The sequence below is a fragment of the Heptranchias perlo genome, chromosome 13 (genome assembly GCF_035084215.1).
Source record: "Heptranchias perlo isolate sHepPer1 chromosome 13, sHepPer1.hap1, whole genome shotgun sequence".
In the NCBI taxonomy this organism is placed as follows: domain Eukaryota; kingdom Metazoa; phylum Chordata; class Chondrichthyes; order Hexanchiformes; family Hexanchidae; genus Heptranchias; species Heptranchias perlo.
The window spans coordinates 60,056,879-60,345,236 of NC_090337.1; the positions used below are offsets into that span (position 1 = coordinate 60,056,879).

Below are 288,358 nucleotides of genomic sequence, written 5' to 3' on the forward strand. Positions count from 1 at the left end.
CACGTTTGATTCACTGTATCTTTGAACTTTCAGTTCATAAAAATCATTGTAAACAATTTTACAACACCAAGTTATAGTCCAACGATTTTATTTTTAATCCCACAAGCTTTCGGGGGCTTTCCCCTTCCTCAGGCGGGGTTCCACACCGCCTGAGGAAGGGGAAAGCCCCCGAAAGCTTGTGGGATTAAAAATAAAATCGTTGGACTATAACTTGGTGTTGTAAAATTGTTTACAATTGTTAACCCCAGTCCATCACCGGCATCTCCACATCATAAAAATCATATCACAGTTCACTGGTGCATCCCATTCCGTTACAGCATGCATTTCACACATATAATGCACAGTTGATCATTTCCTAGGAAAATATTTTGCAACGATTCCTGCTGACAAGTCTCTGAAGGGGGTGTCTGAATCGGACTTCATCTTGGGTATCCGGCAGAGAGCACGAAGGCTGGGGGAACGTAGCAGCAAATTCTGTCCAAGACCCACACAGCTGGAGGTCAGCCAATAGAGAGCCATAGACTGTAATAGAAAACAAAAAGGTGACGTACGCACACACGCACCCATGCACAAATTTCATGGGAACAGTATGATTCCATTAAACACGAGAGGGGAGGGGCACACGTTAGGTCTGAGCATTTAAATGCTGCATTTCCACATCCAGACCCAAGATGGCACAAAGATGGAAGCTCTCAACAGATCAGTCTCGATAACAAAAAAATGTACTTTTGGGGCTCCACCAGTTTGTCCAGTTGGTGATTTGAGGCTAGAGGATTTCGGGTTCGATTCCGGGCTGGTTGAATTGGCTGATGTCAATTGAGGGGTAGTGGTGGGAACACAATAATCAGACTCTTGGGTCAGGGAGGATAAAGTCAGCTGGGTTTCCCAGCAATCGCTGACCAGTGACTCCTGCTGAGAAGTGTTCGGATGAGACGTTAAACTGAGGCCACGTCTGCCCTCACAGGTGGACGTAAAAGATCCCACGGCACCATTTCGAAGAAAATCACAGGAGTCCTGGCTAATATTTATCACTCAACCAACATCGCTAAAACAGATTAGCTGGTCATTATCAAATTGCTGTTTGTGGGAACTTGCTGTGCGCGTAAATTGGCTGCCACGTTTCCTACATTACAACAGTGAGTACACTTCAAAGGTACTTCATTGGCGATAAAGTGCTTTGGGACATCCTGAGGTCATGACAAGTGCCACATAAATGCAAGTCTTTTTGTATGTCGGATAAGAGTGGGATGATCTCCATGGTCAAATAATCTGCCAATAATCATTGTCCAGAGTCATGCATGAAGATTGGATACTTGGTGAGGTAAGGACAGCTAGTATCCATAAAGCTATAACCCAGCAGGGAATTGATGCTTTTGGAAGGGAAGTGCAGAACATTGGCAAGAAAAAGAAAGTTTAATATCTTAGAGGTGGGGAGTTCTTTCCCACAAATATTCCAGGATACAATTTGTAGGGTCTTGTCCTCAAATATCCTTTTCCCATAGTAAAGATTACAGCTGTTTTTTTCTATAATTCATAAATAGAAAACGTCTCAGGTCAGAGGTCCTGAATCTGCAGAATTCTCAGTGGTTAAGGTAGCAGACTCATGAGGAATTCTGAAATGCTGCAATACCCATGGCATGTCACTAGTGGGTTGGGGGTGGGGGGTTACGGTAATGGAGAGTTGGGGCTTTTCAGTAGAGCTGTAAAGGTTGAGAGGTGATCTAACAGAGGTCTCCGGGATCATGAAGGGTTGTGACAATGTAAGCAGCAATAGATTGTTTTCATGATCAACGAGATAGTAATGAGAGGGCACAAACTTCAAGATAATCACAAAAACTAAAAGAAGAGGATAGAAAAAAAATCTCTTTGCACAGAGAGCATTTAGAATGTAGAATTCACTGCCAAAAAACATTGTTAAAGGAGAGTCAATAAATTCTTCTAAAAAGGTATTAGTAGCTTCAAATCGAGGAATATTATTAGGTAAAGGGAAGCAAGTGGGAAGGGGATTAGACTTAGATGGTTCACGTGGAGAAAAACAGTGGTGCAACTTGATGGGCTGAATAGTCTGCCTCTGTTATAACATTCTTTGATTCTACTAGGCATCCGACTTCCTTGGTTTGCTGATGGCCTTTACTGTCAGGGCCCAAGTACTGCAGCACTGTAATGCAAGAAGCAGCCTTGCAAAATGGCAGTGCTTCTGCAGGAATCAGCAGAAGATAATAGCACGACAGAACAGAGAGTTCAAATAAGAGGTGATGTCTGATCTCCACTGTCATGCGAATAGCAGGGCAGCAAGTACTTACTGAGGGCACCGTTGCAGCAATCGGAACCATGAGCACTGAAATTCCTCGGATCATGTAAGTGACGTATTTCTGAAATTTTGACAATTCGATTCTCCGGAGGGCAAAAATCTGTATTTGAATAGGGGAACAAAAATAGCATTACAGATTTTGGAGCAGAGGAGCCAGGTGTGGTGATCAGACGCTATGATTATTGTAATGAGATTTTATTTCTCTACTGAGCCACTTAGACAAACATTCCGACTTTGCAACCATTTCGGATTATAGTAAAATATCAGCAGCATGGACTTGTTCAGCGAGGCCTAGCTAGCGGAACTATTTACTGAAGACTATTTAATGGCTTCCAATAACAAAAAAAAAATTGAAAATGCAACTGCTTTAACACATTATCTTCACAAGCTCCAGACTAAGAGGATCAATGCCATACACTACCTAAAGGGGACTACCTTTTATACTTTGCAATAGACTTAAAAGTACAGAAGCTAAATGGAGCTCTGCATATCTCATAGCACTTTAATAGAACTGAATTCTGCTAATGAAGTTTGTTACTTAAATGGTTCAGTCACACATTAAAAAAAACAAAATTAAATTCCTGGATATTGGTCAAACCTTCACCCAAGCTTTTAACACCAAACAGTTCACATATCTGGGTTGGAGGTACAAGGCAGCAGCTCATGCTCCTAGAGTGAACACATTGTCAGCAATGCCTCACAAGTTCAATAAGTAGTTTCCTTCTCCATCACTGCAGTGCAAAGTGACAAATGCCCTTGGATCTCAAGCTCAAGACTAAGGACAAAGATTCCCATCTAGTACCTGGTGGTGCAATGGCAGGAATTTGAGAGCAGCACATTCTCTCTCAGTGGTTCAGCAACTGTTCTTGTAAGTGGACCTTGTCCCAAAGATCCAGACGTTGTACCTTTTTAATAATAAGCCTTTGCAGAGTTGTCATTACTCAAACCTTGGCTCAGTAGTAGCACTCTTGCCTCAGTCAGTGGGTTGTGGGTTCAAGTAACACTCTAGATTTGAGCACAAAACCTAGCCTGACACTCCAGTGCAATACTGAGGGAGTACTGCACTGTCGGAAGTGCCTTCTTTCAGATGAGATGCCAAACAGAGGCCCTGTCTGCCCTCTCAGGTGGATGTAAAAGATCCCATAGCACTATTCGAAGGGCAAGAGAGTTTTTCCCGGTGCCCTGGCCAATATTTATCTCTCAACCAACATCACTAAAGCAGATTATCTGGTCATTGCTGTTTGTGGGACCTGGCTGTGTGCAAATTGGCTGCCGTGTTTCCTACATTACAACAGTGACTACACTTCAAAAGTAGTTCATTAGCTGTAAAGTGCTTTAGGATGGCCTAATGTTGTAAAAGGAGCTATATAAATCCAACTGCTTTTTTCCCCCACTTGCAGTAATTGGTACACCGATTTAAACAGTCACATTTACCACATCCACTTCATAACAGCAGATATTAAACTCAAACATATAATATGCAAGACAGGGTCTATTTACAGCCATTAAATGGAAATATGAAGCACAAAAGATCAGAATATTCAATATACAAGCACACAAACATTAATAAGAGCCTCTAACAAGTGTTGTATCCTTTGTAACAACATATAAGTCTAAGTTCTGAAAGACAAAGTCCTGGCTACTGAGCAAGGTAAATTCAATAGGTTTCATTTTGTATCATTAGTAGCATGCCATTCATCATTGAAGGTTCTAGAACTAAATTTGAATGACTGATAGATTTCCATGGATGTCTTCAACTGTGTTAAAGAGCTCAAAACCAATAAATGTGGAAGAGGCAGATCCTGCCTGACCAACCTCTTCCATTTTTGAAGTGACATCACAAGTAGATATTGGAAAGGCCCAGGATATACATCTAGACTTTGAGAAAGCCTTCCATAAGTTCCACATGAAAGATGGCTAAACAAGCTTAAGGCAGTGAATGTTGTAGATAAAATTTGGAGCAATTCAAGGTAGATAAATCTCCGGGACCTGATGAAATGTATCCCAGGACGTTATGGGAGGTTAGGGAGGATATTGCGGGTCCCCTAGCAGAGATATTTGAATCATCGACAGCTACAGGTGAGGTGCCTGAAGATTGGAGGGTAGCAAATGTTGTGCCTTTGTTTAAGAAGGGCGGCAGGGAAAAGCCTGAGAACTACAGACCGGTGAGCCTGACATCTGTAGTGGGTAAGTTGTTAGAGGGTATTCTGAGAGACAGGATCTACGGGCATTTGGAGAGGCAGGGACTAATTAGGAACAGTCAGCATGGTTTTGTGAGAGGAAAATCATGTCTCACAAATTTGATTGAGTTACAGGTGGATAGGGTGGTGAAGAAGGCATTCAGCATGCTTGGTTTCATTGGTCAGAACATTGAATACAGGAGTTGGGATGTCTTGTTGAAGTTGTACAAGACATTAGTTAGGCCACACTTGGAATACTGTGTACAGTTCTGGTCACCCTATTATAGAAAGGATATTATTAAACTAGAAAGAGTGCAGAAAAGATTTACTAGGATGCTACCGGGACTTGAGGGGTAACCAAGAAGATAGATGAGGGCTGTGCAGTAGACGTGGTCTACATGGACTTTAGCAAAGCCTTTGACAAGGTACCGCATGGTAGGTTGTTACATAAGGTTAGATCTCACGGGATCCAAGGTGAGGTAGCCAATTGGATACAAAATTGGATTGACGACAGAAGACAGAGGGTGGTTGCAGAGGGTTGTTTTTCAAATTGGAGGCCTGTGACCAGCGGTGTACCTCAGGGATCGGTGCTGGGTCCGCTGTTATTTGTTATTTATATTAATGATTTGGATGAGAATTTAGGAGGCATGGTTAGTAAGTTTGCAGATGACACCAAGATTGGTGGCATTGTGGACAGTGAAGAAGGTTATCTAGGATTGCAACGGGATCTTGATAAATTGGGCCAGTGGGCCGATGAATGGCAGATGGAGTTTAATTTAGATAAATGTGAGGTGATGCATTTTGGTAGATCGAATCGGGCCAGGACCTACTCCGTTAATGGTAGGGCGTTGGGGAGAGTTATAGAACAAAGAGATCTAGGAGTACAGGTTCATAGCTCTTTGAAAGTGGAGTTACAGGTGGATAGGGTGGTGAAGAAGGCATTCAGCATGCTTGGTTTCATTGGTCAGAACATTGAATACAGGAGTTGGGATGTCTTGTTGAAGTTGTACAAGACATTAGTAAGGCCACACTTGGAATACTGTGTACAGTTCTGATCACCCTATTATAGAAAGGATATTATTAAACTAGAAAGAGTGCAGAAAAGATTTACTAGGATGCTACCGGGACTTGATGGTTTGACTTATAGGGAGAGGTTGGATAGACTGAGACTTTTTTCCCTGGAGAGTAGGAGGTTAAGGGGTGATCTTATAGAAGTCTATAAAATAATGAGGGGCATAGATAAGGTAGATAGTCAAAATCTTTTCCCAAAGGTAGGGGAGTCTATAACGAGGGGGCATAGATTTAAGGTGAGAGGGGAGAGATACAAAAGGGTCCAGAGGGGCAATTTTTTCCACTCAAAGGGTGGTGAGTGTCTGGAACGAGCTGCCAGAGACGGTAGTAGAGGCGGGTATAATTTTGTCTTTTAAAAAGCATTTGGACAGTTACATGGTTAAGATAGGTATAGAGGGATATGGGCCAAGTGCAGGCAACTGGGACTAGCTTAGTGGTATAAACTGGGCGACATGGACATGTTGGGTCGAAGGGCCTGTTGTAAACTTCTATGATTCTAGCAGATATTAAACTCAAACATATAATCTGCAAGACTTGGGTGAAAGAGAGCTATCAGTTAGGGGAATGATACTGGGTTGTGGAGATGTACTGGGTGAAGTACACCAGGGATAGGTGCTGAGGCCTACATAGTTTATCATCTACACAAGTGACCTTGATTCAGAATTACAATGTAAATTAGTTAAATGTGCTGATGATACCAAACCCGGAGAGGTGGCACAGTAGAGTCTGATGATGTAGCCAAGGAATTACAGAAAGACCTAGGTAATATTTCTAAGTGGGCAGAATTATGGCAAATGAAATTCAATGCACAAGGAAGTGTTTTACACACTGGGGAAACAATTCTATACATATATTTACTTAACGAATGGTGAACTAGCTAGGAGAGAAGCTGAAAGAAATCTGCGAGTGTTAGTAGACTCCAGCCATTAATTAGTCCATCCAACAATTAACAAAACAAGCAGAATGTCAAGCTGTATTGCCAAACAAATAGAATGCAAATCTGAGCCAGTAATGCCACTATCTTGAAGAACCATTCAATTTGCAAGTTTGCAGACAAAAGGGTCTGTAACCAGACATCCATAATTTTCTCAAATTATAGGAAACCTCTGCTATTTACACTGGTGTGGCCATTAGCAATTTAAATCAGCAAGCCAATCTGATCCAGGATCAAAGATTCCCCTCTGTGCATTCAGATAAAGGACATGAGCTCAAAGATCACACAGCACAGAAGGAGGCCATTCAGCCCGTCATGTCTATGCCGGCTCTTTAAAAGAGGTATCCAATTAGTCCCACTCCTCTGCTTTTTCTTCGTAGTCCTGCAAATTTTTCCTTTTCAAGCCTATATCCAATTCCCTTTTGAAAGTTAGTATTGAATTTGCTTCCACCACCCTCAGGCAGTGCAATCCAAATCGTAACAACTCGCTGAGTAAAAAAAATTCTTCTCATCTCCCCTCTGGTTCTTTTGTCAATTATCTTAAATCTATCTCATCTGGTTACCGACTCTCCTGCCAGGGGAAACAGTTTCTCCTTATGTACTCTTATAAAAACCCTTCATAATTATGATCTTTTTGATCTCTTGATCAGAAGACACGGTCTGAGCTCTAATCAAAATTAATAAACCCGCATGTGTGACAAGCATGTGGAAGGACACACTACACCACAGCTCACTGTATAGAGACTGCACTTTTTAAAACAAAAATTAAAGCATGACTCGCTTCCCCTACTGTTCTCTACATGACTTGCTCATAAGTCTTACAGTTTGCAGACAGCTACACTTAAGCACAAACGTTTAAAAACTCTGGTAAATTGCAATATGTGCTCCTCTGCCAAGTGAGTGACTAGCTCAGTCAGCTCCCAAACAACCGCACTGTCCGAAATCTCCCTATAGCAATAGCCGAACAAGTAACAGATCACGTAAAGCAGTGTTGCTCATAATATGGCCTGCAGGTCATTTGCAGTTTACCTGCAACCCTCAGAAGACTATTTGTTCCTGCACATCTGTAACTTCATTCGTAGCTGGTTTGGCTGTGGGATGTTGACAGATGAGATTGCGTGATGTTCCATCTCTTTTTTTTCTTGCTCCCCAGCAAAAATGTTACTACTAGGAAGCCTTACTAAAAAAGAACCATTATCCCAGTTCCTTTTCCTCTGAGGAAGTGCCTGACATCCACTTGGCAACTGTCAAGTGTCATGATCAATATTAGGAGATCACCACATGGGGAATTATAGGAATTATATGACCCATCGCTCCATGATGCAGTATTCCAGAGTGTAGCACTTCAGCAACACACTGGTTGGAAGAGTTACACCAATGTGGAGTGTTACAGGTAATGAGCCACAATATACTGTTCTGTAGCACATAACATTTCAGCACCAACCCACTGCTCCAATGTACATTGTACAGAAAAAAACTCTCTATTTCAGTGGGCAGCCAAGTAAATGAAAATACCCTCTTTCATAGTGAGCACGAGTCTTCAAAATAATCTCCTTACCTCAACAATTAAAAGGTTAATGAGTCCTAATGAGATGGGCAATATCCAGGTGGAATCGGGCAAAGTCAGGTCAGGAAACCAAAGTACTCCTCCCACTGCTAGGTCCTGAACAGCAGGTTCTAAAGCAAGAAATGGAAAAATATTAGCTATTTCACCGCCCCCATGTCCCATCACCAAGAACCCTCTAACCATCAACTTACCATCACCCACTGCAACAAGTCCTCTAACCATCACCCACCTCCACAAACCTGTAATTCATCAGCCCATCATCCACTAGCACAACTCTCTCACCCATCAACCTTCCTTTACCTACTCCCATGATAGTTCCTCCAAACAACCCAGTTAACCCACCCAGTCACAATTTGCCACCTGCGTGCTCATCCATCTCTCCATCAGCCATCTCATTTCCTAGAGGTTCAGGGAAGCAAGGATAAGTATAATGAGGTGTGGGAATTAGAGGGATAAATGCACTGAGGAACCTAATCTATAGGCAAACTGTGGGGGTACAAAAACACTGCACAACTAGGGGTTATATTTAAGGAAAAAACAATATTAACAAAGTGCTGAAATACAAAGAAGATCTATCAGCGTCTGAAAAGACAAGAGACAGATTAATGTTTTTGTTGCGCATCCTGTGCTTTCAGGTGGAATACATGGTCTGAAAGCATATTCTGACCTCCTATTTGCCGCTTGAACTCTCCCTCCCATTTTTATTCCAAGCTTTTAACCTTTGTCCTCCCACACTACGCTAGCTAGGTTCAATAAAAATTTCCAGAATATTATCTCGATTTTCTCCTGGGTATTTTGCAGTCTAATAGTATTTTGGGTTTCACTGGCTGAACAGATTTTTTGTCAATTTATATCTTTTATATTTTAAATGTAGCATTTTGTTGACAACAAAACCAGCCGACATAAAATCTAGATTATTGCCACAGCAATAATGGGAAATCCAGCACATTCCATAGCAGTTTTCACCCTGCTGATATAATGGTTCCCAGCTCGGATACCACACAGGCCAGCCATCAGACTGTTTACTTTTGCACATTATGGTAGGTTTGAGATAAGGATCGTTAAGTTTGATTCTTAACTTTTTTCGCCATCATGCTAGAATGATTTTCATTCAATGTGCCTGGCAAGGGGCTGGGCTGAACAAAACATATTAGGTGCCATGAGCTCTCACGTGAAGAACGGCACTTCATTCAAAGGGATAACTGATTGGCAGAGTGGTGGGCCAATCCTTGGCACAGGGTTGAGACAGGCGTCAGAGGACTGTCTTTGTTTTCTCTCTCTGACAGTCAGAGACACAAAAAGATTCCTGGCTGGCGTACAAACAAGTAGAATCTGTAACAGAGGAATACATGGCCAGTTAGCTTGAAAATGAGCATCCACCTAGAACAGAGGCAACGTTGTGTTTTATTTATTTTTATGCCATGAGCAGCAGTAGGAAATAGATGAATCTTGTTGGAATACTATATTCTATTTATTCACGCATTTCAGATAAAATAAGCCAGTTTGTTGGTTTACAATGGTGCCTCACCTTGCTAATGTACTTTTCAGTTCACCTTCCCTAAAGACAGAAGAACACACGTGATGGCACATGCAAGATTGCAGTAGACAATATAGGCAACCAGGGTTCTGTTATGGGCCCCAGGTCACACTATAGTTTAACTAAACATTGGGCAGTACAGGTACACTCCTGATTGGAGGGGACGCAAGGTCTATTTATGGAAATGACTGGTGCTGCTGAAGCCAAGAAAACACCTAATGCAAAACCCGTGAATCTTCTAACAGGGCTCAACCCTTATTCAGCAATTTTAGACTTTAGCTGTCTGCCATCTTCCTGCAGGTTTCTCCCAGTTTTTATTTTCACCAGTAATTTCACGATTTTTTCATCTTAATTTAAAGAGGGTTTAAGTATCCATCATGCCATGACATTTTAACCACACTTTTTCAGAGGCATTTGGACATCAGAGTGGAACTCCTTCAAACAGAGATTAAACAAGTATTGTAGACCTAGGTACGCCTGAGTAACGCTGAGTACCTGCTGCAGTTTCAGACGCTGCTAGGCTCAGGTTCCGCAAGGCAATAGAGATGAAAATCCACAGTGGCAGCTGGACCCAGATGAGCAGGCTGGTTTTGAAAGGATGACAGTTGTCACGCACATACAGCTCAGAGATGATCCGTCGCAGATTCTTCCTGAAGTGAAAGCTGACTTCCAAGAGGCAAAATAATCGATTAGAACTTCACGAGTAAATAAAGAGGGTTACATGTCTGCTAAAACACACAGGTTTATCTCCCAAGTGTGATACAGGAGATCATACATTATTTGCAGTTTATTTTATATGCTCAAGACGATGCTCATTAGATCAAAGGTAATATAATTGGTCATGACTCGCTCCAACATTTTTTTAAAATTATGAAAAGGGTCACGATTTACAAGTGTACATCACAATCACGTGATGCACAGAATTACTGACTCGGGCACTGGGTATGGGGAAATTAATTAAACTCATAACAACATAAACAGGTAAACTATTGTTCTTTCAGGACATGGGCGAGATCATTTAATCAGTGAATTTCTCTGCCCCTCATTATTAATTTCACAGGGTCTTTCATTCAAATCCCTCCTGTCTGGTTTCCACACCTCTGAGTACCAAAACAGCCTTACTCAATTACAAAGGACATCCACTGTGACTGTGGCCACGGTGCATTATCATTCCTTCACTTCTCCAAGACATTCAATATAGTTGACCACACCATCCTCTTCCAATGCCTCTCCTCGGTTGTGCAACTCCATGAGACTATCCTTGCATGGCTCCATTCCTACCCAAGTACAAGTAGAGCATCTGCAGCAATGGCTTCTCATCCTACTCCCACACCATCACCTCAAGAATCGATCGTTGATCTCTTACTCTTCCTCATTTACATGATGCTCATTGGCAACATCACCCAAAGACACATGGTCAGCTTCCACATGTATACTGCCAACATCTAGCTCTGTGTCACCTCTCTCAACCTTCCACTGTCTTTATATTGTCGGACAAGCCGACATCCAGTCCTGGACGAGTCTTCACTTCCTCCAGTTCCACATCAGAAAGACCAATCATTTTCAGCCCCTCACCAAAAACTTCACTCCCTTGCCTCCGATTCTATCTGGCCCCCTGAATGGAACTCAGATTGAACCAGTCTGTTCACAACCCCATCACAAAGACTGCTTACTTCCACAACATAGCAAGCCTCCATCCCAACCCAGCCCCTCCATCCAAGACCCTAATACATGTCATACTCACTATTGTTTTTATTCATTCATGGGATGTGGGTGTCACTGGCAAGGTGAGCATTTATTGTCCATCCCTAATTGCCCCTGAGAAGGTGGTGGTGAGCCACCTTCTTGAACTGCTGCAGTCCGTGTGGTGAAGGTTCTCCCACAGTGCTGTTAGGAAGGGAGTTCTAGGATTTTGACCCAGCGACGATGAAGCAACGGCGATATATTTTCCAGTCAGGAAGGTGTGTGACTTAGAGGGGAACGTGCAAGTGGTGGTGTTCCTATGTGCCTGCTGCCTTGTCCTTCTAGGTGGTAGAGGTCGCAGGTTTGGGAGGTGCGGTCGAAGAAGCCTTGGCGCGTTGCTGCAGTGCATCCTGCGGATGGTACACACTGCAGCCACGGTACCCCGGTGGTGAAGGGAGTGAATGTTTAGGGTGGTGGATGGAGTGCCAATCAAGCGGGCTGCTTTGTCCTGGATGATGTCGAGCTTCTTGAGTGTTGTTGGAGCTGCGCTCATTCAGGCAAGTGGAGAGTATTCCATTACATTCCTGACTTGTGCCTCGTAGATGGTGGAAAGGCTTTGGGGAGTCAGGAGGTGAGTCACTTGCCGCAGAATACCCAGCCTCTGACCTGCTCTTGTAGCCACAGTATTTATATGGCTGGTCCAGTTACATTTCTGGACACTTCCACACTCAACTGCTCAACATACTTCTTGCTGTCTTCTCTTTATCCACCCTCCATAAACTGCAACTTCTCTCATTACTCTTGTCCTCGCAGTCCAATGCTGGCTCCCAATCCAATGCCGGCTCCCAATCCAATGCCTCACATTTTAAATCCTTGTCTTTAAAATCTTTCCATGTCCTTGCTTCACATTCTCCTCCACCCTTACACTCCCCACCTCCAGTACTCTGTTCCTCTGACACTGGCCTCCTCTGCATCCTCCCTCTCACGCCCACCATTGAAAGTACAGTCTTCAACCTTCTGGGTCCTACTCTCTGGAATTCCCTCCCTAAACCTCTTCTCCTTTAAAAACCCATCTCTTCAGCTAAGCTTTTGATCACCTGTTAACTTCTCTTTTTCTGGGTCGGTGCCCATTTTCTATATGCTGCGATGTGATGTGCCTTAGAATGTTCTTTACATTAAAGAAGCCAAATAAATGCAAGTTGAAGTGTTGAATCAGAATTTCAGATTAGCTGTAGCCTTGTTATTAAGGCTGCAAGCCTTAGAAGTCACTATTTACATTACAGAATTTATAACCGTTCCAGATAACGTCTCAGCATCTGCACAAGACATTTCCCCCTCAAACAAGTCTAACCTAGGTTCCACCTCATACGAGCTCACTACATCATGGCACAACCAGCATAACAGGCTATTCTGCACCCCACTCGGTCAGTGCAGCCCAGATTCTCTGCCTCTGCGCAAGCCCACTTCAATGCATTCATTATTCTTCTGAACGTTCTTCTGCTCTTCCTACGCAGCAAACATGCCATCTTATGCATGCTCTTATTATGTTGCGTCCCTATTATGTTGAAATTAATACATCAGTTTCCTACCCATCATTTCACACGACTTCAGTGGAACTCCTTACCTTATCCAGGCCGTCCCCTCTGCTACAATGCACAAACTTTTAAACCCATGCTTGGCATGACCTGTGCACTGCTTCTTGATTTATCCCATCTTCCGTCCTACACTTTTCAACCTCAGTGGTGTCCTGTATTATCAGCCTTCTCCCTTCACTTTGGTTTGACAATAACAAAAAATATCAGACTAGTCTCACTCTCACTGACCAACCAGAGTTTGTTCCGAGACGATAAACGCAATCCGCATCAGCAACATCACTTGTCATGCTTTTACAAGGAAAGAGAGATTCATACCGAGCCACCTTTTCAGACCACCCAACTTGCTTTGCATACACGGATACTTCATAACGCAGTCGCTTGGCTAGTTCTGCAATCTCCGGCTGTAAATTTTCAACCTAGCAAATGAGAATAAGACCCTGATTAGAAAACACATGGTAAGAATAAGTTCACTTCCAGTTAATAGCTTAATCCATTCCACTTTACATCTTCAACAAATACAAACACGTTCTTTCCCATTGGAAGGATACTGCACAGGAAGGACCCTGGCACGTGCGGAGATATCACATCTCACCAGGATCGCAGTAGGGGGTCTGGCAATTGGCTTTCATGTACCCAGGCTTTGGGGAGCTTGGGCATAGATTCCTGCTTTTAATCACTATCAAGTGATCCCTACTGGAAAGTGTTCCAAGGACAGGGTCAGGATTAACTGTCACACCTCCAGGGACTCAAGTAACCTGCAGAAACTTACTGAAGAATTAATAAAAGGCAAATGATATTAATCCGATCAAAGCCAGAGCATCTCCAGCAATGTTTTTTCTTCCAACCTCTGCAATGTTACCTCTGGAGTCCCCCAACGATCTATCCTTGATATCCCTCCCCCCACCCCACCTCCTCATCCACATGCTGCCCCTTAGCAACATCACCCAGAGACACGGGGTCAGCTTCCACATGTATGCTGACAACACCCAGCTCTACCTCTCCACCACCACTCCAGACCCATCCACTGCCTCTGTGTTGTCAGACTGCTTGTCTGACATCCAGTGTTTGATGAATCACAATTTCCTCCAGTTAAACATTAGGAAGACTGAAGCCATCGTCTTCAGGCCCTGCCATGAATTCCATACCCTCGCCACTGATTCCATCCCTCTCCACAGCCACTGTCTCAGACTGAACCAGACTGTTTGAAACTTCAGTGTCCTGTTCGACCCCGAGCTCGGCGTCAGACCCCATAGCCTCTCCATCACAAAGACTATCTACTTCCACCTTAGCGACATCTCTCATCTCTGCCCCTGCTTCAGCCCAGCTGCTGCTGAAACTCTTATCCAGGCCTTGGTCACCTCCAGACTCAACTATTCCAAAGCTCTCCTGGCCAGCCTCCCATCCTCCACCTTCCATAAGCTTCAGCTCATCCAAAACTCTGCTGTGCATAACCTATCCTACACCAAGGCCTGCTCACCTATCCCCCATCCTCATTGACTTATATTGGCTCTCAGTCCTCCAACACGTCCAATTTAAATTTCTCATTCCCATGTTTAAATCCTTTTATGGCCTCACACCTCCCTGTCAAAGGGGGCAGTTGTAGGTCTGTAGACGTAACCTTCTACAGACCAACAACTGCCCACTCCCTGAACTCTGTTTCTTTGACTCTGGCCTCCAATGCATCCTCCCTTCACCCCACAGTTGACAGCCGTGCCTTCAGCTGTCCAGGCCCCATACTCTGGAACTTCCTCCCTGCCCTCTTTACAACCCACATCTTTGGGAAAGCTTTTGCTCACCCCTCATAATCTCTCCTTCTTTGACTCAGCGTTTCATTTTCCTTACACCTCAGAAGTGCCTTGACATTTTTCTAAATTAAAGATGCTCTATAAATGCAAATTGTTTAGCATAATCACAGGTTCTAGAAGTGGGCATAGCCTCAAACTTAGAAGACGACAAAAAGATAATTTAATTTTAATTGTTTTATATAGAGGGTGGTGAATGTATGAAATGGACTGCCAAAGAAGGCAATAGGGATTGGTTCTTGAAAGTTAGATAAAGAAGTATGAGAATTATACATAGAATCTACAGCATAGAAACAGGCCTTTCGGCCCAACTGGTCTATGCCGGTGTTTATGCTCCACATGAAATTCCTCCTACCCCTCTCATCTAACCAACCAGCATATGCTTCTTTTCCTTTCTTCCTCGTGTACTTATCTAACTTCCCTTTAAATGCACCTATGCTACTGGCCTCAACTACTCCTTGTGGTAGCACGTTCCACATTCTTATATATGATATGGAAATTTCTTTGACTCTGGGACCAGCCAATTGGACCCCAAGATCCTTTCTGGTCACGTGCATTCATTCCTAAGCAAGGTTTTCAAAGAATTCTGATTCACATCTTTTTATTTTGTTCTATATTTAAAGAATGTTTTGTTTTACAGCACGAGCACTGATGACATCATCTGGAGACCTAGCCTAAAGGAGTTACTCATCCACACAGTGTGAGGGAGTTCAATGAATATCAGTGGAGATACAGTCAGTTAACACAGGGTGCTGGCTAGTAGGGGTTACTAAAGAGTTAACATGAGGAGAGATATAGTTGGCAATATGTAATGCTAGAATGGTAGGACTCCTACAGTTGGCCTCAGTACCTCTGGGCTAGGGAAAAGAAATCGGCCAGGGAGTCCCTATTGATAGTTGCTGTCAACCTTCCCCTGCTGGAAAGTGCACATGTGGACCTCAGAAGAGTAGAGGATCCGGCAACCCACGGTTCAATAGCCTGCTGACACTTGCGGTCTAGATTTACACATTGGGAGTAGTTTTCCGACTCCATACTGCAGGTGCCGAGCCTCGTGTGCCAGTGGCGCACGTCAAAAATTCAGACCTGCACTGCACACGATTTTTCGATCATTACTTAAATGGTCAGAAAATCGTGCGCAGCATGAACCTGAATGTTCGACAATCACCCAGCAGCAGGATGTTGGAATATTACCTGTGTGAAGAATGGCTACTTTGGTGAGGTACTGAAAAGTGGCAGCCAGCAGCCATTGAACTGTATCCCAACAAGAGTTAGTCCCTTTGGAAGATGGTATATAAGGAAAGAAGGCTAGGAAAAAAATGTTTTTTTTTGAATGGATGCATGAGGATAAAGTCTTCACTAATCTGCTCAACAGCTTTGGTCAGTATTTGAAATCATTAAATCTAATAACATGCATTTACTGGCCCACTGGGTCTGTGTCAGTGACCCACTACCAAGTGTAATGACTACAGGCCAAGTGTGACCAGTACTTCTTTCAAAATATTGAGAAGTGAAGTTACCAATGATGACTGACTGAGACAGTGTGAAGCTCCTCACTCACCTTGGCAATGATGTACATCTGGTAAACAGCTAGTGGGAGTGTCACAGATGCTCGTAACGCCACAGTCGTGCAAATTATGCTTGCCCACCACGGCAGTCCCGTGACCTGCTGCACGTTCGTCAAAAGATCCTGCGTCAGGTGAACAGGCACCGAGTCCGCAAAACTCTCGTACCAGCCAGGGTGAGGAGCTGAAATTGCTGCAGCAAAGGAGCACGAGGCCAATGACAGCGTCCTTCTGTGACAAACTGAGGGGCTTCTAAACACTCCATTACCCTCAGTCACAGCCAACAATGAGAGCGAGTGTCTGTTACAGTCTGTCCACCTGCCTTTTCCAATAACTCCATGAGCAGCTGAACAGTATAATCCTTGGGTTCTCCCCGATGGGCATCGCTTCAACACGCATGATCCACCGTGTGACAAAACCAACCTTTGCGCCAGTTTAAATGCACGACAGTACAGCATTTTGAGAAATCTGCAAAGACCAAACCAGAAAAGAGTGAATTACAAATTTTTTATATATAAAAAAAAGTGAATAAATATTTGAAGTGGAGGAAGAAGGACTATGGGGACAGAAACAAGTTTTGAATTGCTCAAGCAAGGAGCTGGCACAAGCAAGTTGGGTCGAATGACTTTTAAGGTCTATGTGTCATTAAAAGCTAGCTTACAGGTACAAAAAGCGATCAAATAGACTAATGGGACGACGGGCTTCATATCAAGAGGCTTAGAATAGAACAGCAGGGAAGTATTATTGAAATTATACACCACACTGGTCAGACCTGATTTGGAATATTAGAGTGGAATATCACTCAGAGTGCAGTAGTGGCTGACCCAAGAGTGTGCAAGTGCATATTGCAGCAAATGTGCCATGGCGTAGACATTGCAGTTTTGCCCGGTCTGCTTATTTATATTTTTTTTAATCATTCTCAGAATGTGGGTGTCGCAGACAAGGCCAGCATTACATTGCCGATCCCTAATTGCCCCGAGAAGGTAGTGGTGGGCCTTCATCGCTGCGAGCGACAATTGGTTTCACATGCTAGGAGCATAAAGATCTCACGGACGGGGCTTAAAAGAGCTGCTTGTTAAAGCAGGAGTGACAGTTCCAGCACTGCTTGGTAACAAGAGCCAAAATTGAATCTCATTGTCTTGAGTGGGTGCTGCCAGAGCCCAAGGAGGAGGGAAAACAGCCTTCTGCACCTAGGGCAGCGTGGAGGTGATGCTGAGGGAGGTGCAGCAAGGGAGGGTTGTCATCTTGGGTTGCAGGGCCATCCACCTCCGAGGTCTGTTGTCTACGCTGATTGGGAAGAACAAGTGACTGGGGCACAGTACAGATGTGAAAAAAGTTTATCATGTTCAACAAGTAAGTTTATCTAGAATGCAGCTGCCCAGGTATAATGCTACAGCATGACTACAGCACACACTGACCTGAAATGGCTGCATTGCAACTTTGGACAGATAATAGTCATTTAGGAACTCCTTTAACTTTTGTCACATAATCACAAAGCGCATGACATAGCCAGCAGGTCACTGGTCAGATTGCATCAAGAGTACTGTGCCCAGTTTTGGTCCCCCCACCTGGTGGGTGATATAGTGACCTGGGAAAAGGTCCAGGGGAGACCTACAAGAATGATTCCTAGCTGAAAGAACGAAGCTCCTCAGATGGGCTATTTACTTTACAGCAGCATAGACTTAGAGAAGTGACCTGATAGAGGTGCATAAAATAAATGAAGGGCTAGATAGCATCCCTATTGATAGATTATTCACATCTAACAGATTGGGGAGGACTAGGGGACACGAGTGTAAACCATAGAAGAGTAGGAATAGACTGGATGTTGGGCGGTTCCTCTTTTCCCAGAGAATTGTGAGCCTCTGGAATGCCTTGCTGGCTGGTGTGGTGGGTACTGACTCTCTGCCTTCAAGAGGGAGCTGGTCTGGTTCTTCACTGAGGCAGAGATCATACAGAAGGTAAGTGTCTTTATAGATAACACTTGGCCCACGTGATCTCCTGGTCTGGTTTCAATCGTCTGAGGGGGTCGGAGAAAAATTTTAGAGTATTTTTTCCCCTTATTGGCCCTAGAATTCTTCTGTTTTTTTGCCTGTCCCAGAAGATTAAATGGCTGCAGAGGTGGGTGTGAGGGGGGGGGGGGGGGGGGGGGGAGGTGGGCAGGTCGGGGGAGGGAAGAAGCTGTTTATCCAGGATGGTCGGCCATCATGGTCTGGGGCAGGCTTGAAGGACCAGCTGGTCTTTTCCTACCAATCAATTTTGAATGTTCGTATGTATCTAGAGATATGGAGAAAAGGCAGGTGAATGTACAGATCAGCCGTTACTGAATGGCAGAACAGGCTCAATGTGCAGAATGGACGACTCCTGTGCCTATGTTCATAAACTCATTACACTGCTCTTCACAAAAAAAGTCCACAACAGAAGGGAGAGGCAAGGAAACAGCGAGGGTCCCCCAATTGGAAGCCCTTAACCCACGTAGAGGAAGTAACCCTTCAAATTGTTGACCTGGAATTCACAGAGCCTATTGAAGAGGTTAATACAGAGTTGGCATCCAGCTAGAACATTGCTCACCACACCCCCACAGCTGGTATCAGAAACTGAGCACGTGGGGGTCCTGGGATCAGACTATTACCCCCACCGCATGCACAGACCACTATCCCTGGGTATACCCCCACCCCCTGCACAGACCACTATCCCCGGGTATACTCCCACCCCCTGCACAGACCACTGTCCCCGGGTATACCCCCACCCCCTGCACAGACCCCCACCCCTGCACAGACCACTATCCCCGGGTATACCCCCACCCCCTGCACAGACCACTGTCCCCGGGTATACCCCCACCCCCTGCACAGACCACTGTCCCCGGGTATACCCCCACCCCCTGCACAGACCACTGTCCCCAGGTATACCCCCACCCCCTGCACAGACCACTGTCCCCGGGTATACCCCCACCCCCTGCACAGACCACTGTCCCCGGGTATACCCCCACCCCCTGCACAGACCACTGTCCCCGGGTATACCCCCACCCCCTGCACAGACCACTGTCCCCAGGTATACCCCCACCCCCTGCACAGACCACTATCCCCGGGTATACCCCCACCCCCTGCACAGACCCCCACCCCCTGCACAGACCACTGTCCCCGGGTATACCCCCACCCCCTGCACAGACCACTGTCCCCGGGTATACCCCCACCCCCTGCACAGACCACTGTCCCCGGGTATACCCCCACCCCCTGCACAGACCACTGTCCCCAGGTATACCCCCACCCCCTGCACAGACCACTGTCCCCGGGTATACCCCCACCCCCTGCACAGACCACTATCCCCGGGTATACCCCCACCCCCTGCACAGACCCCCACCCCCTGCACAGACCACTGTCCCCGGGTATACCCCCACCCCCTGCACAGACCCCCACCCCTGCACAGACCACTATCCCCGGGTATACCCCCACCCCCTGCACAGACCCCCACCCCTGCACAGACCACTATCCCCGGGTATACCCCCACCCCCTGCACAGACCCCCACCCCTGCACAGACCACTATCCCCGGGTATACCCCCACCCCTGCACAGACCACTATCCCCGGGTATACCCCCACCCCCTGCACAGACCACTATCCCCGGGTATACCCCCACCCCCTGCACAGACCCCCACCCCCTGCACAGACCACTGTCCCTGGGTATACCCCCACCCCCTGCACAGACCCCCACCCCTGCACAGACCACTATCCCCGGGTATACCCCCACCCCTGCACAGACCACTATCCCCGGGTATACCCCCACCCCCTGCACAGACCACTGTCCCCGGGTATACCCCCACCCCCTGCACAGACCTCCACCCCTGCACAGACCACTATCCCCGGGTATACCCCCACCCCTGCACAGACCACTATCCCCGGGTATACCCCCACCCCCTGCACAGACCACTATCCCCGGGTATACCCCACCCCTGCACAGACCACTATCCCCGGGTATACCCTCACCCCCTGCACAGACCACTGTCCCCGGGTATACCCTCACCCCCTGCACAGACCCCCACCCCTGCACAGACCACTATCCCCGGGTATACCCCCACCCCTGCACAGACCCCCACCCCTGCACAGACCACTATCCCCGGGTATACCCCCACCCCCTGCACAGACCACTATCCCCGGGTATACCCCCACCCCCTGCACAGACCCCCACCCCTGCACAGACCACTATCCCCGGGTATACCCTCACCCCCTGCACAGACCCCCACCCCTGCACAGACCACTATCCCCGGGTATACCCCCACCCCTGCACAGACCCCCACCCCTGCACAGACCACTATCCCCGGGTATACCCCCACCCCCTGCACAGACCACTGTCCCCGGGTATACCCCCACCCCCTGCACAGACCACTATCCCCGGGTATACCCCCACCCCCTGCACAGACCACTATCCCCGGGTATACCCCCACCCCCTGCACAGACCACTATCCCCGGGTATACCCCCACCCCCTGCACAGACCACTATCCCCGGGTATACCCCCACCCCCTGCACAGACCACTATCCCCGGGTATACCCCCACCCCCTGCACAGACCACTGTCCCCGGGTATACCCCCACCCCCTGCACAGACCACTATCCCCGGGTATACCCCCACCCCCTGCACAGACCACTATCCCCGGGTATACCCCCTGCACAGACCACTATCCCCGGGTATACCCCACCCCCTGCACAGACCACTGTCCCCGGGTATACCCCCTGCACAGACCACTATCCCCGGGTATACCCCACCCCCTGCACAGACCACTATCCCCGGGTATACCCCCTGCACAGACCACTATCCCCGGGTATACCCCACCCCCTGCACAGACCACTGTCCCCGGGTATACCCCCACCCCCTGCACAGACCACTATCCCCGGGTATACCCCCTGCACAGACCACTGTCCCCGGGTATACCCCCACCCCCTGCACAGACCACTATCCCCGGGTATACCCCCTGCACAGACCACTGTCCCCGGGTATACCCCCACCCCCTGCACAGACCACTATCCCCGGGTATACCCCCACCCCCTGCACAGACCACTGTCCCCGGGTACAGCTCAATCCCTACAACACACACCCCCTGGTGAGGCGCCAGCCCGTCACCGACCCCACCCGGTTGGGGTAGCCGAAGCTTTTTCACCCTCGGGGTGAACGGACGCGGAACTCCGCCCTGTGCCCGGAGACCGGCCGCACCCGCAGGCTCACCGACTGACCCGGGCCCCAATTATCCGGATACCCGCCGGCACCGGGGCCTCACTGACGGCCCGCCTTCATTCCTCGCGCCCTGACGTACAGAGACGTGCTTACATCATCGGAGCGTAAAACGTCATCGTGCCACGTCCTTTCAGACTTTCCTGACTGGAGAGGGTGGGGTTACAGTGTGACCCCAACCTGGGGGGGGTGGGGTTACTGTCTGACCCCATCCCGGGGGGTGGGGCTATTGTCTGACCCCACCCCAGGGGGTGAGGCTACTGTCTGACCCCATCCTGGGGGGGGTTGATTGGTGGATGGGGGAAGAAGGTGAGGGTATGATGAAGGCTCTCGGGGGGGGGGGGGGGGGCTCTCGAGGGGGGGGGGGGGGTTGATGAAGGCTCGGGTGGGGTGAAGGCTCTCGAGGGGGGGGGGGGGGGGGTTGATGAAGGCTCGGGTGGGGTGAAGGCTCTCGAGGGGGGGGGGGGGTTGATGAAGGCTCGGGTGGGGTGAAGGCTCTCGAGGGGGGGGGGGGGGTTGATGAAGGCTCGGGTGGGGTGAAGGCTCTCGAGGGGGGGGGGGGGGGGGGTTGATGAAGGCTCGGGTGGGGTGAAGGCTTTCGTTGGGGGGGGGCGGTGATGAAGGCTCTGGGTGGAAGATGATGAAGGCTCTGGTGGGTTTCCAGCTCCTGATGAAAATTAACTGAAAATGTTATTAATTAATTGATATCTCCATTAGAAAAAAAATATTTTTTCTGTCAAGACCCGACTTTCTGGTGTCTGGTCAGAAATTCACATCATCCCACCTATCGTGGACTATCTACTGATAACCTCTTATTAGGATAGAAACCGCTGTTGGCCATATTAATGAACTGATGCTTAGCGTGTAACTATTCCTCCCTTTGACGTCCACAGAATCCATTTAAATAAATAGGTTATCACCTCCTGTAGAACAGAACTTCCATCATTGGAAAGATGGCACCCGCAACAGTGCAGCAATCCGTGGAATGAAATGACAGCCTAGTTTATGTGCTATCGCCCAGGAGTAGGACTTGAACCTACAACCTTCTGACTCAGAAACGAGTGATACCATCTGAGCCATGCTGACACTCACAGTAATATCATACAAATGCATTAAGCATTTGTTTGCTAATGTCACCAACGGTAATTTCTAACATAAAAATGTAATGTTAAAAAAAGCTTTACACACTGACAGAACATTCACCATAGCAGGAAGCAGCCCAACCAACATATTAATTTGGGAGCATGCTTTGTCCAGCAGTTCCAGGGACTGAGCTCTCACAAAAGCAACCCAATCTAACAATCCACTTAAAGATGAAACATGTTACTGTAATCAGAAATGTATTTGAGTTTCAAAACACGCTGTCGGGCAGGAAGAGACCAGCTGGTCCATCCAGCCTGTCCCATACAGTCTAATGTGTCATGATTAGACATTCCCTACCCACCAGGAGCCATGTCATCTCCTGGGGGAAGTGGAAAACCAAATAAAAACCCAGGGCCAATTAGGGAAATCAAAATCTAGAATATTCCTTTCCGACCCCCCTAGGCGATCAAAGCTGGTCCAGGAGATCACATTTCCGTGACTTATATTGGCACTTACCTCTTGTATCACGTGATCTCTGCTCCAGCCAGGAACTGGTCCAGCTCTCTTTTGAAGGTGTGGAGCAAATCAGCACTCACTGCACTAACCGGCAACTTGTTCCAAACGTTTACGATTCTCTGGATAAAGAACCGTCTAACATCTATCCTAGTTCTACCCTTGTGTAACTTATAAGCATGACCCCCAGTCCTTCACGACAACTAATTGAAATAATTTGTTAGCGTGCGGACAATCCAGTCTTATCATTATTTCATAGACCTCAATTAAGTTGTCTTGAACCTACGCAGCTCTATAGTAATTAGATCTAGTTTTTAAGCTTATCCGGGTAGCTGAGGTATTTTAAATTAGGCATCAATTTTGTGGCTCTCCTCTGAATTTTTTCCAAAGTTTCAATATCACCCACCATGTGAGGAGACCAAAGCTGGACACGGTATTCTAAATGAAGCCTAGCAAAGGTCTTGTACACAGATAAAATTGTATGTTTTGTTTTATATTAAATAGCCTTGTGCATGCTGTCCAGTACTCTATTTGCTTTAGATATATCTTCTCAGCATTTAGAGAGTTATGAACTATGGCACTGTGAACTAAGATCTTTTTCTTTTTCGACAGACTTTAGTTCTTTTCCCTGTAGGTTGTAAGTATACTTAGCATTGGTCCTGCCCACTTGCAAAACACTGCCAGTCATGGATGCATTCCCCCAACACATCGAGATCTGCTTGTCGCGGTATACTCTCTTTCACAGGCCTAACGCACAAATCTTTGTATCAATCCCCAAACTCTGATACAAAGGGGAACAGTTTCAGTTTTCATGGGAGAGGACTGAGCTGTGCACCTGAACCATTGAGCTATTAATGCATCCCTTGCACCTCTAGCCGCTAGGCACTGTGGTGGCCCTCCTTTCTCTGCTTCTTGCCTTTGCCCATCTGTTCCTCATCAGAAGAACATGATATAAAATCATGAGGGTCAATGAGGGTAGCGCGTTTGATGTAGTCTACATGGATTTTAGCAAGGCTTTTGACAAGGTCCCACTTGGCAGACTGGTAAGAAAAGTAAGAGTCCATTGGATTCAAGGGAAAGTGGCAAGTTTTCTTTGGAGCAGAGGAGGCTGAGGGGAGATTTAATTGAGGTGTATAAAATTATGAGGGGCCTAGATAGAGTGTATAGGAAGGACCTATTTCCCTTAGCAGAGAAGTCAATAACCAGGGGGCATAGATTTAAGTAATTGATAGGAGAATTAGAGGGGAGTTGAGGAGAATTTTTTTCACCCAGAGGGTGGTGGGGATTTGGAACTCACTGCCTGAAAGGGTGGTAGAGGCAGAAACTCTCATCACATTTAAAAAGTACTTGGATATGCACTTGAAGTGCCGTAACCTACAAGGTTACGGACCAAGAGTTGGAAAGTGGGAATAGGTTGGATTGCTCTTTTTCGGCCGGCACAGACACAATGGGCCGAATAGCCTCCTTCTGTGCCGTAAATTTCTATGATTCTATGAGATGAAGACTCTTCTTGCCCATCTGCCTCCTACCTCTGCAATCCTCTCCGGATAGCGATATTATGCAGGACACAGCAGGCCACTATTATACAGGAGACTTTCTCCATAGCAGAGAGCCCCCACACCTATCAAGGCACCTGAACTGTTGCTTTAGGAGCCCATTAGTGAGCTTGATGATCCTCCTTGTGGTTACATGGCTCTCGTTACACCTGATCTGCTCAGGTGTGGTGAGGTTGTGAAGGGGTGTCATGAGGTATGGTCGAAGGGCGTAGCCCTTGTCCCCAAGCAGCCATCCTCGAATATTCCTGGCAGGTTGGAAAGGTGGGAAGATATTTGACTGTTGTGAGATGAACGCAACATGGTAGCTGCCTGGGAACCAGGCAAAGACTCGCAGAATCCCGTTTGTAGTGATCGCATACAAGCTGCCCGTTGATTAAGTGAAACCCCTTGTGGTTGATGAAGCCTCCTGGCTGCTCCTAAGGTGCCCTGATGGCAACATGTGTGCAGTGAATAGCGGCCTGCACTCGAGGAAAGTCAGCCATTACTGCGGACCCCAAGGCTCTTTCCTCTTGACTGTTGTCATCAATGGAAAACGATATGTATGGGTTCGCGCTGGCAAATAAAACATTGGCCAGCCCCTGGATGTACTTAAGGACTGCCGACTGCTAGGTGCGAGAGCTGTCCACAGTAGCACCGTAGAACAATCCTGAGGCAAAACAGTTCAGGGCGGTTGTCACCTTTACAGCTACTGGCATGACATGGCCCCCTGGCACGGTATGCAGGAGGTTGCAAAGGTCAGAAACACCCTGCCTTGTGAAGCGCAGCCTCCTCAGGCACTGCTCCTCAGACTTTTCCAGAGACCCCTGTTGGGTGGGTAAGGCCTTGGACGTGCAGAAGGAGCTTTTTTGTTTCTTTATTCGTTCATGGGATGTGGGCGTCGCTGGCGAGGCCAGCATTTATTGCCCAGCCCTAATTGCCCTTGAGAAGGTGGTGGTGAGCCGCCTTCTTGAACCGCTGCAGTCCGTGTGGTAGGTTGGACCTGTGAGAAGGCAGCAGGTGAGGAGTCCAACTGCAGCTCCTCCTGCGTGTTCAAGGTTCTGCCGCTGCTCTTATTGCTGCTGCTCTTTCTCCTCCTCCTCTCGGAGCAGGGCAGCAAGAGGTTTGCCACTTATTGAGGACAACTGACCAAAAGGAAGTATCACAAATAAGCAATTTCCAAAGCCACCACTCAATCTGACTCCAGCAAGCTCAGTAGGGCACAAATGCCACTGACCTGAGTGCCTGCAGTCCCTGTCCTCTTTATATCTCGCAGGCTGCTGACTCTGAACCATTCCCATTTGGTTTCACCGTAGCCGGACCCTCGGCCGCCTGGAAAGTCCACAGTTAAAATGGCACTGAGCAGAAACGGCATTGAGACGGTAAGTACATTCGCCTGATTTTAACCCCCCACATACCCTGTTCCCACCTGGTGGGCTAGGTTAAAATTCCCCCCAAGATTTTTAATATAGATATTTTTGAAGTATGTACACAAATAAATGACCCAACATATTTAGACATTTCACTCAATATTTCAGTACAAAAAGCAATATCTGAGATCCCAGTTACTCATCTCATGAACTCTTATCTTCCTTATTTACACAGATAACACTTGCAGTGCATAAACTAAATAGCTGATAAACAGCCCTCAATGTAATATGAGCAACAATTAGGATTTGAAAATGAATTAAAGGCATGAAATAAAGGAGTTAGTGTATTATCATTATTGAATGGGTATTTAAATATTTAACTGAAATTGCGGGCGGGGTTAGGGATTGACAGGCTATGCCTGCAACCTGATGACACCCACCCCAGCCAAGGCCCCAGTCCAGCGCTGGTTTATTTATTGCTGAATGCGATCGTATGAGAACTGGAACTTTGAATCGCAGCTGAGCGAGCAATTGTGTAACATCCTTAGCATCTGGAGTAGGACGATTCTCTCTACACAGTGCGAGTGCTTCAGCCACTTCATGGAGAATGGAAAAATCGTGAATGCTGGGAGACTAACAAGAAATGCCGGAAATGCAGAGCACCTGGAAAGAGAAAAGACATGTTGGATCTTCATCAGAACCTCGTGTGGGCTCGGCCCCCCCAAGAGCTTCTGCCAGTACCATACTGGCATACAACAGTCACACTTGTACACTGCAGCTGAATTCACTGACTAATGCAGCGCCTGTTTGCTGCTGCAAAGGGGCTGTAAGAGAACAAAAGGTCAGCGTTCGCCAGCTTACCCGGAGCAGAGTAGTCTTTATCCTGTGAGTCCCCACAGGACACACAAGAGGAATTGGCCATTGGCAGATTAAGGGTTAATTCAACGTGCCGCACCCCTTAATATTCCAAAGATATTCCTTACAACAATTTTTAACATTTACATTCTATCTAAGCCTTGTAGGGTGGGGGTCGAATGTGTGTAGGTAATAAGGCATCAATGATGGGTTGTTTTGAGAGTATGTGGAAACTGCCTTACAGATTAGATATCAAATATCTACTGCAGCTACCTCATGTGTTGTTGCAATCCTGTCCCTAACCTTGAGCAAAAGTGTGTTTACCGGTGCAGTGTGTGATTAGAGAGTGCAGTTTTTTTCATCAATAAAATTATTTCTTTTCTGCTTTCTAACTATCTGACAGAAGTCTTTCTCAGACACGAACATGGACCATTGAAGTGCCCGGGAAACTTTTACAAAGACAAGAATTTATAATCACATTGTACGGACTGAACAGTGTGTCACAAAGTGGAACTGTATAGATGGAATGACACAGGGAACCTGTATGGATTCTGCAGTTCATTGCACAGGGGGCTGTGATGCCGTAATCATCACCCTACTCAAAAAGCCCACTCTTGACCCCTCCACCCTCTCCCAACTGCTGGCCCATCTCTAACCTCTCTCAGGCTCTTCAATGTGTTGTTGCCAGCCAGCTCTGCAATTACCTCTCCCATCATTCTGTGCTGGAATCCCTTCAATCTAATTTCACCACGTGCACAGCACTGAGTCCGGTCACAGCTCTGGCTGTACTCACCAACAACATCCCTTATGGTTGCGACTGTGGTGTATCGTTCCTCCTTTGACCTCTCTGCTGTGGTCTCTTCCACGATCTCTCCTCTATGGACCACCTCCATGGCACTGTCTTCATTTGGTTCCTTTCCTACCTGCCCCAACACCTCCTACAATGACTTTGTGTTATTTAGTTTGCTATTGTTTTTTTTAATTCTGTGACAATACATGAGGGGTTAAAAGAAAGCTTAATTCACAGAAGAATGTCCCAGTTTATTTGGTTGCAATTCTCTGCTGATCTGCTGTAAAAATATCTGAGGGAGGGGCCAAGTCACTGATTTCAAATACAAACATTCCGTGTGATTTGTCCAAAGATGTGTTTGATCGACAGCTCCTTTTGAATTTAACGGGCAATTATTTAAACTCACAAAACCCTGGTCATCATTTCAGCCTGCCTTTTTTCAAATTAGTGAATCAGTGGGCCTTCGAGGAATGTCTTTGAAACCATCAAATATAGTTTGCTAAGCCAGATAACTTCCATAGCTAGTGAGCAAAAGAAAGGAAAAGGACAAGAACTAGTACTTGCAGTATAATTCAGCATAAGAGTTCCAATCTATTTATTATTTTCTACTGCAAGAGGAGCTAGCTAAATTTAGTAACTGCTGTAAAATATTTGTAATGTTATTGCTTCAATCCACTTGTTCTATTCCTGTGTAATAAATTTGTCTGGCAATTAAAGCCCAAATCATGTCCAAAGCTGTGTTACCCAGCCACCTTTCAAAGACAAGAAGGATCATGTGGGGGCTACAGCTGTAGCTGAGATAATCCAAAAAAGGGTTTCCCATTTGTTATCCTGAGCATGCGATGATATTTTAGCTAAATGTCAAGGCAAGTGAAAACACTCTTGAGGATGTAGTAAGCTAGGATTCATCCACAGGAATAGTCTGAAACAAAGAAGCCAAAAATATTGATAGTAAAAAGGATAAAAGAATCCAACTTGTAACAGATCTCCCTCCTGTCCCCCCCCCCCTCCCCAACAATTATCTCAGGAGTGCCCTAAGATTTCATCCTTGACCCCTTCCTATTTCTTGTCTACATATTACCTCCACAATGTTATCTGTAAATATGGGGTCAGCTTCCCAATGATAGTACCTCACTCTGCGTCTCCTCCACCACCGTCAACTCCACCAAATTGCTTCTCTGATCTCAGGTCATGGATGGGCCAAAACTTTCTTCAACATAACGTCAGCAAGACTAAACCCATCTGTTTGGCTGCACTGAAAACTCTGCACACTAGCCCCTGACCCCATCCCTCCCTGGCTGCTTATTCAAGCTTAACCTGATATTACACACTTCAGCATCAGTTCGACTTAATCTATGCTTCAAACCCTACATCCTATTCAAAATCAAAACTGTTTACTCTCGCATCCACAATATCGCCCACCTCAGCCCTCACTTCGCCTCTATGGCTTGACTTTGCCAATACCCCTGTTGTCAACCTCCTAAGCTCCACCCTTTATATAAACTCAAATTGATCCTAGCCTTTTCCTGACCCCATCCTGTCCCATTCACCCATCACCCCTATCTTTGCCAACCTTCATTGGTTTTCTTTCCCCAAAACACATTTAGTTGAAACCCTCATCATTCGGAAGATAGGAGGAGGAGTAGGACATTCAAACCCTCGAGCCTGTTCCACCATTCAATTAGATCATGGCTGACATGTATCTTAATTCCATTTACTCGCCTTGGTTCCATAACCCTTAATACCCCTGCCTAACAAAAATCTATCCATCAAAAATCTTAGTTTTGAAATTTTCAATTGACCCCCAGCCTCAACAGCTTTTTTGGGAGTTCCAGATTTCCACTACCCTTTGTGTGAAGAAGTGCTTTCTGACATCACCCTTGAATGGCCTAGTTCTAATTTTAAGGTTATGCCCCCTTGTCTGGACTTCCCCACCAGAGGAAATAGTTTCTCTCTATCTACCCTATCAAATCCATTAATCATCTTAAACACCTAAATTAGATCACCCCTTAATCTTCTATATTCAAGGGAATATAAGCCTAGTCTATGCAAATTGTTTACAAATCCCTCACCCTCAGCTCAGTCTACCTCTGCAGCGACTTCTAGTCCAGCTTTTTTTTAATCATGGACTGGTTAGATACATACCATGGAGCTTTGGACAGCCACATATAAAGTTTAATTCCATGTTCCCATTAATTTGCACATATTTCAGGTTGCTGACACTAGTATATCTTGGTGTTCTGATTTAGGATTTATCCACCAATGAAGCAATGATGTTAAACACAGCACTTTCCAAATCTCAAGGTCCACAAAATATCAAACAGAGTAAACCAGCAAGTAAGAAATAGAAGCACAAATAGCACTTGGCTGCCTGGGCCTGATTGCCAGGGCTCAGGCATACAAGTTGCCCACAGGCAGTGGTTTGGACAGCCCAGTCTGGGTTTTCCAATTAACTGTAAAGTTACCTGAAAGTCGGGCTGTGCAGGAAGAGCTCCTGCCTGACATTTAGTGCTAGACTTGTAATTGTGGGTTCAGCCTCATTATTATAATGCTAGCTTGCTTTCAGCATGGAAACCACCTGTGATTGGGAACTCGCCCATTACAGGGCAGGCAATTGGGTGCTGGTGCATAATTTAAAGGCTGCAACAGCTGAAAGGACAGCCCTCAAGTTTGGTGACTTTTTAAGGTGATGAGCTTCTTTGCTCGTTCTCAATGTCTGGAAGAAGTGCAGCGAACACTTCATTTTTCTTGTGAGGATGTGTTTAAATACAACTCTAATGTTTAAATCCCATATTGTTGTTTGTGTTTAAATCCCACTCTGCTGGTTATGTTTAAATCCCACTCTGTGAAAGAGAACTTGATTAGAAGGGAGCTGGACTTCTCTGCTCATGGTGCAGATAATAATATGTATAATATATTCACTTCTATAAGGACTTTCTACAGCACACTTTAAAGCTCACAAGGAAAGGTAAACAGACAGTTCAGAGTTAATTACTTTATGCAGAGAGTGATGAATGTATGGAATGGACTTTCCATGATGACAGTGGAGATGAATTGTGTCCATAAATTCAAGAAGGGGCTGGTGAGATATTTGTCAAGGGAAGTGGTGAAAGTCTGTGAGAAATCATGTGGGCTATGATATTTACTGGACTTATCAGCTTGGTGGACTGTAATACGTGGGAATTTTCTAAGGGCTTTTCCTGCTCCACTGCCATAACTTTGCGGAAATCCCTTATATACATGAAAACAGGGTTTCCGCTGAACTAGCACCAAAGTTACGATGGCGGAACGGGAGGAGCCCAGAGGAAATTCTCGGCAATGGTCTTTTCCAGTCATATACATTTCTATGTTCCTGACTTGAGACCAACTGGCATGTGTAGTAAATGCTAAGGTGACATTGATGCCCTGGTATCCGTCATTCGGGAGAGGTTTCAAGTATTTCCATTTTGAGCCAGTGAAAACAGATGGCTTGGTAGTGGCAGGCATATTAGCTACTGAGAGATTCGAGAGGGACATATCGCTAAACTTTGGAGCAAATTTAGGCAGAGGAGTGGGTTCTGATCTGTAATGAGTGAGAGGGGAAATATACAGATCCTTGAGGTTTTGTTTAAGTCCAGCAAAACTGATGTCAGGAAGCATAATGTATTTAGTATTCTGTATTATTACGCAAAGGCAAGTTGTGCTGATTGAATTGAGTCCAATCATAACTATTGCTTTGTATATTGACCTGCCATCTGAGAATTAAAACCGGTGAATGGTTTGATCTGGCCACGTCTCACTAAAGTATAAACAATTCTACCTACTGGAAGATTAGAGAAGCACACCTGAGGGCATGTGGGAAAGATACAATAACTAATTCATATGCAAGGGGACACACTGTTACATCCCTTGGGTTATGCTATTGTATAGAAAACATAGAAACATAGAAAATAGGAGCAAGAGTAGGCCATTCGGCCCTTCGGGCCTGTTACGCCATTCATAATGATCATGGTTGATCGTCTAACTCAGTACCCTGTTCCCGCTTTTTCCCCATATCCCTTGATCCCTTTAGCATTAAGAAATATATCTATCTCCTTCTTGAATACAATGACTTGGCCTCCACTGTCTTCTGTGGTGAAGAATTCCACAGGTTCACCACCCTCTGAGTGAAGAAATTTCTCCTCATCTCGGTTCTAAATGGCATACCCCATATCCTGAGACTGTGACCCCTGGTTCTGGACTCCCCAGCCATCGGGAACATCCTCCCTGCATCTAGTCTGTCTAGTCCTGTTAGAATTTTATATGTTACGATGAGATCACCTCTCATTCTTCTAAACTCTTGTGAATATAGGCCTAGTCGACCCAATCTCTCCTCATATGTCAGTCCTGCCATCCCAGGAATCAGTCTGGTAAATCTTTGTTGCACTCCCTCCATGGCAAGGACATCCTTCCTCAGATAAGGAGACCAAAACTGCACTCAATACTCCAGATGTGGTCTCACCAAGGCCCTGTATAATTGCAGTAAGACATCCCTGCTCCTGTACTCAAATCCTCTTGCAATGAAGGCCAACATACCATTCGCCTTCCTAACTGCTTGCTGCACCTGAATGTTCGCTTTCAGCGACTGGTGTACAAGGACACCCAGGTCTTGTTGCACCTACCCTTTTCCCAATCTATCACCATTCAGATAATAATCTGCCTTTCTATTTTTACAATCAAAGTGGATAACCTCACATTTATCCACGTTATATTGCATCTGCCATGTTCTTGCCCACTCACCCAACTTGTCTAAATCACATTGGAGCCTCTTTGCATCCTCCTCACAGCTCACATTCCACCCCAGCTTTGTGTCATCTGCAAACTTGGAAATGTTACATTTAGTTCCCTCATCCAAATCATTGATATATATTGTGACTAGCTGGGGCCCAAGCACTGATCCCTATGGTATCCCACTAGTCACTGCCTGCCACCTGGAAAAAGACCCGTTTATTCCTACTCTCTGTTTCCTGTCTGTCAACCAATTCTCAATCCACGCCAGTATAATCCCCCCAATCCCATGTGCTTTAATTTTGCACACTAACCTCTTGTGTGGGACCTTATCAAAAGCCTTCTGAAAATCCAAGTACACCACATCCACTGGTTTTCCCCTATCTATTCTACCAATTACATCCTCAAAAAACTCCAGTAGATTTGTTAAGCATGATTTCCCTTTCATAAACACATGCTGACTTTGTCCAATCCTGTTAATGCCTTCAAAGTGTTCTGTTATTAATTCTTTTATAATAGACTCTAGCATTTTCCCCACTACTGATGTTAGGCTAACTGGTCTGTAATTCCCTGTTTTTTTCTCTCCCTCCTTTTTTAAATAGTGGGGTTACATTTGCCACCCTCCAATCTGTAGGAACTGTTCCAGAGTCTATAGAATTTTGGAAGATGATCACCAATGCATCCATTATTTCCAGGGCCACTTCCTTTAATACTCTGGGATGTAGATTATCAGCCCCTGGGGATTTGTCAGCCTTTAGCCCCATTAATTTCCCTTGCACTATTTTTTTACCAATACTGGTTTCCTTCAGTTCCTCCATCTCACTAGATCCTCGGTTCCCTAACATTTCCGGGAGGTTATTTGTGTCCTCCTTTGTGAAGACAGAACCAAAGTATGTGTTTAATTGTTCTGCCACTTCTTTGTTCCCCATTATAATTTCCCCCATTTCTGACTGTAAGGGACCTACATTTGTCTTCACTAATCTTTTTCTTGTGACATATTTATAGAAGCTTTAACAGTCAGTTTTTATGTTCCCTGCTAGTTTATTCTCATACTCTATTTTTCCCCTCTTAATCAATCTCTTTTTCCTCCTTTGCTGAATTCTAAACTGCTCCCAATCCTCAGGCTTGTCGCTTTTTCTGGCAATTTTATATATCTCCTCTTTGGATCTAATACTATCCCTAATTTCTTTTGTAAGCCACGGTTGAGCCACCTTTCCTGTTTTATTTTTGTGCCAGACAGGAATGAATAATTGTTGTAATTCCTGCACATGTTCTTTAAATATTAGCCATTGCCTATCCACCGTCATCCCTTTTAGTAAAGTTCCCCAATCTATCATAGCCAACTCACACCTCATGCTTTCGTAATTTCCTTTATTTAGATTCAGGACCCTAGTTTCGGATTCAACTACTTCACTCTCCATCTTAATGAGGAATTCTATCATGTTATGGTCGCTCTTCCCTAAGGGACCCCGCACAACAAGATTGTTAATTAATCCTTTCTCATTGCACAATACCCAGTCTAGGATCGCCTGTTCTCTAGTTGGTTCCTCAACGTATTGGTCTAGAAAACCATCACATACAAACTCCAGGAATTCCTCCCCCACAGTATTATTGCTAATTTGGTTTGACCAATCTATATGCAGATTAAAGTCACCCATGATTATAGTTGTACCCTTCTTGCATGGGTCTCTAATTTCCTGTTTAATGCCCTCCCCTACATCTCCACTACTGTTTGGGGGCCTATAGACAACCCCCACCAACGGTTTCTGCCCCTTGGTGTTTCTTAGCTCCACCCAAACAGATTCCACATCGTGATTTTCCGAGCCAATATCCTTCCTCACTATTGCATTGTTTTACTTATTTACTAACAACGCTACCCCACTCCTTTCCCTTTTTGCCTGTCCTTCCTAAATATTGAATACCCCTGGATGTTCAGTTCGCATCCTTGGTCACCTGCAGCCATGTCTCCGTTATCGTAACTATATCATAACCATTAATATCTATCTGTGCTGTTAATTCTTCTAACTTATTGCGAATGCTCCGCTCATTAAGACACAATGCCTTTAGACTTGCCTTTTTAAGATTGCTAGTCATCTTAGTTTTATTTTGCACTATGGCCCTATTTGTTTTTTGCCCTTATTTTCTCTGCCTTCCACTATTGCTTCTTCCCTTTCTGTCTTTTGTTTCTATCCTTGTTTCCCCCTCCTCTGTTTCCCTGCTCAGGTTCCCATCTCCCAACCATTCTAGTTTAAACCTTCGCCAACAGCACTAGCAAACACCCCCACGAGGACATTGGTCCTGGTCCTGCTCGCGTGTAGCCCCACTGTCCCACCTTCCCCAGAACCGGTCCCAATATCCCAGGAATCTAAATCGCTAACTCCTACATCATCCCTGCAGCCACGCATTCATCTGGTTTATTCTCCTGTTCCTATACTCACTAGCATGTGGCACTAGTGCTAGTGAGTATAGGTAGATATTAGGCAATCTGAACATAAGAACATAAGAAATAGGAGCAGGAGTGGGCCATCTGGCGCCTTGAGCCTGCTCTGCCATTCAATAAGATCATGGCTGATCTTCGACCTCAACTCCATTTTCCCACCTGATCCTCATATCCCTCGATTCCCTTAGAGTCCAAAAATCTATTGATCTCAGCCTTGAATATATTCAACGACTGAGCATCCACTGGGGTAGAGAATTCCAAATATTCACAACCCTCTGAGTGAAGAAATTCCTCCTCATCTCAGTTCTAAATGTCGGACCCCTTATCCTGAGACTATGTTCCCTAGGTCTAGACTCTCCAGCCTGGGGAAACATCCTCTCAGCATCTACCCTGTCAAGCCCTCTTAGAATCTTATATGATATATGAGTCAACTCCAGAATGTAAAGGACATAAGATCTGCTTATGGGAGTTGCTGAACTGGGGAAGGAATCTACGACAAAGCAGAACTTGTGACACCCACTTTAAATTTTTGGATGTAAGTGTATGCCCACTTTATGGCTACTATGAATGCCGCATAGAATGTCTCAATCACTTACTTGGCAGGGGCAGGCAACATTTCCTGTCAGAATTGAGATTGGGTGTGGCAGCAGTGCTGCTATAGTTGGCTTTTAACAGTAGGTTTGTGAATTAGTATGGAAGTCTCGTGGGAACTGGAGACACAAGATAAACATCGTATTAACTAGGAAAACTACTGTAAAAACTGACTGCACCAGTACTGCTGGGTTTTCTGCCCCCCTCCCCATCCCCTCAACCCCTACCAGTTCTTGGCAGCTATCAGCCTTCTCCACTCCTAATTCCAGTTGCTGTCTTTCCCTCTTGCCCCCAATTCTGACCCTACTGCTCTTGTAACCTAGGTCACCTGAACCCCCTTCCTCCTACATCCACCTATTCAATTTCGTTAGTTGTAAGCTGTGAGCTGGCTATTGGCGGCTGGCTGCAAATTGTCTGTTGGTTATGGATTGGATGGCTACTGGTTATTGTTTACTGGTTGGCTTCTGGCAGCTGGTTTCTGGTGGCTGGCTGCTGGTGGTTGCTGGCTAGCTGTAGTCTGGCGGGCTGACATTGGGCTGGTGAGTTGGCTGGCCTTCCTGGTCATTTGGCTTAGCTACTCACTAGATAAGATTATTGAGTCATCAGGAAAACATGCTTAGTGTGTTTAACTGTATAGTGTGTTTTTACACATCTTGAAGTAGTATACACATCATAAAGTCTTTGGATCTAAAACTCTTTGGGGATTCACCTGGGCAACTGCCATAACTTCCGATGGGAGACGGGCGGAATCCCCCAAAAGACAGCAGAGATCCGGTAACTATGACTGGAGACTGGGATAACTCCCGTGGAATTTCAGGGCCTTTACGGATAAATCCAAAACATTGGCGAATACACATCAAATAAACTGTCAAAAATCAGCATTTTCTGGTTGGGCGCCCCGGGTAAAGTAATCTCATGCCTGATGTACAGTGTACCCAGTTCTAAAATTGTCACTACATCACCGATTTGTGGTAAAGCAGTCCATGTTCTAATAACCTAACGTGTGAAGAAGACTTCCCCCTTTCGTTCTCCTAGTGATAATCCACAGTCTATTCTGCTTCGTTAATAATTTGACAATCAGCAGAAATAATATTTCACCACTTACCCTCTCAAAGCTTTAATAAATTTGAAAATCTCTAGATCCTGCCTTAACCTTCTCTGTTTTAGTGAAAAAATGCCTTTTTTTTTAGTCTTCCATTATGATTATAATCTCCCGTTCCTAGTCTCATTCTAGTCATTCCTTGTTGCACCCTTTCCATGGCTTTAAAATCCTTCCTATAATGTGTTGCCCAAAACCATGCACAATACTCCAACTTTGGCTTCGTCAATGATTTGTCCAAATACAAGACATTGATTATATTCAATATTCTTTTATACTAGTGCCCCTATGTATAAAACCCAGAATCCCATTTGCCCTTTATACAGCCTTTTATACCTGACTGACTTGATTTGGTTCAATGAGTGATGATCACACAGGCAAATGACGCAGTGACACAGTGACACAAATTACATCCACATATCATGTATTTAAATGGCATGAGGGGAAACTTTGTCCCCTTTGTTTCAAAGTGATGAGGTGCCTTCAGCAGGGATGGGTGCGTATATAAACCCCCAGTCAGGCCTCCGAAGTGAAGCTTCAGCAATAAAGTGGAGAAACCCAGGAAAGACCCAACTCATTTTTCTGGATTCAGCTTTAACTTGCTGTGGCACTGTGGAGCTGACGATCTTCCCACTGAACCTGGCTCAGGTCCATTGAACCTTCTCCCCTCCTGTGCTCGGTAGCCAGTCAGCTGCAGTCTCCAGCTCACCGCCCCCTTCTGCCAGTTGATGACCGACATGACAAGCAAACACCCAACCACTTGACTCGCAGAAAAACATGCACATTATCTTTGAACGTATTCTGTAAAAATACCAATAGTTTTTGACAAATTAACCGATTCCTGACTTTTCAACAATAATCTTCAGCGTGGGACCACAGATAATGTCTCTCTATGAAGTCTGACTAATTTACTGGTTAACAATGTCTAACTGGATTTGTTTGAATAATTAACTATCAATAAGAATGTTTTTTTCAATTCCAGTTATTTATTGACAAGGGCTCCAGCTGATTCTTTTTCTTGGAGATCTGACCAGCTCCATTTCCTCTTTAGATTTCTCTTCAACTGAACAGAACTTGTGGGACCCGGGGGACAGTGAAGATTTGAAAGTTTTCAAAACTTAGAATTGGAAGGGTCAAGGTGGGCTGGTCAGTACTCGGGGGGTCGTAGACCTTTTTTTCCCTTTGCAAACAAAAAAAAAAGCCTCCAGAAAATAACCAACGGCCCGATTGTATGAGTGATTGCTGAGTGTGCTGCTGTGGAAAGTTTTAAACAATGCCAGGGGCTGTGCTTCAAAGTGCTCTCCTGGCCCGGCTGACCAGCTGTGGTCTCCTGGCGCAGGTTGAACGAGGTGCTGCTCCTCTGGCGCAGTTGGGCTCCCGGTGCAGGTCCTTTAGCCGCAGCATGTCAGCTCTCGCTGAACTCACAGTGCCTCCACCCCACACCCTCATGCAGCCCCTCATTGTTCCCAAAAAACTGCTGCTGGGACCGGGCCCCTCTAATATCTCCTCCCGGGTCCAGGAGGCTGGGGGCAAGCAGGTGATTGGACACATGCACACCGAGATGTTTCAGGTAAGCCTCTTCATTTCTATTTTTTCTGTATTTCTTCACTTTTCTTTCCAAGGGGTATTTTGCCCATCAAAGCAATCCACAGTTTCGGACGTTTCTGGGAATGTGAAAAAATGCTATAGAAATGTAAATCTTTTTTTATTTAGTAGCTTTGCACAGTAAATGGGCAGTTACTTGTGGGAAACTGCAATGGTCCAACTGGTTGGGTCTTCGCCATTCAAAAAATATATATATAAGTACACTAAAAGAGCAGAAGTTTGTGTTGCCACTGATCAGGGTGGTAGAAATTTTCCCCGGTGATGGAGAGAGTGACCCATTTGAAAGATGTTGAAGCTGTCTATCAGCTCCTCGAAGAGGTAATGGGGTGAAATCCATCTTGGTCAGTATGACATCGGCCGCCTGTTACACGCCTGGCCACATATTCAGCTCCATTGCGGTCAATGGAATTGGATATCAGGCAGGGTGTATAACAGGCAGCCCATCCCATACCGCCCCTTGCTTTGCACTTCCGCCCAAGAATTTCTACACCGATAACTCTGTTTTAATCCTCGTCCACTCATTTCTCCATCACCATCTTCTCACTGCAATTATGCATTTGTTTCCCGCTTCTTAACACCCTGGGGCAATTTTAACCTAACCCACCCATCAGGAAATTTACGGGATCGGGTGCAATGCCGTTTTACACCCCACCTGATTTTACTCTCCACTGAAGTCAATGCAGAGTAATATTGGGCGGGGTGTGAAACTGGCATTGCACCCGATCCATGGGTTTCCTGTCAACTGTTTCAGTTGAAGGGAGAAATCTCTGCTGCAGGAGTACTGATGGAAGGTCCCACCCAAAACGATAGCCTGCCTTCTCACTTTCAGATACTAGCTGACTCTCTGGGGGTGATTTTAAACCCCAAGAACGGGTGGGTTGGGGACGGGTGGGAGTTGAAAATAGTTGTTTTTTGGATCGCGACCGCAACCCGGCTTTATTTCCAGGTTTAATGTCGGTGTGTAAAAGTACAGGCTTCCCACTGGGAATGCAAAGTCTGAAAATTTTGCGGTTGCGACCCAAAAAAAACAACTATTTTGAACTCCCACCCACTGCCAACCCACCCGTTCTTATGGTTTAAAATCACCCCCTCTGTGTATTTCTATTGTTTTCTGTTTTGTTTTCAGATTTCCAGCGAGCACAACCTTTCTTGTTTTTTTAACCTTTATGATCTGTCACTGTGATGCCCACAGTGTTTTCAAGTCTAAATCCTAAATTCATAAGATGACATGATAGGTTTAAATAAAGAAGGTCCTTCATGCCCTTTTGAACTGATCCTTCCACAATACCCACCATACACTCTGTCTCCCTGTTACAGTCTATGGCTGTTTCTTAAATGACTCCTGTATCCTGGCCACAACCAGCTGCCTAGTAAACCACCCCAGCTGTTGATCACTCTCTGTGTAAAACTTCCCCTTCACAACTCTGAATAAGCTTTGACTTTGCACACTGCAGTTTTGTCCAGGTTGGAAATGCTCTTTTGTTGCAAACCCCATCCTTTATTAACCGACCGACAGACACACACTGGAATAACCCACTTTTTAGTAGCAGGTTAAATGGTTGTTTTTATCTAGTGAAGTGAGGACTGTTTGAAAACGTAAGGGTAAATTTTCCAATTGCGTGCTCCTGGCATGGAGCTTTGCCCGCCATATTGGAAAATTGCACGCCCATAGCCATGATTTTCCTTTCAAAGGCTCACATGGGAAGAAGCTCATCCTCGCCCAGTACACTGCTCTGTATGCCTTTTGACTAGATTCAAATTAGGAGCAACAGGCGCTCTTACCCTGCAGTCTGGCAAAAAAGAATTCTAACCTTGACTGGGTAGAGGCAGGCTTCGTTGAACACAAAGATTGCCAAACAAAGCTGAGGTTTCTTTAGGGTTCCCGCTCTTCCATTAGCTTTTCCAGTCACCTTTGTCACCCATTTGCCCCATTATAGCTTGATTTGATAGACAAGCCATGAATGTGATTACCCAGTTTGAGATTAAGCCCCATGTAGATTCAAAGTTACAACAAGATTGACACAGTAGTGCGTCATTGAGATGGCACGGGGCCTGTAGGTTGATGCAGTAGTGTGTCACTGAGATGGCACGGGGCCTGTCGGTTGATGCAGTTATGTGTCACTGAGATGTCATGGGGCCTGTAGGTTGATGCAGTAGTGTGTCACTGAGATGGCACGGGGCCTGTAGGTTGATGCAGTAGTGTGTCACTGAGATGGCACGGGGCCTGTAGGTTGATGCAGTAGTGTGTCACTGAGATGTCACGGGGCCTGTAGGTTGATGCAGTAGTGTGTCACTGAGATGGCACGGGGCCTGTAGGTTGATGCAGTAGTGTGTCACTGAGATGGCACGGGGCCTGTAGGTTGATGCAGTAGTGTGTCACTGAGATGGCACGGGGCCTGTAGGTTGATGCAGTAGTGTGTCACTGAGATGGCACGGGGCCTGTAGGTTGATGCAGTAGTGTGTCACTGAGGTGGCACGGGGCCTGTAGGTTGATGCAGTAGTGTGTCACTGAGATGGCACGGGGCCTGTAGGTTGATGCAGTAGTATGTCACTGAGATGTCATGGGGCCTGTAGGTTGATGCAGTAGTGTGTCACTGAGATGTCATGGGGCCTGTAGGTTGATGCAGTAGTGTGTCACTGAGGTGGCACAGGGCCTGTAGGTTGATGCAGTAGTGTGTCACTGAGATGTCATGGGGCCTGTAGGTTGATGCAGTAGTATGTCACTGAGATGTCATGGGGCCTGTAGGTTGATGCAGTAGTGTGTCACTGAGGTGGCACAGGGCCTGTAGGTTGATGCAGTAGTGTGTCACTGAGGTGGCACAGGGCCTGTAGGTTGATGCAGTAGTGTGTCACTGAGGTGGCACGGGGCCTGTAGGTTGATGCAGTAGTGTGTCACTGAGATGGCACGGGGCCTGTAGGTTGATGCAGTAGTGTGTCACTGAGGTGGCACGGGGCCTGTAGGTTGATGCAGTAGTGTGTCACTGAGATGGAACGGGGCCTGTCGGTTGACGCAGTAGTGTGTCACTGAGATGGAACGGGGCCTGTAGGTTGACGCAGTAGTGTGTCACTGAGATGGCACGGGGCCTGTAGGTTGACGCAGTAGTGTGTCACTGAGATGGCACGGGGCCTGTAGGTTGATGCAGTAGTGTGTCACTGAGATGGAACGGGGCTTGTAGGTTGACGCAGTACTGTGTCACTGAGATGGCACGGGGCCTGTAGATTCCTTGCTGCTTTGTACAACCTGATAACACAGTAGTTTAACCTGCCTTGTTATCAGAACTTGTGTTCAGTGAATCAAACAATGAAATAGGCAGGACTATCCCATTGATAAGAATCCTTTGAAGTTGGAATGTCTTTGTGGGTGTTTGTTGCCTTAACCCTTCTGCTATTGCTACATCTGCTAGAAAATTCATAGACTGCAGAGTAACAATTTAAGTAGTTTTCCTTGACTGCAGAAACAGATCTAATTTGACAGGTTATTTATTTTCTTGAATGGCTCTCTAGTGTCTGCCTGGTGGCTAGTGTAAAGTGCACTAAATTTTGGTTCCTACCCAACTTCACAGGGCTCAATTTACAGGTGTGTGCTCTTGGCAGGAGTCTCACTCACCGAGGGAGCGCACTGAAAAACCACAGGCACACGCCTCACGATTTTTGATGGACGGAAAATCGTGGGGCGCACAGCATGTGATTTCTTCATGCGCACTGCTGGCAGGCGAAGGTCCATTCTGGGAGTGTGGTCTCATACAATTGCCACTTACTCCTGCTGCACGCTATCTTTTATATTGTGCTTGTGATCTTCAGAGAGCGACGTCTACACACTGATTCACTTCTAAAAATGGCTCCCTCTTCCCAGCAGCAGAAGCATAGACCCACCAAACAAAGAAAGGCACTTTAAGGAACAGACACCACCAGGCACCTCAGAAAGATCTTACAGCAACTCAACAGGCTCTGATTTAACTCTTTGTCCTGCCCAGTAGCACGGAGCAGGGGTTGGGGAAAAATTGTGTTGCAATCCAACCGGGATATAGGATAATTCACAGAAATGTATAAATATGTAACGATGAAATCAGATGAGGTGCAAGAAAAATGGAAAAATGTTGGAGGCACACATGCAGGTCGATCAGCATCTGTGCAGAGAAAGAAAGCAGGTTAACATTCCGACAAAGGAGGGGGCATTTTCTGATATGGGTACAGTCTCCACCCAAATGGTTAGAAAAGGCTTTCCTGCTGACGTGAATGGAACTGTGCTGTTTGTACCCAGTTTTCAAAGGTCAGTTCATTAATATAATTATGTATTTTTAGCTGCAGATTTAGATAGGTGACAGAACCACACTAGTACTACAGCAGAAAATTGCATATGAGTGAAATATAAAGGGATAGGGATAGAAATGCGGAGACGTTACAACACGGACACAGGCCATTCGGCCCATCCGGTCTGTGTTGGCGTTTACCTTCCATTTGAGCAAATAGTCCTAACCCAGCCCATTCCCGTATCCCTTTATCCCCCTTTCCTACATCCACCTATACAATCTAATCTTGGATGTTGACATAGTTTCTGCCTCAACCACTAACCCTTGAAGTGAATTCCACAGCTTCACAACTCTATGTGCAAAGAAGTTTCTCTTGTTCTAAATCTCTTACATTTAATCTTATATCCATGGCCCCTCATTCTCGGATACAGTCTGTTTCAATCTTTGCCTGAAATGTCAGAACTTCTATTTTCTCTTTCAGAGAGTATTTGTCAGAATTTTCTATTTTTTTTTGGATTTTCAACATTTCCAGTTTTTTTTTTAACCTTAAGTGCATTTCTTTTTAAAATTCAGCCACAAATAGCTCAGAACAACTTCCGAAGCTCTAGTGCTCCTATTGAGTGTGTCACCATTTCCTTCTCTTGGTTCAGATTATGGACGACGTAAAGGCTGGGATACAGTATGCCTTTCAAACCACAAACAACTTGACTCTGGCAATCAGTGGCTCTGGTCATGCAGCTATGGAAGCAGCCTTAGTTAATGTGGTGGAGCCAGGAGATGTGGTGCTAATTGGAATTCACGGCGTGTGGGGTGAAAGGGCAGCGGACATCGCTGAGAGAATTGGTACGAGTTCTACATCTTCCTTCTGTGATAACTCTGTATATTGTGTGCATCAGACTTCAATTTTTTCCCATTTTATTTCATTAAAAAGAACACAGGGGTAATTTGAATCTAACCTGGCTGTTGGGAAACTGGCCGGATTGGGTGTAATGCTGGTTTTATTCCCCACCCAATTTTACTCTCCACTGAAGTCAATGGATTGTAATGTAGGGCAGGGTATAAAACCGGCATTCCATCCGATCCCGTGGGTTTCCTGACGGGCAGATTAGATTAAAATCGTCCCGATACTTTCATCAGTGCAACTGGACTTTTTCTTAACAGTCTATTGACAGGGGATGGATTTGATGTATCGAGAATATTAGTACAATTATAAATTTATTCTTTCCTCCTTTCTGGAGCCTCCTGTGCCAAGCACCATCCCGGGACGTAAGGGTCTAATGTCAGGTCTCCACCAGTGTCTGAAACCAGCCACAAGGAGGAGCAGAAAGGATGTCCCCATGGAAGGCGACCAGTTAAACTCAAAGCTGTGGTGATTCAGAGTAAAACTAGGGAATGGGTAAGAAATTGGCTGAAGGGTACTGGTTAGAGGAGTCATGTCAAAGTGAGGTGGAAGTACTGAGCTCAGTGTCGGGACCACTACTGTTTCTAATTTACACCAATGACTTGCACTCAGTAACTCAATGCAAATAGGTCAAATTTACGATTGGTACTAAACTGGGAGGGGCAGCGGAATCAGAGAAGGCAGCTCAGGAATTATAGAATGAGTTGGACAAAATATGTAAGCAGGCAGATGAAATCTAATGCAGACAAGTGTAAAGTATTGCATGTAAGAAGGAAAAATGGTCAACATTTGTATTCGATGAATAATGCTGAAATAACCAAGGATGAAGTTGAAACAGATCTAGAAACCTTAGTAGACTTTTAATGCTCAACATGTCCAACTAATGCAAAGCATCAATCAACAAAGCCAACGTTAAACTCTAAAGCCAAAACAGTGTATTACAAATCAGAGGAAGTTGTGATAGAGCTGTACAGTACTCTGGGCAGACTGCACCTTGAGAACTGTGTCCAGTTCTGGTTGATAAAAAACAAGGAAGACATTTAAGCACCAGAGGCAGTGCAGAGAAGAGCTATGAAGCTGACCTGGGGGGGGGGTAGTTTTAACCCCCAAGAATGGGTGAGTTGGGGGCGGGTGGGAGGTTAAAAATAGTTGTTTTTTGGGTCGTGACTGCAAAATTTTCTGATTTTGCATTCCCAGTGGGAAGCCTGTACTTCTACGCAACCACATTAAACCTGGAAGTGGAGCCCAGTTGCGGTCGCGACCCAAAAAACAACTATTTTCAACTCCCACCCGACTCCAACCCACCCGTTCTTGGGGCTTAAAATTCCTCCCCACGTGTCAGAGGTTTGAATTTTAAGGAAAGGCTGGACAGACCTGGGATTTTCAGCATGGAGAAGAGGCATCTAAGAGGTAATCTTCTAGAGGTAAATGGTATGGAAAAGGTTAATGTACTTTAAATTAAATTGTGGGGTGGAACAAGGGGACACAGGCCCAAACTAGTAAATGGTCATTTTGGGACTAATCTCAGGAGGTTCTTTTTCTCACAGAGAATGATCAGCACTTGGAGTGGACTTCCAGATGGAGCGGAGGAGGCGAAAACCCTGGAATCATTTAAGAAATAATTAAATGCAGAAATTAGGGGAGTGTGGGGTCCTTCCACATGGATAAATAAGACGGGCTGAATGGCCTTCCTTATCTGAGAATATATTGTGACCGACCCCCACCGCTCTGATATTGTGACCGACCCCCACCGCTCTGATATTGTGACTGACCCCCACCGCTCTGATTCCTCCACTTTATTGTGCTTGACCTCTCCCTGTAATGGTAAATCTGAGATCGGGTTCTTGTCAGGTAATGAATAGTTGACATGACCTAACCTGCTCACTCTTCTCACATTTCACCCAATGGTCTAGTCAAGTGCTCCCAGATAAATGCAACACAATCAGATGAGGAGTAGTCGCATTCCTGAAGGCTTCATTCACAGGACAAAAGTCTCTTATTCTGTAACTGATTCTCTGCTTATCTCCCATGCTAATTCTTTCTGTCTCCATCACTTTATCTTTGTCTTCCACTCATTCTGTATCCCACTTTCCCTCTTTCAGTATGGCTCTCACACACTTTTGTTGTCTCTGTATCTCTCCATTTGTTTCCAACTCTTTCTCTCTCCCTCTTTCTGCAAGCCTGTCTTTCCTTCTGTGTGCTCTCTGCCCTCTGTCTCCCACTCTGTCCGTTTGTCTCACCCACTTGCAGTTTCTCCCTTTCTGTACATCTCACACTCTTACAGCGAGGAACTGGATCTCCACATTTGCTGGTCTTCATGTCGTTGTCAGACTAGATATGGTGCCCTAGCCTGACTGGCACATTTGGGAGCCACTGCAACATCTGCAGGTGAGAAAGAAACTGAGGCCAAGGGTGGAAGGGATCGTCGACTTTGGGTCAAGACAATATCTGGGACCAGCAGGTGAGCTGGAAGGGAGCAGAAGGTTGGACTTGTCCTAGGAGGAACTAGGAGCCAGTGCTGGGTTGAGCAATAGTGAGAGTCCAAGAACTGGCCTGGGAGGTAGCAGACACAGGTGGCTTGGAATCAGAAGACTAGGGCCTGGGGATGGGAGGGGGATGAGGGGGTTGGAATTGGGGCATGGGCTGTGGAAGAGAGAGACTGCAGCCTGGGGCTGCTGCTGGAGCTGGTAAAGAGCGAAGGAAGCAAGGGAGAGGAGTGGCTGCAGCTTCTGGCTTGGGGTTATTGGGAGGAAGACTTGCTCGAGGTTTGGAATTATTAATGTTACAGTTACTGAAATGGAAAAGATGTAAAGATGACAGCAAAAGCATTTAAATACTCACTCACTTTTCCTCCTGCTTTTTTTCTTGGGTGAGTATACCTAGAAGTAAGCTGACTTGGCTCAGGAGTTTCCTCTCCCTGATCAGCAATCATTGCTATTCCCTCTTAGGCTCCTCTACCATCCCTCAAAGGTACATTACTGCTCCCACTCACGGCTTGGTGAGTTCTTCAGCACCACAATGGAGTACGTCCATGGGCGGCTGGACGATGGTCTGAATTTTGCTGATGTCCTGCTCGCATTTGGTTTTCAAGCCCTTTGGTGACTTGGATGTGTCTGGGTGCTTAGTGCTGGTTCTGGTTTCTGATGCTGGATACCAACCCTCTTTCTGGGCATTGTTGAGAGGGAAAGGGGTTGGGGAGTGGCAGAGATCACACAGTGATACTAAGAAGGTTGGACAGGGAGACATCAGTGGTGGCTAAGGAATCAAGGCAAGCCGCTGGCGGCTCACACTCACTACGGGAACTCACACGGAGGAAAAAAGGCTGTTTGACTGGGCCAGGCAGTGCTCTCAATTTTCCATTTCCCTCCTTTCTTTTCTGTTTTTCCTTCTTCTCTTCTCCCCCTCTTAGACTGTTAATGCCAACTGGGAGTTGTGTGTCGGGCCCTGCATGGGGGAAGGGGTGGGGGGCTAAGATAAAGTTAAGTTAAAGTAAGTGGAGCAATTGAAAGGTGGGGTGAATAATTTTTTGAGTAAGTTTGTGATTTGTTTTTGGCGAATTCTTGAAACTGGGATTTCTAGCTAGGTTGGTTGGAACCGTCATGTGGGCTGATTTTTTTTTTGTGTGTTTGATTGGTTGTTTTTTGTGAAATGTCTGTGCCTGACTGTTTCTTGTTGAATTTTTTGTGTAAAATACGATTGGAACTGGCAATTTTTGATACCAATAAGAAACAATAGAAGCATTGAACCAATTAGAATGTTTCAACAGGGCCTACACTAAACCAATCAGAAACCGCGCACGTACGACTTCAAACAGAAGCAGGACAGACACAATAATGTGATCATACAAACAAGGATACATTTTGTAACTGGGAGCACAGATTGGAGAAATTAATGACCGCAAAACTGAGAGCACTGCAAATAAGATGGGCTGACCTCCATTCCAATCTGTACTCCAACTGAGCAAGACTCTACCCCTGCTCCAAGTCTTGCTCACATAATTTACCCTAAACACTAATCTCATGACTTAGTTTACATAGGGTTGCCAACTCTGGTTGGACGTATTCCTGGAGGTTTCATCACATGACCTCCTGCCTCCAAACACCTTTTTTCCCCATCTCCAATATTTTTATAACTAATAAACAAAAGTGTTTAAAGAAAATGAAAAAAAAAACACTTTATTTTTAATGCCACTTCGATTTTTCTCCTGGTTTGCTCATAGCACTGTCCAGGAGATTGATCTTTAATTCCTGGAGGGCTGGCAACCCTAAGTTTACTGCTGTATTTTGTACCAAACAGAATAGACGAAGATTTTGTGAAAACGCACCAACCTAAAGCAGCCCCTGAATCCTCAGCTATCTCATGTCTTCAGCACTTGCCTGAGACTTCACCCTGATAAAATGTTCCTCAGGTTGGAAGGTCCTTCACGGTGAAGGTGACCATATCTGCCACAGATGTCTCTATTAGAGCCCTGGGCCAATGCCAATCGGCTGAACAAACCTGCAGTCTGGTGCTAGACTGTGTCCAAAGAGGACACCTGCAGTCAGGGCATAATTGAAATCAGACAGCAATTAAGTAAGACTTTCGGGCCTTAAAAATCCTGAGGTTTCTGTTAACTTGACAGCAGCCAGTTGTAACGTACAGCTCTAGAAGAAGGCTCGACACTATAGTGAAGCTGTCCGTTCTCTTTGTATTTAAGGCGGAGATGTCAGGAAATTTGTAAAACCTCCAGGGGAAGATTTCACCTTGCAAGAAATCGAGCAGGTTTGTGACTGCGCATCTGCCTGCATGTGCATGTGTGCGCAAATGTATTTGTGTGTCTGTGTCCACATGTGTCTGTTTGTGTATCCGCCTCTTCTCCCTCCTATGAAAGTATAAGGGTGAATTTGGTGACAGTTACCTGGATACAATGGTTCAGACGGACTGTTTAGTTCCAGTCCCCTAAATCACAGAGACTGCTGTTTGTAAGATTTATAACCTCGTTTGGAATAAACTGAAATCTCGATCAGTTTACTGATTGACTGAAAAGTCAGTGCGGTGGGGTTGGATAGACATGCTACAGCGCCACCTGCTGACCAATCAGTGTGTTTGTGCATCCAGACCAAAGGAGGCTCTTCACCATACATCACGGCCTTAAGTTAGAATCTCTCGCTCATCAAAGCACTTGTATTCTGGTGCTGTTAGCCAGCAAGCAGCCCCCTCTCCAAGGATTAAATAATGGCGGGCATATGTGAGGGGTTGTAACTGAGGACTGGCAGCTCAGATGAAAGACAAGCACAGTGGTTGAGTTTACGTGAACTGACCTGTATGAAGGTGAGCCCATCACCGCTCAGTTCAAACACAAAGGAAAGGAAACTTGGGTGATCCTGCACACTCATCCACAGCAGGGCTGAGGTAACCCATCCCCAAACACTGATCCACGAGTAGAGAAGTGTTATCTCCCAGCGCGTGTGGGCTAGTGCAAAGCTTAGAAGCACGGAGACAGCCAGAGTCCTCATGGAACTATTATTAGATTTTCTCCTTCGAGGACGTCCTGCAGTATAGTAACAAGATTTGTGGCTCAGAGTTCAGCCCTGCTATTAGGGGGAGACACTGAGTACTCTCCCCACCCCAGGCTCCACTAATCATATTGTAAGCCTGGTTTGTCACCTACCCACTCGGTAAGGGAGTGATACGAGGCCAATTGATGGGGGAAGTGATTATTATAAATTCTCACAGCAGAGTGAGAAAAAGCTTCGTGACGTGAGCGAGATCGGCAATCAATGAGTAGATGTGAGGCTGAGAAGGAGCCTATTTGCTCACGTAGAAAAAATTTTGTTCCTGATTCAAGGCGGCCAGTGCTATATATGGATGCATGAAGCATGTTAAACAGCACTAGGTAGAAAGGGGGCACAGTCAATAGCAGTGGGGATGAATGGTTCTGAATGTTGGCTTGTTGGTTGTTGTATTGGTTGACGTTGCTTTCGGCCTCTGTAGATGTCATGTAAAAGATTTGCTTTGTTTCTCAGGCTCTGATACGGCACAAGCCCATTCTGTTTTTCATCACACACGGGGAATCCTCCTCGGGCGTGGTTCAGGAGATGGAAGGGATGGGAACTCTCTGCCACAAGTAAGTATACACCAATCACTCAGCACAGGCTCAACAATGCCATGGGAGATCTTTAATCTTCAAATTTTGTTCTTCCTCGTTTTCCTGTTCTTTATTCAATAATCTGCAAACCTGCTGGTATTTACTGAAAAGAAACCCCAACTGCTGTCTTCCTGTCCCTGCAGTAGCTGCTCCTTTTGCCCCGCTTTCCAAAGCTTTCTCCCAACGTCTGTGTGACTCCTCATCTCCAACCCTCTTCTACCCTGATGCTCCTAAAGCTTTTGGCTCAACTTTCTCTTCTTCTCTAACTCTAATCTCGGTGACCTTGATAAAGACCATCCCTCCATTGCTCCATTCTTTTCCACCATTACGACAGAGCAGTTTTTGTCCCTATTATATCCGTTCAATCCTTCACTGTCTGGGTTCCAATAAGACCTCTGGTCCTATTGTCCACAATATGTTTGCCTCCACATTTAACCCTGTCCCATGCCATCTCTTCAGATTCTTCTATTCCCATTCCAACATCCATTCTCATTGGAAATTTGCTCCTGTTCATCCGAGACCACCCCTCTCCTGTTACCCATCGTTACTTTCTAAAGTTATCGAAGCTGCTGTAAACTCTCCACCTTGAAAGTTCTGGCCTAACCTATACTTGCCTTTCAACAGGCCTGTGACATACATACCTCTACAGCAATCTTGTCACTGCTTTGGGATTTGTTGCCATTATATTGTTCAAGGCTATCTAATTTATCCTCAAATTGCTCAATCTGTGCTTTAGCTGATGGCTCATCATCTGACTTGTTTTCATCAATTCAGGGGTTCCAAAGGGTTATCTGTTTTTTCTTCTACTCCATTTCTTCTGTTGATCAAGGGTCTGCTCTACTCATCATCCAACATCAGAGACACATTTGATAATGATCCTTCTGTATCCTTATCAATCTATATGATCTTCACTCCTCTTGCAGTTTAGTGGCTACATTTCAAGGCTTTGATCTCCACAGTCTTCAATGTGGAAATGAAAATCTTGTTTATTTCAGTTTTTCACAGACACAGATTCCATCCTTTGTCCATCTATTGGCATTTTTCATCTCACTATCTCCTCTGATCTAAAATTGAATTACCACAACTTCTCCATTGCAAAAGCTGCCATTGAGAAACTCGCTTTGAGTTTGAGTAGTTTCAATTGGATTGCAAAGGATGGAGTTCCACACCAAGAGTGTGAATTTGTAAAATCTACACTCTAGTTCCTGGGCCCACAGTGCAAAAGATGCCAGTAGTTCATCACAGATTGACAATGAATTGGCAATCTCACCTTAGAGAAACCACAGGAGGTGTTGGAAGTGGAACTGTCACATTGGTGCAGGTGGGGTTAAGGCTTATAGTTGAAGCAGTGTAGAGGGAGCTTTACGCTCTACTTAGCCTGTGCTGTGCCTGACCTGGGAGTGTTTAATGGGACATTGTAGAGGGAGCTTTACTCTGTATCTAACTCCTGCTGTACCTGACCTGGGAGTGCTTGTTAGCAAAGCGAGGAGCTTTTCCTTTATCAGAAGCAAAACGCTGTGGATGCTGGAAATCTGAAATAAAAACAGAAAATGCTGAAAATACTCAGCAAGTCAGGCAGCAACTGTGGAGAAAGAAACAGAGTTAACGTTTCAGGTCGAAGACCTCTACATTGGGGAGAGCAAATGCAGACTGGGTGATCGTTTTGCTGAACACCTCCGCTCAGTCTGCAAGTGTGACCCTGACCTGCCGGTCGCTTGCCATTTTAATTCCCTGTCCCACTCCCACTCTGATCTTTGTGTCCTCGGCCTCTTACACTGTTCCAATGAAGCTCAACGGAAGCTCGAGGAGCAGCACCTCATCTTTCGTTTAGGCACTTTACAACCTACTGGACTCAACATTGATTTCAATAATGTCAGCCTATAACCACTGCTCCCATTTTTTTTGTGGGACTGCAGGTGCTGGTGGTGGTTCTGCTGTTGCCATTTACAGCTCCTCCAGACCCATCTTTTGTTTCTTTACCTGTCCCATTACCACCCTCCTTGCCTTGCACCACCCTTTTGTCATTTAATCACTCTTTTCCTCTACCCTATCACCGACCTTCCCTTTTGTTCTTTCCTCCCCACCCTCCCCCCCCCCCCTTCCCTGGTTCTGTACTTGATTAAAAACTGTTAACTCTTTAACATCTTCCAGTTCTGATGAAAAGTCTTCAACCGGAAATGTTAACTCTGTTTCTTTCCCTAAAGTTGCTGCCTGACTTGCTGAGTATTTCCAGCATTTTCAGATTTTCCTTTATATTGATCTTACTGATAAAGGAGGCAGACCGAACTAAAATGGAAAATTGACTATTGAAATATCGGGTAGATTTTCCAAGTGTTTGATCATTGAAATGGTTGACATTTTCCAATATTCACTTGTGGTGGATGAGGAATATCACAGTGACTCAAAAAATCTACCCTATAGTGGAAACTCTAGTTTCCTAATTATGACGATTAAGTGTTATCACCAGTTCATTGTTCATGTAGAGCCCTTGCCAATTTCATATCCATCTTGGAGGTTAGATGCCCAACACATTTACCATGAACCCTGATCTGAGACCCATATCCTAGTTGCCCTGTGGGCATTAAGAGACAACCACATAGTGTGGGACTGGAGTTACATATAGATCAGACAGGGTAGGGATCATAGTGAACCAGTTGGGATTTGACAACAATCCAATAGCTCCCATGTCCAGTAGCTTTCATGATCATTCTTTCTGGTACCTGCCCACAAATCTTCTGGTGGTCAGTGGTCAGGGACAGGAGGATGTGTCTGCGAGTCAGGCAGGTATGGGGACCCAGGATGTAGTGATGGAGGAGCCTCAGCCCTTTACCTTGTCCAACAGATACAAAGTACTTGCTGCCTGTATGGATGAGAGCAAGGACTGTAGGGAGGATGGGAAACTGATCACAGCACCGTGGTACAGGAGGCCATTCAAGTGCGGGAGAGTAAAAAGGAATGTGTTAGTGGTAGGGGATAGTATAGTCAGGGGGATAAACAATGTTCTCTGCAGCTACGACCGGGAGTCCCGAAGGCTGTGTTGCCTGCCCGGTGCCAGGGTTAAGGATATCGCCTCATGGCTGGAAAAGAACTTGGAGCATGAGGGGGAGGATCCAGTTGTCGTGGTTCACATAGGAATCAACGACACAGGTAGAAATAGGAATGAGGTTCTGCTGAGGGAGTTAGGGTGAGCTAGAGTCCAAATTAATAAGCAGAACCTCAAAGGTAATAATCTCTGGATTACTACCTAATTCACGCGCAAATTGGCATAGGGTCAAACAGATTAGAGAAATAAATGCATGGCTCAAAGAGTGGTGTGGGAGACAGGGGTTTTGATTTGTGGGGCACTGGCACCAGTACTGGGAAAAGAGGGAGCTGTTCCGTTGGGACGGACCCCACTTAAACCGGGCTGGGACCAGTGTCCTGGCAAATCGAATAACCAGGGCTGTAGATAGGGCTTTAAACTAAAAGCAGGGTGGGGGTCAGGTGAGAGGAAATTAAGAGATCGAAAGAGAAAAGTCAAGGCAATAGAGCAGTGTAGTGATTTGGGTAAAGATAAGCAGAGGGTGACAGGAAGGGACAGAGAGTTTAATGGCAATAGAGCATCAGCGAATAAGGTCAAAGCATAATATCATGTTGACTCTGCCTAATCACGATATGATTTTCTCAGTGCCCTATTCCACTTCCTTAATAACGGATTCCAGCATTTTTCCCAAGACTGATGTCAGGCTAACTGGCCTGTAGTTCCCTGTTTTCTTTCTCCCTCCTTTCTTGAATAGTGGTGTTACATTTATTACCTTCCAATCCATTGGGACCGTTCTAGAATCTAGGGAATTTTGGAAGATCACAACCAATGCATCCACTATCTCTGCAGCCACCTCTTTTAGAACCCTAGAATGTAGGCCATCAGGTCCAGGGGATTTGTCGGCTTTTAATCCTATTAATTTCTCCAGTACTTTTTCTTTACTAATATTAATTACTTTAAGTTCCTCACTCTCATTAGACCCTTGGTTCCCCATTATTTCTGGTATGTTTTTTGTGTCTTCTACTGTGAAGACGGATACAAAATACTTGTTTAACGTCTCTGCCATTTCCTTATTTCCCATTATAATTTCTCCTGTCACAGTCTCTAAGGGACCCACGTTTACTTTTGCTGCTCTCTTCCTTTTTACATACTTGTAGAAGCCATTACAATCTGTTTTTAGATTTTTTGCTAGTTTACTCTCGTATTCTATTTTCTCCCTTTTTATCAATTTTTTGGTCATTATTTGCTGGTTTCAAAAACTCTCCAATCCTCAGGCTTACTACTCTTCTTCGCAACATTATAAGCCTCTTCTTTTAATCTAATACTATCCTTAACTTCTTTAGTTAGCCACAGATTCTAAGAGGGCTTGACAGGGTAGACGCTGAGAGAATGTTTCCCCTGGCTGGAGAGTCCAGAACTAGGGGACCTAATCTCAGGATAAGGGGTCAGACATTTAGGACTGAGATGAGGAGGAATTTCTTCACGCAGAGGGCCGTGAATATTTGGAATTCTCTACCCAAGAGGGCTGTTAATGCTCAGTCATTGAGGATATTCAAGACTGAGATCGATAGATTTTTTTGGGGCACTAAGGGAATCAAGGGATATGGGGATCAGGTGGGAAAATGGAGTTGAGGTCGAAGATCAGCCCTGATCTTATTGAATGGTGGAGCAGGCTTGAGGGGTCGTATGGCCTACTCCTGCTCCTATTTCTTATGATCTTTTATCACTGGAATTATTGAATTCAATTTTAATTCATTTCAATTGAAATTGCCATGCTGGGATTTGAACTCAGAACCTCTGGGTTGCTAGTACCTTGACCACTAGGTTACCATACCTAATTTGTATGAGAATTAACACAGTTGATACTACAGTGAATAATTCACCATGCTCAATGTTGGAATCAGTGATGGAGAACAGAAGAATAGCACAAAAAGAAAATACCAATCAGCCCATTCTGCCATTTTGAGGTATTTTCAGGAGTTCCACCTCTTCACTAATGCCCCCTCCCCTCCATTTTCCCCGCTGAAGCAGGAATCTGTGCCTTTTTGAATGTTACAAATGACTAACATTCACTGATCTACTGAATGTTGGAAAAGGTCCATTAATGTATCAATGAACTGATCCTGTAGTGCTTAAACACCTCCTTCTACCCATCTTTAATGCTGTTCTACTTCTTTCTAGGCATAATTGTTTGCTGCTGGTTGACTCTGTTGCCTCTCTGGGAGGGGTCCCTCTCTACATGGATAACCAGGGTATGTATTCTTAACAAGAGTAGGCCATCCAATCCATCTGCCTCCCTTTATCATTTAATTCCTGTTTTGAGACCCAGGGATAGAAATTGGACCTCGTTGCACATAATTGATTCTAGAGAGGATTGATTACCTTTCTAAAAATGAAAAAATTCCTCCCTTAGGAGCATTTTAAAATTTTTACACCCTTTTCTCTTTGGCCTTTCTGGGCCTCGTCATCGGAGTGGTATGCTGCCACTCTGATTTTCCTGTTGGGATGGGTACCTCTGCTGCCTCCATCATGTGGGCACCTCCATTATTTAAATGACCCTGTCCCCCCGATTTGTAACAGGGTCTATGACGACGGCCGCAGGCAGATGGGAGTCCTGCTCCACCGCACTTTTGCTAGTGGAACAGGATTGCTAGAATTTCGGGCCTTTAACCATTTTCATGCTGTTTTAACCTGGGTCTCACGCCTTTCTCGTTCTCTGAATTCTTTCCACTGCCTGACACTTTTCTTAAGCTTGATGACCACAAGTGCTTTGTAAAAACTATCAATATTGAAGCCCATGGAATAATCGATACAAAATTGACTAAGTGACAGGAAACAGAGAGTAGTGGTGAACGGATGTTTTTCGGATTGGAGGAAGGTATACAGTGGTGTTCCCAGGGGTCGGTACTAGGACCACTGCTTTCTTTGATATATATTAATGACTTGGACTTGGGTGTACAGGACACAGTTTCCAATTTTGCAGATGGCACAATACTTGGAAGTGTAGTAAACAGTGAGAAGGATAGTAATAGACTTCAAGATTAATAAGGAGGGAGAAATTAGAGTACGTGAGAAAGCTAGCTAGAAATATAAAAATGGAAAGTAAGAGTTTCTACAGGTATTTAAAAAGGAAAAGAGTAAGTAAAGTGAGCATTGGCCCTCCAGAGAGTGAGTCTGGGGAATTAATAATGGAGAATAAGGAAATGACGGATGAATTGAACAGATATTTCATGTACGTCTTCACTGTAGAGGATAAAAATAACATGCTAGAAATAATTGTGAATCAAGAGGTGAAAGGGAGGGAGGAATTTAAAACATTTACAATCACCAGGGAAAGGGTTCTGAAAAAAAGTATTAGAACTAAAAGCTGACAAGTCCCCAGGTCCTGAAGAACTTCATCCTAGGGTCTTAAAAGAAGCGGCTGCAGAGATAGTAGATGCATTGGTATTAATTTCCAAAATTCCCTAGATTCTAGAAGGGTCCCATCAGATTGGAAAATAGCGAATGTAGCTCCTCTATTTAAGAAAGGAGGGAGACAGAAAGCAGGAAACTCCAGGCCAGTTAACTTAACATCTGACATAGGGAAAATGCTAGAATCTATTATTAAGGAGGTTATAGCAGGGCACTTAGAAAATCTCAATGCAATCAGGCAGAGTCAACACGGTTTTGTGAAAGGGAAATGGTGTTTGACTAATTTACTAGAGTTCTTTGCAAAAGTAACAAGCAATGTGGATAAAGGGGATCCTGTGGATGTGGTGTACTTGGAATTCCAGAAGGCTTTTGACAAGGTGCCACATCAAAGGCTACTACACAAAATAAGAGCTCATGGTTTAGAGGGTAACATATTAGCATGGATAAAGGATTGGTTGCTAACAAGAAACAGAGAGTAGACATAAATGTGTCATTTTCAGATTGGGAAGATGTAACGAGTGGAGTGTCACAGGGATCAGTGCTTGGGCCTCAACTATTTACAGTCTATATCAATGACTTGGATGAAGGGACTGAATGAATGGTTGCTAAATTTACAAAGGTAGGTAGGAAAGTAAGTTGTGAAGAGGACATAAGGGGCATCATTTTAGCACCCGCTATCGGGTGCGTTCCTGGCGGGGGGCTCTGAAAATCAGAGAATCCCGGAGCAGGCCCGGAGCCCGGCTCCAACCCGCCCACTTCCGGGTTCCCCACTGACGCGCCGGCGTGCGTGCGCGGCCCCCGCTGGTGGGAATCCCGCAGGCAATTAAAGCCAGCGGGATGCCACTTGAACGTATTTATTTTGCTTGTTCAGGTCATTAACTGACCTGATTAAGGGATTATGTGAGGAGGGGTGGGATTTTATAGAAAACTGGGACTGTTTCCCATACTGGGGGAAACACTCCCAGTTCAAATGGACCTGTTGCAGCTGTCAGCATGTGGCAGCTGCAAAGGTCCATTTGACAGGTAGTGGGGGGAGACCCTCACTCATTGCAGGAGGCCACTCTGTCACTTTGGACAAAGTTTGGCCTCCACCACACTCCTCCTGACAAGAAAATTCACCAACTTGCACACTTACCCCGGTGTCCAGACACATGTACCTACCTTGCGGACCCCCTCAGATGTAGATCTTCCGGATGGGGGCCGCCGTAGCTGCAGTCATGACCTCCTCGGAGGGCGAACAGCCTCACCAGCCTCGCCATCCACGCCGTCCACCTCTGACACGTGGAGCTCCACAACACAGTGCTGTGACACATCCACCTGCACAGCAGGAGGGAGGGCTCCCGCAGAGAGAGATGCGTCGCAGAGGGCACTACCCTCGCCACAGGGTCCACAGACCGAGGCTCAGCTTCCTGGACCTCTCTGAGCAGCAGTGCACACGGAGGCTCAGAGTCACTCGACATGTAGTCGTGGACATCTGCAGCCTCCTTCATGCCAAGCTGCTCCCGGCTGGCCCGAGCACCATCTTCTTACCTGTCGTTGTCAAAGTCACCACTGCCCTCAACAACTTCTCCTCCGCATCCTTCCAGGGTGCCACCGGGGACATCGCCGACGTCTCTCAGTTATCTGCACAAAAGAGCCCTGCAAATACACCTACACCCACACTGCAGTGACACAATGGGTGGCATCAGTTGTGGGTCTTCATAGTGATCCTCAGGAAAGGGCATTATTGCACAAACCAGACAAGATTCGCAAAGACGTGGCAGTAGTGGTGCCAATATAATATGTAATGTGAGTTGGTCAGAAATTCAATATAAGTAACAACCATGACAAACCCTCAAACACCCTTGTGCATCCCCTTCATGCTCACGACACGTTTGCCTTATGCTGCCTACTGCACATATGTGATGCATGACCTGTGACTGCAGCACAGGTAGTGGCAGGTTGAGTGAGGCTGACCGTGAAAGAGATGCACGAGAGGGTGAGTATCAGATAGAGCCATGAGATTGTATGAGGATTGGGTTGAGTGGTAGTGGCGGGATGAGTACTGGCGAGGTGAGTCAGTGCAGGTAAGATGAGGATGAGGTTTGAGTGGGTGTGAGGGGTGATGTGACAGAGTAGTGTTGGCAGTGCAGAAGGAGGCAGGCCGCTTCCTCCCTCCCGCCGGGGGAAAGATCTCTGTCCTCCCCCTCCTCCTCACCCCATCTATTGATACCTGGAGTGAGGCATCATTAAACTGGGAGCAGCCTTCCCCCTGGGCTGCTCCATGCTTTAATTTTTTCTATTTGTTGCAGCATCTGTCAGTGGAGGACTGCCCCTTTAAATAGAGCTCCTCCAGCTGACAGATCTTACTGCGCATGCACAGCCCGCCCGACGCGCAGATCATAGAATCATAGAATCATAGAAGTTACAACATGGAAACAGGCCCTTCGGCCCAACATGTTCATGTCACCCAGTTTATACCACTAAGCTAGTCCCAATTGCCTGCACTTGGCCCATATCCCTCTATACCCATCTATACCCATGTAACTGTCCAAATGCTTTTTAAAAGACAAAATTGTACCCGCCTCTACTACTGCCTCTGGCAGCTCGTTCCAGACACTCACCACCCTTTGAGTGAAAAAATTGCCCCTCTGGACCCTTTTGTATCTCTCCCCTCTCACCTTAAATCTATGCCCCCTCGTTATAGACTCCCCTACCTTTGGGAAAAGATTTTGACTATCGACCTTATCTATGCCCCTCATTATTTTATAGACTTCTATAAGATCACCCCTTAACCTCCTACTCTCCAGGGAAAAAAGTCCCAGTCTGTCTAACCTCTCCCTATAAGTCAAACCATCAAGTCCCGGTAGCATCCTAGTAAATCTTTTCTGCACTCTTTCTAGTTTAATAATATCCTTTCTATAATAGGGTGATCAGAACTGTACACAGTACTCCAAGTGTGGCCTCACCAATGCCCTGTACAACTTCAACAAGACATCCCAACTCCTGCATTCAATGTTCTGACCAATGAAACCAAGCATGCCGAATGCCTTCTTCACCACCCTATCCACCTGTGACTCCACTTTCAAGGAGCTATGAAGCTGTACTCCTAGATCTCTTTGTTCTATAACTCTCCCCAACGCCCTACCATTAACGGAGTAGGTCCTGGCCCGATTCAATCTACCAAAATGCATCACCTCACATTTATCTAAATTAAACTCCATCTGCCATTCATCGGCCCACTGACCCAATTTATCAAGATCCCGTTGCAATCCTAGATAACCTTCTTCACTGTCCACAATGCCACCAATCTTGGTGTCATCTGCAAACTTACTAACCATGCCTCCTAAATTCTCATCCAAATCATTAATATAAATAACAAATAACAGCGGACCCAGCACCGATCCCTGAGGCACACCGCTGGACACAAGCATCCAGTTTGAAAAACAACCCTCTACAACCACCCTCTGTCTTCTGTCGTCAAGCCAATTTTGTATCCAATTGGCTACCTCACCTTGGATCCCATGAGATTTAACCTTATGCAACAACCTACCATGCGGTACCTTGTCAAAGGCTTTGCTGAAGTCCATGTAGACCACGTCCACTGCACAGCCCTCATCTATCTTCTTGGTTACCCCTTCAAAAAACTCAATCAAATTCGTGAGACATGATTTTCCTCTCACAAAACCATGCTGACTGTTCCTAATTAGTCCCTGCCTCTCCAAATGCCTGTAGATCCTGTCCCTCAGAATACCCTCTAACAACTTACCCACTACAGATGTCAGGCTCACCGGTCTGTAGTTCCCAGGCTTTTCCCTGCCGCCCTTCTTAAACAAAGGCACAACATTTGCTACCCTCACCTGTAGCGGTGGATGATTCAAATATCTCTGCTAGGGGACCCGCAATTTCCTCCCTAACCTCCCATAACGTCCTGGGATACATTTCATCAGGTCCCGGAGATTTATCTACCTTGATGCGCGTTAAGACTTCCAGCACCTCCCTCTCTGTAATATGCACACTCCTCAAGACATCACTATTTATTTCCCCAAGTTCCCTAACATCCATGCCTTTCTCAACCGTAAATACCGATGTGAAATATTCATTCAGGATCTCACCCATCTCTTGTGGTTCCGCACATAGATGACCTTGTTGATCCTTAAGAGGCCCTACTCTCTCCCTAGTTACTCTTTTGCCCTTTATGTATTTGTAGAAGCTCTTTGGATTCTCCTTTGCCTTATCTGCCAAAGCAATCTCATGTCCCCTTTTTGCCCTCCTGATTTCTCTCTTAACTCTGCTCTGGCAATCTCTATACTCTTCAAGGGATCCACTTGATCCCAGCTGCCTATGCCTCCTTCTTCTTTTTGACAAGGGCCACAATCTCCCGAGTCATCCAAGGTTCCCGACTTCTACCAGCCTTGCCCTTCACTTTATAAGGAATGTGCTTACCCTGAACCCTGGTTAACACACTTTTGAAAGCCTCCCACTTACCAGACGTCCGTTTGCCTGCCAACAGACTCTCCCAATCAACTTCTGAAAGTTCCAGTCTAATACCATCAAAATTGGCCTTTTCCCAATTTAGAATTTTAACTTTTGGGCCAGACCTATCCTTCTCCATAGCTATCTTAAAACTAATGGAATTATGATCACTGGTCCCAAAGTGATCCCTCACTAACACTTCTGTCACCTGCCCTTCCTTATTTCCCAAGAGGAGGTCAAGTTTTGCCCCCTCTCTAGTCGGGCCATCCACATACTGATTGAGAAATTCCTCCTGAATACACTCAACAAATTTCTCTCCATCCAAGCCCCTAATGCTATGGCTGTCCCAGTCAATATTGGGAAAGTTAAAGTCCCCTACTATTACCACCCTATTTTTCTTGCAGCTGTCTGTAATCTCCTTACATATTTGCTCCTCAATTTCCCGTTGACTATTTGGGGGTCTGTAGTACAATCCTATCAAAGTGATCTCTCCCGTCTTATTTTTCAGTTCTATCCATATAGACTCAGTGGGCGAACCCTCGGATATATCCCCTCTCACTACTGCCGTGATGTTCTCCCTAATCAAGAACGCAACTCCCCCTCCTCTCTTACCTCCTGCTCTATCTTTCCTGTAGCATCTGTACCCTGGAACATTGAGCTGCCAGTCCTGCCCCTCCCTTAGCCATGTTTCAGTAATAGCTATAACATCCCAGTCCCATGTACCCATCCATGCCCTGAGTTCATCTGCCTTGCCCATCAGACTTCTTGCATTGAAATAAATGCAGTTTAATCTAGACTTCCCTTGGTCTTTGCCCTGCTTTCTCAGACCATCTGTCCGGTCATGTTCTGTACACTCTCCCTTACTGCCTTTTGTTTCTGTCACCACTTTATTTCCCACTGACTTCCTGCATCGATTCCCATCCCCCTGCCATATTAGTTTAAACCCTCCCCAACAGCACTAGCAAACACTCCCCCTAGGACATTGGTTCCAGTCCCGCCCAGATGCAGACCGTCCAATTTGTACTGGTCCCACCTCCCCCAGAACCGGTTCCAATGTCCCAGGAATTTGAATCCCTCCCTCTTGCACCATCTCTCAAGCCACGTATTCATCCTAGCTATCCTGTCATTCCTACTCTGACTAGCCCGTGGCACTGGTAGCAATCCTGAGATTACTACCCTTGAGGTCCTACTCTTTAGTTTAACTCCTAACTCCCTAAATTCAGCTTGTAGGACCTCATCCTGTTTTTTACCTATATCGTTGGTGCCTATATGCACCACGACAACTGGCTGTTCACCCTCCCCCTCCAGAATGTCCTCCAGCCGCTCCGAGACATCCTTGACCCTTGCACCAGGGAGGCAACATACCATCCTGGAGTCTCGGTTGCGTCCGCAGAAACGCCTGTCTATTCCCCTTACAATCGAGTCCCCTATCACTATAGCTCTGCCACTCTTTTTCCTGCCCTCCTGTGCAGCAGAGTCAGCCACGGTGCCATGAACCTGGCCACTGCCACCTTCCCCTGGTGAGCCATCTCCCCCAACAGTATCCAAAACGGTATACCTGTTTTGGAGGGAGATGACCGCAGGGGACCCCTGCACTGCCTTCCTACTCTTCCTCTGTCTGTTGGTCACCCATTCACTATCTCCCTCAGTAATTTTTATCTGCGGTGTGACCAACTCACTGAACGTGCTATCCACGACTTTCTCAGCATCGCGGATGCTCCAAAGTGAGTCCATCCGCAGCTCCAGAGCCGTCAAGCGGTCAAACAATAGCTGCAGCTGGACACACTTCCCGCAGGTGAAGGAATCAGGGATACAGGAAGGATCCCTGAATTCCCACATCCCACAAGAGGAACATGACACGGCTCTGGGATCTCCTGCCATGACTTAACCCTTAAGTTAGCTTAACAACAACTACAATGTCAAGAGAAAAAAAAAGGAAAGAAAAACTGCTTACCACTCCCTTTAAGGAGTTTACTCCTTTAAATTGTTCTTAATTTAGAGAATGTTAACTGCACTAGGGACCTTGATTCACTAAAAAATAAATGCTACTTCCTATAAGACCTGCAGACCTTCCCTTTCTTTTTATTTTAGTTACTGTAGATAAATAGAAATACTCACCTGAACCTACTCACCAATCAGGTGCCTCCCCTGTGTCGCGTCTCTATCTGATTCCTGACGTCACTTCGAACTCGGTCGCAGCTCCCTCTGAAATCCCGCCTTTTATCGGACGCTCCCTCCGCTCGGCTCGGCTCCTCTCAGCTGTTCTCAGCGCTCTGAAATCCCGCCTTTTATCGGACGCTCCCTCCGCTCGGCTCGGCAGTGGGGAACCCGGAAGACCAGATCAGTGGATCCAATTGGGCAACGATCGCGCGGGGGGCTGACTAATTTCACCGAGCGCGTTACCCACGTGCCCAATAGCCCCCCCGCCGCGAACCCGCAGCCCTGGTAACATCGAGCCCAAGGAGTCTGGCAAAGGGATATAGATAGGTTAAGTGAGTGGGCAAAATTTGGCAGATGGAGTATAATGTGGGAAAATGTGAACTTGTCCACTTTGGCAGGAGGAATAGAAAAGCAGTACATTATTTAAATGGAGAGAGATTGCAGAACTCTGAGGTACAGAGGGATCTGGGTGTCCTGGTACATGAATCACAAAAAGTTAGTATGCAGGTACAGCAAGTGATTAGGAAGGCAAATGGAATGTTGTTATTTAGTGCAAGGGGAATGGAATATAAAAGTAGAAATGTTTTGCTACAGTTGTGCAGGGCATTGGTGAGACCACATCTAGAATACTGTGTGCAGTTTTGGTCTCCTTATTTAAGAAAGGACATAATTGCTTTGGAGGCGGTTCAGAGAAAGTTCACTCGACTGATTCCTGGGATGAGGGGGTTATCTTATGAGGAAAGGTTGGACAAGTTGGGCCTGTATACAATGGAGTTTAGAAGAATGAGCGATGATCTTATTGAAACATATAAGATCCTGAGGGGACTAGAAGGGGTAGATGCAGGCCTTGTGGGAGAGACTAGAACTAGGGGACACAGTTTAAAAATAAGGGGTCTCCTATTTAAGACGGAGATGAGGAGAAATTTTTTCTCTGAGAGGGTCATGAGTCTGTGGAACTCCCTTCCCCAGAGAGCGGTGGAGGCAGGTTCATTGAATATTTTTAAGGCTGAGTTAGATAGATTCCTGATTAACAAGGGAGCCAAAGGTTATAGTAGGTAGATGGGAAAGTAGGGTTGAGGTCGTAATCAGATCAGCCATGATCTTATCAAATGGCAGAGCAGGCTCGAGGGGCCAAATGGCCTACTCCTGCTCTTAATTCGTATGTGCATATGTTCGTATGTAAGAGGACATAGACAGGCTGGTGGAATGGGCGGACACATGGCAGATGAAATTTAATGTAGAGAAGTGCGAAGTGATACATTTTGACAGGAAGAAAGAGGTGAGGCAATATAAACTAAATGATACAGTTCTAAAGGGGGTGCAGGAACAGAGAGACCTGGGGTATATGTGCACAAATCTTTGACAGTGGCAGGGCACGTTGAGAAAGCAGTTAAAAAAGCATACGGGATCCTGGGCTTTGTAAATTGAGGCATAGGGTATAAAAGCAAGGAAGTTATGTTGAGCCTTTATAAAATACTGGTTCGGCCACAACTGGAGTTTTGTGTTCAATTCTAGGCACCGCACTTTAGGAAGTATGTGAAGGCCTTAGGGTGCAGAAAAGATTTACTAGAATGGTTCCAGGGATAAGGGACTTCAGTTACATGGATAGACTGGAGACGCTGGGGCTGTTCTCCTTAGAGCAGAGAAGCTGAGAGGAGTTTTGATAGAAGTGTTCAAAATCATGAAGGGTTTAGATAAAGTAAATAAAGAGAAACTGTTCCCATTGGCGGAAGGGTCAAGAACCAGAGGACACAGATTTAAGGTAATTGACAAAAGAACCAAAGGTGACATGAGGAAAAACTGTTTTATGCGGTGAGTAGTTATGATTTGGAATGCGCTGCCTGAAAGGATGGTGGAAGCAGATTCAATCGTGGCTTTCAAAAAGGAATTGGATAAATACTTGAAAGGAAAAAATTTGCAAGGCTACGGGGAAAGAACGGGGGAATGGGACTAACTGGTTTGCTCTTTCAAAGAACTGACACAGACTCGATGGGCTGAATGGCCACTTTCTGTGCTGTAACCATTCTATGATTCTAATAACTCCAGTAGCTGGAACAATCTAGAATGGTGCTCCACTGTTTAAGCAAAATCAGCTCAGTAGCCCATAGGGGGAATTCAACAATCTCGCACTCCCAGTGAGGAGCTGCATTCAAAAGGAGCATCAGCTGAAGACACAGCTACAAAATTGTAGACTTGATTCCCCAGCTTGCAATGACCAATTATGTAACTGCTTTTTGCTGAAGAACTATTAGGCCATTCCACAGTGTCCCATTTTAATCACAGAATAATCTTTTCCTTAGATATACGGTCCATGGATCCACTTGTACACCCAACATTTTATTTGCGTTTGCAACTACCAGTCCACTGCATGATACGGTCAATGGCTGGGTCAACAAACTGGCTGAAATTTACTCAAGTTTATGAAGTCCTAATGTTGACATTCCCCATCATCTCCCCACCCCCTAGCCCCAATAAATTACTTGTGACAGCCAAGGTCAATCCCAAGGACAACAATGTTTTGTTGGTATTGCACGTAGTGTTGAGTGCCTAGCTGGCTGTGCCAGACTGACGTGACCATCTTTCTCCATTCAGGTATTGACATCCTTTACTCAGGATCCCAGAAAGTTCTCAACTGCCCTCCTGGAACGGCACCAATCTCCTTCAGTGACAAAGCCTGGTATGTAACTGTTTTTTCTTTTTCTCGCCTACTCTGCTACTTTAGTGGTCCTAAGGACATTCAAGAAGCTGTGTCCTGCCACCCACCAGTTACCCTGGATTACCATGGAACATACACGTGCACACACAACTACAGACGGTTTACAGATTGTCAACCCTCCCTGACTCTTGCTAGACTGTCAGCCGCCACCAAGAAATAATTCTTGCTGAGGGTGCTCCAACATTTAATGTTCTTCTCTCCTTCCTTGATTTTTCCCTCCAATTTTCTTCCTTTCTCTCCTGAAAGCGAGCATTCATCCCGGGTGCAGTTCCACAGGTGCTCACTTCCCTCCTCAACCTCTTCATGTGTGAACCTACAACAGTGCCATTTATAAAACACCTTTCACTTAATCAAATGTCCGATGACACTTCATAGAGGAGGAACCAACACCGAGCATTAAAAGAGGAGTCAGGAGAGACAAAAGCATAGTCGAAAAGATATATTTTGAAGAGGCTTTTAAAGGCAGGGAGTAAAGCAGCCGGATGGAGTGGTTTAGGGAGGAAGTTCCAGAAAGAAGGGTCAAGGCTGCTGAAGGCTGATCATGGAGCAGAGGGAGGGGGAAAAGAAAACTAAAGTCAGAGGACCAGAAGGTGCAAACTGGAATGTAGGGCTGGAGGAAGCTATAGAGAATTGGTGGGGTGAGGTCTTGAATTGATTTACATATGAGGATCCAGATTTTGAATTTGGGAGTAGGGAGCCAGAGAAGTCCAGCAAAGAAATAGGTGATGGATGAGCAGCACTTAGTGTGTGGGTGGCAAAGTTTTGGATTGAGTGGAGTTTTTGTAAGTCAGAGATGAGGAGGGCATTGGGGGAATGGAGCCTGTAGGTAACAAAAGTGTGGATTTCGGTTTCAGTGGTGGAGGAGGAGGTAAGGGTGGAGGCGGATGAAATTGTGGAGGTAGTGGTGAGTGGTTTTGATGATGGACAGGATGAGGGGGGCTTAAAGCTCAGCTTGGGATTGAATCGGACACAAAGGTTCCAAACTGTCTGATTCAGCCTGAGCAAGGGAGATGGAATCAGGTGCAAGGGCACGGAGTTTTTGGCGGAAGCCAAATAGGATGGCTTTGGTCTTCCTCGTGTTCAACTGAAGGAAGTTCTGGCTCATCCATTATATGATATCAGATAAGCAGTACAGAAGTTGTGGAGTTGAGCATGGTGGAAGAGAACAGAGCTGGGTGTCGTCAACATGCTGTTTGAAACTGACCCTGTGCATACAGAAAATGTCACCAAGGGCAACCTATAAATGAGGATGAGGAGGAGGCCAAGCATGAAGCCTCTTGGTGCTCTGGAGATGACTGTGCGGGGACAGGAGGAGAAACCATTGCTGGAGATGTGCTGGCTACTTTGCGGTAGGTAGGAATGGAACCAAGCAATGACAGTAGTGTTGAGGAGAACCACAGAAGAGAGGCAGTGGAGGAGGATGGAGTAGTCAACAGTGTTGAATACCATGTAGAGGTGAAGGGTAATATGGAGAGTTAACTGAGTCACAGAGGATGTTGCTGGTGAGTTTGACCAGGCCGGTCTCAATATTGTGGGCAGGACAGAGACTAGGCTGGAAGAATACAGCCAAGAAATTGTAGGAGAGGTGAGCATTGAGTTGGGTGGCAAAATCGCACTGAAGTCCTCAAAGAAGAAAGGAAGGGTACAAATGGGACAGTAATGAGTGCTGGCATGCTATTCAATCATGGAGGACATCACAGGCAAACCCAATCTTGTCCTTGCTCTATAAATCCAATCCGGCCAATTACCGCCCCATCAGCCTACTCTCAATCATCAGCAAAGTGATGGAAGGTGTCGTCGACAGTGCTATCAAGCGGCACTTACTCACCAATAACCTGCTCACCGATGCTCAGTTTGGGTTCCGTCAGGACCACTCGGCTCCAGACCTCATTACAGCCTTGGTCCAAACATGGACAAAAGAGCTGAATTCCAGAGGTGAGGTGAGAGTGACTGCCCTTGACATCAAGGCAGCATTTGACCGAGTGTGGCACCAAGGAGCCCTGGTAAAATTGAAGTCAATGGGAATCAGGGGGAAAACTCTCCAGTGGCTGGAGTCATACCTAGCGCAAAGGAAGATGGTAGTGGTTGTTGGAGGCCAATCATCTCAGCCCCAGGACATTGCTGCAGGAGTTCCTCAGGGCAGTGTCCTAGGCCCAACCATCTTCAGCTACTTCATCAATGACCTTCCCTCCATCATAAGGTCAGAAATGGGGATGTTCGCTGATGATTGCACAGTGTTCAGTTCCATTCGCAACCCCTCAAATAATGAAGCAGTCCTAGCCCGCATGCAGCAAGACCTGGATAACATCCAGGCTTGGGCTCATAAGTGGCAAATAACATTCACGCCAGACAAGTGCCAGGCAATGACCATCTCCAACAAGAGAGAGTCTAACCACCTCCCCTTGACATTCAACGGCATTACCATCGCCGAATCCCCCACCATCAACATCCTGGGGGTCACCATTGACCAGAAACTGAACTGGACCAGCCATATAAATACTGTGGCTACAACAGCAGGTCAGAGGCTGGGTATTCTGTGGCGAGTGACTCACCTCCTGACTCCCCAAAGCCTTTCCACCATCTACAAGGCACAAGTCAGGAGTGTGATGGAATACTCTCCACTTGCTTGGATGAGTGCAGCTCCAACAACACTCAAGAAGCTCGACACCATTCAGGACAAAGCAGCCCGCTTGATTGGCACCCCATCTACCACCCTAAACATTCAATCCCTTCACCACCGGCGCACTGTGGCTGCAGTGTGTACCATCCACAGGATGCACTGCAGCAACTCGCCAAGGCTTCTTCGACAGCACCTCCCAAACCCGCGACCTCTTCCATCTAGAAGGACAAGAGCAGCAGGCACATGGGAACAACACCATCTGCACGTTCCCCTCCAAGTCACACACCATCCCGACTTGGAAATATATCGCCGTTCCTTCATCGTCGCTGGGTCAAAATCCTGGAACTCCCTTCCTAACAGCACTGTGGGAGAACCGTCACCACACGGACTGCAGCGGTTCAAGAAAGCGGCTCACCACCACCTTCTCAAGGGCAATTAGGGATGGGCAATAAATGCCGGCCTCACCAGCGACGCCCACATCCCATGAACGAATAAAAAAAAATCCAACATACACAGATATATAGTCATACATATACAGACTTACACACACACACACACAGACAAATACACATACAAACATATAGTCGTAAATTCACACTTTCCAGGAAGGATCACTGGATTGTGCGATCAGGAATGGATACCCCGGCTGATTTTTTTCCCCATTCCTTAGTCCAGGAGTTGATGCCAGTCGTAAAGAACAGCAAACTTAGCACATACCAGGAATAGAACCCAGGACATTCCTGGTCTGTCAATATCAGTAACACACTGGCCCAAGGGACGAGCTATGGTAAAGGCTCATTTGAAATGATCTACTTAGTAACAGGTTCATGCAGGAGAAGACTTTCCAGTTGGGCCATCTAGCCCACCTATCCACAGTATTCCTTTGGTGCATTTCCAATAACCCTCGATCCCATATGTTGACAAATACCTGTCTAGTTCTTTCTTGAAACACGTTACGATTTCTTGTTCCAAAGTCCTTGCCGGTAATCTGTTCCACATACTTAAACATAGAAACATAGAAAATAGGAGCAAGAGTAGGCCATTCGGCCCTTCGGGCCTGCTACGCCATTCAAAATGATCGTGGCTTATCGTCTAATTCAGTACCCTATTCCCGCTTTTTCCCCTTATCCCTTGATCCGTTTAGCATTAAGAAATATATCTATCTCCTTCTTGAATACATCTAATGACTTGGCCTCCACAGCCTTCTATAGTAAAGAATTTCACAGGTTCATCTGAGTGAAGAAATTTCTCCTCATCTCGGTTCTAAATGGCATACCCCGTATCCTGAGACTGTGACCCCTGGTTCTGGACTCCCCAGCCATCGGGAACATCCTCCCTGCATCTAGTCTGTCTAGTCCTGTTAGAATTTTATATGTTTCGATGAGATCACCTCTCATTCTTCTAAACTCTTGTGAATATAGGCCTAGCCGACCCAATCTCTCCTTATACGTAAGTCCTGCCATCCCAGGAATCAGTCTGGTAAACCTTCGTTGTACTCCCTCCATGGCAAGGACATCCTTCCTCAGATAAGGAGACCAAAACTACACACAATACTCCAGATGTGGTCTGACCAAGGCCCTGTATAACTGCAGTAAGACATCCCTGCTCCTGTACTCGAATCCTCTTGCAATGGAGGCCAACATACCATTCACCTTCCTAACTGCTTGCTGCACCTGAATGTTCACTTTCAGCGACTGGTGTACAAGGACACCCAGGTCTTGTTGCACCTCCCCTTTTCCCAATCTATCACCATTCAGATAATAATCTGCCTTTCTATTTTTACAATCAAAGTGGATAATCTCACATTTATCCATGTTATACTGCATCGGCCATGTTCTTGCCCACTCACCCAACTTGTCTAAATCACATTGGAGCCTCTTTGCATCCTCCTCACAGCTCACATTCCACCCCAGCTTTGTGTCGTCTGCAAACTTAGAAATGTTACATTTAGTTCCCTCATCCAAATCATTGATATATATTGTGAATAGCTGGGGCCCAAGCACTGATCCCTGCGGTGCCCCACTAGTCACTGCCTGCCACCCGGAAAAAGACCCGTTTATTCCTACTCTCTGTTTCCTGTCTGTCAATCAATTCTCAATCCATGCCAGTATATTCCCCCGAATCCCATGTGCTTTAATTTTGCACACTAACCTCTTGTGTGGGATCGTATCAAAAGCCATCTGAAAATCCAAGTACACCACATCTACTGGTTCTTCCCTATCTATTCTACCAATTACATCCTCAAGAAACTCCAGTAGATTTGTTAAGCATGATTTCCCTTTCATAAACCCATGCTGACTTTGTCCAATCCCATTAATGCCCTCCAAGTGTTCTGTTATCACATCTACTGCTCTTTTAGTAACAAAGTCCCTCCTGCATTTCCTATTTTCTTCTGTTGTCCTTAATTTGTAAATATTACCCCTTGTGCTTAAACTCTGTAATGTGTCAGCTGTGGTTCATTGTGTAGCACTCTCGCCTCTGAGTCAGACGGTTGTGGGTTGAAGTCCCACTCCAGAGACTTGAGTACATACTTCAGGCTGACACTTCTGTGCAGTACTTAGGGAGTGCTGCACTGTTGGAGGTGCCGTCTTTTGGATGAAACGTTAAACCGAGGCCCCAGCTGCCCTTTCAGGTGGACATAAAAGATCCCATTCCACTATTTCGAAGACGAGCAGGGGAGTTCTCCCCGGTGTCCTGGCCAATATTTATCCCTCAACCAATATCATTGGAACAGATTATCTAGTCTCTATTCTAATGGCAGAAAAGCTTACTTGGATCCTATTTGTCCAAACAAATCTAAATTTAATTAGAATGAAGTCCAGAAATGGATACATAAACCAGAAATGATCCAATTCCCATCACTTTGGGTTTGCGTTTCATTCCTCCTACTTAATTCTGTATTTTTTAAACTCCGATTGCCTTCACTTCTTAAAGGTTGAGCAGAAACATAGAAAATAGGAGCAGGAGTCGGCCATTTGCCCCTTCCAGCCTGCTCCGTCATTCAATATGATCATGGCTGATCCTCTATCTCAATACCATATTCCCGCTCTCTCCCCTTACCCCTTGATGCCTTTTGTGTCTAGAAATCTATCTATCTCCTTAAATATATTTAGTGACTTGGCCTCCACAGCCTTCTGTGGTAGCGAATTCCACAGGTTCACCACCCTCTGAGAGAAGAAAGTTCTCCTCATCTCAGTCCTAAATGTCCTACCTCATATCCTGATACTGTGACCCCTCGTTCTGGACCCCCCAGCCAGGGGAAACATCCTCCCTACATCCAGTCTGTCTAGCCCTGTCAGAATTTTATATGTTTCAATGAGATCCCCTCTCATTCTTCTAAACCCGAGTGAATACAGGCCGAGCTGACCCAATCTCTCCTCATACAACAGTCCTGCCATCCCAGGGATCAGTCTGGTGAACCTTCGCTGCACTCCCTCTATGGCAAGTATATCCTTTCTTAGATAAGGAGACCAAAACTGCGGGTGTGGTCTCACCAAGGCCCTGTATAACTGCAGTAAGACATCCTTGCTCCTGTACTCAAATCCTCTTGCAATGAAGGCCAACATACCATTTGCCTTCCTAGCTGTTTGCTGCACCTGCATGTTTGCTTTCAGTGACTGGTGTACAAGGACACCCAGGTCCCTTTGTACATCAACATTTCCCAATCTATCACCATTTAAATAATACTCTGCCTTTCTGTTTTTCCCTCCGAAGTGGATAACTTCACATTTATCCACATTATACTGCATCTGCCATGTATTTGCCCACTCACTCAACTTGTCTAAATCGCCTTGAAGCCTCTTTGCAACCTCCTCACAACTCACGATCCCACCTAGTTTTGTGTCATCAGCAAACTTGGAAATATTACATTTAGTTCCCTCATCCAAATCATTGATATATATTGTGAATAGCTGGGGCCCAAGCACTGATCCCTGCGGTACCCCACTAGTCACTGCCTGCCACCCCAAAAAAGACCCATTTATTCCTACTCTCTGTTTCCTGTCTGTTAACCAATTTTCAATCCATGCCAGTATATTACCCCAATCCCATGTGCTTTAATTTTGCACACTAACCTCTTAAGTGGAACTTTATCAAAGGCCTTCTGAAAATCTAAATAAACCACATCCACTGTGGTTCAGCAGACAGCTTAAAGCAGTCGGAATCTGAGGGAACTGTGACAACCCATAGTTATCCTTGACCATCGCTGTGTGCAAACTCTTCCGGGTGTTTGAGTCCCTGTTTGACTAAGTTTCAATAATACGATTGGGTTTACATCATCATTTAATAATCTCCCACAGCAATTCAGTGTTCCCAATAAATAACCTGATTCCCACAGTTTACTGAAATTCCAGTCAGAGATTGAGGAAGACGGCCAGGGACTGAGTGGGAGCATTCCGGAATTGTTTCCACACAGCATTCATGTTTTTTCCTTTTTATTTGATCAGTCAGCCCTCCACTCCAAAGGCCCCCCCCCGCTGCCACCCTGCACCACCCTATCTGTGTGAGACACACCTCAAGGGCTCGGCACCTCTGGATGTGTGAGATTTTCCAGGAGGCTCCAGTTGATTCCAATCACCAGGATGTCCCATCAAATTCACTGAACGTTACATTAAAAAAAATCTACAGCTCTACATGAATATTTCACATCAGTTTCTAAAAGTCCATTTTCAAATGTGAGACTTGTGCTTTTTTTTACAGCCAGAAGATATTTAATCGGAAGAAGAAACCGACTTCGCTGTACCTCGACATGAACTGTCTCTCAAACTTCTGGGGCTGTGATGGCAACCCAAGAAAGTAGGATAGAGTTCTGTTCCTTCATTGTAGGAAATATTCAAGAGAGTTAGGGAGATGGATTGAGAAACTGGGAGGGAGTGGGGTGGAGTGCCTGAGTGTCACTCACTCTGGAGTCTCACTGACAGACTGGGAGTAATTTTAAGCCCTAAGAACAGGTGGGTTGGGAGCAATAAAAATAGTGGATTTTTGGAGCTGGACTGCATCTTGGCTCCAACGTGCCCACTTCCGGGTTTGACCCAGGTGCGTTAGGATGCGTGTGCAACAGACACTTGGATGTCTCACCCCCACTTAAAGCCTGCGGGCCAATACATAAAGGGGCAATGTACCTCATTGCGATAGTTGAGGTACTTAATATTTTGTGTATTGCAAAAGTAAAACAATTTTAACTTTACCTGTTTGGGTTTCCCATCGCTCCTGATTCAAGTCAGGTGGAAAGGGCTGGATCCATGAGGTGAGTGCCTTCATTGCACTGCTTGTGGGCCCGGAGGAGCAGCAGTGCTTCATCCAGGCCCAACAAGCTCACCTCGCATGATCGAACCCCTGCGATCAGCTGATTTCCCCCCCCCCCACCGATGCTGGACTCCCCCCCCCACCCCGATCTCCAAGGCCCACCCGATGTTGTCCATGTCCCCCCCACCCCTCCTATTTCTTTCCCCGATCTCACCCTTCTTTCCCCATCTCCGATTCGCGGCTCCTTTCCTCCCAACAAGCATCCAGCCTGTCAATCTGGCTGCCTGGTACGTGGGAAACCCAGAAGCACAAATACTTACCTGCAATTCGGTTGTGATCACAGGTTGCGATGCACTCATTTGACTTCCGGGTTCCCCACATGAATATCTAATGATGGGGTGGACTCCTGGCTCCCAGCTAAAATCATGCCCTCAGTGTCACTCACTCAGGAGTCTCACTCACAGACTGTCACTCAGGAACCTCACTGACAGACTGTGTCACTCACTCAGGAGTCTCACTCACAGACTGTCACTCAGGAACCTCAGTAATGCACTGGTCTGTGCGTCTTGAACAAGTTCAGTCATATTTGAGTAAGATCCAGGGAAATATTATTTGTGATCCCATCAACCAATCCTAACTTAGTAAATATTTGCATCATTTAGTTTCAAATTAATTTGAAAAAAGACCTTTAAGTGGCAATGGCTCACAGTGGCCCCTTAAAGGGGCATGTCCAATCTGAACATCTCCTCCGTCCCGGAGAGCATGAGCCTGAGACAGTCCAGTCGTATTTACTTCTCTAGCACTTCCTGCACTACAATTGTTCTGATCTATTCATCTCTCTTCAGGCGGTTGTATATCAGATTGACAAAAATTGGCCACAAAAAAAATGGGGGAAATATTTCAATGAACCTTGCTGAAAAAGAAATGTAAACAATTTTACAACACCAAGTTATAGTCCAGCAATTTTATTTTAAATTCACAAGCTTTCGGAGATTTTCTCCTTCCTCAGGCAAATGGAGAGGAAGGAGAAAATCTCCGAAAGCTTGTGAATTTAAAATAAAATTGCTGGACTATAACTTGGTGTTGTAAAATTGTTTACAATTGTCAACCCCAGTCCATCACCGGCATCTCCACATCATGAAAAAGAAATGATGAGAGCAGATTTCTTGGGCCCAAATGGGCAGTGCATTTCATGTGCCCCTGAACCCCCTCGAACTGAAAATTTAACACTGTTGCTGTTTTTACAGATATCATCACACAAGCCCCATCACCTGCCTTTTTGCATTGAGAGAGGCACTTGCAATTCTTGCAGAAGAAGTGAGTATTGTTTAGTTTATCAATGTTGTTTTAGTGGAATGGATTGTTTGACCATATTTTTCACCCAGTGTAAGCAAGAAGCAGTCTCAAGTCAGCATGGGTTAGACTCCGAGTATGCTGACCTTTCAAGCAATCAGTAGATAACTGACTGCACCCTTCCCACTAGGACAGTATGTAACTTACTGCATCCCTAGCCTACCCATAAGCAATATTGTTGTACTCTCCTATTTTCTCCGCCCTTCTCTTGAAGGCATTGACCTTCTGGGATAGATGGGCACCAGGCACCTTCTGTATCACCCAGCTGGTCATTCTTCAAAAAATATCTTGTTGAAGTTGTACAAGACATTAGTAAGGCCACACTTGGAATACTGTGTACAGTTCTGATCACCCTATTATAGAAAGGATATTATTAAACTAGAAAGAGTGCAGAAAAGATTTACTAGGATGCTACCGGGACTTGATGGTTTGACTTATAGGGAGAGGTTGGATAGACTGAGACTTTTTTCCCTGGAGAGTAGGAGGTTTAGGGGTGATCTTATAGAAGTCTATAAAATAATGAGGGGCATAGATAAGGTAGATAGTCAAAATCTTTTCCCAAAGGTAGGGAAGTGTATAATGAGGGGACATAGATTTAAGGTGAGAGGGGAGAGATACAAAAGGGTCCAGAGGGGCAATTTTTTCACTCAAAGGGTGGTGAGTGCCTGGAACGAGCTGCCAGAGGCAGTAGTAGAGGAGGGTACAATTTTGTCTTTTAAAAAGCATTTGGACAGTTACATGGGTAAGATGGGTATAGAGGGATATGGGCCAAGTGCAGGCAATTGGGACTAGCTTAGTGGTATAAACTGGGCGACATGGACATGTTGGGCTGAAGGGCCTGTTTCCATGTTGTAAACTTCTATGATTCTATGATTCTAACCTCACACTGTCGAACTCCGGGGCGCCCCATTCGAGACTGATACTGTTCTCATTTAACATTCATGCCTGAAGACTTGCCGTAGGATTCATTGGAGCAACAAGAGGAGGAACCCTGGCTCACTTCCCCCTACCAAATCTGAAGGCACTGAGGATAATTGTAGTGAGCCCCTACTGTCAATTTGGCTGAGATCAGGACAGGCCTGGCATCAAACTGGGGAGCTTGCTGGACTGTTCGGCTCAGTTGCTCCCTGCCCCAGCCAGTCATGCCCATCAAGGAGCCACAGCTGACTATTATAACATATCAGAGACGCAGTGTAGTGGGGGTCAGCCTCAGTTGTCAAGACATTGGGGAGAATTTTAACTCGCCCCGCCCGGTGGCAACATAACGGGGGGGGGGGGGGGCCTTTAAAATGGAGCTTTACATCTTACCGCTCCGTTCCCGCTGGCCACCATTTTAATGGTGGTAGCCTCCTAAATTTATGCAAATAGCGGTCCCATTATGCCAAAGGGTCCCCGATAGAATTTTAACTCGAGCCTCAGAGAGGAAGTTGCCACGGCTTTCCCACCAGGTCAGAAACTCTCGGCGGGATGAAGAAAGGAAATTGGAAATATTTCCTTTTTGGGGCCCAGGATGAGCAAGAGTCCCACAAAGAAAGTCCCGGAGCCCCTCCCTTCCCTCCTGCGATAACCACCCAAAACCCCCTCCTAGCGATTAGTTTCTCGCCGGTGAGTTTTTGTTTTGGCTGCTTAAACCTCCACTCCCGTCCGCTGGTCAGGTGCTGCTTTCCGCCCCTTTCAAGTGGACAGCTGACCTGTGGCACGCAGATAAGGCCTAGAAGCTAAAACACCCGGGCCTGAAATCTGGGCCTGCAAGTGCATTTTGCACTCATCCCATCCATGCCCGTCCGAAAATAACTGGGAGTTAAAACCGACCCCATAGTGTCTACATAAACTGTAAAATTGCTAAAAGACCGTCAGATCAGTGATTGAGTTTCGTGAGAAATAGAGCAGACAAAAAGAATCAATGGCCATGATTTTAGATTTCTTTAATAACAGGACAGTCACACCTGCTGCCCGTTACCCTGCATCCTGCGTCCTGCCCGGTACCCTGCGTCTTCCCTGTACACGGTTGTGTGTTTCAAAAAGGGATAGGAAATTATTCTTGTTTTTACAGCTTGACATTTTGTAAAATGTTGGTGCCATCTCTATGCAGGGCCTTGAGAAGAACTGGAAGCTTCACCAGGAGAATGCCGAGTACTTACACAAAGGGCTGCAGGACCTGGGTTTAAAACTCTTTGTAAAGGACAAGGTAAGGAATAGCACTGCAGTGTGAAAGCAGCTGGGCTGGTGTCAGGCCACAATAAGGCCTTATGCATTATTCATTGTTGGAGTTGACGGGCTGAGTGTTCAAGCACGAGTGCCTTGACTAGTATAAGGTAGGGTCTCACACTAGAGTAAGTATACGTGGTAACATTCCTAGGATGGTTCAGTGTGAGTATGCTGTGAGTTGAGGGAGATGATCAGGGAGCAAATGGTTTCAAGAGATAATGCAGTTGTCCTTGTGCTGGACAAGCAGCATTCTTCAAAATATTTAAACTCTGGTAAGACCTTTACATTGGGAGCTGCTGGATGGAATCAACATTAATAATCAAAATCTACCCTCATGCCAGTTGTACTTCACATGGGGGTGGACCAAGCCTAGTCACAGTGGCCAAGTCACCTGCTCATTATCCAAGTGGCTTGTTTACTTCAAGCTTACCTATCATAGCATTATTTTGAAGGCCTATATCATGTCTCCCCTCAGTCCTCTTCTGTCTAGTGAAAATAAGTACAGTTCCTTGAGCCTTCATTCATGACTTAGTCTCACCCAACATTGCCAGAACACCCACAGCAGTGTCTGAGCCAGTGATGCTGATACTGCTTATGCACTCCCTATTAACATTATGCCTCACTGTTAATTGTGGGACTAGAGAACAAGGTGCTTATTTGTACACACAAAAGCCAGATTGCAGCACGAAGACAAGAAAGTTATGTATCTTGCGGGATTGATGATTTACTAAGCTTCCCTGTCTGTCTGTTCTTGGCCTTGAGGCACGAGACTGATGGTCACTTGAAGGATCCAACTTCTTTGGTTTTGGAAAGGACTCAGGCTGCCAATTCCTTTATAGTTTGCCGACCAGTGGGCAATCTGGTTTTAGGAGTGGCTGCTTGGTATTGGCCATTGTCACTGCTGAGTTTAAAAATACCACCGTACACAAGTGGACTAGTTTTAGGCATTCACCAGCAGACTTGTTGCACACGTACAAAAAGCATTTTTTAAATGCTCTGCCACCATCTGGTTTTGGACTGGGAAAAAGATGGTCAGCATACCTCCAGTAACATCCTTATACCCACAAATTTTCAAACTGCAGTCTGCAGGAACATTGGATTTTTGCATTTGCCCACTTTCTAGCATGGTATTACTGTTGCTGTTTGCTAATAAAGATGTCATCCTTTGGGTAAATGACACTGTCTTTCAGAAGTTTGGAAAGAGAGTTAGAGTGTGGGGGGTTGTTCCCCAGAACAGTGATATTTTCAGGGTGACCGCGGGAGTGTGTCGATATTTGCAGTGGGTGCCCAGAAGCATGTCAGTATTTGTATGGCGTCTCTTGAGTGTGTTGATCTTGCTGCACCCCAGCATCCTGTGTCAACTGTATCCCATGGAACCGGGGTTGGCGGAGCATGCAGTACGCTGTACAAAACTTTTGCTGTTGATATACAGGGAAATCTCAGCATGTGCTCCCAGCAATCAGCATATTCAATTTTAAGAAGCTGTCTTCATTCCATTAAATCTTATGGTCAGTTATATATCAAAAATAGCTGCATTATAAAAATGAGACGTAATTAGAATTACTGTCTAGGTCCAAGGTACTAATCCTTGCCCCCGATTTAAGCTATTACCTTATTACTTGAACCTATGTTATAAATAGGGTGGTCATGATGTGGAGATGCCGGTGATGGACTGGGGTTGACAATTGTAAACAATTTTACAACACCAAGTTATAGTCCAGCAATTTTATTTTAAATTCACAAGCTTTCGGAGATTTTCTCCTTCCTCAGGTAAATGTTTCAAGATCTCCTTGAAGCCTACGCATTTATACATATTGAATAATACATGGTGTTTACAGACTGCCCCTGCAACTGCCCGTTGCCAAGGCAATCACCGTGTTCAGACAGAGAGGTGTCATCTGCAGAACCCCCGAATACACATTCAACAAAAAAACAAACAGGGAAAAAAAACAGAGAAAAAAAACACAGAGAGAGGCAGAAACATCCGGAAGGCAGAGAGAGCCAGCAAATGACCCATTATATTAAAAACAGATAACATTTGTTCGCTGGTGGGGTAACGTGTAGCGTGACATGAACCCAAGATCCCGGTTGAGGCCGTCCTCATGGGTGCGGAACTTGGCTATCAATTTCTGCTCGACGATTTTGCGTTGTCGTGTGTCTCGAAGGCCGCCTTGGAGTACGCTTACCCGAAGGTCGGTGGATGAATGTCCATGACTGCTGAAGTGTTCCCCGACTGGGAGGGAACCCTCCTGTTTGGCGATTGTTGCGCGGTGTCCGTTCATCCGTTGTCGCAGCGTCTGCATGGTCTCGCCAATGTACCATGCTCTGGGGCATCCTTTCCTGCAACGTATGAGGTAGACGTTGTGACTCGGCCAACGTTGTCTACCTCATACGTTGCAGGAAAGGATGCCCCAGAGCATGGTACATTGGCGAGACCATGCAGACGCTGCGACAACGGATGAACGGACACCGCGCAACAATCGCCAAACAGGAGGGTTCCCTCCCAGTCGGGGAACACTTCAGCAGTCATGGACATTCATCCACCGACCTTCGGGTAAGCGTGCTCCAAGGCGGCCTTCGAGACACACGACAACGCAAAATCGTCGAGCAGAAATTGATAGCCAAGTTCCGCACCCATGAGGACGGCCTCAACCGGGATCTTGGGTTCATGTCACGCTACACGTTACCCCACCAGCGAACAAATGTTATCTGTTTTTAATATAATGGGTCATTTGCTGGCTCTCTCTGCCTTCCGGATGTTTCTGCCTCTCTCTGTGTTTTTTTTCTCTGTTTTTTTTCCCTGTTTGTTTTTTTGTTGAATGTGTATTCGGGGGTTCTGCAGATGACACCTCTCTGTCTGAACACGGTGATTGCCTTGGCAACGGGCAGTTGCAGGGGCAGTCTGTAAACACCATGTATTATTCAATATGTATAAATGCGTAGGCTTCAAGGAGATCTTGAAACATTTACCTGAGGAAGGAGAAAATCTCCGAAAGCTTGTGAATTTAAAATAAAATTGCTGGACTATAACTTGGTGTTGTAAAATTGTTTACAATAAATAGGGTGGAGATTACTTACGATTTTGTTATTGTACAAATGTTTAACACTCTCATGTGAACTTTCTCTCTCCATTTTATTTTAAAGCATTTAACATCTCTAGTAAAATAGCATGGGAACATAGCAGCAGGAGTAGGCCATTCAGCCCCTCAAGCTTGTTCCACCATTTAGTTAAATCATGGCTGACCTGTACCTCATCTCCATTTGCCTGCCATTGAGCTATATCCCTTAATATCCTTACCTAATAAAAATCTGTCGATCGCAGTCTTGAAAGCTCCAATTGGCCCAGCATCTACAGCCTTTTGGGGGAGAGAATTCCAGATTTGCCCTCTGTATGAAAAAGTGCTTCCTGATTTCACTCCTTAATGGCTTGGCTCTAATTTTAAGATTGTGCCCCCTTGTTCTGGAATCTCCAATCAGAGGAAATAGCTTCTCTGTATCTACCCTACGAATACTTCTATCATTTTAAACACCTCAATTAGATCACCCCTCAATCTTTTATACTCAAGGGAGTACAAGCCAGGTTTATGTGACCTACCCTCATAATTTAACTCTTTGAGCCCTGGTATCATGCGCTGTACCCCTCCAATCCTACCTAAGGTGCAATGCCCAAAACTGAACACAGTACTTCAGATGGGGTCTGACAAAGGCTCTGTATAACTGAAACATAACTTCCACCCTTTTGTATTCCAATCCCCTTGAGATAAAGGCCACCATTACATAGAATTTTACAGCACAGAAATAGGCCATTCGGTCCAACAGGTCTCTGCAGGTATTTATGCTCCACATGAGCCTCCTCCAACCTTACTTCATTTCACCCTAGCAGTGTATCCTTCTATTCATTTCTCCCTCATATACTTAACTAGCTTCTGCTTAAATGCATCCATGTTATTCGCCTCAACCACTCCCATGTGATTGCGATTTAACCTTTTTGATTACTTTTTGTACCTGTGCATTAACTTTTAATGATTTGTGTACCTGGACACCCAAATCTCTTTGCTCCTCCATAGTTCCCAGTCTCTCACCATAAAGAAAATATTCTGATTCGTCTTTCTTGGGTCCAAAGTAGATGACCTCACACTTTCCCACATTGAACTCCATCTGCCACAGTTATGCCCACTCACTTTGTCCCTTCGTAACTTCCTTGCTCCCATCTACCACAACTTACTGTGCCTCCGAACTTCATGTCATTTGTAAACTTGAATATACAACACTATTTCTTCATCGAAGTCATTGATATATACGGCGAAGAGCTTAGAGCATTATAAAACCATTTATGGGCATGGGGGTGGAAATCAAAACTGATGAACTACATCTCATCTTGTGCAATGCAGCATAGATGAGTTCACAGCATTGAGTGTCCAGTCCTGAAGGAAGACATTGCATTGAAGTAAATGGGGAGTGACAACCAAGGAGGAAAAACATTAAAATATTTTGTCTTTCACTCTTCAGGCCATGAGACTTCCCACAGTTACAACAGTTGCGGTGCCTGAAGGCTATGAGTGGAAAGACATCACTGACTTCATCATGAAGAACTATCAGATCGAGATCACTGGGGGACTGGGGCCTACTATTGGCATGGTACGTGAAGGCAGCTGGGGTTGGGGGAGGGTGGGAACTTGCAGGGAAGGTCACCTGTTGTATTGAGTAAGGGCGTTTACCAATGTTAGTGTCACTACTTTACCTGTTCATCTTGCAGGAACAATTTCACCGCAAAAGGGAATCAGTTGTCTACACATGCAGCTGAATTTATCTGTTGTAAATTCTGTGTTAACATACCTGGAAGGCATTGAGAGAGTAGTCAAATCTTCATTAGCTGGAGGCATGGGGCACAGTCGAGGTTCTGGTAAAAGGGCGAAGGGGAGGGAGACAGGACGTAATGTTTGGTCTTGAAGGGATACAGTCCTGATGAAAAATTGCTTGGTGAACTTTTTGCATTTGTTTACATTCACCTGCAATACTTACATTCAATGAAAGGGCCCCATGCATCTCCTTCCTGCCGAAACAGAAAAAGAATTGCCAAATGCCAGCATGCTCTTCGCGTGGGATTCCCCACGATAAATTCCTAATCTTGGCTGGGTAGCCATGGGGAAATGACTGTGTATTCCTCACAAGGAGGGAGCGGCAGTTTGAGGACAAATAAATCTGGGTCACTTCAGCAGTCCCGCAGGCGGTCAGTTAAAAGCAACATTAGCAGATGACTGGCAGAAGCTCCCTGCAGGAGCACCAACAGAGAAAAATGCTTCAAAAATATTAAGCTTGCACAGAAAGTGCTGATGTGGCTTTGTTTTTTAGGTCAGGTGGTTGTAGGAATGAATAGTAGACTTAGCCCTCGTGAGGCCTGTGCGTGACTAACTATAGGACAAAATCCTTGCTCCTGTGCTTCTGGTAGGGAATCACAATGAAAGGTGATGCAGGTTGGAGATAGGGCTACAATGCTCTTTCAGAAAGACTGTGCTCCCTCCAAGTCCAACCCCCTCCCCGCTGAGAACGCGGGATCGATGAATTCACTCAAATGTTTCTAAGCTATCCACGGCTAAACAGATCTATTTCCTGGCCTCTAGGTTTTGCGGATTGGATTAATGGGAATCAACTGTACAAAAGCCAATGCGGATCTTGTGCTCCGAGCTCTGAAGGATGCCCTTGGGCAGTGCAAGAGAAGCAAGCACTGAGCGAAGGTGGAGGCACTGAACGGCTCCGGGACAACCAGAGGACTGAACAGAGAACTAATCCCTGAAGAACAAGCATTGCATTATTTTAGTCTTTACTATGATAAAACAGAACCTGCTTCCAATTGTACCAAACCCTAACAATCAGAACCCAAAGGGCTAACCATTCAGTTTATACAAAACTCCTCAGTATCTATCACCATATAGAGTCCCAGAGGGTTCTGTCAGGTATTGGCAAAGAGAACCATTAAATCTGATCTTTTTTTCTGAAATTGGGACATAATTTTTGGGGACGGAAGGAATTGGAGGGCTGGTATGTTCCTTGAATACTGTACTGAGATACGCCATTAATCTTGATCCTTTTTTTGGTCTAGGAAACTTAAACATAGTAAAAGGACTTAATCACTTTTTTCATTACCTCAGTTTCATTGGGGTTGCCTTCAGCACAGTCCCCTGATGGATTTGGGTGTCAGAGGAAGTGAGAATGGATCTGGGATGTGAGCCATGGATTATTACCACTATTACACAATGACGTAAATTAAGGAAGGGAACTGTCACCAAAGCCCCACCCCTCCAGACAGGCCAGTGAAGTTACTGTGGTTATGTGACTGAAACAGGAGGGGAACCTGATGGTAGCAGGAGTAGGCCATACCGCCCCTCGAGCCTGCTCCGCCATTCAATCAGATCATGGCTGATCTTCAACCTCAACTCCACTTTCCCCCCGTAGGAATTCAGCTTTTTGGAAACTCTGATACATCGAGGTATTGTGAAGGTGGCAGCCCTCAATATATTAAATACAACTGTTATGCGTTATATCAGTCTAATATATTCAGTTACAAGAACAGGGTGAATTTGAACAGACCATAGTTAGCTATTTACTGAATAAACACTAAGTTCAGTGCTATTCTTTCTTTCTTGAATTCAATTTTTAAATTGGTATTTAAAAACTCACAAACACTCCACTATTGATATGACATCAATTACACATTCAAATATATTGTACAATTAGAACCATAAACTGCCCCCTTAGAGAAAAGGGCAAAGATAGAACAGGAATTAAAGTTCTCAACTGGGGAAAGGCCAATTTTACTAAGCTGAGAATTGATTTAGTAATAATGGACTGGAAACAGCTACTTAAAGGTAAATCAATGTCAGAGTCGTGGGTGGCATTCAAGGGGGAGATTCAAGGGGTTCAGAGTAAACACTTTCCCACAAAGAAAAAGGGTGGGACTGCCAAATCTAGAGCCCCCTGGATGTCAGAGAGCAAACAGGGTAAGATCAGGCAAAAAAGGAAAGCTTATGTCAGACACCAAGAACTCAATACTACAGAAAACCCAGAGGAGTATAAAAAGTATGGGGGTGAAATTAAAAAGGAAATTAGGAAAGCAAACAGAGGACATGAAAAAATATTGGCAAGTAACATCAAGGAAAACCCAAAGATGTTTTATAAATACATTAAGAGCAAGAGGATAACTAAGGAAAGAGTAGGACCTATTAGAGTCCAAAAAGGTAACCTATGTGTGGAGGCGAAAGATGTGGGTATGGTTCTTAATGAATACCTTGCGTCTGTGTTCGCAAAAGAGAGGGAAGATGCAGAGATTAAGGAGGAGGAGTGTGAAATATTGGATGGGATAAACATAGTGAGAGGGGAAGTATTAAGGGGTTTAACATCTTTGAAAGTAGATAAATCACCAGGCCTGGATGAAATGTATCCCAGGCTGTTAAAAGAAGCAAAGGAAGAAATAGCGGAGGCTCTGACCATCATTTTCCAATCTTCCCTGGATGTAGGCGTGGTGCCGGAGGATTGGAGGATTGCTATCGTTGTACCGTTGTTTAAAAAGGGAGGGATAGACTGAGTAATTACAGGCCAGTCAGTCTAACCTCAGTGGTGGGCAAATTATTGGAATCAATTCTGGGGGACAGGATAAACCGTCACTTAGAAAAACACGGAGTAATCAAGGACAGTCAGCATGGATTTGTTAAGGGAAGGTTGTGTCTGGCTAACTTGATTGAATTTTTTGAGGAGGTAACAGGGAGGGTCGATGAGGGTAGTGCGTTTGATGTAGTGTATGTGGATTTTAGCAAAGCTTTTGACAAGGTCCCACATGGCAGACTGGTCAAAAAAGTACAAGCCCATGGGATCCAAGGGAAAGTGGCAAGTTGGATCCAAAATTGGCTTAGTAGCAGGAAACGAAGGGCAATAGTCGATGGGTGTTTTTGTGACTGGAAGGCTGTTTCCAGAGGGGTTCCGCAGGGCTCAGTTAGAGGACCCTTGCTTTTTGTAGTATAGATTAATGATTTGGACTTAAATGTATGGGGCACGATTAAAAAGTTTGCAGATGATACAAAAATTGGCCGTGTAGTTGATAGTGAGGAGGAAAGCTGTAGACTGCAGGACAATATTAATAGACTGGTCAGGTGGGCAGAAAAGTGCTAAATGGAATTCAAATCAGAGAAGTGTGAGGTAATGCATTTGGGGAGGGCAAACAAGGCAAGGGAGTACACAATAAATGGGAGGATATTGAGAGGCATAGAGGAAGTGAAGGACCTTGGAGTGCATGTCCACAGATCCCTAAAGGTAACAGGACAGGTAGATAAGGTGGTTAAGGCAGCATACGGGATACTTTCCTTTATTAGTCAAGGCGTAGAATATAACAGCAGGGAGGTTATGCTAGAACTGTATAAGACACTAGTTAGGCCACAGCTTGAGTATTGCATACAGTTCTGGTCACCACTTTATAGGAAGGATGTAACTGCATCAGAGAGGGTACAGAGGAAACTTACAAGGATGTTGCCAGGACTGGAGAATTTTAGCTATGAGGAAAGATTGGATAGGCTGGAGTTGTTTTCTTTGGAACAGAGGAGGCTGAGGGGTGATTTAATTGAGTTGTACAAAATTATGAAGAGCCTAGATAGAGTGGATAGGAAGGACCTATTTCTCTTAGCAGAGAGGTCAATAACAGGGGGCATAGATTTAAAGTATTTGGTAGAAGGATTAGAGAGGAGCTGAGGAAAAATGTTTTCACGCAGAGGGTGGTGGGGGTCTGGAATTCACTGCCTGAAAGGGTGGTAGAGGCAGAAACCCTCATCACATTTAAAAAGTACCCGGATATGCATCTGAAGGGCCATAACCTACAAGGCTACGGACCAAGTGCTGGAAAGTGGGAATAGGCTGGGTGGCTCATTTTCAGCTGGCACGGACACAATGGGTCGAATGGCCTCCTTCTGTGCTGTAAATTTTCTATTATTCTATATCCCCCATCCATTTTACCACTATTTGAGGTTCCTAAGCTAGGCTGATACTCTGGGGCTGCAGTGTCAAAGGTCATGTCCTTCTGATGAGATATTAACCTCTGTTGAGGTGGATGTGAACGGTCCCATGACACAATTTGTATAGGAGTAGGGAGTTCTCCCAGTGTCCTGGCCAACATTCCTCTCTCAACTAACATCATCATTCATCTCACTGAAGCATTGCTGTGCACAAAATGCCACATTTGTCAATATAACGGTGACTGCACTTTGGGATGTTTCTGAGACACATGTTAAGGTGTCATACAAGTTGGTCCTTTCTCTAATATATAAATTTTGTGATTGGGTAACTCATATTGTCACTGAATGTACTGAACCTCATTTTCTCAAAAAATTTCAATCAAACATTAAATGTAAATGCGGTTTGATACCCAAGGCTGGAGTCACCATGGTTGTTAACTGCCCACCTTTTGCAAGGACAATTAGGTTTTCTGGCTCCTGTTCGTGCAATGGCCTGGCAAACAGCTGATTGCAGATGTCATCCCATAATCCACTGGGCCTGGTGGATTATAGGATGACTTCAGCAATCAGCTGTTCTTCAGCCCTCTGTGTGAAGGGGACCCAGAAAGAGTCGGCACCCACTGCCTGGATGCTGTTGGCTGCAGGACGTATCCACAAAATAAAGCCTCCAAACTCACAAAGCCACCCGTTAAATAATCGTACTGATTTTGGGCATAAGATTTTGGGTCAATCTTCTAATCTCGTACTTCAGAAGTCATCTTTCTGATAATGACATACAGGTCTCGACTTCTGGCGGCCTACGATACCCTGAATGTGAGTACGAATTGGACAGAGGGTTGACGATCTTTGATGCCACGAGCGCCAAGCCAATAATTCGGTCAAGAAAGCTCGACTGTGATGTTGGTCATCCATTTAGGCTATAAGTCAAGAATTCAGTTGCTTGGCTAGGTGACATCTAATCTACGCTGGAAAAGATAAGTGGGAAAGCTAGCTGATAATTCTCAACAAAAACTCAGCAATCTTCTGCCAAGAGACAAGTGTAGTAATCACCATCAACTGTACATCTTAACAGCAACATACCAAACTAATCCATACTTAGAAATAGATCTATGCTCTTCCCCCAATAAACAAAATGAAACAACATCATGTCCTGTCTCTCCTAAAGAAAATAACTGAATCGTGTTCCAGTAATGAAGAAAAATCACATTAGCAGTCCGTTCAACATCCCCTGAAGTTTCAGCTGATCTTTTTGATGTTCTTGCATTTAAAGAAAACAAGGAATCTTTGCAGTGTTACATCAAGTTGAAAGGTACTTCCCGGCCTAAAAATCAACAAATGACAGTAATGAGTGATTTGAGAAGGGAGGTAGTTACAGTGCTGCAGAATGTACGTTTACTTCAAACACAGACACAGGGGCTGGTTACCAACCTCCAAGTGCGGTCAACAATTTGAAAAGAAAAACTTGCATTTATATTGTGCCTTTCATGACCTCAGGATGCCCCAAAGTGCTTTACAGCCAATGAAGTACCTTTGAAGTGTAGTCACTGTTCTTATGTTGTAAGGACATAAGAAATAGGAGCAGGAGTAGGCCATCTGGCCCCTCGAGCCTGCTCCGTCATTCAACAAGATCATGGCTGATCTTCTACCTCAACGCCATTTTCCTGCACCATCCCCATATCTCTTGATACCTTTAATATCTAGAAAACTATCGATCTCTGTTTGGAATGTACTCAATGACTGAGCCTCCACAGGTCTCTGGGGTAGAGAATTCTAAAGGTTCACCGCCCTCTGAGTGAAGAAATTTCTTGACATCTCAGTCCTAAATGACCTACCCTTTATTCTGAGACCATGTCCTCTGGTTCTAGATTCCCCAGCCAGGGGAAACATCTTCCTTGCATCTACCCTGTCAAGCCCTGGAAGAATTTTGTATGTTTCAATGAGATCACCTCTCATTCTTCTAAACTCTAGAGAATTCAGGCCTTGTTTACTCAATAGAAAACATGGCAGCCAGTTTGTGGACAGCAATGTGATAATGACCAGATATTGTTTTAGTAATGTGCTTGAGGGATAAATGTTGGCAGGAACACTGGGGAGAACTCCCCTGTTCTTCTTCAAATGGTGCCGTGGGATCTTTTAAGTCCACCTGAGGGGGCAGACGGGGCCTCGGTTTAACGTCACGTCTGAAAGATGACTCCTCCGACAGTGCAGCACTCCCTCAGTACTGCACTGGAGTGTCAGCCTAAATTTTATGCTCAAGTCTCTGGAGTGGAACTTGAACCCACAACCTTTTGACTCAGTCAAGAGTGCTACCAATGGAGCCATGGCTGACACCTTGCATTGATAATAGTGCCTTAATGTAGAAACGTCCCACGGAGCTTCGCAGAGGCGTGAGCAGAAAAAAAATGGATGCTGAGCCAAAGAAGGAGATATTAGGAGAGAGTGACCAAAAGCTTGGTCAAATATGTGGGTTTTAATGAGAGGCAGAAGGGTTAGGGAGTGCATTCTAGAGCATAGGGCCTAGATAATTGAAGGCAGGGCTGCCAATGGTGGGTTGAAGGGTGGGATGGATGTGCAAAAGGCCAGAGCCAAAGAAATGGAGAGATCAGGACTGGGGGTAGCAGGGGGGTTGGAAAGGTTGCAGGGCTGGAGAAGGTTACAAAGATGGGGACAAGTGAAGCCATGATGTATAAAACAAGGGTAAAACTTTTAAATTGAAGGTGAGCAGGGTTTGGTGCAAGGTATTTATGGACAGCAGAGTTTTGGATGAGCTGACATTTACAGAAACTGGAAGATGGGAGGCCGGCTGGAAGAGCTTTGGAATAGTTGAATTTGGAGATGACAAAGGCATGGATGAGGGTTTCAGCAGCAGATAGGCTGAGGTAGGGGTGAAAGTGGGCGATATAATAGAGATGGAAGTAGGCGATCTGTGTGATGGGGACGACATAGGGCCAAATAGGGTGCAGAGGTTGCAAACAGTTTGGTTCAGCTTAAGACAGAGACCGGTAGGGGGGTGAACATAGGATCGGGAGTAGTCCATTCAGCCCCTCCAGCCTGTTCCACCACTCAATTAGATCATGGCTGTTCTGTACCTGAACTCCAGCCTTTGATCTATATCCCTCGATACCCTAATCAAAATCCGTCGATCAGTCTTGAATATTTCAAGTAGCCCAGTATCCAGTCTTTTGGGGGAGAGAATTCCACATTTTCACTACCCTTTGTGTAAAAAAGTGCTTCTGATTTTACTCCTGAATAATTTTAAGATTATGCCCCCTTGTTCTGGAATTCCCCACCAGAGGAAATAGTTTCTCTCTACCTTTCGAATCTTTTGATTATTTTAAACAAGTCAATCAGATCACCCCTCAACCATCTAAACTCAAGGGAATACAATCCAAGTTTGTGCAAACCGTCCTCATAATTTAATCCTTTTAACCCCAGTATTATTCTGGTGAATCAGTGCTGCACTCCCTCCAAGGCCAATATATCCTTCCTGAAGTGCAATGCCCAAAACTGAACACAGTACACCGGATGGGGTCTGACCAAAGCTCTATAGGACTGAAGCATAACTTCCACCCTTTTGTATTCCAATCCCCTTGCGATAACGGCCAACATTCCATTAGTCTTTTTGATTACTTTTTGAACATGTGCACTAGCTTTTAGTAATTGTGTATCTGCCATTAATTAAAAGTAAAAATGATGGAAGATCATCTCTTGGAATAGTAAAGGTCGTAAAGTTGGGTGCACAAGGTCACATGCCTGTTTTTTAAAGACGAGATCTATGGAAGTTTCAGGGGGCTGTACAACCAACATGCATGGGCCTCCTGTAAATATGATAATGATGTTTTTTTAGGTTCCCTGACAAATTCCACAAGTTTTGGTCAGGCTCCATCTGTAGACTTAATGCCACCTGTAAAAACTGGACACATCAGTGCTACAACCTGAGCAGTAAGCCGTCTTAAAACCAGCTTGTTGTCATTTTGGTCGCATTAGAAATATTGCATTTTGTTTTGCTATTGGTGTTTATGCATTTATTATTGTACAGACCCATTTTGCGAAATCCTCATTTTTGCTCTGCTGTACTTCAAGTGCCAAATAGCTGCTGCTATTCAAGTACCACCCAGGAGGATTGGAAGGATGGGTCGAGTTTGCGAACTCCTATTCTACTGTATGACCTGAACGAGGATTGCTTCATGATGGGACATTATCTGTAGGTCCAAAGGCACCTCAGTCACTCTGTGCACATCCACCATTGCCCCAGGACCACTCCCTTCCTAAGTGCCCACGTCAAATTAGACAAAACTTGTCTCCGTTGCCTCCTCTTCACTGCAGATGCTGTGACAGAAAGAAAGAAGTTGCATTTATATAGCACCTTTCACGACCTCAGGGAGTCCCAAAAGCACTTTACAGCCAATGAAATACTTTTTAGTCACTATTGTAATGTAGGAAACATGACAGCCAATTTGCGCACAGCAAGCTCCCACAAACAACAATGAAATAAATGACCAGATAATCTACTTTAGTGGTGTTGGTTGAGGGATAAATATTGGCCAGGTCACCGGGAGAACTCTCCTGCTCTTCTTCGAGTAGTGCCATGGGATCTTTATGTCCATCTGAGAGGGCAGACTTGGCCTCAGTTTAACGTCTCATCCAAAAGACGGTATCTCCAACAGTGCAGCACTCCCTCAGTACTGCACTGGAGTGTCAGCCTAGATTTTGTGCTCAAGTCCCTGAACTTGAACCCACAACCATCTGGCTCAGGGGCGAGAGTGTTACTGAGCCACGACCAACACCTAACAGAGCAATGCCATTTGCTGCAGCCTGACTTGCAGACCATGCCAAGGGATGGGAAGGCTCTTCCTGTTGCTGTGAAGATCATAACTGCATTTTGCTTCTATGCCACAGGATTCGTGTGGCATCTGCCAGATTACACAGCCTATAGCTCATTGCTGCAAAGAAGTGGCTGATGTCATGTTTTGATGGGGAAAACAACTTCTATAACTTTCCCAGGGGAACTGGAGAAGGCACAGAGCTATCACATCTCCTAACCATCCGTGTTTTACACCGACAGCTTTTCCTCAGTCCCGTCAGTGTTTGCTAATCGAAGTGAGCATTTTCACAGCCTGAGGCACTTTTTTGTCAAGTTCGCTCTGGAGCACCCCAAACTTTTCTTGTGGCAAATTCCGCAGAGTTTACACGCACGAATGACAAAAACTTGAGTGTGCGCGTCGGGTTCCTCCGTTTTCGCAAATCAGCAAAGCCATGTGTCTGAGCAAACAAGGTGTGCCTGAAGGCTGGGGGAATATGTGGCTTCTGCACCGGATCAGGCCAGCATTCACCTCACCTCCCTTTGGAATTAGTACTTGAACCCTGCAGCATTCCGCTGTCTCACACTCACCTTATGATGGTGCAAAAAAAGAGTCAACTGCCACTTCTAACAACTACTTTATTTAATTATTTAAAATATCTGTAACCTTTCCAGAATAAATTATTTTTGGTCTTGCTTTAGGCTGACACTCCGAAAAGCTGGAAAGTGCACCAAACACCTCAGGACGTCCCAAAGTGTTTTACAACCAATGAAGAAGTGGCAACATTCAAAATTTTTCAGGAGGGAGATGCTCCCAGATCCCCTTAGGAAATAAATTTTGTGTGTTCAGTGTTCCGATTCCCCTTTACAAATTTCTAGATCCACCAGTGCACTTTTTCATACTTCAGTTCTTCCCTGCAACAGAAGTGATGGATATATTGGGCATTTCTGCCTACATCCCACTGCATTCTCAGTATAATCACTTGTTCTTACATCATAGACAAGACCTTTAGGTTCCGTTTTTCCACAAAGGGTCTAAACTGTGAAATTCGATCTCCGAAAACACTGGTGAAAATCCTGGAATGTCATGCGATAGAACAGAATTTAAGTTACTCTGTCATCGTAAAGCAGTGGCCTTGGTCATAGGCTTTTTTCCCCACAGCTGGTATTGAATTGTTGGCTGATATTTGAATTGCTAGCCTAACTGGTGTTGTGTCAGCTTCTTTAAAGCTACTCGTTGGCTTTTGTGAGTTTTCTAGGTTGACAAGTTTGAGTCATTGAGGGACAATACATGTGAATGTGGATAGTGACCCAGACCAGATTACAACAAAAATATACAATAATTTCATCAACGTTCTCGAGGAAGGTAATGGTACTGATAAATATAATAATTATAGATGGAAAGTGGTGAGATTGTGTTTAAAAAGTAAAATAAAATTAAGTTTTTGTCCCAGTGATATCTCTTGATATATTACTTTAGTCCCCCTCTTTTTAGCCTCGCCTTGATTTTTTTTTTGGCTCAGATAGATGGGTATGCAGCCTGTGCATTATTCTCTGGAACCAGTTTCTATAAGGTGAATTGTCTCTGCCATGGTTCTCTTTTGTTACCTCCGGTGAAGTATTCAGTCACTACTCTACGTTCCTTCCTGACAGGCCGTTAAGAGTTCGGGAAGTGGGGAAATTGCATCATACCGCTCTATGGCATATGGTGTTGATGCACCCATCTGTTGGGCATCCTGAAATCTCCTTTTCTGATGAGAAAGTCCTCATTGCTCCAATTGTGTATCTCTGGATTTCTGCTGTCAGTAATCAGTTCCCGTCTCTGTGCTACTGCCCAGCCTGAGCAGCACCCACTTCAACTTCATTAACTGCTTGCTTCAGGTCTTCGATAATGGCATCTACATCCTCTTTCGATGTTGCACGCCCCACACTCAAGCGAAGTGCATTCTCTGCCACGTCATACGGAATGCCACTGTTCAGCAAAATATGCGAGGGCCTGGAAAAACAAGACTGCTTGTTACAGGAGGATGTGAGCAAGTAAACTACATTCAGCCCAACAAATCCACTCCACCCACAGAGCATGGACTCGACATCACTCGTTGAATTCCAGAAGGAAAACTTTATATGAATATTTCTTGACCCACAAAGAACCCTTATGTAGTTGAACACAGGCTATGGATATGGTGGTAGTGGTTATAGTACTGGACTAGAAACCTAGAGGTCGTGAGTTCAAATCCCAACTTGTGAAATTAAATTCAGTAAATCTGGCAATTTGTGGGGTGGTAACAGGAAAAAAAAAAGCTGCTGGATTGTCTAAGCAGCCTAACTGGTTCACTAATGCCCATCAAAGAAGGGAACCTGCCACCTCTACCCAGTCTGGCCTACTCTAGTCCATTCTTAATGACCTCTGAAGCGGCCTAGCAAGCCACTCAGCTGTACAAACTTAAGCCAAAACTACACAATGTCCATCTATGTTAACAGCTCCATTATTCAGCACTGACTGTTTGCTTACCATAAGTGTCACTTTTCATGGGTGCCAGTGCACAGGTAGCATGGCAGATGATGGGAGTATTTAATTCCTTCTGTCTATATTTATCCCTATAATCTCTAATCCCATTCCTAACTGGATGGTCATCCTGCTGCTCTTTAAAAAGGAGTTCCATCGACCTGATACTTGCTGCTTTTCTGAGAGCTGTCTCCATTTCTCTGAGGAGGACGTTAATTCTTCTATCTCCAGTCTCTCTTGAAGCTCATTAATTCTATTCTTGTACGACCAGGTTTCCTGCTAGAAGAAAACAAAACTGTTCCCCCCCACTTCCCCCAAGGTACAAATGTCACTAATTTACCCCCTTCTCTGGCATGTGCCTCAACCTATATCCTACTGTCCTGTGGGGAAGTCCAGGATCTGACGCTGCATTTTATTCACCACTGGCTATCACTGCAGGATATACCAGGACTGTCACTGTGGACTGGCTGCGCCATTGAATGTTTCACAGATACTTCACTGAGAAATGAGAGAGATACCACAAAATATGGGAGAGAATACAGATTATGGAATGAATATTTGTTTTTCACTGGGCCTTCACTTCAATGATTTATTGACCTGGACTACTTTCAGACACTAAATTTAGTCTTTGTACTACCTCGGCCAAAACCAGCGCATATTAATAATTTATTGCAGGGCCCTTTCAATTTCCAGCTCAGTGACCGGCTCAAGTTGTAACTATTACAAGAATATAAATGCATCTTAACACCGCACAGTACCACCAACAGCAGCGTGCCAGTCTCCCATTTGACAGAACTAAGGAGGAGAGGCGGCATCTGTCGCCAGTGTGGGCGGGGAAGGGGCAGTGGGCAGCAGTGCTCAGCTACACGGCTGCATCCTACCGAATGCACGCGCAGTTGGTGATCTACAATGTGCATGCGCAGCTTGATCAAAGACCCGAGCATGCGCATCAGCAAAAGAGGAATTTCTCATTCCCTGGCACTAGTCACAGCCGACACTGTTAAAGTTCATTACGCTAATAATCAAAACGCCAATAGATCATAGTGTTGGAAATATAAACTGGCCTTTAATTATACAGCAATATTGCCATAGTTATTAAATTATTTCCCATGATAGTCTAACATTAAGCCACGCAGTAAGTAGACAAGATGCACAATAGGAAGCAATGGATTACTGAATCGCAAACCACTGGCCTTTCCAGGCTGTTTGCCGTTTTTTTTTTTAAAAACAAGCCCTGTTCCCATTTAGAAAATATACAAAATCCCATGATTACAACGGTCCTGCTTAAAGGCTCAAATTCTACCCAAAGCACTGCAAGAATGGGCAGCCCAGGTGGTGATGTAATGCTTTCCAACACTATTCTGCCACCTATTACAGAATCACACAGGGGACATCGTGAGACCTCTTACCTGTTGCCTTTGTCGGAATGGCAGGCAGCTCCCACGCTAGCCAGCAGCCTTCGACAGTGCAGCAGCACCTTCCGACCTGGCACACAATGGAACAGTTATTGTAGCACAGCACATTTTTTACAGGTGATTCAAACATTTCCAACTTGTGCTTTTGGGCACTTATTAATTAAACACCACATGTCTGATTCATTGAGATTAAGAGAGTATTTTTACCAGTACCTTGTAGGTTAGGCCCTAGGATGGACACGTTGCAGGTGTTTGGCAACCTGTTTGAGCCCTTAAAGTGGCTGTTGAAATGGAGTTTGTCCTTTCCAAAGACAGTCTGCGATAAGAATAGAAAAATAAGTCTCTTGGACATACAGATTTTACTCATCTATCATATCATATACAGACAACTACAGAAACACTAGATTTGATAATAATTATGACTTTTATACAATCTTAATTAACTAATCGCTTCCTAGTCAACTTTCACTGATGAAACCACTTCAAATTCACCTCCAAATGTACATAGTCTAGTGGACTAAACCCATTCTGCAGCAACCTGTATCCTACTGTGATATGCAGAGCCTGGCAACTCAAAGTAATGAAGCAATGGCCAGGGCACAGTATCCCCACCAGTTTATTTACAGAATCTGCCTGTGTATCCTGAATTTTTCACTGCAATTTCATAGCCTACCCCTGCCCCTTAGCCAGGTGTTAGAATATCCTCGCAGGGGCATTTGCTAGTTCTGTTGGGGAGGGTTTAAACTAGTATGGCAGGGGGATGGGAACTAAGGGGCAGGTACAGATAGGACAAATTCAGACTAGGAAATGGGAAGTAGAAAAGCAGTTAGTGACGTCGTTAGCGTCTCAGAAAGGCAAAAGAAGCAAAGGTTAAATAGTATTCAGCACAAGAATATGACGGGGTTAAAGGGTCTATACTTCAAAGCAAGGAGTATTACAAACAAAGCAGATGAGCTAAGGGCACAGAAAGACACATGGCAGCATGATATCATTGCTATAACGGAAACCTGGCTTAAAGAGGGGGCTAATTGGCAGCTCAATATCCCTGGATATAGAGTTTTCAGGCAAGATAGAGTGGGTGATAAAAAAGGAGGGGGGGGTTAGCATTATTGGTTAAAGAATCAATTACAGTTGTGAGAAGTGATGATATGCTAAATGGATCATCAATTGAGGCCATATGGGTTGAGCTAAGAAATAAAAAAGGGGCAGTCACACTATAGTGTACTATAGACCCCCGAATAGCGAAAGGGAGATAGAAGAATAAATATGTAGGCAAATTTCTGAGTGCAAAAATAAGAGGGCAATAATAGTAGGGGACTTCAACTACCCTAACATCAACTGCGATTCAAACAGTGTGAGGGGCACAGAGGGCGCAAAATTCTTGATCGGTGTCCAGGAGAACTTTTTTAGCCAGTACGTGACAAACCCAACAAGAGGGGATGCAATTCTAGATTTAGTCCTGGGAAATGAAGATGGGCAAGTGGGTGAAGTGACAGTGGGTAACCATATTGGGGATAGTGACCACAATTCAGTTAGTTTTAGCATTATTATGGAAGAGAGTTAAATCAGGAGTAAATGTTTTAAATTGGGGGAAAGCAAATTTTACAGAACTAAGAGGTGATTTGGCAGAAGTGGACTGGACACAACTACTTGAGAGAAATCAGTGGCAAGCCAGTGGGAGGCACTAAAAAGTGAAATTCTACAGGTACAATGCAGGCATGTCCCCTCAAAGAAAAAGGGTGACACTGCCAAATTTAGAGCCCCCTGGTTGTCTAGAAGTATGGGGGCAAGATAAAGCAGAAAAAGAAAGCTTATGACTGTCACAGAAAACTAAATGCTGCAGAAAGCCTAGAGGAGTATAGAAAGTACAGGGATGACGTAAAAAAGGAAATAAGGAAAGCAAAGAGAGGGCATGAAAAAATATTAGTTAGTAAGATTAAAGAAGAGTTTGCATTTGCAAACGTGACTCCAGGATGGTATGTTGCCTCCCTGGTGATGGGTCAAGGATGTCACGGAGTGGCTGCAGGGCATTCTGGAGGGGGAGGGTGAACAGCCAGTAGTCGTGGTCCATATCGGTACCAACGACATAGGTAAAAAAAAGGGATGAGGTCCTGCAAGGTGAATTTAAGGAGTTAGGAGATAAATTAAAAAGCAGGACCTCAAAGGTAGTGATCTCAGGATTACTACCAGTGCCACGTACTGGTGAGTATAAGAACAGGAGAATAGACCAGATGAATGTGTGGCTGCAGGGATGGTGTAGGACGGAGGGATTTAGATTCCTGGGACACTGGGACCGGTTCTGGGGAAGGAGGGATCTGTACAAGCGGGACGGGTTACACCCGAGCAGAACTGGGACCGATGTCCTCGCGGGGGTGTTTGCTAGTGCTGTTGGGGAAGGTTTAAACTATAATGGCAGGGGGATGGGAACCTGAGCAGAGAGATGGTGGGGGGGGGGAAACAAGGATAGAAACAAAAGACAGAAAGGGAAGAAGCAATAGTGGAAGGCAGACAAAACAAGGGCGAAAAACAAATAGGGCCATAGCGCAAAATAAAACTAAGATGACTAGCAATCTTAAAAAGACAAGTCTAAAGACATTGTGTCTTAATGTGCGGAGCATTCGCAATAAGCTAGAAGAATTAACAGCGCAGAAAGATATTAACGGTTATGATATAGTTGCGATTACGGAGACATGGCTGCAGGGTGACCAAGGATGGGAACTGAACATCCAGGGATATTCAATAATTAGGAAGGACTGGCAAAAAGAGAAAGGAGGTGGGGTAGCGCTGGTAGTAAAGGAGGAAATCAAATGTAATAATGAGGAAGGATTTTGGCTCGGAAAATCATGATGTGGAATCTGTATGGGTGAAGCTAAGAAACACCAAAGGGCAGAAAATGTTGGTGGGGGTTGTCTATAGGCCCCCAAACAGTAGTGGAGATGTAGGGGAGGGCATTAAACAGGAAATTAGAGACGCATGCAAGAAGGATACAACTATAATCATGGGTGACTTTAATCTACATATAGATTGGACAAACCAAATTAGCAATAATACTGTGGGGAAGGAATTCCTGGAGTGATGGTTTTCTAGACCAATACGTTGAGGAACCAACTAGAGAACAGGTGAGTCTAGACTGGGTATTGTGCAAAGAGAAAGGATTAATTAACAATCTTGTTGTGCGGGGTCCCTTAGGGAAGAGCGACCATAACATGATGGAATTCCTCATTAAGATGGAGAGTGAAGTAGTTGAATCCGAAACTAGGGTCCTGAATCCAAATAAAGGAAATTACGAAAGTATGAGGTGCGAGTTGGCTATGATAGATTGGGGAACTTTACTAAAAGGGATGACGGTGGATAGGCAATGGCTAATATTTAAAGAATGTGTGCAGGAATTACAACATTTATTCATTCCTGTCTGGCCCAAAAATAAAACAGGAAAGGCGGCTCAACCGTGGCTTACAAAAGAAATTAGGGATAGTATTGGATCCAAAGAGGAGACATATAAAATTGCCAGAAAAAGCGGCAAGCCTGAGGATTGGGAGCAGTTCAGAATTCAGCAAAGGAGGACAAAGACATTGATTAAGAGGGAAAAAATAGAGTATGAGAGTAAACTGGCAGGGAACATAAAAACTGACTGTAAAAGCTTCTATAAATAGGTCAAGAAAAAGATTGAAGACGACAAATGTAGGTCCTTTACAGTCAGAAATGGGGGAAATTATAATGGGGAACAAAGAGATGGCAGAACAATTAAACACATACTTTAGTTCTGTCTTCACAAAGGAAGATACAAATAACCTCCCAGAAATGTTAGGGAACCAAGGGTCTAGCGAGAGGGAGGAACTGAAGGAAACCAGTATTAGTAAGAAAATAGTGCTAGGGAAATTAATGGGGTTGAAGGCTGACAAATCCCCAGGGCCTGATAATCTACATCCCAGAGTACTAAAGGAAGTGGCCCTGGAAATAGTGGATGCATTGGTGATCATCTTCCAAAATTCTAGACGCTCTGGAACAGTTCCTACAGATTGGAGGGTGGCAAATGTAGCCCCACTATTTAAAAGAGGGAGAAAAAAACAGGGAATTACAGACCAGTTAGCCTAACATCAGTAGTGGGGAAAATGCTAGAGTCTATTATAAAAGATGTGATAACAGAACACTTGGAGGGCATTAACGGGATTGGACAAAGTCAGCATAGGTTTATGAAAGGGAAATCATGCTTAACAAATCTACTGGAGTTTTTTGAGGATGTAACTGGTAGAATAGATAGGGGAGAACTAGTGGATGTGGTGTATTTGGATTTTCAGAAGACTTTTGATAAGGTCCCACACAAGAGGTTAGTGTGCAAAATTAAAGCACGTGGGATTGGGGGGGGAATATACTGGCGTGGATTGAGAATTGGTTGACAGACAGGAAAGAGTGTAGGAATAAACGGGTCTTTTCCGGGTGGCAGGCAGTGACTCGTGAGGTACCGCAGGGATCAGTGCTTGGGCCCCAGCTATTCACAATATATATCAATGATTTGGATGAGGGAACTAAATGTAGCATTTCCAAGTTTGCAGACGACACAAAGCTGGGGTGGAAGGTGAGCTGTGAGGAGGATGCAAAGAGGCTCCAATGTGATTTAGACAAATTGGGTGAGTGGGTAAGAACATGGCAGATGCAGTATAACATGGATAAATGTGAGGTTATCCACTTTGGTTGTAAAAATAGAAAGGCAGATTATCTGAATGGTGATAGATTTGGAAAAGGGGAGGTGCAACGAGACCTGGGTGTCCTTCTACACCAGTCGCTGAAAACGAGCATTCAGGTGCAGCAAGCAGTTAGGAAGGCAAATGGTGTGTTGGCCTTCATTGCAAGAGGATTTGAGTACAGGAGCAGGGATGTCTTACTGCAATTATACAGGGCCTTGGTGAGAATACATCTGGAGTATTGTATGTAGTTTTGGTCTCCTTATCTGAGGAAGGATGTCCTTGCCATGGAGGGAGTGCAACGAAGGTTTACCAGACTGATTCCTGGGATGGCAGGACTGACATACGAGGAGAGATTGGGTCGACTCGGCCTATATTCACAAGAGTTTCGAAGAATGAGAGGTGATCTCATTGAAACATATAAAATTCTAACAGGACTAGACAGACTAGATGCAGGGAGGATGTTCCCGATGGCTGGGGAGTCCAGAGCCGGGGTCACAGTCTCAGGACACGGGTTATGCCATTTAGAACCGAGATGAGGAGAAATTTCTTCACTCAGAGGGTGGTGAACCTGTGGAATTCTCTACCACAGAAAGCAGTGGAGGCCAAATCATTAGATGTATTCAAGAAGGAAATAGATATATTTCTTAATGTTAAAGGGATCAAGGGATATGGGGAAAAAGCAGGAACAGGGTACCGAGTTAGACGATCAGCCATGATCATTTTGAATGGCGGAGCAGGCCCGAAGGGCCGAATGGCCTACTCCAGCTCCTATTTTCTATGTTTAAAACCCAAAGATGTTTTATCAGTACATTAAGAACAAGAGGATAGCTAAGGAAAAGGTGGGACCTATCAAGGATGATAAGGGTAACTTGTGTGTAGAAGCAGAGGATGTGGGTCGGGTTTTAAATGAATACTTTGTCTCTGTATTCACAAAGGAAAGGAATGATCCGGACGTAATAGTTTAAGAGTAGAGGTGTGAAATAGTGGATAAGGTAAACGTAACGAGAGAGGAAGTACTAGAGGGACTGGAATCCTTGAAAGTTGATAAGTCACCAGGGCCGGATGGATTGTTTCCTCGGCTATTGAAGGAAGCCAGGGAGGAAATCGCGGATGTTCTGAGGATCATTTTCCAATCCTCACTAGATACGGAGTACTGGAAGACTGCAAACGTAGTACCATTGTTTAAGAAGGGTACGAGGGAAAGGCCAAACAATTATAGGCCGGTCAGTCTTACCTCGGTGGTGGGCAAACTATTAGAATCAATACTGAGAAATAGGATAAACTGTCACTGGGAAAGGCATGGTTTAATCAGGGATGGTCAGCATGGATTTGTTCAGGGAAGGTCATGCCTTACAAATCTGATTAAATTCTTTGAGGAAGTGAGAAGGAGGATTGATGAGGGTAGTGCGGTGGATATTGTCTACCTGGATTTTAGTAAGGCATTTGACAAGGTCCCACATGGCAGACTGGTCAGAAAGGTAAAAGCCCATGGGATACAGGGGAATGTGGCAAATTGGATCCAAAATTGGCTCAGTAACAGGAAACAAAGGGTAAAAGTCGATGGATGTCTTTACGAATGGAAATCCATTTCCAGTGGTGTGCCACAGGGCTCAGTGCTGGGTCCCTTGTTGTTTGTGGTATATATTAATGATTTGGACTTGAATGTAGGGGGCATGATTGGCAAATTTGCAGACGACACAAAAATTGGCCGTGTAGTTGATGGAGTCTACAGCTATCCTCTTCTCTAAGAAGATATCAAGGGGTTGGTGGAGTGGGTGGAAAAGTGGCAAATGGAGTTCAACCCGGAGAAGTGTGAGGTAATGCACTTAGGGAGGGCAAACAGTAAAAGTGAATACACAGTAAACGGGAATATATTGAGAGGGGCGAGGAAGTGAGAGTGCATGTGCACAGGTCCCTGAAGGTGGTAGTACAGATAGATAAGGTTGTGAAGAAGGCATATGGAATGCTCTCCATTATTAGCCGAGTATAGAACACAAAAGCAGGGATGTAATGATGGAACTGTATAAAACGCTGGTAAGGTCACAGCTGGAGTATTGTGCGCAGTTCTGGTCACCACATTACAGGAAGGACGTAATTGCTCTGGAGAGAGTGCAGAGAAGATTTACAAGAATGTTGCCAGGGCTTGAAAATTGCAACTCTGAGGAGAGATTGGATAGGCTGGGGTTGTTTTCCTTGGAGCAGAGGAGGCTGAAGGGAGACTTGATTGAGGTGTACAAAATTATGAGGAGCCTTGATAGAGTAGACAAGAAGTACCTGTTTCCCCTAGCGGAGAGTTCAAGAACTAGAGGACATAGATTTAAGCCGATGGGCGGAAGGATTAGAGGGAACGTGAGGAAAAACTTTTTTACCCAGAGGGTGGTGGGTGTATGGAATTTGCTGCCCGAATTGGTGGTAGAGGCAGGGACCCTCAACTCTTTTTAAAAAGTACCTGGACTTGCACCTAAAGTGCTGCAAGCTGCAGGACTACAGACCAGGTGCTGGAAGGTGGGATCAGAACGGGCACCTGGCTGTTCTTCCAGCCGGCGCGGACACGATGGGCCGAATTGCCCCCTTCTGTGCTGTATCTTTTCTATGGTTCTAATGCTGAAATACTGGGTATCTGGCGCGAGAGGTTTCTCGTGTACTACAGAAATTGTGCAGTTGCCACTTGTCATTGGCATTTACTTTGGGATCTGTTCCCACCTTATTTCCCTCCTCCCAAATAGATATTAAACCAAATCCCAGGCATCAGGAGTTTGATAAAATGATTTCAAATATCACAGGGTTTATAAAAACGGGAACTTTTTTCTCCCTTTTTCCTATTTTTTCCAACTTTACTGAAATGCTTGTTTCACCTTGCAGGTTTTTATATACATATATACATATAAAATCAAGGAATAAAAACAGTAAGCCCTGGAAATACACAATCAATATCTGTAAATATAGAAAATAGAAAGACTAACACTTCGAATGTAGACCCTTCGCCAAACATTTTAATAAGGTTGGAAAAAAAAGAGGGAGTAGGGAAGGGAACGTATGCACCAATCACAGAGAGGGAGTTAATGGGCTGAATGATTTAATAGAAAACAATTAGATGATATAAAGTAACAGAAAACAAAAAAAAAACACTGGAAAGTGAAGGGGAAGATAAACAAAGAAAAATATACACCTGGCACAGAGCAGAAGGTAATCAGTGAATGTACTGTAACCGGAGATAAAAGATCAGCTAGAGAGTGAAACAACAACAACTTGCATTTATATAGCACCTTTAAAGCAGTAAAATGTCCCAAGGTGCTTCACAGTAGCGTTAGCAAACAAAATTTGACACCGAGCCACACAAGATACTAGGACAGGTGACCAAAAGCTTGGTCAAAGAGGTAGGTTTTAAGGCGTGTCTTAAAGGAGGAGAGAGAGGTAGAGTGACAAAGAGGTTTAGGGAGGGAATTCCAGAGCTTAGGGCCTAGGCAGCTGAAGGCACAGCCGCCAAAAGTGGGGCGAAGGAAATCGGGGATGCACAAGAGGCCAGAATTGGAGGGATGCAGAGTTATTGGAGGGTTGTAGGGCTGGAGGTGGTTAAAGAGATAGGGAGGGGCGAGGCCATGGACAGATTTGAAAACAAGGATGAGAATTTTAAATTTGAGGTGTTGCTGGACAGGGAGCAAATGTAGGTCAGCGAGCACAGGGATGATGGATGAATGGGACTTGATGCGGGCAGCAGAGTTTTGAATGAGCTGAAGTTTACGATAATATGAAAGAGTTTGCTTCAATCATAGACCCAACATTTGTATGTCACAAGCACTGTCCCCTGGGCAAAAGAACATGGTGACGATTCATTATATTAGTTCTAGAACATGGCATTGGGCAACACAACAAGTTAAGATAATGCCTCTTGCTGGGCTACAGTTCCAGTGATGCTAGCAGCCCCTCTGAATCTCACCCAAGTGGATGCTTTCCAGGTGAGAGTCCAGACAGTGAATGTCGGCAGGCTACTGGACTAGGGGGTATCATGCCCCAGCCCCATCCGATCCTTATCACGAGTGCATCTTTCCACTAGGAGTCAATGGATAACAATCAAGATCGGGAACCCTGGAAGTTTTTTTTCCCCCATGCCTAACCCATTTGCAGCACCTCAACTGTGATCAACTCACTCAGCAAGAGAACAGGAGTCATACAATTTACAGCACAGAAACAGGCCATTCAGCCCAACTGGTCCATATTGGTGTTTATGTTCCAAACAAGCCTCCTCCCACCCTACTTCATCTAACCCCATCAGCATATCCTTCTTTTCCTTCAACCCTCTTCTGCTTATCTTCCACTTAAATGCATTTATGTTATTCGCTTCAACTCCTTGTGGTACCGCGTTCCATATTCTTACCACTCTTTGGGTAAAGTAGTTTCTACTGAATTCCCTATTGTATTCGTTAGTCACTATCTTATATTTATGACCTCTAGTTTTTGACTCCCCACAAGTGGAAACATGTTAATCTTAAAGACCTCCCTTAGCCTTCACTTTTCTAGAGAAAAGAGCCCCAGCCTGTTCAGTCTTTCCTGATAAGTATATCCTCTCAGTTTTGGTATCATCCTTGTGAATCTTTTTTACACTTTTCCAGTGCCTCTATATCCTTTTTACATTATGCAAACCAGAAGTGTGCACAGTACTCCAAATGTGGTCTAACCAAGATTCTATTCAAGTTTAACATAACTTCACTGCTTTTCAATTCTATCCCTCTAGAAATGAACCCCAGTACCTGGTTTGCTTTTTTTTTAATGGCCTTATTAATCTGCGTCGTTACTTTTGGTGATTTGTGTATCTGTACCCCTAGATCCCTTTACTCCTCTACACCAGTTAGACTCCTATTATCCAGGCAGTATGTGGCCTCTTTATTCTTCCTATCAAAATGCACCACCTCACACTTATCTATATTGAAATTCATTTGCCATTTACATGCCCATTCTGCAAGTTTATTCATGTCTTCTTGTATTTTGTCACATTCTTCCTCAGCATTAATTATACCCCCCAATTTGGTGTTGTCTGCAAATTTTGAAATTGTACTTCCGATTCCCAAATCCAAATCATTTAGGTAAATCGTGAACAACAGTGGTCCCAGCACCGATCCGTGTGGAACACCGCTTCCGACCTTTTGCCAGTCTGAGTAGCTAATCAAACCAGGACCTTCTGGTCTATATGAGTGGTGTTTTACACAAATCGGTGCAGGTGTACTATATGGTTTACAATTTCACTGAATTCATTATTTTCAGTTAGTACATTCTTGGGTAGTCACATTATCACAATGTAACTCATATGAAATAGTTGCATTTCATGGGAACATAGGGATAGCTAGATGAAAAAAGACCAAGGTCCATCTAGTTCGCCTCCTGTCAATCGGATGATACAACAATAATGGAGTTGTTGACTATTCATAGCAATCAATCTCTATCAATTAGTCTACAACAGACCCAGACATGAGGCGAGGAAAACCCTGTGGTGGAGAGCTTTGGGAACTATGGGTCCAAAGTCACTTGTTCCTCCCAAACATACTACACTTACCACATGTCATGTCTTAAATTATTTATGCACTGTATCCCAAAATATTATTTCATTACGACTAAACATTCACACATACCAACAGTTTCTCCTCCAGGTAATCCCTCACTTCTTGCATGTGACTGGCATACACCTCCAGATTTCTGACAACCAGCTCAGCGGCCTGAGGGAAGAGGTCAGTAAAATCAAGTCGAAGACTATCAATGGTAACTGTCATTTAACGTTCATCTCTTTGTATCTAGCTCCTGTTTATTCCGCAAGGTAAGGGATATTTATCACGTCTTCACAAAGGAGGACACAAATAACCTCCCAGAAATGTTAGGGAACCAAGGGTCCAGTGAGAGGGAGGAACTGAAGGAAACCAGTATTAGTAAAAAAAAAAGTGCTAGGGAAATTAATGGGGCTAAAGGCTGACAAATCCCCAGGGCCTGATAATCTACATCCCAGAGTACTAAAGGAAGTGGCCCTGGAAATAGTGGATGCATTGGTGATCATCTTCCAAAATTCTGACACTCTGGAACAGTTCCTACAGATTGGAGGGTAGCAAGTGTAACCCCACTATTTAAAAAAGGAGGGAGAGAAAAAACGGAATTACAGGCCAGTTAGCCTAACATCAGTAGTGGGGAAAATGCTAGAGTCTATTATAAAAGATGTGATAACAGAACACTTGGAGGGCATGAACGGGATTGGACAAAGTCAGCATGGGTTTATGAAAGGGAAATCATGCTTAACAAATCTACTGGAGTTTTTTGAGGATGTAACTAGAATAGATAGGGGAGAACCAGGGGATGTGGTGCATTTGGATTTTCAGAAGGCTTTTGATAAGGTCCCATACAAGAGGTTAAAGCACATGGGCTTGGGGGAAATATACTGACATGGATTGAGAATGGGTTGACAGACAGGAAACAGAGAGTAGGAATAAACGGGTCTATTTCCAGGTGGCAGGCAGTGACTAGTGGGGTACCGCAGGGATCAGTGCATGGGCCCCAGCTATTCACAATATACATCAATGATTTGGATGAGGGAACAGAATGTAACATTTCCAAGTTTGCAGACGACACAATGCTGGGGTGGAATGTAAGCTGTGAGGAGGATGCAGAGGCTCCAATGTGATTTAGACAAGTTGGATGAGTGGGCAAGAACATAGCAGATGCAGTATAACATGGATAAATGTGAGGTTATCCACTTTGGTTGTAAAAACAGAAAGGCAGATTGTTATCTGAATGGTGACAGATTGGGAAAAGGGGAGGTGCAACGAGACCTGGGTGTCCTTGTACACCAGTCGCTGAAAGCGAGCATTCAGGTGCAGCAAGCAGTTAGGAAGGCAAATGGTATGTTGGCCTTCATTGCAAGAGGATTTGAGTACAGGAGCAGGGATGTCTTACTGCAGTTATACAGGGCCTTGGTGAGATCACATCTGGAGTAGTGTGCGCAGTTTTGGTCTCCTTATCTGAGGAAGAATGTCCTTGCCATGGAGAGAGTGCAACAAAGGTTTACCAGACTGATTCCTGGGATGGCAGGACTTATGTATGAGGAGAGATTGGGTCGACTAGGCCTATATTCACAAGAGTTTAGAAGAATGAGAGGTGATCTTATCGAAACATATAAAATTCTAACAGGACTAGACAGACTAGATGCAGGGAGGATGTTCCCAATGGCTGGGAAGTCCAGAACCAGGGGTCACAGTCTCAGGATATGGGGTATGCCATTTAGAACTGAGATGAGGAGAAATTTCTTCACTCAGAGGGTGGTGAACCTGTGGAATTCTCTACCATAGAAGGCAGTGGAGGCTAAGTCAATCAGATGTATTCAAGGAGATAGATATATTTCTTAATGCTAAAGGGATCAAGGGATATGGGGAAAAAGCGGGAACAGGGTACTGAGTTAGACGATCAGCCATGATCATTTTGAATGGCGGAGCAGGCCCGAAGGGCCGAATGGCCTACTCTTGCTCCTATTTTCTATGTTTCATAACCAGTTCCCACTTATTCAGCAGGGTATACACTGTGTAACTTTTCACAGTTCCTGTTTATGCAGTAGGGTAAGGGTTACTCACTGTGTAATGTACAGAGCTTGGTTTATTTAAGATAATAATGTAACAATGAGAAAAGGCCTTTCATCTCATTGTCACCCGGATCATGCGTCAGAAGTTGATTTGACCATTTTCACCATTTTCCTATCCCAAACTCATAACTCTCTGTTCTTTGTTGAATCAGAAGATGATGTGATTCCATTTAATTGAATTTCCAGTTCTCACTGCATGGGGCATTAAGTCTACCAGTTTGTGAATGAACTAAGTTTGGTTTAACTCACAGCTCCTTTAGCTATGATCGCATTCTCTGCTTCTATTCTGGTTTTGCACAAAATGCCCCTACAGCCAATCAATTCCATTCGTGAATTCAAACCTTGGAATCACTTATTCCCTTTACTGGTGTGAACAGATTTTTTTTCCTCAGTGCTCATGGTGTAAAATCTTACAACCCTCTCTCAGTCCTTTTCACTGCTTCTTTTCGTAAGTAGAGCGGCCAGAACACGAGCTTGCTCATACTTCCCAAAGGAAATCGTAACAAAGCACTTAGAACATCATAATATGATTAGGCAGAACTAACACTGATTTTTTTTTCAGGGAAATCATGTTTGACAAATTTATTAGAGTTTTTTGAGGATGTAACTAGCAGGGTAGATAAAAGGGAACCAGTGGATGTAGTATATTTGGATTTTCAAAAGGCATTCGATAAACTGCCACAAAAAAGGTTGTTACACAAGATAAGGGCTCATGGGGTTGGGGGTAATATATTAGCATGGATACAGGATTGGTTAACGGACAGAAAACAGAGAGAGTAGGAATAAACGGGTCATTTTCAGGTTGGCAGGCTGTAACTTGTGGGGTGCCACAAGGATCAGTGCTTGGGCCTCAGCTATTTACAATCTATATTAATGACTTGGACGAAGGAACAGAGTGTAATGTATCCAAGTTTGCTGACGATACAAAGCTAAGTGAGGAGGACACAAAGAGTCTGCAAAGGGATATAGACAGGTTAAGTGAGTGGGCAAGAAGGTGGCAGATGGAGTATAATGTGGGGAAATGTGAGATTATTCACTTTGGTAGGAAGAATAGAAAAACAGAATATTGTTTAAATGGTGAGAAACTATTAAATGTTGGTGTCCAGAGAGATTTGGGTATCCTGGTACAAGAAACACAAAAAGTTAGCATGCAGGTTCAAGCAGGGAATTAGGAAAGAAAATTGCATGTTGGCCTTTATTGTAAGGAGGTTTGGAGTACAAGAGTAAGAAAGTCCTACTACAATTATACAGGGCTTTGGCGAGACCTTACCTGGAGTATTGAGTACAGTTTTGGTCTCCTTATCTAAGGAAGGATATACTTACCTTAGAGGCGGTGCAACAAAGGTCCACTAGATTAATTCCTGGGATGAGAGGATTGTCCTATGAGGAGAGGTTGAGTAGAATGGGCCTATACTCTCTAGAGTTTAGAAGAATGAGAGGTGATCTCATTGAAACATATATGGTTCAGAGGGGGGCTTGACAGGGTAGATACTGAGAGTTTGTTTCCCCTGGCTGGAGAGTCTAGAATTAGAGGGCATAGTCGCAGAATAAGGGGTCGGCCATTTAAGACTGAGATGAGGAGGAATTTCTTCACTCAGAGGGTTGTGAATCTTTGGAATTCTCTACCCCAGAGGGCTGTGGATGCTGAGTCGTTGAGTATATTCAAGGCTGAGATAGATAGATTTTTGGACTCAAGGGATATGGGGATCGGGCAGGAAAGTGGAGTTGAGGTTGAGATCAGCCATGGTCTGATTGAATGGCAGAGCAGGCTCGAGGGGCCATATGGCCTACTCCTGCTCCTATTTCTTATGTTCTTATAAGGATCAACAACACTTGGATTTATATTCCACGGTCAGTGGTTCGAATGTCTTATTGTATTTAGAAGGGGAAAGACAGAGACTTGCTCTGTCTCTCCCCTCTGTCTCTAATGTAATGGCTAGATGAATATAGACACATACAGAACCAGCAAAGACCATTGTTGTCTGTTTGGCCAGTCACAGTGAATGTCAGGGTTTAGCTACTCTTGACAGAAGCAGGATTTAGTTTTCAGAATAGTGCCTTTGGAAGTGGATTGTTCTGGAAAAGTCTTGCTGAGCTCTGGCGGTGGATGCCTGTTCTATATCCTACAGTCAGGACGAGACTTGAAGCGTTATTTACCTTCCCGAGTCCTGCGATCATTGGTGTGTTCTCTGTACTGGAAAGAGACGGCAATACAAATAGTGAGGTTAAATATCAGATTTACCATTTACATATTCACTAGTATCCTCTAAAAACTGTGCAATCAGTTCTAAAATCAGGCCTGGTACCCTTATTAAGACTGACTTAGGTGAAAACATGTAGGAGCATACAGGTCCTCTTATTAAGACAGTGGGGCTAATTTTAACTTGTTTTAATCGCCAGGCAAAAAATGAGCGATAGCGAATCTAGAATTACATAAGACGACCGTCCATTTTAGACCTCGCCCGATTTTCTTTTCAATTGATTTCAATGGGTGGCCGATTCACTATCACCCTGTGCTATAAGTTAAAATGATCCCCCCGCCCCCCTACCGTAATAAAGATTAAAAGGAATCTGTCACAGTTAAAGACTGAAAGGCAACAGATAACATCACAGAATTAGAACCAAATCAGTTGCAGCGTGGTCATGACATTCTTATTGCTAGAGTCACAGCATCGTTACACGGTTGGATTCTCAGAGTAAGTGCAGTTCTGACATCATGGTGGCGAGTTGGACTATGTGTGAGTGTCATGTGAGAATCCCTGGGCCTGGAGCTAGCTGAGCCAGCGCTGGGAAGGGGGGCAGGGAGGGGATACGTGCATTACGCAAAACAAACCCTGCTGCTTCAAGATACATGAGGCTTCTCCCAGTTTGTGACATCACTGCAACAGGTAAAAGAAAGAAGTTTTGAAATGGTCTCTGTTGCAGCAGAAAAAAAAATTGAACTTCTTTTTATAAAGGTAATAATTAATATTTTCTATGTAATTTTCTTTCACAGACATTTAAAAACTGCGGTGCAAAACATCACAATGCCCCCTTCCTCCAAGTAGCATGCGGCTTGATGTTTCTCCATGCATTCAGTTTATGGATGACTGTCCTAGGAAACCATCATAAACTTGCAATTCTGTAGCACTTATATGCAGGAAGACATCGCAAATGCTTTACATTAAAGAGGGTAAAACAGCAGGTGCCAAACAGGAGGGCAAAAGGAAAAATTTGAAAGGATTAAGGTCAGAGGAGGACCCAAAGCCATAGTCAAAGAGAAGTGCTTTAAAGAAGCTTTCAAAAGCAGGAAGGAAAGTTGGGAGGGGGCTCCAAAGGACCAGAGCGTAGTAACAGAATGAGCAGCCATCAGTGGTGGAGCAGAGGGAGAGAGAAGGGTGTTAATGTGGGGACATAGGGCAGGAGTAGATCATTAAGGTAGAGTGCAGCAATGCCATAGAGAGATCTGAAAGTGATACTAAGAACTTGGCAGTCAACTAACTTGGGTTGGGGATCCATTGGAGCATGGAGACGAAAGGGTGATGGGAGTGCGGACGAGGGCGTGTGCTTCAGCATTTTGGGTGGGATGAAGCTTGTGGAGTATTAAGGGTAGGGGACATGCGACAGCATTGGAGAGGTTGGGGTTTGGGGTATTGAAGACATTGACTGTGACTCTGGCAGCAGTGGGGGAAGAGGCAGAGGGAGGCAACAATGTGGAGGAGAGTTTTAATGAAAGGGGTGTGAAGAGGTGGAGAGAATTCCAGAGCATGGGGCCTAGACAGCCGAAGGTACGGCTGCCAAATGGTGGGGCAAAGGGAGGAGGGGATGGACAAGAGGCCAGAGTCAGAGTCCCTCCACTGCCTCTGTGTTGTTAAGACTGTTTGTCCAATATCCAGTCTTGGATGAGCCGCAATTTTCTCCAGTTAAACATTTGGAAGACTGAAATCATCGCTTTCAGCTCCCGTCACAAACTCTGTACCCTTACCACCAATGCCACACCATCTCTGACCATTGTCTTAAGCTGAACCACACTGTTCGATTTCAGCATCCTATTTGACCCTGAGCTGAGCTTCTGACTCTATATACTCTCCATCACAAAGGCCGCCTACTTCTACCTCTGTAACATTGCCTGCCTCGGCCAATCTACCACTGAAACCCTCATCAATGCTTTTGTCACCACCAGACACGACTATTCCAAAGCGCTCCTGGCTGGCCTCCTATCCTCCTCCCTCTGTAAAGTTCAGCTCATCCAAAACTCTGCTGCCTGTATCCACGTCCCACACATCCATCACCGCGGTCCTTGCTGACTTACATTGGCTCCTGGTCCCCCAACATCTCAAATTTAAAATACTCATTCTTGTGATAAAATCCCTTCATGCCCTCACCCTTCCCGATCTCTAACATCCTGCAACCTCCTCATCACCCCCAGTACTCTCTATTCCTCGGATTTTGGCCTTTTGTCAATCCCCTCCTCCCGTTGCGCCACTATCAGCGACCGTATCTTCGGTTGTCTAGGCTCCAAGCTCGGGAATTCTCTCCAGCTCTTCATCTCCCTCCCCAAAGAACTAATTTGTTACACCATGCTTTTCGTCACCTCTCCTAATAACTCCTTCTTTGTCTCGGCATTCATTTTTTTTTCTGACGATGCCTCCGTGAAGTGCCTTTCTATGTTAAGAGAGCGGAATAAATGGAAGTTGTTGTTGTTGATCAGCGTGGATTCAGTGCTGTCGGTGAAATGGAAGCCAGATTGGAGGGTCTCGAATAAAGAGCAATGAGACGGCAGTTGTGGGGCAAAGGCATATTTTTGTCTTTAGACAGGAAGGGAAAGTTAGAGATAGGATAGTAGTGGGAAAAAAATGAATAGTTAAAAGTAGGTTTCTTGAGAAGGGGCATGATAACTGTATTCTTGAAGGAGGTTGATGTGGAAATGGTGATGTCAGTAAGCATGGGGTTGATGAGATGAAGGTGAATGGTCAGGAGCTGAGGTGGGAGAAGATTCAAGAGCACTTGCTCAGCTGCATGAGATGTGTGCACTGAGGACTGAGGGGAGATTGGGGTGAAAAGGATGGGTGAGGGCCTGGTTGGCTGAAGAGCAGGATGGAGAGTTGAGAGACAATCCCAGGTGGCAGAGACAGTTATGTGGATGGCCTCAATTTTGGACACAAAGAAGTCTAAGAATTCCTTGCATTTAGAGTTAGGGGTGTTTGGAAGAGGGAGGGTTGAGTTGATGGTTTGTGGTTAACAAGAGAAGTTTGGAGTTGTTTCTCACATCAATGTGGTCCTGGAGTAGCAAGCAGTTTTGATCAAGAAGAGAGAACTTATGGTGCATATTGAGGTTGTCCGACCAGATCTGGCAGTGGACAGCCAGGCCAGCAGAACGTGATCACTCTCAGCCTTTGCTTTCACTCGATAAACGCCAACATGCTTGAGATTGAAGCTATAAATCCGATTCTACCAGAAGTGGCATTGTCACACTCAGTTGTGAACCAGCTCCAATCTTCGTTCAAGAATAATCCAGGGTTAGGAGAGGAGTTAATCCCTCAGTATTTTTCTAGGGAACTTACCCTGGCCTGAATTTCCTTTCTTGGCCTCCACCAAAGAACATGGGATATACGGGTGAGCTTGTGCCTGGCCCCCTTACATACAGCGCTCCGATCCGTGGGCCATAGAACTGCAGGGAGACAGAAATACAAGCATTTATTACCAGCCAAAACAATGGTTCTGAAATCTGGTAGAAACAGGCTCTTCCTTTTCATGGTCATTACATTTCATGTTTTTAAAAAAATTCAATAAATTTGAGAAAACTGTATTTTAAACCAGGGTCTCACCATCATAACTCATACTGAAGGTCTACCAGGTGTAACATAATGACTGCAAGATTAACGAGAGATCATTTGATTACTGAGATACTCTGTGGTTGCATGTATGAAGCAAATTCATTACAGTGTAAGTTGCTTACAGAGCATTTACTAAATAGATCCAAATTGTCCGTTATGCTGAGTGGCCAAAGATAAATCGGAGTACTTTCTCAATGGTGAAAGACTTGGAGTTGTGCAGGAGCAAAGGGATTTAAGTGTCCATGTACACAAATCACTAAAAGCTAGTGAACAGCTACAAAAAGTAATCAAAAATGCTAATGGAATATTGGCCTTTATCTCAAATGGGTTGGAATACAAAAGGGAAGAAGTTATGCTTCAGTTATACAGAGCCTTGGTCAGCCTCCACATTGGGTACTGTCTTCAGTTTTAGGCAGTGAACCTCAGGAAAGATATAAAGGCCTTGGAGGGGGTACAGCGCAGATTCACCAGAATGATGGCAGGGTCTAAAGGGTTGAACTACGAGGATAGGTTGCATAAATATAGTTTGTGTTCCCTTGATTTAGAAGGTTAATGGGTGATCTAACGGAGGTGTTCAAAATGATCATTTGATAGGGTAGATACAGAGAAGCTATGTCCTCTGGTGGGGGAATCCAGCACAAGAGCTTGAGCACAGAGGCTGGGAAAGACAGAGAGGGAACCTCTAACGGAATAAAGTGCGAACAAAGTGAGGACATTCAACTGGGAAATTGATGAGTGTGGGAATTAGGTGCAGAGAGGGAAAGAGGCGCTAAGTGATATAAACCAAAGAACTATAGACTAAGACTGAGTGGAGCATAAAGGGAGTCGCATGAGGAATCAAAAATCAAGTAAAAGTCAAAAAGTGACATCACAAGACAAGGAGGAGCGCTGAGGGTAAGTCAGTAAGTATTTAGTTCATTGATTAGTGCTTGTAGTGGTTATTGGGAATAAAAGGAGTGGGAGCAGAGGCGAGAACAGAAGGAGCAGGAGCAGTGACCGAGAGCAGAGCGGGGATATAAAGGAGAGGGACCAGTGACCAAGAGCAGAGCGGGGATATAAAGGAGAGGGACCAGTGACCGAGAGCAGAGCGGGGATATAAAGGAGAGGGACCAGTGACCTAGAGCAGAGCGGGGATATAAAGGAGAGTGACCAGTGACCGAGAGCAGAGTGGGGATATAAAGGAGCGGGACCAGTGACCAAGAGCAGAGCGGGGATATAAAGGAGAGGGACCAGTGACCGAGAGCAGAGCGGGGATATAAAGGAGAGGGACCAGTGACCGAGAGTAGAGCGGGGATATAAAGGAGAGTGACCAGTGACCGAGAGTAGAGCGGGGATATAAAGGAGAGTGACCAGTGACCGAGAGCAGAGTGGGGATATAAAGGAGAGGGACCAGTGACCTAGAGCAGAGCGGGGATATAAAGGAGAGTGACCAGTGACCGAGAGCAGAGTGGGGATATAAAGGAGCGGGACCAGTGACCAAGAGCACAGCGGGGATATAAAGGAGAGGGACCAGTGACCGAGAGCAGAGCGGGGATATAAAGGAGAGCGACCAGTGACCGAGAGCAGAGTGGGGATATAAAGGAGAGGGACCAGTGACCGAGATCAGGACGGGGATATAAAGGAGAGGGACCAGTGACCGAGATCAGGACGGGGATATAAAGGAGAGGGACCAGCGACCGAGAGCAGAGTGGGGATATAAAGGAGAGGGACCAGTGACCGAGAGCAGAGTGGGGATATAAAGGAGAGGGACCAGTGACCGAGAGCAGAGCGGGGATATAAAGGAGAGGGGCCAGTGACCGAGAGCAGAGCGGGGATATAAAGGAGAGGGACCAGTGACCGAGAGCAGAGTGGGGATATAAAGGAGAGGGACCAGTGACCGAGAGCAGAGTGGGGATATAAAGGAGAGGGACCAGTGACCGAGAGCAGAGTGGGGATATAAAGGAGAGGGAGCAGTGACCAAGAGCAGAGTGGGGATATAAAGGAGAGGGACCAGTGACCGAGAGCAGAGTGGGGATATAAAGCCAAAACCAACTCAAAGGCAAAAGTTCAAAAGAGTGACATCAGAGGACAGCAGGTTGGTGACTGGTTGATGACTAATACATTTTTTGCTCTCTGAGCTAAGTGGATGGTTTAAACTAGGAACTAGGGGGGTTAAATTGGATATTCGTCCTGCCTGATGATTTAACTTCAAGCAGCGTTAACAACCAGGCCTGACATGAGGATTCAAGGAAATATGCACTTTCCACCAGCAGGGGTAGTCTCAATCTCTTTAAGGTAGCCGGTACATGTTATTTGCTAAAATAACAGTCTGCTGTCTGAACGGCGATTAGACATCGTACAGGTAAAACACAGATGCAGGTCCTGTCCCAATTTTACAAACTGATTATTCAATGTTTTAACATAAATCAAGGTTGCACACTACTAAATCCTACATCCTCCAATCTGCATGGCAGACCTCACCAATTTGCCGATCTGAGTTGGTACCAGGCCTGCGAGACAGCATGCACCAAGGTTCTCTGCTGATGCACTAGAGGCCTTGGTGCAAGAGGTAGAGAGAAGGAGGGACTTCCTATATCCGCGCCGGTGAGGGGGGAGCAAGAGGCCCTCCAGACACATGCCCAAAAGGCAGTGGGAGGCAGCAGGGGACGTAGTCAATGCCAGGTGCACAGCACTATGAACATGGATGCAGTGCAGGAAGAAGTTCAATGCTTTGACACGAGCGGTCAAGGTGAGTGAGGTCAACTGTCAAGTGGCGTCTCCTACCAACTACACCACTAGCTGCATCCACTGCTCCACGCACTAACCCCCCATCACCCACATATCAACAAACTCTTTCCATCAGTACTCAACTCTGCCAATCAGATGCTTCCTCTCATCCTTACACATTTCCACTATTGCAAGCCGTCCACCCACAACTCACACGCCACACACACTGGCAGCTATTCAACCATGACAGGCACATCACCCAAGTCCTGCTTTCTGGCAGGAGAAGGTGGCGCATAACAGAAGGCAGCAAGTGGCAGTGGCATTTAGCCCCTCGAGCGTCATTCAATGAGATTATGGTTGATCGGTGACCTAACTCCATATGCCTGCCTTAGCCCCATATCCCTTAATATCCATGGTTCACAGAAATCTATCAATCTCAGATATGGAATTCACAATTGAGCTAGCATCAACTGCCGTTTGCAGAAGGGTGTTCCAACCGTCTCCCACCCTTTGCGTGTTGTAGCGTTTCCTAACTTCACCTCCTGCATGTTCTGTCTCTAAACGTTAGGCTATGTCCCCACATCCTAGTATTCAAGTATAGGAGATCTCCAAAAACAGTTACCAATGCGTCAGCAGCCAGAAGCAATAATACAGTAATCAACCTGTAAATCCTGCATGGTCCCTTTAAATAGCGCTGATGGGGGGGGGCCCTCCAGGCACTCCAAGACTTGTTCCAATGGTCGTGGTTAAGACTGTGCATTGAGTTGAGCGTTATGTCCCAAAATGGTGTCTATCACTTTAAATCAGTGTTGCACACTGATTGTACCCATTTTCTCCTTACTTTATATGCTGCCGACATTCGGTATTTGCATATAATACCTATACCAGCCTTGGGGTAGCCTTGATAATAAAAGCAGTAGTAAGAAAGGATTTTGGCTCAGAAAACCAGGATGTAGAATCAGTAAGGGTGGAGATAAGAAATAACAAAGGGCAGAAAACACAGGTGGGAGTAGTTTATAGGCCCCCTAACAGTAGTTACAGTGTTGGACAGAGTATAAATCAGGAAGTTAGAGGAGCATACAACAAGGGTAATGCAATAATTGTGGGGGACTTTAACCTTTTTATAGGCCGGACAAACCAAATTGGCAAAAGTAGTTTGGAGGACGAGTTCATGGAATGCATTCAAGACAGTTTTCAAGAACAAATGTTGAGGAGCCAACTAGGGAACAGGCTATTTTAGATCTAGTATTGTGCAATGAGACAGGGTTAATTAGTAATCTTATAGTTAAGGATCCTCTGGGGTAGAATGATCATAATACGATAGAATTTCATTTTGAGTTTGAGAGTGATGTGGTTGTTATGTTTGAAACTAGGGTCTTAAATTTAAACAAAGGCAATTACATAGGTATGAGGGGAGAGTTGTCGAAGGTAAATTGGAAAATTAGATTAAAAGATATGACGGTAAATAAGCAATGGTGAACATTTAAAGAAATAATTCATAATTCTCAACGAATATAAATTCCCTTGAGGAATAAAAACTCCACAGGAAAAGTCATCCAACCATGGCTAACTAGAGAAGTTAACGATAATTAGATTAAACGAAGAGGCGTACAATGTTACCAAAAAGAATAGTAACCCTGAGGATTGGGCGGGTTTTAGAAATCAGCAAAGGATGACCAAGAAATTGATAAAGAGGAAGAAAATTGAATACGAGACTGAACTAGCAAGAAATATAAAAACAGATTGTAAGAGCTTGTATAACTATGTAAAAAGGAAGAGACTAGTGTTAGTAAACGTGGGTCCCTTACAGACAGAGACAAGAGAAATTGTAATGGGGAATAAGGAAATGGCAGAGACGTTAAACAAATATTTTGTATCTGTCAACAGTAGAAGACACAAAAAACATACCAGAAATAGTGGGGAACCAAGGGTCTAATGAGAGTGAGGAACGTAAAGTAATTAATATCAGTAAAGAAAAAGTACTGGAGAAATTAATGGGACTAAAAGCCAACAAATCCCCTGGACCTGATGGCCTACATCCTAAGGTTTTAAGAGGTGGCTGCAGAGATAGTGGATGCATTGGTTTTGATCTTCCAGAATTTCCTAGATTGTAGAACGGTTCCTGTGGATTGGAAGGTAGCAAATGTAACTCCACTATTCAAGAAAGGAAGGATCTATAAGCCAGTTAGCCTGACATCAGGAGTAGAGAAAATGCCAGAATCTATTATTAAGGATGTAGTAAAAAATCATATTATGATTAGGCAGAGTCATCATGGTTTTATGAAAGGGAAATCGTGTTTGACAAATCTATTAGAATTTTTTTGAGGGTGTAATGAGCAGGGTAGATAAGGGGGAACCAGTGGATGTAGTATATTTGGATTTTCAAAAGGCATTTGATAAGGTGCCACATAAGAGGTTGTTACACAAGATTAGGACTCATGGGGTTGGGGGGTAATATATTAGCATGGATTGAGGATTGGTTAACGGACAAAAAAAAGAGTAGGAATAGACGGGACATTTTTGGGTTGGCAGGTTGTAACTTGTGGGGTGCCGCAAGGATCAGTGCTTGGGCCTGAGCTGTTTACAATCTATATTAATGACTTAAATGAGGGGACCGAGTGTAATGTATCCAAGTTTGCTGACAACAGAAAGCTAGGTGGGAAAGTAAGCTGTAAGGAGGACACAAAGAGGCTGCAAAGAGATATAGAAGGTTAAGTGAGTAGGCAAGAAGGTGGCAGGTGGAATATAATGTGGGGAAATGTCAAAATATCCATTTTGGTAGGAAGAATAGAAAAGCAGAATACTTTTTAAAAAGGTGAGAGACTAAGAAATGTAGAGAGGGATTTGGGTGTCCTTGTACATGAATCACAGAAAGTTAACATGCAGGTGCAGCAAGCCATTAGGAAGGCAAATGATATGTTAGCCTTTATTGCAAGGGCGTTTGAGTATAAAAGAGTAAGGAGGTCCTGCTGCAACTATATAGGGCTCTGGTGAGCCCACGCCTGTGTACAGTTTTGGTCTCCTTACCTAAATAAGGATATACTTGCCTTAGAGGAAGTGCTGGGATGAAACATAGAAACATAGAAAATAGGAGCAGGAGTCGGCCATTTGGCCCTTCCAGCCTGCTCCGCCATTCAATATGATCATGGCTGATCCTCTATCTCAATACCATATTCCCGCTCTCTCCCCATACCCCTTGATGCCTTTTGTGTCTACAAATCTATCTAGCTCCTTCTTAAATATATTCAGTGACATGGCCTCCACAGCCTTCTGTGGTAGAGAATTCCACAGGTTCACCACCCTCTGAGTGAAGAAATTTCTCCTCATCTCAGTCCTAAATGTCCTACCCCGTATCCTGAGACTGTGACCCCTGGTTCTGGACCCTCCTCAGCCAGGGGAAACATCTTCCCTGCACCCAGTCTGTCTAGCCCTGTCAGAATTTTATACGTTTCAATGAGATCCTCTCTCATTCTTCTAAACTCGAGTGAATACAGGCTGAGTCGACCCAATCTCTCCTCATATGTCAGTTCTGCCATCCCAGGGGTCAGTCTGGTGAACCTTTGCTGCACTCCCTCTATGGCAAGTATATTCTTTCTTAGGTAAGGAGACCAAAACTGCACACAATACTCCAGGTGTGGTCTCACCAAGGCTCTGTATAACTGCAGTAAGACATCCTTGCTCCTGTACTCAAATCCTCTTGCAATGAAGGCCAACATACCATTTGCCTTCCTAACTGCTTGCTGCACCCGCATGTTTGCTTTCAGTGACTGGTGTACAAGGACACCCAGGTCCCTTTGTACATCAACATTTCCCAATCTATCACCATTTAAATAATACTCTGCCTTTCTGCTTTTTCTTCTGAAGTGGATAACTGCGATCCACATTATATTGCATCTGCCATGTATTTGCCCACTCACTCAACTTGTCTAAATCACCTTGAAGCCTCTTTGCATCCTCCTTACAACTCATGATCCCACCTAGTTTTGTGTCGTCAGCAAACTTGGAAATATTACATTTGGTTCCCTCATCCAAATCAATGATTATATACTGTGAATAGCTGGGGCCCAAGCACTGATCCCACTAGTCACTGCCTGCCACCCCGAAAAAGACCCATTTATTCCTACTCTCTGTTTCCTGTCTGTTAACCAATTTTCAATCCATGCCAGTATATTACCCCAATCCCATGTGCCTTAATTTTGTACACCAACCTCTTATGTGGGACTTTATCAAAGGCTTTCTGAAAATCCAACTAAACCACATCTACAGGTTCTTGTTTATCTATTCTACCAGTTACATCCTCAACAAACTCCAGTACTTTTGTCAAACATGATTTCCCTTTCATAAATCCATGCTGACTTTGTCTAATCCCGTCAATATTTTCTAAGTGTCCTGTTATCACATCCTTTATAATAGACTCTAGCATTTTCCCTACTACTGATGTTAGGCTAACCGGTCTGTAGTTCCCTGTTGTCTCTCTCCCTCCTTTTTTAAATAGTGGGGTTACATTTGCCACCCTCCCATCTGCAGGAACTGTTCCATAATCTATACAATTTTGAAAGATGAGAACGTTACCCTATGATTGAGTAGAATGGACCTATATTCTCTGGAGTTTCGAAGAATGAGAGGTGATCTCATTGTAACGTATAAAATTCTTAGAGGGCTTGACAGGGTAGATGCTGAAAGGCTGTTTCTCTGGCGGGAGAGTCTACAGCTAGGGGTCATTGTCTCAAGATAAGAGGTCGGCCATTTAGGACCAAGATGAGGAAACATTTCTTCACTCAGAGTTGTGAATCTTTGGAATTCTCTACCCCAGAGGGCTGTGGATGCTCAGTCGTTGAATATATTCAAGATTGAGATCAATGGATAATTGGACACTAAGTGAAACAAAGGATATGGGAAAGTGGAGTTGAGGTAGAAGATCAGCCATGATCTGACTGAATGGCGGCACAGGCTCGAGGGGCCTTATGGCCTACCCCTGATCCTATTTCTTACGTTTTTATATTCTTATACAGTGATGTTCCCCAGGGGTCAGTACTAGGAGGACTGCTTTTTTTGATCTATATTAATGACTTGGACTTGGGTGTACAGGGCACACTTTCAAAATATGCAGATGACACAAAACTTGTAGTAAACAGTGAGGAGGCTAGTAATAGACTTCAAGAGGACATAGGCAGGCTGGTGGACACATGGCAGATGAAATTTAACACAAAGTGCAAAGTGATATATTTTGGCAGGTAGAAGGAGGAGAGGCAATACAAAGTAAACGGTACAATTCTAAAGGGAGTGCAGGAGCAGAGACCTGGGCGTACTGTGCACAAATCTTTGAAGGTGGCAGGACAGGTTAAGAAAGTGGTTAAAAAAGCATATGGGATCATGGTCTTTATAAACAGAGTACAAAAGCAAGGAACCATTCTAATAAATCTTTTCTGCACCCTCTCTAAGGCCTTCACATTGTTCCTAAAGTGCGGTGCCCAGAATTGGACACAATACTCCAGCTGTTACCGAACCAGTGTTTTATAAAGGCTTGAGGGGCCGTGTGTCCTACTCCTATGTCTTACGTTCTTAAGAGAGGCTAATCTTAAAATTATAGCTAGCCCAATTAAGATTGAAATCTGAAAGTATTGTTTCACACAAAACATAGTGGTTATCTGCAATTCTCTTATCCAAAAGGATTGGATGCTTGGACAATTGGAGCTTTCAAGACTGAGATCGACAAGGTTTAGTTGGGTAAGGGTATCAAAGGATATGGAGCAAAGGCGGGTAAATGGAGTTGAGATACAGATCAGTCATGATCTAACTGAATGGCTGAGGAGGCTCGAGGGGCTGAATGGCCTTCTCCTGTTCCTATGTTCTTGTTGTTAAGTCTAATTCACCAGCTTAGCATGTATGGCTGGGCTCAGAGAGGTGTTTTACCTTATGTCCTACGATGGTGAGATAATCCACACCGAGGTCCCGAACATCAACTCGCAGCTTCCCGACAGCCTGCGCTGCGTCCGTGTGCAGCAGAATCCTGGGTGTTTCCGTGTCTCTTTGCTGATTTAGAGCCTTCACTCGCTGACAGATCTCCGCGATCGGCTGTAACCGAGCAATTGAAACTGGTTATTTTGTGTCGTTGGTCAGGGTGCAAAACAAATATATAATTTGGAACATAAAACAGAGCCAGGTACTTAAATCATTTCTTCCACCAAGGATTTCAGGAATAGGCTGCTGCTCAGTGGAGTAAATACAAACTCTTTTTAAATACTGAAAAGGGAATTAGATCTATTCCCAGTTCAACAGGGAGTAGAGCGAGGCATGTCTAAAATATGCCTATGTGCTACAGGCAGCCTGCAAAATCTGGCAATCTGGCCAATGAAGTCCTGTTAACTCACATCAATTTGCATTTACATTTCTTATTGGTTGGTTTGCCCAGTTTGAGTTTTAATGGAAAGACCTGTTCTTAGCTCTGTTGTCTCACTGGTGGATAAATCCCAAATCAGAATACCAACGTCTGTTTATATCTGTGGCTCGAGAGATATGAGATGTTAATGAAAAACAGATTTAAACTTTATGTAGACCGTGAAGCTCCATGGTGTTACGAACCTAAGTGACCCACAAACACTTAAAGCTTGGGCACTCCACTCTGACAACAGAGTATGAAAAAAAATGAAAAGGTCATAATTGTTGGTGTTTGGTAGTGTAGTGGTTATGTTACTGTACTAGTAATCCAGAGAATGCGAGTTCAAATCCCACCATGGCAATTTGAGATTTTTTTAAAAATCTGGAAATATAAAAAAGCTGGTATTAGTCAAAGTGACCATGAAGTTGTCGGATGGTATTAAAAATCCAACTCATTCACTAATGTCCTTTAGGGAAGAAATCCTGCCGTTCTCGCCTGTGACTCCAGTCCCACATCAAAGTGGTTGACTCTTATCTGCCTCAGCCTCTGATGTGGCCAAGCAAGCCACTCAGTTGCATCAAACCGCTATCAATGGTTCAAGGAGGCCCACCACCACCTTCTCAGGGCAACTAGGGATGGGCAATAAATACCGGCCAAGCCAGCCCGAGAATAAAATTAAAAAAAAATTACCATCAGAACTCCTGTCTCATTGTTAGCGAGCATAACAGAAACAAGACAGGTGGTCGGCCTGACAGCACCTATTACATCATCCACTTCGATGCAGCCGGTTACCTTGGAAACAGGCAAAAACGTAGCTTCTGAAAAGGAGAAAAATAATAATGGTCCCTTCACTTAAGGGAATATTTCAGGTTCAGGTCCTGTGACCTTAATGTTTTGCAGTCTTTTATAAATCACTCCATCTGTAATCAATCAAGAGTTTTTCACTACCTTGTAGCAGGTCTTGTAACCACAGCTACCATTTTCCCTGCTACCCCACTGCAGGCCGAGGACTCCCAAGGGACTCTCAATGCCTAGCAAAATGCTTAAAGCTCCAAAAACACCCCAGCTCCACATGCTGCCTAGACTCACAATGGCATCTTCTCAGCCAGTGAGAAGTCAAAGACCAGCCAGGGTTAGAATTGGTGCATAGCTAACTATAATAGGTGTGCTAAATGCAAAACTTTGTCACATTCAAAGTGTCACTCTTGCGCCTGAATTGCTCAAATAACATTCATAAAATAAATCACAACTCAGCAATCTTAAAAAGAAATTAAAAAGCCAGTCATGACTTTGATGGCCTATCCTCTTCTTTATGGGAGGAACTGGAGATGTACAAGCAGCTAAAAATCTGGAAACAAATTTCGACAGCAAATGGCCTCTAACATCATCAGAATACATCGCTGTGGCCTTAAGGGTAGAAGCCACTTAAACACAGCTCCACCTTAGCAGCAGAATAATACACGATGCATTATACTGTATAACGCTACTGTTCTTACAAAGCAGCACATCATCCAATTTACCATGAGCAACTCCACAGGAGATACGCTATTAGGGTTAAAAATTCAACCAGGGCAGTAATTTATAAGCCAGCTGGGATTCAGGCCTTAGAAATTATAGTTGATACTTGGGCTAAGATTTATGTAGTTAAATATTAACTTTATTTACAGGCCTGAATTCCACTGGAGGTGGTTTAGACTGCTCTGCCTGTGTTGAGGGATTTGTGTCTTGGAAAATACTGAAAAAAGACAGCCATAGAAATTTTCAGCACAGAAAGTAGCCTTTCGGTCCATCACTTCTTTGCTAGAGCAATCCAAAAATAATCCCACTGTCTTGCTCTGTCCCCATGGCATTGTACCTTCCTTTTCTTCAAATATTTTCCCTTAAAAAGGTGCAATCTCTGCCTCGATGACCCTGTGGCACGTCGCAGGGAAAACTCTCCACTACTTCAAGGAAAATCGTTGTTACTTCCGACTTTTCCTTTAATTCTTAACATCCCTCTGATGAGTTTTTTTCTTTCCCTTCCATGCCTATTGGGACAAGGCAGCCCATTTCTTCTTCTGCTTTTACATCCAAAAGATGCTGCTCTGAATTGTTTCCACGATGTTGGCCTGACACGGGAAGATCAGCTAGAAGCTATTGGGGGGGGTGGGGGGGGGTGGTGGCAGGGAAGTCATCACTCCACTCCAATCAGATGCGAGTATCCCGCTGGATAGCAAACCAGTATTCAGAGGCCGGAACTTTCACCTCTGCTCGTTGGGGCTGTCCTCAGTGGGGATTGAACTCATAATCTTCTGACTCAGAGGCGGGAATGCCACCACTGATCCAAGGCTCACTCCCCTTTGATGAGTGGTGCAAGATAAATTGTTTCTAATGCACTGGGTGGAGCAGGTTACAGGTTACCAAGCAGAAAAGAAACACTTTCAGAAGGGGAGTCGGTCCCAAGATGACAGCAAGCTCCTGTGGTGGTCAGGGGGTATAGAACGTAGGTGGCCTGCCCACCATCAGTGTTCTCAGGCTTAGGAGAAAATAGTGAGATTGATAATCTGATCCTGCCCTCAAAAAACAATTAAAATAAACTTCAACTGCTCATATCAGATGGCAATTTGGTGTCAAATCGTAGCCGAGACGTTAACTTTTGTTACAGTAAATGTTTTGCATATTAGTAATACACTGGTAGAACCTTGTTTATATATTTACAATTTAAGTATTGTATGATTGAGAGAAAGAGAGGCAGAATTGTTTATCATTTCAAGATATAAGGCCATCAACAAAGTCTCACTTGCTTTTTCTTCCTTGATCAGATTATCTACAACCAGTTGCACTGAGTCATGCTCGATGTTTGATGTAATGATGTGAGGTAATGGCTCAGCATTCCCACCGTTCTGTGCCAGCTGGCGCTGATGGTCCCAGAAGTACTTGACTGCCGTGTGAAAGACTAGATTGTTAGCCTGGAAAACATGGAACCTTTGAGTTTTAGTCGAGACTCACATATTCTGCACAGCTACTGTGTGGAAGACTGGCAGTATCGAACTCCAGGAAATTCCTCGAGGCAGCATGGCACATAGAACAAGGGAACATTTATTACTTTTTGGAATCAGTGTCATCATCAAGCATTCGACATCAGGTAAAGTATGGGTGAGATACATCATAAATCTTCCTTTACACTGCTTCATAAAATATTCCCAGTTGAAAGGCTCCTCTCCCAGCTGGAAGGGCCCCGAGTGAAATGAGTGTCAACACAGCTCCTAAAAGGGCGTGAGCCCACTCACAGAACCATTCATAATTTGGCACAAATTGTCAATCGCTCAGGGAAACCATCAATTCATCCATCTGGACTGGATCTGAATGCAGGTTAAAGGACAGTGTTTCAACCCAATGGATCACCTGATCTCCCATGTCTTTGTCACAAACAGTAATGGCCTGGGCTGTCGAATTCTTCATCTTTATTGACTATGTTGCTGTGTGACTGGGCTCCTGTGGGGCCAGACTGGTTTGCATTGCCCGACCACAAAGCTGCTTTCAAAGAGTGAATGTAACTCACCCAATGAGGAATATACATTAAACATATTGTATGTTCACACATATGACTAGTGTCGAGTGGTTGGGGAGGGGACAGTGACCTTACACGCAGGTCATATTCTCCTTCAACTTTCCCTCCCAGCAGAGCACTTTCACTGAAGACGGTGGACCCAGCTGTAAGATGTCACCACATACCCATCAACTGTTGGTCTATTCTGCTACTGTAGTTCTGTGATATTTAAAATGGCAATTCTCACTCCTGGCTTCAGTCCAAGCTTCCTTTGTTGATTTAAAATCAGAAGATAGCCCATCAATTTAAACACTGGGAGAGCTGATTTAAAATAAGCAGTGGGAGCTTGGATTGATGTTGGAAGGGAGAGTTTCCATTTAAATATTCCAAAGATGGAGCAGTGCAGCAATAGCCGATAGGAGTGTACTGGATGAAATGAGAAAGAGATAGAAAATGTCTCGTAGTCACCAGCTGAGATGACAGTGAGAAATTTGGTGGATAAAAGAATGTTAGTGCTCATCTTGTACAACAGCCATAGATTTTGGAAGGTGGGGGAAGGAGGTTTGGGTGGAATTTGAGGGGGAGGTTGCCTTACATGTGAGTATATAGTGCAGACAATAATCAAAACTGGGATTTAAATGAAGTTTCTTTAGATAGGACCCTTCTTACCTCAGTTCCTCCAGAGGTAAAAATTATATCTTCTGGTTGACCTCCAACCATCTGAGCCACGTTCTCTCTTGACCAATCTATCAGCTCTTTGGCTTTCCTACCTAACAACAATTAGACACACAAGGAAAATGGCAGGCAACATTTGTCTTTATTCTCTCTATATAAACAGCACATACCCTAACTCCTGAGTTTACACAGCACACATTGTTATTCAGTAAATTTAAAAATTCCATTCTGTTGATCCCTTTTCCAGTTTTAATGTTGGCAGAGAATTGGGGGAAGGGAGGAACGGGCATTTGATGAGAAAAGCAATAGTCTTCTCGACAAGTGAAGCAGCTTGCAAAAAATACCATCAGTGCTGCACTGGTCGCCCTATTCACTGGAGGTAATCACGGCTCAGTGTAGACCACCACTTGAGAAAAGCAGGTAATCCCTATAGCAGTAGCTACTGCATCTTTCAACACAGATGTTCTCCACTGTCATGTCATGAGATAATGCTTTGATTGCTGGTATGTCCTGTGCTCTAAGGGTGCTATTATACTGCTGCTACCAGTCTGAGGCCAGTAGCTGCAGTGTCAGTTCCAGCCAGACAGTATGTTGCTTATATTGCCAGGTTCCAACAGGAATTCTGCTCAGCAAGAGCTTTGCACATGTATATCTACACATGCATATGCAGAGATCCCTTCCTGCAGTTAAAACTTAAGGGGTAGTGGGGGTGTCCCTGTTCTCCCATCGTAACTTTGGCGAAAGATCGGTGGAAACCCTGGAGAAACGGGGTTTCCAGTGGATGATCGGGAGAACCCCCACGGAAATTACAGGTGGTCTGATGAAATACAATACAACGCATTACAAGGAGGGACTTTGTAATTCATGAGTGAGTTATACAGGTCACTGCCCTGAGCTAGTTACACACGGACTCAGTAACTTACAAGCAGTGGACTGTTCAAAACATATGTGTGATTGTCGTGTGGTTTTAAAAATAAGAAATAGGGTTAGATGTTATGAGCAAAGTTTTTGGTTAGGTATGGTGATCTTTTCCTGTTGAGAAGGGCTCGTTGGTAAGCAAAGTATCAACTTGGCTCAGTTGACAGCACTTTTGCCTCTGAAGGTTGTGGGTTTGAGACTTGTGCACATAATCCAGGCTGACACACCAATTAGGCAGTGCTGCATTGCTGTCGGTGTTGTCCTTTGAGACCAAAATGCCTGTTCCAGTAGATAGTAAAGATTTGAAGGGCAAGGGCTTTTCCAGATGACCTGAGCAATGTTTCTCCCTCAGCGACCACCACAAAACAGATTAAAAGGTCATTTATCTCACCTGCAGTTCACACTGCCGTTTGCAAAATGGCTGCCACATTTGCCTACACAGCAACAGTCACTGAATTTCAAGTTAATGAATTATATGTGGCGCAAATGGAGAAGTTTCTGAGAGATAGGATAAGATGCTACATAAATGTAGTCATTAGATTAGATTTTCTGATTGATGACCTACATGGGATGCCACTGTTTTAAAACAACGCCAATCAGAAAACCTAGGCCTTTCTTTCTAAATCCTATCATTAATCACTGGGAATTGAGTGTCAATGATCACTACTTTAAGTGCTGAACCACTATCTGTTAAAGGTCACACACCTGTGTCCCTACTCACCACACACCTGGAGTATATGAACTGCTCGGGTTTCCCCAGGCCACCTGCAAGGCTTCAGTAACAGTCTCGATTACCTCGGTGTTCACAGGCGTAGTTGCATTGTAATCCATGTAAATGCTGCTTCAAGTACAAAGAATTATTTTAACTCACCATTTGTTTGTTCCCCCACCGCCTCCAACTCGCAGACCCTAACCTCCATTTGGTTACTAGAATTAATGATTGCATCTCGTCCAAGAGACATCATGATGCAGGGGAAATTACAGGTTAAGGAAGGCCAGTTGACGGTGGTTTTGGCAGCCACTGTTTACCGGTAATCGGAATCCAAATCCATCCCAGAGTGAGGAAATGAAGGTCTCCTCTCTCTCACAATGGAGGAATATGGATCATTTAATGGGTTAGTACTCTGTACTTTCTTTCGTGGGGCCTGGGTCTCAATCTAGCCCAGACTGCACCAATGACCGTTTCCTCCCCGATACCTCTAAAAACCCCACGTGAGAAGAGTGTATGCAGCCTCAAACCAATTCCCAGTAGGAACATATCCACAGCTAAAGCTGCCCTTGCTAGTCATAAAGTGGCAATCTCATTTTAGACCGGCCACAAGGATGGGTAGCGCAGGAGACAGAAATGTAATGGGGCAGTGCAGAGGGAACATTAAAGTGGGAAAATAAGAGTGAGTTCTGATGAAGGACCACAGCAGAAACTTTCATAGATGCTGTCGAGCCTGCAGTGTACTTTCTGCAACTTTAACTTTCTTAAAAATTATTTTTGCTGTCAAACTTGGATGTGGCAAAAGCAAAGCATTTTTTCTAGTTTTATCATGGCAGTGGCTGTTTTAATCCAGGCACTGTACATAACGAGTTAAAAACCTGCTGCATTTAAAATTCATATCCTAACCTGGCTCTGCAATGTCCTGAGGGCTGCTGGTGGGTTTGGTCTCTCAACAGATAGCTTAAGTGAGGAGCCAAAGCACACAATTCAAATACAAACAACTGTGTGATTTGTTCAGTTATGTGTATGACTGGCATATCTTTTTGAACTTAGCTGACAGTTATTCAAATCCACAAAATCTTTGGCATCTGCTTTAATTACCCTGGACTGTTCAAATTGGAGAAGGTCAGTAAGGAAATGTTAAAGAGACTAGTAAGATGGGTGACCTCCTGTAGTTGATAAGAACATAAAAAAATTAATTATAAAATATAGGTTAATATTAGAGTTTGTGAACAATTTCTTATTTTGAGGAGTTAGTATAATCTAACATCTATTGTAAATATATGTTACACTACTGTTATAATAGAGATGTAAAACGGGCTGCCAATTCGCTATCACCCCACATAAAATCAAAATTACCTCACAGCGTTTCCTAGGTCCACACTTACCAGTTAGATGAGGAGTCATTTCTTCCCCCAGTTGCTGTCACCTTCTGATAACTTTGTGTAAATGGAAGCCCATCAGTCGTTATAGTGCAGGCATTCCTCTCCATCGCTTGGAACTCCACAGGTAACTCAATTACTTCTCAAAAAATCCTTAAAAATACAAATAATACCTTTAGACGCTTGAGTGAATCATGAAATAAGCAATGGAACGTCTGGTGCCTGGGTACTTCACCAGGTCAAGAGGCAAGGCTTCCCAATTGAATGAGTTCTGCAAGCAACCAAACCACCCTGAATGCCCCCCAGTCTTGGTGCATATACAAACGTGCTATTACTGTTCAATCATCACCAACATTTGAAAAATCAGCGCAGAGACACAAAAAAGGATTATAATGACAATATTTCCCTCTTAAAAACAAGGTCCAGCGCCCCCTGGTGACTCGGTAGGATAAATCTGATGTGCAGGCAGCCCGTGTAACACCACAAACCTACCTACCCCTCCTCTTAACATTATTGTCTGCCATTGGCCAAATCATTCAGCAGAGTAAATGCTGGTTTGCTGATCGTTCTGCAGAACTGTGTCAATTTTGGAAAATCAGCTGTCACTTGTGACAACGCCACCTTTCCAACTGGGTAATGCTACCTGTCCCGTTGAGCAATTCTGCCTGCACTACTCAGCAATGCTACCTGTCCCTCGCAATGTTACCTCCCACTGGGCGATTGTGTCACGCTGGGCAATTCCACTTGTCCTGCTCGTCGATGCCACCTGTCTCCCAGGAAACTGAAATAATTTTACAAACATGAGTTTCACAAGTGCAATCACATCCTATAGTCAGCAGCTAGCGATGGGCTTCCAATCGGTATGAATTTCACACGACACTGTGTAATCCCAGGTGCCAGCTACACACTTCTTGCACTGTTAATATTTTACTAGTTTGAACGTTCTGTACTGATGCAGCTTTCGACCAACCTGCCAAACGCTACTCCATATTCTACTCTCTCACTCGGTACCGTTACGTGTAGCAGGCTGGCTGCTGTCCTGTCTCCTGTAGTCATACTACCTTATCCCACCACCCAGACAGAAAGACACAGGTGCATTTGTGTACCTAATATTTGTCCGTGTACTGTAGGCGGGCAGTGCTTTCATCTCATGCCAGACTCTGCTGCACTGACCCAAACAAACTACTGGCAGCCGCATAGGAGAGCTGCGACCGGCTCGAGCTGGTGAAACCCTCAGTGACAACAGCTCTGCTCTTGTAGGGTGTTTTTTAGGACAGAATATAGTTCTCAACTAATTGCATGAGCCATTTTTTTTAAAACAACAGAGGCAATTGGCATATACAAGCATGCCATGAAAATGCAGCACAATTCATTAAAAAAAAGCTAACGTTACCTGGAATCACTTGACAGTGTGCGGGGGAGGGGCCGGGGTACTTACAGCTCAGTAATAAAACTGCCTTTTCCTGACTCGTCTTCATGCTCATGCTCAGTCTGTCACCCCCCCCCCCGCAACCCCCGGCAATAATTCAACCCAGTGTTACATAGCTCAGAGTGCTCTCTCCAAACACAACCTGAGTTTGGAGAGACTGAATCTATATTGATACTGCTGGGTGTTTGTTCACATTTCAAATGGACACAGTAGCACAACTTGCACACAATCCCCATTACACTTAATAGAAAACCGTATAATGCAGCTATGTGTAGATTTTATTTATTCTCCCTTACCTCGCCCTCCCCCACCCCCCCAATTATAATTTACTTAAATTGACGATACTGGATTGTTTCTCAGCAATGAACTTTACCGAGATCACTGTCCAAAGACAACCTCTATCCATAATGTTGTTTTCCGATTTAAGACTAAAATGAATTTGATCCCAAAATGTGTGAAGAGTTATCAATCAAACCAGATAATAGCGAATGACAAGGTATGCATATACAGCGGGTTCATTGCACCAGAGATAAAAAGAAGTGACAGGGTATGCTACAAAAACTCCTCTGATACACACAAACCTGATTGTCAGTTATTGCGAACAAGTCACTGGGTTACGTCATTCCAACCAGCCATAGGGACCATTTAAATAAAGTAATTAACAATTGGGAATTAAAACAGAAAGTGGCAGCGCGATACTATTGCTGTGGCAGTTTTGCAATCGATGTGAGAGCGGTGACAGGCACAGGAGGTTCAGAGCGGAGAATGAGAAGGCAGAAAGAGAGCTCTGAGTCAGCCTGCCTGCGAAGCTGTTTCATTGGGTAAATATGTCCTTCCTGGAGAGGCCTAAACTACACAGGCCAGGAAGGTACTAAATTCCATGCTCGGTCTTTGCCGAGTTAACTGATTTCAGCCAGGATCGCAGTAGAGCCACTACAACTAGCTTCGGCGCCATGGGCTAGGTAGAGTGAAAAGCAGCCAAGGCTCCTACTCTTAATTACTACAGTCTGCGCCTCTTAATTCAATTTTTTTTAAGCAAATGACTTTGAATAAAGTCTATTCCTGATGATCCAGTGACCCTTGTGCAAAGTACATGTGTGTAGATGTCGGGTGAGAACAGAATTGGGCATCACTGTGATGCCTTGCACGGTTGAATAGACAGTCAACGTTCACTGCTGCTGCAACAGTAACTGGCACATTGATGGCAAAACCGCCACAGCAATGGTAACTGGTGCTTAAACGGCAAAACTGTCGCAGCAATAGTAATTGGAGCAGCAATGATGAAACCACCTCTGAAAATGTACCCGGCACAGTGATGAAAAAACCCACCATTATTGCTTTTGGTTGTGGATGGAATTGCTGAACTTGTTTCCTTCACTGTTGTATTTGTTACAGAAAAGTTGTAACACAAAAATGCACATCCAATAAAATGACTGCATCATTTACAATTTTTAATTTATTTCTCTGAACTTTGGTACAATTTCAAAGTAATTGAGAACCAGCCACAGGCAGTGAGATACACCATCAATTAGTGAGAACCTGACCTAAGTCATTGAGCTGTGCTTAACAACTGATTTAAAAGCAATCCGGCAGATGTGAGGCACTTTGGGGCATCCTGAGGATGTGATAAGGTGCTGCAAGCTCTTTATTTCTAAATTAGTACCACAACTAAGTAACTATTTCCACTTAGAAACCTGCAAAAAAAATTCAAATACAGAGAACCAAAGTCTGGTTGGTTTAAACTTTAACCATGAATTCACTGAGTGGCAAGTTCCTTTGGTGCAGACCAGTCACAACTCACTTCTTTTTAAAATGAGGCTGAGTTTCTTTTTATCCCTGTTCCTGTGCCTTTAACTGGAAAGGGGGAGCGGGGGAAAACATCATTTGTATAAGTTTGCAAGAACCCCTCCCAGATTTGAGCGGCCTGCTCTTGCAATGCCACCTCCCTATGCTGGCTGCTATGGGAACACACTATGTCCAAAAAGGCCTGCTTAGTCCCGTTAAATGTGGACACGCATACACATTACAGATAGAAAATGCTGGAAGTACTCAGCAAGTCAGGCAGCATCTGTGGAGAAAGAAAGAGTTAATTTTTCAGGTCGAAGACCTTTCCTCAGATTTCCAGCATCCGCATAATTTTGCTTTCGATACACATTTATAGGCCACTGCCCCCTTTTATTTTACTCACTGGTGATCAGTTATTCCCTAGCTTGCTGCCGTCATCTACTACCGTTCCTGTTAGTATTTTACCTTCTGAGAGCTCGCTGACGCTTCAGCCCTCCCCACCGCCTTCCTCCACGGCGCGTGCGCACTAATTCACCCGCTTCGGGTTGGCGGTTGGCGCCTCCCGCCACAGCGCCACCCGCGGCGGAGGGTGGGAGGACCGGCAGAGGGTAAGGAGCGCGCGGGTTCGAGCAGAGTGGATGCGTCAGCGCCGCCATGTCAGCGAGGGGGAAGGGTGGTTCAAGCTGCTGTGTTTGGCTAGTGATGGTAACCTGCTCCTGTATCTACCTAATATCACCCACGTAAGTGACAGGAGCAAAGGGGAAACATGGAAAATTAAGACCGTCACTATTTAAGATGATACCATAAAAGGGACTAGTGAGAAGGAGGAATTAGAGGAAATTAGTAAAAAATAGTGCTGGAGAAATTAATGGGACTGAAAGCCGATAAATCCCCAGGGCCTGATAATCCCAGAGTACAAAAAGAGGTAGCCATGGAAACAGTGGATGCATTAGTTGTTATCTTCCAAAATTCTATAGATTATAGAACAGTTCCTGCAGATTGGAGGATGGCAAATGTAACCCCACTATTTAAAAAAGGAGGGAGAGAAAACAGGGAACTACAGACTGCTTAGCCTAACGTCAGTAGTGGGGAAAATGCTAGAGTCTTATTATAAAGGATGTGATAACAGGACACTTCGAAATTATCAACGGGATTAGACAAAGTCAACATGGATTCATGAAAGGGAAATCATGTTTGACAAACGTACTGGAGTTTTTTGAGGATGTAACTGGTAGAATAGCTAAGGGAGAACCAGTGGATGAATTTTCAGAAGGTCTTTGATAAAGTCCCACGTAAGAGGGTATTGTGCAAAATTAAAGCACGTGGGATTGGGGTAATATACTGGCATAGATTGAAAATTGGTTAACAGACAGGAAACAGAGAGTAGGAATAAATGGGTCTTTTTCGGGATAGCAGGCAGTGACTAGTGGGGTACTGCAGGGATCAGTGCTTGGGCCCCAGCTATTCACAATATATATCAATGATTTGGATGAGGGAAGCAAATGTAATATTTCCAAGTTTGCTGACGACACAGAAGTAGTGTATTTTTGGTCTCCTTACCTAAGAAAGGATATACTTGCGATAGAGGGAGTGCAGCGAAGGTTCACCAGACTGATCCCTGGGATGGCAGGACTGACATATGAGGAGTGATTGGGTCAACTCGGCCTGTATTCACTCGAGTTTAGAAGAATGAGAGGGGATCTCATTGAAACATATAAAATTCTGACAGGGCTCGACAGACTGGATGCAGGGAGGATGTTTCCCCTGGTTGGGGGGTCCAGAACGAAGGGTCACAGTCTCAGGATATGGGGTAGGACATTTAGGACTGAGATGAGGAGAAATTTTTTCACTCAGAGGGTGGTGAACTTGTGGAATTCTCTACCACAGAAGGCTGTGGAGACCAAGTCACTAAATATATTTACAAAGGAGCTAGATAGATTTGTAGACACAAAAGGCATCAAGGGGTATGGGGAGAGAGCGGGAATATGGTATTGAGATAGAGGATCAGCCATGATCATATCGAATGGCCTACTCCTGCTCCTATTTTCTATGTTTCTATGTTAGAAGAGTCCACAAGTGTGACCCTGACCTGCCAGTCTCTTGCCATTTTAATTACTCGACCTATTCCCATTCTGACCTTTCGGTCCTCGGCCTCTTACACTGTTCCAATGAAGGTCAAGGAGCAGCACCTCATCTTTCGTTTAGGCACTATACAACCTTCCGGACTCAACATTGATTTCAATAACTTCAGATCATAACCACTGCTCCCATTTTTTAAAATAATTTTTTTGTTTATTGGACTGCAGGTGCTGGTGATGGTTCTGCTGTTGCCATTTATAGCTACTCTAGACCAATCTTTTGTTTCTTAACCTGTCCCATTACCACCCTCCTTGCCTTGCACCATCATCCCTTTTGTCATTTAATCACTCTTGCCCTCTACCCCATCACAGAGCTTCCCTTTTGGTCTTTCTTTCCCTGCTCTCCCTCCCCCTCTTTTCCCTAGCTCTGTACTTGCTTGAAAACTTTAACTCTTTAACATCTTCCAGTTCTAATGAAAGGTCTTCGAGCTGAAACATTAACTGTGTTTCTTTCTCCACAGATGCTGCCTGACTTGCTGAGATTTTCCAGCATTTTATAATGGAGGAACATGGATAAAGGGTCTCGCCCACAGTGCAGGACACCCACCTGGGTTGGAAAGAGAAGAGATGAAATAGACCTGGGCATAGTGATACGGTGACATTAAGTTTTGGGTTTAAAACCCCTGGATTGTAGGAGGACACAACCATCACATTTTTAATGGTTTGCTATCAAAAAACAGTGTGGGCTTAACTTCTTGCTTGTCTGAGATCATCCCCGAATGTTCTGGAAAGTTCGTCTGCAGATGCGTGACCCTGAAATAGGTGATGCCTGTTCTGACTTGTGATCAGGCACCTGGCAGCAGGCAAGTAAATTCCAAATCATTGATTTTCATTCAGAGCTTCATAGTTCCAGGCTTGAAATATGCTGGTGAAATAGAATAGAGCACCTCCAGTCCTCTTTCAGTTTTGATGCATTAATTGTAAATTACCGTTGGCCTTGCCCAAGGTCAGTTGATGAATAAGGTTTTTTTTCTATACAAGATGGCGATAGAGTTGGGACATTTCAGAAAAAATGCTCTGCAGAGCCACATAGTGGCCAGAGTCTGTGACTACATTGTGACAACTGACATAGCAAAATTGAATGGGAAATATGGACACAGAAGTTTGCAATGGTAAATGTTGCCCCAAAAGCATGACCAAAAATTGTGACTACAGGAAGTAAGGTTTGTTGACAGGAAGTGTGCACCCTATGTAAAAGCTTTATTAACATGTATTGATTGGACTATGGAGATAGGCTCAGTCTTTGTATAGCAATCCATTCAACTGAAGCACTTCCACAGAATAAAATAAACCTTAAATTGTACAGTAATAGCATTGCTCTTTTTAAAAAATCATTTAGTCCTACTTCTAAGTCTCCAGGATAGTGCTGCTAATGGCCTATATCTCCCAGACACACTCTCTCCCACATGGTGCCCTGTGGATGCAGCTCAGCTGACGAGCTGTGGAGCTTGCACTTTGCAGTGTCACTCTAAAATGGAACATTGGAGGATAATGTGTCTTGTGTAGCTTATACATTAAGTACCATCAGAAACAAGGCAAGAGATGCCCTATTTCAGATTGGTTGGTAGGGGTGGCACCAGTATGTTGAATGCCACCAAAACTCCTTCGTGCATCCGTCTCCATTAACAAAATACCGTGCGGCCTGTCCAAACTAAAATAATTATTTTCCAGTCAATTCTCCAGGTTAGTTCCACCATACAATGGGTGTCTCGCAGAGCCCAGTAGTTGCAGAATGCTTCAAGTGAACCAATGGACAACACGTGCTTCTATCACGTGGACCCTGGAAAGCAAGTTCTGATTAGTGGCTGTGAACTCAGTGGTGCCATTAATAATAGCACCACTTACAATTTAGGTACAAGTGTGATTAAATAAAAAGTTTCCAAGTTCAGTGTTGGTAAAGTCTCATTTATTAATTTGCAATGCTATATGTATCACACAAGTTCACTAAGACAAAAAAGAGATTTCATTTATATAGCATCTTATGTCCTTCAGACATTCCAAAGCATTTCATAGTAAATGAATTACTTTTTGAAGTGTAGTCACTGTTGTTATGTAGGCAAACACAGCAGCCAGTTTACACGTAGCAAGATCCCGTAAAGGCATAAATGACCAGATTAACTGTTTTTGGTGATGATGTATGAGGTGGGAATGTTGGCTAGAAAAATTACCTGCTGTTCTGCAAATAGTGCCCTGGGACCTTTTACGTTCACCCAGACAAGCAGATTGGACCTTGGTTTAACATCTTATCCAAAGCATGGCACCTCCAGCAATGCAGTGCTCCCTCAATACTGCACTGAAGTGGCAGTGTAAATTATATGCTGAAATTGTGGAGTGAGACTTGAACCCGTGACCTTTTGACTCAGAGGTGGGAATGCTACCAACTGAGGCAAGCAGAAATAGCTAGCTCCCGGTCTCTGATCCATCCCAATGTACTCTTAATTTGAAATGTCCGCAGCCAGTATAGTTCCTGATTCTTGCAGAACATGCTCGGATGTGTCCCAGGATTCCTACTGTACCTGAATCTGGAACACACATTTTTAAAACTATGTGCGACTCCTTGTATTACTTCCTTCAAAGTTGTAACCTTTGAAAACACACACCCAAGCCAAACTCAAGTCTTAACAGTGCTCCTCCTCACTATAAGCTGAATGACCTGAAATCAAGTAACTGGATCTTGGTTTGCAAAATAAAAATGAAACAAAGGAACAACAAGGTAGGAAAGGGGAGGGAGCTCAATGAGGCTAATGATACACATCTGCTGGATCTTGGATGGTTGTGTTCAGTTCTGCATATACTTTATTCCAAATAGGGCAATACAAGGACAACCAGAGACATCAACGTTGTGTTGGGAGTTCTAGAGGGAGTCCTGCACCAGAACGTGTTCCCCATAGATTTTTAATTCATACTTGCCAACTATCGGTGTGTTTTGTGTTGTGTCTGCTTGTCGGCATTTGCTGATAAAAGTCTGTGCAAGATTTAAACTTCCCACACTCCATGGTTGCTTCCTGAAGAAGATGATCCTAGTGAGCCCGGAAACAACCGAGGAATCTCATTACTGTCCGTGGCTCTTAAGGTGGCTCTTTGAGTTGACATGACATATGGGATGCTTAGGAGTAATCAGAGAGGAACAGACTCATGAGGAATCTGTAAGGCAGATGTGGCTTTATAAAAGATCTCAGAATGTTGTGAGTCATAGCGGAAACCCACTTACATTGCTTTCATCAATTTTCTTAAGACTTTTAACCTAGAGCCTGATGAAGAAGCTGGAAATTATAGGAATACATGACCATACCTTTGATTTTATTCCAGATATTTAAGCCAGCTCCAAGATAAATGGTAAATTCAATATAGCAAAGTGTGATGTGGTTCATTTTGGTAGGAAGAATAAGGAGGCCACTTATTCCTTGGATGGTAACAAACTAAATGGGGTAAAGGAGCAAAGAGATCTGGGAATACAGGTAGATAAGTCGTTAAAAGTAGCAACATAAGTTGATAAGACCATTTGAGCCCTGATTTTAACGCAGCCTGCCTGGCGGGAACAGAGTGGGAGGGTTGTTAAAATGGCAATTGAGGGTCTGAGCGTGTTTGTGGCAAGCTCCCACCCAATGCCATTTTAACGCAATAAAAAACTTTGGGAGGGCTGCCCTCCCTCAGGCAGGTGGGGATCAACTTCTCATGCAGAAGTTGCGGCCTGATTATGTAGTTGGGGCCGCAATTTTAACTGGCACAGGTGGAAGGCCGCTAATAAAACCTGGTGGGATTGGTGCCTCACAGACCCACTGATGCTATATAAAAGGGGCATGCAGCTGTAGCACAATGGATCATTGGATCTTTGCTGTCATAGAAACATAGAAAATAGGAGTAGGAGTATGCCATTCAGCCCTTCGAGCCTGCTTCACCTTTCAATATGATCGTGGCTGATCATACCCCTTGTGGCTCTCTCCCCATACCCCTTAATGCCTTTTGTGTTTAGAAATCTATCCAGTTCCTTCTTAAATATATTCAGTGACGTGGCCTCCACAGCCTTCTGTGGTAAAGAATTCCACAGGTTCACCACCCTCTGAGTGAAGAAATTTCTCCTCATCTCAGTCCTAAGTGTCCTACCCCGTATCCTGATACTGTGAACCCTTGTTCTGGACCCCGCCCCCCCCCCCCCACAACCAGGGGAAACATTCTCAAAATTCACAGATCCCCCAAAACTTGGAGAAAAGCCCTAAAAAAATCCTGAGTATGGGAAAACTTTGGCCATTGACTATAAACCTAAAATGGAAGGATAGGTGAGAGGTCACCAGACGAAATCAACAACACACACACCGTGGAGCTTCAGACATGTCTCTGTTTTAATGCAAAACGGACAGCAGGGGGTCGACAATCAACTCACATTGAAAGAGACAACTGTTCCAGACATGGTGGGGCCATGCCTTTGTTTTAAAGCAAAACCATCAACACCTAGGACGTTGGATACAAAAGGAAGCCTTGTGTGACAAGCTCTAGAAAATCAGAATTAACAATGACACATTGGGAGAAGCAATTTGCAATATGATGAGGGACCATCAAAAAGCCATCAAAGATTCTTAAGGGCTTTGTAAGAACTGTTTAAACAGACCATTGTAAGAGAGACATCCAGAAGGAAAACCTCTCTCTCTCTCTCTCTCTCTCTGGCTTGCTGGCTCTGGTGGGCTGCTTGTCTTGGTTCTGCCTGTGTCTGGAAAGAAGAGCAGTTTCCAGCAAACAACAAGGCGAGGGGAAGGCAGTTTGACAGGGAAGGTCAGCAGCTCTAGAAACAGGCCGACACACAAGAAGAAACCAGAACAACAGCCCCAGTGACCATCAGACACCTCGTGGCAACAAGGGCCTTACGAAACAACCAACCGAGTAATATTGAGCACCGCAACCAAAGAAAACCAACTCAGGAGAAAACCGAAGATCCGCAAAGTTTCCACTCTGCAATCTATTTCTGACTTACCTCTGGGTGAATTACTGTCAAGGGTTCGTTTGGTGAGCATTATCTCTGGTCCTTTAGAGTCCAACTTAGCTAGGTACAGTGGAATTGGGAGGGGTGAGGTATCTTTCTACTGTAATTTCCCTCGTGTGTACTGAAGTGTTCCCCATTTTATTAGAGTGTTAAGATTGTTGTGTTGTATTTCCTCTCTTGAATAAAGGTCAAAGTTTCTTGCACCAAAACCAGTTGTCTGCTGCACTTTGTCACAACCCCCAAATAAGTCCAAGGTCTGGAACCCAGGGAGTGGGAGCGATTCGGACCGCTCAGAAGTCAGAGGTGAAGCTGACACACACCACCACCCCCTACACATCCTCCCTGCATCCAGTCTGTCTTGCCCTGTCAGAATTGTGGCTTATCTGGCTTGTCAGGAGAGTTTTCAGCTTCCAGATCACTTCTATCATACTTTTGTTGCTTTACTTTACATCAGAAACCTTTCTCTCATGGGTGCTATAATTGCCAGTATTTTTTGGTGTGGAGATGCCGGTGATGGACTGGGGTGGACAAATGTAAGAAATCTTACAACACCAGGTTATAGTCCAACCGTTTTATTTGAAAATCACAAGCTTTCGGAGGCTTTCTCCTTCGTCAGGTGAGCTGGTGTTACTGACGAAGGAGAAAGCCTCCGAAAGCTTGTGATTTTCAAATAAAACAGTTGGACTATAACCTGGTGTTGTAAGATTTCTTACATCTAGTATTTTTTGGATGGAGGAACAGTTGGAGGAAGAGGAGCAGCAGCAGCAGCTTCTGGGAGCAGCGCCTCTCTGAAAACACCAGGTGACGGGGACTGATCGTAGGAGGCCATACCCAGCACACAGGGTGTACAGGCCCAGAGTAACTTTCTTGGACCTGTCTGAGGAGCAGTGCCTCAGGAGGCTTTACTCCACTAGGCAGGCTGTCTCTGACATCTTACAACACCCTGCAAGGCGATCTGCTGCATGCTGGATCAGGGGCCCATGCTTTGCCAGTGGCTCTCAAAATAACCACGACCCTCACCTTTTTCACCACTGGGGACATAAAGAAAAAATCATTCTCTGGATGTGGTGTTGCAGGCAAGGCCATCACTGATTACCGACCCCTAGTTGCCCTGAGAAGATGATGGTGGGCCGCCTTCTTGAACCATTGTATGTAGCATTTTATTTATATACAACTGAGTGGCTTGTTAGGCCACTTCAGTCAACCATGTTGGTGTGGATTCACATATAGGCCAGATCAGGTAAAGACGGCAGGTTTCCTTCCCTAAAGGTCATTTGTGAACTAGCTGGGTTATTACAACAATCTGACACCTTCGTGGTCACTTTTATTGGGACCAGCTTATTTTTTTATTTCTAGATTTTTAAAAATGAATTCAGATTCTCAAACTGCCATGGTGGGATTTGAATTGGATTATTAATCCAGGCCACTGGATTACTCATCCAGCAACATAACCATTACATCACCTGCATCGCCCAGTCTGCAGTACATAGCTGCATTAAGCAAGTCACCGATGCCCCCTTTGCCATGGCTAACCAATACATCACCTTCATGATTGATCTCAGCAGTCAACAGGAGAGAGCTTGGGGCTTTGCAGCAGTAGCCGTTTTCCCCCGCATGCGGGGTATCATTAGCTCTTTAAGTTCATTCTTAGGATATCAGCATCACTGGCAAGGCCAGCATTTATTGCCCATCCCTAGTTGCCCTTGAGAGGGTGGTAGTGAGCCTTCTTCATGAACCGCTGCAGTCCATGTGGTGAAGCTACTCCCACAGTAATGTCAGATAGGAAGTTCCAGGATTTTGACCCAGCAGCGATGAAGGAACAGCGGTATATGTCCAAGTCGGGATGGTGTGTGACTTGGAGGGGAACTTGGAGGTGATGGTAACCCCATTCACCTGCTGCCCTTGTCCTTTTAGGTAGTGGAGTTCGCAGGTTTCAGAGGTGCTGTTGAAGAAGCCTTGGCGAGTTGCTGCAGTGCACCCTATAGATAGTACACACTGCAGCTACAGTGGTGGAGGGAGTGCATGCTTGAGGTGGTGGATGGGCTGCCGATTAATTGGACTGCTTTGTCCTGGATGGTGTCGAACTTCTTGAGTGTTGTTGCAGCTGCACCCATCCAGACAAGTGGAGAGTATTCCATTACACTCCTGACTTGTGCCTTGCAGGTGGTGGAGACTGCATACATGTTGCCATCAGGGCACCAGATCACCAGCCAGCAGCGTTCATCAATAGAAAAGGATACCACTCCATCAATGTGCAGCCAGTGGCTGATCACAGGAACCGGATCATGCAAGTTTCTGCAAGGTACCCAGGCAGCTGTCACAATGCATTTATCCTGTGACACTCAACCATAACCCCCCCCCAATATTTGACCCTCCCAAGAACTTGGCTGGAAACAAGCGTAACCCCCTACATACGTGGCTCATGACACCCTCTGCAACCTGACGATTCTGGGGTCTTGGTTGGAAAACATTGAAGGTCCACAACTGATGTCTGTAAAGAAAGTAAATAAGATGTTAGGGTGCATAGCTAGGACATTTCGATATAAAACTAGAAAAACAATACTTGCCTTAAGCAACTTCTTGGTATGGCTGCATTTAGAATAGTGTGCTCAGTTTTACTCCCCTCACACGGGGAGATATCAAGGCCCTGAAGGTCCAGCAGAGGAGGGCCACAAGAATTAAATCCAGTCCTAGGGCTCTTAGTTATGAGGATGGGCACAGGGAACTATGGTTTTTTTTCACTAGAGAAGCATAGACTTTGAGGTGATATGATTGAGGTCCAGAGCACATCAGTATAACATACTAAAACATAGAGTTAGGTTCAAAACCAGGATGTATTTATTTTTGCAGAGAATAAATTACCTAAACATGTAGTGAGTGTGAATTTGCCTTCCAGAGGGAGCTGGATGAGTTCCTGAGAGTGGAAAAAAGTTAGGTAAATGTTAGCTTTACTTAGTGATATCATTCACAGTGGTCTCCTGGAACTTGTTTGATTTCCTTGAGGGTTTTGGAGAGGAATTTCCCAGAGTTTTGTTTGCTAAATTGCTTTAAGGTTTGATCTCTGTTTTTTTGCTTCTCCCAGGAGAATGCATGACTTGGGTGGGCTTGGTTGATGGTGTATATAGGCTGCATCATGTCTGGATGGACCAGTTATTCTTTTCCTGCCAAACATATTCATATGTTCGTAAAAGAAAACTCTGCTTTAAACTGCTGAATTCTGCCTGGATGTGTACCTCTCGTAGACCAGCTGCATGCCCAGCACTACATCCATCTTGTCAGAGTGGTGGCACAAACCTTCTCTGGCTGTTAAAGAGGTTATTGCTCATGTGTGAATGTACTGCCTTTTAATTCATCTGTATGCAGCACTGCTGTCATTGGCATTCGTCGCAAATCAAGAAAGGGATCTGTGAATCATAACAAATAAGTCCCTCAAGACACCAAGCCAATATCTGGCTGTTGTCAAGAAAACAAATAGGATGTTGGGTTGTATAAAAACAGGAATAGATTGTGGAATTCAATGCAATGAAAAATGGGGACAAACTATAAGGGGTCTTAGACTGTTTGGGGAGATGGGCTGACAATTGGTAGATGCAGTTTAAATTAGGTAAGTGTATAATATAGAAGGAATTTTAATTTAATTTATATTATATTGTTGCTATGAAGTTGAGTTCAAGTCACGAGGAGTTAGCTCCCTGCAACACATAATATTATACTTATGTTGGTAAGTCCATTTGCTGGGGTACAGTCCCCACCGTTTATAGCGGGCGTGTTGGTGGATGGTAAAATCCAAAAGGTAAGTAACCAAAATATTTTTGAAAAATAGGCAATCTCCTTTTAGCAACTGCGTCTCCTACTTGTTGGCTGCATATAGTGACACCACTATTCCGGGCCAGAATGGAGATGAATGGGTAATTCCCCCGTCAATCACACCTGGAGATTACACTGCTGCGTAACTAGGATTGATTTTACGCACGTAATTTGTATCCTACACTCTGCATTTTGTTGGAGAAATAATCAATTTGTATTATGTAATTATCCTCCACTCACTGCATTTTGCTGGAGAAATCACGCTGCTTTTATCGGGAGATGTTGTAGTTTCGGTCATGAGTTCTGTTTGCTGTGGCTCATAGAGACTCTTTTTAAATAGACTTTGTAGACTGTTTGCTGTAGTGTGCTGTTTAAATAGACTCTGTTTGCTGAGTAAATAGACCTTGCTGTAAAATAGACTGTTTGCTGTGAGTCCCGCACTGCCTCGCCTCCAACTCTTTGGCTGACGCAGTGGTGTCAATAGACACTCTGCAACTTGTTAGCAGTTGCATCCAACATCTCATCACTGAGGGAACCACACGTTAACGAGGCTTGAACAGCTAAATTGAAAGTACTTGAAGACCCGACTTTGGCTGAAATCAGCAGAGCCTTTTAAATGCGTAAGTACTGGGTAAGCACTTATTGAACTGTCCAAAATAGTCGGTGCGCTTAATACATTATAAGCGGTGCCTTTGTAATTGACTCCTATGGTATTGGCAAATGGTTAGTGCTATTTGCCAGATAGAGGTGGCTGCCCGTGCTAAGCGTGAATGGTTTGTGTGGTTGGGACTGTACCAGACAAAGGATTAACAACTGTGTGAAATCAATACTATCTCTGTAAGCTCCTCCAGCCCTACAACCCTCTAAGATTGGGAGGGTTGTAGGGCTCCGATTCTTGCCTCTTGCGCATCCCCAATTTTAAATGCTTCACCATTGGCTGCCTCGGCCCTAAACTCTGGAATTCCTTCCCTAAACCCCTCCGCCTCTCCCTTCTCCTGTAAGATACTGCTTAAAACCTACCTCTTTGACCTATGCTTTTAGTCACCTGTCCTAATATCTCCTTATGTGGCTTGGTGTCAAATTTTGTTAGATACTGCTCCTGTGAAGCACCTTGGGATGTTTTACAATGTTAAAGGCGCTATATAAATGCAAGTTATTGTTGTAGTAAGTTTAAGACAATGAAGGGGATCGTTAGCACATTTCGGAGAGGTTCTTTACTTTTCCCATTACCCCACCCTCTTTTGCTTTGCACCATCATCATTTTTATAATTTAATCATTCCTATCCTCCACCCTATCACAAACCTTCCCCATTGTTCTTTCGGGTCCTCCCCCCTCCCTTTCGCTGGCTCTGTACTTGCTTAGAAACTGCTAATCTCTAACATTTCACAGTTCTGATGAAGGGTCATCGACCTAAAACGTTAACTCTGTTTCTCTCTCCACAGATGCTGCCTGATCTGCTGAGTGTTTTCCAGCATTTTCTGTTTTTATTTTACAACTATAATGCTGGATTGGTTTCAATCACTGAGCACAGCAAGAGGTCCGACGAGTCCACGCCGGCTCTATGCAAGATCATGGCTGATCTTCAACCTCAACTCCACTTGCCTGTCTGATCCCCATATCCCTTGATTCCCCTAGAGTCAAAAATCTATCTATCTCAGCCTTGAATATACTCAACAACTCAGCATCCACAGCCAACAGTAAATTCTTGCATAGAGCCGGTGTGGACTCGATGGGCCGAATGGCCTCCTTCCGGGCTGTAACCTTTCTATGATTCTAGGCTCTGATTGAATGGTGGAGCCATTGAGGGGCCCTATGGCCTACTCCGGCTCCTATTTCTTATGTTCTTGCATTTTTTTTTATTCGTTCATGGGATGTGGGCGTCGCTGGCGAGGCCAGCATTTATTGCCCATCCCTAATTGCCCTTGAGAAGGTGGTGGTGAGCCGCCTTCTTGAACCGCTGCAGTCCGTGTGGTGAAGGTTCTCCCACAGTGCTGTTGGGAAGGGAGTTCCAGGATTTTGACCCAGCGATGATGAAGGAACGGCGATATATTTCCAAATCGGAATGGTGTGTGACTTAGAAGGGAACGTGCAGGTGGTGTTGTTCCCATGGGCCTGCAGCCCTTGTCCTTCTAGGTAGTAGAGGTCGCGGGTTTGGGAGGTGCTGTCGAAGAAGCCTTGACGAGTTGCTGCAGTGCATCCTGTGGATGGTACTCACTGCAGCCACAGTGCACCGGTGATGAAAGGAGTGAGTGTTTAGGGTGGTGGATGGCGTGCTAATCAAGCATGCTGCTTTGTCCTGGATGGTGTCGAGCTTCTTGAGTGTTGTTGGAGCTGCACTCATCCAGGCAAGTGGAGAGTATTCCATCACACTCCTGACTTTTGCCTTGTAGATGGTGGAAAGGCTTTGGGGAGTCAGGAAGTGAGTCACTCGCCGCAGAATACCCAACGGCTGACCTGCTCTTGTAGCCACGGTATTTATATGGCTGGTCCAGTTAAGTTTCTGGTCAATGGTGACCCCCAGGATGTTGATGGTGGGGGATTCGGCGATGGTAATGCCGTTGAATGTCAAGGGGAGGTGGTTAGACTCTCTCTTGTCGGAGATGGTCATTGCTTGGCACTTGTCTGGTGCGAATGTTACTTGCCACTTATCAGCTCACGCCTGGATGTTGTCCAGGTCTTGCTGCATGCGGGCATGGACTGCTTCATTATCTGAGGGGTTGTGAATGGAACTGAACACTGTGCAATCATCAACGAACATCTCCATTTCTGATCTTATGATGGAGAGAAGGTCATTGATGAAGCTGCTGAAGATGGTTGGGCCGAGGACACTGCCCTGAGGAACTCCTGAAGCAATGTCCTGGGGCTGAGATGATTGGCTTCCCAACAGCCACTATCACCTTCCTTTGTGCTAGGCATGACTCCAGCCACTGGAGAGTTTTCCCCCTGATTCCCATTGACTTCAATTTTACTAGGGCTCCTTGGTGCCACACTCGGTCAAATGCTGCCTTGATGTCAAGGGCAGTCACTCTCACCTCACCTCTGGAATTCAGCTCTTTTGTCCAAGGCTGTAATGAGGTCTGGAGCGAGTGGTCCCAGCGGAGCACAAACTGAGCATCGGTGAGCAAGTTATTGGTGAGTAAGTGCCGCTTGATAGCACTTTCGACGACACCTTCCATCACTTTGCTGATGATTGAGAGTAGACCGATGGGGCGGTAATTGTCCGGATTGGATTTGTCCTGCTTTTTGTGGACAGGACATACCTGGGCATTTTTCCACATTATCGGGAAGATGGCAGTGTTGTAGCTGTACTCGAACAGTTTGGCTAGAGGCGCGGCTAGTTCTGGAGCACAAGTCTTCAGCACTACAGCTGGGATGTTGCCGGGGCTCATAGCCTTTACTGTATCCAGTGCACTCAGCTGTTTCTTGATATCACGTGGAGTGAATCGAATTGGCAGAAGACTGGCATCTATGATGGTGGGGATATCGGGAGGAGGCCGTGATGGATCGTTCACTCAGCACTTCTGGCTGTAGATGGTTGCAAACGCTTCAGCCTTGTCTTTTGCACTCACATGCTGGACTCCGCCATCATTGAGGATGGGGATGTTTACAGAGCCTCCTTTTCCCGTTAGTTGTTTAATTGTCCACCACCATTCACGATTGGAAATGGCAGGACTGCAGAGCTTTGATCTGATCCTTTGGTTGTGGAATCGCTCAGCTCTGTCTATAGCACGTTTCTTCTGCTGTTTAGCATGCATGTAGTCCTGAGTTGTAGCTTCACCAGGTTGGCACCTCATTTTTAGGTACACCTGGTGCTGCTCCTGGCATGCTCTTCTACACTCCTCATTGAACCAGGGTTGATCCCCCGGCTTGTTAGTAATGGTAGAGTGGGGAATATGCCAGGCCATGAGGTTACAGATTGTGCTGGAATACAAGTCTGCTGCTGTTGACGGCCCACAGTGCCTTATGGATGCCCAGTTTTGAGCTGCTAGATCTGTTCTTAACCTATCCCATTTAGCACGGTGATAGTGTCACACAACATGTTGGATGGTGTCCTCAGTGCGAAGATGGGACTTCGTCTCCACGAGGACTGTGCTGGTGGTCACTCCTACTAATACTGTCATGGACAGATGCATCTGCGACAGGTAGATTGGTGAGGACGAGGTCAAGCAGGTTTTTCCCTCGTGTTGGTTCGCTCACCACCTGCCGCAGGCCCAGTCTGGCAGCTATGTCCTTCAGGACTCAGCCAGCTCGGTCAGTAGTGGTGCTATCGAGCCACTCTTGGTGATGGACATTGAAGTCCCCCACCCAGTGTACATTCTGTGCCCTTACTACCCTCAGTGCTTCCTCCAAGTGGTGCTCAACATGGAGGAGGACTGATTCATCAGCTGAGGGAGGTCGGTAGGTGGTAATCAGCAGGAGGTTTCCTTGCCCATGTTTGACCTGATGCCATACACTCAGCTCCAATTGAGAGTGGTCTGAAATGAAATGAAAATTTAGACTGCAAAATTATTAAGTGAACAGAACTGGACGCTGGTATGTAGGAGGGGGATTCTTAGCATTATTGCAGCCGATTAGGTGCTGATCATCATCTCAGCTCGTTCTTCAAGATTGTTGGGAAAATTTTTACAATACATATAATGACCATTTTGAAAATAAGGACATCTGTTCGGCAAAAAATTCCAGTCCCTAAGGTGTCCGTAATTTACAGATTTCACTGTAATTTAAAAAAAAACACAGATACAGTTACAATCCTTTCTCCAGCCTAAAAACTTGATGCAAATACTGTGAAGATTTATCAGGGGCATAAATATAAGATAGTCACTAACAGATCAAATAAATAATTTAGGAGGAATTTCTTTACACAGAGAGTCGTCCAGTTGGGTTGGACTGCGCTCACCTGGTTCCATTCTTATCTATCCAGTCGTAGCCAGATAATCAATCGCAATGGCTTCTCTTCCCACTCCCGCATCATTACCTCTGGAGTCCCCCAAGGATCTATTCACGGCGCCTCCTATTTCTCATCTACCTGCTGCCCCTCAGCAACATCATCCCAAAAAACGTCAGGTTTCGCATATACGCTGACGACACCGAGCTTTACCTCACCACCACCTCTCTCGACCTCTCCGCTGTCTCATTTATCACATTGCTTGTCCGACAGCAAAAAGTTCCTCCAACTAAATATTGGGAAGACTTTGGTTCCTGCCACAAATTCCACTCCCTACGCACTGACTCCATCCCTCTCCCTAGCCACTGTCTGAAGCTGAACCAGACCGTTCACAACTTTAAATGAACTTCCGACCACACATCAGCTCCATCACCAAGACCGCCTACTTCCATCTCCGCAACATCACCCATCTAACTATAATCTTTCAAAGTTCTCTAGATTCAGGAACTGTCCCTCTGGATTGGAAAATTGCACCTGTCACTCCGCTTTTTAAGAAAGGAGAGCAAGCGAAACCAGGGAATTATAGACCAGTTAGCCTAACATCTGTTGTGGGGAAAATGCTGGAGTCTATAATTAAGGATACCTCGAGAATTTTCAGTTAATCAGAGAGAGCCAGCATGGATTTGTGAAAGGTAGGTCGTGCCTGACAAACCTGATTGAATTTTTTGAAGTGGTGACTAAAGTAGTGGACAGGGGAATGTCAATGGATGTTATTTATATGGACTTCCAGAAGGCATTTGATAAGGTCCCACATAAGAGACTGTTAGCTAAGATAGAAGCCCATGGAATCGAGGGAAAAGTACTGACTTGGTTAGGAAGTTGGCTGAGCGAAAGATGACAGAGAGTAGGGATAATGGGTAGGTACTCACATTGGCAGGATGTGACTAGTGGAGTCCTGCAGGGATCTGTCTTGGGGCCTCAGTTATTCACAATATTTATTAACGACTTAGATGAAGGCATAGAAAGTCTTATATCTAAGTTTGCCGATGACACAAAGATTGATGGCATTGTAAGCAGTGTGGATGAAAACACAAAATTATAAAGCGATATTGATAGATTCGGTGAATGGGCAAAACTGTGGCAAATGGAATTCAATGCAGACAAATGTGAGGTCATCCACCTTGGATCAAAAAATGATAGAACAGGGTACTTTCTAAATGGTAAAAAGTTAAAAACAGTGGATGTCCAAAGGGGTTCAGGTACATCGATCATTGAAGTGTCATGAACAGGTGCAGAAAATAATCAATAAGGCTAATGGAATGCTGGCCTTTATATCTAGAGGACTAGAGTACAAGGGGGCAGAAGTTATGCTGCAGCTATACAAAACCCTGGTTAGACCGCACCTGGAGTACTGTGAGCAGTTCTGGGCACCGCACCTTCGGAAGGACATATTGGCCTCGGAGGGAGTGCAGCATAGGTTTACTAGAATGATACCCGGACTTCAAGGGTTAAGTTACAAGGAGAGATTACATAAATTGGGGTTGTATTCTCTGGAGTTTCGAAGGTTAAGGGGTGATCTGATCGAAATTTATAAGATATTAAGGGGAACGGATAGGTTGGATAGAGAGAAACTATTTCCGCTGGTTGGGGATTCTAGGAGTAGGGGGCACCATCTAAAAATTAGAGCCAGACCTTTCAGGAGTGAGATTAGAAAACATTTCTACTCACAAAGGGTGGTAGAAGCTTGGAACTCTCTTCTGCAAACGGCAATTGATACTAGCTCAATTGCTAAATTTAAATCTGAGATAGATAGCTTTTTGGCAATCAACGGTATTAAGGGATATGGGCCAAAGGCGGGTATATGGAGTTAGATCACAGATCAGCCATGATCTTATCAAGTGGCGGAGCAGGCATGTGGGGCTGAATGGCCTACTCCTGTTCCTATGTTCCTATCTCTGCCCCTGCCTCAGCTCATCTGCTGGTGAAATCCTCATCTATACCTTTGTTACCGCTACACTATTATTGCCGTGCTCTCCTGGATGGCCTCCCATCTTCCACCCTCCATAAACTTGAGCTTATCCAAAACTATCCAAAAATCCTAACTCGCACCAAGTCCCGTTCACCCATCACCTCTGTGCTCGCTGACCTACGTTGGCTCACAGTCCAGGAACGCCTCGATTTTAAAATTCTCATCCTTGTTTTCAAATCCCTCCATGGCCACACCCCTCCCTATCTCTGTCGTCTCCTCCAGCCCTACAATCCTCCGAGATCTCTGTATTACTCGAATTCTTGCCTCTTGCGCATCCTCGATTTTAATCGCTGCACCATTGGCAGCCATGCCTTCAGCTGCCTAGGCCCTACGCTCTGGAATTCCCTCCCTAAACCTCTCCGCCTCTCTACCTTTCTCTCCTGCTTTAAGATGCTCCTTAAAACCTACCTCTTTGACCAAGCTTTTGGTCACCTGTCCTAATATCTCATGTGGCTGGGTGTCAAATTTTGTTTGAAAACCCTCCCGTGAAGTGCCATGGGACGTTTTACTACGTTAAATGCGCTATATAAATGCAATTTGTTGTTGTTGATGAGAATGTGGAACTTTCTGCCGCATGGAGTGATTGAAGCAGATAGCATTTAAAGAGAGACTTGATACAGGGACAGGATGGGAAGAGGTATTTAGAGTGGGAGCCGGCTCGTGTGAAGTATAAACACTGGCCGAGTGGCTTGTTTCTATGCTGTAGATTCTATGTAATATGTGTGAAATCATAGCATGCAGTATACACAATGAGGGATCTTACTGTTACTGTCCTGGGTCACACTATTGTTGAACTAGCTATCAGGCAGTAAAAGTACTCGGCAGTCTGTAGGGGACATGGGTCCACCTACAGGACTGACCATTGATGTTGAACCCAAGAGAATAACAGTGCAGATCCAAAATTTGTAATAATTGGTGGCAGTCACTTGGGATTCTGATTTGCATTGGTGTAATAAAGTCAATTTAAAATGTTTATAATTTAATAGTGAACTGAACTGAAATAATGATATTTAAAAGTATTGACCGGATCAAAAGAGGTAGACAGTGAAATTGCTAGTCTGGTGGCAGAAAAAAAAGGCAAAGAACAGACATTTCAGATATAATTGTTGAAATTGGAGGTGGAATAAGAGAGACTATGAGGCCAGTGAAAAGGAGAAAGAGTATTGCCATGCTAGTGCTGCCAAAAGAAGTACTCATCGACAGTGAGTCTGGTAGCATAGGTTGTGGAACACTTTGGCCGTAATCTCGTTAAATCAAATTTATTTCCAAATTTTAAAGAGGAAGATCATGTTAATAGTTTTATTTGGACATTTAAATTGTTAGCTGTCATCATAAGTAGGAGAAAGACACATGGACTAGTTGTCTCGTAATGTTTACTAAGGAATAAAGCACTTGTGGCATTTTCTTATGTCGATCCAGCAGACATTAGGAACAATGATGCTGTAAAATACGCTGTGGATTAGGCTGATTTAATGCCTGAAGCAGAAAAATGTTAAAGAAATTATGGAAAAATCTGCTGAGTATAGCAGTCTGTTCCAATATAATCTCTATTCACTGCACCAGGTGGCAGTCTATTCTGGTAGAATCCCTTTCACTACACTAGGTAGTCTATTCTAGTATAATCTCGATGTGGAGATGCCGGTGATGGACTGGGGTTGACAATTGTAAACAATTTTACAACACCAAGTTATAGTCCAGCAATTTTATTTTAAATTCACAAGCTTTCGGAGGCTTCCTCCTTCGTCAGGTTTTCACATCGTTCACCTGACGAAGGAGGAAGCCTCCGAAAGCTTGTGAATTTAAAATAAAATTGCTGGACTATAACTTGGTGTTGTAAAATTGTTTACAATAGTATAATCTCCATTCATCACACCAGATGGCAGTCTAATCCTGCACTGGATTTGGTCTATTCCTATAGGATCTTCATGCACTGCATATACTTGTAGTAGCAAAGCTGCTGGTCCATGTCTTAAGCTCTATCACGTGAAGGCATTGGAAGGGGTGTTAAGGAAATGGGTTCATGCTGGGTGGAAGTGGATTAGATGCTGAGAGGTTGTTTCCCCTGGTTGGAGAGTCTAGAACTAGGGGGCATAGTCGCAGGATAAGGGGTCGGCCATTTAAGACTGAGATGAGGAGGAATTTTTTCACTCAGAGGGTTGTTAGCCTTTGGAATTCTCTACCCCAGAGGGCTGTGGATGCTGAGTCGTTGAATATATTCAAGGCTGAGATAGATAGATTTTTGGACTCTAGGCAAATCAAGGGATATGGGGATCGGGCAGGAAAGTGAAGTTGAGGTCGAAGATCAACCATGATCTGATTGAATGGTGGAGCAGGCTTGAGGGTCCATGTGGCCTACTCCTGCTCCTATTTCTTATGTTCATTGCCACTCTCTTGAGAGACAGCGACATCTGCATCGCTCCTTGGAGCATACTGATGCTGGGTGCAGGTACAGAAGTACTATTGGTTGGTGTCATCACAGAACAGACTAGTCCGAATGAGGTTTTGGAAGCCCTGTGCAAGAATGTCATTGAGGCTGATCTTAAAGGGATCTATTGTAGTACTAGTAGCCACCAATGTCCTTAGAAGCTCTTCCTGGTACCTAGTTGCTGCAGAAATCTCCTGGACTGTCATTCTGTCCAAGGTGGTCTACATGTTGTGAGAAACTTCATCCCACATCTCCACCATCTCAACCATATGCTTGAAAACTACCTCTGTTGCCTCTACATGAGATTGATGTTCTCAAACCATTGTTCTTTTGAAGACTGGGTCCCTGAGATCTGATAAGAGAGATTAAAAAATTTAATTAAATACTACTGAAACAATAATTCAGAAAAAAGTTACAGGACTGTGTGGTTTTTAATTGTGTAATTTCTGAGAAAGTGATTTTATTTGTGGGTTGTGAATTGCTGAGATGAGTAGGCGTTCTTGATGGTGGTCTGCAGCTCTCTCAAGCAGTCATTGTAGCACTGCATGTTGAGAGGTGTGGATGCCTTCAAACAACTCTCAAATGACTACATGAACCGCTAAGCTACCAAAATCCATTTGTAGGAAGGCCCTGTAAAGTCCGAATCGCTAAGTTCCATAGCTGAAAAGGCCTTTGAGCTACAAGATGTGGTGCCTACTTGCACTTGCCCCTCCCAAATTGTGCTCTGTGTTTCACCAAGTGCATCCTCCTGCAACTCACTGACAGATCTTCTGTCCCCCCCTAGTATTGGATGCATCTGTGTTGCTGCTTGCCACTGTAAGGGGAAGTGAGAGTAGGTGTTGTGAGGTGCTAGTCTGAGGCTGACACTTTGAGTTGAACAAACTTCTCCTCTAGTGTACTTTGCTGAGCAGAAAAATAATGCCTTTTTATAATTCTGGCAATAAGACACCCCTTGAAACAGAACCTCTGTCAAATGGTCATTCACCTGAAACATTAACCCTAACTTCCCCTCTCAACAGATGGAGGTGCTGAATATTTCCAGCATTTTCTGCTTTTATGGCAAAACATGGTATTGTTTTATGTGGTAGGTCTATAGTGTATGACTGTATGGAGGGAGTGTATGAGTGAGTAAAAAAATAAAGAATCAAAAGAAAAGGATGATACTAATCCTGAGCTTGGAGCAGGTCTATTAACGTCTCCTCCTCCAACTTCTCTATTGCCTCTATGCACCCAATCTCCAGGGCCTTCTCCTCATGAGTGAAGTCTCATGGCTTTGTTGATGGCCCCCTGCCTGCCCTTCCACTATTTGCAATTGATCGTTCTAGTTATGTGCGGTCTTTTTCTGTAAGTAGATAGAAAACGCTGGAACATTTAATCCAAGAAAAGATAATGGGCAGGATTTTAATATGGCGGTGGGAAGAGTCTGGTGGGGGGGGTGGTGATTTGCGGGTGTGAAACCCAGAAGGGAAGTAGGTGCAATCGTGACCCTAATGAGGGTAATCAAAGCCTCTTCCGGGTTTTGCGCCTGGCAGCCAGCCTGATTGACAGGCTGGTTGCCGATAGGAGCTGCACAGCCGAGATATTGGGGGGGGGATGGAGAAAGAGTGAGAGAGAGAGACTTCATCGGCAGTCAGGATAAAGATGGGGCTGGGGGAACAGAGATCAGAATGGAGACATCAGACATTGGACATTGGACATCGGAGATTGGGATGGGGGGATGAGGTGAATCGGAAGCCATGGGAAAGCCGCCCTGGTAATGTTAAAATCTTTTTAAGTGTCCAATACACAAAAAATAAGTGACCTAAAGTACCTCAATGAGGTACATTTGCCCCTTTAATTATCGGCCTGCCAGATTTAAGTGGGGGCTGGACTTACTGGTGACCTTAAAAGGACCAGTGGAGGCTGTCACCAAAGAGGTAAGTTTTTTTAAGAAATGCTTACCTGAATATGGAGCCAGGGGGAGCAGGAGTGCTCCTCCTGGCTGCGCAGCAGTCCTGAAGACCATTGCTGGCCCCTGCTTGGCCCTCTCCAGACCGCCTCTCTATAAACCCCCCGGCTCTTCCAGGACCTACCTGAGTGCTGCTTCTGGCAACGCTGCGGTCCGAAATTTAAATCTGTTTCATCGGTGAGCTGCTTGGGGATGCGCAGCAAATGTCTGCCGCTCACCAATCTAATTTAAATGAGCCCCGAGGCCCAATATTGAGTGTACCTTGGGCCTACCCATTCCAGAGCAGGGATCGTACCCTGCACCCAGTTTGCGTCTGCAGGCCGACACTACCCAACTTCACCTCCGAAGGGTCAGCGAGTTGGAATACAGGGTTCTGTTTATCCTATCCCCTATTGCTACTAGGGTTGCACTCTGTGCTTCCGGAGAGAAGGAAGCACCTACTGGTGCTGAGCCAGTTGTGAGGTGGGGGATTATCACAGATTCCAGTGAAGCCTATAGATTTTCCATTGTGGATGGTACACACTGCAGCCACTGTGCGCCGGTGGTGGATGGGGTGCCAATCAAGCGGGCTGCTTTGTCCTGGATGGTGTTGAGCTTCTTGAGTGTTGTTGGAGCTGCACTCATCAAGTGGAGAGTATTCCATCAAACTCCTGACTTGTGCCTTGTTGATGGTGGAAAAGCTTTGGGGAGTCAGGAGGTGAGTCACTCACCGCAGAATACCCAGCCTCTGACCTGCTCTTGTAGCCACAGTATTTATGTGGCTGGTCCAGTTAAGTTTCTGGTCAATGGTGACCCCCAGGATGTTGATGGTGGGGGACTCGGCGATGGTAATGCGATTGACTGTCAAGAAGAGGTGGTTAGATTCGCTCTTGTTGGAGATGGTCATTGCCTGGCACTTGTCTGGTGCGAATGTTACTCGCCACTTATCAGCCCAAGCCTGGATGTTGTCCAGGTCTTGCTGAATGCGAGCATGGACCGCTTCATTATCTGAGGGGTTGTGAATGGAACTGAACACTGTGCAATCATTAGCGAACATCCCCATTTCTGACCTTATGATGAAGCAGCTGAAGATGGTTGGGCCTAAGTACACTGCCCTGAGGAACTCCTGCAGCAATGTCCTGGGGCTGAGATAATTGGCCTCCAACAACCACTACCATCTTCCTTTGTGCTAGGTATGACTCCAGCCACTGGAGAGTTTTCCCCCTGATTCCCATTGACTTCAATTTTACTAGGGCTCCTTGGTGCTACACTCGGTCAAATGCTGCCTTGATGTCAAGGGAAGTTACTCTCACCTCACCTCTGGAATTCAGCTCTTTTGTCCATGTTTGGACCAAGGCTGTAATGAGGTCTGGAGTTGAGTGGTCCTGGTGGAATTCAAACTGTAAACAATTTTACAACACCAAGTTATAGTCCAGCAATTTTATTTTAAATTCACAAGCTTTCGGAGGCTTCCCCCTTCGTCAGGTAAGACTTGTGCTCCAGAACTAGCCGCGCCTCTCGCCAAACTGGGTTGGCTAGAGGCGCGGCTAGTTCGTCAGGGGGAAGCCTCCGAAAGCTTGTGAATTTAAAATAAAATTGCTGGACTATAACTTGGTGTTGTAAAATTGTTTACAATTGTCAACCCCAGTCCATCACCGGCATCTCCACATCACGAATTCAAACTGAGCATCGGTGAGCAAGTTATTGGTGAGTAAGTGCCGCTTGATAGCACTGTCGACGACACCTTCCATCACTTTGCTGATGATTGAGAGTAGACTGATGGGGCGGTAATTGGCTGGATTGGATTTGTCCTGCTTTTTGTGGACAGGACATACCTGGGCAATTTTCCACATTGTCGGTAGATGGCAGTGTTGTAGCTGTACTGGAACAGTTTGGCTAGAGGCGCGGCTAGTTCTGGAGCACAAGTCTTCAGCACTACAGCCGGGATGTTGTCGGGACCCATAGCCTTTGTTGTATCCAGTGCACTCAGCTATTTCTTGATATCACGTGGAGTGAATCGAATTGGCTGAAGACTGGCTTCTGTGATGGTGGGGATATCGGGAGGAGGACGAGATGGATCATCTATTCGGCACTTCTGGCTGTAGATGGTTGCAAACGCTTCAGCCTTGTCTTTTGCACTCACATGCTGGACTCCACCATCATTGAGGATGGGGATGTTTACAGTGCCTCCTCCTCCCGCTGGTTGTTTAACTGTCCACTACCAGTCACGACTGGATGTTGCAGGACTGCAGAGCTTTGATCTGATCCATTGGTTGTGGAATCGCTTAGATCTGTCTATAGCATGTTGCTTCCGCTGTTTAGCATGCGTGTAGTCCATGCTGGATAACAGTACTGGATGCCTTTCTCACACTTCCCAACCGCTCTATCAATTGTTCTTCGTATGGGGGGTCAGCTCCCTAATATCAAGGATGCCCTCCTCTGGCCACCTGCCTTTCACAGGCACTGTGCACAAGTTTCTCCTGATACAAGATTGAGAGCATTAGATGAAGGCTAGCATTTGAGGGATGTCTCCCAGATGGCATCAGACAGCTGATGTAATATATCTGCTGGTAGCACCCGATTAAAGAGGAAGATGATGTTTTAAGCTTCTGCAGGTCATTCTTGCTAAAGTAGTTGTCAACAAATTATGCACGATACAGAGTTAGTATGCCTCTGACCCCATAGTATAGTGTGAAGAAGGACTTATGAAGGAAGTCATTTTAGAGAGTTAACAGTTTGTTGGTGCCCAAGAAAGAGAAAGAACAGTGGTCTGTCTGTTACCTTGCCTGACCTCATTAAGTCATAAAAATATTTTATTGAACTGGTCTGCAGTGCTTGGGGTGAGAGGGGTGGTATTTAGTGCCACTGACCTTTCCCTTCATGTGTCTCTTAACAGTTTTGTGAGGTTTCCTCCCATGGGCCCCAACACTCTTTGTCTCCTCTGTTTTACATCATCTAGGAGTGTCTGAAGGCCACAACCATTGAAGTTTTTGGCTGTTCTTGCTGTCCCTTTGAATAGCTTGCACCCTTCTCTGGATCCCTGTCAGCTCTTCCAGCATTAGACATTCTTTAGAATCGTCATGAAACCTCAGATGCAAAATTTGAAACCGGTAACTGAGATTATATTCAGTCTTGCATAAGGTTTACTATTTACCTGCTCTTCCCCAGCTAACCTGCGGAAAGTTCAAAGTGAGTGATGCCTCCTCCCCTAACCGTGCACTACACCTGTGTTGTACTACACCAACACCAGTGAATATGAGATGACCTCATGAATAATGTTGTGGGCGGGTGTTGTCAGCACCAGAGTCGATCGGCAGACGGAAATCTCGGTTGAATTGTGCATCTATGAGGCAATTGGCACGTGCAGCTTTGGGGCTTTTTGTTTCTCTGATATCATCAATTTATTTAGCCCTTTCTTCCATTGCTTGAATGAGATATTCTTTTACAAAGATAGACAAATCTCTAGGACATAATGGTTTTCACCCCCAGGGTCTTAAAAGAATAGAAGAAATTGCAGATGTGTTGGTCATAATTTTCCAAAGCTCTCTAGATTTAGGAATTGTGCCTTTGGATTGGAAAATTAGAAATGTCACACCATTGTTTACGGGAGGGAGAAACCAGGTGTAAGTACAGACCTGTCAGTTTAACATCAGTTGTGGCGAAGTTACTGGAATCTATCATCAAGGACAGAATGATTGAGCACTAGGACAAGAATGAGCTGACCAAAGAGTCCATATGGATCTGTGATGGGTAGGTCATGTTTGACTAATTTAGTTGAATTTTTTGAGGACATCACTAGCACGGTAGATAGGGTAGTGTCTATGGATATTGTCTATATGGACATCCAGAAGGCATTTGATAAGGTTCTGCTCAAGAGATTATTAGCAAAAATGGGAGCGCATAGAGTTGGAGGTAACCTTGTGACATGGGTTGGTAAATGGTTGGGAGGTAGGAGATAAAAAGTAGGGATAAAGGGAATGCTCTCTGATTGGCAAATGACTGTGACAAGTGATGTTCCCCAGGGATGTGGGAGCTTCAGCTTTTCATTGTATATATTGATGACTTGGATGAAGGAATAGAGAGTTGTATATCCAAGTTTGCAGATGACACTAAGTTGGGAGGCACAGTAAGTTTTGTAGATCAGAAATTACAAAAGGGACAGAAAAAGACTAAGTGAGTGGGCAAAACTGTGGCAGATGGAGTTCAGTGTGGGGAAGTGTGAGGTCATCCACTTTGGATTTGAGAAAGACAAATCTGAATATTTCTTAATGGTGAGAGACTAGGAGGAGCAAAGGGATTTGGGTGTCCATGTACACAAATCACTGAAAGCTAATGCACAGGTATAAAAAGTAATCAAAAAGTCAAATGGAATATTGATTGTTATCTCAAGGGGATTAGAATACAAAGTGAGGAAGTTGTACAGAGCCTTGGTCAGACCCCTTCATCAGTACTGCTTTCAGTTTTGGGCACTGCACCTCAGGAAAAATATATTGACCTTGGGCGTACATTGCAGTTTCATCAGAATGATACCCAGGCTTAAAGGGGACAGATTGCATAAATTTGGTTTGTATTCCCTTGAGTTTAGAAAGTTGAGGGAAGATCTAATTGAGGTGTTTAAAATTATAAAGGGAATCATTAGGGTAGATACAAAGAAACTATTTTCTTTGGTGGGGGAATCCAAAACAAGAGCAGCTAATCTTAAAATTAGAACTTGGCCATTTAGGAGTGAAATTAGGAAGCACTTTTTCACACAAAGGGCGGGAATGCTGAATCAATTCAAATTTTCAAAACTTGAGATCAATAGATTTTTGTTAGATAAGGGTATCTAAGGATATAGAGCAAAGGTGGATAAATGGAGGTGAGGAACACATCAGTCTTGATCCAAAAGAATGGCAGAACAGCGTCGCGGGCTCAATGGTCCCCTCCCTTTCCTATGTTCCATTGATACTTCTGTGTGTTTCTTTGTTTTTTTTCCCTTCCCCTCCCCTCCTTCCTGATTCTACTAAGAAATGTGTTCTTCTTTCAGTTTTGAAGAAGGGCCCAGCCCGAAACATTGACACATCTATTCCCTCTACAAATGCTGATTGATCTGCTGTGTTTGTCCAGCATCTATCCACTTTTAATTTCAGATTTCCAACCTTGGGGCTTTTTGCTTTTAATGCATACAACATGACACTGGCTGTCGTGTGACTCCAAATCCAACTATTTAAATATCACTCTTTTAGTTTAAAAAGATCCCAGCAGTCTACTGGACTAATTAAGTTTTTACTGATAAGATAGTCTTTTCATTAGCAGCATTATTCAACTGAGGGGGTGAAGGGATATGGGAACATGGTGGGTAAATGTGATTAGAACTATTTGCTAACACAGACTGGTTGGACTGTATGGCCTGAGTCTGTATTGTAACTTCAGCTTATTTCTATGAATATAGCAAGGATGCCTAGCAAGGCTTAGATGAATGGGAATCAAGGGGAAAGCCCTCCAACGGCTGGAGGCATACCAGGCTATACAAAGATAGTCATGGTTGTAGGAGATCAATCATTGCAGATCCCAGGACATTGCTGCAGATGTTCCTTAGGCAATTTATTACCAGCATGTATCTCTCAACCAATATCACTAAAACAAATTATCTGGTCATTTATCTCAGGGCTATTTGTGGAACCTTGCTTTGTGCAAATTGGATGCCACGTTTCCCTACGTAACAAGAGTGACCACTTCAAAGGTTCTTCTTTGGTTGTGAAGCTCTTTAAAACATCCTGGGGACATGAAAGGCGCTATATAAATGCAGATTCTTTCCTTTTATCTTTATTTCATCAATGACCTGGCTAACAACAACTTCCTAAGTAAAACGTTCCAAAGCGCTTCACAGGAGCATTATCAAACAAAATTTGACACCGAGCCACATCAGGAGATCGTAGGACAGGTGACCAAAAGCTTGGTCAAAGAGGTAGGTTTTAAGAAGCATCTTAAAGGAGGAAAGAGAGGCGGAGAGGTTTAGGAAGGGAATTCCAGAGCTTAGGGCTTAGGCAGCCAATGTTGGAGCGATAAAAATTGGGGAGTGTGAAGATCTTGGAGGGCTGTAGGGCTGGAGGAGGTTGCAGAGATAGGGAGGGGCGAGGCCATGGACTGATTTGAAAACAAGGATGAGAATTTTAAAATCGAGGTGTTGCCAGACCTGGAGCCAATGTAGGTCAGCGAGCACAGGGGTGAAGGGTGTATGGGACTTGGTGCAAATTAGGATATGGGGAGCAGAGTTTTGGATGAGCTCAAGTTTACAGAGGGTGGAAGGTGGAAGGCCGGCCAGGAGAGCATTGGAATAGTCGAGCTTACAGGTAACAAAGACGTGGATGAGGGTTTCTGCAGCAGATGAGCTGAGGCAGGGGCGGAGTCGGACTATGTCACGGAGGTGGAAGTAGGCTGTCTTGGTGATGGAGAGGATATGTGGTCGGAAGCTCAGCACAGGGTCAAATAGGACGCCAAGGTTGCAAATGCTCTGGTTCACTCTCAGACAGTGACCAGGGAGAGGGATGGAATCAGTGGCTAGGGAACGGTGTTTGTGGCGGGGACCAAAGACAATGGTTTCGATCTTCCCAATATTTAATTGGAGGAAATTTCAGACAAGCAGCGTGATAAATCAGAGGCAGTGGAGCGGTCGAGAGGGGTGGTGGTGGTGAGGTAGAGCTGGGTGTCATCAGCATACATATGCATACATACTATCTGCCTTTCTGTTTTTACAACCAAAGTGAATAAATGTGAGGTTATCCACTTTGGTTGTAAAAACAGAAAGGCAGATTATTATCTGAATGGTGATAGATTGGGAAAAGGGGAGGTGCAACGAGACCTGGGCGTCCTTGCACATCAATCGCTGAAAGCGAGCATTCAGGTGCAGCAAGCAGTTAGGAAGGCGAATGGTATGTTGGCCTTCATTGCAAGAGGATTTGAGTACAGGAGCAGGGATGTCTTACTGCAGTTATACAGGGCCTTGGTGAGACCATATCTGGAGTATTGTGTGCAGTTTTGGTCTCCTTATCTGAGGAAGGATGTCCTTGCCACGGAGGGAGTGCAACGATGGTTTACCAGACTGATTCCTGGGATGGCAGGATTGACGTATGAGGAGAGATTGGGTCAACTAGGCCAATGTTCACTACAGTTTAGAAAAATGAGAGGTGATCTCATCGAAACATATAAAATTCTAACAGGACTAGACAAACTAGATGCAGGGAGGATGTTCCCAATGGCTGGGGAGTCCAGAACCAGGGGTCACAGTCTCAGAATACGGGGTATGCCATTTAGAACCGAGATGAGGAGAAATTTCTTCACTCAGAGGGTGGTGAACCTGTGGAATTCTCTACCATAGAAGGCAGTGGAAGCCAAGTCATTTGATGTATTCAAGAAGGAGATAGATATATTTCTTAATGTTAAAGGGATCAAGGGATATGGGGAAAAAGCAGGAACAGGGTACTGAGTTAGACGATCAGCCATGATCATTTTGAATGGTGGAGCAGGCCCAAAGAGCTGAATTTTTTTTTAAAATCATTCGTTCACGGGATGTGGGCGTCGCTGGCAAGGCCGGCATTTATTGCCCATCCCTAATTGCCCTCGAGAAGGTGGTGGTGAGCCGCCTTCTTGAACCGCTGCAGTCCGTGTGGTGACGGTTCTCCCACAGTGCTGTTAGGAAGGGAGTTCCACGATTTTGACCCAGCGACAATGAAGGAACGGCGATATATTTCCAAGTCGGGATGGTGTGTGACTTGGAGGGGAACGTGCAGGTGGTGTTGTTCCCATGCGCCTGCTGCCCTTGTCCTTCTAGGTGGTAGAGGTCGCGGGTTTGGGAGGTGCTGTCGAAGAAGCCTTGGCGAGTTGCTGCAGTGCATCCTGTGGATGGTGCACACTGCAGCCACAGTGCGCCGGTGGTGAAGGGAGTGAATGTTTAGGGTGGTGGATGGGGTGCCAATCAAGCGGGCTGCTTTATCTTGGATGGTGTCGAGCTTCTTGAGTGTTGTTGGAGCTGCACTCATCCAGGCAAGTGGAGAGTATTCCATCACACTCCTGACTTGTGCCTTGTAGATGGTGGAAAGGCTTTGGGGAGTCAGGAGGTGAGTCACTCGCCGCAGAATACCCAGCCTCTGACCTGCTCTCGTAGCCACGGTATTTATATGGCTGGTCCAGTTAAGTTTCTGGTCAATGGTGACCCCCAGGATGTTGATGGTGGGGGATTCGGCGATGGTAATGCCGTTGAATGTCAAGGGGAGGTGGTTAGACTCTCTCTTGTTGGAGATGGTCATTGCCTGGCACTTATCTGGCGCGAATGTTACTTGCCACTTATGAGCCCAAGCCTGGATGTTGTCCAGGTCTTGCTGCATGCAGGCTCGGACTGTGTCATTATCTGAGGGGTTGCGAATGGAACTGAACACTGTGCAGTCATCAGCGAACATCCCCATTTCTGACCTTATGATGGAGGGAAGGTCATTGATGAAGCAGCTGAAGATGGTTGGGCCTAGGACACTGCCCTGAGGAACTCCTGCAGCAATGCCCTGGGGCTGAGATGATTGGCCTCCAACAACCACTACCATCTTCCTTTGTGCTAGGTATGACTCCAGCCACTGGAGAGTTTCCCCCCTGATTCCCATTGACTTCAATTTTACGAGGGCTCCTTGGTGCCACACTCGGTCAAATGCTGCCTTGATGTCAAGGGCAGTCACTCTCACCTCACCTCTGGAATTCAGCTCTTTTGTCCATGTTTGGACCAAGGCTGTAATGAGGTCTGGAGCCGAGTGGTCCTGACGGAACCCAAACTGAGCATCGGTGAGCAGGTTATTGGTGAGTAAGTGCCGCTTGATAGCACTGTCGACGACACCTTCCATCACTTTGCTGATGATTGAGAGTAGACTGATGGGGCGGTAATTGGCCGGATTGGATTTGTCCTGCTTTTTGTGGACAGGACATACCTGGGCAATTTTCCACATTGTCGGGTGGATGCCAGTGTTGTAGCTGTACTGGAACAGCTTGGCTCGAGGCGCAGCTAGTTCTGGAGCACAAGTCTTCAGCACTACAGCTGGGATGTTGTCGGGGCCCATAGCCTTTGCTGTATCCAGTGCACTCAGCCGTTTCTTGATATCACGTGGAGTGAATCGAATTGGCCGAAGACTGGCTTCCGTGATGGTGGGGATATCGGGAGGAGGCTGAGATGGATTATCCACTCGGCACTTCTGGCTGAAGATGGTTGCAAACGCTTCAGCCTTGTCTTTTGCACTCATGTGCTGGACTCCGCCATCATTGAGAATGGGGATGTTTGCAGAGCCTCCTCCTCCCGTTAGTTGTTTCATTGTCCACCACCATTCACGACTGGATGTGGCAGGACTGCAGAGCTTTGATCTGATCCGTTGGTTGTGGAATCGCTTAGCTCTGTCTATAGCATGTTGCTTCCGCTGTTTAGCATGCATGTAGTCCTGAGTTGTAGCTTCACCAGGTTGACACCTCATTTTTAGGTACACCTGGTGCTGCTCCTGGCATGCTCTTCTACACTCCTCATTGAACCAGGGTTGATCCCCTGGCTTGTTGGTAATTGTAGAGTGAGGAATATGCCGGGCCATGAGGTTACAGATTGTGCTGGAATACAATTCTGCTGCTGCTGATGGCCCACAGCGCCTCATGGATGCCCAGTTTTGAGCTGCTAGATCTGTTCTGAATCTATCCCATTTAGCACGGTGGTAGTGCCACACAACACGTTGGATGGTGTCCTCAGTGCGAAGACGGGATTTCATCTCCACGAGGACTGTGCGGTGGTCACTCCTACCAATACTGTCATGGACAGATGCATTTGCAACAGGTAGATTGGTGAGGACGAGGTCAAGTAAGTTTTTCCCTCGTGTTGGTTCGCTCACCACCTGCCGCAGGCCCAGTCTAGCAGCTATGTCCTTCAGGACTCGGCCAGCAGTGGTGCTACCGAGCCACTCTTGGTGATGGACATTGAAGTCCCCCACCCAGAGTACATTTTGTGCCCTTGCTACCCTCAGTGCTTTCTCCAAGTGGTGTTCAACATGGAGGAGGACTGATTCATCAGCTGAGGGAGGACGGTAGGTGGTAATCAGCAGGAGGTTTCCTTGCCCATGTTTGACCTGATGCCATGAGATTTCATGGGGTCCAGAGTCAATGTTGAGGAATCCCAGGGCCACTCCCTCCTGACTGTATATCACTGTACCGCCACCTCTGGTGGGTCTGTCCTGCCGGTGGGACAGGACATACCCAGGGATGGTGATGGAAGAGTCTGGGACGTTGGCTGAGAGATATGATTCTGTGAGTATGGCTATGTCAGGCTGTTGCTTGACTAGTCTGTGGGACAGCTCTCCCAATTTTGGCACAAGTCCCCAGATGTTGGTAAGGAGGACCTTGCAGGGTCGACTGGGCTTGGTGTTTTGCCGTTGTCGTGTCCGGTGCCTAGTGGTCCGATGCCGGGTGGTCCGTCCGGTTTTATTCTTATTATGACTTATCGTAGCGAGATTTTACAACTGAGTGGCTTGCTAGGCCATTTCAGAGGGCAATTAAGAATCAACCACATTGCTGTGGGTCTGGAGTCACATGTAGGCCAGACCGGGTAAGGGCGGCAGGCTTCCTTCCCTAAAGGACATTCGTGAACCAGATGGGTTTTTACGACAATCCGGTAGTTTCATGGCCATCATTACTGATTCTAGTATTTTAATTCCAGATTTTTATTTAATTAATTGAATTTAATTAATTAATTGAATTTAAATTCACCAGCTGCCGTGGCAGGATTTGAACTCATGACTGGATTTTTGTCCCGGCCTCTGGATTACTTGCCCAGTAACATAACCACTATGCTACCGTACGCCTACTCTTGCTCCTATTTTCTGTGTTTCTATGTGGAACCTGACATTGTGTTTTCGGATGATGTCGCTGAGGGCCAGCATGTCGATGTGAAATAGGAGAGGGCCAAGGATAAATTCATGGAGGACTCCAGAGGTAACAGTGCGGGAGCAGGGAGAGAAGCCATTGCAGGTGATTCTCCGGCTATGACTGGATAGGAATGGAACCAAGTGAGGGCAGTCCCCCCAGCTGGACAACGGGTCGAGAAGGATGAGAAGTGATAGTTTAGTACGGTCACAGTCACATAGGATGTCGTTTGTGACTTCGATAGGGGCAGTTTCAGTGCTGTAGCAGGGGCGGAAACCTGATCGGAGGGGTTCAAACATGGAGTTACGGGAAAGATGGGCTTGGATTTGGGAGGCGACAACACGTTCAAAGATTTTGGAGAGGAAAGGGAGGTTGGAGATGGGACGGTAGTTTGCAAGAACAGAGGGGTCAGGAGTGGGCTTTTTGAGGAGGGGGTGATAATGGCAGATTTGAAGGGGAGGGGGACAGTACCTGAGGAGGGGAACTGTTAACAATATCAGCTAACATGAGGGCCAGGAAGGGAAGTTGGGTGATCAGCAGTTTGGTGGGAAAAGGGTGGAGGGAACAGGAGGTGGGTCTCGTGTACAAGATGAGCTCAGAGAGGGCATGAGGGGATATAGGAGAGAAACTACAGAAGATGCGAGTTCAGGGCTAGGGCAGGGGGGCACGTTAAGGGAAATTTGACTTGGTGGGCCAGGGGAAGGGAGGGAAGTGGCAGAGGCAGCTGAACGAATGGTCTCAATGTTAGTGACAAAAAAGTTCATTAGCTCCTGTCACCTGTTGGAGGTTTGTCAGAATAAGGTCTGTTCGCTGACGATTCTACTCTATTCAGCTCCATTCAATCGTCCAATAATTAAGCAGTCCATGCCAGATTACAACAGGATGTGGACAAGATCCAAGCTTAGACTGACAAATTCCATGTAACACTGACATCACTTTAGTGTCAAGCAAAGATCGTCTCTTACAAGACAAAGCTCAAAAATCTCCACCTAATCTTCAGCGGTATTGCTATTACTGAGTCTCCATCTTGCGGCCTGAAGTTAAACCAGACCAATCATATCAACAAGAGCAGAGCAGAGGCTGTGATAAGTGGCTCACCTCTTGATTTCTCCATCGCCTACAAGGCTCCAGTCAGGAATTTGATGGAATACTCACTACTCCTCTGGATGGGATGATGTGGAGATGCCGGTGATGGACTGGGGTGTACAAATGTAAGGAATCTTACAACACCAGGTTATAGTCCAACAGTTTTATTTGAAAATCACAAGCTTCCGGAGGCTTTCTCCTTCGTCAGGTGAGTGTCGAGATTCCGCATATGCGGTAATTTTCAATGAATCTCGACACTCACCTGACGAAGGAGAAATCCTCCGAAAGCTTGTGATTTTCAAATAAAACTGTTGGACTATAACCTGATGTTGTAAGATTCCTTACTCTGGATGGGTGCAGCTGCAAAAACACTCATGAAGCTTGACGCCATTCAGGACACTAAGATCACTTCAACAGCACGTCCCAGCCCTGCAACCTCTAACACCAAGGACAAGATTAGCAATATCATAGGAACACTACTTCTGTACACATAATGTGGAGATGCCGGTGATGGACTGGGGTTGACAATTGTAAACAATTTTACAACACCAAGTTATAGTCCAGCAATTTTATTTTAAATTCACAAGCTTTCGGAGACTTCCTCCTTCCTCAGGTAAATGTTTTGTAAATTGTAAACATTTACCTGAGGAAGGAGGAAGTCTCCGAAAGCTTGTGAATTTAAAATAAAATTGCTGGTCTGTACACATAGATTGAGGTATTGCAGTATGAAATGTACAACACTAGAGGGAGATACGGGAACCTCCAGGTTCCCCTCCAAGGAACACACCATCCTGACTTGGACACGTATCATCATTCATTCGTTGTTGCTGAGTTAAGATCCTAGACTTTTTAAATTATGCAAATAAGAAACAGTGGGGAGATTTTTGGTTTGGGCACAAAATCGGAGGTGCGCCCACATCATCCGCCCAAGGCCGTACTCGGGAGGCCAGGACCATTTTCAGGTTTGGCCTTCATTCAAATTTTCTAAACGAGCTGTGATCGTCAAGTGGGCCCTCCGCAGCAGCTCGCCAGTTTGGTGCCGGCTTCTGCTCGGAGCCAGCTAGAAGCTAGGGCCTGTTGGCAGGGGAGAGCTGATCCTGGATGTGGCGGTCCAGAATGGGCTGGAAGCAGGCCGTAAGATTTTTGTGGGGCCAGGAGGAGCATGAACCCGGCCCCACTAAAATTAAAAAAAGAAAAACTTGCCTTTTCGGAGCGGCCTCCAGCAGTCTTTTAAGGAACGCTGGTTAGGCCTCTCAATACCTGGAAAAAGTGGAACCAGCATGCACTTTGTATGCTCCGCCTATTTCTCTATGAAAATTGCAATCAGGGTCCTACAACCGGCGTAGGACTCTGATTTGTATATTTAAACAGCCTTTTGCCTGGGTGAGAGTGCTGTAGGCTTGCCTGAAAATGGAATCAGGTGGGCAAATATAAGGTCCCCATCAGATTTTCCACTGCCGACCGCCTGTTTTTCAATTGAAAATCTCCCCAGTATGAACGCTTGTGAGTACTATAAACAGATATGCTTTGCGTGAACTGGTTATTTTGAAACTAGATTGGCTGTGAGATTAAATATGAAAGAGTGATTTATTTCAGGACGGTGTTATATGGGGAAACTGTTTTACCAAGAATTTGCTGACAGGCAAACCAATAGATTCTGATTAACCACTCACCATCCAGTGCAATCGTAGTTAAACTTTCACATTGAAGTTTCCACATTCTAGATATAGTGAGGAACTAACAGCCCCCATATAACAAAATGGAGGGTATCCTTCCAAATTAATACACATTTTATTGAGCCCTAAATGGTTCACCAACTTGGATCACATGCTTCCTCTAACAATGGACTCCTCTTTTTAAGGTGCACCCTTGTCTAATGATATACAGAATCTTTTGAGCTGGGATGAGGAGGGGACAAATATGCTGTTGTGGGAGCTGGAGAGAGAATCCGTTGATGGGGAAGGATCCCGCTGAAGGGGAGGCAGGAGATGAGAGCCAGCTGAGGCAAGGGAGAGAACAAGAAAGATAATTTTTTGACTGAGGGGGAGGGAGGCAGCAGGATAGGAAGAGAGAGAAAGAGATATCTTGTTACAGGCATCTTTGGCTCGACTGAGAATAGGAGGGCCAGGTGTGGTCAGGTTTTAGTCGACACATGTTGTAAAACAGCACAATCTCTGACTCATGGGAACAAGTGTAGGCTATTCAGCCCCTTGAGCCTGCTTCGTCATTCAGTTAGATCACGACTGATCTGTACCTTAACGCCATTTATCTGCTGTAGGTCTATATCCCTTGATACCCTTACCTAACCATATCCATCTCAGTCTTGAAAGCTCCAATTGTCCCAGCATCCACAGCTTTTTGGTGGAGAGAATCCTAGATTTCTACTACCCTTTGTGTGAAAAAGTGCTCCTGATTTCTCTCCTAAATGGCCTAGCTTTAATTTTAAGATTTTGTCCCCTCATTCTTGATTCCCCCACCAGAGGAAATAGTTTCTCTATATCTACCCTATTGAATCCTTTTAACATTTTAAACACCTTGATCAGATCAACCCTTAATATACTATACTCAATCTTCTATCACTTACTGTCATTTCCCGCTTCTCCTGGCCCTACAAAAATCATTGGAGAAGCTGTTATTTCCCTTTTTTGGAGTGCTCTGAAAGGGACCACTGGTTTGGCCGCACAATGCTCAGTGGAAGACTAATATTGCATTTGAGTCCTAAACGCGACTTCGACATTTTAATGACGCCCTCACCTGTTTCTGGCGGGAACGCAGGCCGCCTAAATCGTGGCCCACTCCAAAATCGAATCATGCGTGTCTTGGGCGGCAAGTGAATGGTAGGTTCTTTTTTATATTTTTGTCTCACTTCTGCCCCATTAACACCAAAAAATGGGGCAATAGTGAGATGAAAATGAACCTCCCCCCCACCCTCCATCGTAACATGCTACTGGTTAGGATTGGCTTTACCTCTGACTCTCTCTCACTCTCTTTGTATAAGCTTTTCCTTGATTCTGTATCTTTTCTTCATGTCTCTTATAAAGTGGACTGGATCGAATAGAATTTCAAGGAAGGGAGACATGAAAGGAGCAGCAAAATTTAACAAGTTACACATTATTGTGGTTTGAACTAACCTGAGTCCCAGTAATGTTTGACCATGAGAGTCAAAGAAGAAAACTGTCTTTTGCTCGATTGGTACCCTGGACTCATCACTGTAGGTGAGGTCAAGTTCATTTCAAGTAGAAAGTTGCTGTTTGGTACCAATATTATGTCAAGAAGTTAACTAGACACTGTTGAAACTGCTGTAACATCTCCTATACATCCAGTTTCCCTGAAAACAACCGAGTTATATTAAAACAAAAACTGAAGTAGCTGAATATTGCCTATCAATTGGGCCAGGTAAAATGGACCTGAACATATGGAAATAAATTGCAGTAGAAATAGAGGCAGCAATAAGTCTGGATGATATGGTCATATTTTTCATAGCTGATTAAGTACAAGGGTGGCATCAAAACACTAGAAAGCAGTGATGGCAAAAATAACTGTCCGCAAAGACTGGAGTGTGATAGAATAGTCACCACTGACCTGGATGAGTGCAGTCACAACAACATTCAACGATCTCGATCACTGTCCAGGACAAAGCAGTCCGTTTGATCAGTGCTCCTGTCACTGGACTCAGTATCTGCCCCCTCCATCATTGGCTGCAGTATGTAAGATCCACAGCATGTACTGTGACAACTCACCAGAGTTATTTCAACAGCATTTCCTTCCCTTGCGATTTATACCACTGAGAAAGACAAGAGCAGCAATGTCATGGGAACACCATCATCTCCAAGTCACACATCATCTTGATTTGGATATAAATCACCATTCCTTCATTGTTATTGTGTCAATATCCTGGAATTCCCTACCTAACACTAACATAAGAGCACCATCACCACAAGGACTGCAGCAGTTCAAGGAGAAGGCCCACAACCACCTTCTCAGGGCAACTAGGAATGGATAATAAATGTGGCCTTGCCCATATCACCCAGAGCCCAAGAACAAATAAAAGGAATTGGCCCTGAGATAAAATAGGCCACGATCCTGACATTTGCATCAAGACCAATCCCACTGATGCCCTCCAGTGCTGACCCTGTTGGATCTCACAGGTTCCTGGTGGCCGGAGGGAGGGTAGAGTGGGGCACTTTATTTGCATGAGGCTTATGAGCGCCCACGACACTTTGGATGCATCTCCAGTGCCTAGCATGCTGCTGGAAATTCTGACACCTTTCTGGAGAAACAATTGTTGCACCCTTCAGCCCCTTTACAAGGAGGGTGGATAAAAATATTTAAAATGGATTTAGCCCAGATCTTTGAGCGTCCAAACTGCTTCCCTAATTAATAGTTACAATGGATATCAGTTGCTCCCTCATCAGAGTTTCTAATTTTCCCAGAATGAATCAAAATGTTAGCCACATCCTTTAAACATTTGCATTAACGTTTTATTCTGGTTTCACAACATTGCCTGAAAAGCTTCGAAATGGCACTTGTTCACTCTTTCAAGGGTATTGTGCATCTTCAGAATTGCATCAGTTTGATTTGTTTTTCAGTTTTAGTTATCAATTACTCATTATAGGGTAGAAGGTCTTGCCTGTGTGCAATTCTGATGGGAGTGCTGTGATGCGGGAGGTATCTCTTGTTTTTAACACATAGCTGATCCTTGCCAAAAACTCGTGGTCTGAGTAATTTCTATTCCAGATAAGCATCCAGTAGTACAGCAGACTACCTGTGGGAGCTTGTGCATACTATATAGCTATTCTGAACTGCAGGTTCGGCTATTTAAGGACTATTGAAGCCATTTAAAGAACTTTGATTGCCAGTTATATCCAAGTCCTTTGAAAATTGAACAGATCTTTGGCTAGGAGCTTGTGATTGACAGCTTGGTGAGAAGAGATTTCATCTTTCACATTTGAGGCGACAGGCTTCAGAAAGAGAGAAGAAGCTATTCAGTATGTTCGCCAGCTGCAATGTAGCTCGCCTGATATTATATTAATTTATATTTAGAGATAAGGCAAATTGCATTTTGCTGCTTAACATATCAAGGAGTGTAGAGTGAATGGGGTTGATTTTCAACTGCCTGCTGCCCGTTTCTCACATGACAAACGTGCAGCCGACAGTTGCAAATCAGGGGAGGGGCACCTCAGCTTGCCCCATTGATGTCCAAGTCCCAGCTGATGGAATTTTCAAGTGGGCCTGTAAATGAGTGAGCAGCGCCTGTCTGCCAGTTCCCGTTGGGGGTGGGGCTGCTCAAATATGCAAATTGGGGGTCGGATCCCAATTGTAATTTTCAGGTACAAATGGGTGGAGTGTGCGTTGCGCATGCTCCGCCCATTTGTACCTGGCATCGAGCAGCCGAACCAGCAGTCCTGAAAGGGATCAATGCAGGCTGCTCAATTAATGGCTCAATCCACCATAAATAAACAGGAGAATTCATGTAACAGCACATCATACATTCCAGCAGCAGGCATACAGTGTAAAAGTTCTCCGGTATGATCCCTGGGTCATCCTATGATTTATCTGAATATTGAGCAAAAATGGTGCACTCCAGATAATATAGGATGTGAAGTCTACTTATGAAAATGATTGGTGACACTGACCCTGAGAAAATATCTAGCGTAAAAACCTAAAAACTGTGACACGAGCCCTCCCTAGAGGCATGCAAAAATCTGGCAGGACATAGCTGACGGGTGATTGTTCTCTGCAGCACCAGAGGACTTTGATGCGAATGTGAAAGAAGGTAGTAGATCTGAGGAAAGCATCAGCCTGCTTTTTTTTTATTCGTTCATGGGATGTGGGCATTGCTGGCGTGGCCAGCATGTATTGCCCATCCCTAATTGCCCTTGAGAAGGTGGTGGTGAGCCGCCTTCTTGAACCGCCGCAGTCCATGTGGTGAAGGTTCTCCCACAGTGCTGTTAGGAAGGGAGTTCCAGAATTTTGACCCAGCGACGATGAAGGAATGGCGACATATTTCCAAGTCGGGATGGTGTGTGATTTGGAGGGGAACGTGCAGGTGGTGTTGTTCCCATGTGCCTGCTGCCCTTGTCCTTCTAGGTGGTAGAGGTCGCGGGTTTGGAAGGTGCAGTTGAAGAAGTCTTGGCGAGTTGCTGCAGTGCATCCTGTGGATGGTACACACTGCAGCCACAGTGCACCGGTGGTGAAGAGAGTGAATGTTTAGGGTGGTGGATGGGGTGCCAATCAAGCAGGCTGTTTTGTCCTGAATGTTGTTGGAGCTGCACCCATCCAGGCAAGTGGAGAGTATTCCATCACACTCCTGACTTGTGCCTTGTAGATGGTGGAAAGGCTTTGTGGAGTCAGAAGGTGAGTCACTCGCCGCAGAATACCCAGCCTCTGACCTGCTCTTGTAGCCACAGTATTTATATGGCTGGTCCAGTTAAGTTTCTGGTCAATGGTGACCCCCAGGATGTTGATGGTGGGGGATTTGGCGATGGTAATGTCGTTGAATGTCAAGGGGAGGTAGTTAGACTCTTTCTTGTTGGAGATGGTCATTGCCTGGCACTTGTCTGGCGCGAATGTTACTTGCCACTTATCTGCCCAAGGCTGGATATTGTCCAGGTCTTGCTGCATGCGGGCTCGGACTGCTTCGTTATTTGAGTGAATTGAATTGGCTGAAGACTGGCTTCTGTGATGGTGGGGATATCGGGAGGAGGCCGAGAAGGATCATCTACTCGGCACTTCTGGCTGAAGATGGTTGCAAATGCTTCAGCCTAGTCTTTTGCACTCATGTGCTTGACTCTGCCATCATTGAGGATGGGGATGTTTACAGAGCCTCCTCCTCCCGTTAGTTGTTTAACTGTCCACCACCATTCACGACTGGATGTGACAGGACTGCAGAGCTTTGATCTGATCCGTTGGTTGTGGAATCGCTTAGCTCTGTCTATAGCATGTTGCTTCCGCTGTTTAGCATGCATGTAGTCCTGTGTTGTGGCTTCACCAGGTTGGCACCTCATTTTGAGGTACGCCTGGTGCTTCTCCTGGCATGCTCTTCTACACTCCTCATTGAACCAGGGTTGATACCCTGGCTTGTTGGTAATTGTAGAGTGAGGAATATGTCAGGCCATGAGGTTACAGATTGTGCTGGAATACAAATCTGCTGCTGCTGATAGTGCCACACAACACGTTGGATGGTATCCTCAGTGCGAAGACGGGACTTTGTCTCCACGAGGACTGTGCGGTGGTCACTGTGCAAAATGGGATAGATTCAGAACAAATCTAGCAGTACAAAACTGGGCATCCATGAGGTGCTGTGGGCCATCAGACATCATGGACTGCTTCATTACGTTAGTTTCAATTAACTGTTGGTGTCTAATGAAGGTCTCGCACCTTCTGTGTGACAGCTACCAGTGGACAACCAGGTCAGGAGTTTTGCAAGAAGTGTGAAGCAGGCTGTAAGCCAGTGAATTTTTGAACTCATTATTTTCCAGCTCATTTTCAATCAGTTCCCCCCACTTTCACCAGCAGTAATTTCTATCCCACAACATAAGAACATAAGAAATAGGAGCAGGAGTAGGCCATACGGCCCCTCGAGTCTGCTTCGCCATTCAGTAAGATCATGGCTGATCTTCGACCTCAACTCCACTTTCCTGCCTGATCCTTTGATTCCCTTAGAGTCCAAAAATCTATCGATCTCAGTCTTGAATATATGCAATGACTGAGCATCCTACGAGGTAGAGAATTCCAAAGATTCACAATCCTCTGAGTGAAGAAATTCCTCCTCATCTCAGCCCTACATCGCCCATCCCTTATCCTGAGACTATGCGTCCTAGTTCTAGACTCTCCAGCCAGGGGAAACAGGCTTTCAGCATCTTTTATGTTTCAATGAGATCACCTCTAAACTCCAGAGAGTATAGGCTCATTCTACTCAATCTCTCCTCTTAGGACAATCCTCTCATCCCAGGAATCAATCTGGTGAACCTTTGTTGCACCGGCTCCAAAGCAAGTATAGCCTTCCTTAGAGAGACCAAAACTGTACACAATACTCCAGGTGAGGTCTCACCAAAGCCCTGTACAATTGCAGCAAAACTTCCTTCCTCTTGTACTCTAACCCCCTTGCAATAAAGGTCAACATACCATTTGCCTTCCTAATTGCTTGCTGAACCTACGTGTTAACTTTCTGTGTTTCGTGTACAAGGACACCCAAATCCCTCTGAACACCAACATTTAATAGTTTCTCACCATTTAGAAAATATTCTGTTTTTCTATTCTTCCTACCAAAGTGAAGATCAGATATTTCCCAACGTTATACTCCATCTGCCACCCTCTTGTCCACTCACTTAACCTGTCGATATCCCTTTGCAGACTCTCTCTTTGTGTCCTCCTCGCAGCTTACTTTCCCACCTAGCTTTGTATCGTCAGCAAACTTGGATACATTACACTCAGTCCCTTCATCTAAGTCATTAATATAGATTGTAAATAGCTGAGGCCCACGCACTGATCCTTGAGGCACCCCACTAGTTACAGCCTCCCAACCTGAAAATGACCCGTTTATTCCTCCTCTCTGTTTTCTGTCCTTTAACCAATTCTCTATCCATGCTAATATATTATCCTTAACCCCATGAGCCCTTATCTTGTGTAACAACCTTTTGTGTGGCACCTTATCGAATGCCTTTTGAAAATCCAAATATACTACATCCACTGGTTCCCCTTTATCTACCCTGCTAGTTACATCCCCAAAAAAATCTAATAGATTTGTCAAACACGATTTGCCTTTCATAAAATCGGTTTGACTCTGCCTAATCATATTATGATTTTCGAAGTGCCCCATTACCACGTCCTTAATAATAGATTCCAGCATCTTCTCGACTATTGATGTCAGGCTAACTGGCCTATAGTTGCCTGTTTTCTCTTTCCCTCCTTTCTTGAATAGCGATGTTACATTTGCTACCTTCCAATCCAATGTGACCATTCTAGAATTTAAGGTTATTTTGAAAGATCAAAACCAACGCAACCATTATCTCTTTTAGAACCCCAGGATGTAGGCCATCAGTTCTAGGGGATTTGTCAGCTCTTAATCCCATTAATTTCTCCAGTACTTTTTCTTTATTAATATTAATTACTTTAAGTTCCTCACTCTCATTAGACCCTTGGTTCCCCATTATTTCTGGTATGTTTTTTGTGTCTTCTACTGTGAAGACGGATACAAAATACTTGTTTAACGTCTCTGCCATTTCCTTATTTCCCATTATAATTTCTCCTGTCACAGTCTCTAAGGGACCCACGTTTACTTTTGCTGATCTCTTCCTTTTTACATACTTGTAGAATCTCTTACAATCTGTTTTTATATTTCTTGCTAGTTTACTCTCATATTCTATTTTCTCCTTCTTTATCAATTTTTTGATTACTCGTTAGGTCAGACCAGACAATCCATTAGCCTTCGTACTTCGTATGCTTGACTTGGTGACAATCTCTAACAGTGATACAACAACAACAACAACACCTTGTGTTTATTTAGCGTCTTTAATGTAGTAAAACATCCCAAGGCTCTTCACAAGAATGTTATCAAACAAAATATGACACTGAGCCACATAAGGAGAAATTAGGACAGGTGACCAAAAGCTTGGTCAAAGAGGTAGGTTTTAAGGAGTGTCTAAAGGAGGAGAGAGAGGTGAAGAGGCAGAGAAGTTTAGGGAGGGAATTCCAGAGCTTAGGGCCTAGGCAGCTGAAGGCTCGGACACCAATGATGGAGCGATTAAAATCAGGGATGTGCAGGAGGCCAGAATTGGAGGAATGCAGAGATCCCGGAGGCATGTAGGGCTGCAGGAGGTTACAGAGATAGGGAGGGGTGAGGTCATGGAAGAATGTGAAAATAAGGATGAGAATTTTAAAATCGAGGCATTGCCGGACCGGGAGCTGATGTAGGTCAGCGTGCACAGGGGTAATGGATGAACGGAATTTGGTGCGAGTTAGGATACGAACAGCAGAGTTTTGGATGAGCTCAAGTTTATGGAGGGTGGAAGATGAGAGACCAGCAAGGAGAGCATTGGAATAGTCAAGTCTAGAGATAACATAGGTATGGATGAGGGTTTCAGCAGCAGATGAACTGAGGCAGGCAATGTTGCGGAGGTGGAAGTAGGCAACCTTGGTGATGGAGCGGATATAGGGTTGGAAGCTCATCGCAGGGTCAAATAGGACGCCAAGGTTGCGAATGGTCTGGTTCAGCCTCAGACAGTGGGCAGGGAGAGGGATGGAGTTTCGAATATTGCAGCTTTCTCGACCGCATCTTCAATTTTCTCTAACTTTTCTTGATCTGCATCTTCCCAGAAAAATGGATTCCCAGTAGTCGCTTTATATAGTTGATCTGTCAGTATTCAAAATCCTGGGATATAATTCCTCGCAAAGTTCAAAATACCTAAAATCCCCTGTAACCTTTTGAGAGTATTTGTGTGGGGGGGGGGGAGGGTTAATGCTGGACACTTTCCAGTGATTGTGAGTTGTAATTGTGAGTTAAGAGCCAATGCCTTTCACAGAATACCCTTGGAAATACACTGCAGATTTCCTGATATGCGAATTGTTAATATTAATAACAAAGCCATGATCTATTAGAGTCTGCAGATGTACATCTAGCTTTCATAAATAACCCTCGGGGTCATTATCTGTAAAGTAGATATCATCCAAATAACATAATAACCCCCTAATTCTTGTCACGGTAGTGTGCACGGCCTCATTAAATACTGCTGGGGAATTCAAAAATCCCTGGGGGAGACATGTCCATTGGTACCATCGACTCTCAAATTTGAAGGTGGTTTTATAGCAAACCTCCGTTTTTAGAGGCACCTTAAATTTGTGCCCTCTGGTTCTTGACCCTTCCGCCAATGGGAACAGTTTCCCTTTATTTACTTTACCTAAATCCTTCATGATTTTGAACACTTCTATCAAATCTCTTATCAAACTTCTCTGCTCTAAGGAGAACAAGCCCAGCTTCTCCAGTCTATCTACATAACTGGAATCCCTCATCCCTGGAACCATTCTAGTAAATCTTTTCTGCACCCTCTCTAAGGCCTTCACAGCCTTTCTAAAGTGTGGTGCCCAGAATTGGACACAATATTCCAGTTGTGGCCGAATTAGTGTTTTATAAAGGTTCAACATAACTTTCTTGATTTTGTATTCTGTGTCTCTATTTATAAAGCCCAGGATCTCATATGCTTTTTTAACCGCTATCTCAACCTGTCCTGCCACCTTCAAAGATTTGTGCACATACACCCCCAGGTCTCTCTGTTCCTGCACCCCCTTTAGAATTGTATCATTTATTTTATATTTCCTCTCCTCGTTCTTCCTGCCAAAATGTATCGCTTCGCACCTCTCTGCGTTAAATTTCATCTGCTATGTGTCCGCCCATTCCACCACCTGTCTATGTCCTCTTGAAGTCTATTACTATCCTCCTCTCTGTTTAATGCACTTCCAAGTTTTGTGTCATCTGCAAATTTTGAAATTGTGCCCTGTACACCCAAGTCCAAGTCATTAATACAGATTTTTAAAAAAGCAGTGGTCCTAGTACCGACCCCTGGGGAGCACTATTGTGATACCTTCCTCCAGTCCGAAAAACAACCGTTCACTATCACTTAACTAATTTCGTATCCATACTGCCACTGCCCCGTTTACTTCATGGGCTTCAATTTTGCTGACAAACCTATTATGTGGCATTTTATCAAATGCCTTTTGAAAGTCCATGTACATAACATCAACCACATTGCCCTCATCAACCGTCTCTGTTACCTCATCAAAAAACTCAATCAAGTTAGTTAAACACGATTTGCCTTTAACAAATCTGTGCTGGCTTTACTTTATTAATCCACACTTGTCCAAGTGACTATTAATTTTGTCCTGGTTGATCGCTTTTAAAAGCTTCCCCACCACTGAGGTTAAACTGACTGGACTGTAGTTGCTGGGTTTATCCTTACACCCTTTTTTGAACAAGGGTGTAACATTTGCAATTCTCTGGCACCACCCCCATATCTAAGGAGGATTGGAAGATTATGATTAGCACCTCTGCAATTTGCACCCTTACTTCCCTTAGCAACCTAGGATGCATCCCTTCTGGACTGGGTGGCTTATCTACTTTAAGTATAGCCAGCCTTTCTAGTTCCTTCTTTTGATATTGTCTCTTTGCAGGGTGCACTTCATCTTCTATATCCTTAATTAATTGACTCACTCTTCCAGCATGCATGATAGACTTAACAAATCCTGCCTGGTGTTAGAGTAGTATTTCTCTCAATAAACGGGCATCTAATTCTGTCTCATCAACCTTTGCTAAAATTGCCTCGGGAATATTTACACTCTGTGCTATTCTGACCCTAATTCTCCTTGTTTTGTTCAGATAGTCTCTGCTAATTAATTATATCTTCATCTACTGACCCGTCGTTCATGACAATCACTGGAAGTCCATACTTTTTATTTCCTAGATTTACATCCATCCAACTTATTTTTGCAAGGGGGTAGTTTACAGGTTATGCAATATCTCAGACCTTGATGATATTGATTGGCTGATATTTGGTAGCTTATCCCTGATGATTTGTTCCCTTACCAGAGACATTTCTGCCGCTGTACCTATTACAGCAAAATCTTCTTTTCTATTTATCATAATAGGGATCTGAGGCTTATCACGAATACTGAGTTTTTATTGTCTTGCATCATGCCTTCTATCATATTCCTGACGAGCTTTGGGTCTCAGATGAAAATGGTGATGAGTTGAGGCCCCAGAACAGATCCCTGGGGAACACCACTATTCGCATCTAACCAATCTGACTACCTACCCTTTAGCCCCACTCTCTGGGCTCGATTTTAGCACCCGCGATCGGGTGCGTTCCTGGCGGGGGGGCTACAAAAATCAGGGATTCCCGGGGCGGGTCCGGAGCCCGGCTCCAACCCGCCCCATTTCCGGGTTCCCCACTGACGCGCTGACATGCGCGCGCAGCCCCCGCATGTAGGACTCCCACCGGCAATTAAAGCCGGCGGGGTGCCACTTAAGGGTATTTATTTAGGTATTTCAGGTCGTTTGGAGACCTGATTAACATGATATTTTAGGAGGGTTGTGATTTTGCAAACAACTGGGACTGTTTCCCGTACTGGGGGAAATACTCCCAGTTCAAATGGACATGTTGCAGCCATCAGCCTGTGGCAGCTGCAAAGGTCCATTTGACAGGTGTGGGGGGAGACCCTCACTCATTGCAGTAGGCCACTCCTTGGACAAAGTTTGGGCTCCACCACCCTTCTCCTAACAATAAAATTCACCAACTTGCACACTTACCCCGGTGTCCAGACACAAGTACCTACCTTGCGGACCCCCTCAGATGTACATCTTCCGGATGGGGGCCGCCGTAGCTGCAGTCATGACCTCCTCGGAGGGCGAACAGCATCACCAACCTCGCCGGCCACGCCGTCCACCTCTGACACGTGGAGCTCCACAACACAGTGCTGTGACACATCCACCTGCACAGCAGGAAAGAGGGCAACCGCAGAGCGAGATGCGTCGCAGAGGGCACTACCCTCGCCACAGGGTCCACAGACCAAGGCAGTGCACACGGAGGCTCAGAGTCACTCGACATGTAGTCGTGGACATCTGCAGCCTCCTTCATGCCGAGCTGCTCCCGGCAGGCCCGAGCACCATCTTCTTACCTGTCGCTGTCAAAGTCACCACTGCCCTCAACAACTTCTCCTCCGCATCCTTCCAGGGTGCCACCGGGGACATCGCCAACGTCTCTCAGTCGTCTGCACAAAAGAGCCCTGCAAATACACCTACACCCACTCTGCAGTGACACAATGGATGCCATCAGTTGTGGGTCTTCATAGTGATCCTCAGGAAAGGGCATTATTGCACAAACCAGACAAGATTCGCAAAGACGTGGCAGTAGTGTAGGGGGTGGTGGTGTGTGTCAGCTTCACCTCTGACTACTGAGCGGTCTGAATCGCTCCCACTCCCTGGGTTCTAGACCTTGGACTTATTTGGGGGTTGTGACAAAAAATGCAGCAGACAACTGGTTTTGGTACAAGAAAAGAAACTGGGTTTATTGAAGTCACAAATGAACTTATAACATTAGGATAATACTGAGATACAAAGTACACTTAGTTAAGAATGGGGAACACACGGCATAACGAGGGAAAATCACCCTACTAATCCCCTTACCCTTGTCCCACCCCCAAAACCTAACCAAATTGAACTAGGAGAGGTCAGGAATCATGCTCACCAAACCAGGGTTCCTTGACAGTTCGAAATCCAGCCAGGTAAGCCGGTTGCAGTTTTGGGGTACGCTCTTTATGTCCTCTGGGCCCTGCCGTCCCCACGTGGTCCTGGTCTGTGGAATCTGCGAAGGTTCTTCAGTTGGATAGAGTCTGTTGGTACGGTAAGGCGCAGTTGTGGGTGGACGATCTTCGTGCAGGGCTGCGGCTGCCTTCTTGCTGCTTCAAAACTGCTGTTTAAAGCTGAACTGCTTAGAACCTGCTCCAAAACCAATCTTCCTGCTTCATAACTGGTCCCCAGTTATACTGATTTTCGAATTTCTTATCTGATTCCCAAAACAAGGTTAGCTCTTTGTCTGATTATGGTGGGCTTCTTCCGGTGATTGTTGGTTTCCTGTCCCCATAACTAGGCTTGAACTGAAAGCCATTGCATTGAAAGGGTTTGCATAATTGCAATGATTGATTTATGCAAGGTTTTGATGGGCTTTAGTTTCGTGTAAGCTGAAGTCTTTCTCTGGGTTGATTGTTTTAAAGGTGAGAATCCCTACGTGGTCAGTTTTCGGTAAAATATTAAAATATCTATGTGGCAAAGAAGCAGAATGCAAAATGGTTAGAAAGGGTTAATTAGTTAGTAACTGAGATTGGTACAGGTGGCCTGGCCCTCCTGCTGGGCCATATGTTTGCGTAGTCAGCAGGTTTGCATGGTCTTAGCAATGTAGAGTCTTTGATGTGATTCAAGGACTGGTCTGAATGTCTCCATGTTTATGGCAGATCAATATAGGTAACGAGCTTAGCCAAAGTTGAAAGACATTCCAGGTTGGGAGATAAGGAACAGAAGGGACAGGGAAGAACATTCCAAGTTGGAAGGTGAGGAAGTATCCCCTTTGATGTCTAACAGCAGCATGATCAGCACATGGACGATTTATGATTGGCCGGAAATAATGTAACCTCGCATGGCAACCTGTGCCCGGCTTATGATTGGTGTTGACCCTCGTTAAGTATGTTCCAACCCTATTGATTTGTATAAAAACGTGTGAATTTCTGTATGTTTTTGTTCTTGCTCTGCCAGCACAGAGGGACTCTATCAGGAGTCCAAATCAATGCTGCAGACTAAGAACCCTGCTATTAAAGTTGTGCTGAACTTTAAAATGTATTCGACTTCAGTTTTTACTGAACCAGACTGAGGGGAAAGAATCCGGATCGTCATTTGGTGGCAGCGGTGGGATCTTAACGGTCGTTCACCGAGAGTTCGCGGAGTAAGAGGCGGATTGTCTCAGACACGGAGGAAGGAAATGGCGCCCCGATGTAAGTAGTCTTAATTTACTACGTTGGTTTTCCTCCAATCCGTCAGTCTGACGACGTATCGTCCAATCGCTAACACTCGTGTGGCGTCCTTACAAGATTCAGGTCAGTCTGGCGAATACACAGAAATAGCAGGAAGAGGTCAGTGGTCGAATATCACTGAGGGTCAGCTCCGGCTGAGGGTCAGCGTATGTACTGAGGGAATAACTTGTAAGCGGTAGGTCAGTGGTTAATATCACTGAGGGTAGTCAGGGTTTAAGTTCCTGGTGATTGGATATAAACAGGAACTATTGATAAAACTTAGATGCCGCCAAAAAGGCTCAGGAATTAATTTGGAAAAATAACAGAGGTACCACAGCCAAAGAACTAATTGCTTTATGGAGACAGTACTGTCAAAAAAAAAATATGGATAGAATTAAGTGACCAGACAAATGTTTAAAAGACAGAGACCCGAAAAAGAAAGGTTTTGTTGTTAAAGTGTACTGTCCCTTTAAAAAGCCTGTCTTGATCAGTGTTTTTTTTTGTCGGTGTTGTGGGCCACGCCCCCTTCTTACTGTGTCTTACGTGTTTTCTTCCTTTGTGTAATGTATCTGTCTTGTCGTGTGTTTAATTCTGATACTGCTGAATTAAAATTGGAGTTATTGAGGTTAAGTGACCTATTAAATTCTGGTTCTTATAAAGTGTGGGCATGTTAAATTCCAGACATGGGATCTTCAAAAAATTGGCATTTTGAATGTTTATTTTGTGATTGGCTGTGGTTTAAAAAGAGGTTAAAAATTAACGGGATACATTAAAAAACTATCAGGATCATTGTGATAGGAAAAGTCGGAAAGCTGGAACAGCTCGGAGCGTTGATTATAATCACATCCACTAAAAGTATGTGAAAAAATAGTGTGCAAAAATATAGTATAAAGCAATCCACAAATGTGAGAAGTAAAAAAATCAGTCAAACCTGTGTGAAGAGAAATTTTGAAGGTGGAAACTTAATCTCAAAAGGGAGAAGGATCAAGTTACTCCTACCACAAGAGCAAGTTACTATTAACCCCTTCCATCCCAAGAAGCTAGACTGTCATGCCAAGAGCAGTTCAAACAGATAGAAATGACCCAGTCGGTTGAGAACTGTCTGAGGCTAACCATTACACAGGTGAACATGAGGTAACAATTGGTATAGGTTATATTAGTAATGTTGTCCCAATTACTCGGAAATGCCAAAGGCTACAATTGACTGAGATATAAGTTTTCACGCTACAGTGAAAAATTGATAAGAAAGGAATGTAAAACAAATCATATGAAAAGGAAGCATAGGTTAGACAATTGGAAGTCCATTACTTGAGCTATGTACTGACACAGGGTACTAAACACCTATCAGTTTTACCCTGCCACAGTATGATAAGGAAGTTTTGACAAGTTCTGGGGCTATTCAATTTTATTTGAAATTAATAGTAGAATACAAGATCTGACCAAAGTGACAAATTATATAACTCGTATTGAGAATGCTAAGAAAACTCAACAATTAGATCAACACCTCCTAACTCAAGTGTTAAAACAAAGAGTGACATGGAATTGAAGGTGGACATCGTAAAAAGAGATAGGCAAATATGGAGACGTAAAGATCTGTGATAAGTGATATAGCAACTGCCTTTGCCTCAGTTGTTAACACCATTGATTTGGCAACATTAGATCAAAAGGTCAGAGATTTAGGGTCTCGCATTAAAGATATATTAAAAGATAAATGAAAATACAGATAAGGAATTGTCTGAGGATCAAATGCTGACCATATATTTGCAAAGGATAGCTACAGTGCTAGAAACACATGCCCAAACCATTAATAAATTAATAAAAGAGGAATATAACGTATCTTAGCAGGCGGCTGCTAATGATATCTGCTTAATGTGGTTACATCTTGAAAACACAGAGATTAGGACTTGGAGTTAGAAATTCCAGTCTGCAGCCCTGCATACATCTGTATGTGGGAGAGACAGTGTTTATTTCAGACAGGCTGCGTGCTTCAGAGAGAGAGAGACGAGGCAATTTCTCTCTCCTGTTGTTTTCTGAATTTGTTTCGGGTAAAGGGATTATTCCTTTGGATAAATAAATAATAAATGAAGATTTGACAAATTAATCACTTGGGCTCTCAAGAAGAGCCGCAATGGATTTTCTGTGTTTATTTTAAAACAGGTGACCCTGGTTTTTTTTTGGGACCACGTGAGTGTTGATGGTGCAGGATTACCAAGAGTAGTTACAAAGTTACGGTGCAACCTTTGCTGGAGAAATTTGGTGCAGGAAACGATCCAGTGGTGTTAAAGATTTAAGACTTTAGCTGCAGACATCAGCGGATACCAAATGTCACAGCGTGGTGATATCAACCTGATTCTCTTCTTTTGAAAACATTTTGATTTGTTTTGTTTTAACCTATTTGTTGTCTTCCGAGACAGAATGCTCGAGGTGGGGAGATATGGGAATTTCTCTAAAGTCATTGAATTGGGCATGATAAAAAAATCAATCTGGCATAAATATACAATCTAGTGGAAGTCAGGAAAGTGTAGTTGAGAATAGTAAATTGATAGCTTTCTCGTGGAGATATTTGTGTCCTTGCCTATAATGAATAATGAGAAAACTACACTCAATAGCCTGGCCACTACCCTGACATCGGGACCATTCAGGGGGAGATAAGCACTCTAGACACCCCTGATCTTTTTGATAAGATAACCTGAAAACCTAAGAATGGCTACAGTGGACATAAAAGATACAAATGTATGTTGCCATCATCTGAAAAGGAGATCAGGATGAAGAACATGATTACAAAGGCCTATGGCCTGGTGAGCTATTGCAACCACTCTTTAAACAAACCAGTTGCTTTTACAGGACTGAATCCTACAGGACATATGATGTGTGCCATGGAAAATGTTCGGAAATACCATGAGGAAGAAGAGACTGGCCAGCAGAAAGTTAATATCCAAGAACACTAAGCTCATTCCTATGAGATGCTGCTAGTATGCGGAGATACATGAAGAAGATACAGTGAAGAATGAGTCTCAGACAGGCTCAGTTACTTGACAACAGCACAACAGGAAAATGGTTAATGTGGTCCAGGCGAGTGAGAAATCCTTTTAAACAAGGCACTGACACATGGTCCATAGAGAAACCAACTAATTAATGAAACAGTCAGGAAACACTGGTATCAATCAAAAGGACTGAAATTAAAGTAAAGAGGGACACAGTAATTTGGATTTCCAAAATTCAGGGTTAGGTTCCCATCAGTTAACAATAAAATTGGGAGAAACAATATTTAGAAGATATCCGCACGATGGATACAAAATTACAAGATTATGAGGGGCCCAGATAGAGTAGACAGGAAGTACCTGTTTCCCCTAGCAGAGGGTTCAAGAACTAGAGGACGTAGATTTAAGCTGATTGGCTAGAACAAAATTAAAGGGATGTGTTACTAGACATGCTGTCACTGTGTGTCCACATAGTGTTGGACACAGCCTAGAAGCACAGTGTGGGTTTAATAATACCGGTACCAATCCGGATATTAACTGTACCATGGAGGCCCTAGAGGCGGATCTAAAACCCACTTAAGTGGCATATGCCGGAGAGGGCGAATACTGTGTTACAACTAATTTGAAAACGTTTAAATATGCCAATCTAACTTGTGATATTTTAAGTCCAGAATTCTACTCCATTTCTGAAGTCCTGGTTCGGATTGGACCCGAGGAACTGGTAGAGATACACCGGCATAACCTCACCACCTTACAAGTTTCTGAGAATGTCAGAAAGGACTTAAAAGCATATCAGGACACATTTGGGTATCTGACACCCCTGTTGCCTAAATACTTGATGTGGAGATGCCGGTGATGGACTGGGGTTGACAATTGTAAACAATTTTACAACACCAAGTTATAGTCCAGCAATTTTATTTTAAAATACTTGAAAGCATTGCGAATGGAGATACGCCTCTCCCAGAAGGTTTATTATAACCTACAACAGGACAATAACAACATTAAGCATGACATTGACCAAATTAAAGTCACCACCTGGTGAAATGACCTCTGGAATTTGGGACTGAATATACAGATCCATCTTTGGATTAGATTAATTTCATATGTATTAGTTGTAGTGCAGTTTGTTGTAATGTGCTTCTTGATTTTCATTGCATGTAATAAATGTAAGCAGAGGATGAAGGGTTTGGCAAAGATAGTAAAACAGAGCCTGGGTGAGAATGTCCCCATTGTCTCTGTGGTTTCAACTAAGAACACATCTTAATGGTACCGGGAGTAGCACCCGCTGGGGTAAGGTGCATGTAAAAGGGAAGACAATTATAGTTTGATAGGATTATCAGATGCTCTGCCTCTCTTCCACCCGGACTGGTGGCCAACACGAAGGGAACCTGGTTAAGATGAGGTACAGCATCTAACGGGATATTGTAGGGAGAATTTGGATTAAGGGATATAATGGGGAAGGCACCAATTCACAGGTGTAAAATGGTCTGAAAGGTACCATTCAGTCTAGTTAGGCTGGAAACAAAATATAAAGCACCATAGGATATTTGACTATGTTAGCCTCTTCAAACTAACATGAATAGGTTTAGCTGACCAAGGACATTCGCAGCTTACTTGAGAGATGTTTAGAAGGAGTCTGTTCCTGAGAACAGATGAGATACAAAGGCGTATTGATGAAACATGTCTGTGTTCTATTGGGACTTCTCTAGTTCAAGGGCTATTCATATTCATTGTTATAATTCTTATAGTTTATTGCTTACTTAAATGTTGCTGCACTGCAGAACCTGCAGAACCAGTGAGCACCGTAATAATTGGTTATCATAAAATGATAAAAGGGGGGAATGAGAATCCCTACGTGGTCAGTTTTCGGTAAAATATTAAAATGTCTATGTGGCAAAGAAGCAGAATGCAAAATGGTTAGAAAGGGTTAATTAGTTAGTAACTGAGATTGGTACAGGTGGCCTGGCCCTCCTGCTGGGCCATATGTTTGCGTAGTCAGCAGGTTTGCATGGTCTTAGCAATGTAGAGTCTTTGATGTGATTCAAGGACTGGTCTGAATGTCTCCATGTTTATGGCAGATCAATATAGGTAACGAGCTTAGCCAAAGTTGAAAGACATTCCAGGTTGGGAGATAAGGAACAGAAGGGACAGGGAAGAACATTCCAAGTTGGAAGGTGAGGAAGTATCCCCTTTGATGTCTAACAGCAGCATGATCAGCACATGGACGATTTATGATTGGCCGGAAATAATGTAACCTCGCATGGCAACCTGTGCCCGGCTTATGATTGGTGTTGACCCTCGTTAAGTATGTTCCAACCCTATTGATTTGTATAAAAACGTGTGGATTTCTGTATGTTTTTGTTCTTGCTCTGCCAGCATAGAGGGACTCTATCAGGAGTCCAAATCAATGCTGCAGACTAAGAACCCTGCTATTAAAGTTGTGCTGAACTTTAAAATGTATTCGACTTCAGTTTTTACTGAACCAGACTGAGGGGAAAGAATCCGGATCGTCAAGGGAAGAATGCGTATTCTGTCTACTCTCATTGTCTGGTTTTCAGGAACAATCCACTCTGTCCCAACAAGCCCGGGCATATCTTGCAGGGATCCATGTTTAAACCTAGCAGTTGGTTCGTCTTCAAATAAAATTCCAAAAGTCATATCCTCGTTGATGATATGAAAAATGTGGGAATTTTGAGAACCCTTCAGTTCCACCTGTGATACTTAAACCTTGCTTCAAGTATCATACTGGAAAAAGGTGAGCAAAATTCCCGATACTCCATAGTCAATCTTCCCCTGTAATTACCTATCTAAGATCTCATGACACATACATTCCCCATTCTATAAAAAAATGTGGGATACGTAAGCATGCAAAGGCAAAATACAGTTATTTACATACATCCAAACATGGAAGGGGTCCAACACCCCACTTGGTGCACATACATCTTTATTAAAAGAAAACAACACGTAAAAGTCTTTCTTAAAAATAACCGAACACAAAAAAAACAACAATCTTTATTCAGGAGCACGAAAAAAGTTCAAACAGGTGTGTCTCTCTCCACCTTAGCATAATGCTTCTTCCAGGTCCTTTCGTTTTGGAACGCTAGGATTTTGCCTTTTCCCTTGCACTGAGAGCACAACAAGTACAACACTATTCCCAGCTGGCAAACCACGAGGATGTGGGAAGCCATTCTGACCCATGAAGGGACCTCTATGTTTTCGAAAATGTCCCACCAGGGCGGGACTGTGATATCTTGAATCTCTCCCTCTATCTCGTGTGTTTTCTGTTCCAAAGTATAGAAATGCTTTTGTGATAACTCTACAGCTTTTAGTAGTTTAGTAAGATGTTCTGGTAGAGGGGGAATTTCGTAACCGAAATGTGTGACATAGCTCTGCAGGTTGGTAATGTTATCCCTAACAGTGAGGTGAACAGTGGAGAGTTCAGGAATGGGGACAATCCGTTCCTGGGCCACTTGAACTTCTGCCTCGGGTTTAAAACAAAAACTGCTGTCACTCACCGGACACCAGGTGTGCTGTCCAAGCTGGTAGTGGGGCGCACTTGTGGTGACACAATATGTCCCACCCCCTATATACGCTACCTGTGGGGGAACATGGCCTTGTGCCATTACCTCCATGGTATAGTTTATAGGTCGTGCACCAGCAGTTTTAAACCCGCACTGTGGTCTAGAATAGGCATTCAAGTGCTGAGGACACAGTACTATGTGTGAACCCCGGCTCCGGCACCCAGAGAGGTCTGTACCTGTCATCATGTGCTCCCACTTTATGACGTAAGGTGGGACCGCTGCGAAACGGACGTGTGCACCCCCTTGAATGACTCCAATGTTCTCCACCCTATATATCAGTGCAGGTCGGGCTGTCCCACCCATGACCGGCATCCTCACTACGATACCCATGATGGTGTGGTTGGAGCGCCCACAATCTACTGGGACAGGGTATGCTTCAGAGGCTAGGCGGAACTGACACGGGCTTAGTGAATTCTCAAATGGGTGGAGGGCTGCGAGGTGCTTGTTGCTGATCCAGGAGGGGACTAAACCCTGCTTTAAATCCTCCAGGTTGCTGCGGCCCTCGCCCAGCAACCATGCCCCGTACAGCACGCACACCTCATTCTGTGCAGCCTGGTCTGATGCATTCCTATCCTCTCGAAGGAGTGCATTCACTGTTTTGGCGTGCCTTTCCAACTCAGCAATAATCTCCTTTAAATGGACCGTCATGGCCTGGTCCTCGTGTAGCTCTGAGCCTACCACTGCGTTTTCCTCTGTTAAGATTTTTCGTAATTGTGTTTTTAAACCGTTTATTTGTGTCTGCAATTCTATGTCATCCAGACTGTTTATCGCAGAGGATCCTGTATTATATGCTGTGAGAACATCATTCCAGGTTCCCCTTCTTTGTCTCCCCGCATTGCTAAAGTACTCAGTGTAGGTAGTGTACAGTTCTGTTTTGTCCACATTGGCAAAATCGAACTCGTAGAATTTCCTGAACATTTCTCTTAACAGGGCCTGGTATAGCTGTTCTGTCTCCTTGGGGCACCACTCAGGTAAGTGTACCTCTGTGAGGTTTAGAATCACGGAAGCTACCGCATAGTGTACCCCCTGGTATAGCACCTTTTCGGTCGGCACTAGTACCAGCCCATTCCCTGGTCCCTTGGTGGTGGCATGGCACTTCTCTATATGTGTCCTTACTGTCGGAGCCGTGGGCAGGGCCTTTCGGGCGCGTGTCACGAGTTCAGTGGCCTTAACTGAGGCTGAAGAGGATGTGTAGGTGGGAATCCCATTCCACCCCCTTCCCCTTGTCCAGCCATGCTGCGGAAAAGATAATGGATATGCCCATGGGGCAGATCTTCCGCGACCCCCACATGCAGACATAGATTCCCTGTTCCGATTTCCACCACTTGTCCCAGCACACGCTTACCCCCCAATGGTTCCCTGTAATGGTCCGATGGGTGTCGTTCCCCAGTCGCTCCCAGTCAGCTGTACGGTCCCCCATGTCTCTGCTCAGCTTCCTGAGCCACCACCACCTTCCCAGGGGAATCTGTCCTCTGCAGGTCAGGCACACGCGTTTCCCCTCAGTGACCCCGACCTGTGAGGCCACAACCTGTATGCTGGGGCAGGGGAGGGAGGCCTCCCCGTAGGTGAACCCGGTCTGACTGGAGTATCGGGTGGAGTTAGATCCCAGCCACCCTGGCCATCTTCCCTCATGGGAATAGGTGGTGATCTCCTCCACGTTACCTTCGCTGCCCCCCGCAGTCACAACCGGTGCTTTCTCCCCTGAGCACCCAAAAATGTGGAAGTCCTCCACGTCACCTCATCTCCCAGCGGCCATTCCTATCAGGGCGAGTAGGAGTATGCCCCCCATCCTATCGAAATCTCTTCTGTAGGGAGACATAAGAGCATATAGCCAGGTCCCGAACAGATTCGCTGGCTTGGGTAAAGCATAGTCGAGTCTTGCGACCCCAACTCAATACAAACATTCTTAAACAATAATACTTAAACTACCAACCACCTTATTTAAAATTTAACTAAAACACCCAAACTTAACAATCTCAAAATTAAATAACAGAAGCTATGTACATCCGCCGCCCGTTCCCGGGCGGCCAGGCTAATCCCTGTTCGGGTTACAACACACTACTCCCTTCGGTGTGACCGCGCTGTCCTGTACCTTTGGTCCCTCGCAGCCTGCGGCTGCTGGCTGGGGACCCCTGTGCTCAGATCGATCCCTGACTTGAGGGGCTGCCCTTTTAAACTGGGGAGCCGGTGACCACGGTTTCTTTGGCCGTGGCGTTCGTGGGGGCCTTCTAGGGACTCTGGCTGGTCGGGGTTTTCTGGCTGGTAAGTCTTTAACTCGAGCCACTGTCCCCTCTTGTGCGGTCTGTGGAATCTCCACTGCCGCTGGCTGGGGATTTCTATCCTCAGGCTGTACCTCTTCTAAACCTATGTCAGGGGCAGGTAACTCTCTGCCCTCAGGTCCCACCTCGTCTGAGTCCCAGATGAGCGGGGGAGTGTCCCAAATGGTGGGTGGGATGGCCCTTCCCTTAAAACAAGCCACTGCACCCGCTTGAGCAGTCTGTGAGTTTGCTCCTGCAGCAGGCTGAGGATTTTTATCCTCAGACCTTGCCCCAACTGGCTGTTCCCTTCTCTCGGATTTAAACAACTTACATTGGTTAATGTGGAACCATTTGGTGCGCCGAGGCAGCTTTATGGCGTATACCATGGGGCTTGCCTTATCTACAATGCTGTAGGGCCCCATGCATAATGGTTCTAGACTGCCTACCCGAGCAAAATTCCTAACCATAACCTGATCCCCTATCTCCCACTCGTGGTGCGTACGGGGTTCTAACAGCAGTCGGTTACTCCGATGCTGTTTTCCCATGTTGCTAGCAGCCTGCCAGTGAACCTGTTTAAGGTGTTCAAACAGATTCCTGACGAAGCTGTCCCGGTTCACCTCTCTGAGCTGACCCTCCGTGAGCACCGGGGCTAGCACATGGGTGGGGGTCCACATAACCCTACCAGTCATGAGCTCGTGTGGGGAATACCCCGTGCTTTTTGACTGGCTGGCTCGGATCCCCATTAGGACCAACGGTAAGACTTCTACCCACTTTCTAGGTGAGTCTACCGTCTCTTTCCTCAGCCTTTCTTTCAAGGTTCTGTTCATTCTCTCTACAATCCCTGAGGACTGTGGGTTGTGTGCAACGTGCCATTTCCCCTCTATGCCAAGTACCATAAGGGTATTCTGCATGACCTGCCCGGTAAAGTGGCTCCCTTGGTCGGACTCCACGTACTGTGGTAGCCCCCATCGTGAGAACACCTCCCTGACCAGGATCCTGGCTGTACTCATAGCCGTGGCTGTTCGACAGGGGAAGGCTTCTACCCACTTTGTGAACACATCTACCAGGACTAGGCAGTACTTATAGCCTCCCTGGGCGGTGGGTAGGGGCCCGATGTAGTCGACCTGGATCGACTGCCATGGTCCCTCTACCCTCCTGATGTGTCCCATAGGTACTTTCCTTTTGTGGGGGTCAGGGTTGTTAGCAGCACACACCAGACAGCTGGCACAGAACTCGCGGACATCTTCCCTGAGTCCTGGCCACCATCCTGCCTGTTCCACCCGCTGCCAGGTGGTCTCAGGCCCGGGATGCCCCGCTCCTGGACCCTCATGGGCCAGTTGAAGGAATTCCCTTCTGTGCTGCTGCGGTACTACCCATTGCTCTCCCTTAAACAGCATGCCCTCCTTTACAGAGAGGGCTGCTGTGCTGTAAGGGCCCTCTACCCTTTTCCCTTCTGCCACTGCACTGAGGACTGCCTTGAGGACGGGGTCTTGGGTTTGGACCGTCTTAAGGTCCGGGGTTAAAGCTACCCCTGCACTCCCCTGTGTCCCATTCCTACCCGTGACTGCTGCTATAGGACAGGACCCATATGGGTCCCAGAAAGTGCCTGTGCGGGCACCCTCCTTAGCTAGCACGTCGGCCTGCCGGTTGCCCTCACTCCGGGGTTCTGTGGAGGAATGGGCTTTCACCTTATGGATGAAAACCTCCCCTTCCTCCCCCACTGCTGCTAAGATTTTCTCCAGCAAGGGTTTCACTGTGAGGGGTCTCCCGTCAGCGGAGGTGTATCCGCGGCGGGACCAGATGGCCAGGTACTCCGTACACGAATTGCATGTGAACATGCTGTCCGAGCAAATCGTGTATGGGGTGGGGAAGATCTCGGGGTGTGTAACCACGTACACTACCGCGGACAGTTCAGCCTGCTGGGCGCTCATGGTGCTGGGGAGCTTAATTGCCAGGGCAAGGTCTGCCGCTGGGTCATAAACTCCACACTCCGTGAGTCGCTCACCAGCAGATACTGTGCTGGAGCCATCCACATAGATTTCACGGCCTGTGGGGTGTATCCCGGCCCGTAAACCTATGTTTACTTCCCAAACCCCTTCTATGGAACACCGGTGGGCTGTTCCAGGATATACCAGGTTAGCTGCGAGCTTTGGCTCGCAGAGTCCTTTTACTTTCAGGTCCATCTGTGAGAGAAGCAGGGTCCAGCGAGCAATGCGGGCACTGCTCACTGTCCCATCCTTGATTCTCCCGTCCAGGAGCATCTGGGTGGGCGTGTGATGGGTGAGGAGGGTGATGGGAGAGGTGCCTGTGAAGATCAACGATCTTTTCACAGCCCAATATGTGGCCAAGAGGTGCCTTTCACAATTGGAGTAGCTCTTCTCCACATCTGTGAGTATCCTGGAGGAGTAGACCACCGGTCTCAGCTTGCCATGCCGCTCTTGGAGCAGCACAGCACTCAGGCTGTCCCCGCTGGCTGCTACCTCCAGGAAGAACTCTTTCCCTCCACCTATGGCCCCTAGAGCTGGTGCGGTCTGCAGATCTTTCTTGAGCCTGACAAATGCTGCCTGGCACCCCTCATCCCAAACCCACTCCACTCCCTTATGCAGGAGTCGGAGCAGAGGGGCTGCGGTGGCCGCATAGTCCTCAATGAAGTCTCTGCAGTACCCGGTTAGCCCTAGAAACGATCTCACTCCCGTGACTGTGTTGGGGACTGGTAACTCCTGTACTGCTTCCCTTCCAGCTTTATCTATGGCCCTTTCCCCAGCGCATATTGTCAGGCCCAGGAATTTCACCTCCTGCTGGCCAATCTGTGCTTTCTTTGGGTTCACTTTAAAACCTTCCTGCCCGAGCAGTTCCAGCAGTTTGGCCAGAAGTGGGCCATGCTCCTCTCTCGAATCAGTGAATAGGAGCAGGTCATCCACGTATTGTACCAGCTGCCTGGGCTGGCTGAAGCCCTTTAAACTGTTTGCCATGCATTGGTGGAAAATGCTGGGGCTATTGTGGAAGCCCTGAGGCAGACAGTTCCAGGTGTACTGTTGCCCTTTAAAGGTAAAGGCAAACTTGTACTGATCCTCTCTCCTTAAAGGGATGGACCAAAACCCGTTGGAGATATCCTGCACCGTGAAAGTGGTCGCGGATGCTGGGATACTTCCGATCAGGTCGGCAACTGCTGCTACCGTGGGTGCACAGGCTGGGATGTTACTGTTGAGCACCCGATAGTCCACTGTGGCCCTCCAGGAGTTGTCCAGTTTTCTAACTGGCCACAGTGGAGAGTTCACGTGGCCAGTTAGAAAACCGGACCCCCTGTTGCACTAAAGAGGACATGGCTGCTTCCATGTCTGGCTCCGCTTCCCTGGGGAAGTTATATTGCTTTTGTGGTCGGGCCATAGGGTCCCCGTCTACACTGACCTCGAACCCGTTGACCCTCCCACAGTCGTGTTTGTGTGTGTCAAATGTGGCTAGGTGGGCTCGCACAAATGCCTGGAACTCCCTTGGGGTATTGCTGACCATGAGTTTGAGGTTATAACCCTCTTTAGGCTTCATGGTGCACAGGGTCCCCTTCCCCTGTTTCCCTGGGATGACTACTACTCCGCCTTCCTTTCCTGTATTTGCTCCCCACAGGCAGTGATTCCTCAAATCCACTAGGATCCCGTGGCCTACAATAAAGTCGGCTCCCAGGATCCCTTTTCCACCCTCCACTTCCCACTTCATTAGGATACAGGTCCACTTAGAGCGGAGTGTTCCTAAACGAATGTTCAGCGGGATGGAAAATGAGCCAGCCTGTTCTTTACCTGTGAATCCCGACAGACTGCATGGGACCCCGTTAGATAGAGGTGAGGTGGTGGGGTTAGCTGAATGGATCACGGTACATGATGCTCCCGTGTCCAACAGATAGGTCCCCTTTACCTCTTCTACCTCCATCTCAACGAGGGGTCTCTTCCATAAGTCGTAGGTAAGGGAACACAGGTAAACAGGCTGCACTGGCTCTAGTCAGGGTTGTGGGTTAGATGGGGCTGATGGGGTCAGAGCGCCGGTGGTGGCTGCTACCTTCCCTGGACCAGTCAATAGGGTTCTCATGGCGTCCAAAAATGACTCGACCGTGGCGGGAGGGATTCCTGTCTCTGCCTTTTGGGCTGGGGTTGAGGAATTATTTCCCTTGTTATCTTTCCAAGGATTCTTACACTCCTTCCTCCAGTGTCCATCCTTCCCACACCCATAACAGTTAAGCTTTGTGCTGGAGGGGTTATTCCCTTCCTGATGCCACTCCTTCCTACCCTGGCCGGGTTTCATTTCATGCACTTTCCCTTTAGGTGGGTGTGCATCGGTTCCTTTACCATTACGGTAAGCAATGGTCAATTGTCTGACCACTGTGAGTTCGGTAGTCAGGGGATTCTTTGGGTCAAACCACATTCCTGCCGCGGCCCTGACCTGTGGCAAGCTGTTTGCAACCAGGCAACGGAGCCAGTGGGCCCGCTGATCCTGGTCCAGGTTAGCCCGGTTAGGCATCCCACTGCATGCGCTCCTATACACCGGCCACAACCTGTCTGCAAAAGCCTGCGGGGTTTCTCCTACGAGCTGCACTGTTTTTTCCACCCGGGAGAAAGGACTTCCCTCATTCATCCCCATGGCCTCAAGAACTTTCTCCTTGAGCTCCCCATAATCACACTGTCCCATCTTACATTGGTCAGAGAGGGACTGGAAGAGCTTACTCTCCAGGGAGAATAGCAGCATTTTGGCCTGTTCAGCATCATTGTACTCGTTGATGCTGCTTGTTCCACTTCCCTGAAGTGGACCGAGGGGTCCCCATTTGCAGCAAGTTTAGTTAAATGGCTTACCATGGACCTAAGCTGTTGGGTGCCGTGGGGAACTACGAACTGGTTTTGGAGGGGTCCCTCATCCCCGTTATCAGCGGGCGGGCCGAACCTTTGCTGCCGGGCCGGGCACATCGGCCCCGGTCCCAGCCTCTCTTGCTGGGGGTTTTCCTCCTCAGCTTCTGCCCCTAATTCCACCCCCCTCTCCTGCCAGATTTCGCTAAAGCTTGGCGCTACGGGTGGTGGTCGTGGGCCCTCCTGCTCCTCAACCGGGTCGTCCCTTGGCACTACCTGTGGTGTCTGAACCGTTCTCCCCAGGTTCCCTGTGAAGTCGACCTGGGCTGCACTCGGGCTTATGAGGCATACCATGCTTTTTGCCGTCCTTAGAGCAAGGTTCAGACTCTCTATCTGCTTCTGGCAGGGGCCATGGTCTGCATCCTCAAACCTCTGTGTGCTCACTATCTTATAGGCTGCCTGTAAGCCTTTTACTTTCTCCTCCTGCTCTCTTACTTGACTTGCCAGGCGGGCATTCTTTTCCCGCAACCTCAGCTCGTTGTTCTTGGCCTCAGTGACCTGACACTGTAAATATTCCTGCTGGGTCTTATGCTCCCCCACTCACTGCACCCTTTCCTGGTTCAGAGTCTGCAATGCTAACAGTAACTTCTCCCCTGCTAGGGCCTCGTTTGGACTTCAACGGCTGACTGCCGGATCTCAGCTGCCTGTGCTTCAACTAGCCTGTCCAAAAGCTGGATCTGTTTCTTGAAGCACATCAGCCAGACTGCCTTTTCTATGGATTTCTTACGATCCTTCCCTCCTGTCCATTTAGCTGCAGCATCTACCGGGCGCCCAGCCTTTAACAGATTAGTGACCCACTTTTTTCCCATATTCACCTTACTGAACACATAATCTGAAATCCTCTCTTCCATTACAGTTCTCTCTTCCAAATCAGTGTCCACTGTGTCACATCCCTTTTGCCAAAGTCGCTTCGTGATCGCCATTTGTAGGGGGTGGTGGTGTGTGTCAGCTTCACTTCTGACTACTGAGCGGTCCGAATCGCTCCCACTCCCTGGGTTCTAGACCTTGGAATTATTTGGGGGTTGTGACAAAAAAATGCAGCAGACAACTGGTTTTGGTACAAGAAAAGAAACTGGGTTTATTGAAGTCACAAATGAACTTATAACATTAGGATAACACTGAGATACAAAGTACACTTAGTTAAGAATGGGGAACACACGGCAAAACAAGGGAAAATCACCCTACTAATCCCCTTACCCTTGTCCCACCCCCAAAACCTAACTAAATTGAACTAGGAGAGGTCAGGAATCATGCTCACCAAACCAGGGTTGCTTGACAGTTCGAAATCCAGCCAGGTAAGCCGGTTGCAGTTTTGGGGTACGCTCTTTATGTCCTCTGGGCCCTGCCGTCCCCACGTGGTCCTGGTCTGTGGAATCTGCGAAGGTTCTTCAGTTGGATAGAGTCTGTTGGTACAGTAAGGCGCAGTTGTGGGTGGGCAATCTTCGTGGAGGGCTGCGGTTGCCTTGTTGCTGCTCCAAAACTGCTGTTTAAAACCTGTTCCAAAACAAACCCCCCTGTGCTTCATAACTGATGGCCCAGTTATACTGTTTTTCGAATTTCTTATCTGAATCCAAAACAAGGTTAGTTCTTTGTCTGATTATGGTGGGCTTCTTCAGGTGATTGTTGGCTTCCTGTCCCCGTAACTAGTCTTGAACTGAAAGCCATTGTATTGATGGGTTTGCATAATTGCATAGATTGCTACCTTCCCTGGTTTAGTAGTTAGTAGCGATAATTTATGCAAGGTTTTGATGGGCTTTAGTTTCGTGTAAGCTGAAGTCTTTCTCTGGGTTGATTGTTTTAAAGGGAAGAATGCGTATTCTGTCTTCTCTCATTGTTTGGTTTTCAGGAACAATCCACACTGCACCCAACAAGCCCGGGCATGTCTTAAAAAGTCCAAAAGTTATATCCTTGTTGATGATATGAAAAAAATGTGGGAATTTTGAGAACCCTTCGGTGAGGGGGGCGGTGGTGGAGGGGGAAGGGGGATCCAGACTTTCAGGTGTACTGAGGCTGACAGCACTTTGGTGCAAGTCTCAGTAAAAAAATCACTATCAATCTCCAGAAATCTCTGTTCTTCCGATATCAGGCTGCGCTGAGCCTAAATTCTGGGGCATAAATCTATGCCAGTGCATTACTGGTGTTGTTGCAGGAAATTCGAATTAGCTGCTGTGCTGCATGGGGATGGGGTTATGTAAATGAGCAGCACAGGGTTTTGGCAGACGTATTTCGGAAGCGACGCAATCGATCGAGGAAATTTGGGGTAAAACTAGTGTAAAATAGGTACACGAAGCTGCACTTACATTGTAGTTACGCAGAAAAGTTCAAGGAAATTCTGGGCCACAGCATCTTTCCTCGTTAATTTGATATACATTTTTTTTAAGTTTAATTTTGAAAGCAAACAAATCGTCTTTGAAGAAAGCAGTTAAAAAAGTAGGTTACAGGGGTGGAAGAGAGGAAGTAAACAGGTTGAGGATGAGGGACCCTCTCGCACCTGCCCTTGGTGGGGGCAAGTAGCAATGGGGTGGGAGTGAATAGAGGATTTAGGTTGAAGTGAATAACATCAAATCAAGTGGGATGGGAGGATGCAGGGGCGGTGTGGATAGTTCATAGGGAATGAAGTAGTTGTACTGATGGGAATGAGGGGCTAATAGGAAGGAGATGGGCTACTGGGAAGGTGAAGGGATAGGAGATCTGAGAAGGCACAGACAGCCATCACTAATAATTTTAGCCTGAAATAAGGATGTGACATTTTGTTATTTACCACCTTTCACAATAAACAGATGAGCACAGTGGGTATCCTATGTGGCCTCTGGTGTTTTATATTGTAACTAAAGGGAAGTTGTTAGTCTTGTAGCTTGCTATTCTATTCACTACACACACAAGGTTTCGCTTTATATGAGACTTGGTTTGCTTATGGAAATCTCCTTTTTGGTGTGAAAGAAGTTTAAAGAATTGGTGAGAGGCCAATTGATAACAGCAAATCCAAATGTACCCTTTTCCAGAGTGCAGAAATTGCACTATCTTTGCAGTTTAAAAAAATCTTATGCTTTGAATATTTCTGGTTTTCTTCGTTGGTTTGTTATTCCTTCAAAACACTTTAGTTATCACCTGTTGTGCCATGTAGCGGAAAGGCACAGATTCATACCCATAATTATGCAGGGGGAGACCATTGGGGAACAAATCAATTCAAACACTCTAACAACCCTGGTTATAGAATTGTAAATAATTTTACAACACCAAGTTATAGTCCAGCAATTTTATTTTAAATTCACAAGCTTTCGGAGGCTTCCTCCTTCCTCAGGTGAACGAAATGAAATCCTCGAAATGAAATCGCATTTATAATTCACAGAACAATGCTTGGTGATTACAGACAGTTTTTTCAACTGCCCGTTGCCAAGGCAATCAGTGTGCAGACAGACAGGTGTTACCTGCAAGGTCTCAGAATATACAAATCATTTGTATATTCTGAGACCTTGCAGGTAACACCTGTCTGTCTGCACACTGATTGCCTTGGCAACGGGCAGTTGAAAAAACTGTCTGTAATCACCAAGCATTGTTCTGTGAATTATAAATGCGATTTCATTTCGAGGATTTCATTTCGTTCACCTGAGGAAGGAGGAAGCCTCCGAAAGCTTGTGAATTTAAAATAAAATTGCTGGACTATAACTTGGTGTTGTAAAATTGTTTACAATTGTCAACCCCAGTCCATCACCGGCATCTCCACATCATGGTTATAGAATGGCATTGGGAAATACCTGCAAACTGGGTTTCTTGGTTGAGGAATGTCTTTAGATTAAGGAGGAGCAACAAAAACTAAAGAAATAACTTTAAATATGGTGAAAATGAACATTATAGATTACATTTTACTCTGTCCATTATATCACAGGTAAATCCAGATTTGGAAAGATTTTGGATCCATGTGCTTGCTGATGGCTACAGGTTAGCACTGCTATGGAAATAAGGTGGCATCTACCTGGATACCGACATTATATCAATGAAGCCTTTGCTGTTTGCCAATTTTACCTGTGGAGACCATGTAAACTAAGCCAGTAATGGAGGAATGGGGTTTTATGAAAGCCATCCTTTTATGGAAGATTTTGTGGCCCATTAAATTGGATGCATTTGGGGTCAATAAGGTCCTGCACTGATAACCCGTGTTCTGAAGCGATGGTGCCTGTCTAATAACCTGGCCAACTTCACTGGAAAAGAATGCAATGGCATCTCTTTATGGATCGCAAGGCAATTCTATCCAATCCCATATCCAAGCTGGGAAAATTACTATGTTCTCTGGAAGAAGGAGCATATAGAAAGCTTCTTCTCAGGTACATATGGCGCACATGTCTGGAACTATAAGAATTCTAATAAGAAAAGGAAAGTAATTCCTGGACGTGGATCTTTAATGGAATATCTTTTTCAGACGTATTGTCCAACTACATACAAAAATTTAATTCAAACTAGGAATAGTTCAGAGTCACTTAGGGCCTGAAATTTTGGGGACCACGGAGGACATTAAGTGGATAGTTTGCCCAAAATGGGGGGAACAGTTTGGGTCAGAGCCTGGAAATTCCATCCATTACACCTTCATTAGGCCCATCAGAATTCTCACTGGCTGAGAGCTGGACTGAGTTCTATTGCAGACCTAGTAAAGGCTCCAAGACAGCACTAAAATGACCATTTGGTCCCGAAGGAGCTTTTCAAAATCTCAACAGCATTTTCTCTTTGGCCCTTGCTGAGCCAAGGTCCTTGCCATCAAAGCGGGACGGGATGTCCGATTTTCCTGCCAACTGTCTAGACAGGCACCTCTAATACACCTGTACAGATGTGGGCCACCTGCCCTAATTATTGCAATGTGTGCGTTCCTGTGATTTGCGTCTGGGTCTGAGTCACTCGTCACAGGCGGATGCCAGGCCCAATCTGCCCCACTTCCGTTGGCCGAAATGGACACTAGGAATTTCAGGCTCTGATCAGAATATTTTCTCTTGGGGCTGGGAAATCTCGGCTCAAATCAAAAAAAATTGATGGAGTAGTTCCAAATTAAGCAATAAATAGTGATTTGGCACCAAGTCACCTTGGTTTGAAATGAAAACCAAGAAACTCTGGCATGTGAATAAAAATGTTACTTTACTGCAGAAAGGAGCAAACTTTACTCTGAAGTTGTGTTTTTAAGACATGTTGTTGGGGTTCTATTGTGATCAAGTTACTTTAAACATTGGCCCAGAATTTGCAGTCAAAATAAGGGGGAGGCTAACAACGCTCTCAGTTATTTATGCTCAAATCGCACAGCAATTTCAGGCGAGGGCAGATGCGCAGTTAAACGTGAAAATCCGGAAGTTGCTGCCTGAGATGCGCCGCTCCACTGTTAGCTTTGTGAAAACGGTATCTCACTGTCTGACTCACCATTGAAATGCATTGAATGGCGTGAAGTTGCTGTATTTATGCGGTAGATACGGACTAAACTCACCAAAGTAAGTTAGGGCTTATCCATTTCGGTCTAAGTACCCTTTTCAACGGCGTGGTAAGTGTTAATTACTGCCGACCAACCACTCTGACAATGAAAATTAACTATTACTAGTGTGGAGTCTCTTCCTTCAGCTTTTAATTGTTGTTGCAGAATTTAAGGAAAAAATTAAATTACAGAAGCTTTTCCTTTCTGTCGCTTTTCTCTCTCTCTTAATCGAACCTTTCTTTCTCTCTCTTTGGGGGTGATTTTAAACCCCAAGAACGGGTGGGTTGGGGGCGGGTGGGAGTTGAAAATAGTTGTTTTGGGTTGCAACCGCAACCCGGCTTTATTTCCGGGTTTAATGTCGGTGTGTAAAAGTACAGGCTTCCCACTGGGAATGCAAAGTCTGAAAATTTTGTGGTTGCATCCCAAAAAAACAACTATTTTCAACTCACACCCACCCGTTTTTTGGGGTTTAAAATCACCCCCTTTATTTCTCTTTCTGTGCCTGATGTGACATTGAATTCACTATTCTAACTTACACTTCCTGGTTCAGACTCATTCATTTCACAGTCTTTCAGTCTGATTGGTTAAGGAGATAGACCATTGCTTGACCTGTTCACACAGATCCCAGATGCCCTGTAGAGGGCACCGCGCTGTTTCCATCTCACATTTCCAGCATCTTCCAGTTGTTGGCCAGGGGCTGCGGAAAGTAACCTGAGATTTCCAGCTGCTGACACACAGGCAAGAGCAACTTTTGAACTGAAGTAATTAAACGGGCAAGTGCAAATCTAACTAACAGCGGGCACTGGTCGTTGACCAGCTACAGCAAATTTGGGTTTTTAAGGCATGTTCTTGGGGTTCTGTTGTGGTAGATGTAAGAAATATGATTTCTAGACCAAGTCATAGTCATGTATCCCAGCCTGCAATGCTTTAGGTGCGGGGCTAAAAAGCGAAGACTTGTGTCTGTGAGAATACAAAGGGAACCAGTACTCCACAGGAAATGATGTGCCTGACATCAGGCAAAGTGTTTGAGACTATTACAAAGACAATAAAACTGTGATGTGGAGATGCCGGTGATGGACTGGGGTGGACAAATGTAAGGAGTCTTACAACACCAGGTTATAGTCCAACATCTTTATTTGGAATCACAAGCTTTCGGAGCACTCACCTGATGAAGGAGGAAAGCTCCGAAAGCTTGTGATTCCAAATAAAGATGTTGGACTATAACCTGGTGTTGTAAGACTACTTACAATAAAACTGTGAACAGACATATTGAAGATCAAATTGTCAGAAACAGATAACAAAACGTCCCTAGGCATAATCAAAGACTCAGGACCTGGACACAGACTAATCCTGTGATGTTATTTGCAGGAGCTTTGTTCAATTAGGTAACTTTTGTGATTGGCATATACAGGAGGAGACATCTTAAATGTCTGCAACCAAACAATCGAAATACACAGAAAGATAAGAGTATGTCCCTCCCCCATCAGATAGGTAGAATGGACAACAGTTAATACCATAGAATGGATATCAGAAAGGTGTCTGGAACAATGAACACCCTGGTGGGAGGAGATGTTCGGGGCATATGGCATCATGAGACTAATGTTGTTAAGCTACTAGAAGCAACTATGCTTCAGAAAGGTATATAAACTGGGACACTGTCCCACTAATAGTTAGAAGCAGCTTCTGGATCGACGGAGGCCCACACACCCTACGATATCAGGCCTGATCAGCTTGAAACTTCCTAGGGACAGGTTGTACCATCCTTGTTTATTTGATATAACTGTATTAGAATGTTGTTATATAAATACTTGTTGTTTAGTTTAACCGCCTTAGAATGTTGTTTTATGTGTATAATAAAGCTTGCATGTTCGGTCACACTCAGGCCCAAATCATTATGGAAGTTATTATTAAGAAGGATTAACAACCCTTGGTAGCATTAATAATAGCATATTTCCAACAGTGGTGTTACTTTTGTACAGTATCTATCTTATCTGGGAATGTTTGATGCTAATCTAAAACTGAGAGCCAAAAGTGGAAACATATTTTAATCCCAGACACTGATTCCTTTATATTTATGAGTACAAAACTCATTTAAAAATTTCTTGCTAAAAAATAAAATTAGGAAATAAATATAACCTTATTTGAATATAAACCAATTAAGCACCATGGTAATCTATAAGTCATTCACCACAATATCTGGTTTCGTAACCAACTGCTCTTACAATCAGGATACACTCTGCTTCACTTGCTGGTATTTTATTTGATTGTCTCGTCCCAAGTACGTCTGGTGAGTGGAGTATATCTTGACAATAAGATCAGTTAGTTAGTGTAGCAGCTGGCATCTTTCTCCACAATCAACTTAGTGGAGAAAAAGAAATCACCAACACTTTACACACGCTGTTAATTAAAGTGAAGATGTGGTGACAGTGGAAACCTTCGGAAGCATCAGGGAACAGGATTTGGGAGCATTTAGTAATTCTGGAGTTTTACTGCTCTGAGGTTCGGAGTTGGTGTTTCATTTATTTTCTTGCTTTTTGCCAAAACATTTTGAAACAGTAAGTTGTTTAAACTGTGGGAAGAAATGAGAAAGGAACGTTAACGAACATGCATGGTGTCAGATAGACTGGGTCTCAGAGGGGAATGTAAGGCATTAATGTCTACATTCCTCCCAGTCCTTTGACACCCCACCCAGACACCCCACCCAATGTACTCTGATGTAGACAAAAGAACAAAATACCACACATGACGAAAGCCCAAAATAAACACAGAAAATGCTGCACGTACTCAGCAGATCAGGCAGAATTTGTCAAGAAAACACAAATCAATTGACATTTCAGGTATAAACCCTTGGTCAGACTGAAGGATATTACCGATGAACAGCATTTATAAAGGAACAGAGAAAGGGAAAGGGAGGGATGTAAGAGTAGGCACATTAGTTGGAATTTTATTTTATTCATTCATGGGATGTGGGTGTCGCTGGCAGGGTCAGCATTTATTGCCCATTCCTAAATATCCTTGAGAAGGTGGGGTGATCCACCTTCTTTCCAACTGAGTGGCTTGCGAGGCCATTTCAGAGGGCAGTTAAGATTCAACCACATTGCTGAGGGTCTGGAGTCACATATAGGCCAGAACGAGTAAGGATGGCAGGTTTCCGTCTCTGAAGGACATTAGGGAACAGGATGGTTTTTTACAAAAAGCCATTAGTTTCATGGTCACCATTACTGATACTAGATTTTTATTCTTGATTTTATTTAATTAACTGAATTTAAATTCCACAGCTGCTATGGCAGGATTTGAACTCATGTCTCCTATGAGTTTATTAGTCTAGGCCGACTAGGATTAATAGTTCAGTAACATAACCACTATGCTACCATACCCTCAAATAGCAATTAAAGCATGAATACACATGAAACTAATTCCGTAGAAGTTGTAGTGGTTAATAAGGAAAAAGTCAGTCTCAGTGCTGTGACAGTCAGGACACAATATCAAACTGTGGGAAGAAATGAGAAAGGAACGTTAACGAACATGCATGGTGTCAGATAGACTGGGTCTCAGAGGGGAATGTAAGGCATGAATGGAACTCGCTGTGGAATACATCAAGAAGAGATAAGAGAGTTAAGGTTGTGTCTGACAGCCACGGTTATTCGTGTAGAAAGAACATTAAACAGGGATCGATGGTATTGTCCAGGCATGTTTGAGGGAAGAACATAGGAATGTCATTTGACGTAGTGACGTGTTAGGTAAATGTTCTCACGTATTCATTAGGTGTAAATAGGACTCGCTGGTGTAATAGCATCAAGTTAGGGAGATGTAATTAACCCTATAAAAATACAGCCACAGGATCCAGTCTTGCTTAGGCTAGTGTGAGTAATCAAGGCGACACGTTTACGATACCCGATGAGTCTGTACCAATCTCATGATCTCTGTATGTCATTGGTTGTATCCATGTTTTGATCAATAAAAGATATTAATCAGAAGTCTCAGTGTTTCCTGGTCTTTGAACTTGTACTTTATCCTACAAACCCAACAAGCGGGAAAAAATAAAAAACACACAACAACCACAGACACAGGAAAAGACATCGAATGACCTGTCAAGTGATAAGGGTGGAGATAAGAAAATGGTTAAAGCCCTGTAAATTTTTCCTTTTTAAGTAGAGACCCAAATCCCTGTTGAAAGTTACTGTTGAATCAGCTCCCACCACCTTTTCAGGCAATGTATTCCAGGTCATAATAACTCACTGAGTAAAAACTTTTCTATCATCCCCCCCTCCCTGGCTTTTTTGCGAATTATCTTGAATCCGTGTCCTCTGGTTACCAACCCTCCTACCAGTGGAAACAGTTTCTCTCTATCTGTTCTTTCAAAATCCCTCATTATTTTGAGCACCTCTACTAAATCTCCCCTTAACTTTCTCTGCTCTAAGGAGAACAATCCCAGCTTCTCTAGTCTCTCCATAAAATTGAAACTCCTCATCCCTGGTACCATCCTAGTAAATCTCCTCTGCAGCCTCTCCAATGCCTTGACGCCCTTTCTAAAGTGTGGACACAATACTCTAGCTGAGGTCTAACCAGTGGTTTATAAAGGTTCAGCATAACTCCTTTGCTTTTGTACTCTATGCCTCTATTGATAAAGCCAAGGGTCCTGTATGCTTTTTTAACTGCTTTATGAACTTGTCCTGCCATTTTCAAAGATTTTTGTGCATGTGAACCCCCAGGTCTCTCTATATCTGCACCCACTTTGAAATTGTACCACTTAGTTTATACTACGCCGTGTCATTTTTCCTTGGAAAATGCATTACTTGTCACTTCTCTGCATTAAATTTCATCTGCCATGTGTCTGCCCATTTCACCAGTCTGTCTACATCCTCCTCACTGTTTACACATTTCCAAGCTTTGTGTCAGCTGCAAACATTTAAATTATGCCCTCTTTACCCACGTCCATTAACATGTATCAAAAAGATCAGTAGCCTTAATACGGACCCCTGGGGGACACCACTGGATACTTCCCTCCAGTCCGAAAAACAACTGTTCACTCCTAGTTTCTGCTTCCTGCCTCACAGCCCGTTTTGTATCCATGCTTCCACTGCCCCTTTAATCCTATGGGCTTCAATTTTACAAACAAGTCTACAATGTGCCACTTTACCAAAGGCCATATGCACCACATCAACTGCACTACCGTCATCAACTCTCTTCATTATTTCATTGAAGAACTCAATCAATATAACGGGTGCAAAACCCATAGCACCAGTTTTATGCCTGGATGACAAGTTGAAAATCTATCCAAAAATGTTCAAAATTTATCGAAATGTTTGAGGGTCTTTAGTGGTTTCTAACTTTGATCTAATTTCCCTGAAAAAGACTGCTATAAAAACACAAAAATGTCATCTTGCTTTCCCGCCTTGTTTAGGATGAGCTTAAATAAATAAGGCTCTCGGTAAATTCAGTTAAAACTCCAGTCTTCAGATGTGTTTGACACTCTAAGATCAGCTTGACCCTTTTGATCTTGGAGTATAACCGGCCACCATCAGCTGACCTCAAGAGAGACTATTTGGAAAAACAGGAGATTTTAGGAGAAGACAGTTCAATCAGACCAATTCTAAGGAGATTGACTAGAAAATAAATTTGCCAAATACTGCACTTCGGAGAAGTTTTGCCAAATACTGCACTTCAGAGAAAAAGGTTTGAAGTTGTTAGAGCAGCATAGAAGTGTGGTCAACATAACCTAACAGGTAACTCAGTATAAATTAAAGAATACATGAAATATACAGTGATTTTTTCATCACATACATGGTATGAATGAAAATACATCACAGGACAAGAAACGTGATCAACCAGATTCTCGACATCAGCAACAGCTCATTTCATTTATATTCTAAATGGCGAGAAGCTAGGAAGTGTGGAGGAGCAGAGAGATTTAAGGGTCCAAGTACAGAAATCACTGAAAGCTAGAGTTCAGGTACAAAAAATAATTATAAAGGCTAATGGAATGCTGGCCTTTTTATCAAGGGAGTGGGAATATAAAGGGGTGGAAGTTATGTTACAGTTTTATAAAGTTCTGATTAGACACAATTTAATGCATTCAACTCTGGGCACTGCACTTCAGGAAGGATATATTGGCCTTTCAGAGGGTACAGCGAAATTCAGCAGAATGATACCGGGATTCAAACGTTAAATTATGAGGAGAGGAGACGAGGCATGTATTCCCTTGAGTACAGAATATTAAGGGGTGATCTAATTGAGATGTTTTAGGTGATTAAAGGATTTGATAGTGTAGATAGGAACTATTTGCTCTTGTGGGGGAGTCCAGCACAATGGGGCATAACCATAAAATTAGAGATAGGTCATTCAGGGGTGATGTCAGGAAGCACTTCTTCAAACAAAGGGTAGCGGAAATCTGGAATTCTCTCCCCCAAAAAGCTGTTGAGGCTGGGGGTCAATTGAAAATTTCAGAGCTGAGATGAAATGAAAAGGTGATGCATGAATTGATAACCTGACAGAGACATTTGCATTCAATCATGGGACACATGGCAGTGGTCTGAATTACTACGGTTTAATATGCTCAACAAATTAAAGGATCCAAACAAAAATGAGACACCCTTATGTCAACCCGATGTGATCTGTAGAATCTGTCTTTTTCTATGCCTGACACTTCTACGTAGTGCTGCCACTGTGGCTTCAGCAGAGATGGTGGAAGGCTGCTGTGCAGCTGTACGTTGCAGACAACCTCTGGGCTTTGGAACCTGTGAGGACCCTGCCACTGTCTGCTCCTCCTGCACTTATGCAGCGCCAGTGTGGGCCAGCGGGAACGGTGGCACCATTTTGAGTATTGGTTGAGGGGGTGGCAATGGATGAGACATGCAGACGTTCTGAGAAAGGTCTGCACTTGCTTTGCCCATTCCACCATTCTCACTCCCCTGGGGCAGTGGGACATCAGTCCTCCCGGTCTGCAGGAGAGCAGAGTGGAGGAGATTAGTGATGCCTTGGAGGCCACGATCTCGTCTGTCTACAATCTTATCAAGACCAGTGGAGACATTCGCGGCTAGAGACTGCAGAGCCACTATCTGAGCCTGCATGCAGGCCACAATGACTGACAGCATTGACTCATGTGAGTGCCTTGCTACAATTTCCATAGAGATCACCACACGCTCCATGGTGGATTGCAGAGTTGAAAAATCCTACAACATCACCCCACACATGCGAGAGTTGGACTCTCCCATCCTCTCTGGCTCTGTGGACAATGTGCCTGGCAGGCCTGTCGATATTTCACCCAGTTGCTGCTGTGACTCCAGCATTCTCCTATTCGGTACTGACCCCACCCACTCAACTTGTCAAAATCGCCTTGTAGCCTCTTTACATCCTCCTCACAACTCACAATCCCACCTAGTCTTGTGTCGTCAGCCAGCTTGGAAATATTACATTTGGTTCCCTCATCCAAATCATTGATATATATTGTGAACAGCTGGGGCCCAAGCACTGACCTCTGCAGTACCCCACCAATCACCGCCTGCCACCCTAAAAAAGACCCGTTTATTCCTACACTCTGTTTCCTGTCTGTTAACCAATTTTCAATCCATGCCAGTAAATTTCCACTAATTCGATGCGCTTTAATTTTGCACACTAACCTCTTAACCACTTCTGAAAATCCAAATAAACCACATCCACTGGTTCTCCCTTATCTATTCTACCAGTTACATCCTCAACAAACTCCAGTCGGTTTGTCAAACATGATTTCCCTTTCATATATCCATGTTGACTTTGTCTGATCCTGTTGATATTTTCTAAGTGTCCTGTTATCACATCCTTTATAATAGACTCTAGCATTTTCCCTATTACTGATGTTAGGCTAACTGGTCTGTAATTCCCTGTTTTCTCTCTCCCTCCTTTTTTAAATAGTGGGGTTACATTTGCCATCCTCCAATCTGTAGGATAATATAGAATTTTGGAAGATGACAACTAAAGCATCCATTATTTCCATGGCTACCTCTTTTAGTGTTCTGGGATGCAGATTATCAGGCCCTGGGGATTTATTTTCTTTCAGTCCCATTAATTTTTCCAGCACTTTTTTTTACTAATACTAATTTCCTTTAATTCCTCCTTCTCACTGGTCCTTTGGTTCCTTAGCATTTCTGGGAAGTTATTTGTGTCCTCTTCCATGAAGACAGAACCAAAGTATTTGTTTAATTGATCTGCCATTTTCTTGCTCTTAATCATAAATTCTCCCGTTTCTGACTGTCAGGGACCTACATTTGTCTTCACTAATCTTTTTCTTTTTATATACTTGTAGAAGCTTTTACAATCCTCTTTTATGTTCCTTGCAAGTTTACTCTCATACATTTTTCCCATCTTAATTAATCTCTTGGTCCTTTTTTGCTGAATTCTAAACTGCCTCCAATCCTCAGGCTTGCTACTTTTTCTGTCTACTCTATGTGACTCCTCTTTGGATCTAATACTATCCTTACTATCTTTTGTCAGCCATGTTTGACCTCTCCTTCTTGTTACTTCCGACCACAGGAAGTGTGTGAGGCTGTCCCTCTGATTTCTTCCCATTCACGAGTTCGCTACTTTCCTTTCAGTAAAACCAATGACCTTTTTTTGTTGTTCGTTCATGGGATGTGGGTGTAGCTGGCAAGGCCAGCATTTATTGCCCGTCCCTAATTGCCCTTGAGAAGGTGATGGTGAGCCGCTTTCTTGAACCGCTGCAGTCTGTGTGGTGAAGGTTATCCCAGAGTGCTGTTAGGAAGGGAGTTCCAGGATTTTGACCCAGTGACGATGAAGGAACGGCGATATATTTTCAAGTCGGGATGATGTGTGATTTGGAGGGGAACCTGCAGGTGGTGTTGTTCACATGTGCCTGCTGCTCTTGTATGGTACACACTGCAGCCACGATGCGCCGGTGGTGAAGTGAGTGAATGTTTAGGGTGATGGATGGGGTGCCAATCAAGCGGGCTGCTTTGTCCTGGATGGTGTCGAGCTTCTTGAGTGTTGTTGGAGCTGCACTCATCCAGGCAAGTGGAGAGTATTCTATCACACTCCTGACTTGTGCCTTGTAGATGGTGAAAAGGCTTTGGGGAGTCAGGAGGTGAGTCACTCGCCGCAGGATACCCAGCCTCTGACCTGCTTTTGTAGCCACAGTATTTATGTGGCTGCTCCAGTTAAGTTTCTGGATGTTGATGGTGGGGGATTCGGCGATGTTAATGCCATTGAATGTCAAGGGGAGGTGGTTTGACTCTCTGTCTTGTTGTAGATGGTCATTGCCTGGCAATGTCTCGTGCGAATGTTACTTGCCACTTATCAGCCCAAGCCTGGATGTTGTCCAGGTCTTGCTGCATGCGGGCACGGACTGCTTCATTTCTGAGGGGTTGCGAATGGAACTGTACACTGTGCAATCATCAGCGAACATCCCCATTTCTTCCCTTATGATGGAGGGAATGTCATTGATAAAGCAGCTGAAAATGGTTGGGCCTCGGACACTGCCCTGAGGAACTCCTGCAGCAATATCCTGGGGCTGAGATGATTAGCTTCCAACAACCACTACCATCTTCCTTTTTGCTAGGTATGACTCCAGCCACTGGAGAGTTTCCCCCTGATTCCCATTGACTTCAATTTTACTAGGACTCCTTGGTGCCACACTCGGTCAAATGCTTCCTTGATGTCAAGGGCTGTCACTCTCACCTCACCTCTAGAATTCAGCTCTTTTGTCCATGTTTGGACCAAGGCTGTAATGAGGTCTGGAGCCGAGTGGTCATGACGGAACCCAAACTGAGCATCGGTGAGTAAGTGCCCCTTGATAGCACTGTCAATGACATCTTCCATCACTTTGCTGATGATTGAGAGTAGACTGATGGGGCGTTAATGGCCAGATTGGATTTGTCCTGCTTTTTGTGGACAGGACATACCCAGGCAATTTTCCACATTGTCGGGTCGATGCTAGTGTTGTAGCTGTACTGGAACAGCTTGGCTAGAGGCGCAGCTAATTCTAGAGCACAAGTCTTCAGTACTACAGCCGGGATGTTGCGGGGCCCAGATCCTTTGCTGTATCCAGTGCACTTATCCGTTTCTTGATATCACGTGAACTGAATCGAATTGGCTGATGACTGGCTTCTGTAATGGTGGGGATATCTGGAGGAGGCCGAGATGGATCATCTACTTGGCACTTCTGGCTTGCAAACGCTTCAGACTTGTCTTTTGCACTCACGTGCTGGACTCCGCCATCATTGAGGATGGAGATGTTTACAGAGCCTCCTCCTCTCGTTGGTTGTTTAATTGTCCACCACCATTCACGACTGGATGTGGCAGGACTTCAGAGCTTTGATCTGATCCGTTGGTTGTGTAATCGCTTAGCTCTGTCAATAGCATATTGCTTCCACTGTTTAGCATGCATGTAGTTTCACCAGGTTGGCACCTTAATTTTAGGTACACCTGCTACTGCTCCTGGCATGCTCTTCTACACTCCTCATTGAGCCATGGTTGATCCCCTGGCTTATTGGTAATGGTAGGGTGAGGAATATGCCGAGCCATGAAGTTACAGATTGTGCTGGAATACAATTCTGCTGCTGCTGATCGGCCCACAGCACCTCATGGATGCCCAGTTTTGAGCTGCTAGATCTGTTCTTAACCTATCCCATTTAGCACGGTGATAGTGTCAAACAACATGTTGGATGGTGTCCTCAGTGCGAGGACGGGACGTCGTCTCCATGAGGACTGTGCTGGTGGTCACTCCTCCCAATACTGTCATGGACAGATGCATTTGCGACAGGTAGATTGGTGAGAATGTGTCTGGATCCAGAGTCAGTGTCTGCCCATCTGTGAATAAATGGAGACATCAAAGTAAATCATTGTCCCTCAAGTTTTATCCCTTGTGTTGGTTCGCTCACCTCCTGCTGCAGGTCCAGTCTGACAGCCATGTCCTTCAGGACTCGGCCAGCAGTGGTGCTACCGAGCCACTCTTGGTGATGGACATTGAAGTCCCCCACCCAGAGGACATTCTGTGCCCTTGCTACCCTCGGTGCTTCCTCCAAGTGGTGTTTAACATGGAGGAGGACTGATTCATCAGCTGAGGGAGGGCAGCAGGTGGTTTCCTTGCCCATGTTTGACCTGATACCATAAGACTTCATGTGGTCCGGAGTCAATTTTGAGGATTCCCAGGGCTACTCCCTTCTGACTGTATATCACTGTACCACCACTGGTTGGTCTGTCCTGCCAGTGGGACAGGACATACGCAGGGATGAGTCTGGGACGTTGGCTGAAAGGTATGATTCTGTGAGTATGGCTATGTCAGGCTGTTGCTTCACTGGTATGTGGGACAGCTCTCCCAATTTTGGCACAAGTCCCCAAGATGTTAGTGAGGAGGATTTTGCAGGGTCGATTGGGTTTGGTTTGCCTTTGTCGTGTCCGGTGCCTAGTGGTCCGTCCAGTTTTATTCTTATTATGACTTTTTTTAAGCGAGATTGTACAACTGAGTGGCTTGCCAGGCCATTTCAGAGGGCAATTAAGAATCAACCACATTGCTGTGGGTCTGGAGTCACATATAGGCCAGATGGCAGGTTTCCTTCCCTGAAGGACATGAGTTTTTATGACAATCCAGTAGTTTTATGGCTAACATTACTGATACAAGTATTTTAATTCCAGATATTTATTTAATTGAATTTAAATTCCCCAGCTGCCGTGGCAGGATTTGAACTCATGACTTTGGATTATTAGTCCAGGCCTCTGGATTACTAGTGTAGTAACATAACCACTATGCTATACTACCTCGACCCTCAAAAATGGGTTCTTGGCAAACACATATACTGGGCTTATTGAACTTATTGAAGTCAATTTTATCATGCATCTACCACTGTATTTAAAACCCTTGGTCACTCTGCCAGGAGTGAGTGACAATGATTTACTTTGATGTCTCCATTTATTCACAGATGGGCAGACACTGACTCGGGATCCAGACACATCATGACCTCGATATTAACAGACCCCAACTATCCCCGGTTAAAATGTAGAAATCGGCCAACCCGCTCCAACCTGATGCAGACAAGGTCCCCGTGATATTTAGGGTGGCTGTTAGCTGGTCTGATGAGTGTCCTGCTATGGAGAGACGGGAGGCTCATGAACATATTAAAATTGATGTCCTACGACACAACAAGGAGACCGAATTGAAATTAACTTCTGGAGCACAGGTTTCCTGCAGGTCGGCAAGGTCGTCAGGGAAACGGAGGCAAGATTGGCAGGATGTTTATTAGGGTGCTTACAGTAAATGAGGTGCCCTGTGAAAGCTTCTGCACTCACAGGTGCTTCCTCAGTTCCTTGTGGGTGAGTTTTGTTGAAGTACTTGGCTTCAGATAGTGATTTTGAGACTCTAGAGTTGGCGAGGGAGAAGTCCATTGTCATTGCTGCAGTGTTCTGGACTGATGAAGAGGAGGAGGAGGAGCAGCAGCAGCAAGAGCGAGCTGAGGAGGGAGCTGCAGATGGGCAGCAGAGCAGGCATCAACATAGGGCCCATGCTAGCAGAAGGCCATACCCACCCAACATGGTTTACAGGCAGAGGCTCAGTTTCCGTGACCTCTCGGAGGAGCAGTGCTTTAGGAGGCTCCGGATGACAGGGCAGGTGATCGCAGGTGCAGGGTGCCATAGATTGCACGTACGTGGCAATCAGAGCATCCCCCGAACAGATAGGAGAGTTCGTGAACCCCAAGGGCTTCCACTCCATCAATGTTCAGCTTCTCTGCAACCAACAAAAGAGGTTCATGCAGGTCTGTGTACGATTCCCTGGATGCTGCCATGATGCCATCATATTGTGGTAGTCGAATATCCCCACAATGTTTCTACCTGGGACCAAGCTGACAGAATGTCTCTGAACTGTTTGAAGACACCGCTTTGAAGGACTGGTATCAAAAGGTAACCAAATATTAGAAATAATTTTAATGAGTTGTTTGACTGTAATTTTCTTTTTAAAACAGCAGTATCTATATAATATAAATGTGAAAATGATGAGAATGGAAGCAATATTCTGAGAAGTGAAAGTGGTTTTGTTGGTTACTGTTTCTGGGCTGTACGATGGACATTTCCATTTGTAAATGAATGAGTGGTGGTGAATTTTTGATTTGCTTAATCTATGTGGTTCATAGTTGGTTTTGGAATTCCAATTTGCATGAATTTGAAAATCAAAAGGTAAAACTGAGGAGCACAAGACACCAGTTGTTCTTACCCAGTTCATTAATAGAAATATTGATCACTCTGTAAAGCAGTTTCACCATTGTACATACAAACATATGAACATACGAATTAAGAGCAGGAGTAGGCCATTCGGCCCCTCGAAACTGCGCTGCCATTTGATAAGATCATGGCTGATCTGATTATGACCTCAACCCTACTTTCCCGTCTACCTACTATAACCTTTGACTCCCTTGTTAATCAGGAATCTATCTAACTCAACCTTAAAAATATTCAATGACCCAGCCTCCACCGCTCTCTGGGGAAGGGAGTTCCACAGACTCACGACCCTCTGAGAGAACAAATTTCTCCTCATCGCGTCTTAAATGGGAGACCCCTTATTTTTAAACTGTGGCCCCGAGTACTAGTCTCTCCCACAAGGGGAAACATCCCCTCAGCATCTACCCCTTCTTGTCCCCTCAGGATCTTATATGTTTCAATAAGATCACCTCTCATTCTTCTAAACTCCAGTGTATACAGGCCCAACTTGTCCAACCTTTCCTCATAAGGTGACCCCCTGATCCCAGGAATCAGTCGAGTGAACCTTCTCTGAAGTGCACATTGTGAAGAAAATGAGTATGAACAGCCATCATTGTCAAACCAGTTAGGTTGGATTCCACTTGGACTAGAATGCAACCAGCCTCTCCCCAGCGCAGGGAATTACAGTGAAGGGAAAAGGACCTTTAGGTGCAATTGATCGACGAAATCTGGTTTAAAACTGGGATATAACAGGTACGCGATGCTGCTCTTACGTTGTAGTAACACCGAAAAGTTAAGGAAATTCAGGGCCACAGCACCTTTCATAGAATCATAGAAAGTTACGGCATAGATGAACGCCATTCAGCCCATCATGTCTGTGCTGGCCAAAAAGAGCTAGCCAGCTTAATCCCACCTTCCAGCACTTGGTCCATAGCCCTGTAGGTTACGACACTTCAAGTGCACATCCAAGTTCTTTTCAAATGAGTTTCGGGTCTCTGCCTCTACCACCCTTTCAGGCAGTAAGTTCGAGACCCCCACCACCGTCTGGGTGAAAAAAATTTTCCGAAATTTTACTTGCCAGTATTTTTTCATGCCCTCTCTTTGCTTTCCTAATTTCCTTTTTAATATCACCTCTGCACTTTTTATACTCCTCTCAGCTTTCTGCAGTATTGAGCTCTTGGTGTCTGACATTAGCTTCCCTTTTTTTGCCTTATCTTACCCTGTATGCTCTTTGTCATCCAGGGGGCTATAGATTTGGCAGTCCCACCCTTTGGGCAGCATTTTAGCACCCGCTATCGGGTGCGTTCCTGGCGGGGGGGGCCCCGAAAATCGGGAAATCCCGTAGCGGGACCGGAGCTCGCCTCGAACCCGCGCACTTCCGGGTTCCCCACTGACGCGCCGGCGTGCGCGCGCAGCCCCCGCTGGTGGGAATCCCGCAGGCAATTAAAGCCAGCGGGATGCCACTTGAACGTATTTATTTTGCTTGTTCAGGTCATTAACTGACCTGATTAAGGGATTATGTGAGGAGGGGTGGGATTTTAAAGCAAACTGGGACTCTTTCCCATACTGGGGGAAACACTCCCAGTTCAAATGGACCTGTTGCAGCTGTCAGCCTGTGGCAGCTGCAAAGGTCCATTTGACAGGTGGGGGGGGGGAGACCCTCACCCATTGCAGGAGGCCACTCTGTCACTTGGGAGAAAGTTTGGCCTCCACCACCCTCCTCCTGACAATCAAAGTCACCAACCTGCACACTTACCCCGGGGTCCAGAGATATGTACCTACCTTGCAGACCCCCTCAGATGTACATCTTCCGGATGGGGGCCGCCGTAGCTGCAGTCATGACCTCCTCGGAGGGTGAACAGCATCACCAGCCTCACCAGCCTCGCCATGCACGCCGTCCACCTCTGACACGTGGAACTCCACAACAGAGTGCTGTGACACATCCACCTGCACAGCAGGAGGGAGGGCTACCGCAGAGAGAGCTGCGTCGCAGAGGGCACTACCCTCGCCACAGGGTCCACAGACCGAGGCTCAGCTTCCTGGACCTCTCTGAGCAGCAGTGCACACGGAGGCTCAGAGTCACTCGACATGTAGTCGTGGACATCTGCAGCCGCCTTCATGCCAAGCTGCTCCCGGCTGGCCCAAGCACCATCTTCTTACCTGTCACTGTCAAAGTCACCACTGCCCTCAACAACTTCTCCTCCGCATCCTTCTAGGGTGCCACCGGGGACATCGCCGACGTCTCTCAGTTATCTGCACAAAAGAGCCCTGCAAATACACCTACACCCACTCTGCAGTGACACAATGGGTGTCATCAGTTGTGGGTCTTCATTGTGATCCTCAGGAAAGGGCATTATTGCACTAACCAGACAAGATCCGCAAAGACGTGGCAGTAGTGGTGCCAATATAATATGTGATGTGAGTTGCTCAGAAATTAAATATAAGTAACAACCGTGACAAACCCTCAAACACCCTTGTGCATCCCCTTCATGCTTACGACACGTTTGCCTTACGCTGCCTACTGCACATATGTGATGCATGCCCTGTGGCTGCAGCACAGGTAGTGGCAGGTTGAGTGAGGCTGACTGTGAAAGAGATGCACGAGAGGGTGAGTACGAGATAGAGCCATGAGATTGTTTGAGGATTGGGTTGAGTGGTAGTGGCGGGATGAGTACTGGCGAGGTGAGTAAGTGCAGGTAAGATGAGGATGAGGTTTGAGTGGGTGTGAGGGGTGATGTGACAGAGTAGTGTTGGCAGTGCAGAAGGAGATGTGGGGTGGGGGCGGTGATGTGGCAGACGGAGTGTAGGGGAAAGAGTAAGTGTACTCACTTTGGCTGACCTACTTAGGTCATTGGAGCGCCTCCTGCACTGTATGCAGGTGGGCGATATGTTGGTGGTGCAGGTGACCTCCTCTGCCACCTCGAGCCACGCTGCTTCCTCCCGCCCACCGGGGGGAAGATCTCTGTCCTCCCCCTCCTCCTCATCCCGTGTATTGATACCTGGAGTGAGGCATCATTAAACTGGGAGCAGCCTTACCCCTGGGCTGCTCCATGCTGTAATTTTTTCTATTTGTTGCAGCATTTGTCATTGGAGGACTGCCCCTTTAAATAGAGCTGCTCCAGCTGACAGATCTTACTGTGCATGCGCAGCCCGCCCGACGCGCAGATCAGCAGTGGGGAACCCGGAGGATCAGGTAAGTTGATCCAATTATGCTACGATCGCGCGGGGAGCTGACTGATTTCGCCGGGCGCGTTACCCCCCCCACCGAGAACCCACAGCCCTGGTAACATCGGGCCCTTTGTCTTTGTGGGAACATGTTTACTCTGAACCCTTTGAATCACCCCCTTGAATGCCTCCCACTGCTCTGACACTGATTTACCTTCAAACAGCTGTTTCCAGTCCACTTTTGCTAAATCACTTCTCAGCTTAGTATAATTGGCCTTTCCCGAATTTAGAATTTTTACTCCTGTTCTATCTGTGTCCTTTTCCATAACTGTGCTAAATCTAACTGAATTATGATCACTACCACCAAAATGGTCTCCCACTGATACTCCTTCCACCTGCCCAGCTTCATTCCCTAAAACTAAATCAAGAACTGCACCCCACTCTTGTTGGGCTTGCTACGTACTGGCTAAAAAATCTTTCCTCATGTTAATTTGATATATCTATTTCTTTAAAAAAAACAAGTTTAATTTTGAAAGCAAACAAATCTTCTTTGAGGGAAACAGATAGAAAAGTTGGTTACAAGGGGTGGAAGAGAGGAAGTAAACAGGTTGAGGATGAGGGACCCTCTCGCACCTGCCCTGGGTGGGAGTGAGTAGCAATGGGGTGGGAGTAAATAGAGGATTAAGGGTAAAGTGAATAACATCAAATCAAGTGGGAGGGGAGGATACGGGGCGGAGTGGATAGTTCGTAGGGGATGAAGTATTTGTACTGATTGGGATGAGGGGCTGATAGGAAGGAGATGGGGTACTGGGAAGGTGAAAGAGTTGGAAATCTGCAATGGCACAGCCAGCACCTTCTAATAATTTTAGCCTGAAAGTAATGATGTGACATTGTGTTATTTACCACCTTTTACAATAAACAGATGAGCACAGTGGGTATCCTCTGTGGCCTCTGGTGTTTTATATTGTAAATAAAGGGAAGTTGTTAGCTTTGTAGCTTGCTATTCCAATCATGACATGCACAAAGTTTCACTTTATATGAGACTTGGTCTGCTTAAATCTCCTTTTTGGTGTGAAACAAGTTTAAAGATTTGGCGAGAGGCCAATTGAAAAGAGCAAGTCCCAGTGTTACCTTTTCCATATTGCAGAAATTGCACTATCTTTGAAGTTTAAAAAAATCTAATGCTTTGAATATTTCTGGTTTTCTTCATTGGTTTGTTATTCCTTCAAAACACTTTAGTTATCACCTGTTATGCCATGTACAGGGAAGGCAAAGATTCATACCCATAATTCTACAGGGAGAGATCATTGCGAAACAAATCAATTCAAACACTCTTACAACCCTGGTTATAGAGCGGCATTGGAGATACCTGGAGCCCTGCAAACTGGGTTTCTTGGCTGAGGATTGGTCTTTAGATTAAGGAGGAGTCACAAATACTTGAGAAGAAATAACTTTAAAGATGGTGAAAATGACCATTATAGGTTATATTTTACTCTGTTCATTATATCACAGGTAAATCCAGATTTGGAAAGATTTTGGATCCATGTGCTGATAGTTGCAGTTTAGCACTGCTATGGAAATACAGTGTCATCTACCTGGATAGTGACATTATTTCAATGAAGCCTTTGCCATTTGCCAATTTTACCTGTGGAGAACGTACAGACGGTGCCAGTAATGGAGCAATGGGATTTTATGAAAGCCATCCTTTTTGTGGAACTGCATGGAAGATTTTGTGGCCCAATATATTGGACACATTTGGGGACAACAAGGACCTCGACTGATAACCCGTGCTCCGAGGCGGTGGTGCCAGTCGAATAACTTGGCTGACATCACTGGAAAAGAATGCAATGGCATCTCTTTATGGATCACAAGGCGGTTCTATCCAATCCCATATCCAAGCTGGGAAAATGACTATGCTCCCTGGAAGAAGGAGCATATAGAGAGTTTCTTCTCAGATACATACGGAGCACATGTCTGGAACTATATGAATTCTAATAAGAAAACGAAAGTAATTCCTGGAAGTGGATCATTAATGGAATATCTTTTTCAGGCGTATTGTGCAACGACATACAGAAATTTAATTCAATCTAGAAATAGTCCAGAGTCTCCGATTCCCTTATATTTATGAGTACAAAGGTCATTTAAAAATGTTATGCTAAAACATAAAATTATTAACAATATAAAATAGGAAATAAATACAACCATATTTTAGCACAAGGTAATCTTTAAGTCATTCATTACAATACCTGGTTTCGTAACTAACTGCTCTTACAATCAGGATACACTCTGCTTCACTTGCTGGCATTTTACTTCATTTTGTCTAGAACCAAGTACTGCTGGTGAGTGGAGTATATCTTGACATTAAGACAGCTGGTTATTGTAGCAGCTGGCAAATTGCCCCATAGTCAACTTAGTGGAGAGAAAGAAATCACCAACACTTCACACACGCTGTTGATTAAAGTGAAGATGTGGTGACAGTGGAGACGTTCGGGAGCATCAGGGAGTGGGATTTGGGAGCAATTAGTAATTCTGAAGTTTTACTTCTCTGAGGTTCGGTGATTGGGGATTCATAGTACTTGATTTTTGCCAAAACAGGTCAAAACAGTAACTTGTTTTCATGTTCACATTCCACCCAGTCCTTCAACACCCCACCCATCCATTGTAGACAAAAGAGCAAAATACACACATGACCAAGGTCCAAAATAAACACAGAAAATGCTGCACATACTCAGCAGGTCAGGCAGCATTTGTCAAGAAAACACAAATCAATTGACATTTCAGGTATAAACCCTTGGTCAGACTGAAGAATATTACCGATGAACAGCATTTATAAATTGTAAACAATTTTACAACACCAAGTTATAGTCTAACAATTTTATTTGAAAATCACAAGCTTTCGGAGGCTTCCTCCTTCCTCAGGTGAATTTATAAAGGAACAGAACAAGGGAAAGGGAGGGAGCTAAGAGTAGGCACGTTAGTTGAAATAGCCATTTAAGGACGTATATACATGAAACTAATTCTGCAGTAGTTGTAGGGGTTAATAAGGAAAAGGTCAGTCTCTGAGTGCTGTGACAGTTAGGACTCAACAACAGACTGTGGGAAGAGATGAGAAAGGAATCTGGATGGTGCCAGATAGACTGGATTTAAGAAAAGACTAAGTTATGAACAGAGCTCACTGGAATACATCAAGAAGAGATAAGAGAGTGAAGGTCATGTCTGACAGCAAAGGTTATTTGTGTAGAAAGAACAATAAACAGAGATTGATGGCATTGTCCAGGCATGTTTGAGGGAAGAACATAGGCATGTCATTTGATGTAGTGACGTGTTAGGTAAATGTACTCACGTATTTATTAGGTGTAAATAGGACTCACTGATGTAATAGCACCAAGTTAGCGAGATGTAATTAACCCTATAAAAATACAGCCACAGGAGCCACTTAGGAACTTTTTCCTAGTCTTGCTTAGGCTAGTGTGAGTAGTCAAGGCGACACGTTTACGATACCCGATGAGTCTGTACCAATCTCATGGTCTCTGTATGTCATTGGTTGTATCCATGTTTTGATCAATAAAAGATATTAATCAGAAGTCTCAGTGTTTCCTGGTCTTTGAACTTGCATTAAGAGCAAGGTTTATCCTACAAACCCAACAAGCGGGAAAAAAAACACACAACAACCACAGACACAGGAAAAGACATCGAATGACCTGTCAAGTGATAAGGGTGGAGATCAGAAAATAGTTGAAGCCCTGTAAATTTTTCCCTTTTTAAGTAGAGACCCAAATCCCTGTTGAAAGTTACTGTTGAATCAGCTCCCACCACCTTTTCAGGCAATGTGTTCCAGGTCATAACAACTCCCTGAGTAAAAACTTTTCCAACATCCCCCCGATTTTTTTTGCGAATTATCTTGAATCTGTGTCCTCTGTTTACCGACCCTCCTACCAGTGGAAACAGTTTCTCTCTATTTATTCCTTCAAACCCCTTATTATTTTGAACAGCTCAATTAAATCTACCTTTAACTTTCTCTGCTCCAAGTAGAACAATCCCAGCTTCTCTAGTCTCTCCACAAAACTGAAACTCCTCATCCCTGGTACCATCCTAGTAAATCTCCTCTACATGCTCTCCAATGCCTTGACATCCTTTCTAAAGTGTGGACACAATACTCTAGCTGAGGTCTAACCAGTGGTTTATAAAGGTTTAGCATAACTTCCTTGCTTTTGGACTCTGTGCCTCTATTTATAAAGCCAAGGATTCCATACACTTTCTTAACTGCTTTATCAACTTGTCCTTCCATCTTCAAAGATTTGTGTGTGTGAATCCCCAGGTCTCTCTATTTCTGCACCCACTTTAAAATTGTACCATTTAGTTTATACTGCTTCTCATAGTTTTCCTTGAAAAATGCATCACTTCTTATTCTCTGCATTGAATGTCATCTTGCCTTCCTGCCTTGTTTGGGATGAGCTTAAATAAATAAGGCTCTACGTTAATTTAGTTAGAACTCCAGCCTTCAGATGTGTTTAACACTCTAAGATTAGTTTGACCTATTTGATCTTGGAGTAAATCCGGCCACCATCAGCTGACCTCAAGAGAGACTATTTGGAAAGCAAAACAGGAGAAGGTGATAACAGGAGATTTCAGGAGAAGTCAGATCAGTCAGACCAATTCTAAGGAGATTGGTTAGAAAATAAATTTAGCCAAATAATGCACTTCGGAGAAAAAGGTTTGATGTTGTTAGAGGAGCAAAGAAGTGTGGTCAACATAAGCTAACAGGTAACTCAGTGCAAATTAAAGAATACATGAAATATACAGTGATTTTTTTCATCACATACATGGTATGAATGAAAATACATCACAGGACAAGAGACCTGATCAACCAGATTCTAGACATCAGCAATAGCTCATTTCATTTATTTTCTAAATGGCGAGAAGCTAGGAAGTGTGGAGGATCAGAGAGATTTTGGGGTCCAAGTACAGAAATCACTAAAAGCTAGAGGACAGGTACAAAACATAATTTAAAAGGCTAATGGAATGTTGGCCTATATCTCAAGGGGACTGGAATATAAAGGGGATTAAGTTATGTTAAAGTTATATACAGCTCTGATTAGACCCCATTTAGTGCATTCAGTTCTGGGCCCCGCACCTCAGGAAGGAAATGTTGGCCTTGGAGAGGGTGCAGTGCAGATTCAACAGAATGATACCGGGGCGAAAAGGGTTAAATTAAAAGGCGCTGTTGCATAGACGAGGCTCGTATTCCCTTGAGTATAGAAGATGAAGGGGTGATCTAATTGAGGTGTTTACGATGGTTAAAGGATTTGATAGGGTAAATAGAGAGAAACTATTTCCTCTCGTGGGTGAGTCCAGAACAAGGGGGCATAATCATAAAATTAGTTCTCGTCCGTTCAGGGCTGATGTCAGGGAACATTTCTTCACACAAAGGGTAGTGGAAATCTGGAGCTCTCGCCCCCAAAAGGCAGTTGAGGCTCGGGGTCAATTGAAAATTTCAAAGCTGAGATTGACAGATCGATGTTAGGCAAGGGTATTAAGGGTTAAGGAACGAAGGTGGGTAGATGGAGTTAATATACAGAGTCGCCATGATCTAACTGAATGACGGAACAGGCTCGAGGAGCTGATTCATCAGAAAGATTGAACTAATCCACCCTCACAGATGCTGAACAGAGATTGTATAGTTATTTTATTAACCACACCCAAACTCTAAATGAAAAAGAGCCGGATTGAATTTGTTTAAACTAACAAGTTCTGCTGTTCTGACATCCTGCAGATGGGCAATCATCTTAAAATGTTTGAGAAAGAAGGCATGGCAAGCCCAAATATGAAAACATTTATTCAGTACAGTATGGGAGATTTAATGAAAACTCACTTACTTTACTTAACTTCAACTCTCTACTCGTCAATAAAATAAATAATAAACTCCACAGTACTGGTCAGTGGACTAAACGCACTCACTTTTAGTCCATCTTAGCATTGAAATCGACCAACTTTACATGGGATTGGGCAGCGCTGGTTTTACAATAGAATGCCAAGGTCTTTCATGACTTTCATTCAGTAAATCATCCCAACTGACTGACCTTTAACATGTGTTGACCTCTCCTTTCTGTTACTTCTGACCACAGGAAATGTGTGAGGCTGTTTCTCTGATTTCTTCCCCATTTACAGGTTCACCAGTTTCCTTTCAGTAAAACCAATTACCTCTACCCCCAAGAGTGGATCCTTGGCAAACACGCCGTACTAGGCTTATTGTACTTAGGCAAGAAAAACCCAACATGCTTTACAGGCAGAAGCTCAGTTTCAGTGACCTCTCGGAGGAGCAGATCTTTAGGAGGCTTCGGATGACAGGGTAGGTGATCGCAGGTACAGGGTGCCATAGATTGCACGCACGTGGCAATCAGAGCACCCCTCGAATAGTCAGGAGGGTTCGTGAACCCCAAGGGCTTCCACTCCATCAATGTTCAGCTTGTTTGCAACCAACGAAAGAGGTGTGTGAACGATTTCCTGGATGCTGCCATGAAGCCAACATGCTGTGGCAGTCGACTATCCCCACAATGTTTCTACCTGGGACCAAGCTGACAGGATGGCTGCTTGGGGACAATGGTTACCCTCTTCAACTGTGGCCCATGACACCTATGAGGATCCCCACCAGTCAACCGCAGGAGAGGTACAACGCCAGACAAATCACCATGTGAAGCATTATCGAGCAAGCCATAGGAAGGCTGAAGTTAAGGTTCAGATGCCTTGACAGGTCTGGAGGTTCTCTAAATTTTTCGCCAGCCAGGGTGTCGCAGTTCATTGTTTCATGCTGCGTCCTACACAACATAGCGCAGACAAGGGGTCTGTAGGTTCAGGATCAAGATGGCATTTGTGACTCCTCATCGGATGAGAAGAACAATGATAATGGAGAAGATGGGGGCCCGAACGCACGGCCAGCAGAACATATTGCCTGTGATGCAAGGGTTGCTTTAATAGCACGTAGGTTCAGTTAGACAAATGTCTACTGGACCATTGCTGCCCGACTAACCATACCCCCTTGCACAAGCTGTTCTGTGACCCTCAGTGCTCTGGTCCAAAATCCCCCAACTTGTGAGATTCAAAACACATCTCCACCTTCCACACCCATTAAATGAAAACTTGACTGAGACATTTGCATTCAATCAAGGGACACATAGGAGTGGTCTGAATTACAAAGGTTTAATGTGCTCAACAAATTAAAGGATCAAAACAAAAACTAGACACCCTTATGTTAACCCGATGTGATCTGTATAGCCTGTCTCATTTTATGCCTGACACTTCTACGTAGTGCTGCCACTGTGGCTTCAGCAGAGATGGTGGAAAGCTGCTGTGCACCTTTCTCAGTCTCATGAGGTATTCGTGGCCGACAAGCTCTGAGCTTTGGAGCCTGTGAGGACCCTGTCACTGTCTGCTCCTCCTGCACTTATTCAGGGCCAGTGTGGGCCAGTTGGAGTGGTGGCACCATTTTGGGTATTGGTTGAGAGGATGGCAATGGACAAGATGTGCAGACATTCTGAGAAAGGTCTGTACTTGCTTCTATAGTTCTGCCATTCTCACTCCCCTGGGGCAGCAGGACATCAGTCCTCCCGGTCTGCGGGGAGAGCAAAGTGGAGGACATCAGTGACGCCTTGGAAGCCCCGATCTAGTCTGTCTACAATCTTATCAAGACCAGTAGAGATATTCGCAGACAGAGACTGCAGAGCCGCCGTCTGAGCTTGCATGAAGGCCACAACGACTGACAGCATTGACTCATGTGATTGCCCTGCTACAATTTCCATAGTGATCACCTCACGCTCTATGGTGGATTGCAGTGTTGAAAAACCAAGCGACATTACCCCACATATGCGAGACTCTTCCATTCTCTCTGGGTCTGTGGACAATGTGCCTGGCAGGCCTGCCGATATCTCACACTGTTGCAGCTGTGCCTCCAGCTTTCTTCTTTTCGGTGCTGGCCCCAGGGGTTCTACGTGTCTGTCCTGTTCAGCAGAGCTTGGAGTGGATGGAACCCTCCGGCACATAATCTCATCAGCTGTCCTTGCCACCAATATCTGCTCTTGCTCATTTGTGCCATGGGAGTAACCAAGTGCCGTCCCATCTACCTGACTAAGAGGTCCAAACGAGGTTCTGGTATCTGCACTGGTGCCTGAAACGCTTGTTTCCTGTGATGGTTCATCCTCAGCAGGTGTTAGTTCCTCTGAGGACTATCGATCCTCTCCAGTCAGCAGCTCTTGGTTTTTGTGTGATGGACCTGGAGGAGAGAAGAAAGGGAAAGAGAAAACAGGGAACTATAGGCCAGATAGCCTGGCATCTGTAGCAGGGAAAATGCCAGAATTTATTATTAAGGATGTAGTTACAGGGTATTTAAAAAAATCATAATATGATAGGCAGAATTAACACGGTTTTACGAAAGGGAAATCATGTTTCACAAATCTAATAGAATTTTTTGAGGGTGTATCTAGCAGGGTAGATAAGGGGGAACCAATGGATGTAGTATATTTGGATTTTCAAAAGGCATTTGATAAGGTGCCACACAAGAGATAGTTACATAAGATTAGGGTTCATAGGGTGGGGGGTTATATAATAGCATGGATAGAGGATTGATTAATGGGCAGAAAAGAGAGAGTTGGATGGAACGGGTCATTTTCGCGTTGGCAGGTTGTAACTTGTGGCATGCCACAGGGATCAGTGCTTGGACCTCAGCTGTTTAAAATACATATCAATGACTTTGATGAGCGGACCGAGTGTAACGTATCCAAGTTAACTGACAATACAAAGCTAGGTGGAACAGTGAGCTGTGAGGAGGACGCAAAGAAACTGCAAAGGGATACGGACAGGTTAATGACTGGGTGAGAAGATGGGAGATGGAGTATAATGTGGGGAAAAGTGAAATTATCCACTTTGGTAGGAAGAATAGAAAAGCAGAATATTTTTTAATGGGTGAGAGACTAAGAAATGTTGGTAGTCAGATGGATTTGAGTGTCCTTATACGTGAATCACAGAAAGTTAACATGCAGGTACAGCATGAAATAAGGAAGGAAAATGGTATGTTGGCCTTTATTGCAAGAGTACAAGAGTAAGGAAGTCTTGCTGCAATTGTACAGGGCGTTGTTGAGACCATACATGGAGTGCTGTGTACAGTTTTGATCTCCTTACCTAAGGAAAGATATACTTGCCTTAGAAACAGTGCAACAAAGGTTCACTAGATTGATTCCTGGGATGAGAGGGTTGTCCTATGAGGAGAGATTGAATGAATGAGCTTATATCCTCTGGAGTTTAGAAGAATGAGAGGTGATCTCATTGAAATGTGTAAAATCCTTAAAGGGCTTGACACGGTAAATGCTGAGAAGCTGTTTCCCTGGCTGGAGAGTCTAGACCTAGGGGTCATATTCTCAAGATAAGGGGTCAGACATTTAGGAATGAGATGAGGAAAAGCTTCTTCATTCAGAGGGTTGTGAATCTTTGGAATTCTCTCCCCCAGAGGGCTGTGGATGCTCAGTCGTTGAGTATATTCAAGACTGAGTTTGATAGATTGTTGAGCACTAAGTGGAATCAAGGGATATGGGGATAGGGCAGGAAAGTGGAGTTGAGTTTGAAGATCTACCATGACCTTATTGAATGGTAGAGCATGCTTGAGGGGCCATATGGCCTACTCCTGCTCCTATTTCTTATGTTCTTATGTTCTTAAGTGATGGTACTTTGAGAATGTTGACCTGCACATGAAACAGTTCATCAGAGTTGTCAACGTTCTGAGATCCACAGAAGGTGAAATTGCTTTGTGGGGGATGCGGGTCTGAAAGATTAACGTTGTCACCCTTCTCCACTGGAACACCAGCCTTGCCATCGCCAACGCTGAGGGAGCTTGAGATGCCTCTTATCTCTAATACGTCTTCCTCCACTGGGGAAAATTTAGGACTTGGTGTGGAATAGGATACGGGCATCTGAGCTATGGATGAGCTGAAGTTTAGAGGGGGTGGGGGATGGCAGGTTGATGAAGAGAGTATTGCAGTAGCCACGACTGGAGATGACAAAGGCATCGCTGAGGTTTGAGCAACAGATGGGCTACGGCAGGGATGGAGGTCTTTAAGATGGAGAGAAGTTCAGCTTGGCGCTGAATAAGACGGTTCGGAACAGTCTGATTTAATTTGAGACAGTGGCCATGGAGGGGGGTGGAATGGATGGCAAGAATATGTAGTTTGTGGCATGGACCAATGATGATGCTTTTCTCTTCCCAACATTTGACTGGAGGAAATTGTGGCTCATCCAAGACTGGATGTCCGACAAACAGTCTGACAGCACACAGACAGTGGAGGGATTGAGGGAGGTGGTGGAGAGGTACAGCTAGATGTTATCAGTGTACCATATGGACGCGCCCACTGTCTTTTTTATGATGACGGAAATCGTAATGTTCAAGTATCTCACTGTGGAGAGGCGGGATGGTCATTAACATTGGTAAATCAGGCTCCTTTAATGCTATTGGGAGCCCGATTTGGAATTAACGGCTGCTGCACGGGTTTCCCGACAGTGAAACGGGGGTGAGATTGCACGGCACTTTATCGGGTGGTTAAAGGTCAGGAGGCCAGTTCTGAATAAAGGTTCAGTGCTCATAGCTGCTTTCTCCGTTCCCTCTGGGACATGGTTTGTTGAGAGAACCTGATTTGAGAGAATCATTTGGCGAGTTTTGAGCAGTTCAGATGGAGAAGCTCATGATGGGTGGGCACCATGGCAGCTTTTGATTGGACTTCGGAAGAGGAGGAGAATGAGGATCAACAGCAGCAAGGTCGTGCTGTGGAGGGAGCTGCAGGTGGCCAGCAGAGAAGGGAGCAACACAGGGCTCGAGCTCGCAGGAGGCACTACCCACCTAACAGGGTCTACAGACAGAGGCTGAGCAATCTTGACCTGTCAGAGGAGCAGTACTTCCTAAGGCTGAGATTGTCATGTCAGGTGGTCACAGACATCTGTAGCCTCCTAGAAGATGACTTGCTGCCTGCTGGACCTGGTGGCCACGCATTACCGGTGGTTGTGAAAGCCACCACCGCTCTCAATTTCTTTGCCTCCGGTTCCTTCCGGGCTGCGAGTGGAGACATAGCAAGGGTCTCGCAGTCGGCTGTATGTAAATGCATAAGGCAGGTGGCTGATGAATTGCTTGCCAGGGCTGGGAGTTACATAAACTCCCCCTGTAATGACAACAGCCAGAATGAACAGGCACTGGGATTTGCATATCTGGAAGGCTTCCCACAGGTACAGGGTGCCATCAGCTGCACACCTGTGGCAATCCAGGCACCTCCTGATCGACCAGGAGCATTCGTCAACTGCAAGGGATTTCATTCCATCAATGTGTGGCTGGTGTGCAACCACAAGAAAAGGTTCGTGCAGGTCTGTGCCAGATTCCATGGGAGCTGCCACGATGCTTTCACACTCCGGCGGTCCAAAATCCCCGACATGTTCAGACCTGGAACCAGCCTTAAAGGGTGTCTGCAACGCTACAAATGATACCCCCTTCAAACCTAGCTGATGGCACCTCAGAGGGACCTCACTGATCAACATAAGGAGCAGTACAATGCGAACCACATGACAACCAGATGTGTCATCGAGCAAGACATCAGAATGCTGAAGTTCTGTTTCAGGCGCCTGCACTGGTCTGGAGGAGCCCTTCAGTACTCACCAGTGAGGGGCTCCAGGATAATCGCGGTGTTCTGTATTCTGCACAACATAACACAGCAGTGAGGACTAGATTTGCAGGAGGAACACGGGGTTAAGCACTCCTCATCTGATGAGGATTCCAATGGCGAGGAGGAGGAAGATGGGGCGCACAACTCCAGACCAGACGATCACATTGCTGCTTGAGATGCCGGAGATGCCCTAATAGCTCGAAGATTGAGTTAGTCACTCACGTTGGACCAAAGTCACTATAACATCCCTCGCCTCCCCGCCCCTCCTGACACAAGCAGTCATGTAACCATCCATGCACTTGTTGCACATGCACCAATTGGTGGCAATTATTTCATGTTCCACATTTAGCACCAAACAAATGAAAAACAAAATTGGCGCTCATCATTCCAGAATGTAATGTAACAAATTAACTATATTCACAAATATCCAAAAACACCCATGTGTGTACCCTTGGTGAACGATAAAGCTTTTCTTTTTCTGTCTCTGGCACTTTTACGTGGTGCTGTGACTACAGCAGAGGTAGAGGTCGGTTGCTCTGATCCCTGCTCTGACTTTTGAGGTGCTCGCGGCCGATGTCCTCTGGGAATTGGAGCCCGTGGGGGTCCGACCAATGACTGCTCCACCTGCACTACAGAAGATTGCAGCAGGTTTCTTTTTCCCATTGCTGGGATAGAGGACCTCCTTCCTTCCCCTTACTGCATCCAGCAGGACATCCAGGGACTCCTCATTAATCCTGGGCAGTCTTTGCTCTCTTTCCATCCATGACTCTTAATTTTATGCCATAAAAACCAAAGTAACCTTCAAACCTCCTCCTCCATTGCATTTGTTAACTGGGCCTTTAAATAGTCGAGGTGAAATCCCTGTCACGCAGGTCTGCATCACGCCCGCTCACGTACAGTGGAGATGGAAAACCCAGAAGTAAGATGATAATGAGGCATCTCCGTTGAAATCGGACATTCCCACACGTCCCACGGTGTTCCGCATTCGTCGCCCGCTATCAGCCCTCCATGGTCCGTTCCCATCCCCGCATTAATATCAAGGTTATGGTATTTATGGGCTGGCGCTCCTCAGGCCTTGTTTGTCAAAGTAATCGATTGAAAAGATCCACCATCAGACCCCGTACAATCAAAAGATCTGCCCCCAAAATGCTCATTCCACCCTGATGTTCATGATGACAAATGGTCACTCAACCTTTAAGGGGCCTATTCGCAGGGGTACAGGGATTGATTCTACCCTTCTTTGTGCTGTTCCAGTAAATCCGCTCGACTGGGATCGAAATCCCCCCTGTAAAGAGTGACTCCTCGTGTTCTCACTCAGCGAGTCCTGTTTGTGACCCACCTGTGTCTATAATAAAATCTGTGTGGTGGCCTCCAACCTAATCCACACACACCGTCTTCTGTAACGGTCAAGTTGTAGCGAGCACATGCTTCCCGAGGACGGACTCCATCATAATTGTGGCGGTGGTGATGAGCCCAATTCCCCATGTCAATTATTGAGATTAAACCCATGCTCCACTTGGCAGCTTTTTTGTGCTGTCTTCTCACCAGTAGGGAATGGCTGCAGCAGTGTGTGGATGGCTGAGCCCTCTAAAGGTGACTTTTTATTCTTGATAAATTCTTGGTTAAAGTGCTGTAATGCAAATATATCATATGGGATTGCTTGTCAAATGGCTGCCCCATTCTGCTTTTACATTCTGCCTTATTATGCTAAGAACAGGTGTTTTTTACATTATTCCTGGAATGTGGGCGTCGTTGGAAAGGCCAGCATTTATTGCCCATTCCTTATCGCCCTTGAGATGGTGGTGGTGAACCGCCTTCTTGAAACGCTGCAGTCCATGTGGTGAAGGATGTTTTCGCTTTTGCAATTGTCAGTCTGAAATGTCTCTCTATGCTCTCAAAAGTGGAAAGCAACATTCCTTTATTTTTACCTGGTAATTATGTTATCTGACACATCATTTTAAGGCAGAACTTCCTGTCGATCCACCTAATATTGAAATCTGCTCCAGTGCTCCCTGAATGTAATAACAAACAATTCCTGCACCTGCCGTCACTGCACGCAGCACAGGTTCACTGGTTCGTGAGTGCATTTCAACAGGTGGGTGATGACGATTTTTTAAATGCTTCCTTTATAACATTGTTAGAATTTTCTCATCGTGTTAGAAATGGTCTTAGTTATGTCAAATCCCATTGTTTCCTTTAAACACTATTACTGGAGCTGGGGTTGTTCTCCTTCGAGCAGAGAAGGTTGAGAGGAGATTTGATAGAAGTGTTCAAAATCATGAAGGGTTTAGATAAAGTAAATAAAGAGAAACTGTTCCCATTGGATGAAGGGTCGAGAAACAGGGGATACAGATTTAAGGTGATTGGCAAAAGAACCAAAGGCAACGTGAGGAAAAACTTTTTTATGCAGCGAGTAGTAATGAGCTGCCTGAAAGGATGGTGGAGGCAGATTCAATCGTGGCTTTCAAAAAGGAATTGGATAAATATTTGAAGAGAAAAAATTTGCAGGGCCACGGGGAAAGAACGGGGCAATGGGACTAACTGGATTGCTCTTACGAATAGCCGGCACAGGCTCGATGGGCCGAATGGCCTCCTTCTGTGCTGTAACGATTCTATGATTCTACGAATCTACTAGGAGAGCAGTATTTGGAATGATACAAAATAGACATGTTCAGCACAGCTAAAAAATGTTCCGTACCCTCAGTCCTGTTACTCACATTTGTTCTTTCAGTGCTTCTTAGATATAAATAGTGTAGGACAGGTCAACATTAATCAGAAAATAATAATATTATATGTTGAAGCACAGTAAAATAAAGTTCAGAATTTATGTGATTTCATGAAGAGTAACACGTATGGTTTAATGTGATTCCGTTTAAAACAAAACCATTAGTTTATCTCTGAGGCTGCTCTGAAGATTCAAACAGCGATCAGCTGAGTCAGACAGACGAGAAATGAATGGCACTATTCTCTTTTCTGATTCATTGTTATATATATGTGTAATAGTGCCTCTGCTATCTCTTCCCTAACTTCTTCTGATATGCGCATATCTGATATCCTCTCTAACTTTGATTAGTTTATCAATTATCTCCCCCCACTTTCTATCTGAAATGTCTTGATACCTTCTTTGATCTGCTCTTTTCGAATGTCATTCCCACCTTGTTGGTCTCCCTGGTAAATACTGAGGCAAAGTAACTATGCAATATTTCTGCAACTTTGCTGTCATTACCTGTGAGTTTATTTTGTGCATCCCTTAGTGGCCCAATCCCTATCCTGATTTTTCTTTTGTTATTTATGTGTCTGCAGAATACATTACTTTTTCATATATCCCTTGGATAATTTAATTTCATAGTTCCTCTTTGCTTTGCTCATTGTTTTTTTACATCTTTCCTAATCTCTTCGTATTCCCTTTTGTCATCCTCTCCTTTATTGACTCTGTATTTAGGCTACGCCTTTTTCTTTAGTTTCAATTTTACTCATCTCTTTATTCATCCATGGTGTTTCATTATTGGCTAGTTTGTTCTTGTTTTTATGAGGAATATATTTCTCCTGAAATCTATTGATCACCATTTTAAATATTTCTCACTGCTGCTCCACATCTTTGTCAAAATATTTTTCCAGTTTACCTTCCCTAATTCATTTCTCAGACCCTCAAAATTAGCTTTTTTCCAATTTATTACTTTGATTTTTGTCTCACTTATATCTTACTTAATCATTATTTTAAACCATATTATGTTATGATCACTATTGCCTCGATGTTCACCTCTGCTTACTTCTCTTATCTGCTCCGGTCCATTTCCCATTACTAGATCCAGCAGTGATTCCTTCCTTGTTGGGTACGAAAGGAATCATGTACACATTGTAAAAACTCCATTCCCCTTTCCCACCTCTTCTTGCCAGTTTATTTGGGAACAGTTGAAAACTCTCATGAATATTATTTGATGTTTTTCACTTCTTTCATAGATTTGTCTGCATATTTCTACCTTCACTTCCCTTCCACTATGAGGTGCTCTGTAGGGTATATCTACTAAAATGATCAATCACTTCATATCCTTTGTCTCAATCCATATGGATTCTGTTTCTAACCTTTTTTTTTATTCGTTCACGGGATGTGGGCGTCGCTGGCGAGGCTGGCATTTATTGCCCATCCCTAATTGCCCTCGAGAAGGTGGTGGTGAGCCGCCTTCTTGAACCGCTGCAGTCCGTGTGGTGACGGTTCTCCCACAGTGCTGTTAGGAAGGGAGTTCCAGGATTTTGACCCAGCGACAATGAAGGAACGGCGATATATTTCCAAGTCGGGATGGTGTGTGACTTGGAGGGGAACGTACAGGTGGTGTTGTTCCCATGTGCCTTCTGCCCTTGACCTTCCATGTGGTAGAGGTTTGGGAGGTGCTGTCGAAGAAGCCTTGGCAAGTTGCTGCAGTGCATCCTGTGGATGGTACACACTGCAGCCACAGTGCGCCGGTGGTGAAGGGAGTGAATGTTTAGGGTGGTGGATGGGGTGCCAATCAAGCAGGCTGCTTTGTCCTGGATGGTGTCGAGCTTCTTGAGTGTTGTTGGAGCTGCACTCATCCAAGCAAGTGGAGATTATTCCATCACACTCCTGACTTGTGCCTTGTAGATGGTGGAAAGGCTTTGGGGAGTCAGGAGGTGAGTCACTCACCGCAGAATACCCAGCCTCTGACCTGCTCTCGTAGCCACAGTATTTATATGGCAGGTCCAGTTAAGTTTCTGGTCAATGGTGACCCCCAGGATGTTGATGGTGGGGGATTCGGCGATGGTAATGCCGTTGAATGTCAAGGGGAGGTGGTTAGATTCTCTCTGGTTGGAGATGGTCATTGCCTGGCACTTATCTGGCGCGAATGTTACTTGCCACTTATCAGCCCAAGCCTGGATGTTGTCCAGTTCTTGCTGCATGCCGGCTCGGACTGCTTCATTATTTGATGGGTTGCGAATGGAACTGAACACTGTGCAGTCATCAGCGAACATCCCCATTTCTGACCTTATGATGGAGGGAAGGTCATTGATGAAGCAGCTGAAGATGGTTGGGCCAAGGACACTGCCCTGAGGAACTCCTGTAACAATGTTCTGGGGCTGAGATGATTGGCCTCCAACAACCACTACCATCTTCCTTTGTGCTCGGTATGACTCCAGCCACGGGAGAGTTTTCCTCCTGATTCCCATTGACTTCAATTTTACTAGGGCTCCTTGGTGCCACACTCGGTCAAATGCTGCCTTGATGTCAAGGGCAGTCACTCTCACCTCACCTCTGGAATTCAGCTCTTTTGTCCATGTTTGGACCAAGGCTGTAATGAGGTCTGGAGCCGAGTGGTCCTGGCGGAACCCAAACTGAGCATCGGTGAGCAGGTTATTGGTGAGTAAGTGCCGCTTGATAGCACTGTTGACGAGACCTCCCATCACTTTGATGATGATTGAGAGTAGACTGATGGGGCGGTAATTGGCCAGATTGGATTTGTCCTGCTTTTTGTGGACAGGACATACATGGGCAATTTTCCACATTGTCGGGTAGATGCCAGTGTTGTAGCTGTACTGGAACAGCTTGGCTAGAGGCGCAGCTAGTTCTGGAGCACAAGACTTCAGCACTACAGCTGGGATGTTGTCGGGGCCCATAGCCTTTGCTGTATCCAGTGCACTCAGCCGTTTCTTGATATCACGTGGAGTGAATCGAATTGGCTGAAGACTGGCTTCTGTGATGGTGGGGATATCGGGAGGAGGCCGAGATGGATCATCCACTTGACACTTCTGGCTGAAGATGGTTGCAAACGCTTCAGCCTTGTCTTTTGCACTCACGTGCTGGACTCCTCCATCATTGAGGATGGGGATGTTTGCAGAGCCTCCTCCTCCCGTTAGTTGTTTAATTGTCCACCACCATTCACGACTGGATGTGGCAGGACTGCAGAGCTTTGATCTGATCCGTTGGTTGTGGAATCGCTTAGCTCTGTCTATAGCATGTTGCTTCCGCTGTTTAGCATGCATGTAGTCCTGAGTTGTAGCTTCACCAGGTTGGCACCTCATTTTTAGGTACGCCTGGTGCTGCTCCTGGCATGCTCTTCGACACTCCTCATTGAACCAGGGTTGATCCCCTGGCTTGTTGGTAATGGTAGAGTGAGGAATATGCTGGGCCATGAGGTTACAGATTGTGCTGGAATACAATTCTGCTGCTGCTGATGGCCCACAGCGCCTCATGGATGCCCAGTTTTGAGCTGCTAGATCTGTTCGGAATCTATCCCATTTAGCACGGTGGTAGTGCCACACAACACGTTGGATGGTGTCCTCAGTGCGAAGACGGGACTTCATCTCCACGAGGACTGTGCTGGTGGTCACTCCTACCAATACTGTCATGGACAGATGCATTTGCGACAGGTAGATTGGTGAGGACGAGGTCAAGTAAGTTTTTCCCTCATGTTGGTTCGCTCACCACCTGCCGCAGGCCCAGTCTAGCAGCTATGTCCTTCAGGACTCGGCCAGCTCGGTCGGTAGTGGTGCTACCGAGCCACTCTTGGTGATGGACATTGAAGTCCCCCACCCAGAGTACATTTTGTGCCCTTGCTACCCTCAGTGCTTCCTCCAAGTGGTGTTCAACATGGAGGAGGACTGATTCATCAGCTGAGGGAGGGCGGTAGGTAGTAATCAGCAGGAGGTTTCCTTGCCCATGTTTGACCTGATGCCATGAGATTTCATGGGGTCCAGAGTCAATGTTGAGGACTCCCAGGGCCACTCCCTCCTGACTCTATATCACTGTACCGCCACCTCTGGTGGGTCTGTCCTGCCGGTGGGACAGGACATACCCAGGGATGGTGATGGAAGAGTCTGGGACGTTAGCTGAAAGGTATGATTCTGTGAGTATGGCTATGTCAGGCTGTTGCTTGACTAGTATGTGGGACAGCTCTCCCAATTTTGGCACAAGTCCCCAGATGTTAGTAAGGAGGACCTTGCAGGGTCGACTGGGCTTGGTGTTTTGCCGTTGTCGTGTCCGGTGCCTAGTGGTCCGATGCCGGGTGCTCCGTCCGGTTTTATTCTTATTATGACTTTTCGTAGCGAGATTTTACAACTCTCATTTCCTATTTCTTTTTTCTTCAGACTTACGTTATTTTCACCAGATCCCTCCCTCATCTTACTTGTTTAAATTCTTATTGACAGCCCTATTTATCCTTTCCACTCGGACACTGGTCCCATTCCAGTTCAGGTGGAGCCTGACCCAACGGTACAGCTCCTTCCTGTTCCAGTACTGGGGCCAATGTTCAATGAAATGGAACCCCTTCCTCCTGCACCAGTCCATCAGCCACACATTCACCTTTCTGATCTGCCTATCCCTATGCCAATTAGTGCGTGGCTCATGTAGTAATCCCGAGATTACCACCTGTGAGGTCATGTTTTTTAATTTAGTCCCTAACTTCTGATATTCCCTTAGCAGGACCTCCTCCCATTTCTTCCCGATGTCATTGGTCCCAACATGGACCATGACAACTGGATCTTCTCTTTCCCTTTCCAAGTTCCTCTCCAGCTGCTCCAAGATATCCTTTACCTTTGCACCAGGAGGGCAATTCACCCTTCTGGAGTCGTGGTCGCGACTTCAGAGAACGCTATCTATCTCCCTAATTATTGAATCCCTTATGACTACAACCTTTCTATTCTGCTCTTCCTTCTTTTGGATTGCCTCCTGCTCCATGGTGCCACTTTTAACATTCTGGCCGTCCATCACGCAGCCTGCATTCTTATCCCGACAGGTCGCAAGTACATTGGGCAAGACCAGCATCTATGGACCTCCTTCTCTATCTCACATTTGTCCCCTTACCCTGCTAACAGTCACACTCTCCCCTTCCTGTACCTGTCCTTTCCTTTGAGGTGTGACTGTACTCTAATGAAAACTATCCAAAAATTCCTCCCCTTCCCTTATGTGTCATTGTTTCTCCAACTTGCACTCCAGTTCAAAGACTCTGAGCCAGAGTGTCTCAAGCCAGTGGCATTTACTGCAGACGTGTCACTCCGGGACAGTTTCACTGTCCACAAACTCCCACATATTACAGTCCTGACACATAGCCTGCACTGCCATTTCTAGTTTTTATTTATTTAATGGTATTAATTTAATTCTAAATAAAATATAATTACTTGAAATCTAGATAATATTTAGTGGATGGATTTAGCTTGATTTCAGATTAATTTGTAGCTACTTCGCCTTGTTTTTGTTTATTAACATCATTATATTATTATTTCCTTAAGTCCTATTTATTTATATGTACTAGATTTTAATTTAATGAAATTTGGAACTCTTTAATGTAAGTATTCACTATTTTGTCAATTTAAATTTTATCCCCTCAGATCTGATTAATTAAACAGTTAGCTTAATTATATAATTAATTAAGCACTTAGCTTAATTATATACTAAATTAAACACTTGACTTATTTCCTATTACTGTCCTTTACTTTTGTTCCCCTAGGAATCTGACCTAAGGTTTTTCCATCCTTTCCTAGAATAGTTAAATCATTTGCAACATCTCCTTTCAAGACGCTTTTATTGGTCTTTTTCCTTTTTTCACTCCACTCTCAGGATGCACGATGTGATCCTTCCATGAGACCTGGAGTGTTAGTTTGGAATTTTCCTTTTTCTTGTGGTGAAGGTTCATTCATTTCTGCCGGGGAGCTACCCTGGATAATTTGACCGATTTTCGTGGGCTCTCTTATCTCCTAGGTGGGATTACCACATCACTGGGGATAAGTAATTCCTTCCATTCCTCAAGTATTATATTTGTAATATTGTCTCATGGTTTTAATTTTAAAGATACAAACCTATCTCGTGATCTTGAGTGACATGTCCATGTTTATTCACTTATACCTAATGTAAGCAGCCATATGTATAATAACTGACTGATTAGATGCACAGTCAACAAAAAAAAGTTTTGTAAAGAGGAAACTGGGACTGCATTCATCCCCAACACATCTGGGTTGCACCAACAGCCAGCGATTATTGCCTTATTTATTAACACCATTACTGACACCAGCTCCTGAGGAATTAGCCCTGTATTATTGTTCCCTTTCGCACTTTTGGTTCCCATCACCCAAATTAATTATTCATACCCAAGCTCTGTTTCATCGGAACAGGAGTAGGCCATTCACTACCTTGAGCCCTCTAAGCCTTGGTATCATTCTGGTGAATCTGTGCTGTACCCTCTCCAAGGCCGATATATCCTTTGTGACGTGCGGTGCCCAAAACTGAACGCAATACTCCAGATGGGATCTGTCCAATGTTCTATACAACTGAAACATAACTTCTGCCCTTTTGTAATCCAGCCACCTTCTGATAAAGGCCAACATTCCATTAGTCTTTCTGATTGATTTTTGAACCCATCTACTAGCTTTAAATGATTTGTGCACTTGAACTCTTTACTCCTCCACAGTTCGTAGTTTCTCACCATTTGGAAAATATTCCAATTTATCTTTCTGTGGTCCAAAGTGGATGACTTTGCAATTGTCCACATTAAACTCGATCTGCCATAGTTTTGCCCACTCACTTAATCTGTCTATGTCCCTTTGCAACTTCCTGATCCCGTCTGCTCGACTAACTGTCCCTCCTAATTTAGTATAACCTACAAACTTGGATATACAACTCTCTATTCCTTTATCCAAGTCATTAATAAAAATGGTGATGAGCTGAGGCCCTAGAACAGATCCCTGGGGAACACCACTTTTCACATCTTACCAATCTGACTACCTACCCTTTATCCCCACTCTCTGTCTCCTACCTCAAAACCAATTTCCAACTCAAGTCAAAAGGCTATCTCCAATCCCGTGCGATCTCATTTTAGCCAATAATCTGTTGTGCTGAACTTTATTGAATGCCTTCTGGCAGTCCATACAGATAGCATCCATAGACACTCCTTTCTCTACATTATTAGTTACAAATGTACACATCTGTTACATGAATCATATGAAGTAGTGCATCTACAGCACATTTTAGCACCGAATGTTTGTAGGATTCATTTCAGTTTCTATTGTTTCTGAACTTTAATCTTTTTCGATGCATATGAAAAACGTATATGTCTTGGAAGAGTATGACTTTCCAGCAGTTTTGCTGCCAACAATGACACAATTGTTGTATGTTTTTTATGAAAATAAATACACTCTGATTAACTTCAGTACAATCATCAATAGCAGTGTATTTAGTTCATTATTTAAAAAAATCATTCATCTTTATGTTTCACAGAAGCCTTTGAAGAAATATCTCAGCTCCACACCATGCTTTACCACTATAAGGGCTGTCTGTTTATCCTCATGATTGCATTTTGTAGTGTGCTGTACATATACTGTAAGACAGACACCAATCAGTATATTCAAAAATACATCTTCGGAATATCCCAGATGAAAAATAAAGCTGACCCAAATCTTCCAAATCCAACCACGAAATCTGGGATTATATTTGTGGAGACGACTGATAAAGTGGAGCCGACACCATTGGCGGTGTGTTCAGTGGAGTCTGCTGCTCGTTTAAACCCAGACAAACGTATTTATTACTTCATGAAGGGATTCAGTGGCAACTTAACACAGTATCCACACCCTGAGTATTCAGGCATCCCTTTGCTTTCCTCAATGAGTAATGTCGTCCTTTTACCCTTGACTGTCTCCGCACTGTTTGAAGACACTCCTTTGAAAGACTGGTATCAAAAGGTAACCAATTATTAGAAAACATTTTAATGAGTAAATTAGTTGTTTGATTGTAATTTTCTTTTTAAAACAGCAGTATCCATATAATATTAATGTGAAAATGATGAGAATGGAAGCAATATCCTCTGAGAAGTGAAGGTCGTTTTGTTGTTTACTATTTCTGGGCTGTACGGTGGACATTTCTGTTTGTAAATAAATGAATGGTGGTGAATATTGGATTTGCTTAAGGAGTGTGGTTCATAGTTGATTTTGGAGTCCCAATTTGCAGTATTTGAAAATCAAAAGTAAAAACTGAAGAGCACAAGACACCAGGGGGGTTATATTGGATAACCCCCGAAAACGGGCGCTGGGGTCGTGGTGCATGATTAACCCGCCCCCTTTTGTTGCGATGCAGGCAGCACGTAACATTCGTGCTGCATGATGTTTTAAATGATTGCTGCGTGCAGCCAGTGCTACCCATGCTGTGGATTGCCTGCATGCATCAGCAGGGGCCCCGATATTGGGAGTGGCCAGCGCTACTTAAAGGCAGCCTGCACCTCTTAAAGGGGAGGTGCACTTTGGCGTCAGGAAGTGCTGGAAGTCAATTGGGAAGTAAATCTGTGCTGGAATATAGTGATGATGTGGAGATGCCGGTGATGGACTGGGGTTGACAATTGTAAACAATTTTACAACACCAAGTTATAGTCCAGCAATTTTATTATAAAATCACAAGCTTTCGGAGGCTTCCTCCTTCGTCAGGTGAACGATGTGAAAATGAAATCCTCGAAATGAAATCGCATTTATAATTCACAGAACAATGCTTGGTGAGTACAGACAGTTTTTTCAACTGCCCGTTGCCAAGGCAATCAGTGTGCAGACAGACAGGTGTTACCTGCCAGGTCTCACAGAATATACAAATCACCAAAAAAAAACAACAAACAAAAAAAAACAGAGATAGAGAGGTAGAAACATAGAAAAGACAGCAACTGACCCGTTATATTAAAAACAGATAACATTTGTTCGCTGGTGGGGTAACGTGTAGCGTGACATGAACCCAAGATCCCGGTTGAGGCCGTCCTCATGGGTGCGGAACTTGGCTATCAATTTCTGCTCGACGATTTTGCGTTGTCGTGTGTCTCGAAGGCCGCCTTGGAGTACGCTTACCCGAAGGTCGGTGGATGAATGTCCATGACTGCTGAAGTGTTCCCCGACTGGGAGGGAACCCTCCTGTTTGTAGTGAAGAATGGCAGCGCCTGCGAGCGAGCGTGCACCAAGGTTCTCGGATGATGCACTAGAGGCATTGGTGCAAGAGGTGGACAGAAGGAGGGGCATTCTATATCCGCAGACGGCAGGAGGCCCTCCAGACATATGCTCAAAAGGCAGTGGGAGCAAATAGCAGACAAGGTCAATGACAGGAGCATTGTGCCAAGAACATGGATGAAGTGCAGGGAGAAGTTCAATGATTTGATACGTGTGGTCAAGGTGAGTGAGTTCAACTGTCAGGTGGCATCTCCTACCAACTGCATCACTAGCCCCATCCACTGCTCCAGGCACTACACCCCCACCGCCACCCCCCCCCGCCCCCATTCAACCACCTACCAACAAACTCTTCCAATCAGTACACAACTCTTCAAATCAGATGCTTCATCTCTCCCTCACACATTACCACTGTTGCAAGCCGCACATCCACAACTCACAGGCCACACACACTGGCAGCTATTCAATCATGACAGCCACATCACCCAAACATCTTGCAGGACACTCACTGACACTCTTCCCTCTTTCTTGCAGGGGAAGTTGGCACATAACAGGAGGTGGCAAGAAAGAACTGGAAAAGGACAGTCGCGCCTCCACGTCCTAACTCCCATGAGGAGGCAGTGCTGACCATCATTGGAAGGGCCATCACTCAGTCCGTGGCCACTGGTGGTGCTGGAGGTACCGATGGTGAGGGTCTCTGCATAACTAATCCTCCTTCTCACTTCCGACTTCTCCCTCATCCTACAATCTTTTCTAACTCACGTGCTGCAGATTCACGCACGTCTTACTTTCTCCTCTCCCTTCACCACAACTCAACCCGTGTCCCTTCGTCATTTCAGATACCGACGAACTGGAACCTGTCCAGTCAGAGGAGACAGAGGAAGACGACAGTGATAATGAAGACACACCGTCACTTCATCTTACACTTGCAGCCAACAGCTCAGAGACTGACACTGTGCGTAATTTAGAGGATAGGATAAGGAGGGATCTGCACGTGGTGAGACACCGGGCACAAGTGTGCAGGAGCCAGGGCAGGGGGAGCAGATACTGCAGGTGCCAGCTTGCTGGAGGGCGAGGTCGCACACTAATTCTGCTGCTGAGGAGTCAGACGATGACTTTGATGGGCTAGGTTACAGAAGAAGGCTGATGGTCATACACAACCTAATGCTTGGTGCACTGGAAAGCCTGAAAGAAAGCCTTCACACAATGTCAAGGGGTATGGGGGAGTCCAGCTCCAATTTGTCTCAGGGCTTTGTGCAGAGTATAGAGCCCATCCTACTCACATTGAACGGGTGGTCACCTCCATCAGCACACCTGTGGAACCCACCATGATACAGTGTCTGATGACCGATGTCACAGCTTCCATTGCAGCACAAACATCTGCCAACAAAGGCCTGACAGCTGCATTTGGAGGTCAGACTGCTGCCTTGGAAACTCAGACTGCTGCTTACAAGCTCAGACTGCTGCTATCGTGGCTCTGGGTACCATTGTTTGAAAGGGGCTTCTAGGGTGTCACAGCAGTCCAGCAATCTGTTCTCCAGCAGATCACCAGGATTGCTGATGTGCCGCCCCGGGAGAGTGGCAGTGGTGCCACGGAAGATTAACCTTCTGTCCTCCCTCAGGATGACAGTATTCCTGCTCCCATCCCTGGCCACTCCGCTAGTGCCCTTGCTGTTGCCTGTCAGCCATCCAGCTCAGACTGCTGTAACCCAGGCAGTGATGTTACTGTGTGAAGCCCGGCCCTCTAGGCCCAGAGCTGCTTGAGGTCATCCTCCAAGGCCATCTGCAGTCTCCTCAATTGAAGGTCAGCAGCTATCCACAATCCATGATCCAGCCATTGGGGATGCACTTTATCGGAACATTAGGAACAGTAAAGGCACACGAACGACAGACGCTAAGGGAATGCACAAGGGTGAACAGTCACATTTTGTATGAATCATTTCATGTGTTAATTTATATATGTGGATTTGAATTTGCATTTGGTGGTGGTTTTTATTTCTTCGAAAGTGAAATCAAACGTTATCGGGGGAAAACTCTTTTGTGGCTGGAGTCATACTTGGCACAAAGGAAGTTGTTTGTGGTCATTCTCTACCATCTACAAGGCATAATTCAGGAATGTGAAGCAATACTCTCCACTTGCCTGAATGGGGGGCAGTTCCAACACCGCTCAGCACTATCAAGGACAAAGGAATATGCTTTACGGAACCCCAAGCACTAGCTTAAACATTCAGTCACTCCACAAAGGGCATACCGTGGATACAGTGTGTACCAGAGGAACACAAGGCTTCTTCAGCAGCCCAAACACACAACCTCCACCACCTATAAGCACAAGGTCAACGGGTGCATGGGAATACGATCACCTCCACTTTCCCCTCAAAGTCACACACCATCCTGACTTAGACATAGCAACACAGGGACAGTGGAACACGAGTAGACCATTCTGTCCATCGAGCCTGTTCCACCATTCAGTTAGATCAGGGCCGATCTGTATCTTAACTCCATTTACCCGCTTTGGTTCCATACCCTTTAATACTCTTACCTAACAAAAATCTATCAATCTCAGTTTTCACATTTTCAATTGACCGAGCCTCAACAGCTTTTGTTGGGAGAGAGTTCCAGAATTCTACTACCCATTCTGTGAAGAAGTGCTTCCTGACTTCACCCCTGAATGGCCTAGCTCTAATTTTAAGGTTGTGTCCCCTTCTTCTGGAGTCCCCCACCAGCATAAATAGATTCTCTATCTTCCCTATCAAATCCTTTAATCATCTTAAACAACTCAATTAGATCACCCCTTAATCTTTGAAACTCAAGGGAATACAAGCCTAGTCTATGCAACGTGTCCTTATACTTTAACCCTTTTAGCCCCAGTATCATTCTGGTGAATCTGCGCTGCACCCTCTCCAAGGCCAATATATCCGTCCTGAGCCGCAGTGCCCAGAACTGAACACAGTACTCCATATGTGGTCTAACCAGAGCTCTATACAACTGTAGTATAACTTCCAGCCCCCTTGAGATAAAGGCTAACATTCCATTAGCCTTTCTGATTATTTTTTGCACCTGTCCACTAGATTTTAGTAATTTCTGTACATGGATTCCTACATTCCTGCTGCTCCACAGATCCTTGCTTCTTATCATTGATAAAATATTTGGTCTATCTTTCTTAGGTCCGAAGTGGATGACCTCACACTTCCCCACATTGAACTCCATCTGCCACAGTTTTGCGCACTCACTTAATCTGTCAATGTCCCTTTGCAATGTTCTGCTCCCATTTACACTACTTAGTGTGCCAGCTAACATGGTGTCATCAGTAAACTTGGATACGGGGCTCTCTATTTTATCGTCTCGGTCATTGATAAATATAGTGAAAAACTGAGGCCCCAGTACAGATCCCTGGGGGACACCACTAGTCACATCCTGTCAATTGGAGTACATATCTATTATCCATACTCTCTGTCGACCTTCTAACCAATTCCCTCCCCATGTCAATAGATTGCCTCCATTTCCATGCATTCTCATTTTTGCGAAAAAGTCTCTTGATGGACATGTTTCGCCGTTCCTTCATTTCACTGGATCAAAATCCTGGAACTTCTTCAATAATAACATTGTGGGAGCAGCCTCACCACATGGACTGCTGTGTTTCTTGGAGAAGGCCCAACATCACCTCCTCAAGGGCAACTAGGGATAGGCAACAAATTCCGGCCTTGCCAGCGATGCCCACATCCCGACAATAAATTTTAAAAAATCTTCACTCTACAAAATATGGTTTTAAGCAATACTGCAATGCTGTGAGCTGAATTCAGATTGTTCATTCTGGATCTGTGCAGTGTAATTAAATTTCTACGATGTGTCTTTATGCTCATAGATCATTTTCAATAAGAAAAGCTGAATTTTGAAGCCAACCAATTATCTCACCTATGTTTTGTTGACAGAAAAGTTAATTGCTAATGGCTTACACCTGTGAGACAGAGATTCCAACTATTAATACCTATAAGACAGAGATGGAGTGAAGGATAGAGAAAGATAAAGAGAGAGGCAGAAACACAGTCCTGGAATTTTCTGGACTGCACTTAAGCAGAAATTAACGCTGATCTTGCTGACAGGATCGAGGAAGGGGTCCAAGAATTTCAGGTGCACTGAGACGGACAGCACTTTAGCACAAGTCTTGGTAAGAAAATTGCTATCAAACTCCAGAAATCTCCCTTCTGCCAGTATCAGACTGTGCTGAGCTTGAGTTATGGAGTATAAATCTATGCCAGCGCATCACAGATGCCAATGCGTGAAATTCGCATTAGCTGCTCTGTTGCATGGGGAAGGGGTTATGTAAGTGAATGACAGAGGGTTTCGGCAGACGTATTTTGGAAGTGACGCAATCGATCGAGGAAATTTGGCATAAGGCTGGAGTAATCTGGTACACAATGCAGCTTTTACATTGTAGTTATGCCAAAAAGTTCAGCATCTTTCCTCATGTTAATTTGATATACATATTTTCCTGTTCAAGTTTAATTTTGAAAGCAAACAAATCTTCATTGAGTGAAACAGATAGAAAAGTAGGTTACAAGGAGTGGAAGAGAGGAAGTAAACAGGTTGAGGATGAGGGACGCTCTCGCACCTGCCCTGGGTGGGGGTGAGTAGCAATGGGGTGGGAGTGAATGGAGGATTAAGGGTGAAGTGAATAACATCAAATCCAGTGGGAGGTGAGGATACGGGGCGGAGTGGGTAGTTCGTAGGAAACATTGAAATATAGAAAATAGGAGCAGGAGTAGGCCATTTGGCCCTTCGAGCCTGCTCCACCATTCAATATGATTGTGGCTGACCTTCTCTCTCAATACCATAATCCCTCTCTCTCCCCATGCCTGTTGATGCCTTTTGTGTCGATAAATCTATCTATCTCCTTCTTAAATACTTTCAGTGACTTGGCCTCCACAGCATTCTATGGTAGAGAATTCCACAGGTTCACCACCCTCTGAGTGAAGAAATTTCTCCTCATCTCAGTCCTAAATGTCCTACCCCATATCCTGAGACTGTAACCCCTCGTTCTGGACCCCTCAGCCAGGGGAAACATCCTCCCTGCATCCAGTCTGCCTAGTCCTGTCAGTATTTTATATGTTTCAATGAGATCCCCTCTCATTCTTCTAAACTTGAGTGACTACAGGCCGGGTAGACCCAATCTCTTTTCATACGACAGCCCTGCCATCCCAGGAATCAGTCTTGTGAACCTTCGCTGCACTCCCTCTATCGCAAGTATATCCTTTCTTAGGTAAGGAGACCTAAACTGCACACAATACTCCAGGTGTGGTCTCACCAAGGCCATGTATAACTGCAGGAAGACATCCTTGCTCCTATACTCAAATCCTCTTACAATGAAGGCCAACATACCATTTGCCTTCCTAACTGCTGGCTGCACCTGCATGTTTGATTTCAGTGACTGGTGTACAAGACACCCAGGTCCCTTTGTACATCAACATTCCCCAATCTAGCACCATTTAAATAATACTCTGCCTTTCTGTTTTTCCTTCCGAAGTGGATAACTTCACATTTATCCACATTATACTGCATCTGCCATGTATTTGCCCACTCACTCAAATTGTCTAAATCGCCTTGAAGCCACTTTGCATCCTCTTCACAACTCACAATCCCACCTAGTTTTGTGTCGTCAGCAAACTTGGAAATATTACAATTGGTTGCTTCATCCAAATCATTGATATATATTGTGAATAGCTGGGGCCCAAGCACTGATCCCTGCGGTACCCCACTAGTCACTGCCTGCCACCCCGAAAAAGGCCCACTTTTTCCTACTCTTTGTTTCCTGTCTGTTAACCAATTTTCAATCCATGCCAGTATATTACCTCCAATCCCATGTTAGACTACTGATGTTAGCCTAACCAATCGGTAATTCCCTGTTTTCTCTCTCCCTCCTTTTTTAAATAGTGGGGTTACATTTGCCACCCTCCATCTGCAGGAACTGTTCCATAATCTATAGAATTTTGGAAGATGACAACTAATGCATCCACTATTTCCATGGCTACCTCTTTTAGTACTCTGGGATGCAAATTATCAGGCCCTGGGCATTTATCGGCTTTCAGTCTCGTTAATTTCTCCAGCACTATTTTTTTACTAATACTGATTTCCTTTAATTCCTCCTTCTCACCAGACACTTGGTTCCCTACTATTTGTGGGATGTTATTTGTGTCCTCTTCCGTGAAGACAGAACCAAAGTATTTGTTTAATTGATCTGCCATTTCCTTTCTCCCCATTATAAATTCTCCAGTTTCTGACTGTAAGGGACCTACATTTGTCTTCACTAATCTTTTTCTTTTTACATTCTTGTGGAAGCGTTTACAATCCACTTTTATGTTCCTTGCAAGTTTACTCTCATACTGTATTTTTCCCCTCTTAATCAATCTCTTGGTCCTTTTTCGCTGAATTCTAAACTGGTCCGTATCCTCAGGCTTGCTACTTTTTCTGGCAACTTTATGTGACTCCTCTTTGGATCTAATACTATCCCTAATTAGGGGATGAAGTAGTAGTACTGATGGGAATGAGGGGCTGATAGGAAGGAGATGGGTACTGGGAAGGTGAAGGGGTTGGAAATCTGAAATGGCACAGCCAGCACACTCTAATAATTTTAGCCTGAAATAATAATGTGACATTGTGTTATTTACCACCTTTCACAATAAACAGATGAGCACAGTGGGTATCCTATGTGGCCTCTGGTGTTTTATATTGTAATTAAAGGGAAGTTGTTAGCCTTGTGGCTTGCTATTCTATTAATGATACGCACAAACTCTTGCTTTATATGAGACTTGATTTGCTCAAATCTCCGTTTTGGTGTGAAACAAGTTTAAAGAATTGGCGAGAGGCCAATTGAAAAGAGCAAGTCCCAGTGTTACCTTTTCCATATTGCAGAAATTGCACTATCTTTGAAGAATAAAAAAATCTTACGCTTTAAAGATTTCGGGTTTTCTTCATTGGTTTGTTATTCCTTCAAAACACTTAAGTTATCACCTGTTGTGCCAGTTACAGGAAGGGTACAGATTCATACCCATAATTATGCAGGGAGAGATCATTGCAAAACAAATCAATTCAAACCCTCTTACAACCCTGGTTATAGAATGGCTTTGGAAATACCTGGAGCCCCTGCAAACTGGGGTTCTTGGCCGAGGAATGTCTTTAGCTTAGGGAGGAACAACACAATCTCGAGAAGAAATAACTTTAAATATGTTGAAAATGAACATTATAGATTACATTTTATGCTGTCCATTATATCACAGGTAAATCCAGATTTGGAAAGATTTTGGATCCATGTGCTTGCTGATGGCTGCAGGTTAGCACTGCTATGGAAATACGGTGGCATCTACCTGGATACCGACATTATATCAATGAAGCCTTTGCCATTTGCCAATTTTACCTGTGGAGAACAAGTAGACTATACCAGTAATGGAGCAATGGGATTTCATGAAAGCCATCCTTTTATGTGGAACTGCATGGAAGATTTTGTGGCCCATTATATTGGACACATTTGGGGTCAACAAGGTCCTCGACTGATAACCCGTGTTCTGAAGCGATGGTGCCTGTCTAATAACCTGGCCCACTTCACGGGAAAAGAATGCAATGGCATCTCTTTATGGATCACAAGGCGGTTCTATCCAATCCCATATCCAAGCTGGGAAAATTACTATGCTTCCTGGAAGAAGGAGCAAATAGAGAGTTTCTTCTCAGATACATACGGAGCACATGTCTGGAACTATAAGAATTCTATTAAGAAAAGGAAAGTAATTCCTGGAAGTGGATCATTAATGGAATATCTTTTTCAGGCGTATTGTCCAACTACATACAGAAATTTAATTCAATCTAGGAATAATCCAGAGTCACTTGACTTGGGCCTGAAATTTTGGGGACCAGGGAGGGCATTAAATGGAGTTCCAATGCAGACCTAATAAAGGCTCCAAGACAACACTAAAATGGCCAATTGCTCCCTTAGGAGTTTTTCAAAATCTCTACAGCATTTTCTCTTCTGCCCTTGCTGGGCCTCTGTCCCTGCTATCAAAGCGCACTCTAATAATTTTAGCCTGAAATAATAGTGTGACATTGTGTTATTTACCACCTTTCACACGTCCGATTTTCCTTCCAGCTGTCTGGCCTGGTGCCTCTAACACATCTGTACAGACGTGGTCACCTGTCAATTATTGCAATGAGCGTGACACCGTGATTTGTGTCTGTGTCTGAGCCATTAGTCACAGGATGATGCCAGGCCCAATCTGCCCGTCTTCCGTTGGTCGAAATCGACACCAGGAATTTCAAGCTCTGATCAGAATATTTTCTCCTGGGTCTGGGAAACCTCGGCTCAAATAAAAAAAAATTGATGGAATTGCTCCAAATTAAACTACAAATAATAATTTGGCACCAAGTCATCTTGGTTTGAAATGAAAACCAAGAAACTCTGGTGTGCGAATAAAAATGTTACTTTACTGGAGTTTGGAGCAACCATTTTCTGGAACTGGGCTTTTAAGGCATGTTGTTGGGGTTCTGTTACTTATCATAGAATCCTACAGCAGAGAAGGAGGTCATTCGGCCCATTGTGCTTGTGCCGACTCTTTGAAAGAGCTCTCCAAATTTAATCCCACACCCCAGCTTATTCCCCATAACCTTGCAAATTAGTCCTCTTCAGTACATGTCTAATTGAAAAAAATTCTCCCATTTTCCCCTTTAGTTTGTTTGCCAAATATTTAAAATCTATGATCTCTGGTTACCTGCCCACTTGCCAAAGGAAACAGTTTCCGCCTACTTGTTCGATCAAAACCCCTCATAATTTTGAATACTTCTATTAGGTCTCCCCTTCACCTTTTCTGCTCTAAGGAGAGCAATCCCAGCATCTCCAATCTCGCCACATAACTGAAGTCCCTCATCCCTGGTATCATCCTGGTAAACCTCCTCTGTACCCTCTCCAAGGCCTCTCCACTGCCTTCCTAAAGTGTGGTGCCCAGAATTGTACACAATATGCCAGCTGAGGCCTAAGCAGTGATTTGTGAAGGTTTATCATGACTTCCTTGTTATTGTATTCAAAGCTTCTATCATCAAATGCAAGTATCCCATTTGCTTTCTTAACCTCCTTACCAACTTGCCCTGCCATCTCCAAATTCTTGTGAATACATACCCAAGGTGCCTCTGCTCTTGCACCACCTTCAAAATAGTACCATTTAGATTAGACTGCCTCTCCATGCTGTTCCTCCCAAAAAGCATCATTTCATACTTATCTGTATTAAATTGCATCTGCCATCTGTCTGCCCATTTAACCAGCCTAACTACATACTCCTGAAGTCTGCTACTGTCCTCCTCACAATGTACATTATCTTCTGGAGTTGGGTTTTTAAGGCATGCTATTGGGGTTCTCTTTTGGTAGTGTTAATTTGTACAGTATCTATCTTATCTGGGAATGCCTGATGCTGATCTAATACTGAGAGCCAAAAGTGGAAACATGTTTTAATCCCAGACACCGATTTCCTTAAATTTATGAGTGCAAAGTTAATGAAAAATTTCTTGAAAACAAATAAAATTATAAACAATATAAGGTAGGAAATAAATACAACCTTATTTGAGTACAAGCCAATTAACACAATGGTAATCTATAAGCCATTCACTACAATACCTGGTCTCATAAACAACTGCTCTTACAATCAGGATAAACACCACTTCACTTGTTGTCCAATACCGAGTATTGCTGGTGAGTGGAGTGTATCTTGACAGTGGGTTGATTAGTGTAGCAGCTGGCAACTTGCTCCACAGTCAACTTATTGGAGAAAAGGAAATCACCAACTCAGCATTCCCGACAGAATTACACACAGGCAGGACCTTCTACCCTATAATGAGTAATTGATAACTAAAACTGAAAAACAAGTCAAACTGATGCAATTCTGAAGATCAGAAAGATGCACAATACCCTTGAAAGAGTGAACAAGTGCTATTTATGAGCTTCTCAGGCATAGTTGTAAAACCAGAATAAAGCGTGAATGTAAATGTTTAAAGGACGTGACTAACAAAACCTTGATTCATTCTGGGGAAATGAGAAACCCTCACAAGGGAGCAACTGATCGAAAAGAAAGAAAGACTTCTCAGGATGTCCCAAAATGCTTTACAACCAATGAAGTACTTGTGAAGTGTAGTCACTGTTGTAACATCGGAAACGAGGCAGCCAATTTGCCCACAACAAGCTCCCACAAACAGCAATGAGATAATCACTGGGTAATCGGTTTTAGTGATGATAGTTGAGGGATAAATATTGGCCAGGACAGCAGGGAGAACTCCCCTGCTGTTCTTTAAAATAGTGCCGTGGGATCTTTAATGTCCACCGAAGAGGGCAGATGGGGTCTTGTTTTAACTTCTCATCCAAAAGACAACACCTCCGACAGTGCAACACTCCCTCAGTACTGCACTGAAGTGTCAATCTAGATCTTGTGCTCAAGTCTCTGGAGTGGGGCTTGAGCCAACGGTGTGATGACTCAGAGACAAGAGTGCTATCACTGAGCCATGACTGGTATCATGATAGGAGATGTCAGCAGACAAGGCAAATTCTCAAAAAATTAGTGAAGCCTATAGTAAATGATATCAATGATGTTATGGCACACTGGGAAATGGGTGTGACTTTATGATTTTGAAGAAATTTTGAAATGGGCTCAGCCATTGATTTGTTGCTTTTTTATAACTTTTGAAGGAACAAGTTTGTGATGATTACTTTAAGAAATATTGGGGTAGATTTTAACTGTTATCACTGGGCAGAATACGACCAGGAGTGGATGAGCTGCCCATTATACACCCAGCCCGACTTTCTCTCCCAGTGAAGTCAAAAAGTTTAAAGTCTACTCCATTCCTTCTTGAACTGTGCAGAAGTAACAAATAAAATAATTTTTATTGATATCTTTGTCAGTCGTCATCATTTCTTAATATCTCTCATTAGCCAAGAGTTAAATGGTGCTACACAAATGCTGCACTTTAATCATGAAGAATGGTGTCTTAATTAACGTGAATTAAATTTGTTCATATTGAGCAATTTGTACCATGGTAAATAACGTATCTGCAATAAACCCTAGACATAAAACAGTAAATCCTGATATATATTTCCTATAAAATTGTAGTATTAATGTGGGATTTTACAGAAAATATTTTCCACATGTCTATTGAATAATATTTATAATTTATCTGCCATTTGTTGAATCTTTATCGATCTCCTTGAATGTTATTCCCTTTCATTCTGATCATTCTGCGTTTGATGCATAATTTGCAAATTTAAATGTTGTTGTTTACTACCTTTACCCAGATCCAGTGTAACTATTAATAATTGCAGAATTCCTGGGACTAATCCCAGAGTTATTCACTGATCTCAGCTTCTAAAATGGAATCATTAATTAGAATTACAATCCCATTATTTATCCAAGTTATTATCCCACTTTCTATTGGATCTGGAGAGCTCTCAGTTTAGCTGCAAATCTTTTGTTCTGTATTTTATCAAATGTCCACTGAAAATTAAAACATAATATACAACAGCCACCAATGATGGTAAATCTTCAAAAAAACTCCATTAGATTTGTTACTCATAACTTCACCCCAGGTTGGCTCGGAATTTGATTTAGGAATTTGATTTTATGAATAGCATTTCAATTGGCCTCTTCATAACAGAGTGGAGCCAAATTTGCTCAGCCTTTCTTGCACACTCCAACTGCAACTGCAGTGGAAGTTGTGTGAAAGGGCCCAGAAATTAGTTGAGACCTGAATAGGCCAGATCCCATTCTAATCTGCGAGTCCCCACAACTAACATGGCTTGTGATGCCAAGGGAGCAGGGCTAGGGACAGGGATTCCCAGGGCAGGATTTTCCTAGGACCCAGCCTGTCACAGGGCTGGTGAAAAATTGGATGCCAGTACACTTGGTGAAATAAGGCATACTGGTTTCCAGAAGGGTGCAAGTGAACCACACTGAGAGATCCATGTGAGGAACGCAGTGTGGAGCCTCAAAGATCTGGGCTAAATCGTTCTTTCAATACTTTTTATCAGCCCGACCTACCTCCTTCCCTCCCTCCCTCCCTCTCTCCCTAAAGGGTTTGAAAGAAACTGAAGATTGAATTATCAAAGCTTTTATTTTGGGATGAAATTGTAATATATTTAAATTTATAAATAACATCAACATCTGTAAAGAGGAGAATGTGAACAGAAGCTCATGTGATTGTAGTTTCTTTTTTGATTATTAGAAGAGAAAGCAATGAGTTTTTTTAATCTATAAAGGGTTGCTGTTAATTGCTGTTACAAATCCAGTTGAAAATTTCTCTTCTGAACTATTTTTGAGGCTGAAGTAAACTTTTTAACATACAAATCAAACTCCCACAGTGTTGCTCATGAGGATTGTTTTTCAAAAGAGGAGTAGAACTAGGGGTATTTTTAAAAATAAAGTTAGCAGAACAGAAATTAAACAGTAGATTGAACATAACAATTGCGGGATTAAAAGTAGAAGAAGTGGGACTTTGGAGAAAAAAAGAGAACACAACTGGGGCTATTTCAAAAACAACAATAAAACAACAACTTGCATTGATATAGTACCTTTACAGCAGTAAAACTTCCCAAGGCGCTTCATTGGAGTGTTAGCAAACAATATTTGACACGGAGCTACTTAAGGAGATATTAGAACAGGTGACCAAAAGCTTGTTAAAAGAGGTAGGTTTTAAGGAGCGTATTAAAGGAGAAGAGAGAGCAAGGAGGAGGAGAGGTATGGGAAGGGATTCCAGAGCTTGGGATGTGGCAGCTTTTTTTTTTATTCGTTCATGGGATGTGGGCATCGCTGGCGAGGCTGGCATTTATTGCCCATCTCTAATTGCCCTTGAGAAGGTGGTGGTGAGCTGCCTTCTTGAACCGCTGCAGTCCGTGTGGTGAAGGTTCTCCCACAGTGCTGTTAGGAAGGCAGCTCCAGTATTTTAGCCCAGCGACGATGAAGAATTGGCGATATATTTCCAAGTCGGGATGGTGTGTGACATGGAGGGGACCATGCAGGTGGTGTTGTTCTCATGTGCCTGCTGCTCTTGTCCTTCTAGGTGGTAGAGGGCGCGGGTTTGGGAGGTGCTGTTGAAGAAGCCTTCGCGAGTTGCTGCAGTGCATCCTGTGGATGGTACACACTGCAGCCAGAGTGCGCCGGTGGTGAAGGGAGTGAATGTTTAGGGTGGTGGATGGGGTGCCAATCAAGCGGGCTGCTTTGTCCTGGATGGTGTCGAGCTTCTTGAGTGTTGTTGGAGCTGCACTCATCCAGGCAAGTGGAGAGTATTCCATCACACTCCTGACTTGTGCCCTGTTGATGGTGGAAAGGCTTTGGGGAGTCAGGAAGTGAGTCATTCGCCGCAGAATCCCCAGCCTCTGATCTGCTGTTGTAGCCACAGTATTTATATGGTTGGTCTAGTTAAGTTTCTGGTCAACGGTGACCCCAAGGAAGTTGATGGTGGGGGATTTGGCGATGGTAATGCCGTTGAATGTCAAGGGGAGGTGGTTAGACTCTCTCTTGTTGGAGATGGTCTTTGCCTGGCACTTATCTGGCGCGAATGTTACTTGCCACTTATCAGCCCAAGCTTGGATGTTGTCCAGGTCTTGCTGCATGCAGGCTTGGACTGCTTCATTATTTAAGGGGTTGTGAATAGAGCTGAACACTGTGCAATCATCAACGAACATCCCCATTTCTGACCTTATGATGAAGGGAAGGTCATTGGTGAAGCAGCTGAAGATGGTGGGGCCTAGGACACTGCCCTGAGGAACTCCTACAGCAATATCCTGGGGCTGAGATGATTGGCCTCCAACAACCACTACCATCTTCCTTTGTGCTGGGTATGACTCCAGCCACTGGAGAGTTTTCCCCCTGATTCCCATTGACTTCAATTTAACTAGGGCTCCTTGGTGCCACACTCAGTCAAAAGCTGCCTTGATGTCAAGGGCAGTCACTCTCACCACACCTCTGGAATTCAGCTCTTTTGTCCATGTTTGGACCAAGGCTGTAATGAGATCTGGAGCCGAATGGTCCTGGCGGAACCGAAACCGAGCAAGGGTGAGCAGGTTATTGGTGAGTAAGTGCCACTTGATAGCACTGTCGACGACACCTTCCATCACTTTGCTGATGATTGAGAGTAGATTGATGGGGCGGTAATTGGCCGGATTGGATTTGTCCTGATTTTTGTGGACAGGACATACCTGGGCAATTTTCCACATTGTTGGGTAGATGCCAGTGTTGTAGCTGTACTGGAACAGCTTGGCTGGAGGCGCACCTCGTTCTGAAAGCACAGCGGCCAATGATGGAGTGATTAAAATCAGGGATGCGCAAGAGGCCAGAATTGGAGGAGCGCAGAGATTTCGGAGGGTTGTTGGGCTGGAGAAGGTTACAGAGATATGGAGGGGCGAGGCCGTGGGGGGATTTGGAAACAAGGTTGAGGATTTTAAAATCGAGGCGTTGTCAGACTGGGAGCCAATGTAGGTCAGTGAGCACAAAGGTGACGGGTGTACGGGACTTGGTGCGATATGGGTAGCATGCAATCGACACACCAAAGGAAGCACGACTGGGACTATTCCAAAAAGGAAACACAAATGGTTCGATTTACAAAGGGAACACAATTGGGCCTATCTGCAAAGGGAACACAACTGGGCCTATCTACAAAGGGAACACAGCTGGGCCTATCTACAAAGGGAACACAACTGGGCCTATCTGCAAAGGGAACACAACTGGGCCTATCTACAAAGGGAACACAACTGGGCCTATCTACAAAGGGAACACAACTGGGCCTATCTACAAAGGGAACACAACTGGGCCTATCTACAAAGGGAACACAACTCGGCCTATCTACAAAGGGAACACAACTGGGCCTATCTACAAATGGAACACAGCTTGTGTTATTTACAAAGAGGACACAGAAGCAAAGAATCTATTTGGTTAGAGTTAAGAAACAATGGAGGCACCATTACACTACTGGGTGTATTCTATAGGCCACCAACTAGTGGGAAGGATATGGAGGTGCAAATTTGCTGGGAAATTGCTGAGGGATGCAAGAACTATAGAGTAGTGATAACTTGGGACTTCAATGATCCTAATATAAACTGGGATAGTAATAGTGTAAAGGGCAAAGAGGGGGAGGAATTTCTGAAATGTGTCCAGGAGGGCTTTCTTGATGAGTATGTTTTCGGCCCACTGAGAAAGGAGGCATTGCTGAATTTAGTTAAGGGGAATGAAGTGGATCAAGTGTCAGTGGGGGAACATTTAGGGAACGGTGATCATAGTATCATAAGGTTTAGATTAGTTATGGAAAAAGCCACGAGCAATCTGGAGTAAAAATATCCTGGTGGTCACTATTGACCAGAAACTTAACTAGACCAGGCACATAAATACTGGGGCTACAAGAGCAGGTCAGAGGCTGGGTATTCTGCAGTGTGTGACTCACCTCCTGACTCCCCAAAGCCTTTCTTCCATCTATAAAGCACAAGTCAGCAGTGTGATAGAATACTCTCCACTTGCGTGGGTGAGTGTGGCTCCAACAACGCTCAAGAAGCTCGACACCATCCAGGACAAAGCAGCCCGTTTGATTGGCATCCCATCCACCACCTTAAGCATTCACTCCCTTCACCACCGGTGCATCAAGGCTGCAGTGTGTACCATCCACAGGATGCACTGCAGCAACTCACTAAGGCTTCTTCGACAGCAGCTCCCAAACCCGCGAACTCTACCACCTAGAAAGACAAGGGCAGCAGGCGCATGGGAAGACCACCACCCGCACGCTCCTATCCAAGTCACACAACATCCTGACATGGAAATATATCACTGTTCCTTCATCGTCGCTGGGTCAAAATCCTGGTACTCCCGACCTAACAGCACCGTGGGAGTCCCTTCACCACATGGACTGCAGCAGTTCAAGAAGGCGGCTCACCACCACTTTCTCAAGGGCAATTAGGGATGGGCAATAAATGCCGGCCTTGCCAGCGATGCCCACATCCCATGAATGAATTTTTAAAAATTTAAAAATTGGAGCATGGCCAATTTCATTATGTTGAGAATGGATCTGGCCTGGGTAAATTGGAATCGAAGATTGACAGGCAAAACTGTATTCGAACAACAGGCAGCCTTTAAAGTGGAGATGGTTCGGCGACAGTCTAGGCACATACCCACGAGGAGGAAAGGGAGGGAAACAAAAGCCAGATGACGAAAGAGATAGAGAGTAAGATGAAGCATAAAAAGGGGGCGTATGACAGATGTCAGGTGGATAATACAAGTGAGAACCAGGCTGAATATAGAAAGTACAGAGAACATAAGGACACAAAAACATAAGAAATTGGAGCAAGAGTAGGCCATACGACCCCTCGAGGCTGATTCGCCATTCAATAAGATCATAGCTAATCTTCGACCTCAACTCTACTTTCCCGCTTGATCCCTATATCCCTTGACTCCTTTAGAGTCCAAAAATCTATTCATCTCAGCCTTAAATATACTCAATGACTGAGCATCCACAACCCTCTGTGGTAGAGAATTCCAAAGATTCACAACCGTCTGAGTGAAGACATTTCTCCACATCTCATTCCTAAATGTCCGACACCTTATCCTGAGAATATGCCCGTTAGTTCTAGCCTCTCAGCGTCTGCCCTGTAAAGCCCTCTCAGAATCTTACATGTTTCAATGAGATCACCTCTCTTCTAAACTCCAGAAAATATAGGCACATTCTACTAAATCTCTCCTTTTAGGACAACCCTCACATCCCAGGAATTAATCTAGTGAACCATCATTGTACCGCCCCTAAGCCAAGTACATCCTTCCTTAGGTAAGGAGACCAAGTCTGCACCAAAGTAGAGTATGAAAGGAAGTGGCCCTGGAAATAGTGGATGCATTGGTGATCATCTTCCAAAATTCTATAGACTCTGGAACAGTTCCTACAGATTGGAGGGTGGCAAATGTAACCCCACTATTTAAAAAAGGAGGGAGAGAAAAAACAGGGAATTACAGACCAGTTAGCCGAATATCAGTAGTGGGGAAAATGCTAGAGTCTATTATAAAAGATGTGATAACAGAACACTCGGAGGGCATTAACGGGATTGGACAAAGTCAGCATGGGTTTATAAAAGGGAAATCGTGCTTAACAAATCTATTGGAGTTTTTTGAGGATGTAACTAGTAGAATAGATAGGGGAGAACCAGGGGATGTGGTGTATTTGGATTTTCAGAAGGCTTTTGATAAGGTCCCACAAAAGAGGTTAAAGCATATGGGATTGGGGGGAATATACTGGCATGGATTGAGAATGGGTTGACAGACAGGAAACAGAGAGTAGGAATAAACGAGTCTTTTTCCGGGTGGCAGGCAGTGACTAGTGGGGTACCGCAGGGATCAGTGCTTGGGCCCCAGCTATTCACAATATATATCAATGATTTGGATGAGGGAACTGAATGTAACATTTCCAAGTTTGCAGACGACACAAAGCTGGGGTGGAATGTGAGCTGTGAGGAGGATGCAAAGAGGCTCCAATGTGATTTAGACAAGTTGAGTGGGCAAGAACATGGCAGATGCAGTATAACGTGGATAAATGTGAGGTTATCCACTTTGGTTGTAAAAACAGAAAGGCAGATTATTATCTGAATTGTGATAGATTGGGAAAAGTTGAAGTGCAACAAGACCTGGGTGTCCTTGTACACCAGTCGCTGAAAGCGAGCATTCAGGTGCAGCAAGCAGTTTGGAAGGCGAATGGTATGTTGGCCTTCATTGCAAGAGGATTTGAGTACAGGAGCAGGGATGTCTTACTGCAGATATACAGGGCATTAATGAGACCACATCTGCAGTATTGTGTGCAGTTTTGGTCTCCTTATCTGAGGAAGGATGTCCTTGCCATGCAGGGAGTGCAACGAAGGTTTACCAGACTGATTCCTGGGATGGCAGGACTGATGTATGAGGAGAGATTGGGTCGACTAGGCCTATATTCAATAGAGTTTAGAAGAATGAGAGGTGATCTCATCAACAGAGAGGGGTGCGGCTTGAGGAGGCCTCATTCACATCTTCCATCCACATTGAGGAGGAGGAGGCGGAGGAGCCCCCTCCTGTCCTCGCCCTCTCCTGTGCATTCTGGGCTCTCGTCTCCTATCAGAGGAGAAAGTACAGACGCGTGAGTGAGTGATGGTGACGTGGCCAACTGATGAATGCTTTGGTTTGGGTGTGGCTGACGGTGAAAGAGATGCATCAGAGGGTGAGGAAGAGACAGAGCCATGACATTGTATGAGGATTGGTTTGAGTGGTAGAGGTGCAGTGACTAATGGGGAAGTGAGGAAGTGCTGAGGAACTGTAGGTAAGTTGAGGATGAGCCTTAAGTGGGTGTGGGGAGTGATGTGAAGAGTAGTGTTGGCAGTGCAGAATGAGATGGGGGGTAGGGGCGGTGATGTGGAAGATGGAATGTAGGAGAATGTGTAAGTGTACTCACTTTGGCTGACCTAGTGAGGTCATTGAAGCGCTTCCTGCATTGGACCCAGATGCGGGAGATGTTGCTGCCGCTGGTGACCTCCTCTGCCACCTCGAGCCAGGCCTTCTTGGTGGCAGAGGCAGGCCACTTCCTCCTGTTGCCAGGTAGAACACATCCCTCCTCCTCCTCACCCCATCCAGTAGCACTTGCTGAATCTTGGAGCAGCCTTTCCCCTGGGCTGCTCCATTGTGGTGTGTGGCTGTGTGCTCCAGGAGCAGCCATTGGAGGACTGCCCCTTTAAATAGAGCTCCTCCAGTTGACAGCCTGTGATGCGAGTGCGCAGTCCGCCCGCTGCACAGCTTTCGGATGGCAAACCCGGAAGCCACGTTAACTGGCTCCACCTGGCTTGCGATCGCGTGGAAAACGGGCGTTTTTTATTGGGCGGGTTACCCACGCACCCAATCACTGCCTTCCCCCGCCGCTGCAAACCTGCCTTCCCACTAATATCGGGGCCAAAATATTTGCTTAAAGTCTCTGCCATTTCCTTATTCCCTATTATATTTTCTCCTGTCTCAGCATCTAAGGGACCCATGTTTAGTTTTGCTGCTCTCTTCCTTTTTACATACTTGTAGAAGGTCTTACAATCTGTTTTTACATTTCTTGTTTGTTTACTCTCATATTCTATTTTCTCCCTCTTCATCAATTTTTTGGTCATTCTTTGCTGGTTTCCAAAACTCTCCCAATCCTCAGGCTTCCTACTCTTCTTGGCAACATTATAAGCCTCTTCTTTTAATCCAATACTATCCTTAACTTCTTTATTTAGCCACGGATGAATCACTTTTCCTGTGGAGTCTGTATTCCTCAATGGAATGTATATTTGTTGCGAGTTATGAAATATTTCTTTAAATGTTCGCTATTCCCTATTTAGAGCCATATCTATTATTTGAATTTCCCAATCTACCTTTGCCAACTCGCCCCTCATACCAGTGTAATTTGGCTTCATTTAAATTTAAGACCCTAGTTTCTGACTTAACGACATCACTCTCAAAATCAACATGAAATTCTATCATATTATGATCACTATACCCCAGAGGATCCTTTACTATAGGATCACTAATTAATCCTGTCACATTACACAAGACTAGATCTAAAACAGCTTGTTCCCTGGTTGGTTCCACAATGTATTGTTCCAGGAAACTGTCTCGAATGCATTCCATGAACTCGTCCTCCAAACTACTTTTGCCAATTTGATTTGCGCAGTCTGTATGAAGATTAAAATCCCCCACGATTATTGCATTACCTTTGACACAAGCTCCTCTTATATCTTGAATAATACTCTGTCCAACAGTATAACTATTGTCAGGGGGCCGAGAAACTACTCCCACCAGTGTTTTCTGCCCCTTGTTATTTCTTATCTCCACCCGTACTGATTTTACTTTCTGATCCTCCGAGCCGAGATCCTTTCTCATTACTCTCTTTATGTCATCCTTTATTGTCAGGGTTACCCCTCCCCCCACCCAGCTCCTTTTCCATTTTTCTGTCTTTTCGAAAAGTCAATTTACCTGGAATATTTAATCCCCAATCTTGGTCACCTTGCAACCACGTCTCAGTAATTGCTATCAGATCAAACCCATTTATCTATATTTGTGTCATTAATTCATCTATCTTGTTGCGAATGCTTTGTGCATTCAGATAAAGCGCCTTTAATTTTAACTTTTTACTATTTTTCCCTGATTTGACCCTTTTCACAGATGCACTTTTCCCATTAAACTATCTGTTCCTTCCTGACACACTCCAGTTATCTTTACCCAAATCGCTACACTGCTCTCTGGCCTTAACTTTACTCTTTAGATTTATAAATTTACCCTCCCCCTGCCTGAACCCTCCCCCTGCCTTTTTAGTTTAAAGCCCTATCAACCGCCCCAGTTATTCGATTCGCCTGGACAGTGGTCCCAGCTCGGTTTAAGAGGAGCCCATCCCAACGGAACAGCTCCCTCTTTTCCCAGTACCGGTGCCAGTGCCCCATGAATCAAAACCCCTGTCTCCCACACCAATCTTTGAGCCATGCATTTATCTCTCTAATCTGATTGTCTCTATGCCAATTTGGGCGTGGCTCAGGCCGTGTTCCAGAGATTATTAACCTTGAGGTTCTCCTTATTATTTTGGACCCGAGCTCCTCAAACACCCTCAGCAGAACCTCATTCCGAGTTCTACCTATGTTGTTGGTTCCTACATGGACCACCCACATCTGGACCCTCCTTCTCATGCTCCAAGTTCTTCTCCAGCTGCGACGTGATATCCTTAATCCTGGCACCGGGCAGGCAACACAGCCTCCCGGACTCCCGGTCACTTCTGCAGAGAACAGTTTCCATCCCCCTGACTATACTATCCCCGACCACCAACACATTCCTTTTCACTCCCCCCATTTGAATGGCCTCCTGTACCATGGTGCCGTTGTCAAATTGCCCATCCTGCCTGCAGTCTTTGTTCTCATCAACACAGGCAGCAAGTACCTCGTATCTGTTGGACAAGGGCAAAGGCTGAGACTCCTCCATCACTGCATCCTGGGTCCCTATACCTGCCTGACTCATAGTCACATTCTCCTGTTCCTGACCGCTGACCAAATCTAAACTACTACCTAACCTGAGGGGTGTGACTGCCTCCTGGATCAAAGTGTCCGGGTAACTCTCCCCCTCCCTCATGCATCGCAATGTCTGCAGCTCTGAGTCCAGCACAACAAATCTGAGCTGAAGTTGCTCGACCAGAGCGGCGGCGGACCTGAGCTGGAGCAGAGGAGAGAGACCGCGAGCGGGGATAAAAGAGCGGCGGCCCGAGGCCCGAGACCAGAGCAGCGGCGGAACTGAGCGGGAGCAGAGGAGAGTGACCGAGAGCGGGGATAAAAGAGCGGCGGCCCGAGGCCCGAGACCAGAGCAGCGGCGGACCTGAGCGGGAGCAGAGGAGAGAGACCAAGAGCGGGGATAAAAGAGCGGCGGACCGAGGCCCGAGACCAGAGCGGCGGCGGACCTGAACGGGGAGCAGAGGAGAGAGACCGAGAGCGGGGATAAAAGAGCGGCGGCCCGAGGCCCGAGACCAGAGCGTCGGCGGACCTGAGCGGGAGCAGAGGAGAGAGACCGAGAGCGGGGATAAAAGAGCGGCGGCCCGAGGCCCGAGACCAGAGCGGCGGCGGACCTGAACGGGAGCAGAGGAGAGAGACCGAGAGCGGGGATAAAAGAGCGGCGGCCCGAGGCCCGAGACCAGAGCGGCGGCGGACCTGAACGGGGAGCAGAGGAGAGAGACCGAGAGCAGGGATAAAAGAGCGGCGGCCCGAGGCCCGAGACCAGAGCGGCGGCGGACCTGAACGGGGAGCAGAGGAGAGAGACCGAGAGCGGGGATAAAAGAGCGGCGGCCCGAGGCCCGAGACCAGAGCGTCGGCGGACCTGAGCGGGAGCAGAGGAGAGAGACCGAGAGCGGGGATAAAAGAGCGGCGGCCCGAGGCCCGAGACCAGAGCGGCGGCGGACCTGAACGGGAGCAGAGGAGAGAGACCGAGAGCGGGGATAAAAGAGCGGCGGCCCGAGGCCCGAGACCAGAGCGGCGGCGGACCTGAACGGGAGCAGAGGAGAGAGACCGAGAGCAGGGATAAAAGAGCGGCGGCCCGAGGCCCGAGACCAGAGCGGCGGCGGACCTGAACGGGAGCAGAGGAGAGAGACCGAGAGCGGGGAAAAAAGAACGGCAGCCCGAGGCCCGAGGCCCGAGGCCCGAGACCAGAGCTGCGGTGGACCTGAACGGATCAAAAACAACAACAGAAAACCAAGGAGTGACGTCACAGGACAGCAGGTAAGTGATTGGTTGCTGAGTATTACTGTATTTTTTTCTTCTCTAAATTAGGGCATTGGTTTAAACTAAGAGCTGGGAAAATAAGCAGCTTTTATATCAGATAGTTTTTTTTTTAGTGAACCTAGGTCCCTGGTATAGTTAACATTTTCAAATTTCAACGTAATTTAAAAGGGGTAACTAAGCTAAGGCAAATCATGGCAGCAGACCTCGCACCCGTGATATGCCCCTCCTGCAAGATGTGGGAAGTCATGGACACTACCAGTGTCCCTGCCGACCATGTGTGCAGGAAGTGTGTCCACCTGCAGCTACTGACCGATCGTATCTCGGAGCTGGAGCTGCGGGTGGACTCACTGTGGAGCATCCGCGATGCAGAGAAACTCGTGGATAGCACGTTTAGCGAGTTGGTCACACCGCAGGTAAAGGCAGTACAGGCAGGAAGTGAATGGGTGACCACCAGGAAGAGTAAGAGGTGCAGGCAGGTAGTGCAGGGGTCCCCTGTGGCCATCCCCCTCTCAAACAGGTATACCGTTTTGGATACTGTTGTGGGAGATGGCTCACCAGGGGAAGGTGGCAGCGGCCAGGTTCATGGCACCGTGGCTGGCTCTGCTGCACAGGAGGGCAGGAAAAAGAGTGGCAGAGCTATAGTGATAGGGGACTCGATTGTAAGGGGAATAGACAGGCGTTTCTGCGGACGCAACCGAGACTCCAGGATGGTATGTTGCCTCCCTGGTGCAAGGGTCAGGGATGTCTCGGAGCGGCTGCAGAACATTCTGGAGGGGGAGGGTGAACAGCCAGTTGTCGTGGTGCATATAGGTACCAACGATATAGGTAAAAAATGGGATGAGGTCCTACAAGCTGAATTTAGGGAGTTAGGAGTTAAACTAAAAAGTAGGACCTCAAAGGTAGTAATCTCAGGATTGCTACCAGTGCCACGGGCTAGTCAGAGTAGGAATGACAGAATAGCTAGGATGAATACGTGGCTTGAGAGATGGTGCAAGAGGGAGGGATTCAAATTCCTGGGACATTGGAACCGGTTCTGGGGGAGGTGGGACCAGTACAAATTGGACGGTCTGCATCTGGGCAGGACTGGAACCAATGTCCTAGGGGGAGTGTTTGCTAGTGCTGTTGGGGAGGGTTTAAACTAAAGTGGCAGGGGGATGGGAATCGATGCAGGAAGTCAGTGGGAAGTAAAGTGGTGACAGAAACAAAAGGCAGTAAGGGAGAGTGTACAAAACATGACCGGACAAATGGTCTGAGAAAGCATGGCAAAGACCAAGGGAAGTCTAGATTAAACTGCATTTATTTCAATGCAAGAAGTCTGATGGGCAAGGCAGATGAACTCAGGGCATGGATGGGTACATGGGACTGGGATGTTATAGCTATTACTGAAACATGGCTAAGGGAGGGGCAGGACTGGCAGCTAAATATTCCAGGGTACAGATGCTATAGGAAAGATAGAGCAGGAGGTAAGAGAGGAGGGGGAGTTGCGTTCTTGATTAGGGAGAACATCACGGCAGTAGTGAGAGAGGATATATCCGAGGGTTCGCCCACGGAGTCGATATGGGTAGAACTGAAAAATAAGAAGGGAGAGATCACTTTGATAGGATTGTACTACAGACCCCCAAATAGTCAACGGGAAATTGAGGAGCAAATATGTAAGGAGATTACAGACAGCTGCAAGAAAAATAGGGTGGTAATAGTAGGGGACTTTAACTTTCCCAACATTGACTGGGACAGCCATAGCATTAGGGGCTTGGATGGAGAGAAATTTGTTGAGTGTATTCAGGAGGAATTTCTCATTCAGTATGTGGATGGCCCGACTAGAGAGGGGGCAAAACTTGACCTCCTCTTGGGAAATAAGGAAGGGCAGGTGACAGAAGTGTTAGTGAGGGATCACTTTGGGACCAGTGATCATAATTCCATTAGTTTTAAGATAGCTATGGAGAAGGATAGGTCTGGCCCAAAAGTTAAAATTCTAAATTGGGGAAAGGCCAATTTTGATGGTATTAGACAGGAACTTTCAGAAGTTGATTGGGAGAGTCTGTTGGCAGGCAAAGGGACGTCTGGTAAGTGGGAGTCCTTCAAAAATGTGTTAACCAGGGTTCAGGGTAAGCACATTCCTTATAAAGTGAAGGGCAAGGCTGGTAGAAGTAGGGAACCTTGGATGACTCGGGAGATTGAGGCCCCAGTCAGAAAGAAGAAGGAGGCATATGACATGCATAGGCAGCTGGGATCAAGTGGATTCCTTGAAGAGTATAGAGATTGCCGGAGTAGAGTTAAGAGAGAAATCAGGAGGGCAAAAAGGGGACATGAGATTGCTTTGGCAGATAAGGCAAAGGTGAATCCAAAGAGCTTCTACAAATACATAAAGGGCAAAAGAGTAACTAGGGAGAAAGTAGGGCCTCTGAAGGATCAACAAGGTCATCTATGTGCGGAACCACAAGAGATGGGTGAGATCCTAAATGAATATTTCGCATCGGTATTTACGGTTGAGAAAGGCATGGATGTTAGGGAACTTGGGGAAATAAATAGTGATGTCTTGAGGAGTGTACATATTACAGAGAGGGAGGTGCTGGAAGTCTTAACGCGCATCAAGGTAGATAAATCTCCGGGACCTGATGAAATGTATCCCAGGACGTTATGGGAGGTTAGGGAGGAAATTGCGGGTCCCCTAGCAGAGATATTTGAATCATCCACCGCTACAGGTGAGGTGCCTGAAGATTGGAGGGTAGCAAATGTTGTGCCTTTGTTTAAGAAGGGCGGCAGGGAAAAGCCTGGGAACTACAGACCGGTGAGCCTGACATCTGTAGTGGGTAAGTTGTTAGAGGGTATTCTGAGAGACAGGATCTACGGGCATTTGGAGAGGCAAGGACTGATTAGGAACAGCCAGCATGGTTTTGTGAGAGGAAAATCATGTCTCACGAATTTGATTGAGTTTTTTGAAGGGGTAACCAAGAAGATAGATGAGGGCTGTGCAGTAGACGTGGTCTACATGGACTTTAGCAAAGCCTTTGACAAGGTACCGCATGGTAGGTTGTTGCATAAGGTTAAATCTCACGGGATCCAAGGTGAGGTAGCCAATTGGATACAACATTGGCTTGACGACAGAAGACAGAGGGTGGTTGTAGAGGGTTGTTTTTCAAATTGGAGGCCTGTGACCAGCGGTGTGCCTCAGGGATCGGTGCTGGGTCCGCTGTTATTTGTTATTTATATTAATGATTTGGATGAGAATTTAGGAGGCATGGTTAGTAAGTTTGCAGATGACACCAAGACAGTGAAGAAGGTTATCTAGGATTGCAACGGGATCTTGATAAATTGGGCCAGTGGGCCGATGAATGGCAGATGGAGTTTAATTTAGATAAATGTGAGGTGATGCATTTTGGGAGATCGAATCGGGCCAGGACCTACTCTGTTAATGGTAGGGCGTTGGGGAGAGTTATAGAACAAAGAGATCTAGGAGTACAAGTTCATAGCTCCTTGAAAGTGGAGTCACAGGTGGATAGGGTGGTGACGAAGGCATTCAGCTTGCTTGGTTTCATTGGTCAGAACATTGAATACAGGAGTTGGGATGTCTTGTTGAAGTTGTACAAGACATTAGTTAGGCCACACTTGGAATACTGTGTACAGTTCTGGTCACCCTATTATAGAAAGGATATTATTAAACTAGAAAGAGTGCAGAAAAGATTTACTAGGATGCTGCCGGGACTTGATGATTTGACTTATAGGGAGAGGTTAGATAGACTGGGACTTTTTTCCCTGGAGAGTAGGAGGTTGAGGGGTGATCTTATACAAGTCTATAAAATAATGAGGGGCATAGATAAGGTAGATAGTCAAAATCTTTTCCCAAAGGTAGGGGAGTCTATAACGAGGGGATATAGATTTAAGGTGAGAGGGGAGAGATACAAAAGGGTCCAGAGGGGCAATTTTTTCACTCAAAGGGTGGTGAGTGTCTGGAACGAGCTGTCAGAGGCAGTAGTAGAGGCGGGTACAATTTTGTCTTTTAAAAAGCATTTGGACAGTTACATGGGTAAGATGGGTATAGAGGGATATGCGCCAAGTGCAGTCAATTGGGACTAGCTTAGCGGTATAAACTGGGCGACATGGACATGTTGGGCCGAAGGGCCTGTTTCCATGTTGTAAACTTCTATGATTCTATGATTCTATGAGTTGCAGACACTTACTGCTCAGGATCTCACTGGTCTCCACCAACTCCCACATGCTGCAGTTACAAAACATCATCTGCCCTATCTAACCTTGTTTTATATATTTAATTCGTTAAAGCTTTTATTCACTTGATATTTTTAGATTAATAACTAATTAGATAATCTAGTTTAGAAGGGAAGTGAAAAGGGAAATAAGGGGAGCATGGAGCTGACATAAAAGTGAATCCAAAAGTCTTCCACAGGCATATAAATAGGAAACACAATTTGCCTTTAACAAATCCATGCTGGCTTTCCTTAATTAATCCACACTTGTCCAAGTGACTGTTAATTTTGTCCTGGATTATTGTTTCCAAAACTTCTCCACCACTGAGATTAAACTGTCTGGTCTGTTGTTGGGTTTATCCTTACACCCTTTTTTGAACAAGGGTGTAACATTTGCAATTCTCCAGTCTCTGTCAACGCCCCCATAGCTCAGCATGATTGGAAGATTATGGCCAGTACCTGCACAATTTCCACCATTACTTTCCCCAGCAACTGAGGATGCATCCCATCAGGACCCAGTGATATATCGAATTTAACTACAGCTAGCCTTTCTAGTTATTCCTCTTTATTAATTTTTAGGCCATCCAGTATCTCAACTACCTCCACTTTTACTGTGACTTTGGCAGCATCTTCTTCCTTGATAAAGATGGAGGCAAAGTAATCATTCAGTACCTCTGCTTCCATGGGTAGGTCTCCATTTTGGTCCTTAATTGGCCCCACCCCTCCTCTTACTACCTGTTTATTATTTATATTCCTGTAGAAGACTTTTGGTGTCCCTTTTACGTTAGTGCCAGTCTTGTCTCGTACTTTCACTTTGCCACTCTCCTTTACTTTTTCACTTCCCGTCTGAGCTTTCTATGTGTGAATAAATAGAAAATATGTGAATAAATGTGAATAGATCGTGAATAAGTTTGAGTAAAACAAGGTCAATAGATTTTTTACCTGTTAATTGAGCAGTGAAGGATTCTTTGCAATAGTAATTGAGTTGTATCCCTAGGTTTGCAGGTTGTAAGTACCTGTCCACAGGTTCAACTTACAGACTGGATTTTATATGAGAGCATGCAATGAGAGAAGGTCATCACTCCAGCCCATCCAGCCCGTTCTTCCCACAGACGATGTACAATTTGCCCAATCACAGACTACAACCAATTCTTTGGATTTCTTGAGAGAAGCTGGATAACCAGAGGCAAAGTGTACAGGAGCAAAATAGCCGATGAAATTTCTCCCCAATGCTTTATGCTCAGCATTTAGTCAGGTGCTTTATAATCGAATTAGATACTCATCCATTCTACAAATGTTTATTAGCAGTTGGAAACATTTGGGATTTTTGAACTGCAATTTGGTTCAATTCACAAGTCACAAAATATTCTTGAGTCTTTTCCTGTTGTCCCCTCTCAGTCTTCGTTCAAAAATCTTCTGAGTTCATGCAACCTTGTAAGAATGGTAGTTGAAGAACAAAAGTAAATTAAGGTCATGTCGCAACTGCATTAAGGACCTATAGTGGGTTATGACGTCTTGATTTTGCAAGCAGCTTTGTACAAGTTTTGAAAGCTGTAATATTGAATCAAAAATAACTTAGCATCTGGTTTAAGTCTGAATATTTCTATTCACCCCAACAGGAAAAAAACAGAGACAAGAAAAAACAAATCTGGATCTCTCCCCCGCAAAAAGCTATTGAGGCTTGGAGAATTGAAAATTTCAAAACTGAGATTGACAGATTTTTGTTGGGTAAGGTTACTAAGAGGTCTGGAATGAAGGCAGGTGAATGGAGTTAAGATACTGATCAGCCATAATCTAATTGAATGGCGGACCAGGCTCAAGGGGCTGAATGGCCTACTCCTGCGCCTATGTTATGATAATCCATTGAAAATCCAGCGTAAGTTTGATCTTGGTTCAATTGGTAAAATTCTCACCTCTGAGTTAGAAGGTCGTGGTTTTAATACCCTGTCCAAGATTTGAGCATGTAATCCAGGCTGACACTTCGGAGCAGTACTGAGGGAGTGCAGCACTGTCGGAGGTATTCATTATTGAATGAGACATTAAACTGAGGCCTTATTGGTTGTAAAAGATCCCATGGCACCATTCATCGAAGAGCAGGGAGTTCCCTGGTATCCTGCCCTATGTTTCTCCCTTAACACATACCACCACCACCGGCAAATACAGATTAACTGCTCACTCCTTTCATTTATTGTTTGTGGGATCTTGCTGTGTACAAATTGTGTTTGCATCAATAACAGTGGCTGCACTGCACCTCAAAAAAGTAATTTGTTGATTGTGAAGCTCTTTAGGAGGATGTGATATGATGCGATGTGAAATGCAAGCTCTTTCTTTCTTAACATTGCACTTGTACATAATTGAACCTTCCCTATATGGCATTTCCTGGTCCCAACACAGGAATATATTTAACGGTCATTTGCAACATGCTTCCATTATAGGAATGACAGTCAAGACGAGTGATAGCTCCATTTTGCCTTTGCTTGTATTTCTTTGCTGCAATCTTAACTCTAAATGGACAGCAATGTGGCATTTGGTTCATTTATATAAGAGCAGGAGCCCTGGTCTGTGAAGAGAATCTTTCTTTGCTCAAGGAATAGAAATAGAAATACCACAAAGTAGATGGATTATATTTTATTTACTCTCAATTTAGTGGTTTTTTTGGGGTTCTCCTTGTCCCATTTTCCAGATAGGTCATGGCTAAGATTCCAGCTGCACTGAAACTGTAGAGTCACCATAAGACGGTGTCTTTCACTTGGATTTTCCCACTCTCTCTATGGGCCGTGTCCCTTTGTTTCACCTTGAGAATTTGCTACCTAGGAAATTGAAGGTAGAAACCCATGATGCTTGCTCCCAGGACCCAACAATACAACGCCTTACACCAAATCAATGGCACTTCCCACAGGAATCAGGGGGAAAACTCTCCAGTGGCTGGAGTCATAACTAGTACAAAGGAAGATGGTAGTGGTTGTTGGAGGTCAATCTTCTCAGCCCCAGGACATTGCTGCAGGAGTTCCTCAGGGCAGTGTTCTAGGCCCAACCATCATCAGCTGCTTCATCAATGACCTTCCTTCCATCATAAGGTCAGAAATGGGGATGGTTGCTGATGATTGCACAGTGTACAGTTCCATTCACAACCCCTCAGGTAATGAAGCAGTCCGAGCCCGCATGCAGCAAGACCTGGACAACATCCAGGCTTGGGCTGATAAGTGGCAAGTAACATTCGCACCAGACAAGTGCCAGGCAATGACCATCTCCAACAAGGGAGAGCCTAACCACCTCCCCTTGACATTCAACGGCATTACCATTGCCAAATCCCCTGCCATCAACATCCTGGGGGTCACCATTGACCAGAAACATAATTGGACCAGCCATATAACTACTGTGGCTGCAAGAACAGGTCAGAGGCTGGGTATTCTGCGGTGAGTGACTCACCTCCTGACTCCACAAAGCCTTTCCACCATCTACAAGGCACAAGTCAGGAGTGTGATAGAATACTCTCCACTTGCCTGGATGAGTGCAGCTCCAACAACACTCAAGAAGCTTCACACCAACCAAGATAAAGCAGCCCGCTTGATTGGCACCCCATCCACCATCCTAAACATTCACTCCCTCCGCCACCGGCACTCTCTGGCTGCAGTGTGTACCATCCACAGGATGCACTGCAGCAACTCGCCAAGGCTTCTTCAACAGCACCTCCCAAACCCGCGACCTCTACCATCTAGAAGGACAAGAGCAGCAGGCACATGGGAACAACACCACCTGCACGTTCCCCTCCAAGTCACACACCATCCCGGCTTGGAAATATATCACCGTTCCTTCATTGTCACTGGGTCAATATTCCTGGAACTTCCTTCCTAACAGCACTTTGGGAGAACCTTCACCACACGCATTGCAATGATTCAAGAAGGCGGCTCACCACCACCTTCTCAAGGGCAATTAGGAATAGGCACTAAATGCTGGCCTTGCCAGCATCGCCCACATCCCATGAATGAAAAAAAAAGGAAGGAAGGGAGGGAATACCAAAGGGCCCCTTATCACGAGATCACTCTTGGAGTTCTAAGAGCAAGGGTGCTCACCTGACTGCCATCTCTACTTCCGGTGGTGTTTGGCTCAGAGAAACTTGGTGTGGAGGGCGTAGAGAGAGAATAAACAAGAAATATTAAGTTGACAGAAAAGGTGCTTGTCTTGTAACCAAAATTGCAGACCTCTAGGGGTGCCACACATTGAATGCTGTGGTCCTTAAATACGACAGACCAATATGAATGCAAGTATTAAAAAAAATCATGGTGCATATACATTGAAGTATATATGGAATGATGCATGAATATTTTTTAACTTTCTTTTATTTAGTTACCAAGTATGACATTCTATATCCAATGGTTTTATTCATGGCGTTCTTGGTTTCCAAAATGGAGGCCATATGCTTAACCATCACTGTCTCCACCAACTATCTTCTCCCCTGACCCCCATACTTCATAACCCCCATTAATAACCCTAGCTTCTCCCACCATCTTCTCTTCCTTCTGGCCCTCCTCAGACTCATTTCCTTCATAACTCTCACCATCACTCCCTTGACTCCCCTTCCAATCTAGTTCCTGTAAACTTAACTTCCCTTTTGACCCCATATTTATTTATATCACTCTCCTCCGTAAAATGCCTGCCCTTGTCTCCTCTATCTCCGACTTGCCCTTTCCCTCAAGGCCCTTGGCCATGTCTTTTCCATCTCCCATGCGTTGATCTATCTCATCATTCCTTACTTGTGTTCCTCCAATCCAGCCTCTGATCAGCCCACGGCACTTAGGCTGTCCGAATTAAAGTGATAGCAGACATCCTACAAGACTACAACCATGGGTCCCTTCTCATGCTTATCTAAATCACTGCTGCCTTCTCCATTGTTGGTCTTTCTGTTTTGTTCTATCCCCTCTCTTCCATGGTGCTTCACCACTCCGACATTACCCAACGCAATCATATCTCCTCAAATTAGCTGTCTTCCTAGTGTAAGATTCTCAAAATTCACAGATCCCCCAAAACTCGGAGATAAACCCTAAAGAAATTCACCTTTTCCCTGAGTATGGAAAAACTTTTGCCATTGACTGAAATCCAAAGATGGAAGGATAGATGAGAGGTCACCAGACGAATCCACAACACACACATGGAATGTGGGAGAATTACTGCTTGAGACGTGTCTTTGTTTTAATGCAAAACCTACAGCAGGTGGTCGACACTCACAGGCCATTGAAAGAGGTAACTGCTCCAGACATGGTGGGGCCATGCCTTTGTTTTAAAGCAAAACCCATCAACGCATAGGACGTTGGATACAAAAGGAAGCCTTGTGTGACAAGCTCTAAAAATCGGAATTAACAATGACCCATCAAGAGAAGCAATTGCAACATGATGAGGGACCATCAAAAAGCCATCAAAGATTCTTAAGGACTTTGTAAGAACTGTTTGAACAGACATGAAGTGGTTTTTTTTAAAGCGATGAAGACCATTTGTAAGAGAGGGATATAAAAGTGGAAACTCGAAACCTCTCTCTCTCTCTCTGGTTCTTGCTGGCTGCTTGTCTTGTTCTGCCTGTCTCTGGAAGGAAGAGCAACTTCCAGCGAACAACAATGGAAGCAGTTCGACAGGGAAGGTCATCAGCTCCAGAAGCAGGCCGACACACAAGAAGAATCCAGAGCAACAGTCCCAGTGATCATCAGACACCTCGAGGCAACCAGGGCCTTACAAAACAACCAACTGAATACTGCCACCAACCAGCTGGGTAATATTGGGCCACCGCGACCAAAGAAAACCAACTCAGGAGAAAATCGAAGATCCGCAAAGTTTCCACTCTACAATCTATTTCTGACTTCCCTCTGGGTGAATTACTGTCAAGGATTCGTTTGGTGAGCATTATCTCTGGCCCTTTAGAGTCCAACTTAGCTAGTACAGTGGGATTGGGAGGGGTGAGGTATCTTTCTACTGTAATTTCCCTCGTGTGCACCGAAGTGTTCCCCATTTTATTAGAGTGTTAAGATTGTTGTGTTGTATTTTCTCTCTTGAATAAAGGTCAAAGTTTCTTGCACCAAAACCAGTTGTCTGCTGCACTTTGTCACAACCCCCAAATAAGTCCAAGGTCTGGAGCCCTGGGAGTGGGAGCGATTCGAACCCCTCAGAAGTCAGAGGCGAAGATGACACACACCACCACCCCCTACAGTGTACCTACACGTCACTTCCCATTAATCATCAATCTGCCACCACTCAGCAATATCATGCACAAACAGAGGGTCAGCTTTTACAGATAGAATCATAGAATCATAGAAGTTACAACATGGAAACAGGCCTTTCGGCCCAACATGTCCATGTCGCCCAGATTATACCACTAAGCTAGTCCCAATTGCCTGCACTTGGCCCATATCCCTCTATACCCATCTTACCCATGTAACTGTCCAAATACTTTTTAAAAGACAAAATTGTACCCGCATCTACTACTGCCAATGACACTCAAATCGATCTCACTGCCACCTACACTGAGACTGTTGCTGTACCATCTAACTGTCAGACATGAAGTTCTGGATTCGGTCCAATTTTCTACAACTCAACATCAGCAAGGATGAAACCATCTTGTTTGGCTTTTGCCAGAACCGACGTGCATCTCGCACCAACCTCATCCAACTTTCCCTCACTGCTCGCTCAGCACAGTCTGGTGGTATGCTGTTTCTGGTTTCTCTTTGACTCTGAGCTTGGCTCAGTCCCTTTCCAGAAACCTCTACTTTCACTTGTAGAACATTGCGGCCTGACCTCTCCTCCTCCTCTGAATTGGGGACTCAGTAATAAGGAGGCCGTAGTCAGAAAGTTATCACTGGAAGAAATTAGGAAAGCAAAGAGAGGGCATGAAAAAATATTGGCAAGTAAAATCAAGGAAAATTCAAAGATGTTTTATAAATATATTAAGAGCAATAGGATAACTAAGGATAGAGTAGGGCCTATTAGAGACCAAAAAGGTAAGCTATGTTTGGAGGTGGAAGATGTTGGCATGGTTCTTAATGAATACTTTGTGTCTGTCTTCACAAAAGAGAGGGACGATGCAGACATTGCAGATAAGGAGGACGAGTGTGATATATTGGATGGGATAAACATAGTGAGAGAAATATTAAAGGGTTTAGCATCTTTGAAAGTAGATAAATCACCAAGCCTGGATGAAATGTATCCCAGGCTGTTAAAAGAAGCAAGGGAGGAAATATCAGAGGTTCTGACCATCAGTTTCCAATCCTCGATGGATACAGACATGGTGCCGGAGGATTGGAGGACTGCTAACGTTGTACCGTTGTTTAAAAAGGGAGAGAGGGATAGACCGAGTAATTACAGGCCAGTCAGATTAACCTTGGTGGTGGGCAAATTATTGGAATCAATTCTGAGGGACAGGATAAACCATCACTAAGAAAGGCGCAGAGTAATCAATGACTGTCAGCATGGATTTGTTAAGGGAAGGTCGTGTCTGGCAAACTTGGTTGAATTTTTTGAGGCGGTAAGGGAGGGTCGATGAGGGGAGCGCATTTGACGTCGTCTACATGGATTTTAGCAAGGCTTTTGAAAAGGTCAAAAAAATACAAGCCCATGGGATCCAAGGAAAAGTTGCAAGTTGGATCCAAAATTGCCTGTGGCAAGAAGCAAAGAGTAATGACTGACAGGTGTTTTTGTGACTGGAAGGCTGTTTCCAGTGGGGTTCCACAGGGTTCGGTACTAGGTTCCTTGCTTTTTGTGGCATATATTAATGATTTGGACTTAAAATGTAGACGGCATGATTAAGAAGTTTGCAGATGATAAAAAGTTGGCCCTGTGTTTGATAGTGAGGAGGAAAGCAGTAGACTGTAGGAAGATATTAATGGACTGGTTAGGTGGGCAGAAAAGTGGCAAATGGAATTGAATCCAGAGAAGTGTGAGGTAATGCATTTGGGGAGGGCAAACAAGGCAAGGGAGTACACAATAAATGGGAGGATGCTGAGAGGTGCAGAGGAACAAAGGGACCTTGGAGTGCATGTCCACAGATTCCTGAAGGTAGCAGGACAGGTCGATAAGGTGGTTAAAAAGGCATACGGGATATTTTCCTTTTTTAGCCGAGGCATAAAATATAAGAGCCGGGAGGTTATGCTGGAAAGGTATAAAACATTGGTTTGGCCACAGCTTGAGTACTAAGTACAGTTCTGGTCACCACATTACAGGAAGGATGCAATTGCACTGGAGAGAGTACAGAGGAGATTCACGAGGATGTTATCAAGACTGGAGAATTTTCGCTCTGAGGAAAGATTGGATAGGCTGGGGTTGTTTTCTTTGGAACAAAGGAGGCTGAGGGGTGATTTAATTGAGGTGTACAAAATTATGAGGTGCCTTGATAGAGTGGATAGGAAGGACCTATTTCCCTTAGCAGAGAGTTCAATAACCAGGGGGCAGAGGTTTAAAATTATTGGTCGAAGGATTAGAGGAGAGCCGAGGAAAATGTTTTTCACTCAGAGGGTGGTGGGTGTCTGAAACTCACTGCCTGAAAGGGTGATAGAGGCAGAAACCCTCATCACATTTAAAAAGTACTTGGATATGCATCTGAAGTTCCATAACCTACAAAGCTACAGACCAAGTGCTGGAAAGTGGTATTTGGCTGGGTGGCTGATTTTCGGCAGGCGCAGACACGATGGGCTGAATGGCTTCCTTCTGTGCCGTAAATTTTCTCTGATTTTGTTATTCTATGATACAGTAAATTAAACAATTGGATTATTTCCTATTACTATTCTTTACTTTCGTTCCTCTTGGAATCTTTCCTAAGATTTTTCCGTCCTTTCCTAGAATAGTTATATCATTTGGAACACCTCCTTCCAATAGGCTTTCATTGGTCTTTTTCCTTTTTTCACTCCACTCTCGGGATGCACGATGCGATCCTTCCATGAAACCTGGAGTGTTAGTTCAAATTTTCCTTTATCTTTTCGTGAAATTTCAGTCATTTCTGCCAGGAAGCTACCCTGGATACTTTGACTGATTTTCGAGCGCTCTCTTATCTCCAAGGTGGGATTACCACTTTACTATGAATAAGTAATTCCTTCTATTCCTCAAATATTATATTTTTAATATTGTCTCATGATTTTAATTTTAAAGATACAAACCTATCTCGTGATCTTGAGTGACATGTCCATGTTTATCCACTTGTACCTAATGTAAGCAGCCATATGTATAATAACTGACTGTTTAGATGGACAGTCAACAAAAAAAAGTTTTGGAAAGAGGAAACTGGGACTGCATTGATCCCCAACACATCTGGGTTGCACCAACAGCCAGCAATTATTGCCTTATTTATTAACAGCATTACTCTCACCAGCTCCTGAGGAATTAGCCCTGTATCACTTTTCCCATTCGCACTTTTGGTTCTCAACAGCCAAATTAATTATTCATACCCAAGCTCTGTTTCATAGGAACAGGAGTAGGCCATTCACTACCTTGAGCCCTCTAAGCCTTGGTATCATTCTGGTGAATCTGCACTGTACCCTCTCCAAGGCCGAAATATCCTTTGTGACGTGCGGTGCCCAAAACTGAACGCAATACTCCAGATGGGGTCTGTCCAATGCAATATACAACTGAAACATAATTTGCTCCCTTTTTAATCCAGACCCCTTCAGATAAAGGCCAACACTCTATTAGCCTTGATTTTTGAACCCATCTACCGGCTTTAAATGATTTGTGTACTTGGACTCACAAATCTCTTTGCTCCTCTGCAGTTCGTAGTTTCTCACCATTTGGAAAATACTCCGATTTATCTTTCTGAGGTCCAAAGTGGATGACCTCGCACTTGTCCACATTAAACTCGATCTGCCATAGTTTTGCCCACTCACTTAATCTGTCTATGTCCCTTTGCAACTTCCTGATCCCGTCTGCACTACTAACTGTCCCTCCTAATTTAGTATCATCTACAAACTTGGATATACAACTCTCTATTCATTCATCCAAGTCATAAATAAAAATGGTGATACGCTGAAACCCGAGAACAGATCCCTGGGGAACACCATTTTTCACCAATCTGACTACCGACCCTTTATCCCCACTCTCTGTCTCCTAACTCGAAATCAATTTCCCACACAATTCAAAAGGCTATCTCCAATTCCGTGCAATCTCATTTTAGCCAATAATCTGTTGTGCTGAACTTTATTGAAGGCCTTCTGGCAGTCCATACAGATAGTATCCATAGACACTCCTTTCTCTACATTATTAGTTACAAATGTGCACATCTATAACATAAATCATATGAAGCAGGGCATCTACTGCACATTTTAGCGCCGAATATTTGTAGGATTCATTTCAGTTCCTTTTGTTTCTGAACTTTAATCTTTTTAGCTTGCATGAACTATATTTATGTGTTGGAACAATCGGGTTTACCAGCATTTCTGCTGCCAACAATGACATGATTGTTAATTTTTTTTGAAAATAAATAAACCCTGATTAACTTCAGTACAATCAATAGCAGTGTATTTAGTTCATTATTTAAAAAATGTTCCTTCCTCTTTATGTTTCACAGGACCCCATGAAGAAATATCTCAGCTCCACACCATGCTTTACCAGTACAAGGACTGTCTGTTTATCCTCATGATTGCAATTTGTAGTGTGCTGTACATATACTGTAAGACAGACACCTATCAGTATATTCAAAACTACATCTTTGAAATATCCCAGATGAAAAATAAAGCTGACCCAAATCTTCCAAATCCAATCACGAAATCTGGGATTATATTTGTGGAGACGACTGATAAAGTGGAGCCGACACCATTGGCGGTGTGTTCAGTGGAGTCTGCTGCTCGTTTAAACCCAGACAAACGTATTTATTACTTCATGAAGGGATTCAGTGGCAACTTAACACAGTATCCACACCCTGAGTATTCAGGCATCCCTTTGCTTTCCTCAATGAGTAATGTCGTCCTTTTACCTTTGAATGTCTTTGCACTGTTTGAAGACACTCCATTGAAAGACTGAGATCAAAAGGTAACCAATTATTAGAAAACATTTTAATGAGTTGTTTGACTGTAATTATCTTTTTAAAACAGCAGTGTCTACATAAAATAAATATGAAAATGATGAGAATGGAAGCAATATTCTCTGAGAAGTGAAAGTGGTTTTGTTGTTTACTATTTCTGGGCTGTACGGTGGACATTTCCGTTTGTGAATGAATGAGTGGTGGTGAATATTGGATTTTCTTAAGCAATGTGGTTCATCGTTGGTTTTGGAGTCCCAATTTGCAGTATTTGAAAATCAAAAGGTAAAACTGAGGATCGTAATTAAAGGGAAGTTGTTAGCCTTGTAGCATGCTATTCTATTCACGATATGCACAAAGTTTTGCTTGATATGAGACTTAGTTTGCTTATGAAAATCTCCTTTTTGGTGTGAAACAAGTTTAAAGCATTGGCGAGAGGCCAATTGTTAATTGGAAGTACCAGTGTTAACTTTTCCATATTGCAGAAATTGCACGATCTTTGAAGTTTAAAAAGATCGAATGCTTTCAATATTTCTGGTTTTCTTCATTTGAATATTTCTGGTTTGTTATTCCTTCAAAACACTTTAGTTATCACCTGTTGTTCCATGTCGTGCAAAGGCACAGATTTATACCCATAATTATGCAGCAGGAGACCATTGGGGAGCAAATCAATTCAAATCCTCTTACAACCCTGGTTATTGAATGACTTGGGGAGATACCTGGAGCCCCTGCAAACTGGGTTTATTGACTGAGAAATGGGAGCCGATGTTAGCAGGCCTGCGGGTTCTCGGCGGGGGGGCTATCGGGCGCGTGGGTAACACGCCCGGTGAAATGAGTGCGTCCCCCGCGCGATCACAGGATAATTGAAGTCATTTACCTGTGGTTACGGGTTTTCCGCTGCTCAGCTGCGCGCCGGCAGCCTGCGCATGCGCAGTGACGTCTGAGTGATGGTGGAGCTCTATTTAAAGGGGCAGTCCACCAATGCTCCTCCTGCTGCAAACAAGAAGTAGCACACCATGGAGCACCCCAGGGGTAAGGCTGCCCCACGATTTTCTGACCACTCACTCCAGCTGCTGCTGGACGGGGTAAGGAGGAGGAGGGAGACGTTGTTCCCCAGTGATGGAAGGAAGTGCCCAGCCTCTGCCAGCAGGAAGGCATGGGCGGAGGTGGCCGCGGAGGTTAGCAGCAGGGGCAACAACACAAGAACATGGATCCAGTGTCGCAAGAGATTCAACGATCTCACTAGGTCCGGCACAGTGAGTACACTAACACATTCTCCCACACTCCGTCTTCCACATCACCTCAAACACCTCACAACCCCTTCTGCACAGCCACCACAGTGCTCCCGCATCCATCCTCACAGCCACTCAACTATCATCCTCACCGTGCCTGCACGTACCCACCGTCCCTGTCCCCATTCGAACACTACCACACACCCCAATCCCCATACAATGGGATGGGCATGTGGCACACGCATCCTCCCATCCATCTCCCACACGCTCAACCCACCCACACCAATGCTTGAAGCGTCTCACAATGCAATCATCACTCAATCACGCATCTGTGTTTTGCCTTGACAGGAGAAGAGATGCAAGAATGCCCGGGAAAGGGCACGCACCGGAGGGGGCCCGCCACACGAGGTGGTTCTAACGCATGCAGAGCTGGACGCCTTGGAGATCAGCCACACGCTGCATTGCCTGTCCGTGCCGGATGGCGAGGCTGGGGCTGCAGAAACGTCCGGTAACGGAAAGCTGACACTCAGCACTCATGATCGCGAATGATCTTAGCATCACTTGGCATCTGCCGCACCTCACTATTTGTCCACATGCCTGATATTGCCCTTTGTTCTCTTGCAGGGCCGTCTGCGAGCGCCGTGTCTGTGGAGGGCGATTCCTCAGAGGACATGCCGGTCTCTGATGGTCCATCGTCACATATGAGCCAAGCATCCACCAGCGCAGATACACACACCTCGGTGGGTCCCCCTCCTCAATTAGTTGGGATTGCACATGGTGAGTCACCGCGCACATGTGAGCATGAGCAGACCCTGGTGGCAGGGGCAGCCGCGGAGGGTCCGCATCGGTGGGAGCACTCTTCTCCAGGCTCTGCTCAGCCGGACCCAGATGCTGAACCCAGGGGGCCACCAGTCAAAAGGAGAGTCGTCGAGGGGCACCAGCACATTGCCGAGGAACTGGAAGAGGTGCCACGCGCACTCTCCACAATCGCGCAGATGATGGAGGAGTCCAACTCCTGCATGAGGGCAATGGTGGCACAAGTACAGGAGGGTATCGGCAAGATAGTGTCGCGGGTAGGTGCAGGAACGTCTGCGGTGGAGGAAAGGCTAGCCTCCCTCGAGCATCACGCACAGCTCAACATTGAATCCATCCAGGCCCTGACAACGGCTGTTCGGATTCAGGGTGAGCAACATTCTGCCGCCATAAACAGGCTGTCAGATACATTAGAGGTGGCCTTGCAAGGTCTCACACAGGTCATCCAAACTGCCGTCCAGCAGGGTGGAAGGAGTGATGTGGGCCTAGGCCATGAGAGGGAAGATGGTGAACGTGGACATGGAAGTGGGGACGCTACTCAAAGTACCCCCACGTCTCACCCGTTGCCCCCCTCTCAACCAGTACCTGCAATGGTGCCTCCTCTCCAGGTGGCCGCGTCTGCCCCTGCTCAGGTGCAGGAGGAGCAGTCTGTGGAGGTGCCCTCACGGGCACCAAAAACCAGGGGGCGTCGGCCGAAAGCATCCACCCGGTCAGGGCACGAACAAGAGCAACCTGCCACTACCTCTGCTGGAGCCACAGGGGTAGCACCACGTAGGGGTTCCCGCAAACGTAAGGCCAAGGTGTTATGAACACAAAGGGAATGCACCAGGGTGTATGACAATTTGTTATGTTTTTATTTATAGTCGTTTACTGCACATACACAATAAACACAATTGTTCTCACCACTACTGCCACCTCTTGTCCATTCTTGAGCGGCTTGTGCAATAGGTCCCTTTCGTGGGGCTCATCATGACGACGAACACCTGGTCCCACCCATTGGGTCACACTACAGTGGGTGCAGGAGTAATGGCACCACTCTTCTGTGGAGGGGGCTGGTATGGCCGCTCCTCTGTGCACGTGATGAGGTCTGGACACCTCAGACAGTCTGATGTTAGGAGAACCGTGGACATATGAGTGCCTCCCTGGCCTGACGAGCATCCAGGTGAGCCGGTGTTCGGCCCATGGGTCCTTCCTCCTCCTCCTCCTCCTCCTGCTCCTCATCGTCGTCCTCAATATGGGTGGCGGATGTGCATGGGGCCTCCTCCAGCGGCACCCCTCTCTGTTGTGCCATGTTGTGCAGGGCACAGCAGACAACTATAATCCGTCCCACTCTGAGTGGCGTGTATTGGAGCGCTCCCCCAGAACGATCAAGGCACCTGAAGCGCATCTTGAGCACCCCTATAGCCTGCTCAATTGCAGACCTGGTAGCAATGTGGCTGTCATTATATCGACGCTGCGGCTCGGTGATGGGGTTCCTCAGAGGTGTCATGAGTCACGTGTGCGGGATATCCCTTGTCGCCGAGGAGCCAGCCGTTGCCGGTGTTGGGTGAGTGGAAGAGGGGCGGGACGGTGGACTCCCTGAGGATGACGGCATCGTGGCAGCTGCCAGTGTATCTGGCGCACACGTGTAGGAATCTCTGGCGGTGGTCACAGATGAGTTGGGCGTTCATGGAGCGATACCCCTTCCTGTTGATGAACAGTCCTGGCTCATGTGGAGGTGCCCGTATTGCTATGTGGGTGCAATCGATTACACCCTGCACCCGTGGGAAACCGGCCACAGCATGGAATCCAACCGCCCTCTCCATCTGGCTGCGGTCATCCATGGCGAAGTTGATGTAGTGCGAGGCCCTGTGGAACAACCCATCAGTAACCTGCCTTATGCACTTGCGTGCAGACGACTGACAGACCCCGGTGATGTCCCCTGTGGCACCCTGGAAGAATCCGGAGGCGAAGAAGTTGAGGGCAGTGGTGACTTTGACGGCGACGGGTGAGAAGATGCTGCTTGGTCCATCGGGGAGCAGCTCTTCTTTAAGGAGGCTGCAGATGTCGGCGACTACCTGGCGAGTGACTCTGAGCCTCCATATGCACTGCTCCTCAGAGAGGTCCAGGAAGCTGAGCCTCGGTCTGTAGACCCTGTGCCGAGGGTAGTGCCTCCTGCGACGCATCTCTCTCTGCGGTTGCCCTCCCTCCTGCTGTGCAGGTGGATGTGCCACAGCACCGTGTTGTGGGGCTCCACGTGTCTGAGGCGGACGGCGTGGCCTGTGAGGCTGCTGAGGCTGGTGATGCCGTTCATCCTCCGAGGATGTCAAGGCGGCCCCCATCTGGAAGTTGTAGGTCTGAGGGGTTCTGCTAGGTCGGTAAGTGTGTCCTCGCACTGGGGTTGTGGTTCCACGTCGGTGAATCTTCTTGCTAGGAGGAGGGTGGTGGAGGGCAAGCGTTGCCCTGTGTGACGGAGTGGCCTCCTGCGTTGGTGAAGGGTCTCCCCCCCCCCAACCTGTGGAATGCACCTTGGCAGCTGCCACAGGCTGCTGGCTGCAACACGTCCGTTTGAAGTGAGAGTGTTTCCCCCAGTTTCCCCCAGTCTCAGTTCAAGGTAAAATCCCTCCCTTCCTAATAAAACAGCTCAATCAGGCCTGTGAACGACCTGAACGAGCAAGATAAATACTTACAAGTGGCATCCCGCTGGCTTTAATTGCCTGCGGGATTCCCACCTGCGGGGTCTGCGCGCGCACGCCGGCACGTCCGTGGGGAACCCGGAAGTGGGCAGGTTCGAGACGGGATCCGGTCCCTCTCCGGGATTCCCCGATTTTCGGGGCCCCCCCGCCGAGAACGCACCCGATAGCGGGTGGTAAAATAAAGCCCATGGTCTTTTGATTAAGGAGGGGCAACAAAGACTGGAGAAAAAATAACTTTAAATATGGTGAAAATGAACATTATAGATTACATTTTACTCTGTCCATTATATCACAGGTAAATCCAGATTTGGAATGATTTTGGATCCATGTGTTTGCTGATGGCTGCAGGTTAGCACTGCTGTGGAAATAAGGTGGCATCTACCTGGATACTGACATTATATCAATGAGGCATAGAAACACGGAAACATCGAAAATAGGAGCAGGAGTAGGCCATTCGGCCCTTCGAGCCGCTCCACCATTCAATATGATCATGGCTGATCCTCTATCTCAATGCCATAATCCCGCTCTCTCCCCATACCCCTTGATGCCTTTTGTGTCTTGAAATCCATCTTGCTCCTTCATAAATATATTCAGTGACTTGGCCTCCACAGCCTTCTGTGGTAAAGAATTCCACAGGTTCACCACCCTCTGAGTGAAGAAATTTCTTCTCATCTCAGTCCTAAATGTCCTCCCCCATATCGTGAGACTGTGACCCCTCGTTCTGGACACCCAGCCAGGGGAAACATCCTCCCTGCATCCAGTCTGTCGAGCCCTGTCCGAATTTTATATGTTTCAATGAGATCCCCTCTCATTCTTCGAAACTTGAGTGAATACGGGCCGAGTCGACCTAATCTCTCCTCATACAACAGTCCTGCCATCCCAAGGACAGTCTGGTGAACCTTCGCCGCACTCCCTCTATGGCAAGTATATCCTTTCTTAGGTAAGGAGACCAAAACTGCACACAATACTCCAGGCGTGGCCTCACCAAGGCCCTGTATAACTGCTCCTATATTCAAATCCTCTTGCAATGAAGACCAACATACCATTTGCCTTCCTAACTGCTTGTTGCACCTGCATGTTTGCCTTCAGTGACTGGTGTACAAGGACACCCAGGTCCCTTTGGACATCAACATTCCCCAATCTATCACATTTAAATAATACTCTGTCTTTCTGTTTTTCCTTCCCAAGCTTTTGCCGTTTGCCAATTTTACCTGTGGAGAACCTGTAGACTATGCCAGTAATGGAGCAACGGGATTTTATGAAAGAACATAAGAACATAAGAAATAGGAGCAGGAGTAGGCCAGTCGGCCCCTCGAGCCTGCTCCGCCATTCAATAAGATCATGGCTGATCTGATCCTAACCTCAAATCTAAATTCATGTCCAATTTCCTGCCCGCTCCCCGTAACCCCTAATTCCCTTTACTTCTAGGAAACTGTCTATTTCTGTTTTGAATTTATTTAATGATGTAGCTTCCACAGCTTCCTGGGGCAGCAAATTCCACAGACCTACTACCCTCTGAGTGAAGAAGCTTCTCCTCATCTCAGTTTTGAAAGAGCAGCCCCTTATTCTAAGATTATGCCCCCTAGTTCTAGTTTCACCCATCCTTGGGAACATCCTTACCGCATCCACCCGATCAAGCCCCTTCACAATCTTATATATTTCAATAAGATCGCCTCTCATTCTTCTGAACTCCAATGAGTGGAGCCCCAATCGACTCAACCTCTCCTCATATGTCCGCCCCCTCATCCCCGGGATTAACCGAGTGAACCTTCTTTGTAGTGCCTCGAGAGCAAATATGTCTTTTCTTAAGTATGGAGACGAAAACTGTATGCAGTATTCCAGGTGCGGTCTCCATACTTTTTATGCGCAACTGCATGGAAAATTTTGTGGCCCATTATGTTGGACACATTTGGGGTCAACAAGGCCCTGAACTGATAACCCGTGTTCTGAAGCGATGGTGCCAGTCAAATAAATTGGCCGACTTCACTGGAAAAGAATGCAATGCTATCTCTTTATGGATCGCAAGGCGGTTCTATCCAATCCCATTCCAAACTGGAAAAATCACGATGTTCCCTGGGAGAAGGAGCTTCTTCTCAGCTATATATGGAGCACATGCCTGGAACTGTATGAATTCTCATAAGAAAAAGAAAATAATTCCTGGAAGTGGATCATTAATGGATTATCTCTTTCAGATGTATTGTCCAACCACATGCAGAGATTTAATTCAATCTGGGAAGAGTTCAGAGTTCAGAGTCACTTTCGACTTGAAATTTTGGGGACCGGGAGGACATGAAGTGGACTGTTTGCCCAATATGGGGGGGAACAGTTTGGGATAGAACATGGAAATTCCATCTGTTACATCTTCATTCGGCCCATCAGAATTCTCACCAGCCGAGAGCTGGACTGAGTTCCACTGTAGACCGAGTAAAGGCTCCAAGACAGCACTAAAATGGCCATTTGCTCCCTTGGGAGCTTTTCAAAATGTCTACAACATTTTCTCTTCGGCCCGTGCTGGGCCTCTGTCCCTGCCATCAGAGCGGGACAGGACGTCCGATTTTCCTGCCAGCTATCTTGACAGACATCTCTAATACACCTGTACAGATGTGGGCCACCTGCCCCAATTATTGCAATGAGTGTGTCCCCGTGATTTGGGTCTGGGTCTGGGTCATTAGTCACAGGCGGATGCCAGGCCCAATCTGCCCCACTTCCGTTGGCCGAAATGGACACCAGGAATTTCAGGCTCTGATCAGAATATTTTCTCTTGGGACTGGGAAATCTCGGCTCAAATAAAAAAAATTGATGGAATTGCTCCAAATTAAACGACAAATAGTGATTTGACACCAAGTCACCTTGGTTTGAAAAACCAAGTAACTGTGGTGTGTGAATAAAAATGTTACTTTACTGCAGATTGGAGCAACCTTTACTCTGAAGTTGTGTTTTTGAGGCATGTTGTTGGGGTTCTATTGTGATCGAGTTACTTTAAACATTGGCCCAGAATTTGCAGTCAAAATAAGGGGGAGGCTAATAACGCTCTCAGTTATTTATGCTCAAATCACACAGCAACTTCAGGCGAGGGCAGATGCGCAGTTAAACGCGAAAATCCGGAAGTTGCTGCCTGAGATGCGCCGCTCCACTGTTAGCTTTGTGAAAACGGTATCTCGCTGTCTGACTCACCATTGAAATGTATTGAATGGCGTGAAGTTGCTGTATTTACGCGGTAGATACGGACTAACCTCGACAAAGTAAGTTAGGGCTTATCCATTTCGGTCTAAGTACCCTTTTTAACGGCGTGGTAAGTGTTAATTACTGCCGACCAACCACTCTGGCACTGAAAATTAACTATTACTGGTGTGGAGTCTCTTCCTTCAGCTTTTAATTGTTGTTGCAGAATTTAAGGAAAAAATTAAATTACAGGAGCTTTTCCTTTCTGTCGCTTTTCTGTCTCTCTTAATCGAACCTTTCTTTCTCTCTCTTTGGGGGTGATTTTAAACCCCAAGAACGGGTGGGTTGGGGGCGGGTGGGAGTTGAAAATAGTTGTTTTCTGGGTCACGACCGCAACCCGGCTTTATTTCCGGGTTTAATGTCGGTGTGTAAAAGTACAGGCTTCCCACTGGGAATGCAAAGTCTGAAAATTTTGCGGTTGCGACCCAAAAAAACAACTATTTTCAACTCCCACCCACTGCCAACCCACCTGTTTTTTGGGGTTTAAAATCACCCCCTTTATTTCTCTTTCTGTGCCTGATGTGACATTCAATTCACTGTTCGAACTTGCACTTCCTGGTTCAGACTCATTCATTTCACAGTCTTTCAATCTGATTGGTTAAGGAGATGGACCATTGCTTGACCTGTTCACACAGATCCCAGATGCCCTGTAGAGGGCACCGCGCTGTTTCCATCTCACATTTCCAGCATCTTCCAGTGCAAGGACTCATGGAAATTAAACGGGCAAGTGCAAATCTAACTAACGGCGGGCACCGTTCGTTGACCAGCTGCAGCAAATTTGGGTTTTTAAGGCATGTTCTTGGGGTTCTGTTGTGGTAGATGTAAGAAATACGATTTCTCGACCAAGTCATAGTCATGTATCCCAGCCTGCAATGCTTCAGGTTCGGGGCGAAAAAGCGAAGCCTTGTGTCTGTGAGAATACAAAGGGAACCAGTACTCCACAGGAAATGATGTGCCTGACATCAGGCAAAGTGATTAAGAATATTGCAAAGACAATAAAACTGTGAACAGACACATTGAAGATCAAATAGTCAGAAACAGATAACAAAACGTCCCGAGGCATAATCAAAGACTCAGGACCTGGACACAGACTAATCCTGTGATGTTAATTGCAGGAGCTTTTTTCAATTAGGTAACTTTCGTGATTGGCAGATACAGGAGGAGACATCTTCAATGTCTGCACCCGAACAATCGAAATACACAGAAAGATAAGAGTATGTCCCTCCCCCATCAGATGGACAGGGCCTGATATTACCAGGGCGGTGGTTTCGCGGCAGTGGGGGGCGATTGTTTCACGTGGGTAAGGTTCCCGGTGAAATCAGTCTGCCCCGCGCGCAATCGCAGGCTGATTGGATCCACTTACCACTTGTTCCGGGTTCCCCACTGCTGATCTGCGCGGCGGGCGGGCTGCGCATGCGCAGTAAGGTCTGTCAGCTGGAGCAGCTCTATTTAAAGTGGCAGTCCTCCACTGACTGATGCTGCAAGAAATAGGAAAAATTACAGCATGGAGCAGCCCAGGGGGAAGGCTGCTCCCAAGTTTAATGATGCCTCACTCCAGGTATCATTGGATGGGGTGAGGAGGAGGGGGAGGACAGAGATCTTCCCCCCGGCGGGCGGGAGGAAGCGGCCTGCCTCTGCCACCAAGAAGGCCTGGCTCGAAGTGGCAGAGGAGGTCATCTGCACCACCAACATATCGCGCATTTGCATACAGTGCAGGAGGCGCTGCAATGACCTAAGTAGGTCAGCCAAAGTGAGTACACTTACTCATTCCCCTACACTCCGTCTGCCACATCACCGCCCCCACCCCACATCTCCTTCTACACTGCCAACACTACTCTGTCACATCACCCCTCATACCCACTCAAACCTCATTCTAATCTTACCTGCACTGACTCACCTCGCCAGTACTCATCCCGCCACTACCACTCAACCCAATCCTCATACAATCTCATGGCTCTATCTCATACTCACCCTCTCATGCATCTCTTTCACGGTCAGCCTCACTCAACCTGCCACTACCTGTGCTGCAGTCACAGGTCATGCATCACATATGTGCAGTAGGCAGCGTAAGACAAACGTGTCGTGAGCATGAAGGGGATGCACAAGGGTGTTTGAGGGTTTGTCATGGTATTTACTTGTATTTAATTTCTGAGCAACTCACATTACATATTATATTGGCACCGCTACTGTCACGTCTTTGCGAATCTGGTCTGGTTTGTGCAATAATACCCTT

General features: G+C 45.1%; 4 protein-coding genes and 3 pseudogenes across 12 annotated transcripts; 5 read left to right on the top strand and 2 right to left on the bottom strand.

Annotated features, from left to right (window-relative positions):
- Window positions 1-203: 203 nt before the first annotated feature.
- cox18 (cytochrome c oxidase assembly factor COX18) lies at window positions 204-21,552 on the bottom strand. 4 transcript variants are annotated; one of them, XM_067995568.1, is made up of 7 exons: window positions 21,464-21,552; window positions 16,239-16,710; window positions 13,194-13,294; window positions 10,096-10,262; window positions 8,055-8,173; window positions 2,304-2,411; window positions 204-522 (listed from the first exon to the last, which is right to left on the bottom strand). In XM_067995568.1, exons 2-7 carry the CDS (start codon window positions 16,698-16,700, stop codon window positions 349-351), a joined length of 1,131 nt encoding a protein of 376 aa, XP_067851669.1. In that variant the 5' UTR covers window positions 16,701-16,710; window positions 21,464-21,552; the 3' UTR covers window positions 204-348. The 4 variants fall into 4 exon arrangements, with proteins under 4 accessions (XP_067851669.1, XP_067851667.1, XP_067851668.1 ...); XM_067995566.1 differs by having other exon boundaries at window positions 21,456-21,552; XM_067995567.1 differs by lacking the exon at window positions 21,464-21,552 and adding an exon at window positions 21,328-21,448.
- Window positions 21,553-37,493: 15,941 nt separating this feature from the next.
- On the top strand, window positions 37,494-83,182 carry LOC137331640 (alanine--glyoxylate aminotransferase-like). The gene is made up of 11 exons (XM_067995577.1): window positions 37,494-38,050; window positions 42,986-43,178; window positions 47,933-47,997; window positions 49,242-49,342; window positions 54,567-54,637; window positions 65,004-65,088; window positions 72,446-72,541; window positions 74,239-74,308; window positions 76,437-76,532; window positions 81,062-81,190; window positions 82,174-83,182. The coding sequence occupies exons 1-11, from the start codon at window positions 37,754-37,756 to the stop codon at window positions 82,279-82,281; spliced, it is 1,311 nt and encodes a 436-aa protein (XP_067851678.1). The 5' UTR covers window positions 37,494-37,753; the 3' UTR covers window positions 82,282-83,182.
- Window positions 83,183-90,971: 7,789 nt separating this feature from the next.
- scly (selenocysteine lyase) lies at window positions 90,972-132,425 on the bottom strand. Of its 6 annotated transcripts, none has more exons than XM_067995573.1 (13): window positions 132,358-132,425; window positions 128,685-128,831; window positions 127,316-127,425; window positions 125,664-125,764; window positions 124,245-124,413; window positions 122,156-122,283; window positions 121,000-121,161; window positions 112,108-112,214; window positions 108,722-108,758; window positions 104,580-104,663; window positions 94,484-94,586; window positions 94,265-94,340; window positions 90,972-92,345 (listed from the first exon to the last, which is right to left on the bottom strand). In XM_067995573.1, exons 2-13 carry the CDS (start codon window positions 128,786-128,788, stop codon window positions 92,177-92,179), a joined length of 1,350 nt encoding a protein of 449 aa, XP_067851674.1. In that variant the 5' UTR covers window positions 128,789-128,831; window positions 132,358-132,425; the 3' UTR covers window positions 90,972-92,176. The 6 variants fall into 6 exon arrangements, with proteins under 6 accessions (XP_067851674.1, XP_067851672.1, XP_067851673.1 ...); XM_067995571.1 differs by having other exon boundaries at window positions 127,316-127,428; XM_067995572.1 differs by having other exon boundaries at window positions 127,316-127,428; window positions 132,296-132,367.
- Window positions 132,426-197,529: 65,104 nt separating this feature from the next.
- On the top strand, window positions 197,530-201,903 carry LOC137331153 (alpha-1,4-N-acetylglucosaminyltransferase pseudogene; annotated as a pseudogene).
- An 11,394-nt stretch (window positions 201,904-213,297) lies between these two features.
- On the top strand, window positions 213,298-220,680 carry LOC137331708 (alpha-1,4-N-acetylglucosaminyltransferase-like; annotated as a pseudogene).
- An 18,382-nt stretch (window positions 220,681-239,062) lies between these two features.
- Window positions 239,063-248,661, top strand: LOC137331154 (alpha-1,4-N-acetylglucosaminyltransferase-like). The gene is made up of 2 exons (XM_067994758.1): window positions 239,063-239,491; window positions 247,996-248,661. Exons 1-2 carry the CDS (start codon window positions 239,063-239,065, stop codon window positions 248,659-248,661), a joined length of 1,095 nt encoding a protein of 364 aa, XP_067850859.1.
- A 25,081-nt stretch (window positions 248,662-273,742) lies between these two features.
- The window catches only part of LOC137331155 (alpha-1,4-N-acetylglucosaminyltransferase-like), a 42,671-nt pseudogene continuing 28,055 nt past the window's right edge, over window positions 273,743-288,358 (top strand).

Coding starts and splice junctions, on each gene's coding strand:
- cox18 (XM_067995568.1), bottom strand. CDS start 16,700: ATGCTGTACTGTCGTGCATTTAAACTGGCGCAAAGGTTGGTTTTGTCA. Junction 8,174..10,095: donor AGCGTCTGAAACTGCAGCAG/GTACTCAGCGTT, acceptor TTCTTGCTTTAG/AACCTGCTGTTCAGGACCTA. Junction 523..2,303: donor TTGCTGCAACGGTGCCCTCA/GTAAGTACTTGC, acceptor TTTCTATTACAG/TCTATGGCTCTCTATTGGCT.
- LOC137331640 (XM_067995577.1), top strand. CDS start 37,754: ATGCCAGGGGCTGTGCTTCAAAGTGCTCTCCTGGCCCGGCTGACCAGC. Junction 43,179..47,932: donor GGACATCGCTGAGAGAATTG/GTACGAGTTCTA, acceptor TTTGTATTTAAG/GCGGAGATGTCAGGAAATTT. Junction 54,638..65,003: donor TCTCTACATGGATAACCAGG/GTATGTATTCTT, acceptor TTCTCCATTCAG/GTATTGACATCCTTTACTCA.
- scly (XM_067995571.1), bottom strand. CDS start 128,788: ATGGAGAGGAATGCCTGCACTATAACGACTGATGGGCTTCCATTTACA. Junction 121,162..122,155: donor ATGAGACAGGAGTTCTGATG/GTAATTTTTTTT, acceptor GCTCGGTTACAG/CCGATCGCGGAGATCTGTCA. Junction 104,664..108,721: donor TGATCGCAGGACTCGGGAAG/GTAAATAACGCT, acceptor CTCTTCCCTCAG/GCCGCTGAGCTGGTTGTCAG.
- LOC137331154 (XM_067994758.1), top strand. CDS start 239,063: ATGCTTTACCACTATAAGGGCTGTCTGTTTATCCTCATGATTGCATTT. Junction 239,492..247,995: donor TGAAAGACTGGTATCAAAAG/GTAACCAATTAT, acceptor ATTATATCACAG/GTAAATCCAGATTTGGAAAG.